General features: G+C 40.4%; 1 protein-coding gene across 1 annotated transcript; it reads left to right on the top strand.

Moving 5' to 3' along the window:
* Positions 1–52497: 52497 nt before the first annotated feature.
* PRDM5 (PR/SET domain 5) lies at positions 52498–287781 on the top strand. Its single transcript, XM_089684314.1, has 17 exons — positions 52498–52729; positions 59713–59796; positions 91547–91669; positions 101839–102028; positions 103962–104136; positions 106915–107007; positions 107250–107371; positions 123886–123965; positions 137414–137498; positions 137966–138123; positions 153754–153786; positions 157521–157614; positions 169874–170034; positions 176299–176392; positions 222018–222103; positions 281085–281189; positions 285790–287781. Exons 1-17 carry the CDS (start codon positions 52637–52639, stop codon positions 285952–285954), a joined length of 1941 nt encoding a protein of 646 aa, XP_089540440.1. The 5' UTR covers positions 52498–52636; the 3' UTR covers positions 285955–287781.
* The last annotated feature ends 577 nt before the right edge of the window (positions 287782–288358 follow it).

Here is a 288358-nt window from a genome sequence, read left to right as displayed (position 1 = left end):
CTGTGGAGATGGAGGCAGGGAGTCCCTCGCATTCCTTGGCACAAATGGCCCATAGCATGCTCGGTTGCTTGCGTAGCGACAGCCGAATAATAACCATCAGACAGAGGGATGACTTTTGGCTGTCCACCTTGTTGGACCCTCGCTACCGTTCAAAAATGGTGGCCTTTTTCACACCTGCTGAGAGGGAGGCCAAAATAACGTACTATAAAAACCACCTATGTAGTCAGCTGGTCTCTGCCTGTCTGCGCCAACGTCCATCCTCAGACACTGTGGGCCCTGTGCGCTCGCGTTCCGCTGCCATGGCAGCAGGGGAGGGGTGGGGTGGTAGGAGCAGTGGCAGCTCCACCAGCAGCGGCTGCCTCAGTCTGCAGTCGATGATGAGTAGCTTTCTTCACCAGCGCAGTGAGGAAACTACTAACCAGCCGCAGCAGCAGCAGCAGCAGCAGCATCAGGTGGACCTGGAGCAGGACCTCAAACAACAGGCTTGGGCCTACTTGGACAGCACCCTGCCAACCGAGGTAGACAATCCCCTTGACTACTGGGCAACGAAACTTGACCTTTGGCCCCAACTAGCTGAATTTGCCCTTGAAAGGCTGTCATGCCCGGCCAGTAGCGTGGCATCGGAGCGCGTGTTTAGTGCGGCAGGAGGTATTGCAACTCCGCGGAGGACACGACTGTCCACCCAAAGTGTGGAGAGACTGACGTTTGTGAAAATGAATCAGGCGTGGATTAGTCTGGATTTCAAACCACCAGTTCCTGACACAACTGACTAAATCCGCCATGAATCATGCCCCAAACATGTGCCACTTTCAGGTCTCCTCACACTGCTGGTGTGTTCCATTTTTTGTCATAGGGTGCTGGCAGATTACGGGCCTCCCATAGCTGCTGCCAGGCCCCTAATCTGCCATGGGCCCCTATACCGCCTCCTCATGCTGCTGCCAAGTCCAGAGTCTCTCATGGGTCCCTGTACGGCCTCCCATTGCTGCTGTCTCCATCGCCACACTCTGCCATGTGCCACTTTCAGGTCTCCTCACACTGCTGGTGTATTCCATTTTTTGTCATAGGGTGCTGGCAGATTACGGGCCTCCCATAGCTGCTGCCAGGCCCCTAATCTGCCATGGGCCCCTATACCGCCTCCTCATGCTGCTGCCAGGTCCAGAGTCTGTCATGGGTCCCTGTACGGCCTCCCATTGCTGCTGTCTCCATCGCCACACTCTGCCATGTGCCACTTTCAGGTCTCCTCACACTGCTGGTGGGTTCCATTTTTTGTCATAGGGTGCTGGCAGATTACGGGCCTCCCATAGCTGCTGCCAGGCCCCTAATCTGCCATGGGCCCCCGTACCGACTCCTCATGCTGCTGCCAGGCCCGTAATCTGTCATGGTCCCCTGTTGTCGCTTGTTGGCATATTCCGCTCGTTCAGATGCTCCTTCTCCTGCTACTCCTCTTCACGGATTTTGTCAGCAGTCTTTCTTGGAATCCGTTTCCAAGAGACAACAGTTTGCGAGCACGCACCAGACGGTGCAGAAACTGAACGTCCTCCTGTCCAAGTTGCTGCTGCCAGGCTCGTAATCTGTCATGCGCCCCTGTACCGCCTCCTCATGCTGCTGCCAGGTCCAGAGTGTGTCATGGGCCCCCGTACCGACTCCAAATGCTGCTGCCAGGCCCGTAATCTGTCATGGGCCCCTGTACCGCCTCCCCATGCTGCTGCCAGGTCCAGATTGTGTCATGGGTCCCTGTACGGCCTCCCATTGCTGCTGCCAGGCCTGTAATCTGCCATGGGCCCCCGTACCGACTCCTCATGCTGCTGCCAGGCCCGTAATCTGCCATGGGCCCCTGTACCGCCTCCTCATGCTGCTGCCAGGTCCAGAGTGTGTCATGGGTCCCTGTACGGCCTCCCATTGCTGCTGTCTCTATCGCCACACTCTGCCATGTGCCACTTTCAGGTCTCCTCACACTGCTGGTGGTTTCCATTTTTGTCATAGGGTGCTGTATGGCCTCCCATTGCTGCTGCCTCCACCGCCACACTGTGGCTCCACACTCTGGTTTTGGCCCCGTGACTGGCCAAATGAGTGAAGTGTGCGGTGATTCTAAGATCGACGGCACTCATCTGCATGTCATACTGCCTGACAGTATTATTTCTCTTCCCCAGCAGACTCCAAGGGCATTTAAATTAAAGGTACAGTGTTCAGCACTAATATTAAGTCTCTCTGAAGCCTAGAAACACCCTTTTTTAAGTTAAATTCACAGCGAATATATTCGACTCGAATCGAAATTTTTCCACGAATTCGCCGAATCAGTCGAATCGAATTTTTGAATACTTCGCTCATCTCTAGTTATTACACTTAAAATTAAGCTTTACTATTCCCCCCACCCACACACACATAATTTAGGAACAGTCGGGCTTTTTATTACAGAAGAAGCATACTATGGGAAGTATTTACAAAAAAATTCTGATATCAATTCACCCAATGAGAAGGCATGAACATTCTTTCTGTGTGAACGTGGCAAAAAACAAACAATATGCCCTGTGCTATGGATTTTTTAATAATAAATATACCACTAGGTCTTTTCTGCAACAAAAACCTCTTACCTGCCATATTTGCAGCTCAGTGTACATTCATGGCATCCTTCAGTGCCAGGATGGTTTAACCCCAGCCCAGCCAATAAAGATATTGAGAAACTCTGATTTTTACAAAATTGCTAGGCGATAGTTATCCTGCATTTACATCAAGAGAGGGAACCCTTTTGACAGAGATAAGTGATGTTGGACCCAGAAGATGGCTAGATCTGTAGATGGAGTGGCGAGGGACAGCTTTGATCAATAAGGTGAGCATAGTTCTATTGAAGGATAATTATAATTATCCAGACAAGAGGCAGGTGCAACTTGCAGCACACAGTGGAAACTTAAAAGAATCAATGGACACAATCTTCTGCCCTATCTTCATTGTATCACCCAAAGATGTGTACAGGAGGTAGTTCCTTGATCCTCACACATGAAAAATTCTTCTCCATCGAATAATGCCAATGAGGTTTAAATACCGGCTAATTCCTGTTACTGTTTGCATACTAGTGTACCAGTATATTGCATGGTTCCTTGAAGTGGAAATTTGCTTCCCTGATATCATTATAACTTTAGCTTTGCTAAGGCTCATGAAGAGACCTGTCCTAAATTTTTAGTGTTTGATAAAGTAGGGAAAGATTAGAATCTCTGTCAGGTTTTTATTTTTTGTCTGCCTTCCCAATACTTCACATCCTATCCCAAACTGTGGGAATATCCAACTTTTACAGCTTCTTCTTCATTGTGCTAGTACTGGACGATTTGCTACTGCTGCCATGAAAACTAAAAGTTTACAGTCACCATCATTTTCAGTCTTGGTGCATAGGAAAAAAAAAACTCTTAGGTTTAGGTAAAATTTTTTTGTGTTTTTGCTTTTCATTGAAAATAATGGGTTAACCCTATTTTACAGAGGCATAACATTTTTGTTTCAGTAATCCTTAGTACCCCAATTAATTTTATCAACATCTCATTCCCTTTATTTTTTGCTTATTTTGTATAAATTATTTGTATGCAAACTTTTTAAATTTGCATTCATTTGTGTTTTAAGCACCAAATGAAAAAAACGTGCTTTGTACCAGAAATATGATTCTAGTGCCTTAATAAAAAAGGCCAAACAAAATTTGATCCTAAACCTGATTAGTTTTTGTTAAACTTTTATAAACTTTTGTAAAAATTTTAAAATTGTAGTTAAACTTCTAGTCACTTATTATTTATATAACAATTTATAAAAATAGTTATATAAATAATGACTACAAGTTTAACTACCATGTAAAAAAAAATTAAAATGGTAAACAAAAAGGCCAAGCAGAAGAGATAACTCTTCTGCTTGGCCTTTTTGTTTACCATTTTAAATATTTGTTTGTTTTTGAAGTGCTAAATCAAAAAATGGAGGGAGCTTTGACATCTTCATCTTTGGTGCCAAAGGAGCTTTTTCCATCACTGGCAGGAGTTACTTCACCAATGGCTGTACAATGGGCAAAAAGGAATGCTATGGGAGATGATCATCACCACTAAAGAAGAGTACATTGAGTAAGTAAGTGTAAGTAAATGTACCGTAATATACCAAACATTCTGTGCATACTTGCATGTTATGGCAAAAGCCCACCCGCAATGATGTGGATTTAGTTCCACTTTAAACTGCACATTCTGTGAGGGGTTCTAATTTCTAGGGCGAAACTGCCACTAATTCTGAAGGCAAGGTCAGCAACTGTTATTTGTCATCCCTCATTATGTGAGCATCATGCTTAGCCAATCAAGGTCATGGTGAAAATGTCAGATGAGCCTGACAGACAGAAAAAATATCAATAAAAATTACAGTTTTCTCCTTATGTGCGTTTAACTAAATTAATGATACAATTAATGTGCCCATTGATAGATGTTTTGGATAGACAGGCACCGAAACACATCAACCCATTCTCAAATGTTTACAGTGCTTCTGGGGTCCACCTTGACCTTCTTCCTCTGATCAATGGATGTGATCAAGCACAAATACTCAGTGAAAACTGAAAACTATAGGTCACAAATACTGTATACTTTCCAGCATGAACAGAAATCTTTCCATGCAATACATTTTGCTTCTAATAATTAGAAGTGCTAGCTATTTCTTCTGTATATGGTCTGCCTGTCCAAAGTAATGATACAATGCGTCATGTTACTCATTTTGATCAAGCATGGTAAACAAAGGCAAGGGCGGACTGACCATTTGGAAATTCGGGCACTGCCCGAGGGCCCGGGGTCAGTAGGGGGCCCCATGAGATGCCCCTGGTACCTTTTTCATAGGCTTTTTTGAGTTTGGGCAAGGACACAAGGGCCCCATGATCCCCAGTTGCCCGGGGGCCCCATGAGTTGTAAGTCCGCCCCTGAACAAAGGTCACCATAAAAGGTGCACTTGAAAAAATAAATATTCAAAAGTTAGATGGAGTAGGTCTCTTCCTCCATAGCACTGTCCTGAGGCCTGTGGCATAGTTAATGACTTATGTTTCCTACATGTTTGTCCAATGCTTCATAACTTTGAGGGCAACCTATGTCCATCAATACAGAGAGACACATACGTTGTCTTGTATTACATGTCTTTATTGTATCGAAATAGTATGTCAATTGTTCTGCTTTGGGGATTTCTGTAATCTTCATAAAGTTTATTTAAAAAGTTTAATAAAAATCTATGAAAGTGGAAAAATATAGATTAAAATCTTACTGGAAACAGCTATAGAGCTCCTAAAACAGGAAATAGGAATGTGTTTTAGCAGATATAGCACATTGTTTCAAAAGAGTTGATAATTTCTTAAAAGAACAAAATACAAGGGTTGCCAAAATTTTAGAAAAACACAGCACAATATTGGTTGAGGGATATATCTGATAGCTGCTATGGACCACAAAGAGTTTTGGACAAAACAAGCAAACTCCAGTTTTGTTTTGTTTTTTGATAGAGTGGGAAAAAATTCTAATCATTTCAGAATTTTATTTTGTTGTCTGGTAAGTTTTCCCTTCACTTCCCATCCCCAAATATGGGGACATTCCATCTCTCAGAGATGTTACTATTCTGCATTGTGAGATTTCTTCTATGCTCCTTCCCCAGTGATGGCTATGAAATGTTACATTATTCTTACTTTTTGATGCAATGGGTAATACAATGGCAGCAATACAAATATATATATATATATATATACAGTATATATATATATATATATAGACATTTACCTTTCCTCACCTATATCTAGAAATGTTTTGGCTAAACTTCCCCTTTAATGTTTTTTGCCTTCTGATTTGTAATAAGAAACATGTTTTTCTTTTTGGTTGCGCTTTGTAGACATTGGACTTTATAGACATACAGTATATTTCGTTTAACCTACGTAACTTGTCCATGTGTATAGAAAAATAGTGCAGCGCTTAACAATGACCATATATAATACACTCAAATAACCACACATGGATAAACAGTGACCAAAGGAGTTATTGGTAACAGTAACCGTGCCCCTCTCACTCCCAGTTTATATCTCGGTGTGTGAGGTGGGTGAATAAATATATATAAAAGTTCTCAAACAATAAGTGACGGTGCCTGCAACGCAGTAAACTTCATGCAAGGTGCATAGATAGAACTCTATGCACCTTGCATGATGGAGAGTGACAATCCTCCTCTGGCCAAAATGCCCCCTCACCTTAATGCAACGACCCACTGGGCCTATACGCCTTCAAGATCACTAGGTGGTATCTTAACCACATGTGCTGCCAGACAAGCTCCTCCAAGACTTGCTTCAAGTGGAGATAATGCACTGGACACCTTGGCTTCTGACCACCGCTGGATATGTCACTCGGCAGGATAATAAAGGATAAAAGACTCTGATAGTGTAGTAGTCTAAGTAATCAGTGCTTTATTAAAGATGGAATAGCACTTACATTTGGTGAGCACTATTGTGCCTTCCAAGATAACACGATACAGGATGGTATCCTCCTCACATGCATGGGTGTACTGCATGGGTGAACTCGCCTCACTATCAGGTGTACCAAGATGGCGGTAGACCGGAAATACATCACCGCTCGCCGGAAGCTGCGTTCTCACGTATCGACGCGTTGCGTCACTGCACACGTGACTTCCTCAGGATATCGTCTTGTCCATGACATTCAACATGATAATAACTAAGGATAACTAGGGATTCTCCAAGGTTTGAATGATAGTTGCAGTTTAAGATAGATAAAACACTCCCCATTGTATCTCCATAATTTTTCGAATGGCCTATTACTATGTTCTTTGACAAACCTAAGAAAAGGGTCTGACTTCTGCATGGAGGTATTGTCAGGTAACACACTTACCTATGCAACAGAATGGATGAAACTGAGAATTTCCCCTTTTGCAAAATTTAACCAATGAAGAAAAAAGGGTTTTGCCAAAATCATTCCACTCATTCCTAGTAATAAGTATTAATAACAAATAGTCACAGTTTTCAAAGACTTAAAACACAAAATGTTTTTTATACTTTATTTACCAGCAGTCAAAGTGGCTGCAGCTTTTCAGACTGCCGAAGTCTCTGTCCTTTCGGGACTGTGATAAAAGACAATAAAAATCATTAAGAAGCTTTCAGCGCACAAGGACACAAGCGTTAATATGCATAGCCGAGGGATCAAGTTCTGCATTAAGCTCATGATGTAAATCTAGTATCATTGTGTCAGCAGATAATGGTAAAGAATATCCTGTATGACATTCTAATTAGTTAGAATTGTTTTTCCAGTTAATATACAAATCCCCAAAGTACATGTTTTACCCCCACATTTGCAAAGCAATGTCTTTTTCCTAATGAGTTGACTTAATGGTGCTTTTTATTATTGCAAATAATGAAACCTACAATGACATAAATATCATAACTATGATATTAGGTGAATAATTACTGATAGAAGAGAACAATTAGTCAGTAGAAAGACACTTGTGCATACACAAGTGACAAAAGGGGTGTCGGTTGGGCATTCCTGCAGTTCACCGAGTACTTCCTACCTCCAGCTACTGAAAATTGTAATGTGTAATGAGCATATAGAGACTCTAGGCTGACCATAAAAAGGCTGACAGGGCAAACAATGTGAAAGACTTCAGCATCACCTGTGACAAATTAGTTGGGTTTCCATTTATCAAAAGAGAATCTGTTTTAAACGATTATTTATATTTCATATACTATATGCTACACTTGAAAGACAGCATGAGGTCTCAGCAGCACAAAAGTCATAAAGTCATGTGAGGATGTGCAGGTCTGTTATCATTTTGTTTCACAAAACATAACATTATTTTAATTTAAAGTGAAAATTTGCTTTGTCCATGAAGAGATAAGCAACAGTTCTCTTAACTCTATACCCTCACCAGCAATCGCACCTTCAGTCCACAGCTGCGTTTCACCACCAGGAGCGAAGAGGAATTACTGGTGTGACAAACACGGAGCCCAACCCCTGCCCTTCTCACCAACTCGTGACAAAGGACTTGCCAATCCCACACCGAGCTGTCACTTGTGTAACAATGCCACTCTCAGATGCATCCTGCACAAAGATTTTCAAGCTTGCGGGACCACAATCTAGGTCCCAGCAGCCTAAGAGTGACTGTCACTGGCTTACATTACCTAAGCAATTAATCCTTTAAAATCCAAACTGCCACCAGATAGTTTTGGGATTATCAACTCTTTACAATATTAGCAAGAACAAGTATGAAAAATAAATGTCTGTACACACATTGTCACTACAGACAGGAATATTTAGAGATTGGTCATATACAGTAGCACTCTTCAAGAGACAGTGATTTTTTTAGTTTGCATTAAAAGCCTTAGAGGCAATTTCAACACTTTTCAAAATAGGGTTTCATAATGAAAAGGTCAAAATGGTGCAAATAAAATATTTACAGAAAAAGGGTGTTAAAAGGAAACAAAGAGAATCAGCAACAGCAAGACAAAGAGGTAAAACAGGTAAATACTTGCAAAGTTCTTGGTTTTAGCAGAATCCAATCAATCAAGAAAAAAATGGTACAGTGTCTCAAGTCCAGTTAGGTGTTCCTTTGTTTGATGTTAAAACAAGAGCTGTCAAAGGGTCCTGGCATTTCCCTTTTCTGTGGTATCAAAAGGGTGTTGACAGAGGCCATCTAACCAATCACCCAGTGTAAGGAGTGGTTGCTCGGAGGTCACCATATTTATTAACTGGTCCCAAATATAGTTTTCTATAAGTACGCATATTCTTGAGTACCTACAGTTTACAGTCTGCTAACATGCATATTATTGTCCAGCATAAAATTAGCTTCGAAATGGATATAGAGATGACAGATCTCGGATAACTATTTACCATAAATAAAATGTAAAAATATATCTGCGCTAAGATGAAAAAAACACAACATGAAGCAGCTGTTAATCACTGTGACACCAAGCAAAAAAACATAAAAACAAAATAACAGTGCTAGTAAACAAATAAAAACCAGATGGTTATAACATAGTGAATATTTCTTCAATCATATTAGATTACATACAGTGAAATAAAAGTGTCCATGTGAAAGCTGAATTAAAGTGACAAATAAAATCCCTTCTTTTCCAAAGAAAATCAAGTGCAATCTAGGTGCTGACAATACACCAAAATGTGAAAAACGCCTCCACCTCCACATATAGATGTCAGAGCCTCTTACCAAACAAGATGGACCATAAAATTATAAATGGTCATAGAACGCTCAGCTCAAAGATGTGCAATCACCATCTCATCATAGTATACCATAAGCATGGTTTTTTATCTTGCATTGGAACTTTCTTTAAATGTGAATGGTTGATTTTAATGAATAAAGATCCTTTTTGGGCATACTTCACTATGTATGCAATTTTTTTTACATTATGGATACCATGGCCACTATTTGAGCGTGCCGTACCATTACCTTCACCTTTTCATGGTTCAACCAGTTTGGAGTATCGTCCTTTATGGCTGTTGGTCTACTATGATGAGATTGTGATTGCACATCTTCAAGCTGAGCCTAAATAATGATAGTGTTCTGCAATTTTGACATGGGTTTCTGTGATTTCTAGTCATGCCCCCGTACATGCCTCCTTCTACATGACAGGTAATTGCCCCAACATTGCCACATGGAGAAAAGATCCTAATTGCAAATTGCAGATGTCCACTATCCAGTTCATAAGTATATTTTCTATAAAATGTGCTGCACTATGCAAGCGTATCTCTGTGCCATCACCAGTTAATTTAACCTGTATACTGTAAATATTTTAAAGGTAATATATAGTAGTTTGTACATTTTTTGCTTATTATGGTCAGGATTACAATATACATTTAAAAATAGACATTTTTATTTTATTTTTATATTAAAATAAAATTGAAGAAAAATCATTATAGTTTCCCATTGGGGAGCATCCCAGGCTTTTTGTAAACAGTTTATGATCATAGGTGATTTGCAAAAAGTACTTCATTCACAGAAATCTGGAAAGACAGAGAATACACAAGCCATGGCAATTAAAGTGGAACTTTAATCAGAAAATGACGTCCCTTTTGCAGGTATAGCTATGTAAAACATTAAAAATTATTATTATTATACAGGATTTATATAGCGCCAACAGTTTGCTCAGCGCTTTACAGTATAAAGTGAGACAATACAGCAACAATACAGTTCAATACAAGAGGGATAGGAGGGCCCTGCTCCTTGGAGCTTACAATCTAGGAGATAGGAAATAAAAATACTGTGTCTATACTGTTTAAAATCCAGTAAAACACTGTCTCAGCCTGCTCTGCACATGCTCAGTTGCTCTTTATTTTTCGCACTGTGCCAAAAATTTAGAAGCCAATCTGCTGACAGCCTAAAGATATACTGCCCCTCAAGGGCTCTGGGCATCAGAAAAATGGTGGCCTCTGGAAAGAAGAAACAGGCACAATGCTGGAGGCAAATTGCAGCACACACTAATTTTGATAATTTTTATGGGTGAAGTCCTGCTTTAAGCTCTGCTCACATGGTATTGCAGCTCTCCTGCTCCTTCCTGTCTTCCTTCTCCTTCTTTGTGTTTAATCACTACTTTTCTATTTTATTTTGTGTCTCAGCTAAATAAAGGTATTTACTTAATATTGTAACACAAAATGTTGAAGACATTCCATGTGGTAAGGAACATGTTAGGGAATAGGTTAAATAGGTCTAGCTGTTTTTGCTGGGTCTGTGGTTGCCCCCGTGTTGATGTACAGAAATAGAAAACCTCAGTTGCCATTATAGAATTGTGATGGCTTACCTGCATTAATGTTCATTTTTTTTTTGGTGGGAAAACATCCAGCCAGCCATCTGGATCCAAACCCTTTATCTTCTTAACCTGCCCTTCATCAGGACAGGTAAACAGCGATTTTACCTCCTGTTCACCCTTTCCTTGTCACCGACTTTTGTGGGGGATAAGTCAGCCCATTTTAATAAGTGAATGTTACTGCATATTGACTGATCACTTCTCACTTCTCAAAGACTGGTTATAAGGTTTATAATTTTAGTTAAATGTTTATGTTTGAATTTTTATGCACAGGTTAAATTGAACCCATCCATTGTGATTTGTTCATTCCACAAATAGTATTGTGTCCTTCCTTAATATAGGTATTTAATTTAATTTTATTATTTATTACATGTTTTAATACATATCGGCAGCATTTTTTTGCAGCATTTTACACATAATATATTCATATAAGTGCCTGCCTTTAAGGAGCTTACAATCCAAGGCCCTACCTTACATTCATACATACACATACTATATGCATGTATGCATGAACATATTGGAATGACAAAACATGTAGGGTAGGTTTAGATGACCATCAAGCATGATGGATACAAGCATACTGCAGGTCCCTTTGCGAGAGATTGCTGCCCTATCCAATTATTGTAGATACCAAGCTGTGATTGTTTAGGGCAACATATGCACTTGCTAAATGTGAGTTTGCTGAATTTGTTTGTTTTTATATGGTTTATATGGTTTAAAATAGTGGTATTATACTATGTGATCTATGCTTTGTCTGATATCTGTGGTTGTGCTGGACACTAGTTTATGAGAAGTACCACCTCACCTGCTTTTCAGTTCATGTAGGGGATCATTAGGAGAGGCATCCTGTGACCTACCTTTAATTTCTGGTGAATTATTTAACTACTGGTTGAGAATCACACTGGTACTGTGTGGACACTGTAAGTATATCTTCCATATTTTCCAGGTTATAAGACGACTGGGCGTATAAGACGACCCCCTACTTTTCCTGTTAAAATGTAGTGTTTGGGCTATACTCGCTGTATAAGACTACCCCTCTTCCAATGCACACCAGTGGGAAGAATCGTGCCCCATCATTGGTGTCAGTAGGAGGAATAGTGCCCCATCATTGGTATTAGTGGGAGGAATAGTGCCCCATCATTGGTATTAGTGGGAGGAATAGTGCCCCATCATTTATGTCAGTGGGAGGAATAGTGTCCCATCATTGGTATTAGTGGGAGGAATAGTGCCCCATCATTGGTATTAGTGGGAGGAATAGTGCCCCATCATTGGTGTCAGTGGGAGGAATAGTGCCCCATCATTGGTGTCAGAGCAACGAATCGTGCCCCATCATTGGTATCAGTGGGAGGAATAGTGCCCCATCATTGGTATTAGTGGGAGGAATAGTGCCCCATCATTGGTATTAGTGGGAGGAATAGTGCCCTATCATTGGTGTCAGAGCGATGAATCGTGCCCCATCATTGGTGTCAGTGGGAGGAATAGCACCCCATCATTGGTGTCAGTGGGAGGAATAGCGCCCCATCATTGGTGTCAGTGGGAGGAATCGTGCCCCATCATTGGTATCAGTGGCAGGAATAGTGCCCCATCATTGGTGTCAGTGGGGGGAATAGTGCCCCATCATTGGTGTCAGTGGGGGGAATCGTGCCCCATCTTTGGTGTCAGTGGGAGGCATAGTGCCCCATCATTGGTGTCAGTGGAAGGCATAGTGCCCCATCATTAGTATTAGTGGGGGGAATAGTGCCCCATCTTTGGTGTCAGTGGGAGGAATCGTGCCCCATCATTGGTGTTAGTGGGAGGAATAGTGTCCCAACATTGGTGTCAGTGGGAGGAATAGTGTCCCAGCATTGGTGTCAGTGGGAGGAATAGTATCCCATCATTGGTGTCAGTGGGGGGTGGAATAGTGCCCCATCGTTGTTGTCAGTGGGGGGGGAAGGAATAGTGCCCCATCGTTGGTGTCAGTGGGGGGGAGGAAAAGTGCCCCAACGTTGGTGTCAGTGGGAGGAATAATGCCCCATCATTGGTATCAGTGACACCAATGATGGGGCACTATTCCTCCCACTGACACCAATGACACTTGCTGACCCCTGTTCCAGTATGGTGCTGCTGCAGCCAGCATATGTGGTTGCAGCAGCACCTCTGCCCGGCACACTTACCGGCTGCTCCTTCACTCGATTTTCGCGGGGCCGCTTGGCTCCGCCTCCTCGCCGGTGATTGCCCGCCTGTGTGCCTTTCCTGAGCTACAGTTCTGGCGGCCAATCACCGGTGAGGATGCGGAGCCGAGCAGCCGCGTGAACATCCAGTGGCCGGAATGAATGAAGGAGCAGCCACGCTTCCTGGACTGGATCATCGTGGGACCGGAGCTAGGTAAGAAACAGCAACCCCTGCCCACCCCTGTACTTAGTGTCCCTTCCATTGGAAGGGGGGGGGCGGTGGCGGCACCGCGTCGCCCCCCTAAAAAGTGTCAGCATGCCGTATACCAGCATATAAGACGACCCCCGACTTTTGAGAAGATTTTCAAGGGGTAAAAAGTCGTCTTATACGCCGGAAAATACAGTAAGTATAGAATTCCTGTTCACTTCACATGGACCTCATCTGCTGTGGCATGTTATTAACAGAGATATATTTTTTATATTTGTGGACTTTATTTGATATAGTACATTTAATTTTGAATTTTGTTGTTTTTATGTACTTTATTTCAGTCGTGACTTTGGATGTATTTGCATTCATAATCTATTACTGTTATTTACAAGTAAACAAACAATTTTTCTCAACACATTTTTTTGATTAACAAAATATACAAACCTTAAAGTACATGTCACATTGTAAATGCTACAATACTTATGGCAAAAAAGGTACTGACATGTGCCTGCACATATCTTTAAACAATTTCACAAATGGCCTCCAAAGCTGTGGTTCACAAAAGTACACATTTCAGCTTTTGGAGGCCTTATTTTCCCCCTGCAGCTCCTTATTTTGGGGCTGCAGAGACTCATGAATTGTTTAAAGGCACATAAAGGCACCCTATGTATCTTTATTTTATTAATGAACCAGTTTTGTAGCTTTTACAAGTTGACAGATTTGCTTTAAAAAGTTCCAAAGGAACACTATTTTGATTAACAGCACCAGGCCTGGAAATATTATCTCACAGCCCTATTATTTGCCAGAAGGACTAATATATTGTATAGGATCTGTAGGCTGGTTAGCTACTAGAGGCTGCTTTGCTTCAGTCCTGCACAGGGGCGGACTGACAACTCATGGGGCCCCCGGGCAATAGGGGATCATGGGGCCCCTGTGTCCTTGCCCAAACTCAAAAAAGCCTATGAAAAAGGTACCAGGGGCATCTCATGGGGCCCCCTACTGACCCCGGGCCCTCGGCCAGTGCCCGAGTTTCCAAATGGTCAGTCCGCCCCTGGTCCTGCATCAATATAACAGTGCAAACCATTGCAGCAAATACACATTATACAGTTGTGCCCGGTACAATAATACAGTTGGCAGTGGTGTTGGTGTATGAACTATTTCTTTATTGGGCTTCATAAGCATTTATCTTATATGCAAATAAAAGCTGGTATATATTCCAAAGTTGTAGCTTAGGTTTAGTTCAGCAGTAAACAGTACAGTGTATCAAATTTAACAGTCCACTATATACTGTATATACCATGGCTTTCATTAAGATATTGGAGCATGGGGGTCTTTCTCAATAAGAATTCGACCCTCATTATTTTAGTATCACTCCAGTTAAAACAACTTTACAATGGTAATATTATTAATTACGATTCACAAGATTCTCACATTTGTAGAGCTGTGTGTAAAATAACTAGCAATAACAGCAAAAAAAAAATTACTGAGCTTTTCTCATGAGAGTATGATCTAACAGGGCATATGCATTTCAATGTTATTGTTTTGTCTTTCTCATCCAGAGTATTTATTTTATTTTATAATCTGTACATTCATTTTCCTGCATCATCTTTCAATTTCTCTTTTCAGAGCTGCTTCTGATTGTCCTGAAATTAAAACCCACCTACAGAGTTTAGGAAGATTGGCTTTCACATAATTTGGTTACTAGATTTTTTTCCACTTTCACTAGTAAGATTTTTACCCGTTGCCAGGGCAATGTTATTGCTATAATTTGACCTTAATGTTTTCATTGTGTAGGATATTTAATATGTTGGCCAGCAGGCCTGTGGTGTGATTAACAGCCAATACCAGGACACTGGAGTGTTATCATCTAGAAAAAAATGTTAGGTTCGAGGGAGTTATGAAAATGTTTTAAGGGCATTGTCATGTTATTGTATTTTGTCATGATAGGATCATTAGATGCAGAAAAAGAACTGTAAAAAAATGATTGCTTTGCAATAAATGTTCTCTTCAGTATGAAAATATTTTCTGGACACATCCCAATAAACACTGTGTTCAAGCGACCCTGTCTTTCACTTTAAAAATTTCAAACTGGGGTTCCCTTGCAATAAAAGAGCAAATTATGCTCACCTCTCCGGGTGCCTATGCCTTCTACCTTCCAGGGCAGCAAGCCTTCGTAAAGCCTAGTGGTGTATTTAGGTTTTGTGCTGCCCTAGGCAACAAAAAAACTGGACGCCCCCCCTCCCCCTGAGCCAGCATCTGCAAGCCACCCGACCCGTTGCCGCGCCCACCCCTGCTATAGAGAGATAGACTTACCTTCACAGCTCTGGACATTTCATTGCCCTCCCCTCTCTACATGGCAAATGTCAAGAAGTACCAATTTTTGGATGCGTGCCCCCCCCCCCAAAAAAAAATTAATAAATTGAACTTGGCTTTGTTCCCTACCCAGCACACACAGTCTACTCTCTCTCACAACTCAACATTCTGTAAGAGGGAAAGTGAGCTGACTGCATATGCTCAGCTACTCATTTCTGCGCCCTTCCAATTCCATCCTGCAGATCCCCAGCAGAACCACCTCCAGCCAGCATCATCTCCCTCCCTTCCCCCTGGCAGGGTTCCCTCTCTCCTCCACAGACAGCACCCGTCCCTCTGCTCCATTCTCCCCGAATCTCCATACAGACAATGGGCAGAGTCGAGGTAAGGCAGCACTCACAGATCAGCGGAAGCTCCTCCTCTCTTCTGGCTCGTGTGTGCCCTGCAGATCCGGCTACTCAGTGATCCCAATTCCTGGGGGTGTGGCTGGATAAAAGAGAGGAGGGGAGCGGTTGGTTAATGCTAATGTCAAACGGGCAGAGCGAGTCTAACTGGGCTAAGCAACCCACACATCATGGCACGGCATCTGCAAGTGATTCGACCTGGGGAGTAGGACACTGGACACCTTCTCCACCCTTTCTCCAGCAGGCTATCAAGGATCGGATCCATTCCCATGCAGGTGGTGGAGACATGCAAGCCTAGATAACAGCTCTTGCGCATCACTGCTGACAAGGGGGGCGGTGCCGGTGCCGCCCCCCTGAAAAATGCCTCCCTAGGCAAATGCCTTGTTTGCCTCGCGGCAAATATGCCCCTGCTGGGCCGAATGTCAGGCGGCATCTGCCCGTGTGCACGACAGCAGGTCTGACAGATGCAGGCCGATCGGCTGACTTCTGTCGAGGGGGCATGACCAAAAAAGGTCTGCCGATCATCTCCTGACTAATGGTGATGGATCCACCACACATGGGGACACAAGCATGAAAGGCTTGGAAAAGAGGGCTACAGTACTGGAATAGAGCAAATATGAGCTGCTGTAGAGGTGGTTACAATAGCTTTTCTATTGCAGAGGAGCTTTATTTGATTTATTTTTAATCAATTGATAGAGTTGCTTTTTAAGTATTTGGGATTCACAGTAAATTACCCACACAGCAGTAAGATAGATCAATGGCCTTACAACAGTAGTGGTCTGAGTCACCAAAGCCCTATCTGCATTGTCTTCATTCCCCCCTTATTTGTTTGCATATTCTCTGGGTGCTCTTTTATACTCTAGACATAAAACATACTAGTAAATAATGGATATATATATATTTACCTACTAAATACAGGGCTAGATTTCTAACTAGTGCTCCCCAAACTACCTGTCTTGTGCCAGCTCACGTTTATACAAGCAGCAGTACCTCCTTAAGGGTTGCTGAGTTATTTTCTGGCCTCCCTGTCATTCTTGATCCCACTCTGAAAGCCCAGCCCCTGCTGAGACCACCGTACACTTCTTGTCAGAATAAACTCTCTAATTATTACCAGAAAATGGACTCACACACAAGTTAGGGTGAACTGATACTTTGTTTATATTAGAGTTGAGTATGGGCACAGTAAAGTAGCACAAAATTATAGGCATTTAAATAATAACAGTTATTACTCTTAGTAACTTGAAACAAAGGCCAACATAGACAGCAAAATTTTCAACCGGTTCTGGACGTCCTGCAGATCAGAATTTAACCAAAGGCCTCAACTCAGAGATGTTTCTGTCCCCAGTGAGCAAAGAAGAAACTACTAAGGAATAAGGCTCGCTCACTTTGGGCCCTCAGAAGCCAATGACAAGGTTTAAATCTGAGATGAAGAAATAGCTCTTTAATTAGGAAGGCTAAAGTGAAAGAACTGCTGTATGCTTGTTGGAGCCTAGTTGGTGCAGAACAAGAATGCAGATCTCCTTGGTTGCATCAGGTGGAAGTCCCTCAAAAGAATTTATGTGAGCACAGGTACCATCCCTTTAACTAATATTTAGCTTGGGCAGTACCCCCATTAAGGCACAAAATGAAATGCAGGTTATAAGCAAGAGGTTTCACGGGTGGGCAGTGGTAATTGTTAATAATTGGGTTAATTCCACTCCAGGTTGCAGCAGCAAATGGCAACAAAGACAAATATCCCTTGATGAATGTTGGCCAATTGCAGAGAAAACAGTGGTGTGGCTTGGCCCACAGAGGGTGGACACTGCAGCAGGCTTTGATGACTGGATTATGTTGGAGATGTGTTTGCCAATAAGCCAGGTGAAGTAAGCCTCAACTTGTGTAACTGGTGAACAATGCCAGTAACTGTAAAGAGAATGGCTGATGCAAGAGAATGTCAGTGACAACTTAATTGGCTGGAGATTGGGACTCTCTCACCTGATCAGTGGCATCATCCGAGTCACTGGCAGTTTAACTGTAGATCGGGGGGTCCCTGCTGGTTCTTCCAGCAGAGTTCATTCCTGACTGCACCACTCCGTGTCCCCGGCCAACAGCGTAGTTCTCCAGACTCTTTGGCAATGTTGGCCGTTCCTCACGCTTTCTCCGCTCTCTCTCTGTGGCCTGGTCTGGTCCTCAGGTGTTCTGCACAGCTCTCCCCTCACACATTCCTTCCAGCTCTCTCCAAGCTCACTTCCTGCCTCTGTTTCTGTGCTTCTACAATTCTTCACAGCTCTTCTGTGAAATGTAGTCCCCCAGTTAGCAGCCTTCTATCAAAGTCCTGCAGTGCAGCCTTAAATATCCATAAAGCTTTTCATCAGGATGCCTGCCACTGAGTTCCAGTACACTGCCACCTCCTGGCTCTTTTAACATCCTGCAGTCTGAATAATAGCAGGGTGTTACAAACAAAATGTTTTTTTTTTTAATATTATTATTATAAGGATATAATGAGATTATCTGTTGTGACCAGGGGTCATCAATGCCTAAATGCCCTGGTGAAATTTAGCAGCAACCATATGTATCAGGCAAATTGATTATAGCTCTGTAATTTATATGAACAAATATTTACACAATTTCATGGACATACAGTCATGGCCGAAATTGTTGGCACCCTTGATATTTCTCCAGGAAATCATGTATTTCTCACGAAACGTATTGCATTAACACATGTTTTGCTATACACATGTTTATTCCCTTTGTGTGTATTGGGACAAAACAAAAAAAGGGAGGAAAGAAAGCAAATTCGACATAATGTCACACAAACCTCCAAAAATGGGCTGGACAAAAGTATTGGCACCCTTTCACAACTGCGGATAAATAAGAATGTTACAAGCATGTGATGCTCCTGTAAACTCACCTGGGGCAAGTAACAGGTGTGGGCAATATAGAAATCACACCTGAAAGCAGATAAAAAGGAGAGACGTTCACTTAACCTTTGCATTGTGTGTCTGTCTGTGCCACACTAAGCATGGACAACAGAAAGAGGAGACGAGAACTGTCTGAGGACCTGAGAACCAAAATTGTGGCAAAATATCAACAATCTCAAGGTTACAAGTCCATCTCCAGAGAACTAGATTTGCCTTTGTCCACAGTGCGCAACATTATCAAGAAGTTTGCAACCCATGGCACTGTAGCTAATCTCCCTGGTCGTGAACGGATGAGGAAAATTGATGAAAGATTGCAACGCAGAATAGTCCGGATGGTGGATAAGCAGCCCCAAACATGTTCCAAAGACATTCAAGCTGTCCTGCAGGCTCAGGGAGCATCAGTGTCAGCGCGAACTATCCGTCGACATTTAAATGAAATGAAACGCTATGGCAGGAGACCCAGGAGGACCCCACTGCTGACACAGAGACATAAAAAAGCAAGACTACAGTTTGCCAAAATGTACTTGAGTAAGCCAAAAGCCTTCTGGGAAAACGTCTTGTGGACAGATGAGACCAAGATAGAGCTTTTCGGTAAAGCACATCATTCTACTGTTTACCGAAAACGGAATGAGGCCTACAAAGAACAAAACACAGTACCTACGGTAAAATATGGTGGAGGTTCAATGATGTTTTGGGGTTGTTTTGCTGCCTCTGGCACTGGGTGCCTTGACTGTGTGCAAGGCATCATGAAATCTGAGGATTACCAAAGGATTTTGGGTCGCACTGTAGGGCCCAGTGTCAGAAAGCTGGGTTTGCGTCCAAGATCCTGGGTCTTCCAGCAGGACAATGACCCCAAACATACGTCAAAAAGCACTCAGAAATGGATGGCAAAGAAGCGCTGGAGAGTTCTGAAGTGGCCAGCAATGAGCCCAGATCTAAATCCCATTGAACACCTGTGGAGAGATCTTAAAATTGCTGTTGGGAAAAGGTGTCCTTCCAATAAGAGAGACCTGGAGCTGTTTGCAAAGGAAGAGTGGTCCAAAATTCCGGGTGAGAGGTGTCAGAAGCTTATTGATGGTTATAGGAAGCGACTGATTTCAGTTATGTTTTCCAAAGGGTGTGCAACCAAATATTAAGTTAAGGGTGCCAATACTTTTGTCCAGCCCATTTTTGGGGTTTTGTGTGACATTATGTCATATTTGCTTTTCTGCCTCTGTTTTATATTTGTTCCAATACATACAAAGGGAATAAACATGTGTATAGCAAAACATGTGTTAATGCAATACCTTTTTTGTGTGAAATACTTGATTTTCAGGAAAAATATCAAGGGTGCCAACAATTTCGGCCATGACTGTATTCTGTATGTCTTTCATTTAGTGTATTTGGATAAATTCCTTGCCCAGGTTTTTTTATTATAGGGATGACAAATGGACAGCATGTGAAAAAATGTATGTGTCATTTCAACAGCTTGATATGATTTGTTTTTGCAAACTTATTAGACATATTAATGTAATTTATTTTTGTGTGGGAGAGCCACGATGACAGTCCAGCCAACAGGTGCTTACTTGTTTGTAAACAATGTCACATGACGCTAACCATGAATCTAGTCTTGGTTAATCACTTACCGTCCGCTGAGCTGAGCGATGGCTGAGCAGAGCCATTCAGAGCAGTGTGCTTTTCAGTGAAGCACACACCCCCAACCCCCAGTAAAACACGTCCAAAACACAGTTAACCCTTTGATCACCCCTCATTGTTAACCCTTTCCTGCCCAGTGCTATTAGTACAGTGTCAGTGCTTTTTGTTAGCACTGATCACTGTATTGGTGTCAATGGGGATATCAGTGACACCAAGTCAGCTCCCCCCAGTGACAGAATGTCCCGCAGTCCCGCTATAAGTCACCGCCGCCATTATTAGTAAAAAAAAAAAGAGAAAAATTCCAGTTTCTATACCGCCATTTGTAAACGCTAGAACTTTCACATAAACCAATTAATTTACACGTATTGGGATTTTTTTTTAGCAAAGACATGTAGCAGAATATATTTTGGCCTAAATTTATGATGCAATTTGATTTTTTAATTTTTTTTTACTGAACATGTTTAACTGCTTCCGCACCACCCTATAGTAGAAATACTGCTACAGGGCGGCACGGGTGTGCAAAATCACGTATATATACATGATTCGCGCTCCCGTGGTTTTCACGCCCCTCCCGGATAGCGTCATATTGCCCATCAGTACACCAGTTTTCACATTTAGCCCCTTGATTGCCAGGAACATGCTCACATACACAATAAAACTCCATTGCTAGTGTAGTGTCTGAACAGATCAATATCTTTGATCAGATCGGCACTGTACCAGCGTTCACATTAGTATATTGTCCTCAAAAATGCAGCGTTAGCGGGATCAGCCCTGGCACCTGCCAGTGCCTGTGCTTTGCCCCTACGCTTACCCCCCCTTCTCCCTCAGCAAGTGCAGTGTCAGTAGATCACTGTCACTTGATACATTGCACACAAAACCCCAGTGTTCGCAGAATCAGGCCTGATCTCTGTTAGCACTTGCTGGTAATTTTTTTTGTAGCGGTTCAAGCAGTCTCTGACAGTCAGGTGCTTTGTGGCGAGTCCCATAAGTGCAGTACAAGCTGGTGCGGTGGCAAGCACAAGTAGTGTCCCGCAGCCACCAAGAATTGCATACAGGCCCGTAGAGCCCCTAGTATCCTCCCAGATGTGCTTGCTAATTCCAATTGGCAGCACACTAATTCTGCAGCACCCGAACTTCCCCCATTCACGGAATTCAGGTGGAAACACCAAATTTAAATACTCCCCTTGATTTTTTTGAGCTGTCTTTCACGGAAGATCTGTATGCATTGATTGTGAATCAAAGCAATTTATATGTACAACAGTTTATCGCCACCAACCCAAATTCAAACTTTGCCAGACCATTCACATGGAATCCCATTACGGTTTCCGAAGTTTTTTTGGCCTAACCCTCAACATGGGCATTACTAAAAAAAATGAATTGCGGTTGTATTGGTCCACAGACCCGATTCATCATATGCCCGTGTTCTCTCTTGCCATGGCCAGGCATAGATATGAGAGTATAATGTGTTTTATGCATTTCAATGACAACAGAGATTGCAACAGGCTATACATATAAATTTCAGATTTACGAGGGAAAAGATAGTCACGTGGAGCCCCCTGGATGCCCAGACTACATGGGGAGCAGTGGCAAGATAGTTTGGGACTTGGTGTCATCCTTTTTCCATATGGGGTACCACTTATACGTGGACAATTTTTATTCAAACGTGCCACTATTTAGACATTTGTACAATATTGGAATTGGCACTGTGCGACCTAATCGCCGGGGCTTCCCCCAATAGCTTGTAAATACCCATATTATAAAGGGGGAAAAAGCCTGCTTGGGAAATGAGGATGTCATTCAGCTGCAGCACTGTCTTGTTTATTCTGACAGCAACAGAGTCTTGCTCTCAGAATATACATAAGTCAGGGTGGGCAGCACTGTTGGATGAGATTTTTCATCCGCAGTTAAAAAAGAGCCTATATGCCGAAGCATGGGGGCCTGGGGTGGCAAGTGGGTGGATGGCCCCTTTGCTTCAGCATATATATTTTATAAAAATTTTTGGCACATTAGAAATGGGTGGATGCAGGGCAATATATTCTAACGGTGGGCATACCACACACTTTATCTGGCAGATTTCTTCTCTGTTTTTCATTCAGCCCACATAAAAAAAAAGAACATAGCATATACACCCAACAAGGACCAGCGACGTACTGGTACATAACTGGAATTTGAGTGGTTATACCAGGATGATGCCTGCAGCTGCAGGCATCATCCTGGTATTGTTTTTTTTCAGCCAGCGATCGGCTTTCATGTAAAAGCAATGCTAGTGGCTAATTAGCTGCAAGATTGCTTTTACAAGCAGCGGGAGAAGATGCTCTCCCCCTCCCTCGCTGCCTTCCATGGAACCTGAGAGTGCAGCCGGTGTTTCTGCCAGCTGACCATAGTGCTGATTGGAGACCAGAATGGTGCTATAAGAAATCGGAAGCTAGGAGCATATCATCACTTCAGTTTTGCAAGATATAAACAGCGCCATTTGTAAATTAGGAAAGTATTTGATCACACTGATCTTGGTTTGATTAGATAATGTAAGGGCAGAGGAGATATCTAGACTCTGATAGACCCCGGATTTAAAAAAGAAAAAAGTATATATGGCAATGCCCATTGCAGTTATAGGGGATATTTGCATTCCCTGTGATAGCATTAAAAGTGATACAAAAAAAGAAAAAAATGAAAGAGACAGTGTATGAATAATTAAAAAAATCAAAATAACTTAAAAAAAACACCCTCGCCCCCCCGTCACGCGAGCGTTGACCCTGTGCCAGTATGTAAACAGCGGTTGCACCATGCTTGTGAGGTATCGCCGCAAACGTCATATCAAGGGCAGTAATTCTAGCTCTAGAACTCCTCTGTAACTCCAAAATAGCAGCTTGCAAAGGCTTTTAAAGCATTGCCTATGGATATTAAACATGTATGCAGTCTGTTGCCATTGCACGGGGCATGCATAGTTTTAAAGCATGTCATGTTTGCTATCTATTTACTCGGCATACCATCATATTTTATAGTTTACCAAATAATTGACCAATATATTGTGGTTTTTTTGCATTAAAAGTTAAAAAAGGTGTATTTTAAAAAAAAAATTGCGTTTGAGAAATTGCTGCGCGAGTACTATGTGACATAAAAAAATTGCAGCACCCACCATTTTATTCACTAGGGTGTCTGCTTTAAAAATATATATAAAATGTTTGGGGGTTCAAAGTAATTTACTAGCAAAAATACAGATTTTTTTCATGTGAACAAAAAGTGTCAGAAAAGGCTTGATCTTCAGGTGGTTAGAAGAGTGAATGATGTGTGGCATAAACGTCTAATGCTCCCACCCCCCAAAACTACCCCTTTTTGGAAAGTAGACACCACAAACTATTTGCTGAGAGGCATGTTGAGTCAATAGAAGAATTTATTTTTTTTACCACAAGTTTTTGGAATATGCCAAAAAAAGAAAATGTTTTTAACCAAAAATTGTCACGTAAATGATTTATTGCTCACACACGCCATGGGTATATGTGGAATTACTCCCCAAAATACATTCTGCTACTTCTCCTGAGTATAGGATACTACATGTGAGAGACTTTTTGGCAGTCTAGCCAAGTACAGAACCCCAAAATCCAATAAGCACCTTCAGGCTTAAAAGGCTTTATTTCCTCATGTCAAGGTCCTACCTTTCCTCAGAGCTGGTGCTGCTCCATGTGCTGGCATCCATCTTAGAGGTCTGTAAAGCATTGTGGGATCCTTTATGCTTTCAGTCCTCTACGGCTCCTCCTCCAGGAGGTGGTGGCTTATCACATTTAAGCCTGCTGTCTGCAGCTGCTCATTGCATTTGTGTCCTGTCTGTTGCACTGCACAAGCTCCTGTTGGTTCTCATTGCTCTCCTGGATACCGACTCGGTTTTGGCAAGACTCCTTCCTGGCTACTGACCCCGGCTCTGGCAATCATCCTTCCTGGCTTCTGACCCCGGCTCTGGCGATCATTATTCCTGGCTTCTGACCTCGGCTCTGACGATCATTATTCCTGGCTTCTGACCTCGGCTCTGGCGACCATTCTTCCTGGCTACTGTCCTACTGTCAGGGATCGCGGCGTCCCGTCGGCCGACGCATGCGCGCTGGCGACGGCTCACGCCGGGACACAGGCACCAGGTCCCGGCGAGCCGGGGATGACAGGACGCCGCGCATGCGCAGTGGAAGCCGCGGGCGCGCCTCGGGCGGCCAATGACAGCCCGGGGGCGCGTCCTGGGTGGCCAATGACAGTGCAGGGCGCACTATTTAAAGATGCCCTGCACTGTCAGTAATTGCCGCAAGGTCTTTCTGTGATTCCAAGTTCCTGCACCCGTCTAGTGACCCTGACTACGCTGCCTGCTCCTGTGATTGACCCGGATTGCCCTGACTACTCTGCCTGCTCCTGTGATTGACCCGGATTGCCCTGACCATTCTACGGACTGACTTACCCTGCTGACCCTGCGTGTGACCCGACTACTCTTTGCCTGCCGATTCTGTACCTCGCTTACCCCCACGGGACTACGATCCGTTACTACCATGCTGGGGCCGCCATCCGCTTCTCATCTGGCTCTCCGGTATCTGCATACGTCCCCGGAGGTCTCCTCAGCCACTGGTGGGCCTGCTCAGAGGTCGTGACCTGGTCCGGGACTGTTTCAAGTCCATCCCCACCATCAGGGGCCCTGGTGAAAGCACAGCCCGGGCTTAGACCCCACGCTCTGGGTAGATCTGTCAGTTGGCAGCCTGAGGCACCACCTGGCGGATCATAACACCTACTCAGTCATCCGCTGTTGCTGTTGGACTTGCATAGACTCTGTCTTGTTTTGTACAATAGACCTACCTTTAATTGCACCTCCTTGTGTGTCTGGCTCCTCGCTCCCTGACACCTCATTACACTTCCTGACAACCTATCACAATTTCAGAGGCCCTGAAATGCCAGTATAGCAGCATATTTTTTCTTTTCTTTTTTTATATTTCAAAACCTTGGGATAACAAATGAGATCTGCAAAATACTCACCATGCCTCGTTTTAAATTTCGTGGCGTGTCTACTTTCCAGAAAGGGGTCATTTGGAGGGGTTTGGTGCTATCCTGACATTTCCGGGCCTCCGGAACTGTGATAGGTATTGAGGAAGTGAAATAAGGAAGTTACGCACCTTCAGGCTTTCAAAGTGGCCATTGGATTTCAGGCTCCTGTATGTGGCTAGGCTCCCAAAAAGTCTCACACATGTGGTATCCCCATACTCGGCAGAAGTATCAAGCTGTATTTCGGGGTGTAATTCCACATATACCCATGGCTTGTGTGAGCAATATATCATTTAAGTGACAACTGTGTGTAAAAAAAAGGTTTTTGTCATGTTCCAAGAACTTCTGGAAAAAAATAAATCTTCCATGGACTCAATATGCCTCTCAGCAGATAGCTTAGGGTGTCTACGTTTCAAAAAGGGGTCATTTGGGGGTGTTTGTACCACCCTGGTATTTTAGCACCTAAAGAAATGTAATAGGCAGTCAGAAAGTAAAAGCTGTGTAAATTCCATTATCTATACCATAATTTGTAGATGCTATAACTTTCACAAAAAGCAATCAATATACACTTATTGGGATTTATGTTACCAAAAACATGTAGCAGAATACATTTTGGCCTAAATTTATGACTAACTTTGAGTTTACTATATATTTTTTATAGCCTAAAGTAAAAAATACTATTTTGTTTTTTTCAAAATTTTCTGTATTTTTTTGTCTATAGCACAAAAAATAAAAAGAGCACATGGGATCAAATACCAACAAAAGAAAGCTCTATTTATGTGAAAAAAAGAACGTAAATTTTGTTTGGGTACAGCATTGCATAACCACGCCGTTACCAGTTGAAATAGTGTAGCGCTGAATAGCATAAAGAGGCCTGGTCAGGAAGGGGGGGTAAATCCTCAGGATGGCAAGTGGTTAAAGAGTCACTTTGCATAAATGTAACTTTTAGAACATGTTTATGTAATAGAGGTGCTGATAATATTAATTGCTAGTTATGGAAATCTTTTATGATTATTACAATATCCTATAACATATGGTCCTGACTGGTTGTTGATATGGGTTACTCTTTGGATCATTAAATAGGCATGGTGTGTATCAAACATGGGCATTTCCTTTTCAGTCCAGTTATGTCATTATAAAGCAAAAACAGATGTGTCATTAGTAAAAGGAAAACACAATATACAGTTGGATTATTTTTAAATATCATTTTATATGTGTAAAATATGTTTGAAGTACTTTTACAGCAGCTTTAATGTTAGAGACAAGTTTACTTTTTTCTGTGTTTTGGCATATTCAAAATTTAGATAGACAAGTTAAAGCAATTAACCTGATCAGAATGCATTACATGTTGAGGTTGAGCTATTGCAATACATTATTGAAATCAATCGCATTCTGTATATAACCACAATGCACTTTCTTATTGACTCTATATAAGAGACCACCTGTCTCTAGAGTCCAGCTTTACACACATCTAGCAAAGTTTGTTATTCCTTTCTATACTGACAGTCCGCAATATAGCTAGGGGCCATAATCATACCACACTGTTAAATCAAGCTGTACAAATTGAAACAGCATCCAACTAAGAAGTCAAAATTCGAGGATATCTCATCAATTTAAAGTATGTAAAACAAACTAAATGCTACAGTATATGTTTTTAAATGCATATAAACTGTAATTAATGTTTGATCCTTGGGAACAAAACATATTATATTGAAAGTATTGCACATATCAAACAGCTTGAAGGTGAAAATGTAGTTATACCTTTAATAATGTAACTGAATATATACACTATATTGCCAAAAGTATCAGGACACCCCTCTAAATCATTGGATTCAGGTGATACAAATCACCTCCATGGCCACAGGTGTATAAAATCAAGCACCTAGGCATGCATACTGCTTCTACAAACATTTGTAAAAGAATGGGTCTCTCTCAGGAGTTCAGTGAATTCAAGTGTGGTGCCAAGATAGGTTGCCACCTATGCAATAAGTCCATCCATGAAATTTCCTTGTTGCTAAATATTCCACAGTCAACTGTTAGTGGTATTATAACAAACTGGAAGCAACTGGGATTAACAGCAACTCAGCCACCAAGTGGTAGGCCACGTAAAATTACAGAGCGTGGACAGCACATGCTCAAGAGCACAGTGCGCAGAAGTCACCAACTGTCTGCAGAGTTAATAGCTAAAGACCTCCAAACTATGTGTGGCCTTTAGATTAGCACCACAGTACATAGAGAGCTTCATAGAATGGGTTTCCATGGCCAAGCAGCTGCATCCAAGCCTTACATCACCAAGTGCAATGCAAAGCGCTGGATGCAGTGGTGTAAAGCACGCCACCACTGGACTCTAGAGCAGTGGAGACGTGGGCTCTGGAGTGACGAATCACGCTTCTCTGTCTGGCAATCTGATGGACGTGTCTGGGTTTGGCAGTTGCCAGGAGAACTTGACTGGACAATGCTTGACTGCATTGTGCCAAGTGTAACATTTGGTGGAGGGGGGATTATGGTGTGGGGTTGTTTATCAGGGGTTGGGCTTGACCCATTAGATCCAGTGAAGGGAACTCTTAAGGCATCAGAATACCAGGACATTTTGGACAATTTCCCAATACTTTTGGCAGTATAATGTATTTTTTATAGAAAGCTTTTAAGAAATTCTCTTTGTCATGTATGACTTGTTATCTTCTGTTATCTGAGCACCATTTACTGCCAGCTAAAAAGACCAACTGCCACATACACATGTATAGTACAGCTGTGTTACACTGAGTATTGTATGGTAACTGTTGTTAAGGCAATGTTTGGATGAGTGTCCTAATGCTGAAAAATGAAAAAGTATTAACTTTAGATTTTTTTTTTTCACTGTCAGACAAGTGCAAAATCTGGTGCAACTCTGCATAGTAACCAATCAGCTTCCAGGTTGTATTGTCAAAGCTTAATTGAACAAGCTGAAGTTAGAAGCTGATTGGCTACCATGCACAGCTGCGCCAGATCTTGCACTCTATAATTTTAGTAAATCAACCTCATAAATACTTTCCTCATGAACATATAAATAAGGGCATAGGTTCTTGACAGCTTGAAAGTAGTGCAGGCCATTATTTGACACAATTACATGATTTTTCAAGGAAGGCTCTTGTATACCTTTACCTAGGTTCTTCCACAACTGGTTCCACAACTGGTCTTTTAAGAAATTATTTTGGGATGCTGACATAAGCATTTCTCGTGATTATGAAAATTTTTCTTTTTTCTTACGGTGTCTTGGACAATAACGGAGGGATCTTTTAGTATGTACCAGTTAAAGTAGAAGCATGCCTCCTACAGTTGTTACCTCCTGCTCCAAATGGATATGTTGGAACTGGATCTTGGACAGAATCCTACAGTTCAGTAACCACAAGAAAGATGCCCATAACTAAAGCTATGAAAAACCTATATATAAATACACATATCAGCCATAACATTGTGACCACTGACAGATAACATGTATAGCATTTATTATCTTGTTACAATGGCATCTGAAAGTGGTTGGGATATATTATGCAGCATGTGAACTTGTTGTCCCTGAAAAAAAGGGCAAGTGTAAGGATTTAAGCAACTTTGACAAGGGCCAAATTGTAATGGTTAGACAAATGGGTCAGAGCATCTATAAAACTGCAGCTCTTGTGGGATGTTTTTGGTCAGCTGAGGTCAGGACCAAACAAAAGTGGTCCAAAGAAGGAAAAGCAGAGAAACGACAACAGGGTCATGGGCAGCAACGGTTCATTGATAAACATGGGAGCAGAAGACTGGCCTGTGTAATCCAATCCAATAGAAGAGCTACTGTAGCTCAAATTGCTGGAAAAATTCATGTTAATTCTGAAAGGTGTCAAAATTCACAGTGCATCAAGTGTGTTGTATCTGCTGACTGGTCAGGGTGCCGGTGCCCATGCCCACAAACAAAGGTGCCTACAATGGGCATGTGAGCATCAGAACTGGCCCCGGAGCAATAGAAGAAGGTGGCCTTGTTTGATGAATCACGTTTTCTGTTACATTTTGTGGATGGCTGGTTGCACGTGTGGACAGCATCAAGATTCATTATGGGAAGCAGGTAAGCCGGTGGGGACTATGATCTGCTACTGATGGCTTGGTGTCAGATGCAACAACATAGCTTCAGAGGTCTAACAGAGTCCATGCGTTGACGGGTCAGGGTGGCAAAGAGAACCTACTCAATATTTACCTACTTAATATATATATAGTCATGTGAAAAATTAAGAACATCTCATGGAAATTGGTGACTTTTTCAACATATTTGAACAACCAAACATACTATCTTTTTTCAGTAATTTCTTCAACAAAAATATCATTAGATATAATAGTGCACTGTGGAAAGGCTTGATTGGTGTTTGATTTACTAAGGCAAATAGGCTGTTTACTCTGCATAGGAAACAGCACTTTGCTAGATAATTTTCCCTCAGTTTACTGAATGTGGTGAAAATTCACTTAGCAAAAAATGCCCAATTACATGCAAAGAAAAGAACATGGTTGGCTGATGAAAGTCAGCACACTTCTCCCACATGTACTAACCTAAGGGAAAATGCCCTTGCAAAGCGCAAATTCCCTTGTAAAGTGAACAGCCTATTAGCCATGTGAAAATCAACCCTTTGGCCCCAGAAGCTGGCATTTACCCCTTTAGCAGAAATAATTTCTTCTGTGCATTTTGTATAGCTGCTCACCAGTTTCTGATATCCACTAAGTTAAATGTTTGACCATTTGTCCATGCAAAATACCCTCAATTGTGATTTTCTTGCACTAACAGCCTGTTTCAAAATCCACCTATGAAATTAAATGGAAATAAAATCAGGGATTTGACAAGGGTAGTCCATAACCCTCTATTTCTTTCTTGAGCCATTCCTTGGTGGATTTGCTAATGTACTAAATGTTGCAACAGTGACCTGAACAGCCCGCAATAACATTTTGTGGCTCTTGGGGACTTCTTTTAGCATCAAACAGTCAGCTCCTGAGCTGAATTTGCTAGGCCAGTCAGTCCTGGACAAATTAACAGTACGTCACAATAAAAGAGTGTCCCAGGCCTCCCATTAAGGCACACATCAGATTTAGAATATAGTTAAAGTGATTTTAAAGGCAGATTAAAAAAAAACAAAAAACAAACATGTTATACGTATCTGCTCTGTGCAGTGGTTTTTGCACAGAGCACCCCCGATCATTCTCTTCTTGGGTCCCCTGCCGACTCTCCTGTCCCTTCCGTCCTGCCCCAGTGCCCCCCTTTGCAAACAGCATGCTATGGGGGTATCCAAGCAGGCTTGCCCCTGAGCCTGTTGCTCTGTGTACCCATTCACACACTTGTGCGACTCAGCCCTCTCCTCTCCTCATTGGCGCACTGGATGTGATTAACAGTAACAGGAGCAAGTGGCTCCTGCTGTTCTCTAAACCATTGAGGAGGAATAGTCACGGGAGAGCCGCTGCTCTCTGCACATTGCTGGATTGAGATGGGGCCCAGGTAAGTATTAGGGGGGCTGGGAGAACTGCTGAACACAGAAGGTTTTCTGAAGAGGTAAAAAAACTTCAGCCTTTACAACCACTTTAAGAAACAGAATTTTGTTCCTACAGCTTCACCTCATTCACTAACCTAAGTGAATATTCACTTTACAAAGTAATCAAACACTACTCCTTTAGTAAATCTACCCCAGTGTGTGAGTTTAGGTAGTTGACTTCAGGTGACCTCTGAGCTTTTGATTGCTTTAGCAGTTGTAACTGCTATATTTCTCTCCAGACAATTTCATTCAAATTTGTAATAGCTAAAAGGCCTCATTCACACAGGGTGATTACATCCGTGTGCTATGACGGCAACCATATGTGTGCGCATAGACACACACAGCACAGCTCGGCCACACCCCATGCTCCCTTCTCCCAGGATTTGACTGACAGCAGCAGGAGCCAATTGCTCCTGATGCTGCCTGAGTCGCCTGTGGGACCACAAAGTGAAGGGATAAGAGATGCAGCTGGGCACAGCACTGGATCGATCAGAGGAGACAGGTATGTTTTACAGGCAGGAAGGGTAGAAAAGGTAACTGCATTTTTTAAATAACCAACATGTTATACTTACCTGCTCTGTGCAATGGTTTTGCACAGGTCAGCCCTGACCCTGCTGTCTCCTCTTCTCAGTGTGCCACCATAAGAAGCCGATTCTTATTGTGGCACACTTGAGAGCTCAATCCTGAGCTGTGCTCTGTGTGTTCATTGACACACAGAGTGCAGCTCAGCCCCTCCCCCTGCTCCCTCCTAACAGGCTGTGATTGACAGCAGAAGGAGCCAATGGCCCACACTATACCATCTCTGTCCAGTGAGGAGAGAGAGAGCCCAGAGAGCTGTTGGTCTCGTGCACAGCGCTGTATCAAGTAAGGACTCAGGTCAGTATTTAGGGGGGCTGGGGAGAGCTGAATACAACTATTCTTTTTACATTTGTAGTGCCATCTAGTGTGCTACTAGAATAGTGTAGTGTATTGCAGGTAAAATCATTGTGTAAGACTCATGGTAACTGTGAGTCTGTGATTGAGGTTGGGTTATTGCAGGTCAGCTGGATGACTTAACAGGTTGTGACTCTATTGCCTACTCCTGACTCTGGAGGAACATAGAACCTTCCAGAAGTTCTATGGTAAGCAAGAAGGGGTGGAGACTTAATCTGCATGTTTATGGGAGTCCAGCCAATCCCAGGTTTGGAGGCCCTGATAGAGTAGTGGATTGACCCATAAATATGGGAGAATCAGGCTGACAGGGGAGTCAAGGAGAAGATGGAGTGCTGACGATACTGCCAGTGCCTGGGAGGGGTCCCCTAGGTCTGGGGGGGCTGGTCTCCAAGCTGGGCTTGGGCTGGCTAAGGACGATACATTCAGCAATGAGGCGTGAATGGGATGAAGACCTGGAGCAGTGGGGACCAAAGAGGACAGAGTGAGTACATAAGCACTCCCTGGGATCTACAAGGGGAAAGACTACCACATATAGCAAACTTTCAAAGGACAGAGCTATCTCAATCCTTTATCCTTTTCCCAGAAGATCTTCCAAGAAGCCAGGAGGGCTGGTAGTGCATGTAGTTTCAAGAAGCTCAATTAATTTCTGGAGGGGCTGCTAATTCCTTGCCCATAAAGGGCTGTTGCGACTGATCCACAAAGACTTACGGCTTTCACAGAAAAGAACAGTCCAGGATCTGTCTTTGTACATGAGAAGCAAGTTGACCCCCCTTCACTGATTCAAGCCAAACTGGGCATCCCATAATCCCTATTTCCCTATCCAAGTTGATTTCCCCTAATAAAATAACACAACCAAGCAAATACCTGTTGCCTGGCTTTGCAGAGCTTAGGGGTACCCACAACACAGTGGCCCTCACAAGGGTAGCGCTACACCTTAATGCAGAGAATGCATTAAGGTATCAAAAAAAGTCTGCCTTTAGATCTACTTTAATGTGCAAAAACCTATAGACCTTAGATCCACTATAAAGTGGTACTAAACTCAGTTTATTTCATTTTTTACCAGTAGGTAAAACATCTCCCCAACATACACCATTTAGGAGATATTCTAGTGAGTGACATTACCGGCACATGTGCTCTGAAGGAACAGCATTCCTGTGCCATTCCTTCAGAGCTCTGTACCGCAGCTGTTACTCCTGTGCGCATAGGAGGGAGTGACATCATCATGGCTCGGCCATTCGAGCTGCTGCTGCCTGGGAACCCAGAAGGAAGACCAGGTAGCAATGACAGCTCACTGCTGGAGGGCTTAGTTTCAAGAAAGTCTTTCATAATATGCTAGTATGCAATGCATACTAGCACATTATGCCTTTACCTTGCAAGGGAAAATCTTTTTTTTCTTTAACACCTACTACTTTTGTTTCTACTGTTTCAGGTTCATGTGTTTTTCAACTGTTATATTTATCAGTGACAACAAGCAAAATAAATAATTATGTTGTATAGTTTATTATGGTTCAATGGGCATCTGGATGTTCCAAAAAGTTTTAAACAAGTATAATAATTGCCTAGCACTGTGTGACAAAAGGAATTGATAACTGAAGTGGGACAGTTTTCTATTAGTATCAAAGCAATTTAGCAGAGAATCAAAATAATTGAAGGAAATCATGACTCACCTGCATCTGTACAGTGTTACATCTTTATGTCTCCAAATGGTATGATTGATTCTTTATTAAAGTCAGACTGCTTCAGAAGTAATGCAATTGAATGTCATTATTAAAAACATTTGGCAACCTTTTACTTTCTCAATAGAGATAATGTCTAAGGCCTTGACACAGTGGCATGTAAATCTATAATGCTATTAAGCAGATGTAGGCCTTCTGAAACAAAATGCTGAATGGTTCTCTACCATTGCACAAAATAAGTTTTCTCCATCTGCATTGATGTACTGTTATTATCTACATGTTGTTACTCTGCTTTCCCACCAAATAGGGTCAAGTATCATACGCAAACTGAGGATAAGTTCATGGATGTCAATATGTGTTGACACAATTTTGAAAGGAGCTCCAGCAATTATGTCACAAAAACAGCTGGCCAATTTTACATGCAACATGTAGAAGCTGTGAGGAAATCAAACATGGCAAAATAAATTATAAAATGAGGCAAACTACTTGTTACACTAATATTCTCTTTTACCTTAATATGCTAATCCGTGAAATGTGGCCCTGTAAAAATGAAGTCAGCTGATGGAAAGTTATTTTGCAGTTTTTAAGAACTATTGGCTAACTTTAGTGCTTACATTTTTATTATTGGTTATTTTCCTTCTTCTAATAATCAATTTAACTTTGTTATTAGAATTTTTGTTGTCTAATCATGCATTGGCATCAATTTATAAAGATCATCTAAATAACTGCAGTTTGTTTGGCTCTACTTTTTGTGAATATTTGTTAAATCTTGGCTGGTTTTCCAACACATATTTGATAAGAGAAGGTGTAGAGTTGAAATACACTGCTCAAAAAAATTAAAATTAATAAAGAAACACTTTGAAAACATATGGGGAAAACGATCATGCTAGATATCTATACTGATAAGGACTGGGTAATGTGTTAGAAATGTAAGATTGCTCCATCGTTTGATAGAAAAGAAAATTTCAACCTACAGAGGACTAAATTCAAAGACACCTCGAAAATCAAAGTGAAAAAATGATGCAGCAGGCTAGTCCAGTAGTTGTATGGCCCCCATGTGCTTGTATGCATGCCGGACAACATCAGAGAATGCTCCTAATGAGATGACGGATGGTGTCCTGGGGTATTTCCTCCCAGATCTGGACCAGGGCATTACTGATCTCCTGGACAGTCTGAGGTGCAATCTGGTGGCGTCGGATGGACTGAAATATGATATTTCTATTGCATTTAAGTTAGGCAAGTGTGGGGCCATTCAACTGTATCGATTCCTTCTTCCTACAGGAACTGCCTGCATACTCTCTCCACATGAGGCTGGGCATTGTCATGCACCAGGAGGAACCCAGGATCCATTGCACCAGAGTAGGGTCTGACAATCGGTCAAAGGATTCCATCCCGATACCTAATGGCAGTCAGGGTGCCATTGTCTAGCCTGTAGAGGTCTGTGCGTCAGTCCATGGATATGCCTCCCCAGACCATCACTGACTACCACCAATACGGTCATGCTGAACGATATTCCTGGCAGCATACCATTCTTTATAGCTTCTCCAGACCCTTTCACGCCAGTCACATGTGCTCAGGGTGAACCTGCTCTCATCTTTGAAAAGCACAGGGCGCCAGTGGCAGACCTGCCAATTCTGGTGTTCAATGGCAAATGCCAATCGGGCTCTATGGTGTCAGGCTGTGAGCACAGGGCCCACTAAAGGACGTCAGGCCCTCAAGCCACACTCATAAAGTCTGTTTCTGATTGTTTGGCCAGAGATATTCACACTAGTGGCCCGCTGGAGGTCATTTTGTAGGGCTCCTGCAGTGCTCATCCTGTTTCTCCTTGCATAAAGGAGCAGATACTGGTCCTGTTGATGGAAGGACCTTTTACGACCCTGTCCAGCTCTCCTTGAGAAACTGCCTGTCTCTTGCAATCTCCTCCATGCTCTTGAGACTGTGCTGGGAGACACAGCAAACCTCCTGGCAATGGCACGTATTGATGTGCCATCCTGGAGTAGTTGGACTGCCTGTGCAACCTTTGTAGGGTCCAGGTATCGCCTCATGTGACCAGTAGTGACACTGACCCTATCCAAATGCAAAATTAGTGAAAAACAGTCACAAAAGTTGAGTAGGGAAAAAAATGTCAGTGCCCTCCACCTGTAAAACCATTCCTGTTTTGGGGGTCATCTCATTGTTGCCCATCTAGTGCACCTGTTGTTTATTATTTATTTATTTCAGATACCTATAAAGTGCTGTCAATTTATGCACCACTTTACATATACAGTATCTCACGGAAGTGAGTACACCCCTCAGTTTCAGGGTCTTGGCAATCTTTTTATAGCCTAGGCCATCTTTATGTAGAGCAACAATTCTTTTTTTTCAGATCCTCAGAGAGTTCTTTGCCATGAGGTGCCATGTTGAACTTCCAGTTACCAGTATGAGAGAGTGAGAGCGATAACACCAAATTTAACACACCTACTCCCCATTCACACCTGAGACCTTGTAACATTAGCAAGTCACATGACACCGGGGAGGGAAAATGGCTAATTGGGCCCAATTTGGACATTTTCACTTAGGGGTGTACTCACTTTTGTTGCCAGCGGTTTAGACATTAATGGCTGTGTGTTCAGTTATTTTGAGGGGACAGCAAATGTACACCATTATACAAGCTGTACACTAACTACTTTACATTGCAGCAAAGTGTCATTTCTTCAGTGTTGTCACATGAAAAGATAGAATAAAATATTTACAAAAATGTGAGGGGTGTACTTCTGTGAGATACTGTATATTCACATCAGTCCCTAACCCTTAAGGGGCATACAATCTACATTCATACATACTAGGGCCAATTTAGACAGGATTCAATTAACTTGCTAGCATGTCTTTGGAGTGTGGGAGGAAACCGGAGTACCCGGAGGAAACCCGCTCAAGCATAGGGAGAACATGCAAACTCCAGGCAGGTGGTGCCATAGTTGGGATTTGAACCAATGACCCTAGTACTGCCAGGCTAACCATTTAGCCACTGTGCTGCCCAGTTGTTAATTTCATTAACACCAAAGCAGCTGAAACTAATTAACAACCCCTTCTGCTACTTAACTGACCAGATCCCAGGAGTTTAATTGACTTGATGCTATACTCTGAATAAAAAGAATTCCTTTAATTTTTTTGAGAAGTGTACATAAAATGGTAAAAATTAAATTAGAGATGACAAAACATATTAAATGCAGCATGGCTGATTCCTTTATTTGAAAAGAATATAATACCATACTCCTATTATTTAAACTTGAAAATTTGAGGGACACTAAGGGGTAGAATGTGGTGCGCTATTAGTGCCATGGCGAAGAATTGGCATAGCGATATAATGAAGGCCATAGATAGTTTGTTTTTTGCGATTTTTCGTCCGAAATAATAATCGGCCGATTTTCGCACCGTTAGTGGGGCAATGTCATCGGCCGATTTTCGCGGTTCCTCCTCATTTCTTTTATCGGTCATGCTGGAAAATGTGTGAAAAATGGCTGATTTTCGCAATCATTGGTGGCAACAGAACGACCAATGTTTCGTTTTTCAGCCGAAAAACGAACCGTCTATGGCTTGCATAAGTGTGCTTTATACTTACACTGTTTTGGGACATCCCTCCAAATCATTGAATTCAGGTGTTCTGATCACCTCCATGGCCACAGGTGTATAAAATCAAGCACCTAGGCATGCAGACTGCTTCTACAAACATTTGTGAAAGAATGGGTCGCTCTCAGGAGCTCAGTGAATTGAAGCATGGTACGTGATAGGTTGCCACCTGTGCAATAAGTTAATTCATGAAATTTACTTGCTACTAAATATTCCACAGTCAACTGTTAGTGGTATTATAACAAAGTGGAAGCAACTGGGAACAGTACAAATGTGTAGGCCTCGTAAAATGACAGAGCGGGGTCAGCGCATGCACAGAAGTTGCCAACTGTCTGCAGAGTAAATAGCTAAAGACCTCCAAACTTCACGTGGCCTTTAGATTAGCACAACAGTGCATGGAGAGCTTCATGGAATGGGTTTCCATGCCTGAGCATCTGCATTCAAGCCTTACATCACCAAGTGCAATGCAAAGCGTTGGATGCAGTGGTGTAAAGCATGCCACCACTGGACTCTAGAGTAGTGGAGACGTGTTCTCTGGAGTGACGAATCACGCTTCTCTGTCTGGCAATCCAATGAATGTGTCTGGGTTTGGTGGCTGCCAGGAGAATGATACTTGCCTCCAGTTATGCGAACCTAACCATGAGGCACTGGGAGACTAGGTGGGAGACTAGGTGTGTCTGGGATCATAACCCTTTTGCTGGACAGCTTGTCTTCTATGGCCAGGAACAGGAGTGGGGTTGTTAACCTACGTCAGAGGAAAGGTACTGTACGTCTCCTGCAATGGTTTCCTGTTAGCAGGGGCGGACTGACCATTCAGAAACTCAGGCACTGCCCCTGATACCTTTCATAGGCTTTTTTGGGTGTGGTTTGAGTGTGGGTGAGGACACAGGGGCCCCATGATCCCCTATTGCCCGGGGGCCCCATGAGTTGTTAGTCCGCCCCTGCCTGTTAGTATTAGCAGAACAGTTATAACAGCCCTTTAATCACTTGTACAGTCTGCTAGTGGTGTTTGTCAAACTCCTTATAATACAGCTACCTGTTATCACACATCTGAATTGCTCTGATGCCCCTGTGTATACAGAGTTCAGTTTTCCAATCTTTATAAATTATAAGCTCCCTGCATTATTTTGCATCTTGTCTTGTGTCGAGTAGCTGGCTGTAGAGGTTTTGGATTTTTACTAGAGCTATATTTTGTAGGGCAGACTGAATTTGCAGTAGAGACGCTGTTTTTTTTGTTCTGCCTCTTATCGTGGACTGCATAAGCAGAAGTTGTCTTCAGTGAAATGGCAGTTGAAGTCATATGCAGAGCACCACCTTTCCTGTAAATGCTAAACTTAGTGTGAATCCTTAAGGTTTTTTAAATTTAATGCATTAAGGTAGAAAATCTTTTGTGCCTGGGAACCCCCCAGTCCCCCATTATACTTAACTGAACCCCATCATGATCCAGCTCTATGCATGAGAACAGCAGCTCTCTCCGCTCTGTTCTTCACAGGGCAGATCAATAGACGCAGGAGCCATTGGTTCTCTCTACTGTCAATAAGAGACTGTGATGATGGAAAGGTGGGCGGAGCTGTCTGTTTCTATTGATGCAGTCAGCAGGTGTCAGGAACAAGCCTGCACGAGTTCCGCCCTATAGGAAGTGGTTTCCTATGGGGGCACTGGATGAAGTGGAGGAACCAGGATTGCCGCCGGGGGACCCAAAAATAGGAGGATTGGGGCTGCTCTGTGCAAAACCATTACACAAAGCAGGTAAATATGACTTGTTTATTATTTTATTTGAAAATAATTAAAAGAAAAAAACTGAGAAAACCCACAAAGTTTTACAATCATTTAAAGCTTGGCCCTGCCTATGTTTCTGCTCTGCTTGTACCCACGTCACATTTACTTCTCATTTTGTAAGCAGACTCGATGTGGAATGACAGTGCAGATACATCAAACCCTGTGCAGTAAGGATAATACACACATATAATCATCAACAGGTAGCACTGAAAAGGGATGTGTTGTGAGATATATACATATATATATATTTTATTTATTTTTTATTATTTTTTTTAAGATAAAGTATGTACAGTTTATAACTAGTAAGTAGTCCTGTAAAATAATCATGCATGCCTTAGAATGCAAATGCTATTACTGTATACAGTGGGAAAAAGATGAGCGTAATGGCTTCAGAAAGAAGATTATGATGCAACAGGTGTTACTTATTAAATTATTAGAAGCTTTTAACTTGAAAAATGAATGTTTACTTGGCAAAGTGATCATCAGTAAAAAAAAAAAAAACATTTATCTGTGCTAACTGTGATTACTCAATTATGTGCTTGGAACCTTTTTTCTTTAAACAGGATTTTAGCATATGACTGGGTATTTAATGGGAACACAGCTTTATCTGTTTCACTAAAATTTTCTTTGCAAAGTGAGTGAACATACACTTAAGTTTTAAGTGAACATGTTCTGCTCCTATAGTAATATCACCCCCAATGTAATAAATGATCTCCTGCCAAAATAGATACATCTGGAACTTTATGGCTTTGTATTTTGGACATAATACTCCAGACTAAGAATGAATAATGGCCAGTGACGAAAGAAAAATACAAGGTTAAAATCTCAAAATTTAAAATCCCCATTGATTACTTTATCAGGGGTTATTGCATAATAGTTCTGTTTGTACCCATCTCAGATGTGCATTACTGTCTATTTTGTTAATGGAGCTCACATGGCATTGCACTGAAAGTATTGTGTGGGCAATACATGTAAGCATCCACAGGGAGTACTGAGGAGGTTTGTTTGATAATCACATAAAATAGGTACAGAACCTTCAAATCATGCGTGCTTTAGGATGCTATCTAATAGTGACAAAAGACAAGTGTAATTGATTCGGAAAGTAGATGATGGCTTTGATTTTATTAAGAGACCTCAAAGTTCAGCAGCAGAAATTTGACATGTGGTTTGTGTTGAGGTCACGTCAGTATGATTTGTTCTGGGTCTTATGTGTTTGCTTGTATTCTTTATATCTAAGCCACAGTGGAGCAAATGTTAAAGATATAACATTCCAGCTCCATCTTAGCCATTGAAAGTTTGTGTTTTCAATGTGATGCTGATTACCTTTTATGACAATAAATGTAAATGTAAAGGGACAGCTTGATTTCTGATTGTAGATATCAGAAGGGCCTGTACATGCTATATGATGCTTTCTTTATTGAATACATGTAATATGGTACCAGACATTTGTAATTATACCTGCATAATTAAATACTGCAGGCAGGGGCGGACTGACAACTCATGGGGCCCCCGGGCAATAGGGATCATGGGGCCCCTGTGTCCTTGCCCAAACAGAAAAAAGCCGCCTATGAAAAAGGTACCAGGGGCATCTAATGGGGCCCCCTACTGACCCCGGGCCCTCGGGCAGTGCCCGAGTTTCCTGACTAGGAGTAGGCAGGAGAGGCATACTCTGCCCAGAAATGAATGCACCTTTCCCTAAGTATCGGCTCTTTAGAGATGTTTGTTGTGATCCCTCATGTGATCTAGGACTTTTGAGGCCTCCTTAAGCAAAGAAACAACAAGTAAGGGGCTCTCAATATGCATAAAAAATAGAACGTACTAGAGTCCATAGCAACCATTCTCTCTTTGCATGTAAGAAAAGTTCTGTCAAATGTGCAGAGAAATGTTTTCCCTCCACATAACCACAATGGCCTATAAAGTCATGCAAAAACACTTGCATGAAGGTGTTTCTAAAAGCCCATCAGAAGCAAGTATGCATGTACAAGGTAGGAATGTAGTGTGTATGAAATCAGAAACCACTTTATTCTAATATCACACTTTGCTGAGGATCTGCTTTTTATGTCAGAACAAAGCGCTCAACTCTGACATGAGTATGACATGGGGAAAGCGGTTCCCTACTAAGATCTATGCTAAGTTTTGACAGCATAATTTTAGAGCACACCAGTTTATAATTTAAAAAAAGAAGTGCCATTCAAAATAATCGCCTGACCTAAGCTGAACTTTGGTAATATTTACACTTGAGGTCCTTTTCACCGCTGTTCTTCATTGGTTCGTAAAGCCTTGAAGACCAAAAGCTGGATAATGGGTGCTGTCCTACAAATGAGATTTGAAATGTTATTTTGAGACATCAGTTTTCAGTTTAGCCAAAGCAAAGCGAACGTTTTCATTTATTTATACAGTTGCACATACTACCAATAAGCAGGGTGCCATAGCTGTCAATCTTTATTAGTGCCAAGTAATAACACCTCTTTTAGCTTTAAGCTGTAAAGGCATAGGTAAACTTTAAACAAACAGTCAAGAACGCATGTTTTATTTATGACACATCTGTTTCTAAAGATTGCCATGTTGTTGTAACCTGACAAGAATCCCACTATTTCCCGTTGGTGAACTATGGATCCTACTGTATGATTATTTTGTGCACCAAATGAATACCCATCACTGTCTAAATAAAAAAAAACTGCGAGCAGACAGGCTCCTTATTGTGGAAGAGACATGCAATGTTTCTTCTGCAATAAAATAAACTTGTCTGTCCAATCACAGTCTTCTTTAAATGTACACTGAGCTATGTACTGTGTCGGGATGCACAGGAATTACGTCACCCCATGCTGGCCAATCAAGACAGATGAAGATCTGCACCTTGAGAGAGCCCGGAGAGAAGATACTGGTGCGGTTCATCGCAAAAGTCAGACTTTTACAGCAGAGGTAAGTATTAAGAACTTTATTTCGGTTTAAACCAATAATATTTCATCCTGGCCAAGGGAGCATTTCCCGAAGAACATTTCTTTATCAACAGACAAGTTGTTGTCAATAAAATGCATAGGAAGTAAAATAAAAAAGCATTAAAGGCTGAAAACAGTTAAAGCCCAACAGAACCTTCAGTTTATATTAACTACAGTAAATGCATTTTAAGTACATGTAATTCAATGTCTTACAGTTTTGTGTATCGCTAAAGAAGATGCAGAAAAGCCTGTGTCCTGTCAGCAGCTACAGAGCGGAACCCTTGCTATCAGTGTGGAAGCAGTGGCATCTCTACAGAGGCCTAACACCCCCCCTGCTGAATCAGACCTATAGCTCTGCAATCAGCAAAGTTTCTGTTTTTCACTTATTAGAGAACTCTGGCTCCTAATCAACAGAGGCTATGGTGGACCACTGCAAAGAGACCCCTGCTTCCTCAAAGAAAGCAAGGGTCCCAATCTGCAGATGCTCATAAGACACAGGCTCACTACATTGGCTGTGGCTGCTTTAGAAATAAAGTGTAACAAAGTGTGATACATTGAACATTGTTTTGATGCACTATTAATGCATGTAGCTGATTCAAACTGAGGGTTCAGTTGGACGTCAAGAAGTTCACGCTAAGTTGACAAACGTTGATGGGTAATAACTGATTTAAATGCAATAAACTTAACTAAACTTTTACTAGAACTGCAAATAAAACACATAGAGGTGCTTGTATATACCATTATAAACCAAAACCAGGAACTCTCAATTAACATACAAATTATGCAGATACCAACTTAAAAGAAAAGTATGGGAATGTAAAAAAAAAAAAATTATACTCACTTAGGTGGATGCAGCATTGATCCCCCGTCACCTCTAAGACCGAGAAATGAGTGATCAAAGACTGTTGACTGCTCAGTTCTCAGTTTTTAGTGAGCAAAGAGACTGTCAGTCCCTGGCTCTCTTCATTGCCCCCCATCACTCACTGGAGCACTGGGATGTGGAGGAGATGGGAGCACCTGGTTCAGGTTCTCAGAGGAGCACTGAGGGGCTGAGCCAGCTGTCAGTCAGGAATCTGGGTGGATCCTAACAGTGGACCTAATCTTGCTGTTAACAAAGTGCATTCCTGTGATCCCCAGGAGAAGTGGAGCCAAAAGAGCTTTGCTCCTATCTTCAATCACCACGACACTATTGATCATCAAGGCAACACTTTGAATCAGATGTACACCCAAAGACATGACCATGTACACTTGTTTTAGGTGAAGGTGCATGTCTGGGGGAAACAATTGCAAGGGGCCAGAAAACTTTACTTTTGGTTAATTAGTTCTTCACCTGGGATGGATGGGCAATGGGATATGTACAGAGATCCTATATTTTCCCACAAACATGAAATTTCTGATCTGACTGTTTACATCTAGTTGATAAACAATAATGTCATTTGTATTGGCAAATTTAGTCTGAAAGGGTTGAGTTTTTGACAAGGGAGGGGCTGAAGTAAAAAAATAAAAGTCTGGCTACAGTTGTAGGGCTTTTGCACATGGGTTGCCTGAGCCCGTTTAGCATAATTTCCTCCACCCAGGCAGCCCAGGTGCAGTGTATTGCCAGTCCATAACATAAATGGCTGTATGCTACCGTACTCGTTTATACGATTGTTTATCCTAAACACATACAAGTACAGCATGAGTGCTTGCAAAAAATAGAAATTTCTTCTAATTATTGCAAACACTTGTACACTGTACTCATGAGTACAGTGATTCACAGCTATTCATTTTAATTAGTGACTGTACACTGCACCTGGGCAGCATAGTGATGTTATTGCTGTATACTGTAATATGTCTAAAATGCATTCAAGCAGACTTGTTAAGTTGTTGAAAAATTATATTATTTAAATTATACGTATTAATATTTACAACTTATTAGATAGAAAAGGACGTGGAAATTAAACACACTTCTCTGTAGTACATAGATGACCAGAAAGAAATGTCAAGATGGTGGCTAAAATGTGACAGCCACCACAGTAAACTCTTTCCCTGATGATTTAGCACATTCTAATGTGTATGATATCCCAAAATCCAAATTTGAATGGAGTGCTGCACATGCTTCGGTAATAGCTGTGTTAATTAATTAATTATTTTAATACTTTCATTAAAAAATAAAACTTTTCAAACTTTCAGGCCTGTGACTTGCTTTTTCAGGGTGACAACACTTGTCTACTGCACTCTAATGCAGTAGTTGCATGACTCCCACTATAGACACACTGTGAAGGTTTTTTACTAAAACTGCATGGTTCAAAAATCTGATGCAGCTCTGCATACAAACCAATCAGCTTCCAGATTTTATTGTCAAAGCTTAAAGTGATTCTAAAAGAAATACTTATTTAAATAAAAAACATTTTATATTTACCTGCTTTGTGCAATGGTTTTGCACAGAGCAGCTCAGATCCTCTTCTTTTTGGGTCTCCTGCCGATGGTCCTGGCTCCTCCCCCCTGCTGAGTGGCCCCAATAGCAAACCTTTCCTGAGCCGCACTCTATGTGTCCATTCACGCACACATTGCTGCTCGGCCCCTCCCCTCTCCTCATTGGCTGTGATTGACAGCACCAAGAGCCAATGGATCAGCTGTTCAGTCTTTGAAGGAATGCTAATCCTATGTAAACCGCTATGAGTACAGGCTGGGAAAAGGCTAGGCTCCAACCAGGCCATGCCCCCAACATCTTCGCCTTGGGGGCATGTCCTGGTTGGAACCCAGGCTGAGGTTGCCACAAACCAAACCACAGTGGGTCTGTATCGATGCGGGGCTTATGGGACATTTATCTTTTCTTACACTGGTAAATGATGCCACTGAACATAATGCAAGGAGTTCTGCTGTCCACTTCCCACCAGTGGAACTAAATAAATGGCATGTGGCCATTGAGAAACGCAGCACTTTACAACATAAGGGCAGACAGTACAATTACAATACAATTCCATACAGGAGGAATCAGAGGGCCCTGCTCATTAGAGCTTACAATCTAAAAGGGAGGGTCAAGAGATACAAAAGATAATAACTGAGGGGGATGGGCTGATGGAAAAAATACATGTGCAGTTGTTAGGTGGGGTAGGATAGGCCTTTCTGAGTACATGAGCTTTCAGGGGTCATCTAAAAGTGGACAGAGCAGAAAACAGTCAGACAGATTGGGGTAGAGAGTTTCAAAGGATTGAGAGGCTCTGGAGAAGTCCTGGAGGTGAGCATGTGAGGAGGTGACAAGGGAGCTAGAGTGCAGGAGGTCTTGGGAGGAACAAAGAGAATGATTTGGGTGGTATTTGAGACAAGGTTAGTGATGTAGCTGGGGGTCGAGTTGCGGATGGCTTTGTAAGTTGTTAGTATTTTGAATTTAATTCGCTGGGTGAGCGGAAGCCAGTGGAAGGATTGGCAGAGAGGAGCAGACACTGAGCAGTTGGTGAGGTGGACTGAAGAAGGGATAACCTATATAAAGGTAAACCAGTGAGGAGGGAGTTGCAGTAGTCAAGGCGAGAAATGACCAGGGAGAGAATTAGAAGTGGTGTTATTGGTTAGGAAGGGGCATATCTTGGAGACGTTGCGGAGGTTGAGATGGCAAGCTTTGGGCAATGATTGGATGTGGGGCTGAAAGGATAGTTCAGAGTCCACGATTACGCCTATAACCTTGGCATGTGAGGAAGGGTTGATAGTTGAGCTGTTGATTTTGATGGAGAAGTCAGAGGTAGGGACACGTGGGGGAGGAAATATTATGAGCTCAGTCTTGGATAGATTGATTTTCAGGAAGTTGTGTGACACTCAGGCTGACATGTCTCTTAGTAGATTAAAGATGCTTGAGGAGACTGATGGAGTGAGGGGTAGAGAGATAGATTTGGGTGTCATCAGCATAGAAATGGTACTGAAAATCATGGGAGGCAATCAACTGACCCAGGGAGGAGGTGCAGATCGAGAATCGGAGAGGTCCAAGAACAGAACCAACAGAGAAAGGAAGAGGAAGTAGAATTGTAGGTGACACTGAGGGTGCAGTGGGATAGGTAGGATGAGAAACAGCAAAGAGTACAGTTGCAAAGACCAAATGAGTAGAATTGTTTGAGGAGAAGGGAGTAGTCCACTGTGTGAAAGACAGCAGAGAGGTCCAGGAGTAGGAATACAGAACAGTGTCTATTTAGCCGTTAGTGAGTTTAAAGAGAGCAGTTTCCATGGAGTGTTGAGGGCGAAATCCAGACTGAAGGTCCGAGTCAGAGGTGTCAAACTCAATTTCATCGCATGCCGCATCAGAGTTATGGTTGTCCTCAAAGGGCCAGTTGTATCTGTAAGGATACCGTAAATAAATGTATCTACTCTTTATCATAATAAAAGGATTGCATTTGATTATTTATTTATTTATTTCAGGTACTTATATAGCGCCGTCAATATACACAACGCTTTACATATATATATTGTACATTCACATCAGTCCCTAACCTTCAAGGGGTGTACAGTCAAAGGTCCCTAACTCACATTCATACATACACATACTAGGGCCAATTTAGACAGGATCCAATTCACCTACCAGCATGTCTTTGGAGTGTAGGAGGAAACCGGAGTACCTGGAGGAAACCCATGCAGGCACAGGGAGAACATGCAAACTCCAGGCAGGTGGTGCCGTGGTTGGGATTCGAACCCAACCTTAGTATTGCCAGGCGGAAGTGCTAACCATTTATTATTATTATTTATTATTATTAATAATATTACTGTTTTTTTAGATTACTATACAGATGTTTTCTTTGTGAAGTCTTGTTGGGAGAAAGAAGAGATAAACCATGTAGGAGTGCAGCAACAAATCAAGGTATGATTATTATGTCCCATTAAAGTAAACACTGCAAAAGAAAAAAGAATCTGGCTCTTCCCTGTAGAGTAGATACACACTGTACATCAATGCAGGTTGGACATACAGTATGAGGATCTCTTTATAATGTACAAAGCACTTTGAAGGTAAATTGAAACTATTCACCAGGACTGAATCATATTGTTATTTTTTTGTGTAGCAATTTGCTGGGGTAAAATACATTTTAACTAACCACCTAGAAAAGTGTTTTAAACATACACACAGGCCATTAAGGAACCCTTTCTGCTGTAAAACAGACAGCACATGTCCAATCTATTAGAATGCTGGGGATTATTTAGAAAGAACTTGCAGTTTGATGTACAATTTATAGTGAATTATAGTCAAAATCATTAAGTTTTCTACAAAAGAAAAAAGTATAAATGTATTATTTCTGAGATGACATTTTAAAAGTGTTTTCTAATTCTAACCATAAACACAGCAATTTTGTGGCGATTTTTGCTACTTTCAACAATCAAACAGATCAGCACCGCGTACCACCATCAATGAAATACACATATGAGAACACTGCGGGGGCAGGAAAAATATGTGCTCAAAACTACAGATCACTAAATAGAAAAGTTATGGCTTGTGATTCGAGTAAAATGTAACATACTCTGACATTTTTACTCCCAGCTATGTACAGGCATTTTGTACTCTGGCGCAGTGGCATTTTGTACTCTGACGCAGTGGCATTTTGTACTCTGACGCAGTGGCATTTTGTACTCTGACGCAGGGGCATTTTGTACTCTGACTCAGGGGCATTTTGTACTCTGACTCAGGGGCATTTTGTACTCTGACGCAGGGGCATTTTGTACTCTGACGCAGTGGCATTTTGTACTCTGACGCAGTGGCATTTTGTACTCTGACGCAGGTGCATTTTGTACTCTGGCACAGGGGCATTTTGTACTCTGACTCAGGGGCATTTTGTACTCTGACGCAGGGGCATTTTATCTCCATTGACACAGGGTCATTGTTTACTCCCACTAACAAAATAGCATTTTTTTCCTCCATTAATGCAGGGGCATTTCTTTACTCCCACTGACACAAAGGCATTCTTTACTCCCATTGTCACAGGGGCACTTTTTACTCCCACTGACAAAGGTATTTTTTACTTCCACTGACAAAAGGGCACTTTTTACTTCTGCAGACATGGGTATTTTTTACTTCCGCTGACAGAGAGGTATTTTTTACTTCCACTGATAAAAGGGTATTTTTTACACGCATTGTCAAAGGGACATTTTTTGAATCCCACTGACACAGAGACATTGTTTACTTCCACTGACATCGTGGTAAGTTTTACTTCCACTGACGCAGGGACATTTTTCACTTCCACTGACAGAGAGGTATTTTTTACTCCCACTGACACAGGGACACTTTATTATTTCCACTGACATAGGGGCACTTCTTACTTCCACTGACAGAGAGGTATTTTTTACTTCTACTGACACAGGGACATTTTGTACTCCCACTGACACAGGGACATTTTTTACTTCCACTGACACAGGGACATTTTTTATTTCCACTGACACAGGGACATTTTTTACTTCCACTGACACAGGGGTATATTTTTACTTCCACTGACACAGGGACATTTTTTACTTCCACTGACACAGGGACATTTTTTACTTCCACTGACACAGGGACATTTTTTACTTCCACTGACACAGGGGTATATTTTTACTTCCACTGACACAGGGACATTTTTTACTTCCACTGACACAGGGGTATATTTTTACTTCCACTGACACAGGGACATTTTTTACTTCCACTGACACAGGGACATTTTTTACTTCCACTGACACAGGGACATTTTTTACTTCCACTGACACAGGGACATTTTTTATTTCCACTGACACAGGGGTATTTTTTTACTTCCACTAACACAGGGAAATTTTTTACTTCCACTGACACGGGTATTTGTTTACTTCCACTGACACAGGGACATTTTTTACTTCCACTGACACAGGTATTTTTTTACTTCCACTGACACAGGGACATTTTTTTACTTCCGCTAACACAGGGACATTTTTTACTTCCACTGACACGGGTATTTTTTTACTTCCGCTGACACAGGGACATTTTTTTATTTCCGCTGACACAGGGACATTTTTTTACTTCCGCTGACACGGACATTTTTTTATTTTCACTGACATAGGGGCATTTTTTTCACCAACTGACATGGACATATATTTACTCCCATTTATGCAGGAATATTTTTTACTCAAAGCCCTTTTTGTCACCAGTGCAACTTCAAGTGCAATATGTCATTTACAAATCACACCTGAAGTCACATCTACAGTATTTCTATGGCACTAACTTAATTGGTGTGACTTGAAGTAGCAAGATTTTAAAAATAGTTCCTGCGCTACTTTTTTCCAATTTCATTGTGACTTGCATCGACTTCTGTTAAATGAAGTCACAAGCCGCAGTTAAATCAGAGGTACAAATCACACTGATCTGCAGCTTTGAAATCGCACTACTTCACTTGAATTTCACATTTCAAAGACGCATTCAGTGTAAACCAGGGCTCACTGACACAAAGACATTTTTTATTCCAAATTATGTCAGAGCATTTCATACTTCAACTGACCAGTAAGGCATGGACATTATTTACTCCCACTAACACTGGATAGTTTTTTGAAATTTGGACATTACCAACACTTAAACTTCAATGTGTCATATTTAGCGGCAGTACTGGCCGCCAAATATCACGGGATTTAATTTCTGTCAATGGCAAATTATCACAGATGTGCCATGTGTACAATCTCCTGCAGCCACTCTGTCTGCATGTCCTTGTTTAGGTGGGTGGATGGGGGTGGTATAACTGAAGCCCAACCTCCTGCTTTTCCCGCCCCCTGGCTACACGTCTGAATGAACCCTTGAAGTGGAATTCCAGTCTAACATTAACTAGTCCTACTATCTCTACTGCCTAAGCTGTTTAAAAAAATTGTGTATACTTATCTATTTTTTTCTGCTCTGGTCACATGATCCCACAGCTCTGGCTCCCCTGTGCCAGTCAGCAGCAGCTGCAGGGAAGAGGAGGGAGCACCAACAATGGCTGGGACATGGGAATCTATGAGCAACATCATGGGTATCTGGTATTCCACGCCATTGTGGGCATGTCCTCCTCACCCCTGCAGCCACTGCTGTCTGATACAGGGGAGCCAGAGCCATGGGAGCATGTGACCAGGGTGAAATAAACATAGGCAGGTATACTCATATTTTTTTTAGTCCAGTCTTTGGTGAAACAAAACTCAGCAGCTACAAAAACTGTAGCTGTTGACTAATAAAAAACAACCACTCACCTGTCCTGTGATCCAGCAGTGTCCTCACCTCAGTCGGGTTCACTGACCATCCTGTGTCCCCAGCATCCTAAGTGTGGGCATTGGCTATAACAGCTTGCAGCTTCACAGCCGGGTGCCCACTGCACATGTGTGAGTAGCGTTGTGCCTTGTGAATGGTCCCGTAGTCTTCTGGGACCTGTCACGTGTCCCAGAAGACTGCAGAAGAGGTGAAGAACTTCAGCTTCCGTTCACCTAGGTGATTGCAGCAGAAGTGGGAGCGGGTACCTGTCAAAATCGGGTACCCGCTCCCCAAAGATGCCAATCCTTACCGAGAAGCGGGGGACGAGGCCTTAAAGCAGAACTTCCCCCTGCTTTAACCACTTTCCGTCCGGCCGTTGTATATAAACAGCCGGACGGTGACAGTGCAGGGTCGGGTGGCAATTTATAAACAGCCTCCCTGCCCCCTGGGAGCACGCAGCACCGCGATCCGATGCCTGCTGTGTCCTTCGGACACAGTGGAACACCAATCGTAGTAAGGGACCTCTGTGTGAGGTCCTGATCATGTGATCACTGATTAGCCAATCAATGATCACATGATTAGTAGTAAGCAAGATGTCACTTCTGACATCATTGCTTACTACGTGTGAAATCTGTGAATAATCACAGAGATCACATGGTACAAGGCTATTCACAACAGCTTTGTACCATGTGACAAGCTGCGACCAATCACAGCTCACACAGTAATTCTCACTGGCTGCAAGAATGCACCCAGAGAGGAGGAGAAATGATTGTTTTTACAGCCTTTATGGGTGTAAAAGCAATCAGTGTAAAAAAAAAAAAAAATCTTCATCACCCCCCACAAGTAGTACAGTGTACTGCTAGGGTGACAGTATGTAAAAAAAAAACAAACATAAATAATAATCTCCTAGATTGTAAGCTCCAAGGAGCAGGGCCCTCCTGTCCCTTTTGTATTGAACTGTATTGTTGCTGTATTGTCTCCCGTTATATTGTAAAGTGCTGAGCAAACCGTTGGTGCTATATAAATCCTGTATTATAATAATAATATACAAAAAAAAAAATGTAAAAAATTTTTTTTTTTAATTATACTTTTTAGTTATAAACTAATTTGGGTTATTTTTTTTTTTTTAACTAAAAAGATAACTGAATAAATGTTGGCCAAGATTTATGAAGAAATATTATTTATTTGCAAAATTTTTTAAGAAAAACACTTTTTTTCACAATTTTCGTACTTTATTTTTATTATTTCAGGTACTTAAATAGCACTGTCAATTCACGCAGCGCTTTACACATATATATTGTACATTCACATCAGTCCCTAACCCTCATGGGGTGTACAATCTAAGGTCCCTAACTCACATACACATACTAGGGACAATTTAGACAGAAGCCAATTAACCTACCAGCATGTCTTTGGAGTGTGGAAGGAAACCGGAGTACCTGGAGTAAACCCACGCAAGCACAGGGAGAACATGCAAACTCCACGCAGGAGGCGCCATGGTTGGGAATTGAACCTATAACCAGGGTCGGACTGACAACTCATGGGGCCCCCGGGCAATAGGGGATCATGGGGCCCGTGTCCTTGCCCAAACTCAAAAAAGCCTATGAAAAAGGTACCAGGGGCATCTCATGGGGTCCCCTACTGACCCCGGCCCTCAGGCAGTGCCCGAGTTTTCAAACGGTCAGTCCGTCCCTGCCTTTGACCCATTTACTGCAAGGCAGATGTGCTAACCACTAAGCTACTGTGCCACCACAGCCACTGAGCTGCCACAACTTTTTTCATTTATATAGCAAAAAAAAAAATCCCAGTGGTGAATAAATACCACCAAAATAAAGTTTTATCTGTCTCAAAAAAATGCTAAAAAATTCATATGGTTAGTGTTGCATGACCACGCAATTGTCATTCAAAGTGTGATAGCGCTGAAAGCTGAAAATTGGCCTGGGCAGGAAGGGGGTGAAAGTGGTTAAAGGTGATCTACCACAGATTTTTTTTCAGATGGGCAGCAAGCGCTGCTGCACTTAAGAACGAGGCGCCAGTTCCATTGACACAGCAGGGTTGGGATGTGGTGATGTTCTGAACGCAGGACTTTGATTTCAGGGCTGCAGAGTGCGATCTGACACTACAAGAAATAAGGCACATTGCCATGTATTTGGAATGGGCCTGTATGAGCATTGCTGTCCAGGGAATTCCAACATGAATAGTGAGAATGAGGCCCAGCAGTCATTGCTCCAAGCTCCAGGGTGGACAGAGAAATATGGATATGAGTGTTGTGTATGTGTGAGCTGTGGCAGTGTGGTGAGAGCTCCCATCCTGAGGAATGCTCAGCCTCCCTCACCGCCCTGAGGCACACACTCTTACACACACACACTGCGCTCATCCTCCTCCTCAGCCAGGCTCTGAGCTCTCTGGGACGAGCACAACTTCCAGCCAATAGGAGGCGAGCTCTCCGCCCTGACTAGGAGTGCGGGCACCGGAGAGAAGCGCCGGGAGGTGCGCAGTGCCCGAGTGATGCCTGGCCCTGCACTGCTGCTGCCCACACATTGCAATAAACTAGCACCCGGCCCGGCCACCCTCCTGTGCCCGCTCCTAGCTATTACACAGCACGGCCATAAACATGCTGGGCATGTACGTGCCAGACAGATTTTCCCTGAAGTCTTCCCAGGTCCAGGACGGGATGGGGCTGTACACCAGCAGGAGAGTGAAAAAGGTTTGTGTCCTGAGAGGAGCCATGGCGGGAGGGCGGAGAGAGAGCCGGGGTACATCGTCCGGTCAGCGGAGCGCCCCGTGTAGGAGAGCCGGGAGGGGAGGTGATGCCACGTCTACACTGCGAGCTCCATACACCGCCTGTGTACAGGAGACTGAGAGACAGGGGGGACACCGAGCCTACACCTCCATTCATCAGCCTTTTACCTGGGAAAGACTTGGTGTGAGTCTCGTACAGTACACTATATAGCAGAGCTCAGAGAGAAGGCAGCACAGGAGCCAATCAGGTGTGCTGATAGGAGGAGAGAGCAGAGAGAGGAGCTTGCACTGTGCTGCTTCCGCCTTCTTCACACTTCAGGTTTTTCATGTGCTGTTTTGCACAGATTTCAGCCTTTAGCGATTTGTTAACCACTTGCCCCCTGAGGATTTACCCCCCTGACAAGGCCGTTTTTTGGCGTTACGGCTCTGCGTTACTTTGACTGACAACTGCGTGGTCATGCAACACTGCACCCAAATGAGATTTACATTGTTTTTTCCCCACAAGTTGAGCTTTCGGTCGTGGTATTTGATCGCCTGTGCGTTTTTATTTTTTGCACTTTAAAAAAAAAAAATGCCGACAACTTTGAGAAAGCATTTTATTGGGTTTTTGATATTAAACGTGTCCAGTAAACAAATAAAAAAAAATCAAAATTTGGCCAAAATGTACTTTGCGACATGTCTTTGCTAGAAAAAAATCCTAATATGTGTAAATTAATTGGTTTACGTGAAAGTTATAGTGTTTATTATTATTATTATTATACACTATTTATATAGCGCCCGGGGCAGACTGACCATGTGGAAACTCAGGCACTGCCCGAGGGCCCGGGGTCAGTAGGGGGCCCCATGAGATGCCCCTGGTACCTTTTTCATAGGGTTTTTCGAGTTTGGGCAAGAACACAGGGGCCCCATGATCCCCTATTGCCCGGGGGCCCCATGAGTTGTCAGTCCGCCCCTGATAGCGCCAGAAAGTTTGCTCAGCGCTGTACATTATAGTGGGGGACAGTACATGAGACAATACAGTAACAATACAATACACGAGGGGGTAAAGGGTCCTGCTCTTCGAGCTTACAATCTAGGAGGGAGGGGATAATGGTATAGGAGGAAATGGCTGTGGGGGATGGAGTGGTAGGAGGAGTGGAGGAGATCGGTTGTTAGGTGAGGGTGAGATAGGCTTCCCTGAAGAGATTGTTTTTCAGGGTGCGCCTAAAGGTACGGAGGGTAGGTGACAGTCTGATGGATTGGGGTAGTGAGTTCCAGAGGATGGGGGAAGTCCTGGAGAAGTCCTGCAGTCGGGCGTGGGAGGTGGTGACCAGGGAGCTAGAAAGTAGGAGGTCTTGTGAGGAGCGAAGAGTGCGGGTTGGGTGGTATTTGGGTATCAGGTCAGTGAGGTAGTTTGGGGCAGCGTTATGAATGGCTTTGTATGTCTGTGTTAGTAGTTTGAATGTAATGCGATGGGCAATCGTTTACAAATGGCGGTATAGATACTGGATTTTTTTTTTTTACTGGCAATGGCGGCGATCAGCGACTTATAGCGTGGACATTCTGACACTGGGAGGAACTGACTTGGTGTCACTGACATCCACAGTGACACCAATATAGTGATCAGTGCTAAAAAAAAGCACTGACACTGTACTAATGACACTGGGCAGGAAGGGGTTAACATGAGGGCTGATCAAAGGGTTAACTGTGTGCTGGGAGTGTTTTACTGGGGGGCGGTGTCTGTGGGCTTCACTGTAATCACACTGCTCTGGATGGCTGTGCTGTGCAGAGCAGTGTGCCTGAGCTGACAGGGAGGAGGACTGTTAGTAAACAAAACAGTCCTTTGCATCGGAGATGCTCCATAATCACTGGGTGCCGGCGGGTAATCACCAGCTGGAACCTGCTGATTGACAGCCGCGGCCGTGAATGGCAGCACGGGTAGGGTGCGCATGCGGCTCGCGCACGCCCCCTATCCAAAAATGAAAGATCACGTATATATACGTGCTTTTATGCACCCGTGCCGTCCTGTAGCAGTATATCTGCTATAAGGCAGTGGGAAAGCAGTTAACCACTTGCCTACCAGGCACTTTTACCCCCTTCCTGTCCAGGCTAATTTTCAGCTTTCAGCGCTGTTGCACTTTGAAGGACCATTGCGTGGTCGTGCAACACTGTACCCATGTGAAATTGTTATTATTTTTTTCACACAAATAGAACTTTCTTTTGGTGGTATTTAATCACCACTTGGTATTTTATTTTTTGCACTATAAACAAAAAAAGAGCCAAAATTTTGAAAAAAGGGTTTTCTTTGTTTCCATTATAAAATTTTGCAAACAGGTACATTTTCTCCTTCACTGATGTGTGTTGGTGAGGCTGCACTGATAGGCAGCAGTGATGGGCACTGATAGGCAGCAGTGATGGACACTAATAAGGCGGCACTGATAGGCAGCACTGATAGAGGGCACTGATAGAAGACACTGATGAGGCGGCACTGGTAGGAATTCATGAGGAGGCACTGATGATGCTGCACTGATATACAGCACTGATGGGCACTGATAGGCAGCAATGATGGACACTGATAGGCGACGCTGATGAGCACTCTTGGGGCTGCACTGATAATTGGGGCATTGATAATCAGTGTCCTGATTATCAGTGCGGATGTCCTCTGTGACACTTGCCAGTTATCGGCAGTACTTTCCTCACACTGTGACAGCATGAGGGAAATGCTGCCGATAACTGGCATCTGTATTTACTTTGTGATCAGCTGTGTCATTGGACAGCTGATCACATGGTAAAAGCCTGCTGTGATTGGCCTTTTCCCTTGTCATGTGATCAGCTGTGTATGCATCACATCGCAAACACAAACAGCACCGGCTGTGCGCCGCAGGAGGGCACATTCTGGGAGGACATCATATGACGCCCTCCCGGAAAAGGAGGGCACATTCTGGGAGGATATCATATGACGCCCTCCCAGAACAGGAGGGCACATTCTGGGAGGACATCATATGACGCCCTCCCAGAACTGGAGAACCGCGCTGTACCCGTCATTCGGCTATAGCATGGTTGTAAAGTGGTTAAAGTAAAACTAAAGGCAGACCCTTTTTTTTTTAGATTTGGATAGAGTGGAGAGAGATTAGAACCCCTGTCTGTTTTATTGCAATCTGTGCCCCTGTTAAGGAGATTTGTCCTGTTTACCATTATTATTGAACGTGAAAGTAAAAGAAAATCCCACATTTTGGGTTGTCCCCAGAAAAGTAATAGAGGGGAAATCTGCCAAATGGGGATACTAGTTTTGGTGACCTGGGAGGTCACCATGGGATTCCCTTCATTTGATTTCCTCTTACTTCCTGTTTGGCTATGGTACAGGAAGTGAAGGGAAATCTCTGCAATGGGACACAGATGGTGAAAGAAAATCTGACAAGGGCTATAACCCTCCCATGCTCTATCCAAAATGAAAAAAAAACTTTTGCCTATAGTTCTACTTTAAGTTATTTTTAGCCAATGGAACTCTTGTTAGTAGGTAGGACATTGTGTGCTTTCTCCCTTTAGGCCAAATATGCTGGAACTTGGCAGAAAAAGGCCTTTATTGTTACGTATGTACTGTACGTGTGTTTATGCCTGTATGACACTGAGCATAAATTCATTCTACTTTCCAAAATGTTCATTTATTCTGGCCGATGCAATACATTTACGGTCATACACAGTTATGTGCGTGTTTGTGTAAATTACTTCCTGGTTTCCAGGCCTATGCAAATGATGTCATACATCCCAGGAGTCTTCAGGAGGGAGGGTTTTCTCAGCTAAACACACAATCCTGCTAGCATGCCTGAGCTAAGGGCAGATGGATTCCAGGAAGTAAATGCTACATGAATCATCTGCCCTTACTCAGGGTGGCAACAGCTAGAAATGCTAGGGGGTGTTTTCTTAGCAAAATAAAGCAGGGAGACATGAATGGATGGGTGAGATTACCTTGAGTGTTAAAGTGGAACTAAACCCACCGATTTAACAGTTTCAAAAAGCATGTGCCAGGAATGATAACTGTCACATTTGCTGGTGCTCTCAACCAGACTGTCAAAACATCAAATGGCCGATGTCATAACTGATCACTTGTGCAGCAACATGGCAGTTGAAGTTCTTACAGAGGTCAAGATGGCTAAAAAGGATAAGAGGGTTTAGTTCTTCTTTATAAATGAAATAAATAGCGTTTTCAGTTTGTGGTGCTCAGATAAATCTTAATTCCACTTAAAGTCTATTGGTGCCAAAATGCACAGCTTTACACCAGTGTACTTTCTCACACCTCAAGTGTTACTGTGCTCAGTTGTGAACAGGCACCATTAAATATAATGGAAATCCTAGTGTCGAGCATTGAAGCAATTTTTTGGGAACTTCAAGTTCTGCTGTAGATTGCTCAAGTAGGAATAGGGCCTTCTCCCTACTCTGTCCAGGCATGGGGTGGGTAGAAAGGTAAAAAACCTTCAACCTTTACAAACACTTATAAGTACATGCAAACCATAACTTGACGTGTGTTTGCAAAAGCACTGTGTCATAAACAATTGTCTTTTTTTTCTTTAAGAAAATACTTTTACCTCTTTTTTTTTTCCTTTTGTTGCATCTCAGTACTACTGATATTCCACAACCTCTTTTCAGTCACTTCATGTGTACATGCATACACTCCACTGATGGCTACATGGCATTTCCCCAAGTGGGTTTCCTGCAGGTGATGACAGTGGACCACGCCCACACATTGACCATTGTCACGACTGCTTTTAGTCTCCACCAATAGCGTATGTGACAGGGTGACAACCAGAGGCGGACTGACAACTCATGGGGCCCCCGGGCAATAGGGGATCATGGGGCCCCTGTGTCCTTGCCCAAACTCAAAAAAGCCTACCAGGTTCCAGGGGCATCTCATGGGGCCCCCGGGCAATAGGAGATTATGGGGCCCCTGTGTCCTTGCCCAAACTCAAAAAGCCTATGAAAAAGGTACCAGGGGGCATCTCATGGGGCCCCCTACTGACCCCAGCCCTCGGGCAGTGCCCCAGTTTCCAAATGGTCAGTCCGCCCCTGGTGACAACCTTCTTGGTAAAACAAGAACAGAGTGTTGTCACACCTTATTAGGGATGAACGTGTTAAACATTATATGAAATTTTCAAGACTGGGGCTACATCCACTTCACCTAAGTTCTCTTGACAAGATTGTATGCTCTTCTGTGCATGGTTATTCTAGACTTCTTTGGTATACCATGCTCATTCTCTATAAGGTGCTGCTGAACAATGGGAGCTATCTATAGTAATGTTAGTGATAAACTGGTAGAGCCTTCTATCAAATGTGACAGAAGGTCAAACGTATGACGTTTGGGAATCATAAGCACCATAATGGACTTCTATGATAATGCCAACATCTGGGATATTTCTTGAAGGTGGAAGCTTGTTAATAGTTATTATTTTTGCTAGCAGTGCAGTGGATGGTTTTATTGCTGAGTTACATTGGTCTAGCTTGCACCAATGTAAGTTAACATATTCCGTACTTGTAGGATTACAGTGGAAGCAGAGAATCACTGCAGTAGTCAGTGCTACTACAATGATTGCCTAGTCTTCTGCGCCCTGTGCAGAGTCACTGTCCTTTTGCACACTTACCACAGGGGTTGGTCTCTCAACACAGTCACAATTCACAGAACACTTTGTATTTTTTCAATAAGTACAAGACGTTCTATGATTGGAAGAGGTGGAGATTGTGACTTCACTGGCTCGCCTCTCAACTTCATCTAGTCAGAGGACTGGTTATATTCCTTGTAAACAATGTAAGTTGTTCAGTGAATGGGATGTAGACTGAATACTGCAGCAATTCTGTGCTTGCACAGCGGTCCCACAGGTATGCAATATGTATACTTACATTGGTCTAAGCTGGACCAAAGTAACTATGCAATAAAAAACTATAACTGGAGTTCAGCTTAAAAATGTTTTATTCTTTAACAATGATTAGACGGGTCATATCACTAGAACAGCAGATATCAACCTTTCTACCTTAGAGGAATCCTTGAAAAAAATTCTAGGTCAAGGGAAACCCCAGCTAAATCCAATTCATTGGGGATCAGTGGTGAAATGGTCTTTACATTTGTGGTCAGTTGGAAGAATGCCCTCCTTACAGACAGCTAAAAATATAATTGTTGTTACGCAGGCACCATCAAACGGGAGGTCAATCAGCCACAGCTCGAGGAACCCCACGCATCCTGTGGAGGGACCCTAGGGATCCATGGAACCTTGGATGAGCAATGCACTAGAATAATTGTACACAGTATAACCTGCTTACATTTGGTTGTAGGCCTCAGAGCATAATCAGTACTACATATATGATCTGACAGTCTGAAGAGGTCCTTCGGTCAAGGTTCATAAACATAGATCTTCTTGTCACCTAAGCATTTATGTTTATGAGATTGTTTGGACATCAGGGTCTTTTGGTGCCAGAGCACCACCTTCCAGAGAGAGATCAGCAATGTGAGCCAATCAGGGCTCTATTACATAGCCCAGGGCTGTCAGTCTAACCATAAGATCTTATTCACACCATGGTTCATAGATGTCAGTTTTTATGCATGCGTTCTGCAAGGGCACAACAAAATCAATTGTTCTCTATGAGCCCTGTTCACACCACAACACTAGTATCACGTGCCGATTTTTTCTGAGTAGGAATCTGCAACGTGTATAAAACTCATTATAGAGCACGTGAAAACTGATATTAACTGATGTCTCTGCAAGTGAAATCTGAGCATCAGTTTCCATTGGTTTTTTGGCCCGTTGGTGCGAATGAGGCCTGAGAGTTTGCTTTCTGAAAGGGATAGTGCTTCTAGTGTATTGTTGTTTTTTTTTTTTACTTGTCAAAACATAAATGTGGAGGGATCCAGATAAGCTGGTCCTAAGCAAGAATGGTTGATTCTAATTGTATCTAGACACTAACCAATTTACTGTTCTTTGAAAGGGTGAGAAGTTTGGCCCGTTTGCTGGAGAAAAAAGAATACCCAGTGAGTTGGATGAAACTATGGACAACAGACTGATGTGGGAGGTAATGCACAGATGTTGTTGTTTAGATTGTATAATTTGTTTTGTGACAAACGATATGGCTGTTGAACAGTGGTGCTCCATTTGTAAAGTTCATAGGAGGACCAGACAGTTTTGGGAGGACCATGTGACAATCGGGTTGTCTATCAGTCTTATTCTGAAGACTGCTACACTCTATGGACAATAGTCTGCAACATCAAATATTCAATGTCTATTTGCAGCTTTGGAATGTACTGGCTTCTTAACTGCTTGGAAATGATTGTTTTAGATGTTGTTCCTGAACCAAGCCAAACTATCTTCTCCTTGACATTTACTGTATATGCTTGTCACTTACCAACACAGCACTTTTAGTTGTATTCATTATAATAACAGCTACAAATCAGAAGATCTCTTTATTTGGCTTCATGCAAAGAAATTGTCCATCATTCCCAACAGGGACAGAGCCGTTGAGACTATTGTTGTCATTTGGGATACTGTATGTCTGCTAAACATTGCTAAATTTGGATAATAGTGAAAGGAAGAATTAAATAATATATAAAACCTACATTTCATGTTCCTAATATGTGACTGCTATGCCATATACTTGTATGAACAAGTATCCTATTTTCTTTGTATTGCTTCCTTTGTGTGAAATCCCTTGTATTCCTGCCAGTCTCTCTGCTTTCCTATCAAAAACTGACACCACTAAGGATGAGAGTACAAGGTGGTCAGTTCTCTAGCTATGCTGTTAACTCAGTGTGCTCTCCTCCAATGATCAAACTTGTGCAGACATGTCCCCTCTGCACAGCCATTCACTGGGAAGATCAGTTTACTGCTGTTTCTCCTCCCTCACCTCTCTGTTCAGCTGAGAACAGAGGGTATGTGATCACTTATAAAAAAGGGAAAACAAAAGTATTTATAATGATTTTATATATCTATACACAAATTATTATTATTATACAGTATTTATACAGCGCTAAAAGGTTTGCTCAGCGCTGTACATTATAGGTTTTACCTTACATTTCTTCCCTGAATGGGTTGTTTTACAAGGTGAGGGTTTACATATACTTTAAAAATCAATTAAAATAAAGGCTATCAAGTGTGAAGTAAATTCACAGACACATCTAAAGGCACCTATAGGCATTATTTTGTTGTCATTTGTCAAGGTGCAATAACTAGACTCACTCACCAGTATGCCGGGTTACTGACGGCTTTCAATGCTTACTATGTTCACCTTCTCACAGTAAGCAAGTTCAGTAAATTATATCAGAATTCAGGAAATCTCTGCAACAAGATTGATTGTTTTTCTGCATTTTTTGTGTTCATGTTGTAATATTTTATTAGAACCATCACATGCGAGATAACAGTAATCATAATTAAGAATGATTCCACACAGGGAGAGGTACTAATATCCTTTAACTCGTCAAAGCAAATAACAACCCAATACAATATGTGAGTCGACTTGTGAACATATATTGTCCTTTAAATGATGGCATTTAGCAACCTAATAGCTAGAATAGAGGTGTAAAAAGCTAGAGAACTAATATTTGGAAGGCCCACCCCAGTCATTGCCTGGGGGAGGACTATGACCAAACAAAGTCGGTGAATTATACAGTAAAGTTCAAGTAAACAAAATAGAAATTTAGAAAAGTAATGAGAGAAGTAACGGAGAAGGGGAAAGGGATGGTTCTGGGGTTGAACCAACCACGGTCCCAAAAGCACAATCAACTGACAAGGATAACAGGTCAGCTAAGGCTCCATGAGGGAGGCTTCAGAATCAGAGGGGAAAAAAAAATCTATCAAACCAAACCTGCCAGATTTTAGTGTATCGTCTCACCTTGTCCTGAAACGTCGTCTCTATCTTAGCGTGTATCATCGTCTGGGTGACTCTATTTTTCATAGCGACCACACTAAGTACAGGAATCTTCCAGGCTTTGGCTATTGTTGGCAGCTGTGATGAAGAAGAGGCTACATTTGTTCTTGGACAGCTCCAAGGGCTTAAAGTTTAACAGGGCTATTCGTGGATTGGGTGAAATGGATTTGTCAAATAACAAAGACAGGATGGAAAAAATGTCTTCCCAATAGGACTGTACAGTGGGACAAGACCACCGTATGTGTAGAAATGTGCCTGACTGCCCACATCCCCGAAAATAGACAGATGGGTAGCCCGGGATATGGCTATCCTATGTGGCACTACATACCTGGACGATAGGACTTTATAGGATGCCTCTTGAGCTGCAACATTTGGAGAAACCTTATGAGTTGTTAGCCAAATTGCCAACCAGTCCTCTGCGGAAAGTTTTAGGGCTAGATCTGTAGTCCATTTAGTAATGTAGGCTGGTGGAGGTGGCTGAGGGGTTGATAGCAATGTTGCGTATAATTTAGAAATAATACTTTTAGCGTATTAGTAAGATGCACAAAAGTGTTTATATACAGACATCATGCTGAGGTCTGTGGTGGATGAAAGTGTAGCTGCATAAAAGTGTTTGATATCAAGGTACTAAAAGATCTCCAAGTTGGGGAGTTTATATCACTGTTGTAGGGTTGGGAATGATTTAAAGCCTTTGGAAGACACAAGGTGGAGTAGTCGAATGAGGCATAAGCGTGTCCAGTGGTGAAATGAAATCGGGGAGGCTGCTGCCGGATAGAAGGATATGATGGAAGAAAGATAATAAGGGTCGGTGTGGTGAAATGAGTCTTGCCTTGAGTTATACTCTACGGATACAGTACGTATGGAGTATTGATTAAGTGGGTGGAGTACGTGGCCATCTGATAATATTTGGAAAAATGTGGAATACCCAGGCCCCCAGACTGTTTAGAGCGTAGAAGTAAGAACCTCGAGAGGCGTGGCCGTGTCTTTCCCCAAACAAATTGAGTAACCCTATGCTGTAAAGAGGAAATGCGTGTAGAATTTTTGGAAGCAGAATCATCTTAACTGTTGTTATCTTACCAAGCCAGGATATCGGGAGGGTAGACCATTTAGACACTAAGTTCATTAAATGAGCTAGCATTGGAGGGTAGCTTGCTTTATATAAAGATCCTGGGTGGTTTGTCAGGGCACACCTAGGTATTTCAAAGAGTGGACTGACCATTGGAAAGGAAAGGACTGTTGTAAGAAGCAAGATTCATCCGCTGATAGTGTAATATTTAATGCCCTCAATTGGTCCAATTGACTTCTAGACCAGAGATTTGGGCAAAAGAGTCCAAAAGAGAGAGATTTGTGGTCGAAATAATGACGACTTAAGAGTAAAATGTCATCTGCAAACATGCAGAGTTTATGGGGCTGTGCCTGCTACTCTCTCCCTCTGATGTTCGGATTATCACAAATGAGATGTGTCATGGGTTCTGTGGTCATTGTGAAAAGGAGCGAGGGGGGCAGGGGGCAACTATATCCCGTGTATTGAAGGCGAGCCCTGGAGTTCTCATACATCACAAATAACCACCGTAAAAATTTGGGCCAAAGCCCCAGCGAGTAAGGATGTCAAGTAAATGTGGGCAGGAAACGTAGTCAATTGCCTTACGTATATCTAAAGATAAGAGATAGGCAGGGATCAATGGGAGTGGATTATATCCAGTAAAGACATCACTCTGTGCATATTATCTAAGGCTTGACGTTTGGGAATGAAGCTCACTTGATCCTTATGGATGGACCTTTGCTAACAAGATAGTGTTGTGATTAAGCAAGGATATTGGGCTGTAATTAGCCCAGGTTGTATGGTCAGAGTCAGGTTTAGGAAATAAAAAAACGACGCAATTAGCTTTTGGATTAAAAGGTGTTGTCATCAAGTAGAGAAGTAAATGCCTGTCAGAGAGCGAGGAGGCAGACACACAAGGAGGTGCAATTAAAGGTAGGTTTATTATACAACAAGACAGAGTCTATGCAAGTCCAACAGCAACAACGGATGACTTGGTAGAACAGTAGCCAGGAAGGATGGTCGCCAGAGCCAGGGTCAAAAGCCAGGAAGGATGATCGCCAGTGCCGGGGTCAGAAGCCAGGAAGGATGGTCGCCAGAGCCGGTGTCAGAAGCCAGGAAGGATGATCGCCAGAGCCGGGGTCAGAAGCCAAGAAGGAGTCTTGCCAAAGCTGAGTCGGTATCCAGGAGAGCAACTAAACAGGAGCTTGCTGCTGTGCAACAGACAGGACACGAATGCAATGGACAGCTACAAACAGCAGATTTATATGTGATAAGCCGCCACCTCCTGGGGGAGGAGCCGCAGGGGGCTGAAAGCATAAAGGATCCCACAATGCTTTGCAGACACCTAAGATGGATGCCAGCACATGGAGCAGCACAAGCCCTGAGGAAAGGTAGGACCTTGACAATGCCCTAGCTAAGAGGGGGGGGGCAAGTATTCCAGAAATTTCTTGTAATAACCTGATGGAAGTCCATCAGGACCGGGAAGCTTATTGCTTCTGTGACAGGATGAACGGCGAGGTGATAGAGGGATGCTATGTGTCACCTCGCATATGCTCATACCTGACCGTTTAGGTGGAGTCCACTCCGGGTTTTCGGGGCCACAGTTAAGCAGGTGGGTCCGGACCAGAGTTTGGGCTCCACTGATGACCACCAACAGGTGGTATAAATAAGGCAGGGCTGGAGCAAGGAGTTGCTCGTGGCCTGGGACTCAGAGAGGTGTTCTGAGAGAGCTGTGTGTATGGACTATACCTGCAAGAAAAGGTTTGCTGTTACTTTGTTTTGGTGACAGGGAGAAGCCCTTCACCTCTGAGAGAGGAATCATCTGCTGTTTAGTTAGTGCCTGGATGGCAAGGGTTTATTTTGATGTTTTGTTTATTTTGATATTTCTTGCAAACCTTTTTAATAAAAACTGACATCCAGTCAGATTTTGACGAAAGCCTGCTGTGCGGTCTACCTTTGTCCCAGGGAAGGAGATCCCCCACCTGAGCTAACCCCACATATGGTGGATTTGGCGGGCACTTCCTGAGCAAGTGGGAAGATGGAGGAAATAATAAGAGCCTTGCTGCGGGCCAATGCAGCACAACGGGAGACAAATCGCCAGTTTGCGGAGGCCCAAGAAGCAGACCGAGAGCTCCTTAAGCAGGTGGCCCAACACCTATTAGAATTAAAGAAGAAATCTGCAGATCCACTGCCAGTGGAGCAGAAAATGGCGCGGGCCAGCTATGTTTTGCAGAAGATGACACCTGCGGATGATGTGGAGGCCTATCTCACAACTTTTGAAAGGGTTGCTGTTCGGGAAGGATGGAAAAAGGAGCAATGGGCAGGACTGCTTGCACCATTTTTGACAGGTGAATCCCAAAAAGCCTATTATGACCTGGAACCAGGGGATGCCCAGGACTATGAGAAACTGAAGGCTGAGGTCCTTGCACGCCTGGGTGTCACCATTGCAGTCCGGGCTCAGCGGGTGCATCAGTGGCATTTTAGGGCTGACAAACCACCCAGATCTCAGATGTTCGATTTGATAAATCTCTCCAAAAAGTGGCTCCAGCCAGAGGTATTGTCAGGCCCTCAGATTGTGGAGCGTGTGGTCATGGACCAATATTTGCATGCACTCCCTGCCACTTTGAGGAAGTGGGTCGGCCGTGGAGACCCTAAATCTGCAAACGAGCTGGTGGACCTGGTGGAGAGATATGAAGCCGCTGAGGACTTTCTTCATTCACCTGGGCCGTACCCCAAGGTCACTAGGGGTGGAAAACTATCCGGAGGATCCGGTAAGACTGTTCCATGGGCCAAAGGCTCAGAAAAAAATAAGACTATTGTGTCAGATAATGAGACTGTAGGCTTAGGACCTAGAGACTGGCCAAATAGGTCAGGAAGGTCCCCAAAGCCATTTAGAGGTCTAAGCACTGAACATATAATCTGTTATCGTTGTCATGCGTTAGGTCATATTGCTGCAAACTGTCCTTTAAATGATGAACCTATGCAATGTGAAAATGCTTATTTAGGAAAACGCATGTCTCTGTTTGCACAGGTGGTATGTACTGCAGCATGTCAGAAACGCATGGAAAAACAAATGTGTGTGATTGCCATTGATGAAAAGCCAGTAACTGCTCTGCTAGACTCGGGTAGTGTTGTGACCTTAGTGAAAAGTGATTTGGTAAACCCTGCAAGCTTACACCCTAGTATGATTGGGGTTATTTGTATTCATGGTGATACACGTAATTACCAGACTGCTCTGGTGGAGATTGGTACTCCCTGGGGCCCTGTGACCCATTCTGTGGGGGTGGTGCCCTCTCTGCTTCATGAAGCCATAGTGGGGAGAGATTTTCCCCATTTCTGGAAGTTATGGGATAAGGAGGGGAGTCAGGAAGACCGAGCTCCCCCTGCTGGGGAAACGCCGGAAACTCCTGAACTCACTCCTGACCCCTTTGACTGCCGAGTGGAAGTGGAAACTGTGGGTGTGTCCGAGGAAGGCGTAGATCTTTTCCCTTTCTCTGTAATGGCTGGGGAGCAGGAGGAGTTGGATCCAACCCCAGACATTGAGGATATACAACAAGAGATGATCGCTGGCTCTAGTGAGAGTGGACAGAATGTGGTGCCTGACCTAGAGGTCAGAAAAGAGGATTTTTGTACGGAACAACTGAAAGATTCCACACTTAATAGAGCCCGTGAAAACATTAAAATGATTGATGGGGAACCAGTTGAAAATGATGTAGCGGTGTCTTTTCCCTACATGGCTCTTAACAATAACTTGCTCTATCAAGTGGTAAAGCAAGGGGAGGAGGTGGTAGAACAGTTAGTGGTCCCCAAACCCTTTCGCCGGATGGTACTGGATTTAGCCCATGGGCATATAATGGGTGGACACCTGGGTGTAGAGAAAACAAAGGAGAGAATAACCCAGAGATTCTTCTGGCCAGGCTTACATGGAGACATCAAAGCGCATTGTGAATCATGCCCGGAATGTCAATATTCTGCTCCCTCACCCCATTTTCGCAGTCCGCTAGTACCTCTACCCATAATTGAAGTACCGTTTGAAAGAGTGGGCATGGACATAGTGGGTCCAGTAGTAAAGTCTGCCCAGGGCCATCAGCACATACTGGTTATACTTGACTATGCCACCCGGTATCCTGAAGCCATCCCCTTGCGTAATACCTCCGCTAAAAATATCGCCAAAGAGCTTGTTCGGGTGTTTAGTCGTGTAGGTATTCCAAAGGAGATATTAACGGATCAGGGCACGCCATTTATGTCTAGAGTTATGAAAGAGTTATGCAAATTGTTCAAAATCTCCCATCTCCGTACCTCGGTCTACCACCCCCAAACCGATGGGCTTGTGGAAAGGTTTAACAAGACCCTTAAGAATATGTTAAAAAAGGTGGTGGACAAAGATGGGAGAAATTGGGATTTTTTGCTACCATATCTCATGTTTGCTATACGAGAAGTACCTCAGGCATCTACAGGATATTCGCCTTTTGAATTACTGTATGGTAGACATCCCAGGGGATTGCTAGATGTTGCAAAAGAAACCTGGGAGGGAGAGACCACGCCCTATAGAAGTGTCATCGAGCATATCTCACAGATGCAGGATAGAATCGCAGCTGTCATGCCACTCGTTCGGGAACACATGGAGCAAGCCCAGGAGGTCCAGAGAAGGGTTTATAACCGGGGTGCCAGGATCCGTACCTTCGACCCTGGGGATAGAGTGCTGGTGCTAGTCCCCACCGTGGAAAGTAAATTCCTCGCAAAGTGGCAAGGTCCCTTTGAAATTAGGGAGAAAGTGGGGGAAGTAAATTATAAAGTTTACCAGCCAGAAAAAAGGAAACCCGAACAAATCTATCATGTTAATCTCTTAAAACCTTGGAAAGACAGGGAAAGTTTGTTGGCAGTACCAAGCCCCCAAAAGGACGTGGTTCCCGTGGCCCCTCAGGTACCTATAACGGAAACCTTGTCAGTAGCCCAACAAAATGATGTTAAGGAGTTTGTGAGGAAAAATGGAGATTTCTTCTCCCCCCTACCTGGACTGACGACGGTCATACAGCATGACATAGTTACCCAGCCAGGGGTCCGTATAAATGTCAAGCCCTATAGAATACCTGAGGCCAGGCGGGAAGCGGTGGCAAAGGAAATAAAGGACATGTTAGAGTTGGGAGTGATTGAGGAATCTCACAGTGAGTGGTCGAGTCCCATAGTGTTGGTCCCAAAACCAGATGGAACCATTCGTTTCTGTAATGATTTCAGGAAACTGAACAGTGTGTCTAAGTTTGATGCGTACCCGATGCCTCGGGTGGATGAGCTCATTGACAGGTTGGGAACGGCTCGGTACATAACCACCTTAGATCTGACCAAAGGCTATTGGCAGATTCCTTTAACGGAAGCTGCAAAAAGAAAAGACGGCATTCTCCACCCCCGAGGGGTCCTTTCAGTATAAGCGGATGCCGTTTGGTTTGCATGGGGCTCCTGCATCATTCCAAAGGATGATGGACAAGACGTTGAGACCACATCGCCAATATGCAGCTGCCTATTTGGACGATGTCGTCATCCACAGTCCAGACTGGGAATCTCATTTGTCCCGCTTGCAAGCGGTCGTAGATTCGCTGCGGGAAGCAGGTCTTACCGCCAACCCTAGAAAGTGTGCCATTGGCTTAGAGGAGGCCAAATATCTTGGCTACATCATTGGTCGAGGTCTCATTAGGCCTCAGATCAATAAAATTGAGGCAATTCAAAAGTGGCCCCAACCTGTAATTAAAAAACAAGTCCGGGCATTTCTTGGAATCACGGGGTACTACAGGCGGTTTATCCCCAATTTTGCCACCATTGCAGCCCCACTGACAGATCTGACAAAAGGTAGGGGGTCAGTCATGATTAAGTGGAATCCTGAGGCGGAGACCGCATTTCAAAGGCTGAAACAAGCTCTCTGTGCTCAACCTGTGCTTGTGACTCCAGATTTCACAACAGAGTTTGTGGTACAGACTGATGCCTCTGACGTGGGACTAGGTGCGGTACTGTCCCAAATCAGAGATGGGGAGGAGCACCCTGTGGTCTTCCTAAGTAGAAAGCTCAACAAACATGAGAGAAACGATGCCATTGTGGAGAAGGAATGTTTGGCTATCAAATGGGCCTTGGAGGCCCTGAAATATTACCTGTTAGGAAGACCGTTCAAGTTGGTTACTGATCATGCCCCGCTCAAATGGATGTGTGATAATAAGGAGAAAAACAGTCGAGTGACAAGGTGGTTTCTCGCGCTACAAGTGTTCAAATTCACAGTGGAACACAGAGCGGGGAAACTGCAAAGTAATGTAGATGCCCTCTCCCGGGTCCATTGTCTGGTTGGGACAGTTGCTCAGCCGCAGGGGCTTGAGCAGAGGGGGGGGGATATGTGACAGGATGAACGGCGAGGTGATAGAGGGATGCTATGTGTCACCTCGCATATGCTCATACCTGACCGTTTAGGTGGAGTCCACTCCGGGTTTTCGGGGCCAAAGTTAAGCAGGTGGGTCCGGACCAGAGTTTGGGCTCCACTGATGACTACCAACAGGTGGTATAAATAAGGCAGGGCTGGAGCAAGGAGTTGCTTGTGGCCTGGGACTCAGAGAGGTGTTCTGAGAGAGCTGTGTGTATGGACTATACCTGCAAGAAAAGGTTTGCTGTTACTTTGTTTTGGTGACAGGGAAAAAGCCCTTCACCTCTGAGAGAGGAATCATCTGCTGTTTAGTTAGTGCCTGGATGGCAAGGGTTTATTTTGATGTTTTGTTTATTTTGATATTTCTTGCAAACCTTTTTAATAAAAACTGACATCCAGTCAGATTTTGACGAAAGCCTGCTGTGCGGTCTACCTTTGTCCCAGGGAAGGAGATCCCCCACCTGAGCTAACCCCACACTTCCCATAGATTTAATAGCTGTTGTCACGTCATCTGTCAATATGTTATGTAACATATCAGGCTTATTGGCTTGTAGACAAAACATGTGCCTCCCATAATGTTACCAGGGAGATATCAAGGGTGTTATTGAATTGTAGATATTCAAAGCAACCATTATATCCAAACAGTAGGCAGGGTTAGAAAGTGGAGAGGGATTCAGGGACCATGTAAGGTTTGTGGGTCCAGGGATAAGGGTATTTCTATATCACTTTTAACAACTGGGAAATCCTGAAAGCATTAACATGGTTGATAGACTTTCAATCCAATGCTAGCCAGAAGCTAGCTTTTGCAATGATGCATATGCCGTACACTGCACAATTTTCATCTTAATGGGTGACATCTGCAATGGCTAGTTGCACCTTAAAGTGTATCCAAAGCCAATTTTTTTTCTTCTAGTCCGGGACAGAGTGGTGAGGAGTTAGAGAGCAAAAAGCTCACTAATGGAGACACAGACAGTATCAACAGCCTGACAAGAATTCTATTTGTTCAATGTGCCAAAATGAAGGGAGAATCAAACATAAAGGGGACATCCTTCACTTGACAACTGTCTAAGCGCTTTTTCATCATATTGGAGTGATTTGTCAGACTTCATCTTTATCTACAGGACAGGAAGGTAAGTAAAATCTCCCCAGTGGGACACAGATGGCAGAAGCCTGACGGGCTTAAACCATTCCCAAAATGAATACAAAGTTTTTATATATATATATATATATATTCATATAAGTCCATTTTGCACTGTATATTACTTGATGATCAAACACCCAACAATCCAGCCTAAAGCAATTTCAATAATAAGTGCCCATAGCAAAACAGGTTTTAACAAGAATGTATATGGAGTGTCAGTGAGCGCTATGGGTGTGTAGAATGGTATAAGCTGCTTGCACTAAAGGACCACCCTTGGTATCCTCACTATTGAATGAAATATAAAAGGTGCAGAGCTAAAGTAATGAATGAATGAATCAAATGAAATACTTCTAAAACATGTGCATATACTGTACATATATGCGTTTCGTGCGCACGCACGTTTTCAAAGGGCTATGAGGCATAAACGCGTCAGGAAAGGAACCTGCACATTGACGTCACGCCGCCGGGTCCGCACAAAGGTTTGTTTGTACTCTCCACGTGGATACTCTGTACCTTTAATAAAGTACTACACTATTAGCCGATTTTCTCTGGCTCTTTTGTGAGCTAACTCCTCAGGATTTCTCATCGTGGTTTGCATGCTGCTTGGTGTCATCATGCCTATCTGAGATCATCCTGGCCTTCATGGTCCTATGACTGATGGGTGTGCTGCCTGACTTACCTGGGGAAGAAACCAGTTGTTCATGCGCATTTTATATGCACTTCTGGTGAGTGCATATAAAGGAATGCTTTTTACGGATTCACCAGCACTGGATGTCACCTGTTCACGGATTTATTTTCTGGGCTTTTTTATAACTATTGTTTATCGCAATTGTGTCATTTGATATATGTTTACTATCAGTCACTATTCATTTTATATCACCCAACGCTGACCACTCAGTGTCACGGATACCATCAACACAGTTATCAGTATATTAATTATTGCTATATTAATGATTCATGAACTGTCACACTTTAGACTGGTAGCGCTGAGCAGAGCGCCTCACTGTGTCTGCTTTTTAATATTGCTGCTATTCGTTCTATTACTGCTTTTATTCACCTTCTCATCATTTATTATTTATGTATATGCACATGTTTTAGAAGTATTTCATTTGATTCATTCATCACGTTTTAACAAGAAACCACTGTGGCATTTTTGTTTGTACTTAAATAAATCCTCACCATGTTGCTTTTCCTGAGCACAGGGTTTGTATGTAAAATTATTCAGTTAAAGTTAAAGCAAATGCATGAGCATGTACAGCAGGGATGATTGATCTTTTAAAGAGCAAGGGCAACTTAAGTGATTTGTCATGGGCCACAATAAAATGAAATGGTTCAGAATTTAGAATTCTTTATTTTGAATAGCATAATAAACATTTTCCTCATTGCTGAATGCTAGAAGGAGGGAGAGGAGGAGAAGCTGCCTTTCAGCAGTTGCAGGAGGAGAATGGAGAGGATTAGTTCCTGTATATGCTGCCCCCTCCACCCCTCCTGTCCAAGTGTAAAACAGAATGTGACAGGAAGGCTGCACAAACCGCATGGGGCAAGGTCCTTCTTGCGACCCCTGATGCTACAACCACAAACATAAATGAGCCCTTACTATCCTGAGCCCCTCTATAAGACTGCTTTCATACTGATGTGCTGAAGTTTACCTGGATTTCGGGTGCAGCGCAGTGCACCTGCGGCTTTCCTGCAGGGTAGCTGCTCTTTGCTGTAGACTTCTATTATATCTTGTGGGTGTGGTGCACTGTCTGAAAGTGCACCAAAACTCCTGCATTTAGTTTGAGGTTAAGGACCACATCAGAGGGCTCTGAGAGCTACATATGGCCAGCGAGCCACTGGTTGAGCACCCCTAATGTACAGTTTAAGAGTTTCCACTTCCTCACCCTAGTTTAACAAAACATACTTTTAGGTGACAGGGTTGATAATTGTGAACACTAGCTACTGCATGACAGGTCCACCATGTCGATCCAGGACAGTAAAATTCCATTGGCATTCCCCTTCGTATACTGCATCCACTACCCCATCTGTCTGGATGTCTGAGATTTGTTGGACCAATTACTATTTTAAAGCTGAGTATTGCAGGAGCGGTTGGAGAAGAGCTCTTCAGAGGAATATTTAACTTTGGTCTTCAGAGGATTCACAGAGCTCCATCCAAATAGCATGAAAGCAACAGCATGTTTTTTTTTTTTTTTTTTTTTTTTTACACAGCTGCCTAGAATTCATGTCTAGATCTAACTAACCTTAAAACTGCTCCCATCCCCCATCTAACTACTATTCTATCTACCTGTAGAAAGAAGATGCTTATACTTACCTATTCTCAGGGTACTCTAGTGCGGTCATCTGATCTCCCCAGCGGTCTGCTTAAGAGCAAAGGAGAGAGCGCCGACAATGGATGGAATGGTTGGGCAGTGACATCTATAGGATTACTGTCACGTACCTGAATGCAGAGTCTGAGATGATGGGGATTGCCTCTTGCATAGTTCCCCTCTAAGCAACCTTAGAAACTGGAACAGGGACTGCAAGGGTGAAGGAAAGGCACAACTGCCAAGGTGTAGACACTGTGAGCAGGAACTTGGGAGCTCTGGTATCTGACAAGCACAGGTACAATTGGTGATGCACTGTGGAAACACCAAATCCAAATTGATAGTGGAGTCAGGTCCCTCACCTGGTTAGGTAACTGCCGAGTGGAAGGACACCAGGGCATAAGCAGAATCAGAGTTAGAAATAGGCAGAAGTTGGCAATAATCGGGCAGTAAGGTACAGAGTCACCAGGCAGAAGCGTGGTGAGTAGTCCTGGCCAGGGTCATTAGCGGAGGCAGACAGGAAATATGAGCAGGCAAGGGTAATCCGAGAGCATGGTCAGAGGAAGCAGGTTCAGTAACAGAATCAAGGATGAGTATCAAGACTGGAGCACTGGAACAAGGCTGAAGACCATACAGCAAAGAACTAGTGCCGAGTTCAGGTTTAAATAGGCTGCTTTGTAGCAGTGGACATGTGCGCATGTCTGCACATGCGCATGCTTATACGTGTGGGCAGTGATGAGTATGCAGTCCGTCTTCTATGCTCATAGAAATGTGCATGCCTATGCGCACGTGCATTAGCCAGAAGGCCCATCTTAGACTAGTGGCTTGCACTATGTCCGTGACACTTACTATGTGGCATCTGTTGTCAGCTGTACCTCCTCTCCTCTGAAGACAGACACTGTGAGCCCATCACATGGCCGGACTGGAGCACCCTAAGAACAGGTAAGTATCAGCATCTTCCTTCTACAGAGCAGTTAGAACAGGAGTTAGGAAGGGATGGAAGCTGTTTTAAGCCTAATTAGATCTAGCCCAGGCTTCTACTATAAGTTTCCAGATTTTAAAGTCGAAATGATTGTGGATGGAACATACTTTTAATAAAGCCATACCTTCTAAGTGTATATGATTGTTTATCCACAGCTTCATTTTTGTTGCTTCATTGCTTCTTAGTTATAGTCAGTTTTTCTCATTATAGCTGCTTTTATATAGGTGACCAGTATAGCTGAACAGCTGGGGGAAATATGAACTTTGTCTAAAATCACACAGTGCATATTTCATGTTTCCTGTATTTAAACATGATAATTTCTCAAGAATGTTAGCACTAATATTGAATAAGCATGACCTTGTATGAAGTCTGTATAAATTGGGGTTGATTTACTAAAGGCAAATAGGCTGTTCACTTTTCAAGGGAATTTTCCATTAACTTAGTATATGTGGTGAAAGAATACCCAATCATGTGAAAGAAAAAAAAAAGTTTAGGTGCATAATGCATGTGGTGCGTTAAAACATTTTGCAGAAAGCATTTTGTGGAGACTTTTTAGTAATGCTTGTAAAATGCATCTAAAGCATGAAATACGCATGCAATGAACCACACCTAAAATGTGCATATGTGAAGGAGCGCAAACAGAGTGGATACTTGCATTGCTTCTTTCAGCAGTGAAGTTAGAATTAATCTTATTATGATATGTTTATACAATGCTCTATAGTCTGAAGGAAGGAAATTATCTCTAAAAGAGATATGATTACACTGGATAATAAGATAAGGCATGGTCAGTTTTCACTAAATTTCAAATAATATTGATTCTGGTAAAGTGAGCCAAAGGTAAATAAGATTTTCTTTCGCTTTGGGAATCTTTCTGCTTTGCTAGCAATGGAATAGTCTATAGGCTAATTTTCTTGTTGCTCTATTCAAACAGTATACATTTATAATATATCACTGTGTAAACATGTTTTAAATTGACTTGTGATATGGACTCTAATCATGTGCATGCAATACCACATTATATGAACACAAATGTGATTCTACCTACATTTTAAGGTTGTAATGCATGCCTGCAATCCAGATACATTTGCTGTAGACACGTTATACTGAATATGCGGCTTTTAAAAGTAGGCTCATTCAGTAAAGTAGTGCAGAGAACAGTGATTGTTTTCAAACTGTGCAACCCTATAATAATCATTATTGAAATCCATTGTGGTCTTTTTTTGCACATGTTAAACTTTTTTTTTCTAAAATGTATTTTGGGCTATAATATTAATTAAATCTCCCAGAACATTATATATTTTCTGAAAGCAAAGAAAAAGATGGTTGTTATTTGCACAACTCTTTCTTAAATCTAACTCATCAGGAAAAATATGCTAAAATTAATTTTATTGCACAGAAATGCAATTTAATCTGCTATTTTGTTGTTCAAAAAAAAGTTCTGATAGTGTAGCGTACATAGATTAAATGTGTCAAGCTCCAAAACTGCATGCATCTGCAAGACAGGGGAAAGTTATGGTACCCAAAATATCAAAGGCAATATTTTAAATGCCTTTACAGCTGCTCAGTTTAGAGTAAAACGTAAATTGGGAACCTAGAATTACTGCTCATACTCTGACGTTCATGGTGATCACTGTGAGGTGCAGTCATGGTTTACATACACGTGCACACCCTGTTTTTTAAAGCTTTTTTTCATTTAACTTTTTTGCTATCACAAGCCCCCTATGTGATACTATTGGGCAGGGGAAAGGTTATCTTTATGAAGACATGGTGGGGTCTCCCTTGCTCTTCACTGCAGCTAATCAAGCATGAGTCATACTTAGTTAACTGCTTCCCTGGCTGCTGTAGCAATGACGGCTCTGAACACAAAAATGCTCAGAGCTGAGCGTTTCCATTATTCATAAACAGTAGAGGAGATTATGGAAGTGGTCCCACGCAGGGGAGCCTGGGAACCAGGGCAGGAGGGACAACATTCCGCCCGCAAATGATTGGGGGGTTATACACCCACCCAGATCACTTTTACTTTACAGCTCGGAGCCGGCTGAGCAAAGCAATTACAAGCTAATGACTGCTACTGCAGTCATTAGCTTTTTGAAACCTTTCGCTCTCTGGTCCTAAAGGGAAAAGTGTAATTAAACCTGGTGTGTGAAAAACTCATTAAATGCTATATAACAGTGCCTGCATAGTCACAAGGCCACTAAACGATCTGTTCTGTTTAGAGAGAAATCCAGTATACCTGATGATTCTGCCTTCAGCTGCCACTCTCTCTTTTTCTCTGTGCCCCTACTGCAGATTATATACCTCAGCTGTTGCCACGTCTACAGTGCATGTTCCGCTTTAACATCACCTCTGTGACTGAGCTGGGGGCAGGGCTAAGGTTGAGCAGAGATCACATGTCCCATGACATCGCCATCCCCTCCCCAGGCTGTGCAAAGTGGATTGGAACTGTCAGTCAAGGTATCTGATCCACCTGAAGGTATTGGTTGATAGATTGGATCCTTGACTGACATGTGAGCTGCTCCAGCTTAGCCCCACACCCAGCCAGGGCTGTGCTGCAGCAAAAAAATACATGGAAGAGTCATGGGACCGTGTACGAAAAAAAGTGTAAAAAGGTATTTAATACTTTTATTCACAAAGTGGTGTACATGTATTAAATTCCTGCTGGTATTCCCTGTTACTTAAACACTAATAGTACCAGAGTTTAGAATCACTTTGATCCACTGACATTTATGCAACATCTTTTTTTAAAGTTTTTAAACATTTACTTCTATCTTTCTGTACATGTGAGGAAGTATCCAACTGTGGGTCCATGTACATATTAAATTCTCCAGCCACAATTGGTTTCCCTTTCTTAAATTCTATCAGTTTACTTCATGTCTCAACTAAGTAGCCCGTTGTGTTCTTATTTGGACAATAAATATTTGCAAGCATACCTTCCACACCCTATAAACAACCCTTCAAAAACAGGAACCAACCTATATTCTAAGTTAAATCTTACATTCCGTACCATCCCGATTGCAACTTCTTTAGCACGTTTTATTGGGGAATCTGCATAATACCAGGTCGGATATTGTCTTGATTGTAATTTAACTAGTTCCCAACCTCACTATAGCCGAAGGACAGCTAAAGTGCAGTTGTCTAGTTCTGGGACAACGTCCATGGAAGTCATTCCAGAACACACCCCCAGTGGCACACACCCGGCGCCACCGGTGATATGGTAAATGGGCAATCACGGCGGCCTTTTACCACGTGATCAGCTGTGTCCAATGACACAGCAGATCACCAGTAAATACAGTTGCCGGTTACTGGCTGTACTCTGTGACAGTGTGAGGAAAGTACTGCCAAGAATCGTCAAATGTCAGCGTAGGGATGGGCACTGATCATCAGGGCACAGCCCACCTGTGCCACCCACCTGTGCCCATAAGTGCTGCCCACTTGTACCCATCAGTACCACCCACCTGTTCCCTGCATTGCCACCCACCTGTTCCCTGCATTGCCACCCACCTGTGCCCAGCAGTGCCACCCACATGTGCCCAGCAGTTCCACCAATCAGTGCCGCTCAGCAGTGCTGCCCATCAGTGCCGCCTATCAGTCTAGCAGCATCAGTGCCGGCTCATCAGTGCCGCCTATCAATGCTGCTTATCAGTGCCTCCCTTCAATGCCCCCTATCAGTGCCCATCAATGCTGCCTATCTGTGCCACCTATCAGTGCCCATCAGTGCTGCCTGTCAGTGCCCATCAGTGCTGCCCATCAGTGCAGCCTCATCAACGCACATCAGTGAAGGAGAAAAATTACCTGTTTGCAAAATTTTAGAATAGAAAAACTTCTTTTCTTTTTCAAATTTTTTTCTCTTTTTTTGTTTATAGCACAAAAAATAAAACACCCAGTGGCGAGTAAATACCACCAAAATAAAGCTTTATTTGTGTGGAAAAAAATTATAAAAATTTCATATGGGTACAGTGTTGCATGATCGCGCATTGTCATTCAAAATTCAACAACGCTGAAAGCTGAAAATTGGCCTGGGCAGGAAGGGGGTAGAAGTGCCCAGTAGGCAAGTGATTAACCATTGTGTCTAAAGATAAATGCGTCTCTTGTAGGAATACTATATCAACTGAACGTTGCCCCAGTTCCCTGATAATTATTCTTTTAACTGGGTTATTCAGACCTTTTACACTATAAGTCATAAAATTGACTACATTTTTATCACACATTTCCTAATGTTAAAACCTTTTTCCACTTGGTTCACCTAGATAGTGTAATCTGTATAGTAAATTTGAAACCAACAGAGAGATTTGCAGTGCCCCTTTTTCACTACTCTACTCCCCCCCCCCCCCCCTCCACACCATTTTCCCACCCCATTCTCCCATCAGTAAACTATATAGAGAAGATGAGGAACAAATCAGGAGAAATAGTGCATCCAACTAGAAAGATTGCAAGTGCATACCAAGAATATTATAGTCTACTGTATGCAGGTAAACACAGGGACCAAAGTGACCCAAAGGGAGATAGAACAATGAAGAAACAGGCATTTCTTAAAGCAGTGGGATTGCCCAGAATAGAAAAAGAAAGAGTGACAATATTAAATAACCCAATAACACAGGAGGGAATACAAGCAGCATTAAGGAGTACAATAATGGGTAAGAGCCCGGGAGTGGATGGGTACACAGTAAGATATTATACGAAATCTAAAGATCAATTATTTCCTAGAATGTGCGATTATATGAACGCATTGGGAGAAGGGGTGGAAATGAAGGAGTTGCTTCTGGCACGTATTACAGTCATACCTAAAGAGGGAAAAGATGTATCTCAATGTGCAGGTTATAGACCAATATCATTGCTGAACGTTGACACGAATTTATATTTAAAGGTAATTGGCAATAGGATAAAAGAACTATTGCCAGATCTGGTCCACCCCAATCAGGTAGGATTTATACCAGGGAGAGAAGGAAGAGATAACGGTCTGAGATCACTGTTCCTGCTACAGAAAGGCAAGAAAGAGAAGAACCTGGTTATACTCCTGTCAGTAGATGCCAAAAAAGCGTTTGACTGGGTAGACTGGGGATTTATGTTGGGTACCTTAGAGGTGTTAGGTTTAGGGAAAAAAATTATGCAATGGATAAAAAACTATACAGATGCCCTTCTGCAGCAGTAAAGATAACTGGTACATTGTCTCAACCTTTTTTATTGTATAATGGAACAAAACAGGAATGTTCACTCTCACCCCTCTTGTTTATACTATCTTTAGAGCCCCTCTTAGTGACAATATGAAATAGTGCAGTTATAAAAGGGATATGGGTTGGAGAGATAGAACATAAAGTAGCGGCATATGCAGATGATCTGCTATTTTATGTGGTAAATCCTAGAATAACATTACCAATCATAATGAGAATATTAAGAAAATACGGAGAACTATCAAATTTTAAAATCAACCTTACAAAGTCAGAGATCTTGAATATAAACCTATCTAAGGCAGAGAAACAAGCAATACAGGGAAAGTTCTCCTTTATTTGGAGAGATAAGGGATTAAAATACTTAGGAGTGAAGTTAACATTTTCATTGAAGGGTATATACCATTCAAATTATATCCCGCTAGTTAACAAGATTAAGGAGGAGTTTAGGAAAAGCCCAAAAGGAATGCTGTCCTGGACTGGCTGAATACATTTGGTTAAGATGGTGATTTTGCCAAAAATCCTATGTAAATTTCATATGTTACCAATTTATCTACTGATGGTATATATTAGGGCCCTACAAAAAGTAATAATGAGATACATATGGGTAAATAAAAAATCAAGGATAAGGGAGGAGGTATTATGTAAGGAAAAAATAAACGGGGGTCTAAATATGCCGGATATCAAAGCAATATTATTTTGCAGTTATATTATCATGAATAATGGATTGGGCGCATAATTCTCTGGGGAAAGGCTGGGAGATGATTGAAGAAATACTGAGTGAAATTCAATTGGATAAGATTATATGGATCCGACAACATTATCGATTGTTAGTGGAGAATACTAGCACTTTAACACGAAATATATTGAGGATATGGGATCTAGTGTATAAACAGATGGGGTAGGAATATAATTCACCATTAATACCACTAGTAGGCACAACATTGTTCTCACCGGGCTTGGGTAATATATCAGGGATGTGGATAAGAAATAGGAATGCATGTTTGAAAGATATTATGAATAAGGATGAAATGTGTTCTTTTCAGGAGTTGAAACACAAAAGAGAAATGTTTTGTGTGTTAGATGAGTGGAAATATCACCAACTCAAACATTTTGTTTTGGCGCTTCCACAGACAATAAGAATGGTTCAAAATCTGCACTCATTTAAACAGTTGATGAATTTAAAGGGAGCACAAAAACATTGCACTTCTCATTTGTATAAGACACTCACTAGGACATTTGAACCGGATTTCCCCGAATTTATTTAAAAAATGGCGGCCGCCCCTTGAAGACACCTTTTTTGTGAGTGTAAATCTTTATTAAAATGTTGGATATTTTTTATAAAAAAACTGGCTGCACCATGATTTTCTCTTTCATTCCCAAACATGACCTTGGTGGAGAGATATAAAAAGAGAGAGTGATATAATGCTCCTGGAACCATTATATTGAGTGGTGGATACCTACCTTATGGATGATTGTGCAGCTATTGATCATCACACCTGAGAAGTTGATTTATTGCATCTGCTCCCAGAGCAAAAAGCGTTTTTTGCTGATCTAGAGATTGATCAGCATGGAGCTCTGGTGAGTTACCCAACTTTAGGGCTCGTTCACACTAGGCTGTTTTGCCAACGCTTGCCAAACGCCCCTATAGCGTTTGGCAAGCGTTGGTCCGGCGTTTGCGGAGCGTTTTTTAACGCTCGGCAAACGCTCCGCAAATGCCGCATGCGCGGTTTAGCGGCGGTTGCTAGGCGTTTGCCGAGCGTTAATAACGCCCCACAAACGCCTATAATGCAGTTTGAGTGGTGTTACCGCTCCGCAAACGCCCCGCAACCGCACCGCAAACGCCGGCCGGGCGTTTGCGGAGCGGCACCATAGACGAGAATAGGAGGCTTCAAAGCCTCCTGACTCGTCCAGAGGCGTTCGTTTTGCCGCGACGCAACGCGACGCGACGCAAACGCTCCCGTTAGAACAGCACCATGTGCTGTAATGTGCAGAATTGGCAGAGGCGTTTGGAAAGCGGTAAAAACGCTTCCCAAACGCCTCTCTGCCGCCTGCACACAATGCTAGTGTGAACGTAGCCTTACTTTGGTGGTGGATTTTGGCACAATTTCTTTGAGAGCACCTGAATTTGAAAAGGATTTGTTTGGACATTTGAAGAAATTCAGAATTGGACAATTTTTATATTCACAAATTTAATTATTTAAATTACTTATGCACTAAAAAATAGTTTTGCACATAATTTTGATATTTTTTTATATTAATTGAGAATAGATATATATATCTTTTGCACTAATGTTTCTACACTAAATTAGGAATAGTTTGTGGTTTTAGCGCACTCCTTTATTTAAGTCAAAAAGGAGGCTGCTGGAACAAATTATGTGGCTCCTTTGAGGCAGAAAATAGCAGAGATGCAGGATTTTCCTATTACGTACCAAGAAAAATTTGCCAACCTGGAAAGTGTGGTGAAAGGGCAACAGGAGGAAATGCATGCTCTGCATTAACAATTGCTACACTTATGTTCCCGAGATGATGCTAATACACATATGCCTGTACCATTCAAGTTCAATGCAGACTGCTGCCATTACAGAGGTTTCCTTGAAGTTAGACTAAAGGTTCAGCTTTTTTTAAAAAACAAACAAATGAGTCATATTTACTTACACTGTGCAATAGTTTTGCACAGAGCAGCCCTGATCCTCCTCTTCTCAGGTCCCATGACGGCATTCCTGACTCCTCCCCCCCTGCTGAGTGTACAAAAGCAAGCTGCCTGCCCTGGGGACACTTGTGCATGCTTGCTGCTGAGCTGCCTCTGTGTGTCCATAAGACACACAGAGCGAGGCTTCCCTGCCCCCCCACTTCCTACTCACTGGCTTCTGCTGATTTGTTTCAGCCAATGAGGTTACTCCAACCAATCCATGCTCCATCATGACCACAGGAGTTAATTTCTGTGGACTTTGTGGTCGATTTACCTTCTTCAAAGGAAATGACCACTATCATGGTAGTTGGACTATCTTCCTTTATTTAAAGCGGAGTTCCACCAAAATGGGAAGTTCTGCTTTAATGCTTTGTCCCCTGCTCCCCATTAAAGAATGGCACCTTTGGTGAGCGGGTACCCGAATTTGACAGGTATCCGTTCCCACTTCTGCTGCGATCGCCTAGGCGATCGGAAGTGGAAGTTGTCCTCCCCCTACCTCCCTGTAGTCTTCTGGGACACTTGACAGGTCCCAGAAGACTACTGGGTCATTAACAAAGCACAGCGCTTCAAGCTTATGTGCAGTGGGCATCCAGCTGTGAAGCCACAAGCTGTCTTCCTACGGCAGAATTTGCAATTCTGAATATAACAATTCTAAACATAGCTCCACTGCTCAAAGTCCTTTTTTCACCAGTTAATTATCCAATTTATATTCCTGATCTCCCTATCTCAAATTCAATTCCTGCTGTTACCAACAGATGAACAATTTTACAGGAGATTCAGGAGAAATTGGTAGAGACTTTGAAGGAGGCTTAGGAACGTTAGTGGGTGACAAAGTTTGGTTATGAACCAGAAATCTGAAGGTACATGTTCCATCTGCAAATCTGGACCAAAAGATTGTGGGACCTTTCCAGCTTTCAGCTCAAGTTAACCTAGTCAGTTTTCACTGAAAACTACTTAAGAGTAGTTCACCCCATATTTCATGTATCCTGAAACCTTGCTTTCACGAGAACCCCTTCTCTGGGAGAATTCTTCCCCCACCTTGGAAATGAAGAGAAAAGCCGGCAACTCCTGAATCCATATAAACTGCTTTATTTCTTACATCGTAGTGATTAATAGGATAAAAAGAGCTAATGCATTTCGGCAGATAGCATTGATCAATCACAGCACAATATCCAATATGCAGTAGGATATATAGACAATACACTCCACCTACATAAACAATTATAATCACCCAATTGAAAATCAGCTGAAAAAAGGGAAGAAAAAAAAAGCAGCATTACACTGGTATTTTGAAAAACATAGCTGAATTGGATCCTATATGAGAGCAAGTGTTCAGTGTACTGGAATAAGATGGTATCAAAATCAAATTGAAAAATTAAATACAAATTATCATAATTTCCAAATATGATATACTGTATATACAGCAAATAATAATTTTAGATAAAGATCCACATCCCATCTGGAATTTAATCCAGCAGGAATTCTGGTAGGGTGAAAATCCACCACACCTCTCTTTTGAGAAGTCAGCAGTAGATATCACCCCCCAAGTGTAGATCTGACCATTTCTAGACTACTGAACACCAATTAATTCATATTGCTAGCATGTGTATACTTAAAATGCTCAGAAACATTTGATACATTCTTGTCATTAGTTTAGGAAGCACCATTATAGTGCTACCCGATCCCAGCCCGAAGGGATCTCGATCTCCCACATACTGAAGTGTGCATGCATTACATTTAATAACATATACCACATAAATGGTACTACAGTTTATGAAGTCTCAAATAGTATATTGTTTGCCAGTGGATCGGGAAACAACTATTTTGTTGTTCCTACAATGTTTGTTATACTGGCAGCAGGTTTTCAAACCACATGCAACAGAACCAGGTACTGTATGTTTAACCATGTGTTCTTATGATGAGAAGATTGAAAGAGGCTGGCGGAAAATATACTTCCCAATGTGTCAGCTCGCTGAATAGAAAATCTGCATCCATTAGCAAGTATTGGGACAAGATCTTTATCTGCAGATACACTGGGAAGATACTTGTAAATTATATTCTCGTTCTGAATAAACTCTCGGGAGAAATAAGTCACAAAAGTGACAGGATTATTCCAACAATATCAGAAACAGCTTTCTTATTAGAAGATTTGTTATTGTTAAGAAGAGCTGTTCTGCCCATTCTGGAGGCTATATGCATGGCCCTATTAACCACTTGCCCTCCAGAGGATTTACCCCCCTTCTTGACCAGGCCCTTTTTTGCTATTTCAGCTGGTAATTGCGTGGTCATGCAGTGCTGTACCCAAATGAAATTTATGTCCTTTTTTCATACAAATAGAGCTTTCTTTCAGTGGTATTTGATCACCTGTGTACTTTTTATTTTTTGCGCTATAAACAGACCGAAAATTTGAAAAAAAAACCCAATAGTTTTTACTTTAAGCTATAAAAAAATGTATAGTTAACTCAGCCATACATTTAGGCCAAAATGTATTCTGCTACATGTCTTTGGTAAAAAATCCCAATAAGTGTATATTGATTGCTTTGTGTGAAAGTTCTAGCGTCTACAAATTATGGTACAAATTATATGCAATTTACGCCAATTTTTGCTATACAGCGCTGCACTACTTTAACTGACAATTGTGCGGTCACTCAATACTGTACATCAATGAAATTTATGTCCTTTTTTTCACACAAATAGAGCTTTCTTTTGGTGGTATTTGATCAGCTCTGGATTTTTTTTTTGCGCTATTAACAAATTTTGAAAACCCCCCCGATATTTTCTCATTTCTGTTATAAAAAATATCCAATGAACTCAGATTTCAAATCATAAATTTAGGTCAAAATGTATTTTGCTCCATGTCTTTGGTAAAAAAAAATCCCAATAACTGCATATTAATTGGTTTGTGTGAAAGTTTTAGCGTCTACAAATGGTGGTATAGATATTGGAATTTACACCACTTTTTGCTGTACGGTGCTGCGATAGTTTAACTGACAATTGCGCGGTCATGCAATATTGTACATGCATGAAATGTATGTCTTTTATTTCACACAAATAGATCTTTCTTTAGGTGGTATTTGATCACCTCTGGGTTTTTTTGCACTTTTAACAAGAAAAGACCGAAAAGTTTGAAAAAATTATATTTTCTCATTTCTGTTATAAACTCAAATTTCATCATAAATTTAGGCCAAAATGTATTTTGCTACATGTCTTTGGTAAAAAAAAATCCCAATAACTGCATATTAATTGGTTTGTGTAAAAGTTTTAGCGCTTACAAAAGGAGGTATAGATATTGGAATTTACACCACTTTTTGCTGTACGGCGCTACTATAGTTTAACTGACAACTGCGCAGTCATGCAATACTGAACATAAATGAAATGTATGTCCTTTTTTTTAAACAAATGGAGCTTTCTTTTGGTGGTATTTGATCACCTCTGGGTTTTTTTTTGTGTTATAAGCAAAACAGACCAAAAATTATATTTTTTCATTTCTGTCATAAAACATATCCAATAAACTCAAGTTTCGACATAAATTTAGGCCAAAATGTATTTGGTAACGAAAATCCCAATAGGTGTATATTAACCACTTGCCATCCTGAGGATTTACCCCCCTTAATGACCAGGCCTCTTTTTGCTATTTGGCGCTGCACTATTTCAACTGGTAATTGCGCGGTCATGCAGTGCTGTACCCAAACAAAATTTACGTCCTTTATTTCACACAAATAGAGCTTTCTTTCGGTGGTATTTGATCTCCTGTACGCTTTTTATTTTTCGCGCTATAAACAAAAAAAAGCCAAAAATTTTGAAGAAAAACAATATTTTTTTACATTCGGCTATAAAAAATATATATATTAAACTCAAAGTTAGTCATAAATTTAGGCCAAAATGTATTCTGCTACATGGTTTTGGTAAAAAAAAATCCCAACAAAAAAAGTTTTGGAAAAAAAACATTTTTAAAAAAAAAACTATTTTCTCATTTCTGTCATAAAAAATATCCCAAAAACTCAAATTTCGTCATAAATTTAGGCCAAATGTATTCTGTTACATGTTTTTGGTTAAAAAAAAATCCCAATAAGTGTATTTTGATTATTTTGTGTGAAAGTTATAGCATCTACAAATTATGGTATAGAATATAGATAATGGAATTTACACAGCTTTTAGTTTCTGACTGCCTATCACATTTCTTGAGGTGCTAAAATACCATGATAGTACAAACACCCCCAAATGACCCCTTTTCGGAAAGTAGACACCCTAAGCTATCTGCTGAGAGGCATATTGAGTCCATGGAAGATTTATTTTTTTTCCACAAGTTTTTGGAAGATGACAAAAACATTTTTTTTTTTTTTACACAGAGTTGTCATTTAAATTATATCTTGCTCACACAAGCCATGGGTATATGTGGAATTACATCCGAAAATACATTCTGCTACTTCTACCGAGTATGGGGATACCACATGTGTGAGACTTTTTGGGAGCCTAGCCACATACAGGAGCCTGAAATCCAGTGACCACTTGAAAGACTGAAGGTGCGTAACTTCCTCATTTCACTTCCTCACTACCTATCACAGTTTCGGAGGACCTGAAATGTCAGGTTTTGAAATATAAAAAAAGAAAAGAAAAAATATGTTTTTGTTTTCTTTCTTCATTTTCCAAAAACTTGTGGTAACAAACGAGATCTGCAAAATACTCACCATGCTTCTTATCAAATTCCTTGGTGTCTACTTTCCAAAAAGGGGTCATTTGGGGAGGTTTGGTGCTATCCTGGCATTTCAGGGCCTCCGAAACTGTGATAGGTAGTTAGGAAGTGTAATGAGGAAATAAAGCCCTTTAAAAGCCTGAAGGTGCTTATTGGATTTTGGGGTCCTGCACTTGGCTAGACTGCCAAAAAGTCACATGTGGTACCCCCATACTCGGGAAAAGTAGCAGAATGTGTTTTGGGGAGTAATTCCACACATACTCATGGCATGTGTGAGCAATAAATCATTTAAGTGACAATTGTGTGTAAAAAAATAAATTTTTTTGTCATTTTCCAAAAACTTGTAATAAAAAAATAAATTCTTCTATTGACTTAACATGCCTCTCAGCAAATAGTTTGGGGTGTCTACTTTCCAAAAAGGGGTTGTTTTGGGGGGTTGGGGCAGTTTATGCACAGCATTAGAAGTTTATGCCACACATCATTCACTCTTCTAACTACCTGAAGACCAAGCCTTTTCTGAAACTTTTTGTTCACATGAAAATTTTTTTCTAGGGAATAAAATGGTGGGTACTGCAATTTTTTTTGGTCACATAGTACTCGCTCAGCGATTTTTCAAACGCAAATTAAAAAAAAAATGTTTACTTTTAATGCAAAAAAAACACAATATATTGGACAATTATTTAGTAAAATATAAAAGATGATAGTATGCCGAGTAAATAGATACCAAACATGACATGCTTTAAAACTGTGCACGCCTCGTGCAATGATCTGTGTGTTCAGATTTGTGTGATTAGATGCTTTCCCAATTTACAAATGCTGAAGTGATAAAATGCTCACAGCTTCCGATTTCTTAGACTATAGAGATGATTGGCACCATTCCGGTCTCCATTCAGCTGTATGGTCAGCTGACAGAAACATAGGATGCATTTTCAGGTTCCCCCGATGGCACAGGACTACCCGAGAAGGCCATGGAAGGCAATGGGGGGGGGGGCATCTTCTTGTAAAAGCAATCCTGAAGCTAGTTAGCCACTCGGATTGCTTTTACATGAAAGCCGTTCTCTGGCTGAAAAAACGATACCAGGATGGTATAACCACTCCTGGTATAACCACTCAAAGTCCAGTGATGTACCAGTACATCGCTGGTCCTTGTTGGGTATATATGCTATGTATACAAGAGACGAAATCTCTGCCAGAAAAAGTGTATGGTATGCCCACCATTAGAATATACCGCCACTCACTTCTAATGGTGGGCATACATGAAATGATCTTTGTTGTTCAGCCCACAGGCTGAAAAATCTCACTCAACAGCGCTGCACACACATACGTATATTCTGAGAGCAAGACCCTGTTGCTGTCAGAATAAACAGATCGGTGCTGCAGCTGAATGGCATTCCTGCAAAGAAAGCAGCAATGGTTAACAATAAAGCAATAACAATAAAACAGTAACAGTAAAACTGTAGCAGTATAATAGAAACTCGACAACAAAAAGAAATGAGAACTATTTTTGGTTTTTAAAATTTAAACATTTTTTTTTTACTTTTCTTTTTTGTGTTTTTTTTCCTTAAACTTTTTAAACTGTAACAAGCAGATATTAGGGTCTCTCAAAATGCGATGCCAGTTTCCTGACTACCAAACATCTTTCAAGACCCTGTGCAAATGTGTTCCCTGAACTGTGCCGTGCTGTACCCTATACCAATAGTCCACCAGTATGTGGTAGCAACGGAAGCAGTCCTTGATGCAGAGACCAGGTTGGCCAGAACAAGAGGGACAAAAAAAGTGGGTGTTACTCCTACTTCCATGTCTGCTACAGACACAACATCTTTTTTGGGGTGTCTTTGGGTTGGGGTACCAAGAATGGCATCAGGAAAATGCCTCTCATTCAGCCAGCTAACTGCATCTGAATTGGGGGTTTGGGCAGTAGCACCTTCTGGATACAAAAAGGCCGTGATGATCTCTTCCTGGAATTTTAGGAAGGATCCACTACGTCCAGTTGCTTTGTAAAGCTCAAAAGTGTTATATAGAGCCAATTGAAATAAATAAACAGACACTTTTTTGTACCAGCGACTGGCTTTTCGGGAAACTAAGTACAGCTTCATCATCTGGTCGTTGAATTCCACCCCTTCCATGTTAAGGTTATGGACACAGAGGGGCTTCTCAACAACACCAGCTGCCATGACAATTTGGATGGTCGTGTCTGCGTGAATGGAAGACAGGACAAAAACATCCCGTTTGTCCTTCCACTTCACTGCGATTAATTCATCATTTCTCAGCAGGCTTTTCACCCCTTTTTAAGACAGGTATTTACAAGCTGTTGGGGGGAAGCCCTGGCAATTAGGTCGCACGGTGTCACATGCGCCAATTCCAAGATTGTACAAATGTCTAAATAGTGGCATGCTTGAATAAAAATTGTCCACGTATAAGTGATACCCCATATGGAAAAAGGATGACAGCAAGTCCCAAACTATCTTGCCACTGCTCCCCATGTAGTTTGGGCATCCGGGGGCTCCACGTGACATCTTTTCCCTCGTAAATCCGAAACTTATTTGTATAGCTTGTTACCTAATCACAGGTATTATACATCTTGATCCCATATCTGGCACGCTTGCTGGGGGGAAACTGTTTGAATGCAAGGCTGCCAGAAAAATGAACGAGGGACTCATCAATGCAGATGTTTTGCTGGGGAGTATAGACATCTGCAAATTTTTGGTTAAGGTGATTTACGAGGGGCTGAATTTTGTAGAGCCGGTCAAATTCAGAGTCACCCCGAGGACAACAGAATGTATTGTCGTTGAAATGCATAAAACACATTATACTCTCATATCTCTGCTTGGCCATGGCAGCAGAGAACACTGGCATATGATGAATCGGGTCTGTGGACCAATACAAACGCAATTAATTTTTTTTAGTAATCCCTATGTTGAGGGTTAGGCCCAAAAAAAAGTTACATTTGAAAACCATAATAGGTTTCCATGCAAATGGCCGGGCAAGGTTTGAATTTGGGTTGGCGGCGATGAACTGTTGTGTATATAAATTGCTTTGATCCACAATCATTGCATACAGATCTTCCATGAAAAACGGCTCCAAAAAATCAAGGGGAGTAGTTAAATTTGCTGTTTCCACCTGAATTCTGGGTTGGGCAGTGAATGGGGGTAGTACGGGTGCTTCAGAATTTGTGGGCTGCCAATCAGGATTTGCAAGAACATCCAGATGGATACTAGGGGCTCTCTGGGCCTGTATGTGAATTCATTGTGGCTGTAGGAGACTACTTGTGCTATCCACCATACCAGCTTGTAGTTCACTTGGGACTCGCCACGTCACCAAGTGATACTGCAGTGCTGGTATGTATAAGACCAGGATGTACTAAGCCGCTGGTGCTCGCCAGTACACTTGAAGATAGAACGGCACTAGTACTGGCACTGTTGCCAAAAAATAAAGAAAAAACATATACATCAAAGTTTGATCTAGTTCAGTGTCAGGGTAAGCGTTTGGGTTAAGGTCAGGGTCAAAGGTCAAGGTCAAAAGGTCAGTGTCAAAGGTCAGGATGTTTTTTTTTAAATTGGTATCAGTGTCAGTATGTTTTAGGTAAAAAAAAAACCCCCAAAAAAACAAAATGCACACTATTGTTTCTGAGCTGTACTACAAACAACAAATAACATACACATATATGGTATCACTACGATTGCGAGCTGGAAAATTTATTTTGGGTTGTTCTTTGGTGGTAGGTTATGGTAGTAACAAGAAACACACAGCTAAATTTTAAAAAAATGATTTTTTTTACTTTTTTGTTCCAGTTTTCCTTTGATCAGGAGATATCCATTACCATTTACCACCAAATGAAAGCCCAATTTGTCCTGAAAAAAAACAAGGAATAATTCACTTGGATGTACAAAGTAATTGTGATGATATGTACACTTTTATTAACACATGTCAATGTTGCAAAATTGTGTTTAGGCTTTAAGATTTGTTTTACCCTTAGGCGTGAAGGGGTTAAACCAGGGGTGGGCAAACTTTTTGACTTGAGGGCCGCAATGGGTTCATATATTGGACCCGGGGGCCGGACCAAGAGTAGATGAATTATGTGTATGTGTCATCCATAGTAAGTATAGTAATATTCCCCCATAGTAAGCATAGTAATTAATCCCCGATATAGTAATTTATCCCCCATAGTAATTCATCCCCCATAGTAATTCATCCCCCCTATAGTAATTCATCCCCCATATAGTAATTCATCCCCCATATAGTAATTCATCCCCCATATAGTAATTCATCCCCCCTATAGTAATTCATCCCCCCTATAGTAATTCATCCCCCATATAGTAATTCATCCCCCATATAGTAATTCATCCCCCATAGTAATTCACCCCCCATATAGTAATTCATCCCCCATATAGTAATTCATTCCCCATATTAATTCATCCCCCATATTAAGTCCCCAAGTCCCCCCTGTGTCAGATCACTTACCTTTGCTCCGCGCGTTCCTCTCACCGTGTCCCGCGCCGTTCCGGTGTAGCATGAAAATCTGTCTCCTATGAGGATCTGTCCCCCTCGACGTATCTGCGCATGTGCCAGTTTCAGGCATTAGCAGCCGATCGGCGATCTCCGGCACATGCGCAGATACATCGAGGGGGACAGATCCTCATAGGAGACAGATTTTCATGCTACACCGGTCTTCAGGGCGGACTGTGAGAGGAGCCTAGCTCCGCGGGCCGGATTAAAAGGTCCGCCGGGCCGTATACGGCCCGCGGGCCGTAGTTTGCCCATTGCTGGGTTAAACGGTTAGTGTGCCTGTTGAGGTGCAATGTGAAGAAGAATTTGTAGTTGTGAAAATTCTTGATTCTAAGGACCTTTAGGAACAAATTTTAGTATCTGTTTCAATGGTAAGGATATGGGCCAGAAGAAAATTCCTGGGAACCCTAGGAGATTGTTCATCTCCCAAGATTAACAAGAAAATCTGAACCTTGAATTCCTTGCTCCTCCCATGAACCTCCTTTTAAGCAATGCCTTTGCACTTTCAGTTTGCCAGATTATTGTTCTCGCTCCAGCCGATATCTTGCTGCTTTGCATAACTGCAGCTGTCCTTATCTCCACTACCACTCGTTATGGACCTTTGGCTTGTTCCTCGACTACATGATATTTTGTTATTTGTACATTTTTTATTACATTTTCTAATGACAGTAATTTTTTGAAAGGTAATAAAACTATTGAAATAGAAAATAATTGATGATATCCAATATAGTGTGGAATAGATTCTCTAAAAATATGTGACAAAAAGAATCAATTGAAAAGTTCTTATATATCAGCGCAGGACAGATTTATACATAGACAAAACAATCAAAATTAATTTTTCTATTATAAAGGATGGCAAGTTATATATTACATGCTTTAGAAAAGTCCAGTATTAATATACATAAGCAGTTACTTTCTTACATGGTTTTCAGTTCCTATTTTTCTAGAAAACATTCTGTATTCAAATTATGTCTTTTTCAGGTTCGAGGAAATAAAGGAGAAGTTCTGTATATTTTAGATGCCACAAATCCACGTCATTCAAATTGGTTACGCTTTGTCCACGAGGCACCATCACAGGAGCAGAAGAACTTGGCAGCTATCCAGGTCACTTTCTCTTAAATACCTTTATGTGATGGGCAATCTGTTTCGTAACGTGTCTCATTTCCTATTGCAAATAGTTTACATTTTATTTCATAAAAAGCTGACTTAGTTATGTATATTTGTGTAATCATAGGTCATATTTATACCCTTATGTTAGTATGGAATTTAGGTCCATAACATATGTTATGGCCTGTTAAATTTTAGGGAGGTATAAAGACCTCTTTTTAATCCAGTTAAGTGTTTATCCAGTGAGATAATTGAAAGAATTTTCAATAGCTCTTCAACCTGTTTTGAACTATTCTTTCAATCCCCTGCAGGCAAACTAGGATAAAAACGGGCAGCACTGTAAGCCAGTCAGGCGAATGCATTGTACAGTGCTTATCTAAAAATTGAGCCTTCCATGACTATGCAATCACAGTCTTGGCCAAGCTGTATTGTTTTAACTGCAGTAAACACAAATGAACCAGATATCTAGATTAACAAACAGCTAAACAAAATGAGATATTCTTGGCAAGTAAAGTGGTTCATGTATATATATTTCAACTGTGTTTTAACAATTTATCAACACTTTTTTACGATACGGGTCAACATATGGTGGGATTCTCAATCAAAATTGTTGACTTATGTGCAGTATATACAGTCAGGTCCATAAATATTGGGACATCGACACAATTCTAACATTTTTGGCTCTATACACCACCACAATGGATTTGAAATGAAACAAACAAGATGTGTTTTAACTGCAGACTGTCAGATTTAATTTGAGGGTATTTACATCCAAATCAGGTGAACAGTGTAGGAATTACAATGGTTTGCATATGTGTCTCCCACTTGTTAAGGGACCAAAAGTAATGGGACAATTGGCTTCTCAGCTGTGCCGTGGGCAGGTGTGTGTTATTCCCTCATTAACCCAATTACAATGAGCAGATAAAAGGTCCAGAGTTCATTTCAAGTGTGCTATTTGCATTTGGAATCTGTTGCTGTCAACTCTCAAGATGAGATCCAAAGAGCTGTCACTATCAGTGAAGCAAGCCATCATTAGGCTGAAAAAACAAAACAAACCCATCAGAGAGATAGCAAAAATATTAGGCGTGGCCAAAACAACTGTTTGGAACATTCTTAAAAAGAAGGAACGCACCGGTGAGCTCAGCAACACCAAAAGACCCGGAAGACCATGGACAACAACTGCGGTGGATGACCGAAGAATTCTTTCCCTGGTGAAGAAAACACCCTTCACAACAGTTGGCCAGATCAAGAACACTCTCCAGGAGGTAGGTGCATTTGTGTCAAAGTCAACAATCAAGAGAAGACTTCACCAGAGTGAATACAGAGGGTTCACCACAAGATGGAAACCATTGGTGAGCCTCAAAAACAGGAAGGCCAGATTAGAGTTTGCCAAACAACATCTAAAAAAAGCCTTCACAGTTCTGGAACAACATCCTATGGACAGATGAGACCAAGATCAACTTGTACCAGAGTGATGGGAAGAGAAGAGTATGGAGAAGGAAAGGAACTGCTCATGATCCTAAGCATACCACCTCATCAGTGAAGCATGCTGGTGGTAGTGTCATGGCGTGGGCATGTATGGCTGCCAATGGAACTGGTTCTCTTGTATTTATTGATGATGTGACTGCTGACAAAAGCAACAGGATGAATTCTGAAGTGTTTCGGGCAATATTATCTGCTCATATTCAGCCAAATGCTTCAGAACTCATTGGACGCCGCTTCACAGTGCAGATGGACAATGACCCAAAGCATACTGCAAAAGCAACCAAAGAGTTTTTTAAGGGAAAGAAGTGGAATGTTATGCAATGGCCAAGTCAATCACCTGACCTGAATCCGATTGAGCATGCATTTCACTTGCTGAAGACAAAACTGAAGGGAAAATGCCCCAAGAACAAGCAGGAACTGAACACAGTTGCAGTAGAGGCCTGGCAGAGCATCACCAGGGATGAAACCCAGCATCTGGTGATGTCTATGCATTCCAGACTTCAGGCTGTAATTGACTGCAAAGGATTTGCAACCAAGTATTAAAAAGTGAAAGTTCGATTTATGATTATTATTCTGTCCCATTACTTTTGGTCTCTTATCAAGTGGGAGGCACATATGCAAACTGTTGTAATTCCTACACCGTTCACCTGATTTGGATGTAAATACCCTCAAATTAAAGCTGACAGCATGCAGTTAAAACACATCTTGTTTGTTTCATTTCAAATCCATTGTGGTGGTGTATAGAGCCAAAAATGTTAGAATTGTGTCGATGTCCCAATATTTATGGACCTGACTGTATATGCTTTTTTTACGGAATAACTGAAAGGTATAGCATGAAATGTGCATTGGTAGTAAAGACATAACATTAATTAAAGCATGTACGGATGTATTGCATAAAATATAATATATTACTATTTTGCATACATTTTATTAAATATATCATGCATACTTAATGCATAGCACTGTGCTATGAAACCAGACTCTAAATGTACAACCCTGATTCCAAAAAAGTTGAGATGTTGTGTAAAATCTACATTAAAACAGAAAGCAATGATTTGCAAATCTCATAAACTTTATTTTATTCAGGGTAGAAGATAGAAAACATATCAAATGTTTAAACTGAGAAAATGTACCATTTAAAAAAAAAAAAAAAAGGTAATTTTTAAATTGATGGCAGCGACACGTCTCAAAAATGTTGGAACAGAGCCACTTTTACCACGGTGTAGCATCCCCTCTTCTTTTATCAAGCTTTTGCTATTGTGAATAAAATATGGGTTTAGGAGATTTGCTATACATTGCATTCTGTTTTATGTAGATTTTACACAGTGTTACAACTATTTTGAATTGTCTACTCAGTATGCAATGTACAGCATGTATTTAGAGTGACAGACTACTTGTAATCTGGTTTCGCAAAATCTGCTCTGCAGTGCAAGACGATGTTCATATACTGGTTTCTTTGCCCAACTATTTCAACTGCAGTTAAAATAAAGCACAGCACATGGTCTCACCTACCACTTCTTCTTTCTTGTACCTCTTTATTTGTGCATAGCTATTGGCTTGTCTGTACAGGCTTGGGGTGAAAGTTGGTATGTCCTCTAATTGAGTAACATTCCAGATGGAGCTATGAAAAAATTATCTGGGGCATGTGTCTAGGAATCATGGGTAAAGATGACATAGTATCTAAAAAAAAAACAAAAGCAAAAAACCCCCAAACATTTATTAAGGCTTTTTACTTGACAAGTAAGATACAATATACAAAATCAGTGCCATAATCTATATGGTTTTTCTGGTATTGTTTAACAATGATTTTTTATTTAATGTGCTCTTCTAGGACAGCACTTTTATTTATAACTTTGTAAGCTTTGAAAACCTGTTTTAGCAATATACAGTGAAGATATGTTTTTCCCCTTTAGATACCAAAGCCATTGCTAAGGTTTTAATGTCAGACCCCTTTACATTTTATTTAGTAAGCTCTTCTAATATTATATAACGAGACTATCACATTCCCACAGATTGCAATGAATAGAAACTTAAGAGAGGACCTTCGATAAGCTACTTATTGGAATTTACATATTGCTGAACTGTTTGGTGAACACAGCAAATCTACTACAGTCTTTATAACTACAAAGAGAAGATTAACTTGTAATGGAACACAAGTTGTAAAAATGAGATAGAATTTGTGTCAAGGGTACTTGGAGGACAGAATTAGTCTGTCTTCTTGATGTGTGTATTTTAAAGACTGCAAAATGCCAGATTTCAAGGTTATCAAACCTACAAAGAAAATATTTTTTTTGCACTTTTTGATGATGCTAATGTCATTTTAAGCTTTCAGTTAATATAAACTAATTAAAATGGCATGTAAAATGTTTGGATAAAACAAATAGCACTGTTAGTAATCATTAAAACATTTCTAATGTCTAACTGCATTGAGCTTTCTACTAAGGACACAAATCCAGAATCATTTTTATGCGTGTTTATGTGCGTTTGCGTTTAGAAGCGTTTTTTAAAGATAAGCACAGGAGAACCTCTCAAATGCCCAGAATGCACTGAAAGGTGGTAAATTATTAACTATTTCAGACTGTTTCAGAGAAATACAGAGAGTAGAAGCAGAGACAGCAGTATGTGTTGAGATTAGCTTAGGTGTGAGTTACTCATTAACATCTCTTTTGTTTCCAAGGGTGGGATAGGTGTCTGGTGGAGTGAGTCATTAAGGTCACCTGGCAGGGGGTCTTCATGAGGAATTTGAGGTGTAAATGGTTATTAACATATCTTTTGTTTCCAAGGGTGGGAGAGGTCTGAGGTGTGAATTGGTCATTATAATGTGTGACAAGCTTGGTAGGAACATCCTGTGTTCAGTCTTTTGTCCATCTGAGTACCTTAAAAACGCTTTGCATGCATTTTTCATGATGAAAAAAGGCTCTAGACAGCATCGGAAACTGGAAGAGTAAAAAAAAATGTCGAACGCCTTGCCGTATTTACAAGCGTTTACAAGCGTTTTGTGTTTGAAATGTTGATAAAATCAACTTCTGAACGCAAGTTTTCTGCAAACTGCAAACTCAAATGCCTGTAAATGACTGTAAACAAAGATGTGCACGTGGCCACATAGAAAAACATTAGGGTGAGTTCAGGGGCTGCTGAAAAAAATGCTGATCAGCTCCTAAACGTGAGTTAATCAGCTGCAGTGTACATGAGCCCTTAAAGTTGTTCTGGATGTGGTGTGATTTATGAATTTCTCGTTCTGTGTGCTAGAGTCTGTAATCTGCGGATAGTCTTTTCAGTTTCCTTGCTTTGTTTTTGATGTAGGGTTAGGAACACTGCAGACCTGTATGCATAAACACATATGGCTTCAAAAGCTACAAATTATTTCATGAATGGGTGTTAAATTGTCCAAATTGTCCATAGATGCCTTGTACAATGCAGATCTTTACAATGAAATCATACAATAAAAACTCCATTTATAGATCACTATTAATGTTAATGGCAAGCATATGGAGACAAGTTTTGGTGTCACAAAGAATCTATCAGGTTAAAATGTTTGCTCTGTTAATTTCTTCTAATGACAAAATATCATGGAACTACCTAGTCCTGCCTCATAGGATAGATTGCCCAGCAGACACTCAATAGTGAGTATGCATGTTGGGTGAATGAAAAAACAGATTGTTAATTTCTGAACAGTCAACCCCTTGTGTGATCCTTTGTGCATAACCAGCTTTAGGACATGTGTTAAAAGGGGTTTTCTGTTCAGAACTGTTCACTCCCATTAGAAGTGCATGAAGCAAGTCAAATGCAAGTCAGAAGGTAGTCAGCTGCAGGTCAGTAAATGCTGAATGATCTCAGAAGCATCTCAAAATGAGAAGCATACTTAACTTATTCATCATCACAGGCATCACATGACATAGGCCCTTAAGTAGAATTGTTTTGTTATCCGCTCATATGTCACAGCTGGGACAACAAGATTAAGCAGGGATATGCAAATCATATCGCCCAACGCCCGTGACATGCAGTTCCAGGCAAGTGTTTTTATTCACATTTAGCCATGCTACTGGCAAGCAGCAGGGTTTACTTTATGCGGTGCGATGTTCATGTCAGTTTTCAGTGCGATTGTCAAAGGTAGTTGTTCAGCGGTTCAGGTGGGATTCAGATGAGATTCTGATTCAGTTCAGAGATACAATTGTGAATACCCTTTTGTTCAATGTGAATTTTGTTTAATGAATCACACAGGAAGTGTACTGCATTCCTGTGCAAGTTACATGTGATTCACTGCAGTGCGATTTGAGCCCATTCATTGCATCAAAGTAGTGCATGCACCAATGTTAGAAATGCACTGCAACCAGATCACATGGTAATTTTGTATCTGGTGAATTGCAATCTGGGGAATGCAAATACACTGTGTTTGCTGCCTGCGTTTGGGGTGTCGTTAACATTGCCCTGACACCCGCTGCAGATCGCAAGGGCAGTGCGATTTGAACACGGTGCTGGAAACGCTCATGGATTAGGGGTTTCCCACATTGCATTTTAGTTTGAACTGGGGCTTAGTGTCTTAGGTAAGGACTGATTTTAAGGAGTTAAAAGAGTAAGAAAAGGATACAATAATATACTACTTACATATATACAACTACACAGAGCATTGAGGAAGCATCTTGTAGCAGCTCAAAAATACTCAGGTATATTGAAAAATATTCTTTCCTTTGATGACTAGTAAGGTTGTTAATATCTGCAACTATAAAAATATTCCAAACAAAAACACTGAGTCTCATTTACTAAATAAAATATATATGAGCAGGTATGCAGGTTGTGAGCCTGCATATGAATATGAGCAAACATTAGCTTACATGCGTGATTGCTATCAAAGAATCTATCTAGCTGATCATACACTGGTGTTCAATGCATACAGTGTGGTAGTATTCTGGTGGGCCTGCTAAACATCTAAATAATATTCCAAAAAGTACGCCATATAATGTGCACATCAAAAAAATTACAGGATCAAATAGCAATGAAACATACATGTACCAAGCTAAAAGGCATATGACCGAACCCTGTATGCTATACTGCTGTATGATAAGATTATATACATGTGTTTCCATATGAATCTGTGTTCCAAGCATCAGAGTATAGAATCTCATATGCTGACTGGTGCCCGAGCTTCTGAAAATGTGCATAAAAATTCATGCAAGAGCAATACAAAACCCACACTTGTACACTTGCCATTTTTTACCATCTCCCTTAATGATTACTGTTTTGCTGTTTTGCACTTAATGTTTTATTCCAATGTTTTATTACGATATGCAGATATGCACATATAAAAATGTACATACAGTACATACAGTATGTAGACCCAAAAGCCATATAGAAAAATCACAATTTTATTTTAGGCATGCCCAGGCTTAGCAGGTGATCATTTGGATATCGGACCATACGTTCTATAGAAAACCACCCTTAGTAAAACATTCTGAAAATATATGCTGTAGCTTGTGCATGAACTAGCATTTTACTTTCAAATTTAAAGAATATGTCAGCTCAACATTTCATATTCCTGACATGTACCCGCTGTACCAGTGGCATAACTAGAACCATTAGGGCCCCGTGCGAAAAACCATGAAGGGTCCCTCGACCATTGGCTGGGGCCCTTCCCTCTGAGCCCGGTGGCAGAATACCAGGGCCTGGTCACAACTGCAACCTTTGTGACCCTGGTAGTTCCGCTACTGGTGTCAGTAGTTTTTTTTAATTTTTGTTATTTTATTTTTACATAAGCCCCGTTAGGCAGCTTTGAGATTGAGATTTCAGGGGTCTAAACAGAACTCTGATGTTCCACCTTTGACACAGGGAAAGGAGATTGAGGACACAGCCCTCAATCTCCCTCTTTGTAGCCACAGATACACAGAATGAATGGACAGGAATAGCTCTGTCCAGAGCTTCCCCTCCATTTACAAACTGAAAATGATGTAGTGATCGGTACTGATTACTAACTCGCCATTCAGAAAAGGAAGGAGCTGGAAAATTACATATTTACTGGCCTCTTCCCTGCTCTCCATCCTGACAGATGGGGATGAGGGGAGCTAGGAATGAATACAGCGGGGGCCAAAGAGCATAGGAGGGAAGCCAGAGAGCACGGGGGCCAGAGAGAACGGGGAAGCGGGAGAGCACAGGGATGGATAATACAGGAGGGGAAAGGCATAAAGCACTGGGGGCATCAGAAAAATGCTGGATAGGAAGAGCCGTGGGGACGGCTGCATATAGAGGAACCATTCTGTTCATGTTTCTCCTGCAGCCACTGAATCCCAGTTTCACCTCCTATTTCTCCTGGCATTCAGTGGCTGCAAGGAACATGCAGAGATGGATTCCTCTATATGGCGCCTGCACTGTTCCTCCTATCCAGGCGTACAGGGGGGAGCCTCACGGGTCCCCTGCAGTATGGGGCTGGGTTGCAGTTGCAACCCCTGCACCCCTGTAGGTATGACACTGCGCTGTACCATATGCTTGTATGGAAAAGCATCCTGTTCTCTTTGTATTGCTTCTTTTGTGTGAAATCTCTGGTGTTCCTTCCAGTCCCTCTGATTTACTATAAAAAAAACTGACCACATTAGGCATGAGAGCACAACGTGGTCAGTTCTCTAGCTGTGTTGGGAACTCAGTCTGCTCTCTTTCAATGTTCAAACGTGTGCTGAACCTGCACCCCCCCCCACCCCCGGGGCCTCTGCACAGCCATTCACTGGGAAGACTACTGTGTAGCTGTTTCTCCACACTCACCTCTCCATGCAGCTGAGAGCAGAGGGTATGTGATCACTTATAAAAAAAGGGAAAAAAAGTATTTATAAGGTTTTTTATCTATACACACATATTTAACCTTTCATTTATATTTTAAACTGTATGGGTTGTTGGGTTGGCTTACAAGGTGAGGCTGTAAGTGTTTGTAAAAATACAGCTTATATAATTGTTACTGACCAACTTTTTAAGCATTTTTCCTAAAACTATTATTTTTGCATAGTGATGACAACCGTGCATTGATGGGTGTGGCAAACCTGATAAAAAACAAAATAATAATAACTATTGTGTCCTTTAGGTTTCTGAGAGGGATGTATAGGTGTTTTGAAAGAACCAGTAAATGCTGCTATGCATGCACACATAATAACAAAAAGACTTGTCTCAGTGCTTTAAGAAATACTTAGGAAAATAGGTATTCTAATTCATATACAGAGCATAATATATGTTCTTTCTCAAAATGGCTGAATTACACTATGGATAAATTCCTCTTCACATAACAGGAGTCACATCACATAAACATTCAAGAAGTATGAGATAGCTTGGAAGTCCTTTTTTGGTAAACATGATGTTCCTCTTGTTCTTTTGGGTGTTATCCAAGGCTTTAATGCAGCAGAAAATTCAATGATACGCCAATTGAGGAGGAGACAGCTGCGTTGGACTCTTTTCACTGTGCTCTGTATATCAAAATATGAGACAGTGTTAAACTGATTATTGATCTAGTAATGGTATATAAATAGAGCAAGCCATTATGTCTCCCATTGTTATTTTATCTAGTGTTTCACCTCATTATGTTGCATAACGAAGATATGCAATGTCAGTGTAATTGCTGATAGCATTTAATTTACTAATGCTGTATCCTTTGTAGTTGAGAAATGGTTTCTATTATAGTAGGTTTTCTAGAGTGAAAAAAAACATATTGGGCATAATTTTATGTCATTTGATAGTGTTATAAATGATAAACTAATATTAAAACACAAAATAATGAGACAGGTCTTAGTTAAATGATTAAATGTCAAAGCAGATATATAGACCAATCATATAAAGGAGTTCACTATTCAGTGCATGTCGGGCGATTTCCCACTACCAACTGTTTTAATTTCTCATTTACTCTCAGCATATACTGTACTTTTCTTTCTTTTGCTTCCTCTCTGCCACACTGCTCAGGGATGGGAAATACCCTGGACTTCTAGATATGGAAGAGCATGTGACTCACTCCATGTGACAGCGCTTGGGCCAATCAGCAAATTCACATGGGGAGTTTATAGCCCTGTGTAAACTTACATAGGGCCTTTGATTGTGGCAGCTAGTTCTAGGTGTAAATCATGGTGTAATTTTAAATATGGCAATTTGATGAGGGTAAAGGGGTTATCAAAAACATATATGAGCTAAAATGGCCTAGTGCTTTTATGTTGTTACTGTTCCATCTATAGAGAACCTTCTGGTCCAGGCATAAGCTTCTATCATTTTGCAGAAGCTATGTTAAACACCATTTAATAGCAATGTTTACCAGCCTTGTATGACATATATTTTAAATATTTGTAAACAGAAGTTTGTTCAATATAAAATAGAGATTTGTATATAGTTAGAGAGATAGAGCAGAAACTCCTTTTTAAAATGATCAACTATCTGATGTGTACCAAAACCTCCTCTAACTCTACTCTGCATTTCTGTTCATTTGTAATATTCTTAAGTGAGAGTTTTAAAAAATCATCATAGGTCATGCCTAAGACATGCTCATACTTGCTTTCGCACAGTATCACACTGGCCTGAAGAAATCGATATCAAAACCTGTTTCTTGGAAAATCAAACTATTAAATATTAAATATACATATTAAGTGGTTGGTATTTGTTGAAGATTTTATTTATATAGTTCTGTTACATTATTTAGTAAATTTGTCTATTATGTATCTTTAATCCAGGAAGGGGAGAACATATTTTACCTAGCCATTGAGGACATAGACACAGACACCGAACTTCTCATTGGATACTTGGACAGTGATATGGAGGAGGCTGAGGAAGAAAACAAAGAAGCTGTCAATTTAGTCTCCAAAGAAGAGGAAGACAGTATTAAAGAAGTTCCTCCACCTCCTGGGGAGAAAACTGAAACAGGTGAATGCTACATAAATGAGGTTTTTATTATTCATAGTCTAGTAGCCTGAATCTTAAAGTGATAGTGGTGGGGAACATGGCAGTAAGCTACACAAGGCACAAGAAATCATGTTGTAGGGAGCACACAGATGGTTCATGCTAAAACAAACTGTGCATTATCTATACCAAAGTCATATATATGTTATGAACAATCATTTCCTCATGCAGAATTTTGTCATTGTCATGGAAAACATAATGTTATAAATATTATTTACACTTACACCAGGCAATAAATAATGTTAACCATGTATTTATCTGTAATGAACTTAACTGATGGTTGACCAGACAGGGTAGTTCTTTTGCTGCAAACACTTTCTGTATCTGATATGCTCTCACAACCAAATAAAGCTAAACTCAAGACTGATATAAAGTATTCCATTGAATACACTGTATGTATATTTAAAAAAACATACCAAAAAATGAATGTATTCTTAAATGTGATTAGTATGGGTACCTGAATTTGAGCTGATACCTCCCTCTGGTATACCCTTGTACAGCAGCACTCAGACTAGGAGAGGGAGGGTAGCACTAGGGCCAATTGAGTGTGCTACACAATCATGTGCTGACAAGGAAAATCCTTGGAGAGGAGAGAGATAGGGAGAGAGAAAACAGAAGGATGATCTCAGCAGTCTGCTATTGCTCCTTGAATGCCCAGTTTCAGGAGGCTGGGGGGCGAGGTAGTGACCAAACTGTATTGCTTAACTGCAGCAGTGAAAAAGTCAGGTCACAACTGGGCTCTGCTGTTTAGCAAAGCTGTGTAAATTTCAGGACTGCCTGGACAAAGAAACACAAATCTTTTAGTAGGTAAAACTACTCCCATTTAGGTTATTCAGCTGTGTACCTAGATGCTTGCCTGGCATTCAACTTTAATTGCTTCAACTGTAACTGCTACAACTTTAACTGCTACAGGGTGGCATGGGTGTGCAAAATCACGTATACATACGTGATTTTGCAGTTCCGGGTAGGGGGTGCGCACACCAAGCACATGCCCTACCCGCGCCTCCATTTACGGCCTTGGCTGTCAATCACAGGGTTCCGGCCGTTGATTTCTCGCCGGCACCCGGTGATCACCGAGTATCTCCGACGGGGTAGAGACCTGTGTAAAAACATCACAGATGTCAGCTCCTGCACACTGCTTTGTATGGCTCTGCATAGCAGAGCCACACAAAACAGTGTGCTTGCAGTAGAACACAGCACACAGCCTCATAGTAAAACAGCACACAGTTAACCCTTTGATCAGCCCACATGTTAACCCCTTCCTGCCCAGCGCCGTTAGTACCGTGCCGGTGCTTTTTATTAGCACTGATCACTGTATTGGTGTCACTGGGAATGTCAGTGACACCACGTCAGTTCCCTCAGTGTCAGAATGCCCGCCGCAGTCCCGCTATAAGTCTCTGATCGCCATTACTAGTAAAAAAAAGAAAAAATTCCAGCAAATATAGCGCCATTTGTAAATGATATAACTTTCACGTAAACCAATGATTTATATGTATTGGGATTTTTTTTTTTAGCAAAGACATGTAGCAGTTTGATTTTTTATTTTTTTTACTAGACGTTTAATAGCAAAAAGTCAAAAATATAGTTTCTTTTCTCAAAATTGTCAGACTTTTTTTTTATAGCGCAAAAAATTAAAAACACACAGGTGATCAAATACCACTGAAAGAAAGCTCTATTTGTGGGAAAAAAGGACATGAATTTCATTTGGGTGCAGCATTGAATGACCGCACAATTGTCAGTTAAAGTAACGCAGTACCGCATCGCAAAAAATGGCCTGGTCAGGAAAAGGGGTAAATCCTCTGGAGGGCAAGTGGTGAAGAACCTCATCCTGTTATGTATATTTTCTTAATGTCTGTTTACAAGCTTAATGTTCTGTTATATTTTGCTAACATTACAGAACACTGTAATCACAAAGATGACCATGACTGCCCGCTTTGTGAATCCAGCTTTCCCAGTCATGAGATTCTTGCTGAACATCTTCAAGCTTTGCATCAGAAACCAAGTGAAGAAAAGGAGTTTAAATGCAGGAATTGTGGGAAAAAATTCCCTGTGAAACAGGCTCTTCAAAGACAGTGAGTTCTTGGAATATTTGATTTATATCTCATTTTTCACATGTATCTTCTCTTCCAATCTTAAGTGTGAGTATTAAACATTCAGGTAGTCCTGGTATGTCTATTATAACCTGGATATATTTTTGAACGGTAGTTACAAATCTCAGATACAGCATCGCTGCACTGAGTGGCCTGCACACAGTCCTCACATCCTTCTACCCTGCTGCTTTCATTTTGAGTTCCTGTAATTAAAGTCTATTCAGCACTATAACCCCAAGGCCTATAGACAAGATGGGGGTACATGGGGCAATGCAGGCAGCACAAAGCTAGGCAACAAATGAAGAGGAAGATGAAAGTAAATCCTTTATTAGGTGATTGTGGGCTGTACAGGGTACCTATTATCAAGGTGGCTGGTCACCTTGAGAAAGAGGCCTCTGTACAGCTCCAAAATGCTGTTGGTGTTATGTCTCACAAGTAAATCAATGCTTTACTTGCACCTTAATTCATTTGTTTTTTTGAGTTACCTGAATATGTTTTCAAGCTATAGAAGTGGGTGGAGTCTACCTCAGGCAGAAGACAGACCACTGCCAAGTATATGCAGCTTGCAAACACAGCCAGGTACTCCTAGTAAGAGCAGTGGTGCAGGTGGCTGTACACTCCATGCAGCCCTTTCAGTAGTGTGGATTCATTTAATTTTTCTCACAGTATATTGTGCTTTCCCATTCTAATTGTGCTGGTTTACATATGTCTTGGGGTGAATTTTTCACATCCCTACATCACTATGATTCATGTACATAGTTGCATAGTTAAGTTAAAACAAGACAAATCAAGTTCATCTTAAAGAAAAACTAATTCTAAAATAAATACAGAACTCTTGTAAGGTATGATCCAATATTTCTCAGACAGGGAAGACACATTTCTTTTTGGTTCACTAAGGCAATCAGATATTCACTGGATCAAAAGTCTATGGGATAATTTCTGTAATATTAATAGACAGTTAGATTTTGTGCTTAGAGATACATGCAGCTTATTTTTAAAACAATCTACTGAACTGGCTAGTTCCTGAGGAAGCCTATTTCCCATTTCTACAGCTCCTACTGTGATGAAACCGTTCTGTGTGTGGATGTTAAACATCTTTTCCTCCAGATGTAAAGAGTTCACCCTTGTTTTTTTTGTAATGAAGTTAAAGTGAAAAGTGCATCAAGTTTACTATATGGACCATTTATGTCTATGTGGAACGTGTTACATGTTACACCCGAAGTACAGGTGTAACATGTTCAAAATGTGAAGTTATCCTCTAATCCCCTGCATGGGTGCCATTCAGAGGACATTTTCTCAGTGAATGTAAAGCTCCAAGCTATAGAGGTCACCTATATAGCACTTGTAAAGCACACAAAAGAGCGCAAGAAGATAGGTAACATTTTTACTTTGGTTTACCTATAATTGATACATTTGTATCCATACTATATATTTCTGTTATGATCCTTTGCACCCAAGGTACACACATTGAACAGAATACGCAGTAATATGCATGTCGCTACCTGCTTTAAAAATATTAACATATCTGAATTATGTGGGTTCTTTTGTTACAATGTATATGGTGGTTGGATTCTAGCTCTACTATTGTCTTGGTAATGCAAACAACTCTGTCATAGGTGATTTGCTATCTTGCACACATACTTAGCTACCCAAGTCTTAAAATTCAAATGTGGTGTTTAAAAAAATCTATGCTCACCAATTTATGTTCATATTTACACCACCCTATATGTAAATCTTTCTGTCCCCTCTTTTGTACTGCAATATTCTCATTTGTGGTTTCTTTTTCTCAGTTTTTTTCCTCATTTAATCAGTAAGGTTCCAATACTGCCTGTCATTTGAAAGGTCATGTACCATATATTCACCAGTAATGTCATCTTAGTGTCTTCCTATATCTTTGTATTGTGTTATTTTTCCTCGCACCTTTCCTTTTTTTTCAGTAAGGGGGATGGTATGAGGCACTCATCTGCAGATATATTGGATCTCTGTACACACTGGCTGCTGACTAGTTTTATCTCTTATGATTGTTTAGGGAATTTATAAGAAAAAAGGTTTATGAGATAACATTTAGTATATTGCATCCCATTGGGCAAAAGAACACATTTGAGAGGTAATAATTACCAACACGTATCCACAGTAGCTTGATTTGTTAGTTAATAACCCACTAAAGTTTATATGGATGCTCCCAATGTGCAGTGGGTATTTATGAAAACCCGTTGTCTGGGTGACAATAATAATGCAGTCCAAGCTGCTAGAAAATATTTATTTTCTTCATTTATATTTTCCAGATTAGTCAGAAGTCCTTTATGTGGTACACCATTTACACCCCTAACTGTGCGATCTAATATTCCTGTCATATTAATACACAATGGCCCTCGGTCCAGGTTTCATACAATAGGCGGAATCCAATGCATAACCAAAAAGAACATTTATACGTTATGATGATAGCACCCATTGTAGAGACTGAACCCAGGACTTCAGTGAGCCACTGCACTGTGCCCTTTAAGCACAGTCTTTCACATATGTATCCTTTGTATTTATTGCTTAAAGATACAAGTAACATAATTTCAGATGTTTCCATTTGCATATAGCTAACCTGGAAAAGAGTACCTATTATCACTTATCAGTAATGTTCCTGCCCTGGATTAGTAAAATATTTGACATGTGGCATTTCTTGGGGATGTGTAGGAAGATGTATTGTTGTGTTGGATACAGCATTTTTCTGCTGTGTTTGTAGACACTAAAATGTTCTCTTTTCTTCAGTGTACTTCAATGTTCAGAGAATATCATCTCCGGAGACACTTCAGGGACTTATCAGTGTTCCGTTTGCAATACCTCCTTCGGCTCAGCGTTGAGGTTTTGTGTTTGAATTACTGAACTGCTGTCTTATTTCTGGCTTCCTTTTTGCATGCCCACTTTCAAGCTTCCTAGTCTTCTTTTTGACATCTAACCAAGAAAAAAAGAAGTACTTCTTTGTCTCCTATATAGGTAATGCACGAGTTAACTTAAGCTCTTTCTGTAAAGCATGCACAAAAAGTGTACAGTTGCCCATATTACGTATTTATTCTTTAATAATTTTTTTGATTTATCTATTTCAGTTTTGAACAGCACAAAGAGGCATGCAAAGGTGATGTGAGATTTATATGTAAGGCTGATAGCTGTGGGAAAAGGTTTAGAAGCAAAGATACACTGAAAAAGCACAAGGAAAATGTGCATACAGGTATGTTAAAAATATGTGGGAGATGTTTAAAGAGACCTTGTCACCAACTTAAAAAAAGGAGCTAAAAGTGCAGAAAGCAAAATATTTAAAATGCTTACTTGTGTTTCTTCATAGTCTTTCCCTCATCTGGGAGAGGCCCAGCTCCTCTGCCCCTCCCCTCACCTCCCTACATAACTGTTTATGTAGCTGATGGTGAATGAAAGAAGGGGAATACTATAAAGTGTCTCCTAAGTGACAACTTTGAGTCTGCTGGGTCTGCTGAAATCAAAATGGTGGAGCCCAGCAGCAGACTCAGGGCTTTTAGATGTCTACACAAGGGAGGCTTTACAGGTAAATAAAATGCATAAAATACTTTGAATGAACATATACAAATTTCTGTGATAACTGTTCTTAAAATAAAAGAATTGGTGACAGGGTCTGTTTAAAGTGGTAGTAAACTCTCACCTAAAAAAAAAAAACATGCAAATTAGGGGCATAATGTGCTAGTATGCACCACATACTAGCACATTATGACAGACTTACCTGTATAAGGGATGCCTCCAGCGGCATGCTGTCACCACTGACAGGGATTCCGTCACCGAAACCCTTATTAAAGGCTTACCTGTAGGTACAAATGGAAAGTGTGAGTTTACTACCACTTTGAAGTGTCATTAAACCCATGTTCACATGCTTTAATATCTATGTGTTGCATGGTATTATTTAAAATCAAGGCATATCCATTAATGAATTAGGAGGCTTGTAAACACCTTATCTTAATAGTGCAATACAGGACACAGGCAGTGTAGTCATACACCATGGGTTATAGGCACATACCTTTGGGTGATTAGACACTGGCAAACCTTTAAAAACATGTCCCCTGGGGTGCCTCCCTTATAACCCTACCCCACTCTGACAATCCTCAGTCAGTTTTGTGCTAGCTTCTGAAGGTTATGGACCTATTTTCCTTCGGGGGGAAATCAGCTTTGTTAGTTTATTTCTCTTTATTATTTTTTTCACAATTTTTAGTATTTTTTCATTTTTATAGCAAAACGTAAAAACCCAATGGTGAGTAATTACCACCAAAAGAAAGCTTTATTTGTGTGAAAAAAATTATATAAATTTCATTTGGGTACAGTGTTGCATGACCGAGCAATTGCCAATTAAAATGAACGCAGTACTGAATAGCAAAACATGCCCTGGTCATTAAGGGGGTACAACCTTGTGAATGTCAAGTGGTTAGTCAACACAAAAGCAGTGTATACAAATTGGTGCAACCTGGGTAAAGCCTTGGGAGCCGTGCCTTGACCCAGCGCCATGAGGACAGCCTTTAATGTTGCTTCAGGCATGGGATCCTGCATGAACGTTCACCTTGGCACTTGGTGCAATGTGTTGAGTCAGCCGCAGGGTGCCACACAGGTTCAGGGCAGTGGTCCATCTCTATAGAGTGCAATCTCTGAAGACCCTTTCAGGGGTATGCCCACTGTGACAGGCATAAGTTGGACATTATATACACTCCAGTGTTGTGAACAAGTTTATGTTACTGTGAAAATGGGGCTATATTTGGAATGTATTCACTTCACTTTCAAACTTGCCGCTAAAATTTGAGCCGTACAGAGCTCAGTCTTAGGCGGATGACCGTGTGTTAAATCACATCACTGATCACACACTTTTACATCACATTTACCTAGAGCCCTTATAAAGTACTCAGGCACTTCCTCCCACCATTTTGCCATGAAGATTCATTACAGAATGGTCTACACTTAGGTTACAATGTACTGCTTCTGGACACGCTTATCCTATTTCCAACACTGTACTTCATGAGTACCCTGCAGGGGAATGTCCTCACTTGTAGCTTTGGCGGAGACCAGGCGAAAAAAAAGCTAACTCAAAATCACAGGCAAATATTAGCTTAGCCGAAGAACTGCGCAAGCCTCAGCTTTAGAGTGACTATATGTTCCTTGCAGCAGAGCAGAAACTGGTCTTAACTCCCATCTCAGCTGCCAATTCTAGCCTTATTTTAGGCACACAACAAGCAGCTTATTTCACAAAATCAGATTTTTATGCATCTATGTCGCAATTTCTTGTTCATATTACAGCCTTAATTAAGGCATCTTTGTCAAGTGCTCAGAAATGCCCCATCTCTTCTCCTACTTCTATTTCTCAACTGAGTCACGTCCCAATATCCTGGTCCTAGAGGATGCAGACTCCAAAGGGAATGAAGATGATATGGAGGAAGAATTGGAGGAGCTGCAGAAGGTTTTTCTTTCTTGCACTGCCGTTATGTTGAAGAGGGAGCTTCATGCAACATGCTTGCTAACAGTGAAAAGCTCATTGCTCTGTCCGCAAAAGCCTCGGCATTGTGCAACCTGACTCTCCTCTGTCTCCCTATACCTGTGTGGGTACAAAGAGACCTACAAAATCCTGCAAAATATTTCCTGTTCATGAACAGATGAATTGTGCAGTCTGTGAAGATTGGGTCACTCCTGAAAGGATTTTCGCTTCCCCAAAATATTTGCTGAACTCCATCCATTGGAAAAAGAGTTTGCAAAGAAGAGGGCTATTCCTGTAGTTGATCCTACAGTCTCTGTCCTAAACAAATATCTTGTTGTACCTATTGAAGATGTTCCTTTCTTTCAGAGAATCTGCAGATAGAAAGTTAGAGATGATCATAAAGAATTTCTTTCATCTTGCAGTCCCAGCCCTTAACTTTTACATGTTAAGAAAAAAATGTAATTTAGGGTTCAATGTTACTTTAACAGTAAAGAATTTTCCAGAAAAAAACTGAAACAAACCTTTTTGTAACTGCTTCTGTAACTATTTAGAGGGCCCGTGAATCCTGAACTGTAACTAATGTACAGATTTCACTTGCAACGGCAGCTAATGATATACTTGGTATTGTGTCAAAACCATAAATATGATGATAGAACTTCTGTTTAACAGGAATTTTGGCTAAGTGGTTAACACTTCTACCTAGCAGCCCTAGGGTTGTCAGTTTGAATCCCAATCACGGCAATACCTGCCTGGAGTTTGTATGTTTTCCCTGTGTCTATGTGGGTTTCCTCCCACATTCCAAAGACATGCTGGTAGGTTAAATGGTGCCTGTCTAAATTGGCCCAAGTGTGAGTTAGCTCATTGAGGGCAGGGACTGATGTGAATGTTCAATATACAGTTGTGTTCAAAATAATAGCAGTCAGACATCACTAACCTGATCAATCACTGTTTTTGGTAGAAATGGTATTTCTACATGGCAAATAATTTACTAGCAGGTGTAGTAGAGTAATAGAAATCCAACAGACCCAACAGTCATGACATGCATGCTGCTGATTCTGTGTAATTGAATCACTAATTGAAAGGGGCATGTTCAAAATAATAGCAGTGTGGAGTTCCATTAGTGAGGTCATTCATTCTTTGAAAAACAGGTGGCAATTACTGCCCTTATTTAAGGAAGGAAGGCAGCAAATGTTGTACATGCTGGTTCCAGTGCATTTCTCTCTGAAATTCTGAGGAAAATGGGTCGTTCCAGACATTGTTCAGAAGAGCAGCATACCTTGATTAAAAAGTTGATTGGAAAGCGGAAAACATATAAAGAAGTGCAGAAAATGATAGGCTGCTCAGCTAAAATGATTGCAAATGCTTTAAAATGGCAACCAAAACCTGAGAGACGTGGAAGAAAGCGAAAAACTACCATTCGAATGGATAGAAGAATAGCCAAAATGGCAAGGACTCAGCCAACAATCCGCTCCAGGAAGATCAAAGAAGGTCTAAAGTTACCTGTGAGTACTGTTACAATTAGAAGACGCCTATGTGAAGCCAAGCTATCTGCAAGAAGCCCCTGCAAAGTCCCACTGTTGAAAAAAAGACATGTGCTGAAGAGGTTACAATTTGCCAAAGAGCACGTTGACTGGCCTAAAGAGAAATGGCACAACATTTTGTGGACTGATGAAAGTAAGATTGTTCTTTTTGGGTCTAGTGGCCGGAGACAGTTTGTCAGACGACCAACAAACACTGAATTCAAGCCACAGTACACTGTGAAGACAACGAAGCATGGTTGCACAAGCATCATGATATGGGGATGTTTCTTATACTATGGTGTTGGGCCTTTTTATCGCATACCAGGAATCATGGATCAGTTTGAATACATCAGAATACTTGAAGAGGTCATGCTGCCTTATGCTGAAGCGGAAATGCCCTTGAAATGGGTGTTACAACAAGACAACGACCCCAAACACACCAGTAAACGTGCAACATCTTGGTTCCAGACCAACAAGATTGACGTTATGGAGTGACCAGCCCGATCCCCGGATCTTAATCCAATAGAAAACTTGTGGGGTGACATCAAAAATGCAGTTTCTGAGGCAAAACCAAGAAATAGAAAACTTGTGGGGTGACATCAAAAATGCAGTTTCTGAGGCAAAACCAAGAAATAGAGAACTGTGGAATGTAGTCCAATCATCCTGGGCTGGAATACCTGTTCACAGGTGCCAGAAGTTGGTTGACTCCATGCAACACAGATGTACAGCAGTTCTCAGAAACAGTGCTTATACAACTAAATATTAATTAAGTGATTCAAAGGAAAGCAAAATCTTCAAACATTTTTCAGTTTATATAGTGAATGTTTGCGTTTTTAAAGAAGAATACAAACACTGCTATTTTTTTTAACGGTCTAATATTCACTTTTCTTCAATTTTTTTTAGAGGAACAACACAAATTTGATATATTTTTCTTCATGTTTTGATTTGGAATAGAATGTGTAGTGTTCCCAATGCATTTGTGTGTATGGAAATAAAAGCTATTAGAAGGATTTTGAGCTTTATTCACTTATTTCAACACACTGCTATTATTTTGAACACAACTGTATATATAAAGCACTTCATAAATTGGTGGCGCTATATAAGTACCTATAATAAATAAATAACTTTGAACAAGCATGACAAAGGACTTGTGAGTAAATCTCTGTCAGGAGTTCCGATTAGATACAGCATTTCAATTTTTATGACAATCCTTGGCATCAAGATGTTTTTAATGCCTAGACAATTACTGTATTTTTGTGTATACATAATACATCTTTGATATCAGCATTAAAAGTGTACCAGTGCATTTTAAACCAATCCAGTATTTTTTTTTATAACTTTTAAATGTAAAATTCATGCTTAAGAGAAGATACAGAAAATATCTTTCAGAAAATATCCACTTGCCCTCCAGAATATTTAACCCCCTTCATGACCAGGCCATTTTTTGCTATGCAGCACTGCACTACTTTAACTTACAATTATGCAGTCATGCAGCACTGTACCCCAAATTAAATTTATATAATTTTTTTCAAACAAATAGATCTTTCTTTTGGTGGTATTTGATCACCACTGTGTTTTTTTATTTTTATTATATAAACCAAAAAGTACTAAAATAAAAAAAACAATATTTTTCACTTTTTACTAAAACATAAAAAATATTGTTTCTTCATAAATTTATGCCAAAATGTATTCTGCTACATGTGTTTGGTTTACGTGAAAGTTATAGCGTCTACAAATGATAGTATATATACTGGAATTTTTATTTATTCATTTATGTAATTAATTAATTAATTAATTAATACTTGTGATGACGGCGATCAGTGACTTATAGCAGGACTGTGATAATGCGGAAGGCAATCTGACACTAACTGACACACTGAGTGGGAACTGACTGCCACTGACATCACCAGTGACATTAATACAGTGATCAGTGCTAAAAATATGCACTGACACTGTACTAATGACACTGGGTAGGAAGGGATTAACATCTGGGTCAATCAAAGGGTTAACTGTGTTTACTCTGTGCTGATTTTACTTAGGGATTCTGTTGTTCTTTTCCTTGCTTAGCAGGGAATGCAAAAACAAAAAGATCGCCTGTCACTACACAGAGCTCTGTGATGTTTACCATCACAGAGCTCTGTCCCTGAATCACTGAGCTGATCAACAAGTCCTGGCAGTCAATCCGTGACCGGGACCTGCTGATTAGCTTGTGCTGTAAAGAATCACAGCACAGTTGGTTCACCCTACCTGGGAGCGTTGATCACATAGTAGGTACGTGGTCCAGCACAGAAGAGCCATTTGTAATGGTTTGGAAGTTTTAGGTAATCTTTAGGCATACATTTGCATTTTGACATATGTGCAAAAAAAGACCCAGGCAATGAAAAGGGTTTAAACACCTGACAGTTAATCTTTATTTCTTTGCCTGTGTGTCTTTGTTTCCTGTCCTGGAGATGCACTAGGTTGTGGATGGAAATCTCTTCAAACTTAGAGGAATACCCCTCTTTGACCGCTATCACAGGAACAGGTGTCCTTGTTGGAAGATTTACCCCCACCTTTTTGTTTCGGTGACAATTCTCACATTGTTATGCTGATTCAGTGGCCTGCTTGTTTCAGGCCAGTGACTCAAAATATTGAAGAATATTTAACCACAATTTTCAAGACATCATCAATGGCACTTTTCAGGTGGTCATCAATGACACTTGTTTGATCTGCCTCAACAGGAATATGAGTAATCTTGGTTTCACCTCTTGCGCACTGTTTTTTTTTTTGGAAATCGGTGAAAGATAACATCTGTTGCACTGGTAGCTGAAATATACAGTAGAGAAATACTTAAAAATAAATATATAATTACTGTCGCGCTCCACTCAATAAATGTGAACAAGTTGCTATAAAGTGCTGTTCTTGCTCAGTATATATATTGATATTCAAAAAATAGCTTGCATAAAATTATTATAATAAATAAGCAAATGTGAATATAATTTTATAATGTGCAATAATATATTGTGTGAAATAATTTCATAAAAATTAGATTATATATGTGCATGTTCAAAAAAGTGTCCAAAAAAATTAAAATTCACAAAAAGTGTCCCAAATGGTAAAAATATATTATATAGAAATACAATGCTGTGTCCACTCCGTGATCGTATTCCAAGCAATCGGGTACACCTTTCTTATATATGTGCTCACCTTAATGTCAGCCTAACTTGTGATTAGGCTGATACAACTTTTTCTCCTTAATTGGACAGAAGAGGGAATTTCCAGTGTTGGTATACTTCCAAAAATAAAGGTTTATGGATGTAGTGCTTCAATTTTCCCTCTGGGGGTCTCTCAGGCTTGATGATCCCTGTGTGTGTCAGTATGGATGGATTTCTCTCTCTGTCCACCAGGGGTCTTATATATACTTTGTTTCCTTTCCTTTATATCTCCATATTAGGATGCAAAATGAAAGAAAAAAGAATATAGTGCCTTATCCTTTTAAAACCATTTAATAGTATAGCCCAATGATAATCCACTCACATTTTCAATATTATGAATAAGCTTTACAAATATATATCCTTTGTGTGTCTCTACACACTTCCTGTACTCGCTGTGATAGTATCCTGATTGCGTTGTGACATCAGTGCCCCTCCCCTACGTGTTACGCCACCGGGTCACGTGGCTTCATCAGGGGTCCTGCCTGCAGACCCCAGATCTCTCCATAAGGAGTACTTGTCACGGCCCATGCTTTTACAAGGGATGTTGCTCATTGTGATAAAATAAATAATGAAAAAAAAAGTAAAGCTCCCCCTCCCCCTTTGCTTACACGCAAATGTGAATGTATTCGTAAGTTCCTGCATGCATGGACATGTTAGGTATCTATTTACTCAGCATAACATCATCTTTTATATTTTGACAAAAAATAAATTATGATATAGTGTTTGTGTGCAATACAATTCGTTAAAGTGTTTTTTAAAAAACAAATTTTGTCCAGAAACCACTACACAAATACTGTGTGACATACAAAATTTGCAACACCCACTATTTTATTCTCTAGGGTCTCTGAAAAAAAAATAAAGTTTGGGGGTTCTAAGTAATTTTCTAGCAACAAATTACTGATTTTCACATTTAGGAGGGAAATGCCAGAATTGACACGGTAGTAGAGAAGTGTTTAAATAAAAAGTGGCTGTGCAGGGCTCCGCCCTCCTGGCCACATCACTCATTCACAGTACACAGTATTCTGTGAATGGTAAAACTACAAGTTCCGAGAGCCTTTGCTGCTGTCGACTTGTAGTTCTCAATTAACTACCACTGTTGCACTGTTGAGCGATGTGGTAGTTCATTGATTCTTCTGTACAATGTATGAGCACACCGATCCACTGACAGGTTTGCAGGAGTACATTTTGTATGTGAGTGTGTGCGTGTAAATGTATAGAGAAAAGAAATGTGTACTGACTTGTCAGGGTTGTATATGTATTTATTGACTTTATCATTAAAATTAGTCATTTAGTGTAAAACCTTAATTCCCACTCAGACCTTAGACAAGGTAAGCAGTTAGCAGATTTGGAATCAACAAATGGCAGATTAGCAATTAGAGGTAGTAATTGTAGACATTTTTATGTTGGTGGTTCAGTGTATATCTGCCTACCGGGTTCACCCACTCAAATTTCAGATTCAGAACAGCCAGAAAGTAGAATGGAAGTGATGTAACAGATGGGGATGTGGGGTCTCTTGCTTTTTATGACAGGAGCTGCTGGAGGGCTTTCTTTCTATTTGCAGCCAGGATGCTCATCATTTTTGAGTATATGATTAAGGATCTTATTAGAGAGTTACATATTGTACCACTGCTGAATTAATAAACTGAGGACCCCCTCTTGAGGAAATTAATTTATTACATATATGTTTTGGCACTGTGGCATGTACGCTATAAGCAGATAAATCATTTTGCCTTAGTTAAAAACTATTCAGGAACGAGACAAACTGTTTTTAAAGTACCCATAGACATAAGACAACAGTATGGACAAAGCTGGCAATAGTCTTGCCTGTGGATAGCAGCAAATAGTGTCAAATCAGGGATTAACTATAATCTAACTAGTTAGCTCAAGAAACTTTCAAATCTCTTTCGATTTATAAAATATTTCTATTCGATTTATATATCTATTTCGATTTATAGATATATAAAATGACATCCTTTTGTACAGTGACAAGAATTACATTCTGTTGGTTTGCCCCAGATTAATGTTATTGCAGTGTTTTGGTGGTGACATTGCTGTAAAATAGAAGTGAGTTTAATGGAAAAGGGTAAGGCTTTGTGGGCTGATGATGCAAAATATGTACAGTATGTAATGATATCTATTTTATAAATTCTGAGGTTGGTAGCCTCACTATGACTACATTTGGTTGTCACAGTGTATATATAGATATACTGATGTGTATGAAGTGTTTTGCAGTATTTCATATTATTATTACTATAATACAGGATTTATAAAGTGCCAACAGTCAATGTAGTGGTTTACAATATAAAAGGAGACAGTATAGTTACAATACAATACAAGACAAGAGGATTAGGAGGCCCTACTTGTTAGAGCTTACAATCTAAAAGGGAGGGGGCAAGTGATGCAAAATAATAATAACCGAGAGAGATGAGGTGATAGAGAAAGAAAAGGTTAAGTTGTTACATAGAGGTGCGATAGGCTTCCCTGAAAAAATTAGCTTTCAGGGATCGCCTAAAGGCAGACAGAATAGAAAGTAGATGGACAGATTGGGTACAAAGTTCCAGAGGATAAGAGGCTCTGAAGAGGTCCTGGATGTGAGCATGGGAGAAGGTGACAAGGAAGCTAGAAATTTAAGGTCTTGAGTGGAGGAAAAAGTATGGGTTGGGTGATATTTCATATATACTTGCATGTCAGAGGGAGTCCAATGAAAGGTAGGTGCATGTGGAAGGGCCCATCGCCTTAGATTGTACTCCCCTTGAGTGTTAGGGACTGATGTGAATGTACAATATATATGTAAAGTGCTGCGTAAATTGATGACGCTATATAAGTACCTGAAATAAATAAATAATTTTCATACTCCATCCTGCAGGAGAGAAGAATATAATAGCATGGTAGCACCAAAATGGGTAGGCATTGAACAAACATTTATAGAAATTATTAAAACACAGTAAACAGTTAAACCAAATGTAGTGTTTCATCCTGTGAAATAATGTCTTGCAATTTATGTGGTTTATATGTTCATTTATTATTTTGAAGAAAATTCACACTACTCTAACAATCGGAAAGTAATCCCAAACCCAAGTTGGGATCTTACAATTTTACTGTCGGCTATTTTCATGAACTGACCTTGCTCATCAGATTAAAAACGACTGATAAACAAGACCACAGTATTGTTATTATAGGTTTAATAAAGTATTTTCTGTGATTTATTTGGTTTCAGTAGCCAGAGGGATCAAAAAAGAGGGGCGATACCTGATACTCTTTAAATGTCCTTGCAGCTTGAAACTGGAAAATCATCTAATCAACCAGTTCTGCTAACTGAAAACCAGGCCAGTTAACAAAATAATCAGATGATTCTATTCCAGATCTCATAGCATCTGGCTCCTCTTCTGAAGAGAAAATAGTGCTTTGTGCGCATTCTGTGACATCTGTAAATGTTTTTTAAACTACTTTTCCTAGATAGGAATGGTTAAATCTGATCCACGGTCTGTGTGTGTGTGGTTTTTCTGGAAAGCATACCATTTGGTAAAGTGAAATTTAACACCTCCAAATGCTTCCGTAACAACAATAGATAGTAATAGGGACAATAGACGTTGAGGTTGTGGGATAAAGCACATTCCTGGATCTTCTTCCTGACAACTAGACTTTTATTGATTGCTAGGAGCTTGTATTCTGACTTTCATGGTCTCAGAACTGTGAGACTATGTTTTAGTTATAACAAGGCCTCTTAGGATTTAGTACCCTCATTCTCTAACTAGTTTGCAGTACATCTATAGTGTTATTGTCATATTGTTAAATGTAATCCCATCCCAGTTCCTGGCACTATTCCTTGTGTCTCAGATTTTTTTGTGTTATGTTGACTTTTTTCAGAGCATGCAAAGTGCAAATTACTTTGCACATTCCAAATTCTAACAAATTTATATCTGGAAAAAGTGCTGTCAGGAAATGCTTGTTTGGTAAATACTATAAATTCAAATACAGATATAATTAATATATTAAGTTTAAACATGTACAGTACAAGTAAATATGTACATAATATTACAGTGATTGTGTGTAACATTGAAACATTAATTTATGTACTTTATTCATTCTATATATAGTGAGTCTATATGCTGAAATCTCAGTGTTTCAGTAGATAGAGCAATATAACCTTTAATAAATATGTAAAGGCATAGAACAATATATACAATTAGTAAAGAATTTAAGGCATATGATACATGGTAAAACCAGTAAAGGATCTGCTACCCAAAGATTCACAAAGCCATTCTAATTTTCATATAGATTATCTCTGCAAATATAGGGACATTTTTTAATTCCACTAGCAATTGCTTTTGCAAACACTGAATTTCAGTTAAAAATCGACCATATGATCATGTCAATATTAGCTGCAAATTGCACTATTCTTAAGCAAACATTTATGGCAAACATGCACACAATTTGTTCTACAGACTGTCACCAATGAATCTCATCTCATTTTGGAACAAGTGTAATTATATACTTATAGTCTGTTATGATTAAAAATAAAAGGAATTTAGTCATGTCCTTCTATGTTCTCCACCTTTATGGTTATTATTCATTAGAAAAAGCAGTGCAGATAAACTGGTTTCAAGATACAATTCTAACAAAAAAATATTTAAACAAAAAAAAGGCTTAAAATAAGACTAAAATGAAAGGTGATATGGCCATTGCCAGAAAGAGGTATCTGTCATTAAGGCTAAGAAGAATCTTCACAGGAAAGAGATCATTACAATATGAGTGAGAAAAACAAAAAAGTTAAAGATACATGTGACTGATCTGTGCATGTTGCTTACACTGTGGATTATTTAGTCATTTATTTTGAAAAGTGAACAGCCTATTTGCTTTTGGTAAATCAACCTCCTAATGTAGAATGTTAAACTAATGTACCAGCAATTTTAAAGTATTATAGATTGCAGGGGGGAATGGTCTGGTAAGTAGGTACTGCAAAAATTGAGTAATGCTAAATGATAGAATGAGTTCCTGGTCATGCCTTTGAAATCAGAGCCTGTGTTTGTGTATTTCTGTTTATTATGTTCTGAGTGTTTCTGAAAAGAATCATGCCCTGATATACTGTATGTCTCTGAAAAGACAGTTGACCTATATAAAGATTACAGGTGTCATAAGGACTGACTGCTAAATATACCTTGTGCCTCATTAAAACGTTGAAATAAAAACTGTGTGTTCACCTCTCAAGACCTGTGAATGCTGCTCGCTCTTTTGGATTCTATATACTATAGACTTTGCTGCGCAACTGGGCACATTGTTTTCTTTGATATGTGTTCAGTGGCAACCACTGGATCACCTAAATATAGAAAATATTGACCGTCAGTAGTCAGGAAAATATCAGTACACATTGACACATCTATGTACTGATCTGAGGAATGCTGACCAAAAGAGGTCCAAGTAATAGGCATTGATAGAAGCTTATGAGTTCAATTCATAATGTTTAAAGAAGGAAGATAGGTTAGTCTTCCTGCAGATTTTACAGTAGATGCAAAGGGATTGTTTATGAAGAACAAGACTCACAAAATGTAACATATCCATATATGTGCAATTGAGCATATTTTTATAGTTTCTTAAGCATTCCATATAAACCTATACTGAGGAAGTTCATGGTGTGCTTGTTCATTTGATCTGCAGGATCTCACTGTTTTGAAGGTTGTCATAAAAGCATATGTTCTGTTCAACAAACTAAGAGAGCATCATAAAGCTTGACCTGCTGTCATGTTTAGTCCTTGACCTGATTAACGTAAAAATTTTGAAATTCAGCCCATCTGCAGATTTTGTGTCCTTCCTTTATGTGCTCCATAACTCCTTAAATATAGGATATAATTATGTGTTTCATTTAACTATTCCAAGTTAACATCCGTACACAAATGCATGTTGCACAATAGATAAATCAGCACAAAATACATAAAACTTTAGAAATTTGCAGATTTTGCGTACAGAAGAAATCTAAATGATTACAGAAAATGGTGAAGTATTCCAAAATGTCAGGGGCCTCAAATGGGCTGTTGCCATACTAGGTAGTGTTCATTAAAGAATAAGATTTATTGATATTTCCATAAGAAAAGTGCATACATACAGTATAAGTACTGCAATTCCAAAAGGAGACAAAAGAGAACATCTCTCTATCAAGACATGTGGCAAGATAGGCAAAACAATAGACAATAGTGACTTTCCAGGGACTGTGCGTAAAATAGAGGCATGAACCACATCTCATGTTAGTCAGAAAAGGTAAAAAAATGAAGTCTGTGCATTTGCAGAAAGTCACTTTGCAAATGAGGTCCAAAGAGTAGTAGTGAGTTGCTCAAAGTAAGTTATGGTGGGGAGAGATTTGTGCCAATTAGATACAGATCTTAATGAAAGAATTACATTGGAAAAGGAGGTAAGAGATACAAAAATGAAAAGAGTAAGAAAGAAGGAAAAGAAGAAAAAGGGAAGGGGGGAGGAGAGGAGAAGGAAAGAAAAAGGTGGGTGTACCGAATGGAGAAGACCTAGCCAAAACTAAGATCATGGGGATGTCTGCATTAAGAGAAAAACGTTTGAAATTGAGGAGAGTCTGAAAAGAATATCCAGATGCACCAAGTAGCCATATAGGCAGAGTCTGTTAAGATGTTGTGCTACCAGCTCTTCAAAGCGTTGTATAAAATTAAGTTTAGCAGTCCATTTCATGATCATGGGGGCCTCCCCCGATTTCCAATACCTAATGATCACTGTTCTAGCTGCTATGAGGAAAAAGTCCCTTTTCGGAAGTGGAGATAGAACCTGGAAGTAATGAAAGAAGGGCAATCGAGGAGAGGGACATGCATGTGTGAGACTCAGTTACGGTATCATAAATGGCCAAAATATAGAACCAAAAGACATGGATAACGAGACAGTCCCACCACCAGATGTGTCTCATGGAGCCTGGGGATGGTCACATGTCCAGCAGTTTAGGGAGGCTCACCTACATACCTGGTGGAGTGTCATGGGGCATCGATACCATCGTGTGAGGATTTTATAGCTCATCCCTTGGACTGCTGTGAAACACATAATGTACAGTCAGGTTCATAAATATTGGGACATCGACACAATTCTAACATTTTTGGCTCTATACACCACCACAATGGATTTGAAATGAAACAAACAAGATGTGCTTTAACTGCAGACTGTCAGCATTAATTTGAGGGTATTTACATCCAAATCAGGTGAACGGTGTAGGAATTACAACAGTTTGCATATGTGCCTCCCACTTGTTAAGGGACCAAAAGTAATGGGTCAATTGGCTTCTCAGCTGTTCCATGGCCAGGTGTGTGTTATTCCCTCATTATCCCAATTACAATGAGCAGATAAAAGGTCCAGAGTTCATTTCAAGTGTGCTATTTGCATTTGGAATCTGTTGATGTCAACTCTCAAGATGAGATCCAAAGATCTGTCACTATCAGTGAAGCAAGCCATCATTAGGCTGAAAAAATAAAACAAACCCATCAGAGAGATAGCAAAAACATTAGGCATGGCCAAAACAACTGTTTGGAACATTCTTAAAAAGAAGGAACGCACCGGTGAGCTCAGCAACACCAAAAGACCCGGAAGACCACGGAAACAACTGTGGTGGATGACCGAAGAATTCTTACCCTGGTGAAGAAAACACCCTTCACAACAGTTGGCCAGATCAAGAACACTCTCCAGGAGGTAGGTATATGTGTGTCAAAGTCAACAATCAAGAGAAGACTTCACCAGAGTGAATACAGAGGGTTCACCACAAGATGTAAACCATTGGAGAGCCTCAAAAACAGGAAGGCCAGATTAGAGTTTGCCAAACGACATCTAAAAAAGCCTTCACAGTTCTGGAACAACATGACCCAAAGCATACTGCAAAAGCAACCAAAGAGTTTTTTAAGGGAAAGAAGTGGAATGTTATGCGATGGCCAAGTCAATCACCTGACCTGAATCCGATTGAGCATGCATTTCACTTGCTGAAGACAAAACTGAAGGTAAAATGCTCCAAGAACAAGCAGGAACTGAAGACAGTTGCAGTAGAGGCCTGGCAGAGCATCACCAGGGATGAAACCCAGCGTCTGGTGATGTCTATGCGTTCCAGACTTCAGGCTGTAATTGACTGCAAAGGATTTGCAACCAAGTATTAAAAAGTGAAAGTTTGATTGATGATTATTATTCTGTCCCATTACTTTTGGTCCCTTAACAATTGGGAGGCACATATGCAAACTGTTGTAATTCCTACACCGTTCACCTGATTTGGATGTAAATACCCTCAAATTAAAGCTGACAGTCTGCAGTTAAAGCACATCTTGTTCGCTTCATTTCAAATCCATTGTGGTGGTGTATAGAGCCAAACATGTTAGAATTGTGTCGATGTCCCAATATTTATGGACCTGACTGCATGGGTGAAAATTTGGATTTTATCAAGGTCGGGGCCTGAGAACTTGATATCCAAATCTCTTTCCCTCTTCTTTATAAAGTAAAGTAGGAATAGCTAGTGTTCTTTAAGTATTATTTCTGTTATGGAGAAAAAGAGAAGACTGATAGCAGAAAAAGACCATGTGGTCCATCAAGTTTGCTTTTTCCTTAAACATTTTTGAGGATAAACCTATGTTTAAAATGTAAGTTCACCTTCGACAACATTTTCCAAAAAGCCCCAAGTGCAATTCCATATGTCTTGAATTGAACGTACCACCGTTTGTCCTTTATCAAATGCTGCACCTGCACCCATTATACTGTACATGCAGCTGAGCTTAACTAGACAAGGAGCGTGCACTACGCATGTGCACAATTTGGATGGCTTGTAGTGACCACTATGGGGTGAATAATTGTAGCCTCCAGCCTGTTCTGCAAACCACAGGATGTGCGAAGATTGAGGGGCCAGTGGTTTTTGCAGAGAGACCCTCAAACAGCTGCTTGCGTAATGGGTGCAGGTGCAGCATTTGAAAAAAGGAGCTCCGGTATGTTTTGTTCAGGGGGTATGTCTCAAGTATCCACTACCCATTGGTGAAATAAAACTAATGTTATCTCTTGAAATGTCTCTGTGCTAGTGTGGGGTTGTCTCTGTGTTCTTGATCTCAACTTCATATAGGAAATGCTTCCAACCTGAACCTTATTTACATCTCTAGTGTATTTGCAGGTTTAAACTGTACCCCTCCTGTCTCCCTTTCTTTTTTCAAGGCTGTACTAAGTTCCTCCAGTCTCTTCTGATTTGTGTAATTCTTCAAGCTATGCCATAATTCAGTGAAAAAAGAATCCCATATGCCTAACCATTTGATGCACAAGCTTTTATTCACTGATGGCTTTTTTTTCAATAATTTTTTCTCTTCCACAAACATGGCATGGAACTACCAGTGTTTTTTTTTATCTCTTTTTAACATAATTAGTTAACTTTCTGAATTTTAGCATTTCACGCTTTTAGTTCACTTTGTCTAGAATGCAGGTAAAACATCTAAACACCTGTTTTCTTGTTGCTCCTGAAAATAGTGATTATTAGAAACACGTGAATGCTGTCCATTTAATATGAAAAATTCATAAATTCATTTATTTTCAGGAAACTCTAAGAAGAAGCTTATGTGCACCGTGTGTAACAAAAAGTGCTCCTCGTCAATCAACCTCCAAGAGCATCGAAAGGTCAGTTAATGAAGGTTTGGCACATGGCGGGTCTGACTTGTAAAGATATAAGGTCAGGGATTACAAGTGTTGACAATTTACTGTCTTTTATGTTATTGGTTGGTGTTCATTGGCCCATAAAATGGTGGTCTTATTTAGAGAAAGGTGTAGTAACTGACTCTTAGAAACATTTTTATTAATTTTATAGACAGTCTGTCTGCAACAGTAGGCAGAATATTCTATATATAGTTAATTGTGCTCCAGAATGCAATAATACAATTTAAAACTTATTTTTATAGCTTTGTCTACACCCCTTTTTTTCTACTGCTGTAATATTGTCAGTTAGTTAATGAGCATATTTTGCTCATGTTTAATATATAATATAATTTTAATTAGACTTTGCCTGTTGGCAGTTCACATAAATGAAGTTAGCTTGTTGTTTATCACTAAAAAGAATGGTTATTCTAAAAAAAGTTATTCTAACAGAATTGTGCAAAAATACCCTAAATTTATCTCCTTGCTCCCGTTTAGCTCTAAACTTTTAGAATGCTTATTCTACAACTGTTTAAGCTCCTACCTTACTGACAACAACCTTCTTGTCCTTTTACAGTCTGGCTTTCGCTTACTACACTCTACTATATCTGCCTTACTAAAACTCACCAATGATTTACAAACTGCTAAAACCAATGTCCACTACTCCATGCTCTTACTACTAGACTTTCTGTTGACCATCCCCTCCTTCTCAAAAAACTCTACACTGTTGGCCTTCAAGACTCTGCTCTCTCCTGGTTCTCCTCCTATCTATCACATTGTTCCTTCAGTGTTACCTATAACTCCGTCTCCTCATTTCCACTTCCTCTTTCTGTAGGAGTCCCCCAAGGTTCTGTCCTCGGACCCCTCCTTTTCTCCATGTACATCTCCTCCCTTCATTTCTTGAAAAACTCCCACGGCTTCCAGGACCATCTGTATGCTGATGACACCCAAATCTTTCTCTCTACTCTTCACTTCACTCCTTCAATCTCCTCTCACATTACTAACTTATTAACTGATATATCAGAATGGATGTCATACCACTTCCTCAAACTAAATTTTTCTAAAACAGAGCTCATAATATTCCCTCCGGCCCTTGCCCCCTCCCCTGACTTCTCCATCAAGATCAATAATACAGCTAGCAGTCCCTTCTCTCGTGCCATGGTATTAGGTGTAATCCTGTAACATCATCAGAATACACCCCTTTTTTTTACCATTGAAACCACTAAGAAACCGATTCACCTTTGTTATCTCCCACCTCAACTATTATAACTCCCTCCTCATAGGCCTACCTCTCCACAAGCCATCCCGTCTTCAGTCTATCATGAATGCTGCTGACAAACTCATCCACCTTACCAACCATTCAGTGTCTGCTACCTCTCTGCCAATCCCTCCACTTGCTTCACATTGCCCAACTATAACAATTCAAAGCATTAACAAGAAAATAAATTTACAACTCTTCCCCAAGCTACATCAACAATCTTGTCTCCAAATATCACCCAAACTGTCCTCTCTACTGCTTCTTAGACCTCCTGCTCTCTAGCTGACTTGTCTCCTCCCATGCTCATCTCCAGAGCCTCTCCCATTCTCTGTAACCCCCTTCCCCAATCTCTCTGGCTATCTTCTACTTTGTCTACTTTTAGGCGATCCTTGAAAACTCATCTCTTCAGGGAAGCCTATCCTGCCTTCAGCTAATAACCAAATCTTTTATCTCTCCCATCAGTTTATCCCTAACAGTTAATTCCTTTTGTTCCACCAGCCCCTCCCTATTAGAAGCTCCTAGGGCCCTACTAACCTTCTTGTATTGAATTGTATTGTCTCACTTTATATTATAAAGCGCTGTGCAAACTGTTGGAGATATATAAATCCTGTTTTATAATAATAATAAAATGTAGGACAGCCAGAATGTGTACAGTGCAGTTCACCAAAGTGTAAAGAAGAGGCACAAACTGCTTTCTTAATTTTTCTAGCCTGGGAGTAATAAAGTAAAAAGCATGACACAAGGTCAGAAAAAAAACAAGAGCAAGCCCTTTTTATTGCACCAAAAGACTAATTTTGATTGTCCAAACCCTTCGTGTACCTCTGTTCCAGAGGCAGTGTACCATCATGGCAATCTAGGCAGTTGGCTAAGATCCAGTGAGTACCATGAAGCTCGGGGTCCTAGGCAAGCTATTGGAGCTAAGTTAGACATAAAAAAGCCCTATTATCTGTAGCAACACTTGAAAACCCAAACTTTTGTGTAAAATTAGCTTTTATTCAGAGCTCCTATTCAGCCCAGGACCTAAAACTGCAGCTTGGCATTCTCAAACTATCCCATTGGCTCAGCATCATGAGATCTCTTATATGACTGAAAACACCTTCTTGCCGTATGTAGTGGGTCCTGTACTGATCAAAAAGTAAAAAAAAAAAAAAATAGCGATTAGCCAGGAAAGATCTATCCCAACAGATTGACTTCCCCACCAAGTTGCCTATGAGATGCCATTGAAGAAGATGCAAATTGGTTGAACGTTCTCTGATATCTGTGGACATATTTAATCCAGCTCTGGGTGGAATCTGTTGAGTGTAATACTTTGATGTCCCAAAGCTGATATTTGCATATGGGCTGATTTAGTGTTAATCCTGCTTTGTTTTCTGAAGCCATAATATGAGATAGAATTAGCAAAGGATTTGATCTTTGCTGGCATTCCAGTTTTCTTTTCCTACTGCAGAATAACTATTACTCCATGCATTAAGTCAGATCTCTGATAATCAATATTCACATAATGTTCATGTAATTAATCAGTAGTGCTTGATGACTCTCCAGCTCAATTGTAAAGGCAAACTCATTAATGAAATTCATGCTTTTCTGAAACAATAACTAAAAGAAAACAATACATTTGCCACATTTAACTATTTTCATGGTGGCCTGATAGAGGTTTTATATGTATGTTGATTTTCTTAAAAGTTATTCTCAAATACTACCTGGTAAATTACACTGATGTGCAGCTGGACCACATAGCAGTTGCACAGACTTCTGCTGGTGTAAAGCATTTGCTTATGAAATTCAGGGCTCCAACGGTAAACTGGAAGGCACACAGAGGGTATAAACTGGCACCTAGTTGATATACTTTTTCCTTATGGCAGTTTTCTTTAACTTTACTATGCCTCTATATTGTTGTCTACATAGTTGCCTACAATTAAAATTTAAAGTTTCAAATTATTTCACTATCAAGGGAATCATTCCACTGCCACTTATGGAAGGGAAAAACAAATTACCCCATATCTTTCTGTCTCTTAAATATAAATTAACATCTGTAACATTGGGATTTTGCCTTTCTTTGAATCTGCGGCAAAGAACTAGTATGGGAATAAGATTAGACTGAGCATAATATACCTTTCTAGTGTTAACTCTAATGTTACTATGCTACTATATCTATTAAATTAATTTTGGTTATTATTACATTGATATAGAAGTCAGCCATAGGCTGTTGTTGAGTGCAACTTACCTGGAGCAGGCATTTTTGTCATAGCTGTATAAAACAGTAGCTAGTGGCAAAAAGGAAATCAGCCCATTACATTTCCTTAGACTTTTGTGCATTTTAAGCTTGGCTGTCACCCATGTGCTTAAGGTACCTCATATGTCAAGGTAGAGAACACTCTTATTAGACTTGGAAATGTGGTTAAGTTGTACCACATGCTAACTGAGGAAATGTCATCCTTCTTTGTCAGTTTCCACAAACTAGCCATCTAAGCAATAAAATGACAGGGTACATGTGGTCTAATCAAAGACTAGGTACATCATTTGAAAGAGAAAAAAACTCTTGATGCATAGAAGTCCACAGATGTCCAGCTGACTGCACACATGGCTGACTCACATTTAATATAAAGGTTATTAACTATGTTCGCATGCTATGCTTTATGAAAATAAGCAAGTTAAATTAAATTAAGTAATTTTCTGTTTGTACATACCCCTTATGCTTCTTCATCATAGTATGCTTAAAATATCTTTTATAGAGAATAATACCAAAGGGGTGTATTTATAACAAAAAAAAACATATCTGTTTGTCCATCAAAACTGCATGTAAATTCTTTCTTTGTGAATAGGGAAAACTTGAATGTTCTCAGGCTATACAGTATTCTCTATTGAACTAATGTTATTCATTGAAAAAAAACACTATGAATGGGGAAAATCCTGTACTATGGCCATTAAATGGCTTTGAGTATCATAAAAAATAATTATGCTTCTCGTTTCCATGTTGTGGTCATAATGCACCGTTTTTTGCATTCACACTGTCTTTTTGTTTCAATGGATAGTATTCAATCTACAGTTAATATAGCCTGTAAACATTTGACTTTGCCCCATTCACACAGAATGAATTTACGTGCAAATTTTGAAAGAGGAATAGCTTAGCAAACAGTTCATAGTAGAACTTCACCCAAAAGAGGACGTTCCACTTGTTTGTACCGTCCCCTCCTCTACTGCCACATTTGGCACTCTTTGGGGGGGAAGGCGGGAGGAGGTACCTGGTTTTGACAGGTTCCCGTTCCTTCTTCCAGTCAGATGCGCTGCAGTGATTGGAGCTGAAAGTTCGACCCCCTCTTATCCTCCACAGGCTTCTGGGACACTTCACAGGTCCCAGAAGACTGCAGGACCTTTCACACAGCGCAGCTCACTTCGCGCTTGTGCAGTTTTAAACCAGCTGTGAAGCCGCAAGGCACCATTGAAGAATCGGCTCAGGGAAGGACATCGCTGTATCCCTAGACAGATCAGTGTCCTTATATTAAAAGTCATTAGCTACAGTATTTTCATTTTGTGTGGAGCCCGGAGCTCCACTTTAAAAATACAATGCAACTTGGCAAATACATTGAATCACTCATTTAGTTGTATAACATTTTTTTCTGTTATCACAGGTGAAATGCACTACTCTTAATGAGAAGAGTTATCTATTTTTCTCCGCTTTACAAAACATTTATTTAATGATGCGGTTGAAAGTACAGTATCCAAAAACAACCAATCGGTTTAGTGTAGGTAGGTAATAAAAACCTAGCAAAAGTTTACTACACCTTGTCCTACTTTATTAACAAGTCAGGAAAATTCATGATGATTGTGCCAAAAAGAGGAAATAAATCCCTTTGATAAGAATGGTGTATGTTTTCAAGATAAACCCACACAAACACGGTTGTCATTTAACAAGCACTGATGCATTTTTTGAAATTCAATATTTTTTCTTCTATACCAAGCTTTTCTTGGTTGAATTGTTACCCAGTAATGATCAGCAAGCCTGTCTACCAAAACTGGATTTCAGAGATGATAGGGAGGATTTGCTGGAGAGAGAATTTAGCAAATATGACTCGGTAAATGATTCCATGACTTAGAAAATGTTAACGTGGTTCTATCTAAAGGCAGAAGATTTTTTACCTTAATTGCATTCTGCGTGCAGCTCCCTCCACAGCCCTCTTATACTTACGCGAGCTCCAACTCAATCCAGCGATGTGCATGAGAGCTGTGGTTTTTCTCTCTCCCTCATTTGGCTCACACAGCAGCAGGAGCCGTTGACTCTTGCTGCTGTCAATCACAGCCAGTGACCTAATGATGAGAGAGCAGTGGCAGGGCCGAGACACGCACTGTGTGTGATGGAGGCTGGAATAACAACATGCCATTGTGGTATTGCTCAGTAATGCACCATATATGTGTTGGTGCATTGTGGTGCCATTGATTTTGAAAGGCACCCAAATGCACCACCACAATGTAACTGCAGTGTAGTACACCACAGTGCTACCATATTTTGTGGTGTGCTGTGTTGGAAAAAAAGGTTTAGGTACTTTTTTGCTGCTTTGGTGTATTGGCGGCCCTTTAAAAATGAATAGGCTGCCTTAACGCAGTGCACATACAGTGCATTGAAAAAGTATTCATATATCTTGAAACGTTCCAGTTTGTCATGTTACAACCAAAAACATAAATGTATTTTATTGGGATCTTATGTGATAGACCAACACAAAGTGGCACATAATTGCGAAGTGGAAGGAAAATGATAAATGGGTTTAAAATTTTTTTTACAAATAAATATCTCAAAAGTGTGGCATGCATTTGCATTCAGCCACCTGGAGTCAATACTTTGTAGAATCACCTTTCACTGCAATTACAGCTGCAAGCCTTTTTGGGTATGTCTCTAGCTGCTTTTCACATCTAGAGTGTGAAATTTTTGCCAATTCTTCTTTGCAAAATAGCTCAAGCTCTGTCAGATTGGATGGTGAGCGTCTATGATCAGCAATTTTCAAGTCTTGCCACAGATTCTCAATTGGATTTAGGTCTGGACTTTGACTGGGCCATGCTAACACATGAATATGCTTTCATCTAAACCATTCCATTGTAGGTCTGGCTGTATGTTTAGGGTCGTTGTCCTGCTGGAAGGTGAACCGCCGCCTCAGTCTCAAGTCTTTTGCAGACTCTAACAGGTTTTCTTCTAAGATTGCCCTGTATTTTTTATTATTATTATACAGGATTTATATAGCGCCAACAGTTTGCTCAGCCTTTTACAATATAACAGAAGACAATATAGCAACAATACAGTTCAATACAAAAGGGTTAGGAGGGCCCTGCTCCTTGGAGCTTACAATATAAGAGGGAAGGGCTATTGGTACAAAAGGTAGTAACTGTGGGGGATTGATTGGTAGGAGGAGTAGAAGATTCCATTATTAGCTGAGAGCAGGATAGGCTTCCCTGAAGAGATATGTTTTGAGAGATTGCCTAAAAGTGAGCAGAGTAGGCGATAGTCTGATACATTTGGGTAGAGAGTTCCAGAGGATGGGGGAAGCTCTGGAGAAGTCCTGGAGATGAGCATGGGAGGAGGAGACAAGGGAGCTAGAGAGCAGGAGGTCCTGCGAGGAGCGGAGAGTACGGTTTGGGTGATATTTGGAGACAAGATTGGTTATGTAATTTGGGGCAGAGTTATAAATGGCTTTATATGTTATTGTTAATGTTTTGAATTTTGTCCATTGGGCAATGGGAAGCCAGTGGAGGGATTGGCAGAGAGGGGTGGCAGATATGGAATGGTTAGTAAGGTGGATGAGTCTGGCAGCAGCATTTATGATAGACTGAAGAGGGTAGAGCCTGCGATGAGTTAGGCCAATGAGGAGGGAGCTACAATAGTCAAGGCGAGAGAAAACAAGGGAGTGAATAAGTTGCATAGTAGTTTCCAACGTTAAGAATGGGTGTATCTTGGAGATGTTGCGGAGGTGAAGTCTACAAGATTTGGACAGTGATTGGATTTGGGGCTTAAAGGACAGATGGGAGTCTAGGATTACACCTAGCACCCTGGCATGAGGGGAGGGACTGATGGTTGTGCTATTGATCTTGATGTCAGCGGAGGGGGCACTGGCTGGAGGGAATACTAAGAGCTCAGTTTTGGAAAGATTGAGTTTGAGGAAGTGGAGTGACATTCATGCCGATATGTCACTTAGTAGGTTAGTAATGCAAGAGGAGACTGAAGGGGTGAGGAGTAGAAAGATAGATTTGTGTGTCATCAGGATAGAGATGGTACTTAAAGCCATGGGAGTTTATCAAGTGACCAAGGGAGGAGGTGTAGTTGGAGAAGAGTAGGAGTCCAAGGACAGAACCTTTAGGGACCCCTACAGAAAGAGGAAGTGGAGAGAAGGAGCCAGAGTTATAGGTAACGCTGAAGGAGCGCTGCAATAGGTAGGAGGAGAACCAGGAGACAGCAGAGACTCGGAGGCCAAGAGAGTGGAGTTTTTTGAGGAGGAAGGGATGGTCAACAGTATCAAAAGCCACAGAAAGTTCAAGTAGTAAGAGTACGGAGTAGTGGCCATTGGTTTTAGCAGTTAGTAGATCATTAGTGAGTTTTAGTAGGCCAGTTTCAATGGAGTGGAGTGAGCGAAGCCAGACTGTAAAGGGTCAAGAAGGTTGTTGTCAGTGAGGTAGTAGCTCAGGAGACTAAGCGTTCTAAGAGTTTAGAGGTAAACGGGAGCAGGGAGATGGGTCTTAAGTTGTTCAGGTTGGTGGGGTCCAGGGAGGGCTTTTTAAGTATGGGAGTGATGTGTGCATGCTTTAGAGGGGTAGGGAAGGCATCGTTAGAGAGGGAGAGATTGAAGATGTGAGTGAGGGAGCATAGGATAGAAGAAGAGGGTGACCGTAGTAGTTGTGAGGGGACAGGATCTAGGGAGCAGGTAGTTAGACGGGCTTCGGAGAAAACCTTAGTAACCTCTTCAGTAGTAGCAAGGTCAAAAGAGGAAAGTGTTGAGGGAGGTTTAGTATAAGGTATGCTAAGTGGGATAGATGTCTGTGCAGTGGCGATGCCCCTATGAATTGCATCAGTCTTGTTTTTGAAATGATTTGCAATCTCGTAAGCAGTGAGTGAGGCACTGGGTGGACGTGGAAAAAGTAGAAAGCTAAAAGTAGAGAAGGGACGACGAGGACTGGATGACAAGCTATTGATAAGAGTGACAAAGGAGGCTTGTTTGACAGCATGGAGGGGGGAATTGTATATTAAGAAAGCAGATTTATATAGGGTGAAAGCTTGGTGTGACTTGGTTTTATGCCACATTCGCTCCAGTGCACGACTATGTCGCTTAAGATTTCAGGTGTCGTCAGTCTGCCAAGGTTGTAATGGTCAGGGCTTGATGCTTTGTGTGGTTAGAGGAGCAAGTGAGTCTAATGTGAATGAAAGTGAACTGTTGTAGACAGCAGTGGCCAGGTCAGGGCAGGGCAGGGGAGAGATTCTGTCATAGAAGCGGTCAGTTACAGACTGTATTTGGCACCATCCAGCTTCCCATCAACTCTGACCAACTTCCCTGTCCCTGCTGAAGAAAAGCATCCCCACAACTTGATGTTGCCACCACCATGTTTCACGCTTGGGATGTGCAGTGTTAGTTTTCCGCCACACATAGCGTTTTGCTTTTATACCAAAATGTTCAATTTTGGTCTCATCTGACCAGAGCACCTTCTTCCACATATTTGTTGTGTCCCTCAAATGGCTTCTCACAAACTGCAAATGGGACTTCCTATGGCTTTCTTTCAACAATGGCTTTCTTCTTTCCACTCTTCCATAAAGGCGAGATTTGTGGAGTGCACGACTACATATATAGTTGTCCTGTGGACAGATTCTCCCACCTGAGCTGTGGATCTCTGTAGCTCCTCCAGTGTTACCATGGGCCTTTTGGCTGCTTCTCTGATTAATGCTCTCCTTGCCCGGCCTGTCAGTTTAGGTGGACGGCCATGTCTTGGTAGGTTTGCAGTTGTGCCATATTCTTTCCATTTTCAGATGATGAATTGAACAGTGCTCCCTGAGATGTTCAAAACTTGGAAAAAATTTTTTATAACCTAACCCTGCTTTAAACCTCCCCACAACTTTATCCCTGACCTGTCTGATGTGTTCCTTGGACTTCATGATGCTGTTTGTTCACTAATGTTCTCTAACAAACCTCTGAGGGCTTCCGAGAATGGCTGCATGTATACTGAGATTAAATTACACATTTTAGTTAGGGGTAGCAGAGTAAAGGGGGCTGAATATAAATGCACGCCACTCTTTTCAGATAGTTATTTGTAGAAAAAAATTAAAACCATTTATCATTTTCCTTCCACTTCACAATTATGTGCCACTTTGTGTTGGTCTATTACATAAAATCCCAATAAAACACATTTACGTTTTTGGCTGTAACATGACAAAATGTGGAAAATTTCAAGGGGTATGAATTCTTTTTCAAGGCACTGTAAACGTGCATTCGTTAATGCAAAGCACAGGGCAGACAGGTGTGAATGGACTCTATGCACACAAAAAGTCAAATTTGCACTATACTGTTTTACTGTTTTCTAGTGCATAAATACGTTTAGAATACATTTTGCATCTACTTTTTTAAGATAATGTTCTATTAAACAACAGCTGAATGTTCATTTGGTAGGTTGCTTTACGGATGTGCTGTTTGTTGATCTTAGCAATCCAGTAATCCAGTATAATGAAAAGAACGTTCTTTTTCTTTGAAAATTCTTACAGTAGATATAAACCAAATCAAAAATCAAAAAGTGTTTTAAAATGTTTTCATAAAAAATATATCTGGTGATCCTGTCATGAAGTTGTTTGTTCAGGCACTTGACAAAACTGTACCTTTCATCCAATCATGCTTTAGTGTTTTCACCTTGTCACACAAGCTTTTACCAGAGATTACAGGCAGCCGTTCCAAAGCTTATTGTGTAAGCATAAACCACTGTTGTCAACATGGGAAAGCTGGTCCACAGCAAAGATGTGCAGCCAAGGCTGGAGTGATTGCATGTAGACAGGAAATGGCTGAAAAAAAGTTGCACTTAGAGTAGCAGTACTAAGGTGGGAAAACAGAATGAAAACGGTGCATGATACACAGATACAATAGATGCCATCTAATAAAGGTTTACATCCACTTTAAGGTCATAATGTCTATTACCTCTGAATGAAATAAAGCTGCAATACAAATGCATGATAGGTCATCTCTGCAGCACGCTTTGGCAAAAAGTGACAATGACACTTATGCACATTGTGCTCACTGAAATGCTCTTGTCCATGCTGTACCCCTAAGTGCTGGCAAATCACATTCATAACAGTGCACTTTATCATCCCTGTGCATGGAGAGACCAAAGGTGCAATAGACATGAGATAATCATTTCAGGTGTATTTTTAACTGAGTATGTAAGAATCACTTGTCTTTGGACACTAACATAGCATACCAGACCTTTCGATAGCAATGATCTCTCCTAGATTAAGCCATGGCTGGAGGAGTCAGTTCACCCTTAACCCCTTCATTTCCATAGGCATAAATACATTTCTTCAGTTTGATCATGTCTGCATGTCTTACTGACTTCTAAAGTTGATAACCAGCTTCAGACTCTCACATAATGTGGCATTTGTACAATTCCCAGAACTAAGTTGAATCAAGATCTTGGAATTTGTATATATTGATGAGCAGTGCCATATATATGTAGTTACAGAACTGTGTGACATGATAAACTTGCTTTCTTTCTGTGATTGGAATATTGTCTTTCTGCACACTGTTGTGTGTGAAAATAAATGAATGTGTCCAGTGAAGTTAATTTATGTGCAAAAGGTTAGACTTAGGCTTTTTCAGCATTTTGGAATTTAACATTTTGGTTTACCAGAGCTACCAGCATTGTGCAGCTCAGGCTAGTAGGGCAAAACATTGTTCACTAGTGGGTGTCTTGAATATACAGTCATGGCCGAAATTGTTGGCACCCTTGATATTTCTCCAGGAAATCATGTATTTCTCACGAAACGTATTGCATTAACACATGTTTTGCTATACACATGTTTATTCCCTTTGTGTGTATTGGGACAAAACAAAAAAAGGGAGGAAAGAAAGCAAATTCGACATAATGTCACACAAACCTCCAAAAATGGGCTGGACAAAAGTATTGGCACCCTTTCACAACTGCGGATAAATAAGAATGTTACAAGCATGTGATGCTCCTGTAAACTCACCTGGGGCAAGTAACAGGTGTGGGCAATATAGAAATCACACCTGAAAGCAGATAAAAAGGAGAGACGTTCACTTAACCTTTGCATTGTGTGTCTGTCTGTGCCACACTAAGCATGGACAACAGAAAGAGGAGACGAGAACTGTCTGAGGACCTGAGAACCAAAATTGTGGCAAAATATCAACAATCTCAAGGTTACAAGTCCATCTCCAGAGAACTAGATTTGCCTTTGTCCACAGTGCGCAACATTATCAAGAAGTTTGCAACCCATGGCACTGTAGCTAATCTCCCTGGTCGTGGACGGATGAGGAAAATTGATGAAAGATTGCAACGCAGAATAGTCCGGATGGTGGATAAGCAGCCCCAAACATGTTCCAAAGACATTCAAGCTGTCCTGCAGGCTCAGGGAGCATCAGTGTCAGCGCGAACTATCCGTCGACATTTAAATGAAATGAAACGCTATGGCAGGAGACCCAGGAGGACCCCACTGCTGACACAGAGACATAAAAAAGCAAGACTACAGTTTGCCAAAATGTACTTGAGTAAGCCAAAAGCCTTCTGGGAAAACGTCTTGTGGACAGATGAGACCAAGATAGAGCTTTTCGGTAAAGCACATCATTCTACTGTTTACCGAAAACGGAATGAGGCCTACAAAGAACAAAACACAGTACCTACGGTAAAATATGGTGGAGGTTCAATGATGTTTTGGGGTTGTTTTGCTGCCTCTGGCACTGGGTGCCTTGACTGTGTGCAAGGCATCATGAAATCTGAGGATTACCAAAGGATTTTGGGTCGCACTGTAGGGCCCAGTGTCAGAAAGCTGGGTTTGCGTCCAAGATCCTGGGTCTTCCAGCAGGACAATGACCCCAAACATACGTCAAAAAGCACTCAGAAATGGATGGCAAAGAAGCGCTGGAGAGTTCTGAAGTGGCCAGCAATGAGCCCAGATCTAAATCCCATTGAACACCTGTGGAGAGATCTTAAAATTGCTGTTGGGAAAAGGTGTCCTTCCAATAAGAGAGACCTGGAGCTGTTTGCAAAGGAAGAGTGGTCCAAAATTCCGGGTGAGAGGTGTCAGAAGCTTATTGATGGTTATAGGAAGCGACTGATTTCAGTTATGTTTTCCAAAGGGTGTGCAACCAAATATTAAGTTAAGGGTGCCAATACTTTTGTCCAGCCCATTTTTGGGGTTTTGTGTGACATTATGTCATATTTGCTTTTCTGCCTCTGTTTTATATTTGTTCCAATACATACAAAGGGAATAAACATGTGTATAGCAAAACATGTGTTAATGCAATACCTTTTTTGTGTGAAATACTTGATTTTCAGGAAAAATATCAAGGGTGCCAACAATTTCGGCCATGACTGTAAAACTAAAGGTACTTTAGCAAATAATGCTCTGCCGTCTTCTCCCTCCTTGACAGGATTTGTATTTGTAAATGTACACTGAGCTGTACACGTGTAGATCAGTGTCAAATCTTGGCATTATTCTGTGCTGGGACGTAAAGTAAGTAATTCTTGTGCATATGTTGTGTGCGTGTGTTGCACAGTAGAGCAAAAAGCTCAAAAAGCTCCTGGGGCCCAGAATTTTTTCACAGTTTCCACAGTTTAATTCCATTTTAAAATGTATGTCCTGGGATTACCCAATGTAATTCCCAATATCTGTCTCCCCCGTAGAGCATATCACGGAATACCTATGGGCACTTTATGGGCAATTATTGTCTCTTGAGTTATTTGAAACAACATTCATCTGAACTATCAGTGTTATTCTTTTGTTATTGTCTCCTAAACTGATGTACACCAGATGCCTCTCTTATATACCTTTGTATTCATTAAAGAGTTTGGTTTTACATGGTCTGAAAAACAAATGGCAATTATGCAGATCTTGAGAAAGCACATTGTCTTATACAAGGACCTTCCAACACTAAACACTTACAGTGTGAACAGTCACATTTTTAATTATCATTAAACACTCGTTTTACAGGTTCATGAGGTCTATGAGTGTCAGGATTGTGACAAGAAATTTATTTCAGCTAACCAACTTAGAAGGCATATGATAACTCACTCAGGTAAAACAACCAACTCTGCATGCTTATTTTATGATTCAGGCAGTATTACAAAAAGTGCACATGTTGTGCTGTGTGTTAGTTATTGTGGATTAACATTTTAGAATTGTAAGCAAGAAATCCAAATTTTGGAACATTTTTTATTCATTGTGTATTTTATTAAATGCATTGCAAATATTCCAATGTATAATCTTGAAGCTAGTTTCTTTGAAGTCCTTCTCTTTTGATTTAAGCTAGTTAATTCGATGTCGGTTTGAAAAGATTATTTTTAAGTCTGTGGCAATGTTTCGTTCTTCCATCCGTTATGAACTATCATGTTAGAAAGGGCATTAGATGCTTTTCTAATTGGTTAATCTTAATTGGACTGACTTAAATGCAACAGTCTCTATGGAGAGTACTCTGTTTGCCTTTCATCTTCTACCTCCCCTCCACTGAACTACAGATTAAATGTCCCCAATCATTTTCTGCAGAGAAGCGCCCCTACACCTGTGAGGTTTGCTGTAAGTCCTTCAAACGACTTGATCAAGTGACCGCTCACAAAATAATACACAGCGAGGACAAACCTTACCAGTGCAAGCTCTGTGGAAAAGGATTTGCCCACAGAAATGTTTACAAGAATCATAAGAAGGTAAACAACTAACACTGGTGTTTGCAATGGCATTTTGCAAAACTTTCCACATTTTTTTTATGTTAAAGTGGACCTTTCATCTATTTGTAACATCATATTGTCCAATATCTGCACAGACTGAGCATATCATTAAACCTGTGTTAACTTATCGTATTGTAGCTTACAGTGTCCTATTTATAACAAGTTATTTTTTTTAAATTTCTTTTAAATATGTGTTACAAAGATTTAATTACCGGAGCACAGTACAGGGCACAAGCTTCTTAGAATCATTGCGACTAGGTTATTTGCAGCTACTTTTAGGTGATTGGATACTGGCTAAAAAGAGTAATTTGCCTGCTACAGACATTTTTCCTAAGCTCAAGAAGACAGTTGCTGTGTTTATTGAAGCTGTACACTCTTGTTTAGGGGTTGATTTACTAAAACTGGAGAGTGCAAAATTTGGTGTAGTTGTGCATGGTAGCCAATCAGTTTTTAACTTCAGCTTGTTCAAGTAAGCTTTGACAAAAAACTGTAATCTGATTGGCTTCTATACAGAGCTGCACCAGATTTTGCATGCTCCATTTTTATTAAATCAACCCCTTAGTGTTGAAATAGCCTGAATCTGCTCACCAAAGTATTTAGTATAGTGTCTCTAAAATACCCATGTTCAAAGACCTGGTAAATAAGGTTAAAGGCTCTCCTTAAGCTTCGCCTTGTGGACCCTGCCTTTCAACTCACGTTCGTGGCTACAGCACTCTGTCAGATCATTGCTATCTGGATGAAACAAATGTCCCAGAATCTCAGCTCCATCTTCAAAAATCCCTCAGTCCATAGTCCTTCCCCAGAAGAATGAAGGCTTGTACCTTCACCTATAGACCTTCTACTCTTGAAGGTGGGAAGGGTGCCTTTCATCTGTCTATGTCTCCCAATGCTAAGCTTAAGCCAGAAACCTATTTTTGTAAGAGGACATGACCTTCTAAACCAACCAAGATTGATTGGTAGGAATATTGCAGACATTTAAGTCCAGAGTTTTATTTCCAGGGCCTACCAACTGGAGTCTTGCGCTTCATGCTCTCTAGTGTGCCTTCTTCTCTATGATGTCGTGCAGGTCTGCTTGCTGATGTCCAGCAGCTCCTGAGTCAAGCGGTTATTACCCCTATATTAACAGGAAAATACTTACAAGGTTTTTACTCAAACGTCTTCATGGTTTCCAAACCAAATGGAGGATTTTGGTCCATTTTGGATCTAAGGAGTCAGTCATTGCTTCTCTCCTTCTGGGTAATTTTCAAGCCTTAGTACTAGATGTCTATCTGCATATTCCCACCTTTTCACCTCATCAATATTATTTTCATTGTGCTGTGGGTGATCACAATTGATAAATTCTTCCATTTGCCCTGTCTACGACCACCTAGGTTTTCATAAAATGTTTGCCTGGTTTTGATTCTGCTCTGTTCTTAAGGCATTCACATTGTGGGGTGTCTTGAGGATTTCCTGCTTAAGGATCAGTCCTCTGTGTCCTTGTCAGCCAATATCTAACAGAGGGTGCACACATTGTATAGTTTTTATTTGGACCCTCAGCCTCCAGAAGTAATTTTTCAGATTGGAGTGTCTTGATCTGAGCTGAAGACATCCTGGTCCAGAACATTTCTGCATCAGGACAAACTTCTGTTTCTGTGTTATCGTACCAGGGCCCTTCTGGCCCAGAGGAAGCCTTCAATTAATGCTTGTGTGCGGGTTCTGGTTCTCATGGTTGCCTCCCTTGAGGCTGTACCATACATCCAGTTTCATTCCAGACTGTTGCATTGCAAAATTCTGTCTGCGTGGGACTAACAGCCTTGGTCCATGGGCTGTCCCATGCATCTGACTCCAAAGCCAGATTCTCCCTAACGTGGTGGATTTCAACCTGGCACTGGAGTTAGGGAATCCCTTTCCTCCACAGTCGTGCAAGGTTCTAATGGTTGTTGCTAGGCTGACACTGTACTTCTCTATTGTAAAGACACCCAAGAAGAATCCAGCCAGATAATACCCCTGCATTATCCTCCATCAACCATCAAGGGGGAACCCAAAGTTGAATTGTTCCAAGGAAAGCAGGCTTGATCCTCTTGTTTAGAACTTCACGCAGAACCAAGACCAAATGAAAGAGCAAAAGATCCGCTCCAGGTGAGTGCCGAATCTGCATAATCCCTCTACAGACACGGAGGTGCTGGCCCGATCCGTGATCACAGATGCAATGGAAAAACAGTATGGTTGGCCGCATAAACAGCAATGTGGTGGATGAAATCCTTTATTGGAGTAATGACTAAGCACGTGTTTGTGTGAAATGCGTCTACTGCTCCTCTGTCCTGTCTTGGAGCTGTCATGTTCTTATCATTTTGCATGTAAAGGATTCCAATAAAGGATTTCATCCACCACATTGATGTGTGTGCGGCCAAGCGTTCTGTTTTTCCATGGAAAATTGGCAGGCAGACTTTCTTAGTTACTCCATGCAGGGGAATGTGCTCTCCAACCAGAGGTCTTTCAAACTTTTTGCCACAGGTAGGGGACAGGTTTGTCACAAGGTACAGGGACTCTGGGGCCTACACAGTGGATGCTCTGGTGATGCTATGAAATCAGTTCAACTGGATCTATGCCTTGCTGCCCCTCCAGATTCTTCCCAACCTACTCCATAGGACCGAAAAAGAGAGCATTCAGGTAATCCTCATTGTGCTGCATTGGCACAGAGGGATGTGGTATTTGAACATACTCAAGCTCCTGGTGGACCTTCTGTGGGGCCTTTCATGGTATAGTGTTCCATTCTGTATCTTGGTTGCTGGCTTTAACAGCATGTCTATTGAAGCCATGGTCCTGAGGGACAGGTTCTTTTTGTATTCAGTGAGCGCTACCTCTTAAAGGCTAGGAAGTCTATAATTGCACCTGGAAAGCCTGTTTTGCTTGGTATAAAAGTCCAAGAAAGTGCTCTGTGGGACGTATTCTGTCCTGTTGGTCTGGACCAACATTTTGCATTGCACATCATTAGGGACAAATCTTGGCTTTGGCCGTTCTGTTTCAGAGACCGTTGGCCTCTGACTTCTATGGTAAAGGCCATTGTTCAGTGAGTAACTCACATCTCTCCCCCAATTATTTTCCCTGTGGTCCCTTGTGATCCTTGTCTGGTCCTCTTGGCTCAGAAAAACCTCCTTTTAAACCTATTTTCTCTTGTCTGACCTTACTCTTAAGGTGGCCTTTCTTGTGGCTATTATCTCTGTGAGGAGATTCTCTAAATTAGTGGCCTTATCCTGCAAGGATTATTATTTCTTATTGTTGCACAAGAACAAATTTGTCTTGAAGCCTAAGGTTGCTTTCATTCCGAAGGTGGTATCTGCTTTCCAGCATAACCAGGGTATTGTCCTTCCCTTCTTATGTCCTTTTTAAAAACATCCTAAGGAAATTTCTGTCTAGTGTCTGGATGTGCTGTGAGAGTTTACCTTTGCACTAATGGCACTTTTAGGAAATCAGATTCTTTCTTTGCACTTCTTGAAGGTTCCTGCAATAGTTTACTTCCTCTCACTCTACCATCGCTAGGAGGATCAAGCAAGTTATCTATAGAGCCTATAGTCTGAAGGATAGGGTTCTTTCTTTTCCAGCTGAAGCACAATCTACCAGATCTGTTAGTGCTTCATGGACCTATCAGTACAAGACTGCCACCTGGGCTTCTGTTCACATATTTGATAAGTTTACCAGGTGATTATTCAAGCCTCTTCTGATGTAAGTATTGGGTGCTACGTACTGCTCTCCTTTGAGCCCGTTTTTTCTTGTTTTGTCCTGTTTGTTATGTGGGCCTAATAGCATTGTGTCTGTGTTACCCCCCACTCCCAGCTGGCCCTCATTTCTTGATGTCCTAATTGTCCCTGTGTCCTGTACTGTGCGGTCAGGAACATTGGATTGTTGACTTACCAGTGAAATCTGTCTCCTGGAATGCATTATAGGACACAGAACTCTCTCCTTCTATTACTTGCTACCAAAATGAGGCTAATTGGGAGTGGTAGTGGGAAAGGGGGGTGGGGGTTATATAGGGGCATGTCCCTGAAGCCTTTTTTTTTGCCAGTGTCTAGTTATCTGAAAGTAGCTGCATTTAATCCAGTTGTATTGATTTAATGAACCCAGTGTTGTGTACTGTACTCCAGTAAACATTTTTCTGTTAAGTCAAAAAACATATTTTTATTGCAACTTATCAGTCATTAGATGTGGTATCTGTATTGGTTTTCTTTCTCGGGCTAAGAACATTTTCAGCAAGTACAGAAAATACATGTTGACCTCATCAGAAATACGCTGTTCTTGTCACTTTGTGTGGGATACACTGGAAGCATTAAACAATGTTACCTTCTTTTTGTAAGCTACTAATTTCATTATCCAATGTATGTAATAAAGAGAAACAAAGACAGACATGTATGTGACAACCATGCTTTCCTCTATTGATAGAATATAGAATGGAGGAATTAGTGTAGCCACCCAGGGGAAAGAAGTGTGTTATTCACATGAATACCAGGTGAAAATAAAGGAAAAAACAAACAAATGCAGCCACCTTAGCTAAGGACTAATAGGCTGCTAGAATGTTTGTTTTTGTGTTTGGATACACTTTAAAGTGGTTGTAAGCCGCAGACATGAATATGAACAAAGCATATCTCTCTATAGTGTGTACTTGTCTCAGTTAGGAGCGCTAGTGTCATTTCTGTCTGCTACTTTGTTCTTCTATCAGCATGAGTCACATCTGACAAGTTTTCCTGACACCTAGAGAAAAATGGTGACGGGATGTACCTCCAGCATAGTGACAGCCTAAGCTCCGTTCCTGCAAGCTGTGTGGAGGGGGGGAGGGGGGCATGTCTCTTCCCTCCTATCAGCTCTCAGAGCTCTCCTCACTGAACTCTGCTGAGTGTAACTTCAGCTCTCCACCCCCTTTTTTCTGAACTCACAGACAATCTTTATAGATTCAGCACTTTGGATGGATATAGAGAAGAGAAGACTGCAAATAAACAGGTACAACTTATGAAGGAAGATTTGTTTAATCTCTGTGTCTCACCTGAGGCCAGTCACTTCACTAGGCATATGTAGGGGTTTACAATCACTTTAAGTATTATTATTGGTTTTAAATTATTTCTGATAGAGAATAAACATTTTAGATCACAAAATAATTTAATTCACTTGGAAACAAAGCAAGCATCTTACAGCTAAAGAATATAGAAAAAAAGGAAGTCAACTGCTGATCTACTAGTGCAAAAATAACTCTTAAGTGCAGGTAAGATCAGGAGTTATTGATCTATTTGAATATGTGAATGCTGTCATCCACAGGAAATGTTTTAATGTTGGTTCCTGCATGAAAGTGTTTTCATATTCAAGTAAGTGAATAACAATTCACCTGTTCAACTTAGAATCTGCCATCAAATAGCTGATTCATTCATTTCTACTAGCGGCGCCTGATTGAAAAAAGGCTTTTCACTTGTTAGTGACACATTGAATGGTTGTCAGTCATCACATGCACCAAAATGTTAAAGTATATGTCACATCAATAAATACAGTATTCAGTGAAGCAGCACTGCCAGCTCAAATTTCTTGAAATCAGGTTTGTGTGACAGTAAAAATAGAATTCACTCAAGCTATAGTTCTAAAATAAAACTCCTGTCAAGTCACGGTGAGAGGAATTTACTGAATCTGGAGCAGCTGTGTATAGTAACCAATCAGCTTCTAACGTTAGCTTCTTCAGTTAGGCTCCATTCGCATGGGCATTTTGGCCAAGCTGGGAATACCAATGGCAGGAATCTGCATTGACAGCTGCATGCGGATAGCAGTGGCCACCAAGCCGATACGCTGCAATGACAGGCTGTTGGCAGGTGCAGCTATCACTTTGCACAGCCAGTGATTACCTGTAGGGATTGCAGCTAGAAGTACTTTGTGCACGACCAGCTGCAATCACCATGGGTGATCATTGGCTTTGCAAACTGGCACGAATAGCTGCAGCCACCAACAACCTATCATTGCAGTGTGCTGGCTCTGTTGTCGCTGCTGTCTGCACACAGCTGTCTATCCCAGCAGCTGAAATCAGTAGATTTCTGCCACTGTGATTCAAAATGTGGCAAAACCCCCATGTGAATGAAGCCTTAAACTTTAAGACTGGGTTCACACTGATGCGGTGCGGAATTCGCAGTGTTTTCTGTGCGAATTCCACACCACATCAGAATCGCACCCCGTTCATGCGAACCAATGCGGTATGTTAAGTTAACAACACCCCAAAATCGGTCCACAAAATGCGGTGCAATGTGCAGAATCGGATTGCATAGGTGTGAATACCCTTGCGATCCAATTCTAGTGTGGACCCAAAAAAAGGTCCTGCACCTTTTTGGTGGGGGTGCGGTGCGATTAGAGCCATGCAAAATGTATGACTCCAATCACACCGCACACAAATCACATGTGATTTGCACAGGAATGTGGTGCGTTCCTGTGCGAATCACATGCGATGTACCGCACCGTACTAGTGTGAACCTAGCCTGAAAATGAAAACTAGAAACTGATTGGTTATCATGCACAGCTGCTGCAGATTCGCCAGTCTTCATACATTTCTCTCAGTGTTTTCAGTTATGATCTCCCTATTATTGCTTCTATTGTAGATATAGCTCAACCCCACAGTGCTTTGGTTGCAAACCTGTATTCACATCATTTAAGCTGATTTGTTTATTTTTATCCTGACAAATGTCATCCTATAATGATAGGTTTCTTTGCATGATATGTCTGCCTTAAATATGTGCTCACTATAGAGAAGCCATTAAAGAGCTGTATAATACAAGATATTCTGACAACTCACAGATGGACAATACGTTTGTAAAACATATTAGTTTTTTGAGTATTGTACAGGTTACATATGAAATGATTTTTTGTTGCTGCTTCACATCTTACAATAGTATTTTTGGTTATATTTATATGACAGGCATTTTACATAACCCAGATACAACAATAATTTTTCACTCTGTCATTGTAATTGTTTACTCTACTATAATATGCAACATAAGCAAGCTCTTAAATCTTTGTTTTGTTTAGCAATTTGCATATTTAGGAGTTAATTAATACAAGGTTGACCATGCATCTGGTTTTAGTTTTCTCCATATGCAATAGAGATATACTTTAGGCTGGTTTTGACGCACATGACACTTGTGAATATGTTGCCCAGATGTTTACAATGTGCATTAACTTATTGCTTTCCTGTGCTTAACTTGTTGAAACAACATCAAAATGTTTCTTAAATTGGAACCTGCAAAGCTATCGGAATATGCCACAAGAAAAGCATTTTAAAGCATGTAGTGTGATTTATTTAGAATCTTACATGTACGCATTACTGAGAGTGTGACTGTTTAAATAGATTACAAAGAAGGTTTATGCATGTTTGCACAACTAGAAAGGATCAACAAGGTAATGCCTGATGCACATTTAGGCCTATGTTATTGATTTTTTCTATTTGTGTTAATGTGCTGTAATTTATAACAACTAAAGAGCAATCATTTGCCAGACTGGTATTTATTTCTTATTTTGCTAACACTTTTTCTGCAGCACTTTACACAGAATTTTGAACAATTCATATCACTTTTTGTCCCACAATAGGGCCTTGAGTCTCATGCATAATAGCATACCTGGAATAATACTGAATGTTGCATATAACCTGGAACCCAGAGGGTGACACCACTTGTTCCAAGTTAGGAGTATAGTGGTGTCACTTGCCCTGCCCAAAGGGTGCTTATTAGACAAATAATAAGCAGCAACATGCTGATAAGTCATCAACTCTTCATTTTACCCTGTATTCAGCAGAGCCTGATTATCCTTAAAGCTGCCCCTCTCTCTCCCAGTCTGAGTACTGCTACAAAGAGAATGAAACTAGGCTAATATTAAGACAGCTTCTTGACTCAGGATAGTTGTATGCAAAAATACATTTCATTTTAAAGGAATATGCATCTGTAATAATTTTTTTCTTTATATCTGCTCAGTTTTAAAATGTTTATAAAGTCATTTTTTATAGAGTTTTGGATAGAGTATGGAATGGTTAAAATCCAAGTCAGGATTTTTCTTATTTGTGTCTCATCATGAAGATTTCCCTTTTTCTTCCTGTAATAGAAGTACAGCAAGAAATAAAAGGAAATGTTGTCACCAGAATAGGTGTTCCCATTAGAAGATTTACTCCTCCTGTGACAACTCACATAGAGTATATTGAGTTTCTGGTGTGAGGCAGTGAACATCAGAACAGATACTGGGGGTTAGGGATGGGGTTTGAGTTAGTGGTAATATGCCACAAATGCTGGCTGTTCGGCAAACGGCGAACTGAGTAGATTGTTCACTTGCCTTCCATAGCGAACCTCCAGTTGTTGCTGATAATCATTCATTTAATGTTTTATTCACAAACAGAACAAAGTGACTAAGAAATGGGCAATTCATGTGATATTTTTTTCTTTGTAAATTTCACTTTTGCTGCATCGTACAGCTGTGCTGATTCACAGGCAGGTTCAAGGCACCCCCAAAGCATGTAATTTAACAGAATTTTGTATTTTTAATGTTGCTGTTTAAACTTTTTTAGAAGAGCTGCCCCCCCACTGAACAGCATTTTAAAGTGGAACTTTAGGCAAAAGATTTTTCTCATTTTGAATTGAGTAAGGGAGGGTTATAACCCCTGTCGGTTTTTATTGCCATCTGTGTCCCATTAGGGGGATTTACATTCACTTCTTGTCCCATAGCCAGACAGGAAGTGAGAAGTCACCATTTTTATTTTTCTCTCCAAATGTCAATTTTGCTTTAGTGCACCCTACAGATGTGCCACTTCACAGACAGATTTAGGGAATCTCCAAAGCATGTTATGTATAGGAATTATTCACCTTTCCTCTCTGGCAGTGTCCATCTCCACTTGCCCTTTGTGTGACAATCCTTTATTCATTAGTCTTGAAAATAGAGATAATTATTGTTGAGGATTCGCCTCCTATTTGACCATCACCAGTGATAGTTAAGGGTTAATTTACTAAAACTGGATAGTGCAAAATCTGGTGTAGCTGTGCATGTTAGCCAATCAGCTTCTAACTTCAGCTTATTCAATTAAGCTTTGCAAAAAAAAAACGGAAGCTGATTGGTTTCTATGCAGAGCTGCACCAGATTTTACACTCTCCAGTTTCAGCAAATCAACATCTTAATGTCCCCAACAGGGATGCAGATGTCAATAAAAAGACATGAATGCTTAATCGGTGGCCCTCCAGCTTTTGCGGAGTCCCATCATGCCTCTGCCTTTGGGAGTTATGCTTGTAACTGTCAGCCTTGCAGTGCCTCATGGGACTTGTAGCTCTGCAACAGCTGGAGGGCCACAAGTTGAACACCTAACCCTTCCATATGCTATGTTAATAAAAAAAAATATCGGTCTTTACATTCTCTTTAAAGAATAACTATTACGTAAGATATTAATGCAGAGTTATTGAAGGAGTCGATAATCTTCACACAATGAATTGTATGAACATATTTCAGTTATCCAATAATGTAATAAGCAAATTTCTGTTAAAGGAGAAGTACAGCCAAAGCTGCGCAGGAGTACAGTTCGTTCTGCACTCCTGTGACCCGTTTTCAGCCAATAGTGGGCTAAAGTCCACTTTTGGCTGACATCACTTAGCCTTTCCAGGCTGGGGAAAGATCCCGACTTTAAAGTTGGGATCCACCCAGATCTTTGGATCTACAGCTGGCTCAGCCTCTCAGCAATCCTTTGAGAGCATGAACCAACCACAGGGAGAACTGAATGATCAAAGGTGTTCTCAGCCTTAGAGCCGGTGGGGGACAGATGCAGCATTGGATCAATGCTGCATCCACCTAGGCAGGTATAATTAAAAAAAAAAATCCCCCCAAAAATTGATCTTATTTAATTCTAAATTTAACTAATTTTATCTGCACTTGATTGGATAATTTAAAGTGTTACTAAACTCCAGACCCCAGACCCTGCATTCACCATATCCCACACTACACAGAGCATGGAAATGCAATTATTTTAGTAAATATAAACTGCTAAATACCTTTTCTCATTAGCAGTGTATAGCAGCCTTGTGACTTCTATCAGTGTACATTAGAGCACGGGTTAAAGCTTGTAGGAGTTTTCATTCTGTTCTGGGAGGATGCAGAACCCATGACCTCTGTCTGGACAGTGTTGATTGGCCCTGTGCTGAACACATGCACTCTCCCAAGAAAAAAAAAACGTCTAGCAATATACACCAAACTGAGCATGTGCAGAGTGACTCCACATGATATGTCTTATCAGAAGATAAGAGGGGGGCACTGGAAGAAGGGGAGGATCAGAGAAGTCAGGATCAAACAGCGTTTTTAAACAATGCAGAGGATTAACCCCTTAGGCTCCTCAATATAACAAGCATGCATTGCTGCATATACAGACTGATTTTACTGTTGTGGGTTTAGTAACACTTTAAGTGAATATTGACACAATGTCTGTGAAGATGCTCATCTTTTGTAGTAAATCAGCCCAAATGCATTCTGATAAATGTATGTGGGTAATACATGTAAAAATAGTATATATTAAAAATTAAATAAATGTGAACATTAGTAAATTCAGATGAAAAGAAGATATTCAGATTATATTAGTAATTTCATATTTCTTTTTCAATTCTTAACTTTTATTTGCAGACCAGTTGCCCACCAGTGACAGGGGTTGGGTCACATTATTTAGTGCCAAGGGTGCTTAAAGTAGAAGTAAACCCAATTTTGTATCTGTTATCTAAAGGTAAGCCTTTAACCACTTGCCCGCCAGGGGATTTACCCCCTTCCTAATGAGGCAACGATGCTGTGTTACTTTAACTGACAATTGCGTGGTCATGCAGCGGTGCACCCAAATGAAATTTATGTTCTTTTTTTTCTCACAAATAGAGCTTTCTTTTGGTGGTATTTGATCACTTGTGCGTTTTTTATTTTTTGCGCTATAAACAATAAAAGACCAACAATTTTGAGAAAAAAAAACTATATTTTTGACTATTTTTCTATTAAACATGTCCAGTAAAAAAAAAAACAAAATTTCATCAGCGACTTAGAGCGGGACTGCGGCTGGCATTCTGACACTGGGGGCAACGGATTTGGTGTCACTGACATCCCCAGTGATACCAATAGTGATCAGTGCTAATGAAAGCACTGACAGTGCACTAATGGCACTGGGCAGGAAGGGGTTAACATGTGGGGCGATCAAAGGGTTAACTGTGTGCTGTTTTACTATGTGGGCTGAGTCTGTGTAAGCACATTGTGCATGAGCTGACAGGGGAGAGATCTGTGTTGTTTGTACACAGGTCTCTCCCCCGTCAGAGATACTTGGCGATCACCGGGATCCGGGGATTGACAGCCGAGGCCGTGAATGGCGGAGCGGGTAGGGCGCACACGCCCCCTACCCGGATATGCAAAGTCACATATATATACATGATTTTGCGCACCCCTGCCGCCCTGTAGCAGTATTTTTGCTATAGGGTGCAGGAGAAATGGTTAATATGGCTTATCTGTTAGTACTGTAAATATCTCCTAAACATGCACCATTTAGGAGATATTTACTGTAGAAGTTCCGGTTATGCCACAAGCGCATGCACACTACACTCACTGTGGACAGCGTGCTGTCCATTGAGAGAGCATGTGCGGGAGTGATGACATCGGGGCTCCGCCAGTCAGATGGTCGCATCTCACAAACCCGGAAAGAAGACCAGGTGAAGATGGAAGCCTCAGGAAGCCATGAGAGTGCTGTGCTGGAGGACTTAATTTTCAGGTAAGTCTTTCATAATGTACTAGTATGCTATGCATACTAGCACATTATGCTCTTAACTTGCAGGAAGAAATTTTTTTTGATTTTTTTTTTTTTGCGGTTTACTACAGCTTTAAGCATTTGCAGTATCAGTTTATTTATTCTGTATTTAAACTGAGCAAATAAAAGGTGTCTGTTTAAAGCACATCTACAGGGAAAACAAAAATCCTCCATTGCAGTGGGGCTGCAAGGGTTAATTGCCTATTCACCTTCAGAACCTTGCAAATTCACTTTCACTTCTAATCCTCTGCTTCCCTGGCAGCCAGCGCTCCCCTATGGTTTGGCAGTGGACTTTCTCTTGGTGTCCTCACATCCATTGCAGGGGAGTCACACTGCAGGGGAGAATTGTTCTTTTCCCTGTAAGGCAGTAGTAAAGAACTCTAAACTCTGGTTGAATAAAAGGAATTTTATTCAAGTATGTATCTTATATTGCTCTCAGCCTTCTCTATATCTCCAAATCTCTGCTGTGATCTGACATCCTGACGAGTGTGGCTACATTGTTTTTCCATGGTCCCATTGTATGTAGAAACTTAGCCACTCTCTCTTTCTCACTCCCAAGATAGACTATGGAATATGGAGTATGGGATTTGTAGTGTACATAGAGCAGTGCACATGATGGCAAATGAGTGCACTGCTTATTTAAAAAAAATGGAAGTGAAGGGGAAAAAGAGAGGTTCAGGTGCTCACAGAGCAAAATAGATTACGGGGCTATTAAGTAGTGGCTGTGGACTGATTATTTTTGGAGAATGAGGATATAATTTACCGTTACTCTAAGCATTCCTGGTGGTATTATAGTTTGTGGCAACCCCTGTCATTGCCACTTAAAGTGTTACTAAACCCAGGACCCTGCATTCACTATATCTGGTCTCCCACAGTACACAGAACATAGAAATGCAATTATTTTAGTAAATATAAGGCCTCCTGCACACAGGGCATTTTTGCAGCCACTTTTAGGGGCGTCAGGTGTTTTTTTTTTACTGCTTCCAAGCTGCCCTCTATGTTATCCTATGTGTACATGTACACATAGATTTTTGGAAGCTTTTAGTAGCAGTAGCGTTTACCAGCACAAAAAAAACCTAGGGCCAGTGTATCCAGGAGCAGCAGCATTTTGGCAGAAAAAACGCTTGACACAGCTAAATGCTAGGCGAGTTTAGCACTTGAGCTTTAATTCATTTTAATGGCCAGAATAATATATCATTCTGGCCAATGAAATGAATTAACGCTCAAGCGCTTGATGCTTATAAATGTGCCTAAATGCTTGTAAAAGCTTTTTTTCTGCAAAAACACTGCTGCTAGGAGGACAGCTTCTAGGAAAGTTTTTTTTTCTGTCCTGTGTGCATGAGGTCTTAACTGATAAATACTTTTTCTCATCAGCAGTATATAGCAGTCTTATGCTGTAGCAGACTTCTATCAGTGTCCAGCTGAGCACTGGTTAAAGCTCTATACACTAAACTGAGCATGTACAGAGTGATTCCTAGAGCTCTGTACTACCAGCAAATGGATTGGGGACAAGAAAACGGGGAGGATCAGAGGAGACAGGATCAAACAGCCTTTTTACACAATGCAGAGGACCCCTTAGGTTCCACAGTGAGTATAACAAGTATTCTTTGCTGAATATACAGACTGATTTTACTGTTGTGGGTTTAGTGACATTCTAACTGGAAAGCTTGCTTTGCATGGAAATATAAACAAAATAAAGACATGTGAAAAAGGAATCTGTTTACTAAATTCAAGGTACTTTGGATAAAATAGAAAAAACATTTTAATCTCTTTCAGGTCTTTATTGCTGTCTGTGTCCAGCTAGGGACATTCGGCCTCTTGATTTGCCCTGGTGATTATTGTTTCCAGGACAAAGAATCTTGGAAAATACAAACCCATATGATTGCCACCAGATGAGGGAAAAATGTTTCAATGAAGACACCTGTTTCAGTGACACCTATAAAGGGGATATTCCATAATTTTAGATATCTTTTCTACTTCTGTCCCATTGTGTCTCCATAACAGGAAGTAAAGAGAATTCCTCAATAGGACACAGACAGGAAAAGAAATGTGTTTTACACCTTCTCACTATTTCCAAAGCAAAAAGTTTTGACAAGAGATACACTATTACCAGGCACAATTATGGGTTTAAAAAATATTTTTTTTAGGTGTGTTAGTGCTACTCACATTTCCAGGCATTATTCTACAACCTTTCTTTGGCTTTGCTTGTGTTAAACCTGCTGTCATTATAGGCACCTGCTGCTGCATTATGTTAACCCCTTACTGTCTTCGACAACAACAATTGCAGTTCAAATGTTGTCTCACTACTCCAAACCAATGCTATCCTCAGATTTAAACTAATGCTTTCCTGTAGAAGTTACTCAGTACCACATTTTGGCCGCCATAACTACCATAACTGCCTATTCAGCGATCATCTTGTGTTCCCTCATTACCTATTCTTCAGCAGCAACACGTTGAGGGACATTTACTAAAACTGGAGCACTCAGAATCTGCTGCATGGTAGCCAATCAGCTAATAACTTCAACTTGTTCAGTTAAGCTTTGACCATAAAAACCAGGAAGCTGACTGGTCTCTATGCAGAGCTGGACCACATTTTGCACTCTTGTGTTTCATTAACACTTGAGCCCTACATCATCCCCCATCAAAAATGTAAGATGCACCCACCATGGAGGGAACAATTAGGATGAAAGTGGAACTCTAGGAAAACAACTAAATAAATTAGGGAGTATATCAAAACTGGAGAACTGTGGACCAGCTCTGCATATTAACCAATGTCTATCTTCATCTTGTTCAGTTAAATTATATAAACTCTCACCTTGTAAAACAATCAATTCAGCTTAAAATAGAAGTGAAAGACAAAACATTTGCAGTTTTCCTTTTTTATAAGTGATCACATAGCCTCAGCACAGAGAGGTGAAGGAGGAGAAACAGTAGGACACTGAAGTTTCCAGTGATAGGCTGTGCAGCGGTGGGGGGAAGGTTAGTAGAGTTTTGATCATTGTAGGAGAGCACACTGAGTTCCCAACACAGTTAGAGAACGGTGACTGCTGATTCCTGCTTCCAGCTTGTGTGTGCCTGGTGGCACTTCCATGCTGAGCTTTGCAAACCACCACAACCTTATCCAGGCATGTAGAACTCTGCCGAACTTTGCAGTGACTTTGATGTGCCTATTTTTTCCTGTAACCATGTAAATGCATTTGAACCTTTTCTTAAGGTTTTAATAAATATCTGCATTTGTGGTGGTACTTCCTGTATTTTGTTTGTTTACAGCACACAAAGGAAAATCCAATATTTTGCTAGAAAAGCTGCAGCCATTTGACAAGTGGACTTTTAATATAGATTATTATGGATTTTTTTTAGCTCATTGTTAATTTGTTTTACTTTTCTCTCATCATGCCATTAAGACTTTTTTGTTTTTAGCGCATGTTAATGTGCCTAAGTGTACAGGCACATTAAAAACAATGGGCTGCATTTAGATCAGCAACAGAAAAAAAATTGACTCTATGCCTAAAAAAGCAGAGCTTTTAGGCAGCAGTCTTCATGTGGCTTTATAGATATTCCAAGAGAATGTTATGTCAACAATGATATTTCAAGGTAACATTCATTATCCTGTGATATACACAATTAATTGCGCTCTGTTCCTGCATATAACTGTTACACACTTTACGGCTCTTAATATCCATGCATTACCATGCTTTAAAATATGTATACTGTTGCCTAGTGTCATTTAAGCCAAGAGTATATGGCTGATGATAATTGTTTTATTGTGTAGCTTTTATATCTGTATTTGTCTACTTTGTAAGGTCTGCTTTCTTCATATCCAGCAGCTGTGTAAAGATGAGGTTGCTGAAGTGTTGTGGGTAGTTTCCTTTCTGGTATGCGTATATTTTGCTTTCTTTATGATATATAACATGATTTTGTTTTCCATACTTCACATTGTTCTGTATCCCATATGGAATTGAAATGCAAGGTTGTTTTAATAACTCTTCTAGAAATCATTATAGTTTATATATTTTATATCAGATGCTCATCCAAAGTTCATATTCCTTTCAATGGACATTTTTTTTTTCTGTTAGACAGCTTTTTGAAGCCATGCTAAGCTAATCACTTGCCAGTTCTAAAATGTTTTTAGTCACTTACTGGGCGTGAGTTTGGGAATTCCATTTATCTCCTTTAACATGTCTTTATATCAAACAACAGTTCATGGCAGTCAGCAAGTACTGCAATGTTTTTATTTCATATGCCTTATTTGTACATTGTACAAATGTGCTAAATATGTATGTAGAATATATTGGTAATAACAAAAAATCAGATGATAAAAATTAGAAGTATTAACGTATAATAGCCTTTTGCCTTGTGATCACGCAGTAATGGGTAAAACCATTTGCATATGCAGTGTCTTTTGTTTTCATCCCTTTTGGTCTAGGTTATGATGTAGTAGACCAAAAGGAACCAAAATCCCTTTCACAAGACTGCACTTCATTTTAGACAACTACTAAATTTCTGGGGCTGAAAATTACAAACATTACAACCAGGATTGAAAACTACAAGTATTAATGCACACCAAAAGTGTGAAAAACACTGATGGCACCATATAGCAGGCACCTCCAGGTTCCTGCACACCAGGTCAATTTTCCAATTTAACGAACGCACCAAATCTGTGGAAGATGCAGTATGCTACCATCAACTCTTGAGTCTATCTGCCTTATGCCTTCCCACCTCTTAAGGCTATCTATTGGTCAGCAAGGCTGTCCATTACAGTGATGGTATGATATTAACGCATTGGAGATTACATTTGATGAACCTGGCTATTAACACAGCAAGCAGGGAGATACAGGTATATGCATAACAGAGCACCTCTGGGTTTGGGGCACTGCTAAAAAATGTTCCCACTTCATGTTTGCATTAAAGCATACCTCCACTTAAAACATCTGTAGAATGAAACCTGGAAATTTGTTTTGTAGAGATAACCTATTATTATACAGGATTTATACAGCGCCAACAGTTTGCGCAGCGCTTTACAATATAAGGGAGACAGTACAATTACAATACATTTCAGTACAGGAGGAATGTGAGGGCCCTGCTCGTGGAGCTTACAATCTAAAGGAAGGGGGAGATGATACAAAAGGTGATAGCTGCGGGGGATGATCTGGTGGAGGTGATTCAAGCACAGTTCTTAGGTGGAGGTGGGGTAGGCTTCCCTGAAGAAGTGCGTTTTCAAAGATCGCCTAAAGGCAGACAGGGTGGGGGCTGACCGGACATGCTGTGGTAGGGAGTTCCAGAGGATGGGATAGGCTCTGGAGAAGTCCTGGAGGCGAGCGTAGGAGGAGGTGATGAGGGAGCTAGAGAGGAAGATATCATGGGAGGAGCGGAGTGGGCAACTTGGCCGATATCTGTGGATGAGGTCGGTGATGTAGCTAGGGGCAGTGTTGTAGATGGCTTTGTAAGCTGTGGTTAGTATTTTGAATTTTATACGTTGGGTTATTGGAAGCCAGTGAAGGGATTGGCAGAGAGCGACAGCAGACGCTGATCGGTTGGTAAGGTGTATGAGTCTAGCAGCAGCATTCATAATAGACTGCAGGGGGGATAGCCTGTGTAACGGTAGACCAATGAGGAGGGAGTTTCAGTAATCGAGGCGGGATATAACCAAGGCGTGAATAAGTTGTTTTGCGGTGTCATTGGTCAGGAACGGGCAAATTTTGGAAATGTTCCGGAGGTTGAGGTGGCAGGATTTAGCCAGTGAGTGGATGCGGGGCCCAAAGAAGAGGTCAGAGTCTAGGATTACGCCTAGCACCCTGGCATGAGGGGAGGGACCAATGGTTGTGCTGTTGATCTTAATGGTAAAGTCGTGAGTGGGGGATCGGGGAGGAGGAAATATTACAAGCTTAGTTTTTGAAAGCTTGAGTTTGAGGTAGTGATGTGACATCCATACTGATATGTCGCTTAGTAGATTTGTGATACGTGAGGAGATTGAGGGGGTGAGCTGGGGAGTAGAGAGATAGATTTGGATGTCATCAGCATAGAGGTGGTATTGGAAGCCATGGGAGGTTATCAGTTGGCCCAGGGAGGATGTATAGAGAGAGAAAAGGAGGGGCTCAAGAACAGAACCTTGGGGTACCCCAACAGAAAGGGGAAGAGGAGCGGAGGAGGAGGAGTTGTATGTGACACTGAAAGTGCGCTGAGAAAGGTAAGAGGAGAACCAGGAGGGAGCAGAGTCACGGATGCTGATGGAGTGGAGTTTACTGAGGAGGAGCGGGTGGTCGACTGTGTCAAAGGCAGTGGAAAGGTCAAGGAGTATGAGTATGGAGTAATGGCCGTTGGTTTTAGCAGTTAGTAGGTCATTAGTGAGTTTTAGTAGGGCAGTTTCTGTGGAAAATGTTGTGGGTGGAAGCCAGACTGTCGAGGATCAAGAAGGTTGTTGTCGATGAGGTAGCAGTTCATACGGTTGTGAACAACAAGAAGCTTGGAGGCAAACGGGAGCAGGGAGATGGGTCTTAAGTTATTCAAACAGGTGGGGTTCAGCGAGGGTTTTTTGAGAATGGGGGTACTCTTTTGTATGCATAGCCTAGCACAGAGGTTTTGAACCTTTGTCAGCTTATTATTCACATATAAATGCATGAGGTGGTGGTGATCAACATTAAATATTAAAAGTAACCCCAGACACTATAATTAATAATAACTTAAAGTAAAGAAATACAGTGTCTTTTACTTAAATTCTTGCTTAGGGGAAGTGTGTAGTATTATCTTCAGATAAACAGGCATTATGAAAATGTTCCTTGCAGGTAGCAAAAAACATATTTGGCTCCCAAATCACTGTTTTAGTGCATTGTATATCTATAAACCATTGCTCCATTCAAATGTATGGCTCAATTTGAATGTGTTGATATTACACTGATGCTGTAGAAAAGATTGCAGCTGGGGGACCCTGCTAGAGATATCATTCTTTAGACAACAGCAATTCCCAGAATCATTTCAATGTGGAACATATACAGCAGTGTACATCTTTGAGTTATCATTTTTTGCATGCATTGTACCTGAGTGCTGAGGTTAGATGTTTAGATGTATATCTCACCACAAAGATACATGTGACAGCAGACGACAATTCTCAATGACAATTTTGCAATCTGTCAATATGGTATGGTTGCTCCATGGAGTAATTTATGCTAAAGAGATTTATGCTGGAGAACAGCAGTTAGCAATCATTAATTTTGTAGCTATATTAACAAATAATATTGTTTCCAGTATCCACGTAGATTGTAATTTTATACACTCTCTTCATAATTTCAGTAAATGTAAACACTACTCTTCATCCAGTAATACATGTGCGTTTATGCTCTAAACATAAGGCAATTCATTTTTACTGAATAACATTTGTGACTAATAATTGTTTTGTACCTGATATGAAAAAATAACAAATAATCTGTGTAGATTAGAAATGTATACATTGTAATACTTTATGGTAATTCTGAATTTTTACCATACTCCATTTACCTTTATTCACTGTTATTAATCCCAGTTCATTGCAATTTCACTGCAATTATCACAATTAGCCCAATTAATTTCTGTGAATCTTTTCCTTGTATTCTGCTTGCAGACTCATTCTGAGGAGAGGCCATTTCAATGTGAGGAATGCAAGGCTTTGTTCCGCACTCCTTTCTCACTGCAAAGGCACCTGCTAATACACAACAGTAAGTGCAAATATGAGGCCAAAAGGACACAATCAATTTACATATGTATATCCCCTTTTTAAACTAAGAGGAACTCCTTTCCTCAATTACACAATATTTCAGTGCACAACAAAAAGATTAATTAGAGGATATAATGCAAATCAATAAGGTGGCATTAAATAAGTGTTAACTGAAGACATTGTTAATAGGTGCTTGAGATCTGAACCTCTTGTGCCCCTTTGCACTCAGTACTGCCTTTGCTTTTTGTTTGGCCATATACACACAATATCATAAAATGTGCCACTTTATTCAGTGGGTTTGGGAACAGTTATCTAAGCTGTGTCACATCGACAAAGGAGTAAATGCTTTGAGAAAAAAAAAACTGAAAACGATCTCTGTAGTAAAGTACAGTCTTTTTTTCTCCTTTTAACGCTGATGAGGTCAGGTCTCTGCCCTATGTAATTTATCCTTTTATAACAAAAAGTACTGTTTCATGACAATCATCTGCAAAACTGATGCAGAAAAAGAAAAACTTTATCATGTATTTAAGAAAGGTTTTTGCTGACCGATTTTGATTAATAGAAATAATTCACTGCCTCTCTGTATTTTAAAGATTAGACAATTATACTGTACATGTGTATTAATATTCATTTTTTTCATTATTGTAACTTTTTTAAAAAATAAAACCCCAGTCTAAAATGTAGGTTAATTTACAAGAATAAAATATGGCCTACCACAAGACTTGCAAATCACCGTTTGTAATATATGCAATCATTTATTTTTAAAATTAAACATAATCCCTGAAATACATAAAGACTGGTGCAGATTGCAAAATTGTCTTGCATGTGTATTGAAAGTTGCACAGAGTGCTCCAAATTAGTGTACTTGCCTAGAATTTGTACTTTAATTTGGTGCACGCTGCACTATTAGAGTGCATGCAAAACACTTTCACAAAGTCTGTCTGCACCAGGGTATCTCTCTGTATGCCAAGCAATAGTTATTATTATAGGTACTTATATAGTGCCCTCAAGGTTCTGTCCTTGGACCTCTTCTCTTCTCCATCTACACCTCCTCCCTTAGTCACTTGATAAACTCCCATGGCTTTAAGTACCATCTCTATGCTGATGACACACAAATCTATCTTTCTACCCCTCACCTCACCCCTTCAGTCTCCTCTCGCATTACTAACCTACTAAGTGACATATCGGCATGGATGTCACTCCACTTCCTCAAATTCAATCTTTCCAAAACTGAGCTCTTAGTATTCCCCCCAGCCCGTGCCCCCGACCCTGACTTCTCCATCAAGATCAATAACACAATCATCAGTCCCTCCCCTCATGCCAGGGTACAAGGTGTAATCCTAGACTCCCATCTGTCCTTTCAGCCCCAAATCCAATCGCTGTCCAAATCTTGTAGACTTCACCTCCACAACATCTCCAAGATACACCCGTTCCTAACCTCGGAAACCACTAAGCAACTTTTTACTCCCTCCTCATTGGCCTACCTCATCGCAGGCTATCCCCTCTTCAGTCTATCATGAATGCTGCTGCCAGACTCATCCACCTTACTAACCGTTCTGTATCTGCCACCCCTCTCTGCCAATCCCTCCACTGGCTTCCCGTTGCCCAACGAATAAAATTCAAAACATTAACAATAACGTATAACACCATTTATAACTCAGCCCCAAATCATATCACCAATCTTATCTCTAAATATCAACCAAACCGTACTCTGCACTCCTCACAGGACCTCCTGCTCTCTAGCTCCCTTGTCTCCTCCTCCCATGCTCATCTCCAGGACTTCTCCAGAGCTTCTCCCATCCTCTGGAACTCTCTACTCCAATTTATCAGACTATCGCCTACTCTGCTCACTTTTAGGGGATCTCTGAAAACCTATCTCTTCAGGGAAGCCTATCCTGCCCTCAGCTAACAATGGAATCTTCTACTCTTCCAACCAGTCCATCCCCCTCAGTTACTACCTTTTGTACTACTAGCCCCTCCCTCCTAGATTGTAAGCTCCGAAGAGCAGGGCCCTCCTATCCCTCTTGAATTGAATTGTACTGTTGCTGTATTGTCCCCCGTTATATTGTAAAGCGCTGAGCAAACTGTTGACGCTATATAAATCCTGTATAATAATAACAATAATAATAATAATAATAATAGTGCCATCAATTTACAGAGCGCTTTACATATAATGTGCATTCACATCAGTCGCTGCCCTTAGAGAACTCACATTCATGGGACAATTTAGACAGGATCTAATTAACCTACCAGCATATCTTTGGACTGTGGAACGGAACCTGCGCAGGCACAGGGAGTGCATGCAAACACCAGGCAGGTAGTGTCGTGGTTGGGATTCAAACCAACGACCGTAATGCTACTACATGGAAGTGCTAACCACCTAGCCAATGTGCTGCCCAGATAGTTGGTCTTAATTAGCTCCACTTTCCTGAGAAACAAACTTTTGCTATTTTATTTTGAATTTGGTGCAGGCATTGGTCCACAATGTAAAAGTGGCACATTTTAGGAGTACATGAATTTTGCGCATGAGTCGATGTCAGAACCAAAACTGTCACAGATGCTTCATGAATTTGGTGCAACACATAAACAAGAGGGATTAACGCCAGAAAAGTGGCACAGCAGCTTTGATGAATTCCCTCCTGTAAATTGAAGATTATTACTGTGTCCTGGACATTAAATCATTATCTTGAATCTCCATACATTTTTTGGGGATGTCCACAGTTGTAATTTATTATAGCATATACACAGAAGCAACTAAATTAATTCTGAGTGCCCCACATTTATATTTCTGCTGAAATGCATAAACACACAGTGGGCATGGCGTTACCAAAGTTATGCCTTTAAAACCTTGGCTGATTGACAAGGTTTTTGGAAGTGGCCTTTTAGAGGTATATAAGCTCTTTAATATATTGAACCTGAAAATTAAATATTGTTTTAATGCCTTTGTACATACTGAGGAACATTTTATGAGACTTTAACATTACCGTCAGTAACATTACTGTCATGTTATACCACTTTAAATTCAAATTTATCCTTGTATTGTAAGGTTTGAGATCTACTTGAAGCGAATACAGAGCTTAAATTAACTCTTACAATCTAGTGGTAACAAATGGTGCTGCATATTTTTGCCATAAAGCTTTTTCCATTTTGTTAACACAAAATGGAAAACAGAGAAGAAACAATATGATGCAATATGCTGCAATAGCGGTATACCATATGTAGTGGCATAGTACATCCAGCATAAAGAATTTTGCAATGAGCAAAGCATACAAAGGTAGGGTAGAAAGGTATTAGGGCAATAGAATCCTCTTGTCTTGTGTGGTGTGCACAAATAAAATGAATTCAAAGTGACAAAACAAATGCATCATTTACTAGTTATGAATAATGAAAAAGAGGCACACAGTATGATATATCTTATACACTGATATAAAGTCAAATAATCATATAGGCATATTACAGGGTATGGCAGGCCACAGATTGTGGGAGATTTACTGAAACTGGAGCCCAAAGAATCTGGTGCAGCTGGTCATAGTAACCAAATAAGCTTCTATATTCAGCTTGTTCAGTAAAGCTTTGAGAATAACACCTTGTAGCTGATTGGTTACTAGGCATAAGACTGCCTGGGGTGTAGGCGTAAAAGAGATATAGGTTACAGAATGTGGTGAGACTTGGACTTTTCCACCAGACATGAATAAAAGTGCCTACCAGGTGCCTGTGATAGTGAGCCCTTGTAGATCGCTAAGTAGATAACTCAGGGTTCGCCAGGATGCGGAGTTTAAGCCCCAACCTGCTTCTTCACCAGGGCCTCTGATGGTGGGGATGGACATGCAGCAAGCTGAAAACAGGTAGCAGCCCCCAGGTATGCCCAGCTGAGGATGCGGAGACCACTTGCATGTGCAAAGTATGGCAGGAGACAGAAGAAAGTCCCGAACACAAGCCGAGGTCAGGGTGGGCGGCAGGCAAGCACAGACAGTAGGCGAAGCCAGGGTTGGTACACAGGAAGTCAGAAATACATGTAATAGTAGGCAAACGGGCTCAGAGAACTGGGAACTTGCTCAAGCACTGCAAACTGCACTGAGCATGTCTTTTATAAGGAAGCAAACTAGGAAGCAGGCCAGGAAGTGATGGACAGGAAAGGCAATAAAAACCCACAAAATAGCAGGAAAGGCCCATAGGTGAGCGTAGATGCCAAACAACACATGCAGCAAGGAGGTAAGAATTACACAGACAGGAAAACTGTAGGCTAAATTGTGAAAGTGCTATTGAGACCGCAGTTCTTCCAGCAAGCAGGAGAGGAGGGTGGATATATGGTGCAAGCCTAGACTGTGTATAGTACCATTTGTGAAAAGTTTTTGTATAGATTCCCAGTGTGTTATACAATGGGAAGCTTTTATGGATGATTGTATTCTTTGAAGCCACTGTGTGGTTGAGAAAGAGCAGTGAGTAAAACATTCCTAGTATTGCACTGAAGATGTTTTAAATGAGGATGTTGGTTCGCTTAGTAGCCTATATAAGTGTTGAAATGAACTGAGATGACCGTCCGTGTAACTCTTTCACAGACCTGACTGCACCTGAGATCCAGTGAGCTAGAGAGAGGTCTGGTATCTTGAGTTCCAGTGAGAGATCCTTGGTCATTTGAGGGAGAGATTTCTATATTTTACAGTTGCATTGACCATAGAATAAGATTTGCTACCATATGGCACTCAAAAGTAGTTTAGGAGATGCAGCTTTTTTTTTCACGGGACTTAAAACAAAGTTATTATTTAGACGGATTTCAATATTTATATGTACAGTAATCAAAAACATATTTAGACATATGGCTGTAACAAAGGCTAAATATTATGCATGCTTGGAATTCAACTTTAATGAAATGTTACTATTTTTTGTTAGAATAGACTTTATGAAATACTACAAATGTAATTTGTTATCGGTATGATCTCCAATTAGATTTACTGGTGATGTGTCAGTATTTGCTTGATTTCCCTTATTTATATATTTTACTTTATTATGTGTATTCACATAAGAATGTAGCTTGGATCCTAGCTCTCCTCTAAACACTCTCACTCATACTTGAGGACCCAACTAACTGCATGAAAATAAACCATGGTTCTTCATTAACATTGGCTCATGAAGGTCATTTTAGAGTTGGAAGTGCCCATTAGCAAATTAACTTCTTATGGTACACCTTAAATCGAAGGGCTTTTACTGCTATAAAAGCTTGTATAAATACATTTATAAATTAAAATATATTTATCTACTAGTTATATCTATGTTTTGTTTGATATGTAAAATTCTCTAGCAGTGGTCATCTGTTGTTTTGGTCTGTCTGCATATCAGCTTAGTTGAATGTTTATGAAGGAGAAGTAGCATAATGTAACACACAGTAGCAGCATATTTTACTAGTATTCCAGTTTGCAATTGAAATTAATGTAAATATGAAAAATGTGAGATAGATAGATAGATAGATAGATAGGCTAGTGTCAATATTTTATTTTAGAGAACTATTTAATCAAATATGTAAAATATTAGAGTGTTTTAATAGAACCTTCTTAAAAACACAGGAAGACATCTTACTTCCTGGTGAGATCAATAAGAAGTCTTGATAAATAGACCAATAAACATCCTATACAGTCTAGGCAAACCACATATTTATTATGTTGGCTCCACAGATGATGAAGAAGAGTGGATGTCTTCCATCTCCAGCACACAACAAATCCTCTATAGGACACATCACAAGCAAAAAAACAAACATGTTTTTCTAATTGGACATTATCACACATCTGGCTTCCATTAAATGACATGTGGTTACTGGCCCCATCCTCTTTTGGGCTATACATTTTGAAGAAAACATTGATCTGTTAAATTATTGTTAATTTAAAATTTTTTTTTAAGATTGTATATTGAATCTAAAAGTAGGCAAAAAAACACTAAAATGATTATCTGGAAGAACAGAGACATGTTTGTTGGGCAAGTGATATGCTTATTTTGCATGAAATTTGAAATAATTTTGGATATTTAAAATAACTGGTCTGTACGGGAGATAGTAACTGTTCCAGATGATACATTCTTGTGGATGCAGAATCCAAATTTGCTGACAGTGTTTAAGGTCTCAATCAGACGGGCGCTGAGACCCTGTTCACCATACTCAGATGCTTTTGCTACATGTGCATCCACTTTGTAGCTGTGTGGAGGCAGTCCATAGAAGTGGATGCAGATGCAGTGGCTGCACAGACACAGTTGCACAGGAACGGGTCCTCGGATCCGAATGTACAGTGTCTGCATGTCAAAATTTGACTTAAGACTGTGCCCTATTGTACTTATAAAGTAGTAATGCCCATGTAAGTACATTAAAAGTCCCAAAGGCATAAAATATTTATGTCTTCTTGCACAAAATGCTTTGTCACCATACATGCTGCTATGTACAGTTGCAAGAAAAAGTATGTGAACCCCTTGGGATTACGTGGAGTTTTGCATGAATTGAGCATAAAATGTGCTCTGAACATCATCTAAGTCACAACAATAGAAGAACACAGTCTGCTGAACATAATACTACACAAACATTAGACGTTGCCATGGTTTAATTGCACATAACATGTAAACATTCACAGTGCAGGCAGGAAAAAGTATGTGAGGCCCTAGCTTAATGACTTCTCCCAGAGCTAATGAAACCAGGAGTGAGCCAACCTTGACTCCAATCAGTGTGATGATATTGGATGTGTTGCTGACAGCTGTCCTGCCCTTAAAAAACACACACCTGTTTCGTGTTTACTGGTTTCAAGAAGCACTGTCTGATGTGAACCATGCCTTGCAGAAAAGAGCTCTCAGAAGACCTACGATCAAGAATTGTTGACTTGCATGAAGCTGGAAAAAGTATCTCCAAAAGCCTTGATGTTCATGTGTCCACGGTAAGACAGACTGTCTACAAATGGAGAAAGTTTTGCACTGTTGCTACTCTCCCTAGGCGTGGTCGTCCTGTAAAAATGACTGCAAGAGCACAGCGCAGAATGCTGCATGAGGTAAAGAAGAATCCCAGAGTGTCAGCTAAAGACCTACAGAAATCTCTGGCACATGCTAACATTTTTGTTGACACATCTACAATAAGGAAAACATTCAACAAGAATGGAGTACATGGGAGGACACCACGGAGGAAGCCATTGCTGTTCAAAAAGAATATTGCAGCACGTTTGACGTTTGCAAAAGAGCACCTGGATGTTCCACAGCACTACTGGCAAAATATACTGTGGACAGATGAAACCAAGATTGAGTTGTTTGGGAAGAACACACAACACTATGTGTGGAGAAAAAAAGGCACAGCACACCAACATCAAAACCTCATCCCCACTGTAAAACATGGGGGAGGGAGCGTCATGGTTTGGGGCTGCTTTGCTGCCTCAGGGCCTGGACGGATTGTTGTGATTGATGGGAAAATGAATTCCAGAGTTCATCAAGACATTTTGCAGGAAAACGTAAGACCATCTGTCCGCCAACTGAAGCTCCGCAGAGGATGGGTGATGCAACAGGACAATGACTCAAAGCATACAAGTAATTCAACAAAACAATGGCTGCAACAGCACAGAATATGCCTTCTGGAGTGGCCCAGTCAGAGTCCTGACCTCAACCCGATCGAAATGCTGTGGCATGACCTTAAGAGAGCGATTCACACCAGACATCCCAAGAATATTGCTACACTGAAACAGTTTTGTGAAGAGGAGTGGTCCAAAATTACTCCAGATCATTGTGCAGGTCTGATCTGCAACTACAGGAAATGTTTGGTTGAGGTTATTGCTGCCAAAAGAGGGTCAACCAATTATTAAGTCCAAGGTTCACATACTTTTTCCTCCCTTCACTGTGAATGTTTACATGTTATGTGCAATTAAACCATGGCAACATCTAATGTTTGTGTAGTATTATGTTCAGCAGACTGTGTTCTTCTATTGTTGTGACTTAGATGACGTTCAGAGCACATTTTATGCCCAATTCATGCAAAACTCCACGTAATCCCAAGGGGTTCACATACTTTTTCTTGCAACTGTAAATCAAGGTATGATCCCACAATCCATGTGTATACAGAGAACTCATCAAATAGAAGGCAACTTATTATTAAAGTGATTATAAAGGTTCAGTTTTTTAAAATAATAAATATGTCATGTTTCCTTCTCTGTGCAATGATTTTACACAGAGCAACCCTGAACCTCTGCTTCTATGGTCCCTCGTTGGTGCTTCTGGCTCCTCCTCCTGAGTGCCCTCATAGCAAGCAACTTGCTATGGAGACATTTGTGTGGGCTCAATCCCAAGCCAGGATGTGTGCATCTGTTGACACACACAGCCTGGCTTGGCCTCACCCCTTTTCCCTCCTCAAAGGATTTGATTGACAGAAGCAGTAGCCAATGGCTTCTGCAGCTGCCTCCATGTCCACTGAGGAGAGAAAGAGAGAACAGCGCAGGATTGAAATTGGGCTCAGGTAAGTATTTAGGGGGCTGGGGGGGGGGGGAGCATGTCACAGAAGGTTTTTACCTAAGTTAAAAAGACCTTCTGCCTTTACAACCATTTTAAATAAAGGTCTCCAGCTCTTCATGTTACATGTGTCTTCCCCTCTCCACTATGCCACAAATAGACAAGCTCCAATGTCCACAAGTGCTAAAACCCACTAATATGTACCCACAAACATCTATTTTTACCCTGCAGGGTATATGCTAATGGGAAGCTTTCTTCTTTTGGGTGCTAATGTAGGCTAATGATTTACTCTCCTCCACTGGGTGTCAGTATACTGTACAATAATAGACCATTGTCCTACTGCAGGCATCAAATGTGCTGACCAGAGCTCTTTATAATATCAGTACTACCACTATTTTAAAAACAGTCTTTTTTAACTAAAATTGTGTCTCCCCATTTCAATATCCAAAACCTCTGGTTTGCAGGCTGCTATAACCTGCGCAAGGAGGCACCAGACTTGTAATCCTATGCCTTAAAGATGAACAAAATCCTTGGCCTTCTGCATAGGAGAGTGCTTTGAAAGATCCCCCAAAAAATTAACAGCACTCACAAATCATCAGGCTTGGTGCAGACAAGACTGTTTCACGTACCTGCCTCTTATGGGGGTAGGGGGACACCCTACTGAAAGATTCTTCAAACCCCCCAAAGCAAGTGTACATATTTTACACACTGGTGTTTCAATATGAATCCCTGTATTGATCCTCTACCCAGGATTCAGACTGGCCAACCAGGCTGTGTGTTCAGGAGTTGGCAAGTGGAAGGATTTATGTGAGATGTTGGTGGTTCGGTGTGGAACTACCTATTATGTCACTGTCTGAACCATTGTTTTTCATCAAAAAGATAAAGAAAAATTTTAAACTATCCATAGTGCCTTCATCATTATGGAAACAACAGAATATATGGCATATTACTTTTACAGGTAATGTCAAGAAGATATCCTCTTGAGTGGTATTGCAGAATTTCAAACAAATGATAAATTAGATAGAAATTTGTTTAATGATTCCATGAAATTCAGTTTTCACATGGAACTGCTTACATTTTCAAAATGTGATGCATTATGTCCCCTACCTACAAAATATATATAGTCTGTGGCATCAAGGAAGGTATGCAGATACATCAAGAAGGAGTAGGTGCCAAAATGTTTAAATGGAGTTGATGTAGTTACACTTATGAGAGCTGCCCAGTATTGTGTTATCACTATCTCAATAGTCATCGAATTGGAACATGTATGCACTTTGTAAACTCTATAAAGTCTGAGCAGTTATGCATGCTTGTTCCATGTTAGCAAGCAGTAGTGGGGGTGAGTGACTTTGTCCAGGTTTGGTTGGAGTTCAGCGAATCCAGTGGGAAGTTTGTGAACCCCAAACTTAGAACCTAGCCCTGCTAAAGTCTATGGGTGGTGAAATTGTTTTTTTTCTGGCCTTTTTTAAGGCTAATAGGCAAGCTGTTTTTAAAATGGCATCTGTGCACTGCAATGGGGGACCAATGCAAAAAAAAAAAAAAAAAAAAGTTAAAAATACCATTCAGTGAGGAGAGGGTCTTTTCATGCAGCATTGAAAATACACAAGTCCTTAAAATAACATGCTTGATGGTGTCTTAAAGTGTGGTGTTATGGAGTATTATGATGCGTCCTTTAAAAATGAAAAATCACTTAATGTGAAAAAAATGATGTGGGAATCCCCCCAAAAAAATTCTAACCAGACCTTTATACAGGTATGCAGCCTAGGTGTGAAAACAATATTAATATATTACGCACCTAGGTAAAAAAAATTATAAACAGTGACTAGCTGCTTATGCAATACCCTGATACAAGATAAATATTAATAATAAAATGTGCTCCGCTAAATCAACTGAAAAATCATAAAGTGATCATAAAAGTGCATACAGAGAATCAAAATATACTTTTTTCAATAAAAGTATATATCCCAAATAACTATAAATACAAATATACTTAATTCTCAACAGTGAAACAAAATTGCACATAAATACGTATACAAACATATCCAACTATAAACTGCATACGAACACAATGTAATGGGAAGTGCAAACTTTGACTTCCAATGCTATAATATTGCAAATTCCCAATGTGTCTGTGAGAAAAAAAAGATAGTCCATCCACAAAAGACACTGGGGGAGATTTACTAAAACTGGAGCACACAGAATCTAGTGCAGCTGTGTACAATAACCAGTCAGCTTCAAGATTTTATTGTCAAAGCTTAATTGAATAAGCTGTTGGTTACTATGCACAGCTGAACCAGATTTTGTGTGCTTCAGTTTTAGTAAATCTCCCCCACTTTGTAATGAAATCACACCACTGCTTAGAACATGAGGCTGCTTACCAAATGGCAATAACACCCATACCCCTGACAACATCATGTATGATGAAACATGCTGGGCAAAGCCAGAGACACTCACATCATCGTGCACACCGACCGGCTGATCAGGATCCTCTTACTGAGTATATTTCTTTCTCCTTATGAAAACCCATAAAGTGGCCATAAAAGTGCAGTTGGGTGGTCAGGAAAGGAGGGGTGGCGATTATGCAGCTCCCCTTCATGAACTATACAAGGTCTCCCCTCCCTCTTGCAAGGCAAATTGTCCAAATATTGAGGGACAAGAACTTCTTCCTCACAACCTGCTCCCCAAATAATGTGGGGGTTTGTAGAGGGGACATATAGGAACCTGAAAGTCCCCTTTATAAAACACACAGACATGATGAAAATGTCCTGACAATGTTTTCCTGCCATCACGATGAACTGTCACCCGACATCATTTCTCTCTATTATGAAGTGAGCTACTAGAGTAGTATAATGCAGAAAAATCCCCCACAACCCCCCACAGTTTTTTTCCGGGGGGGGGGGGGCAGGATATAAGAAAGAGGTCCGTGACCCTTAACATTGAGACAAGTTGTCTCCCCTTCCCATTGCAAGATACCTCCTAGTGAAGCATGTGGTCTGGACTGGTATAGGAAGCCAGGCTGCAAGCCTTGACCAGGGTCTGGCTGGAATATTAAGAAGAACCCTATGGGGTTTTTTTTTTTTTTTTTAAGTGTACCTTTTAAAACCCTGAAAAAGTCCTTCATTACAACAAAAAATGTATCTATATCTGCCTTTGGTAAATCCTTCGTTAATCATAGTGTCCAGCAATGTAAACCATTGTCAATCATGACGATCCACTGTGCGAAGTTGTTTCCCCACAGTCACATGACCTGCTGCCTGACAGTGTTTTCCTTCTGCACTCCTGTTGGAAATCACAAATCCCCTACACTGCAGTAATGTAAACACAGGGGATTCTGGGTGACATCATTGACCAAATAGGGTCTTTACAATATTCAGTCAATGACATTGCCTGGTATCCCCGACTGTTTATTTACATTAAAGCAGCTGCAAATTTTAGTGAGCAAACTGGCCAATTAGGGCCAGTGTGTTTGGCAAACAGACTGGATTCGGGTTGAACTCATGTTCAACATAAACCCAAATCTCATCCTTTCATCCCTCATTAGGTAGGAATTTCAGTATTAGAATGGCAGGCTCAGTGCCCGTATCTTTGAAAGAGAATTCAGCATGTCAGCTTACAGGTTTCTATCCTTACTGTTTTCCTTTACTATCTCTTTTCTATTAAAAGTTTTATGTATTACCTAGTATTCCTTATTATTTGGAACATATAGTAGTTTATAATATTTTCCATTTGTAAAATAAATACAGATTATCTATTGAACAATTTTTGTGTTAACTTTGTTCTAAAACAATTTATTTATTAATTCTAAGGTGAACGCACGTTTAAGTGTGACCACTGTGATGCTACATTTAAAAGGAAAGACACGTTAAATGTTCACATACAAGTTGTTCATGATGGGCACAAGAAGTACAAATGTGATCTCTGTGACAAAGCCTTTGTGACTCCTTCAGTTCTAAAGAGCCATAAAAAAGTAAGTGTCCTTGTTCTTCTTTCTCACAAATGTAATTTATTGGTTCTTTTCATTTCCTTTTATTAGGATCTCCAGGAAGGGGATAGTTGAGATATAACACTGAATCCCCAATTTAATTATCATGACACTACTACAGATAAAATGTGAATTGATAATAAAGTTTTCTTCTTGTTCTAACAGCAGTAGGAATGTTGTTTTATCAATAAAATATATAATATCAGTTAAAAACTGTATTCATCTCATATATATTGATGTAGAATGTTTTCTAATTCCTAGGTCCACTATCATTTATGACTGTTACTTTGGGGGGGTGATATTAAATCTTCAAAATTTGTAACAAAGTTTCTATTAGCGTGAGTTTTTAATATTAATCAGTCAGCTGATTCCATTTTTTTTGTTTTAGATATAGTGAGGCAAAATCAACCTATATCAGGAAATTCTTTCCATTTGGGGAAAAGCTGGAGCCTCCCTTTATCTTCCATTAATATCTGTGCCACACGCACACACACGCACACACAAACCCCGGTGTGAGAATTTAATTCCCCGAATGGACTGTAAAAAAAAAAAGTGTTTGCTTACTTATACACTAATGACTGTTGTCACCTTCAAAGTAGCCCCCTTGTGAAGCAACGTACTTTTCTAGATGACTGTGCCACTGCCAGAGTGGCTGTAAACCTCAGAAATGAAATCACATGTTCCTATAGTGTGTACTTGCCTCTCTCCAAAGCACTAAGTGTAATTTCTCTCTGTTTAGTTCCTTTGTTTTACAGCATGAGTCACTTCTGAAAAGTTTTCCTGACACCAAGAGCTAAAAAGGTGACAGGGGAAGGATATCCAGCTGATTGAAAGCCTCAGCTATGTTTCTGTGAGCTGTGTGAATGGGGGAGGGTGGGTGTCCTTTCCCTCGAATCAGCTCTCAGACCTTTTGTACAGTATGTAACTACAGCTCCCCGCGCCCCTTCTTGGTTTTACAAGGATGTACAGGACAAATGGCTGCAGATAAACACGTACAGCTTATGTAGGAGAATTTGTTTAATCTCTGTGTATCACCTGAGGTCATTCACTTCAATGGGTATAGGTAAGGGTTTACTACTACTTTAACACACCATGTGCATCGGTGGAGAAGGTACTTGGAAAATCCACTTGCCGGCCAGAGTTACGTTTTTTTCCTGTAAACAGATTCCTGTAACATTTTCAGAATTTCCTGGTAACAATGTTGGTTGACCATTGCGTAATCGTAGACATCTTCCTGCCCCTCCATAAACCGCCTATGCCATTGAAAAACACTTGATATCTTCATGACATGTTCGCCATAAGCCTGTTTTAACAGAGATAAAACGTTTCACTCACACTCTTGGCAATTTTAACGCAAATGTGATGTTAATCCGCTGCTCCAGATTCATGTCACTCATTTTCTGCCAACAGTGCAATGTACACACATGTTATTTCCTCCGCTACGCCATAAAGACTGAGTTAACTGGTCTGCGACCCAGGCCCAGTTAGAACATGTCAGAACACGCTTGAGTGAAAATGACTGTGTGACTCACCACCATAGTGCTACACTGTGGGCATTCTGAGAACCTTGTATGTGTGCGTGTGTACTGCATACTGTATGTATGTATATATATATATATATATATATATATATATATATTTATATTATGTGGGGCCTCGCTTCAAATGGTAGAGCTTTTGTAACGCAAACAGCATCTCGCTTGCTTTTTTTAAGGACCGTTTCAGCCCACTTTTATTTAAATGACAGTTCAATAACATAAGAGGTTTCCCACGCAGGGGTATCTATCATCAATATAAATTAAAAGATTCAGCCTCCTGGCTCTCTCAGAAACAATCTTCCTCTGGCCTTTCTCTTCAGGCTTACGTCTGTCTCCTTCAGACTCCTTCAAAAATGGCTCTCGCACACAGCTAGCCACTAGCACACAGCTACTCCCGAGCAGCCCCTTGCTGCTTTTGGCTCCACCTCTTCCAGGTGAAGCCCAGCTGACTTCAAGGCAGTGACCTCCTGCCTGCCGGGGTGGAGCCCTCCTGACTCCTGTCTGCTGGGGTGGAGCCCAGAACCCTGGTCCTGACTCTAGAAGATTACCCTGCACACCTGAGCAATCAGTATCCTAGCCATTCCCAAAACCTGGTCCCAGGATTGGAGATTTCATCCCTCCCAAATCGCTTTGAAATCTCCAGGCTCCACATCCCAAAATGGACCTTACAAACAAATGAGGAAAGTGAAAATCCACTTTCCTTTGTATCAAACACGTACCCTGGAGCCCCTCAACCTGCCTTGTTGAGAATCCTGGGTGAAATAACCTTTCCACATCGTGACAGTTCGCCACACTGTCACAATATATATACACACTATAGTGCCAAAAGTATTGGTAGAACCGTCCAAATCTTTGGATTCAGGTGTTCCAATCACTTCCATGGCCACAGGTGTATAAAATCAAGCACCTAGGCATGTAGCTTGCTTCAGACATTTGTGAAATAATGGGTTTTTTCTCAGGAGCTCAGTGAATTCAAGCATGGTACCATGATAGGTTGCTACCTGTGCAATAAGGCCATCCATGAAATTTCCTGGCTACTAAATCTTCCACGGTCAACTGTTAGTGGTAATATAACAAAGTGGAAGCAACTGGGAACAACAGCAACTGGTAGGCCATGTAAAATGACAGAATGGGGTCAGCACATGCTGAAGCGCACAATGCTCAGAAGTCACCAACTGTCTGCAGAGTCAGTAGCTAAAGACCTCCAAACTTCGTGTGGCCTTCACATTAGCACAACAACAGTGCATAGAGAGCTTCATGGAATGGGATTCTGTGGCCAAGAAGCTGCATCCAAGCCTTACATCACCAAGTGTAATGCAAAGTGTCGTATGCAGTGGTGTAAAGCATGCCGCCACTGGACGTTTGAGCATTAGAGATGTTTTCTGTGGAGTGACGAATCACACTTCTCTGTCTGGCAATCCGATGGACATGTCTGGGTTTGGCAGTTGCCAGGAGAACGGTACTTGCCTGACTGCATTGTGACAAGTGTAAAGTTGGGTGGAGGGGGGATTATGGTGTGGGGTTGTTTTTCAGGGGTTGGGCTTGGCGTCAGCATAACAAGACATTTTTGACAATCTCATGCTCCCAACTTTGTTGGAACAGTTTAGGGATGGCCCCTTCCTGTTCCAACATGACTGCACACCAGTTCACAAAGCAAGGTCCATAAAGACATGGATGAGTGAGTGTGGGGTGGAGGAACCTGACTGGCCTGCACAGAGTCCTGACCTCAATCCAACAGAACACCTTTGGGATGAATTAGAGTAGAGACTGCGAGCCAGGCCTTCTTGTCCAACATCAGTGCCTGACCTCATAAATGTGCTTCTGGAAGAATGGTCAAACATTCCCATAGACACACTCCTAAATCTTGTGGACAGCCTTCCCAGAAGAATTGAAGCTGTTATAGCTGCAAAGGGTGGGCCAACTCAATATTGAACCCTACGGACTAAGACTGGGATGCCATTAAAGTTCGTGTTTGCGTAAAGGCAGGCATCATAATACTTTTGGCAATATCATGTGTTTCCTAAATGTTCAAGTAAACTGAAGATTGACCCTCCTCTAATCAAGATAGATTCTGTGTTTATATCAACTATGTCAGACAATGAAAAATATGTAATTTTATTGAATTTCTTAGAATTAGTTTCCTTTACAATAACAAAGGATCTGATTTGTGCCATGTGCTTAGCAGTTGTATTTTAAGAGGAAACAAATCCTTATGTAACAGTAAAGAAGCAAGGCACGTTTCAGACATGCAGGAAGATGAAACCACTTTGGTAGTTAAAAATGTGTACCTGCATATGTGCACAGACATAATGTCCGACTTCAGGTAGTGTGTTGGGGACATTGCGTCTGTGCGCATTGTTGTCAATGAGAGTAAAATGGGCTTTGTTGTTGCTGTTAGTGGGATAAACTAAGCCTCATCGTTTCTATCAGTGGGATAAAATAAGCTCCATTGTTGGCATCAGTGGGGTAATGTAAACCTCACTGTTGGTATCAGTGGGATAAAGAAAACCCCATACTCTTGGTGTCAGTGAGATAAAATAATCCCCATTGTTGGTGTCAGTTGGATAAAGTAGACCTCATACTGTTGGTGTCAGTTGAATAAAATAACCCCATTGTTGGTGTAACTGGGATAATGTAAACCCCATACCATTTGTGTCAGTGGGAGCAAGAGGCAGTAGATCATTTGATCTGACAGTGCTCCAGAACTTGGCACCCCGTTGACACTGCACAGTGCCATGGATTCTTTAGGACATGAACAGTGTGAGATAGTGTATTTCTAGAACTGTCCTGCAGAATCCAAGACATTATGCACCACAATGCCCATGCGTTATTAATCTGTGTGCCGATTTGCATTGCGTCAAAAAATATTGTAGGCTAGGTTTTGGAAGTTTTGGCATCTTATTAAAAATTAGTAGGCTTCTTAAAGCAACACGCCGGTGTGACCTGGCCATTTGGCAGCCATTAAAGAAAAAATAAAACTTATGTCATGTAGCCACCTCTGTACCATAGATCAGATTACCCTCTCTCTTCCCCCCTTCCTAGTCAGAATGCAAAGGTGGAGGACGAAAAGATGAGACGCTATGGCAGCTGCAAAGGGGAGGGCGAAATGGGGTACTTTAATAATTCCACAGACCCCCTCCCCTATGTAGCCACCAAAGCATTACAGACACCCCAGCCATTCCCATGCAGCCACCTGAGCCAATGACCCCCCTTACTAGGCTGTAGCAATTTTCAACTCTTCGGAAGACAAGGGACCTCAGCAAGCTATATCATTGCTTTACAGTCTCAGACTTACAGAAGAACAATAAACACTCCGTTACAAGTGCATGCAAGGAAGAAGGTGCATGATAGGGGAGGATGGGAGAGAACGGGGCAGTCGGGGAGATGTTAGTCATCTCTTTTGTGATTCTCAGCCACAAATATCTGAAGCCAGCTGGCACTTCAGGAGCAGGGAGGATCTGTAGTAGTGTTCCCAGTGTCCTGGAACCTGCAGGACTGATCATGGGACACAGACATTGTGGGGCAGAGCACAAAATTGCAGGACTGTTGTGTAGGATATGGGATATGTGGGAAGTATGTGAGTGCCACTGCCACTGCCACTTGTAAAACACAGATGCCGGCAGAGGAACTCTTCCACCTCTCTCATGATGATGACATCATGCAATGTAGAGCACAGCAGAGAAAGCAATTAGTGGAAGACTTCATTTTTACAAGTGACAGCAGCAAGTTGGTAAGCTTGTAAGGTAGGGCCACAGTGGTTGGCTGTTTGTGCAGTGTGTACCCTGAGCCCACCCTGCTTTTTCTTGCATGGGGCAATCATCCATCTGTTATTGGAGAGTAACTATTATGTCACCTTCACTAGGCTTGAAGCTTTCCACGTACATATATTCCTGGCCTGAGGCCTGTTACGCAGAATAAATAAATATCCAGTCCAGTTTTTTTAAGGATTTACTGCACAAATGACACTACAGCACAATTCTTAGGTTACAGTCACCTTTCAGCACATTAACAGTACATGTCTCACTGATAGAGATAGAAGTTCACAGTGCAGAACACTCTCCTTCTAATGACTTTTCTTTCAGTGAACATACAAGTTCGGAATACTTGCCATTGTTACAGCCATCTTTTCCAGATGTTACAGTCTATTTAGCAAGGTTACTCACTCAGGGTGTCTTTCCTCACACACAAATTGGCCCAGGGGCCACTCTAAACCAAGCCACTGGACCTGCTAGATGAGGGTCAAGGGGGTTAAGGTTTCTCTTTCTGCTCACAAATGTCCTTACTCACAAAACTGGGTAGTTCAGTCCTTCAGAGGGCTCATTAGGTCAGCTCCAGCTGAGCACTACACCTTTGCAGATCAGGGCTGTCCTGCTGCTATACCCCAAGTATCCCAACTCACTACATCACTACAGGAGGGTCTACAGTTAAAGGGCACTAACACCTGCCAGCAAACTGAAATATCAACCCCCCCCCTCCCACGTGAAAATACTGCACTTGTACAAGGCTAGTGCTGGCAGGTGCCTTTCTTGCTGCATAAAAAAGACCTAATAAGCAGCATCTACACTAGTGTATTCCGAATATTTATTTTAGAGGAATGGAAAAAACACTGGTTATGATCAAAGAATGTTTACCTCAGAAGTATTTATTCTGCTCCCTCAACATAAGTCATTACAATATTTTCCACATTTTTAAAGCATATTCTTTTCTGCAGACACACACAGGAGAAAAAGAAAAGATTTGCCCTTACTGTGGTCAGAAGTTTGCAAGTAATGGGACACTCAGAGTTCATATAAGAAGTCACACAGGTATGTATATTGTTTTTCCTAAAGTATATTTGAACCCTTATCCTTTAAAACAAGCCATTCAGTTAAAAAAATGTTTAATATAAATATATAGTAGATATCTTTTTTTTCTTTTTTTCATTGCATAAGTTCTGTTTTCACTTGGCTACATAAGGGGTTTGGGGAGGTGGTGTTACAGCAGAACACTTATCATCCCAGTTAATGGCTGTGCATGGGGGTCAGCATGCAAGTCTGATCATTGGTGGACAGGCAGGCTGTACATCCAGCACAGCCAGAAAACTGACCACGCTGGGTGGATATGCTCTCATGCCTAGCATGGTCAGTTTGAAATAGGAAAGCAGGGGGTCTGAAAGGATCACCAGGTATTTAACACAAATAAAGAATTACAAAGAGAACATGATACTTTTTAACGCAAGAACATAGTACCACAGACACATATCAGGAATAGGAAATGTTGGGGTAACATATTCTTTAAAAACATACAATGTCAGGGAATGATAGTTATATCTTAGAATAACTTTCCAAAGTATACAGATTCCAGCAGATTGTTTATATGTACTGTACTTGTATCAGGACTGTGCTGAAGTCTGCAGATATACTGTATGTGAAGAGATGACACCAGTGGATCCCACTTAACCACTTCCGGACCAGTGATGTACCCTTTCGTCGCTGGACTTTCGGTGATTATACCAGAGTGATGTCTGCAGCTGCGGGCATCACCCCAGTACCATCTTTTAGAGCCAGCTAACTATCCACTTGATTGCTTGTACAATGAGCAGGACGGGATGCCCCCTTCTGCCTTTTGCGGCTTTCTCGGGGTCTCCTGTCCCAGTGAGAGACCTGAGCGAGCAGCCAGCATGTCTGCCGGCTGGCCGGACAGCCTAACAAAGCTGGGATTGACTTTGATCAGCTCTCCCTTATAGTAAACTGGAAGCAGTGACATTACATTACTTCTGGTTTGCTTGAAAACTATCTGAGCCATTTTTAAAAATCTAAAAGCATTCACAAATACAGATCTTGGTTCTTTGTATGCTTTCAAGTGCAGAGGAGGGATTTGGGGTCTTATTAGACCCCTGATCCCTCTATAAAGAGTACCTGTCACATGTCTATTGCTGTCACAGGGGATGTTTACATTCCTTGTGACAGCAATAAAAGTCAAAAAAGTTTTTTAAATCGACAGTGTAAAAAAAAAAATTAAACACTGTGTGACATAAAAAGTGAAAAAAGCACCAATTTATCCTCTAGAAATCTAGAAGCATTGATTATTTAATTTCGCTTCTCTAATTATTTACTGTTTGTTATGTTTTTATTGATTCTGATTTCTGATTCGTTGCACAATTACCTCTATTTTAAAGTGCTTCTTTTGTTGCTTGAATGCATATGGTATGTGTTTCCAACAAGCCCTTTTATTTTTTTTTGCTGTATTTTTTTTTTTAGAAAGTTCATGCAGCAATTTGTTGCAGTTCCCTCTCGTTGTATACCTTTCATCTCATCATATGACTATCAACGTGCTAAATTGCAATGATTTTTTAGAGAGTATTTGGGAAACGCAGTGTGTCTGCTCATAATCAGTCTCACATATTATCATGTACCCTTTCATCTCTTGTATCTGGATATGTGCTATCAACACTCTCTATGGTTTACACTGTTGCTTGTTCAGATTGTGTCTCTGTTTCATAACAGATCTAGCACTCTTTTAGTCATCTAAATACTTTGCTATGTATTTGACAATTCTGTTAAAGTGTTCTTTATCTTAATTCTTTTGTGCTTCTGATGTTCCTGTGTAATAATATTGCAACTCCTGACATCTATAGCACTGTAATAACACAGCAGCAGGATTCCAGAGCCCTCATCCATTAATTCAGAAAATAAAAATTACTCCATACTCCTCAGTTCAATTAAAACATGTCTGCTTATTCCAGATTTACAAATGTGTACACCCAAATGGAAGAAATGCCTGGAAATTTAAAATGTACAGTTTATTTATTTATCATAGATTCTAGAGAGAGAGACATCATTTTGCCCTTGTGCAAATCATTAGTAATTCCTCATCTGGAATATGCAGTTCAGTTTTAGGAACTGAATGTATTTTCTCTTGAAAAGAGGAGATTAAGGGGGGATATGATCAACATGTATAAATACATAGGTTGTCCATATAGTGAACTTGGTGTAGAGTTATTCACCTTAAGGTCATCACAGAGAACAAGGGAGCACTCTTTATTTCTAGAGGAAAAGAGATCTCCAAATACTGAAAGGCTTCTTCACAATAAGAGCTGTGAAAATGTGGAATAGACTCCCTCAAGAGCTGGTTCTGGCCAGGTTGGTAGATTGTTTTAAAAAAGACCTGGATTATTTCCTAAATGTACATAATATAACTGGATACTAATATTTATAGGTAAAGTTGATCCAGGGAATATCTGATTGCCTCTTGGGGGACCAGGAAGGATTTTTTTTCTGCTAGAGCAAATTGGATCATACTCTATTGGGGTCCTCAGTCATTGTAGAGTGAATCAGTCTCTTTAATGTGGAACTTTAGGTAAAAATTAAAAATGAGTGGAGAGGCAGGATTTTTTAATGCAGAAGAGACATGCTTTGTCTTTTCTACATTCATGCTACCTTCCTGATCCCCCTAGAGACAGGCTTTGTCTCTTCTACATTAAAGCTACCTACCTGCCTGTCACACAGGCGCAGCTCACTGTACAAATTCGTCAATGTTGTCATCCCCACCTGGCCAATGACCATGGCTGGCATTCGGGACCTGGATACCGGCCGCCTGAAGATGTCAGCAGCCAGGCAGGGAGATTCAGAATTGCACATGATGGGATTGGAGATGCATATTGTTCTGCTTTAAAGCTTTACTAAACCCGGGACCATGCATTCACTATATCTGGTCTTCTACAGTACACAGAATATGAAAATGCAATTATTTTAATAAATATATACTGCTAAATACCTTTTTTTATATAGCAGTTTTGTGACTTTTGTGTCCGGCCAAGCATGGGTTAAAGCTTGTAGGAGGAGTTTTCATTCTTCTCTGACTGTCCTATGAGGCTGCATGACCACTGACCCTCTGTCTGGACAGTGCTACTTGGCCCTATCACATATGGTGGGAGTGCCCAAAGATTCAAGGTTTTTGTGAGATAATGGTTCATTTAATTGGGATAATCTCTGGGATAAAGATAGGATTGGATTGGATTGGTGTCTATTACATAGTACAGAGCTATCAGTGAACAAATACAACGATTCGGGTATATGGTACTATCTGAATGCGGCAAAGGGTCTGATACCTAAGTTTTGGCATAGCTCAGAGGTGCTGAGAGAAGAGGATTGGGTGGAAAGAGTGAACCAGATATGTAGGATGGAGAAACTGTATTATATGCAAGAAGACAAGATGGGGTTATATTACAGGAGGTGGGGAAAATAGGAAGATTTTGCGCCCAAGGTGAAATATATGAAGTAGTAGAATGGGATAAGTGAAAGTACCCCTTACTTAGGATAAGATGTAATGGAGAAATGTAGAGTGTGTGGTTTTATTTGTTGGGGGGGGTTGGGTTTTCAGGGTGGGTGGGGGTATTAGATAGGACGGGGGGGGGTAATGGGAATAAAGATAGAAAGGGATACAATTGATGGTATTGTATGTTATATGAGAGTAATGATGGAAAATGAATAAATATTTAAATAAAAAAAAAAGTGCTACTTGGCCCTGTACCGATCACATGTGCCCTCGCAAATAAAGAAAAAAAAAAAGCTCAACAAAAAAATACACACCAAACTGAGCATGTACAGAGTGTCTCCTAGGGCTCTGTACTATCAGCAGATGGATTGGGGACTGTGGACAAAGGGAAGGATAAGAGAAGACATGATCAAACAACCTTTTTACACAATGTGGAGGAGAGTGGTAGCTTGGCCTGAAGGTTGCCAATAGCAGTACATATGAAGTTCAAATTTAGTTTTATTCTGACTTATGTCATAAAACTCCAACACAATTTAGGGGTTCAAATAGCCCACTTCTACGGGGCATGGTACTGTTGAACAAAGTGTGTACTAGACTGACACAATCGAAGGGATCCCGAGAGGTAATTAGCATGATCAGTCCAGTTGCTAATTAGGGTTTTTATTGATGTCTGTGATTTCAAGTATGTGCCAGGGACTTGTGACCATTATTTCACAATACAGTTCTAGTCCTCTAGCAATAACCAGGAGGCAGTAGGATTAGTTCCTGGTCATAGGATTATTGTAATAACCAATCGAATGAGTCATTAAGTAAATAATTATCCTGATTTTATATCTAGGTTTTATTTGTGAAATAGACAAAATGACTTATGTATAACACATAAAAAAGTCTTCTTTTTCTTAGAATTGATTTCCTTAGTTAGACTAAAATTATCAGTGCTGTATTTTTCGGTGAATATATACCAATAATAACGTTTCTATTGGTGTGTGAGGCCTGCAGCTATTTTCAGCAAGCTTTTACTACTATAGAAACTGTGCCTCTGGTCACCCCTGCACATTATCTTAGGGTTTACAAAGAAGAGTTCTCCGTTTGACCTGGTGACCACCAAAATAAAGTCCAAAATTTTGAGTTGTCACCAGAGCAAGAATAAAGGGAAAATCTTTCAGTAAGGATAATTGTTGCTGTGACAACTGTCTAACAGAGGACAGGTAGTGGTGGGACATGTCACAGAGATAGTAAATAAAGCATGTCAAGGGTTTTCAACATTCCCTACTTTATCCAAAATAAATAGGATTAAGTATCTAAATGGCTGCACTGCAAACTAAAGTCACCTGCAGGCTTGTCTTGGAGAGAACAAAAATTACATTGTAGACATGACAAAGTAGTTCTTTTTGTTTGCACTAACGTCCAAATTTCAGGGACAAGCTGTCAAGGTGTAGACCTTCCTAAAGGTCCAAGCAGTACTAATATACAAACTGATTGCATAAGATTTACCCTTCTTTGCCTTCTACGTTCTGGAGGTGTCCAGTTATATCCTTCTTAAAAACCAGAGAATCTAGAACACTTTTGGGTCTTATTTTGTTCTATTCCAGGAAAGCAATTGTGTTACAATGAAAGTCCCCTATTGCCCCTACTTTAGATTTCTGCAGATCTCTGGACCATTCAGTTCTACCACATTATAAGGCCACTTACCCATCTAGAGGTTACCCTAAAAAGTTCCATAAGGTATGGGATCATTGGCTTGAATCCATATCTACCAATGAATTCTCTGGGATCCCAGCCTAAATGATTATCCGTTTTCTATTGGAATTGGACAAAGGTATGTTCTTTTTTGCCTTTTTTTCTTTTTTGCTGAAAACGTAACCCTACTGTAGCTGGTTTCCTTAATGTCAAGACTATACTGGCTGATATCTCTTGGACCTTCTGATAGATATTAGAAATTAACCAGGCTCCTTCTCTATCACTGTCTTATTTTTTTTTTGTGGACTCGAGTGTATTTAACCTTGTGTGACAATATTTCATAGAAAGTTTTATATTTACCTTTCTTCATGTGCAGTGTAATTTTTGAGCCAGGGTATGCCCAATTGACTGATTCACATTCATCTCCACTTGAAACTCTAATAAAGAGAATTTATTCAATTATATATATATCAAAAAATATATTAGTGCCTTTCCTTTATATGCTAATATAAATTATATTCACTGTGCTTGTCAAACCATGAATGTCCACTTACCATTCAAAACCATATATGTGTCCATATAAACCGTGAACAGCCTCATAAGTTAACAATACAGATATAAACTGTGCAGTTCTTTAACTTTGTTAGATCTCTTGTGATCCTCAGATGAGTGCATAGTGATACCCGCCACCTTTCACCACTGCACTCACCTCAATAAATGGACCTGTAACTCTCAGGTCTCAAAGCGCTTTTTTCCCTTATGGGTCTCTTTATGATGACGCCACTTCAGTATGCTGCCTGCATTAGTACTCCTGTATTTCCTGGATGTGGAATCTATGTGTTCCCATGTGTGGTGGTCTGGCCCTGTAAATCACGATCTCCTTCCCTGTGTATTAAACATGTGCATGATAGAAATATCCCATAGTGTAGTACGTTGTAAAACTTTAACATTTATTAAACAAACACTTTATTGCACTTACATATAAAATTAAAACACAAACATTGCATATAAACAGCAGGGCTGTGGCTCCGGCGTCACTTTTTTGGCAAATTCTGACTCCCGGCTCCACCTACATATATATCAGAAATCGGACCAGTGTGAACCAGCACAAAAAAAGTTTTCTTATTCAGGGCTGTATTTTTCAGAAGGCTGATGCATATAAAACCATATTAAATTCCTGAGGAGGCCTCTTCACTGAAGCTGGCCGCTGAAGAGATCATGTGACCAGACCAGAGCACCTTCAGAATAGGTAAGTATAGACTTCTTTCCTTTTACAGGGTAGTTAGAACAGACTTAGAATGGGAGTGGGAGTAGGTTTAGGCTTAATTAGTATTTCACTATATGTTCACTTTAACCATCTCAAATTATATCACGCTCATTCACCACACCTTTCTATACCCATTGTAAAAATAAAAGTTAGGCATGCACCAGTTAAGCCTTTTATCCAGGAATAAAACTGTCCTGCTGCTGGCCAATTTTACAGTGTTGTATCCGTTTGATTCTTGCAGTAAAATACCTGCCTGCTATCTGTAACTTTTTTCAGCAAGCATTTCCCACTATATAAGCTGTGTCCCTGGTCACCCCCACTTCACTACCTTAGGGTTTACAAAGAGCTTTTCTCTATAGTATGGGCATGCTGATGCACATTACCTCCAAATTAGAGCCCCTAGCACACTTTCCAGCTTTTACACTTTGGGGAAGATTTATTAAAACTGGGGCTTCCAGGGTTTATTGTCAAAGCTTAAGTTGAGCTGAAATTAGAAACTGATTGGCTACCATGCACAGGTGCACCAGATTATGAGCTCTGCAGTTTTAGTAAATCCCCTCATAGTCTTCCAGCTGCTATCTAGTAATTGTTGAAGTGCTAACACATGAGAGAGGAAGCAATGAAGAACTTACAACAAACTGTGTACAAATACTGTTAAAAAGGATAGAAAAATAAATGGCAAGGGTCACTTTAACACTGTGAACTACTAAACTTAACCTAATCTAAATGAAGCCCAAGCACTATATTCACCTAATTCTGCCCTGGGATTTTCTGCTCATATACCGTGCAGGTCCCACACTGAAAGCATGAAGCACTGAGAATCTGGCGCTAGAGGAAACAGCTTTGAGGTTGTAGTATAGGCCCCTGAGATGAAATTAACAGTGTTATGAGAAACCAGTGGGTTATTTAACATGTCTGCATGAATCACGTGCCTCAGTCAATTATGAGTCGTTCCCTAGCCTTTTTCAATCAGCATATTTCCATTTATTTTATGATCACAGGTGATTACTTTAGCAATATAAATATAAATGTGAACAGTATGTTTAAATTCATGGTGTAATTTTAACATAGTTTGAAATTATTCACATATTTTTTTAACATCATTTGTTCCTTATTTGTTTCCTTGCGTGTAAGTTAACTGGGCAAACAAGACATTTCTATTAAAGAAAATTCACATTTCATCCAGAGAGATTTTGTTTTACTTTTCATCTGGGTATTGATTGGATGTTTTTTTCATTACAGCTTCAATTGGAATGTTTTTTTAGGCACCATTTTGCATGATGTGTTAACCCTTGATATATGGTTTTATGTGTTACTTTAAAGTATATATTGTGTCACTTTGTTTTAAGATGATTCAATTAACACTGGTGTACTGATTATTATACAGTTACATGGTTTAATATATGTTGGTATTTTAGTGATACACATTTAGTTTCTATAGCGCTGCACTATATATTTTCTTTATCAGTGTTTTGGAAGCTTGGTGTGTCTCCTTTTTGGTGCTAGCAACTATTGCTTAGAGCGCAGCACTGATACATGGCACTGATAGGCGGCACTGATAGGCGGCACTGACTGGCACTGATAGGGGGCACTGATAGGGGGCACTGATTGGCAGCACTGATAGTTGGCACTGATTGGCATTGATAGGTGGCACTGATTGGCATTGATAGGTGGCACTGACTGGCACTGATGGGTGACATTGAAGGCAGCTCAGATGGGCACTGATATGTGGCATTGATGTGCACTGGTATGCACTGATATATGGCACTGATACATGGCACTGATGAGCACTGACTGCTGGCACTGATGGACACTGACAGGTGGCACTTCTGGTGCCACACTGATCAACAGGGCCCTGATGATCAGTGTACATGTCCCCTCCACGTAAAGCCGATTACCAGCTCTCCTCTCCTCTCGAGCTGTCAGCGTGACAGCTCGAGAGGAGAGAAATGCCGATAACCGGTATTTCCGTGTTTACATGTGATCAGCTGTGATTGGACACAGCTGATCACATGACCGAGCCGACATCTTCAGCTCTTTCTGTGATCCGTTGTGTCTAAGGGACACAGCGCACCGGAGATCGCCGCGCTGCGTGCTCCCTGAGCCGTGCATGCGCGGTGAGAATGGAAGGACGTCATATGACGTCCTATCAGAACGAGAGAACCACCTTGCGCCCATCATTGTACTATATGGCGGGCGGAAGGTGGTTAAATAAGTGGACTTTTGTTTTTCAGGGGGAGGTATTTTGGTGTTTTTGTCTTTTTGTAGTTTTGTTTTTCTTTTAATTTCTTTTTTTTACTGCTGTGCATGAAAGAGGAAAAAAACTGAAAAAAAATTGCTAATACAGTGTGCACCATACAGTTGAATACTAGTCAAATACTAACTAAGCCTAAACCTACTTCCACCCCCATTCTAAGCCTATTCTAACTACCCTGACAAGGAAAGAAGTCTATACTTACTACCTATTCTGAGGGCGCTCTGGTTCAGTCATATGATCAAGCTAATGGCTCCAGCTGCTCTCAGCGAAGCCTGCGAGAGCTGGGAGAGGGGAGAGGAGCTGCTGGAGATGTGCACAGCGCTGGACCAAGATAGGTCCAGGCTCTTGTTTTAGAAGAGCATAAGTGTTTTACAGTTCTCTTTTTTGCTCATCTCTAGACATATTTATACCATGGTGACACTGTACTACTTGTGGGGGGGTGATGAAGATTTTTTTTTTTTTTACACTGATTGCTTTTACACCCATATAGGATGTAAAAGCAATCATTTCTCTTTCTCTCTGTCTGCATTCTTGCACTCATTGAGAAGTACTGAGTGAGCTGTGATTGGTCACAGCTTGTCACATGGTACAAGGCTTTTGTGAATAGCCTTGTACCATGTGACCTCTGTGATCATTCACAGATTTCACACGTAGTAAGCAATGACGTCACAAGTGACATCTTGCTTACTACTTTGCATGTGATCACTGATTGGCCAATTGCCAATCCGACGATTGGTGTTTCACTGTGTCCGGAGGACACAGCGGGCACCGGATCGCGGTGCTGCGCGCTCCCAGGGAGCGCGCACAAGCAGGGTGCGGGGAAGCCGTTTATAAACGGCCACCCGACCCTGCAGTGCCACCGTCCGGCCGTTTATATGCAACGGCCGGTCGGGAAGTGGTTAAGGAAGTAGCAGCTTAAATACAGGACACTGTCAGGCATGGATCAACAGTGCTCAGCTGAGATTTAAAGACACAGTAACATGAAAAAAAATGCATATCAATGTGGAACATGATATCAAGGACAAAGCTATAAATAGTAATAAAAATAGAGCAGTGAACTATAAAACAGAAAATTATGAAGGATATATATGTATAACGGTGTAGACATACAGTCATGGCCGAAATTGTTGGCACCCTTGATATTTTTCCTGAAAATCAAGTATTTCACACAAAAAAGGTATTGCATTAACACATGTTTTGCTATACACATGTTTATTCCCTTTGTATGTATTGGAACAAATATAAAACAGAGGCAGAAAAGCAAATATGACATAATGTCACACAAAACCCCAAAAATGGGCTGGACAAAAGTATTGGCACCCTTAACTTAATATTTGGTTGCACACCCTTTGGAAAACATAACTGAAATCAGTCGCTTCCTATAACCATCAATAAGCTTCTGACACCTCTCACCCGGAATTTTGGACCACTCTTCCTTTGCAAACAGCTCCAGGTCTCTCTTATTGGAAGGACACCTTTTCCCAACAGCAATTTTAAGATCTCTCCACAGGTGTTCAATGGGATTTAGATCTGGGCTCATTGCTGGCCACTTCAGAACTCTCCAGCGCTTCTTTGCCATCCATTTCTGAGTGCTTTTTGACGTATGTTTGGGGTCATTGTCCTGCTGGAAGACCCAGGATCTTGGACGCAAACCCAGCTTTCTGACACTGGGCCCTACAGTGCGACCCAAAATCCTTTGGTAATCCTCAGATTTCATGATGCCTTGCACACAGTCAAGGCACCCAGTGCCAGAGGCAGCAAAACAACCCCAAAACATCATTGAACCTCCACCATATTTTACCGTAGGTACTGTGTTTTGTTCTTTGTAGGCCTCATTCCGTTTTCGGTAAACAGTAGAATGATGTGCTTTACCGAAAAGCTCTATCTTGGTCTCATCTGTCCACAAGACGTTTTCCCAGAAGGCTTTTGGCTTACTCAAGTACATTTTGGCAAACTGTAGTCTTGCTTTTTTATGTCTCTGTGTCAGCAGTGGGGTCCTCCTGGGTCTCCTGCCATAGCGTTTCATTTCATTTAAATGTCGACGGATAGTTCGCGCTGACACTGATGCTCCCTGAGCCTGCAGGACAGCTTGAATGTCTTTGGAACATGTTTGGGGCTGCTTATCCACCATCCGGACTATTCTGCGTTGCAATCTTTCATCAATTTTCCTCATCCGTCCACGACCAGGGAGATTAGCTACAGTGCCATGGGTTGCAAACTTCTTGATAATGTTGCGCACTGTGGACAAAGGCAAATCTAGTTCTCTGGAGATGGACTTGTAACCTTGAGATTGTTGATATTTTGCCACAATTTTGGTTCTCAGGTCCTCAGACAGTTCTCGTCTCCTCTTTCTGTTGTCCATGCTTAGTGTGGCACAGACAGACACACAATGCAAAGGTTAAGTGAACGTCTCTCCTTTTTATCTGCTTTCAGGTGTGATTTCTATATTGCCCACACCTGTTACTTGCCCCAGGTGAGTTTACAGGAGCATCACATGCTTGTAACATTCTTATTTATCCGCAGTTGTGAAAGGGTGCCAATACTTTTTTCCAGCCCATTTTTGGAGGTTTGTGTGACATTATGTCGAATTTGCTTTCTTTCCTCCCTTTTTTTGTTTTGTCCCAATACACACAAAGGGAATAAACATGTGTATAGCAAAACATGTGTTAATGCAATACGTTTCGTGAGAAATACATGATTTCCTGGAGAAATATCAAGGGTGCCAACAATTTCGGCCATGACTGTACTGTTATTAGCATGATAATAAAAATGGTAATGAACATAGAATTGCACATATACGGTAGTGACGATAACATGGAAAAAAGGTGTAACAAAAAGAAACAGGATAATGAAAGCGGGGGCACTAAAAAGAGAGGGGTGGGGAAATGAAAAGTCATATGACTATGTACGCAAGTTAGTATATACACATCTATGTATGGAAGCTGCGTTGCTAGGATAGACATTAGGGTATTATCGGAGGACTGGACAGATGATTATAATATAGTATGTATCTCGATCTCCTCATTAAGACCTCCAGGGGCTAGGGTGTTTAAGGTGTAGATCCAGTATGTTTCACGTTGGCAGAGGCGCTTAAAATGCTCTGCCACTGAGAGTAATGGGGGAATGTGTTCCAGGACCCACACGAAGAAGGAAGGGGTTAACATCTGGGGCAATCAAAGGGTTAACTGTGTGCTGTTTCACTATGTGGGCTGTGTGTGTGCTTCACTACAAGCACACTGCTTTGTATGGCTCTCTGTATGGCACTGCGTTGTATGGCTCTGCTATGCTCTGTAGCAGTATTTCTGCTATAGGGCGGCGTGGAAGCGGTTAACTTTTGTCATGTCCACAGGCCATTTAAGGAAAAGGTTTGTGACGTCAGCAATAGGCTTATCCCTGTGAAGACGTGTGTGCATGAAACGTATCGGGAGGGGACATACATGCCGACATCACGTCGCCGAGTCAGTGTTGGGCCAGCGGCCATCTTTGTAAGTCCGCCCGCAAATGTTTTTGTTGTTTGTGGATTTTATCTATTGTCTAAATTGATTATTTTATAAAACTACTACACTATGTACTCTACTATGGGCTCAGTGTAGTGAGCTATTTCCTCATAGGGCTTACTGCACGCTAACTCTCCTATCCATTGGTGAAAGAGGTCTGCTGAGGTCCTGTTTTGGCTGGAGTTTTCTGTTTTTGAGCTGCATATCCTTTATATTCTGGTGAGTGCATAAGGGTGGAGGAGTTGCACTAAAGATCACCTACATTTGTTTGGATGTACGATAATTGTGAAATATTTATAACAAAGAATATATGATTTAATATTGGACTCTATGAACTAATATAATTTTGCACTGGCATGTTTTTGCACTAATAGTGGTGTATTAATTTGTTTATTATATTTATTTATTTTATTCATTGATTGCTGTTATGGTGGATTATTATTTATTTATATTATATTATTGACTGCTTGGTAGAATGCAGTAATAGTGCATTACTTAATTCAGTATAGCAGGTTTGCAGTTATGTGAGTTTTTCACACATGATTTTTCCAACGCTGCAGTTTTTGTTCATATTTATACATTTTGGTTGGTTCACCTTTTATTGCTAGCAGCTTATCATCTCTAAAGCGCTCGCTGTTCTTTTTCTTTTTGTTGTTTTTTAATAGATTTTTTATTGAGTAGTTTTTGTAAACAAACAACAAAAGTAGTAACAAACATTCAAAGACAGTAAAAATCTTACATGTCATGTCAGTGGGTTTTTTCAAAAGCTTTTGACACAGTTCCCCACACACGACTAATGTGTAAGGTAAAGTCTACAGGCTTGAAAAAATCAGATTGCAAATGGATAGAAAACTGCCTAAAAGACCATATTCAGAGAGTAGTGGTTAATGATTCATACTCCTAATGGTCTAGGGTTGTCAGTGGTGTACGCCAAGGTTCAGTGTTGGGACCTTACTTTTTAATATATTTATAAACAATATAGGATCTGGGATTAAAAGTACCATTTCAGTCTTTGCAGATGACACCAAGCTGTGCAATGGAATAACGTCCTTACACGATGTCTCCAACTTACAAGCTGACCTCAATGCACTGTTTTTTAGGGCAACTTTGTGGCAAATGAGGTTTAATGTTGATAAATGTAAGGTTATGCACTTGGGGGCTAAGAATATGCATGCATCATACATACTAGGTGGAGTACAACTGGGGGAATCAATGGTGGAGAAGGATCTGGGGGTTTTCATAAGCTTAATAATGGCGTGCAATGCCAAGCTGCACTTTCCAAAGCAAGTAAACTCCTTTCTTGTATTAAGAGAGGCATAGACTCCAGAGAGAGAGAGATATCATGTTACCCCTGTAGAAATCATTATTAAAATCTCATCTTGAATATGAAGTTCAATTTTGGGCACCAATTCACAAAAAGAATATGAACATTCTTATTTCATGTACCCCAAGGCCAGCATCCTGTATGTTATAAAAATAAAAGAGTATTTTCTGTTTCCTATGAGAAACACCAGAGGGCCTATTTGCACATTCAGCTTTACACCCACAGTAAGCATATTCCATCTATCTGTTTTCTCTTCTTCTCTGTGTTTTCTCCCCCCATCTACCTGCTCAGCCAGATAGACATAAATTACATGTCATCTCTACTTTGCAGAAAGGCACCCCCTTTTAGCAATATTAATGCCTCCTGTAGACAATGAGCTGTACACTCTCATGGCTCATGAAATATTTCTCTCTCTTTTCTCTTCCCTACTGTAGCACTCTACCACTTACCTCTTTCGTTTGCAATGTTACAGTGTCCTGTATGTCTTCCAAACTGCCCCATTGCTGTGCTCCCACTAGTAGAGTGTTTACCTGTCCTGGAAATGAAGGCTGATTTCTTTATACAGTGTAATGTAATTATCATTAATGGTATATAATTATATCTAGCTAAACAGGTAGATATGCATATCATAGAACATAACAATATAACAGAGTGCCTGTTTTCCTGCATGCCTGTAGGTAGATTGGCATACCATCATACTCTGTGGAAGGGAGTTAACGCCTGTAATGCATTGTGTGTTAATATGCCTTGCATTAAGGCAGTCCATTCATTTGAATAGGCTGTCTAACACACCACAATGGACCAAAAATCAGACCTGAAAACCTTTTTTATATACTGCTCAAAAATTAAAGAAACACTTTTTAATCAGAGTATAGCATCAAGTCAGTTAAACTCCTGGGATATTGTTTCAGCTGCTTTGGTGTTAATTAAATTAACAACAGGTGCACTAGATGGGCAACAATGAGACAACCCCAAAACAGGAATGGTTTTACCGGTGGAGGCCACTGACATTTTTTTCCCTACTCATCTTTTCTGACTGTTTTTCACTAGTTTTGCATTTGGCTAGGGTAAGTGTCACTACTGTTAGCATGAGGCGATACCTGGATCCTACAGCAGTTGCACAGGCAGTCAAACTCCTCCAGGATAGCACATCAATATGTGCCATTGCCAGGAGGTTTGCTGTGTCTCCCAGCACAATCTAAAGAGCATGCAGGAGATTCCAGGAGACAGGCAGTTACTTTAGGAAAGCTGGACAGGGCCATAGAAGGCCCTTAACCCATCAGCAGGACCGGTATCTGCTCCTTTGTGCAAGGAGGAACAGGATGAGCACTGCCAGAGCCCTACAAAATTACCTCCGGCAAGCCACTGGTGGGAATGACACTGACTAAACAATCAGAAACAGACTTCATGAGAGTGACCTGAGGGCCCAACGTCCTCTAGTGGGCCCTGTGCTCACTACCTGGCACCATAGAGCTTGATTGGTTTTTACCATTGAACACCAGAATTGGCAAGTCCGCCACTGGTGCCCTGTGCTTTTCACAAATGAGAGCAGGTTCACCCTGACGTTGTCAGGCATGCATACAAGCACGTGGGGGCCATGCAAACTACTGGGTACCATTTAGAGTTGCTGCAATGAAATTTCAGCAAAATGGGCTAGCCTGCTGCATAATTTGTTCACTTTGATTTTCGGGGTGTCTTTGAATCTAGTTCTCTGTAGGTTGATAATTTGCATTTCCATCATGGGTGACCCTCTGACGAAGCCACGCAAGCATAACGCGTAAGGGAGCTATGTGGTGTGAGTGACACGCTATACCGGTATACCGCTTCTCCATTGATGGGATTACATGGATTACACGTGCAGGAGAACACCAGGGGTAAAGAAGGGAGGGAGGACACGGACCCTAGCCGTGGCAGTCATATGGAGGATTTGTTCCGATAATGCTGGTACCTGTAGTGCACCAGAATAGTGCACTTTACTTGTGAGTGTTATTTTAATTCTTTTTAATAAATTATAAATACGGGTACACACTATGTCAGCATTTCTTTTCATATAAATCGATGATCAATTTATATTGGCTATCTGGAGGATCCATAGATGAAGAATATTCCCACAACCCAGGGATAATAGGGTTAAAGGCATGATGAAACCGAAGTTCAGTAGGTCTGTTCATCAGGTGAGAGGCTGAAGGTGATGGTTCCTCACTAGTGGTGATTTCACTAACAGATATTTTGAGCACACAGATTGAAGAGACTTTTTCTATACAAGTTCATGAAGCTTTTTATTCTATCTGGTTATTGAAAAGCTTTATGAAGATTGCATTTTTCAAAAATCACATGAGAATTGTATTCTTTAATAATTTATTTGGGAGAACCCTATTAGAAGATCTGTGAGATTTCAGCATCTGATTCAGACTTTTACAGTTTCAATTATTGTGACATTTGCAGCACTATCCTGCTAGTTATATTTGATAGGGTTACTCTCATGCCAAGGCAGACAGTTAATTTGTCAGTCTCTCTAATGACTGATGTATCACATGCAGCAGCACTCGTCTCTCTTAACGTTATACCATTCACCGCCGAACGCTTCACCTTCTTTGTTTAGGAGTGAATTGAAACAAAACTGTTGACTCCATCCATGGGCCTGCCGAAACAGCAGTAGGTGCAACATGTGCCTCGTCACCCAGTGTAGGGATAACAGGGACTGTTCCACCAGGGGCCGCTGCAGACATTTTTTCCAGTGCTAACTTGGCAGGGAAATACACACCTCTGCATGGCCAGGTTGCTTTGGGCTGTAACTAGAGACGGAGGACACTTGACATGCCCCTACTCTCTGCACCGCAAGCAGTGCACTTAGATTCTCCCTGTTTGCTGAGGCATACTCGTATCTCTCTTGAGACTGATGAATCACACCTTCTCTGGGACTTTTATATCTCAACAACACATGCCCACCTGTTGCCAGCGGAGTTTTATTTTCCTCAGCTTCCCAGTCCTAAAGCCATTTATTATGGACAGGCATTGCCTTTTTCTTTTGCACTAAAAACTAGCCTTCCACTCTTTGTAGCTGGGATCATCACTGGCAAATTATTTTACATCCACCCACAGCAGACACCCAAACTGGGCACATTTGGGGCTGCTAGGGTGAAATCCCTTCTAGGCACACAATTTACTCATTTAGCAGAATTCTTTCATTTTAGCAATGTCCTTTTTTGAGTGCCCCATTCTGTACACTCACACTGTCCACGGCAACTTGGTTCCAGCAAAATAGTGCACTCTGATTTAGGAGCTGCTATCACTTTGACTGTTAGAGGTCCAATACACCTGTTGCAGACAATGTGCTGTGTCATTCCATGGCTCATTTTAGCATAGAACAAACAGTTCAAACAATACTTTACTTTTCAGCCGATTGGCTGATCACATGTGACCACTGTTCTGCCAGCTATCAATCATTGCAGGGACCAAGAACTATCTTTCACAGCTCGGTGTCTGTGCTGGGAATGTGCAGTGAGCACACTCTTGGGCACAGATACATTGGCTACCCAGCGAAGCGTATGTGCGGCATGTGGGTTTTAAAGTCCACCCTTTTGCAACCACACATATGATTTAGGCAGTATTAATGAGGTCATTCAATTAGGTTTTGCATCTACTTTAAATTGCTTCATTGGGATGATATGAAACAGCTGAACTTGGATTTCTGGGTACTAAAACAATAGAAACCTCTTTATGTCAGTCCTTCTTCACTTTAAGAGTCTGTTCAAGAATTCAACAGTTTGTCTTTTCATGGTAATAAGACGTCTTAACACAGAATAGGGTTTGTCAGCAAAATACTCTAGAAAAAGCTTAATTGAAACAGTAAGCACAGTGAGCAAGTCTTCACTAGAGGATCTAGGATGGGTCACTGTCCTGTGTAAAATTGGTTATTGTATGGCCTGCATTGGAAACACTTGGAATTCATACCAAACATGGCCTTTTAATGTTAGACCCCATTTTTTGTTCCTCACTTACAACAGAACATGCATATTCCTTACATCCTTGTACTGCTTTTCCACCTCACAGATTCATAGCTACATGTTTAAAATTGAAAACAGTTTGCTTAAACACTGGTAAAGTTTGATTGAGCTCATAGCTTAGTTTCTTCCGCACTATATGACAAATTGCATCGTTAACAGCCTACTTTGTCATCACCCTGTGGTACAATTGGATTAATTACTGTATCATCAGTTTATAGTGACAAGACATTTCACTACATTTCACCCCTTAGGCTAAAGTACAGCTCTAAAGTACTAGTCTGTACCTCTTACGGTACTGTAGCTTTGCTATAATGAATGAGCCACCCAGACACAAGATTAATGGCAGTCTGGCTTTCCTTTGTTCAGATATGACCTGCACTACTTCTTTTCAACTACGTTTTTTTAAGGAATTTTACTCTGCCTGGTAGTTTATAATATCTTGTCTCAGTTTATTCAGGACTACGAAAGGACAAGCTTGCAAATTCTCATTAATCACCTATGTATTAATGCAAACCTTCACAAATGTGCAAGTCTCTGATGAATATCTTGAAAACTGAATCAGTGTTTGATAGAAAATAATGTACACAGATGTGGCTGAACCTACGAGGTGAGGACTTGAGTGATTGTTTCCTCATGCTCACTCAAGTCAAAGATTTGAAGGATGGTCACTGCAAAGAAACAAATGTAAACGTATGTGTTTGTTAATTGATTGTGTATTTTTGGAAACCTTGGTGTTTATGTGCTGATATCCTGTGTAATCAAGCTTTATTATGAAGTCACTTTTGTCCCTGTCCTCAGTTTAGATAGGAAATAATGAAAAATGTATGTGGGCCTATATATGTTTCATTCATCAGTTTTGATTATATCAAGGGATTTTCTGCTCTACAAAATGTGTAATTGGATTAAATCTCACTTCAAAACACTGGTAAATTGATTGTAATCTCTGTGATATACAATACTTGAAATGCGCAAGCAAAACCTTATAAATGTTATGTATTTCAGCCTAATATTGACAAGCTAATTTGTCATTGTAATTTGAAGCACCATAAATTATCAATTCAATTTTATATCATATATCTGGAGTTGATACCATGGGTTTATTTACTAAAGGTAAATAGACTGTGCACTTTGCAACTGCAGCTTCTCCAGAGCATAGAAAATGAGGGGAAGCTCTGCTGACTTCCATCGTCCAACATGTGCAAGCAAAAATGCAGTTTTTTTATATTTCCTTGCATGTGATTGAGTATTCTTTGCAAAGGGAAACTTTACCTCTTTTACTAAGCTTTGGAGCAACTGCACTTGCAAAGTGCAACTCCACTTGCAAAGTACACAGTTTTTATCCCTTTGACAACCCCCCCCCCCATGTCTTTTTGGCTCTTGTTTTAAATGTAGAAAATTGAACTTTATATGATCTATTTATTAATGTTTTTACACAAGATTCACCTAAGGTTTGCTACTTTTTTAGCATAAGATTCAATTGGAAAAATTTGTGAATCTTAGGTGGGGGCTGGATACCTTGTATTAAAACACTGATAATTAGATCCTTTTGTGTATGTGTTTAGTTTTTACCTAATTTATGTTATTAAATATTATATGCCTAAGTGGCTGTACAAAGAAAACAACTCCTCACATAACAGTTTTAACTAGGGGAGCTAGTTTTGGAAACTGTTAGCAAGTGGATATCAAGTTGATGTCTGCAACTACTTTGAAATAGTAAAAATAGGAAATCAATTTGGTATGGGTAAGGCTGATGACACCAGACGACTGCCGCTAGCAAACCTGCCACTGGTAATTTGTCAAAATCACCATCAGCAGTATCACTGCTTGTTTGTCCCTATAGCATTTCCTACTCTGTAGCTGAGACATCAAGATGTCAGTCCCATTGCTAGCTAGAGATATTCAGCAGTGTTCTGAGGAAAAGCAACATCTTTCTGTATATACTACAGAGGGAGCAATTTCATAGGGACACACAGGCAGTCTTTATAGAGATTCCGCCACTGGCATTATGCCTCCAGCTGTGGAATCACCCGTGTGTCATCAGCTTTACTGTGACTTACATAATATTACTGTTTTAAAGTTCTTAATTGTCTGGTAGCTTCTTGTTGCATGAAAGTACAGGCACATACTGGTACCACTTCATTGCACACACTGTCTATTTTACTTTACTTGATCAGGAGTATGTAGAGCACAGTGATACGCATTTAATGTCACATGTACAACACAATGTATAGGGTACAGCAGTCTGCAGTATCTATATCATAGTAACAAAAACCTGGGAGAGACTTCTGATGATTGCACCTGTGTGAGTTTGGAGACACAGGCTAGAATCTCTGCTGCTAGCTGGGCTCTGTAGTGCCTCTCTGTTATGGACACGTATGCTGAAGCTTAAAACTGGATCTTTAACATCGAGTCATAGTGGCGGAACTGCCTTTTTGAGGGAGAAAATCAAGGATCCAATATGTCCATTGCATTCCATATTTGCTGTTTTTGACCGCATGATCTGTGGTCATTTGTTCTGGTAAGAGGCTGTGAATGGTGTTGGTAGAGGATTCCTTCTCTTGTCTTCCCGTTGGTGGCACATTATTTTTTGAAGATATGGTTTTATTTCAACACTTAGTCAGATTTATTGGACTTCTTTGCAGACTTTAATTTATTAATTCATTTCCCATCATATTTTTTGCAATTGTGGTGTGAATTAGCAGTACATTTTTCTTTTTTGTTATTGTTTCACATGTTGCCTACTTTTTGATATTAGCAGCTTTTTCACTATTATTATTATTATACAAGATTTATATAGCGCCAACAGTTTGCTCAGCGCTTTACAATATAAGAGACAATACAGCAACAATGCAGTTCAATACAAGAGGGTTAGGAGGGCTCCTCACTACACTGAGTGCATTTAGTGCAGGTATATTTTAACTATTTTTGATATATAGTAAAACATTTCCGACATCAGTGATCAGTGGGAGTTAGTGTCTGTACTCCTTTTCATTGGCAGTCAATGCCTGTGTGCTCTTACCCCTTACATTAGTGGTCAGTGTCTGTGTCCCCCTTACATTGATAGTCAGTGCCTGTGCCCCCTTACATTGGCTGTCAATGTCTGGAGCTCCTTGAATTAGGAGTCAGTGTCTGTGCCCTCCTTATATTGGTGGTTAGTGTTTGTCCCTACCTTACATTGATGGTCATTGTCTGTGCCCTCCTTACATTGGTGGTTTGCATTTATCCCCACCTTACATTGTCAGTGGCTGTTTCCCCATTACTTTGGTGGTCAGTGTCTGTGCCTTTCTAACATTGGCATTTAGTGTCTGTGCCTGCTTATATTGATGGCCAGTGTGTCCCCTTTATAGTTATTATGCCCATGTGTAGCCCCTTACTGCTCAGTGGTGGTCAGTGTGCTTCCTTTTCTGCTAGGTGGCCCTCCATTTCGTTGGTGGTCAATGGAAACAGTGTTACTCACAGGAAAGGCAGTTAAAGCACTGGCAGAGGAGGAAGACAGAGGATCGAGAGAATTGGCAGCAGAGGAGAAAGGAGAGGACTCTCAGATGTAAGCTGTGTTCAGATTTGTGATCATTTGATTGGCCATCACAGCGATCACAAGTAACTGAGACATTCTGATTGGCCCAGTGCTGATCTACGCTGTCTAAACATAGCAGATAACATGCATTGTGCATGATCAGCCATGGTGTTAGAACCCAGGGGACTCAGCAGAATATGCAGGTAATGTGCCCTAAGCTAGTTACACCCCTGAGGCAGAGGCAGAATACAATTCAACCAGAATGAGATATTTTTGCTTTTTCCTCTAATAACCATGTATGGTTGTGGAGCTTCACTGAAAAAGTGGTAGTGCCTGGTGCCTGTACTGTCATGCAGCAACTGGTTGCCTGTGGCCAGAACCATAAAAATTTGCTTTCAGTAAGCATCATACTGTTCAAAGCTGCCTATTTTTCATTAATGTGTTTATAAATAGCTATCCCCATTAAGCCCCCATAAAAGCCATAAGTGTATCCATCCCCCCTTTTTCAAGGGACCAAAAGTAATTGGACAATTGAATCAAAAGCTGTTCATGGCCAGGTGTGGGCTACTCCTTTGTTATTTCTTCATCAGTTAAGCAAGTAAAAGGTCTGGAGTTGATTCTAAGTGTGGTATTTGCATTTGAAATATTTTGCTGTGAACCTACATCATGCATTCAAAGGAGCTGTCCATGCAAGTGAAACAGGCCATTGTAAGGCTTAAAAAAAAACCCAAATCCATCAGAGAGATAGCAGCAACATTAGGAGTGGCCAAATCAACAGTTTGGTACATTCTGAAGGAAGAAGAATGCACTGGTGAGCTCAGCAACATGAAAAGGCATGGACAGCTACAGAAGGCAACAGTGGTGGATGATCACAGGATCCGCTCTATGGTAAAGAACAACCCATTCACAACATCCAGACAAGTGAACTTGCGAGACACTCTCCAGGAGGTGAGCATATCATTGTCAAAGTCCACAATCAAGAGAAGACTTCACAAGAGCAAATACAGAGGGTTCACCACAAGGTGCAAACCATTCATAAGCCTGAAGAATAGAAAAGCCAGATTAGACTTTGCCAAAAACATCTAAAAAAGCCAGCCCAGTTCTGGAAAAGCATTCTTTGGATGGATGAAACTAAGATTAATCTGTACCAGAATGATGGAAAGAAAAAGTGTGGAGAAGGCTTGAAACAGCTCATGATCCAAAGCACAAGATCCAAAGCACACAACGTCATGTGTAAACATGGTGAAGGCAGTGGGATGGCATGCATAGCTTCCAGTGGCATGCATAGCTTCCAGTGGCACTGTGTCATTGGTGTTTATTGATGATAAGACAGAAGCAGCTGGATGAATTCTTTAGTGTTTAGAGATATGGGGGTTTATTTACTAAAGCTGGTTCACTCAGAATCTCATGCACCTGTGCATGGTAGCCAATCAGCTTCTAACCTCAGCTTGTTCAATTAAGCTTTACCAATAAAACCTGGAAGCTGATTGGTTTCTATGCAGAAGTGCACAAGATTCTGGGTGAACCGGCTTTAGTAAATAAACCCCATACTGTCAGCCCAGATTCTGCAAAATGCAGCAAAGTTGATTGGACGGCGCTTCACAGTACATGCAATGCTTTTGCAGTGTGTTTGGGCAATGATCCAAAACACACTGCAAAAGCAACCCAGGAGCATTTGAAGGTAAAGAAGGGGAATATTTTGCAATGGCCGAGTCAATCACCTGATCTCAACCCAACTGAGCATTCATTTCACTAGCTGAAGGAAAAACTAAAGGCAGAGCCTGGCAAAGCATCAGAAAGGAGGAAACCCAGTCTTTGGTAATGTTCATGGGTTCCAGACTTCATTGCCAGTAAAGGACTCTCAACAAAAAAAATGAACATTTTATTTATGATTATATTTATTTGTCCAGTAACGTTTGAGCCCCTGAAAATAGACTTGTGTATAAAAATGGTTGCAGTTCCTAAAATGTGTACTTGATATTTATGTTCAACCACTTGAATTTAAGATAAAAGTCTGCACTTCAAATACATTTGGATTGTTTAATTTCAAAATATATGGACCTAACTGTATATGGATGGTGAAATTGATATATCTTGCATGTCACAGCATCACGGAATTGCTTGTTATTGGTCTGCAATTAAAATCTCTGTGACATGGCTTGGATTTGTCACAGCCCTAGCTTCTCTCAAGCACACTGGACATTATTTAAAATAGTATGAACGAGATCCGACATTTGGTCATTTTTGAAGCACATACTCAACTATAAAAGAAAATCAGTTTATTTGTTCTATTTCAGAGAAATTATTCTGTTATTCATTTTTCATATAGAAACATTTCTTGTGAACACTACATATTTAACATTTTTATATCCAGTGTCATGAAACAATAGAATCTTTTCAGCTGTGTGGCACCTTCCATTTATATAAATCATTTTAATGCTTTGCACTAACAGCAGAGATATTTATGTATCGACAGTCTTTCACTATTACCTAATTACTTTAAATCAGATATTTCCAGAAATTAGTTATTATACATAAACCATAAAGAACTTTTCAAATGGTCACTTCCTAAGGTTCAAAATGCCCTTGAAATTCTCAACTAATTAATCATAACACTTTAAATGTTGGCAGCTTTTGATCTGCTCTCTCAACTTTCTAGTGTCATTTAAAGCATGTGTAAAACTATATTGTAAGTACTTAAAATGCGCACATGACAAGGGTACTGAAAAGTAGCTTGGTGCAAATGGAAAGTGGTGGAAATACTTTTTACACATCTCTAAAATGCTGCAAGGTACCTTTTTGTACATTATATGCCATGTCACAATTAGGTATATGCCTCAGAGGATTCATTTTTGCATAAATCAAGCTCTCATGGTGTCACAGATTCACCCACACGCCACGCCCACAGCAACTAGCTAACCGAGGCGCGCACGTGTGGCCTTGACTTGGGGTAAGAGGGAATAAGGGGGACTTAACTTTGAATATATCTACGTATATAAGACAAGCCATGATATACTTTCACAGCCCGCACTACCTCTTGGCCACCACCAGAGGGAGACTCCACTCCAATCCAGATGGCTGACCACACACTGGCAGATACAAATCTTATATACAATCTGGTGCACTAATTAGAGTTGAGGAGCAGCTTAGCAATCACACACCCTTCTAGGATCCCCCCAGCTATCCTACAAGCCAGAACCCCGGTGTTATTCACTCTTCCACTGTCCACACACCCCCACACCAGACACACCACAAACGGTAGCTGGCCACAACCCAACAGTTTATTCGCAGAATGGTCTGTTTGGACACCACACACACAGATCTCCGTCTGGCAGATCTGTTACCTTTTACAATCTGCATGCACGCACGCAATCTGCCAACACGCAGTGCAATTGCATACAGATGGGCAATGAGCTTGACCGAGCATATAAAGGCACTAAAATACAATACAATCTAATCTCTCCAATCTAATCTCTCCGGAGATATGAGCCCGTGCTTAAATACATAGAAGTCACTTATTAACTTTAAGATTTAATATCCCAAAAGTGGGCAATGCATAAAATATGTACAATGTATAAAAAGTTACAAAAAATACAAGAAGACACACATAGACTATTCACTATAAAATAAAAGGGAATAAAACACAATAAAACTTTTACCAAGATTTATCCTGCGACTGGAGCAAGTCAGAGAGTCAGCAATCCGTCAGTCAAATCGAACCGGCTCCATACGAATCACCATGTCCCAATGTCAGAGTCCTCAATTTATGGGGATATGGACGTGGGCTGGACATGAATCCTGGACCAATTGCATCTGGGGGGTGTTCCTGTACCCGCCCACATGATGTTCTGGCTGCTGACCTGCCCAAAGTCAATCGGACCAAGACCGGCTTGAATCACCAACTCAGGGATTGAATTTCCGATACCAGCGCATCAGTCCGATCGCAACAGTACCAATCACTGTTCCGCTATTGCACTCCAGCGCCACATAACCATTTCCTGTATTTTCCTGGCATTTTACATAGGCCACAAATATAGTTTTTATATGCCGATGCAGCCCACAGAGTGCCCCATCAGAAGGAAGTATTTTCATCTCTCGGCAACTAATATTTTAGCTTGTATGAGGGATGAAACATACTCTTTTGATGTATGTATATACTTTAAAGCTCTGGTCTCCTGCTGTCATGAAGCCAACCTGTCTCCAGCCGTTTCCTCTTTTACTTCAGGAAGGTGGCAAAGTCTGATTATTGACATGTCTTATTGGCACTTAGGTGTCACATCCAGAGGAAGCTAGATCTCTTCAGATGCTAATTAGTGACCATCTGTCTCTGAATACCTCTGACTGAATATTTCTTTAATGACAAGGCATGCAACTACATTTACCATTACATATTGCTACAGGTCACATCTTATCTACTCAAATCTGTACAGTTTATGTCACACATGGACAATAACAGACATGTCTTTTGTTTGTTTAATAGAAGAGTACTTTTTTAATCCTCAGTTCTTGATTGGGAATTCAAACTGAAAGCAGGTTCACTTGACTAAGTGGAATATATTTTATTGGACCTGTCGAGCAAAAGAGTAACTTGGACCCTTTTGTATCACTGAGCTTAAAAAACTATACATTCCTGTTTCCTTTTGGCAGGGCAGCACCTCAAACGCTTAATTTTTCACCATTTTTTTGAAAGCCTTTATTGACTTTGCAAGCTTTTTCTGGATTTAGTTGACTGACTGCATTTTGCCAGATCGATTTACACAGCTCCTCATTAATGCCAGCTACCTGTGTATGCTTCAGTGTCATGTTTATTGGCTATTTTACTTCTTATGCTGCTATCTTTGTTCCTCATAAAAAAATGTTATTGGTCTATATACATAATGGTCTAGGATGTGTCCTCCTCCACCTGTCCCTTCATGGTTCTCTTCATTAATCCCTTCATTCTTTTTGTTCCTTGGAGTCCAGAATATAAATACAGGTTGTAAAGGTAGTATGTCTGCCAACATAATTTTTAAAGAAGTCAGAGATATCAATGAGGTGCTTAAAAGTAGCAGTAATAAGAAAACAACATACTTTTTTGTTGTTATCCGCTAACAGGCCTCATGCACACTGCAGCTCAAAAAGCCACTTCTATAGGCGTTTGAGCTTTTTTTCCCTCTGCCTGTAAACTTCTTTCATGTTAGCCTATGTGTCCCTTCACATTATAAGCATTTTTAGAAGTTCAGTGTCCGGCGGGGGGGGGGTTTACAGGCAGAAAAAAACATCACTTGTGCATTCAGGAGAGGAGCTTTTGAGCATACAGAAAGCTCAAAAGCACCTTAGCGCACATTAACATGTAATCCCGCGTTAATGCATTCTAATGGTCAGAATTCTGGTAAAAAAACATTTTTACTGCATTTTTGATGTTGCAAACTCCTATAGGAGAAAAATTGTCTTTAAGCTTACACTGTGCATGAGACCATAGTGTCATGCCAATAAAAGCTACTGTTTCCCTCATGTGGGGTTGTCTAAGAGATACTTCCATATTGAACAAGCCACTTTGTACTAAGATAGTTACATACAATAATGCTTACACAAAGTTGCCTTTTGTAGGGCTATAACATATCATGTATAAACATCATTTTATAATTTTATGATGCTTAGTTAGATATGAACAATACTTCTATATGTTCACTCTGTATAAGTAGGTTTACACGTTCATATTCTGCCCTTTCAGCATAGGTGGGCATGCTGTTTTATTTTGTATCATAATAAATAGTCCAGCATGTTTTTAATATAATATTGTCTGTGAATAAACATTTTTAACAAGCATGCAGCTAGACCTGTCAAAATAGGGATGTATGTAGCACATAAGAGGGTACAAAATCCATTGCGCAGTAAAGGTGTACGTTAAGAATTTGGTTTTATGAAGTCTTCAAGCTGTGGGCTGAAACATTATACATTATGTTTTAGGTCCTCTGGGTGTTCTGCTGTTCATTGTGAAATATATATAGATTGTATATAGCGATGACAAGTTATCAATTATGTCTTGATATATTATAAGTTTCCCACCAAAAGAATAGCTCAACATGCGTGCCACTCATATTTCTTTCATGCTTCTGCCTTGACCTTTCATATTTAATTTATGTTAGTGGTTCATCTGGGCAAATGATAAGTAAAATTGACATTACACACTTGTCTGGGACTATAAGTTAGGGATATGTTTTCTGTTGTATATACGTTTTTTTGACAGGGTCTTTGAAATAAGTTATGTTAAATATCTAGATGCCATCCACTCACCTGATTTTTATGCTGTAGGTATTAGTGATACAGGCCCCTTGATAAGCATTGTTTATGTACACGAGTTACAGAGCTGTTTTCCCATTTTGCATGCTATGTCATATGTTTATTTTAGACACTTTATGCTTTCCTCTCTGCCCTCTAAGTATTGGACCATACTTTTTTCCCTAGTATGTCATAGCTAAACCAGAAAAGCTCTATATTGATGATGCAATCAGAGCTTATATTACTTTGTTCTCTATTGAAGTGGGGAAGATTACCACAGGCACCAACTTTTTCAATTTTCCCAATTTTTAGCTGCAAAATATCTTCCTTCCTGTTACAATGAAAAGAAGTAAAAGTGTTTTCCCAAAATTAGGGTTTCAGCTTATGATTGAGACTAAAGACCTAACCATTTTTATATTCCTTTGGGACTTCATAAGATCTCTGCTTTTGAGCACCAATAGGGTTGATTTACTAAAACTGGTGCACTCAGAATCTGGTGCAGCTGTGCATGGTAGCCAATTAGCTTCTAACTTCAGCTCATTCAATTACAACCTGGAAGCTGATTGGTTTCTATGCAGAGCTGCACCAGAATTTGCACTATGCAGTTAGTAGATTTATTTGAGCCTGCAGCAGCAATATGTAGGCATTGCACTCTTCCTATTATAGTTTATATTAAAACTGAATGTCAGCCTTACCTGCAGTCATGCACAGTTGCACAGGCTTGTAATGGGTGCTTACCTTGTGTCAAAGGTTAGAAGGGGATCAGTGACACAACTTTTCCTTTAAGCATTTTATATCATGTATTCTACAGTTACAACGACACAGGGTTCTACTCCTTATTCACCTCTGAGAAACTAAGACATGTATAATGGAAGGCAGAATGTAGATCAATGATTCATAGCTTACATGCAGGTGATTATGCAAGGGGTGTTTCCTTATTTGTTCAGGCAAATTTGCTTCCCATGTGACTAGCATGGTCTAGAAAAGGGTGTTTTCCTGGGCCCAACTGCTATGTGCTGTTGATCTCACCATCCAGGAAACTAGATTTATGGAGTATGGCCTTCCTTCCACCATTCCACCATTGACCATTCTGTGGAATAGCCTGTCTAATGTCCATTGTCCCTATTCATCAGTGACCTGTTCCTTTGAGAGATACTTTGCTAAGTTAACCATGCTGCAGAAGCTAAGGGCTGACTGTGTACCAGACTGCACCTATTGGTAAAATACTGCTCATGGATGGATCAGCCATTTGATTGACAACACCCTGTTTTACAATTAGACAATGATTTTGTTTTCTATGAACTATGTTAATTAATGTAAATCCACTGGCTTATTATGTTCTTGGGGACTGGCAAGATCTCAGTATCAGAGTTTCATGCTCTTTCCCCTCAGACTTTTAATTTGTTTCATTATTTATTTATTTATTGTTGCTCTTGTTGTATTTATGTTAATGTAAACAAAATAACAATTCCAAGAGGGGAATTCCAACCCAGCTGTAAATGCCAAAACAGGCTTGCAAACCATTACATTTAAGCACAGATATATTAACATCAAAATACATTAACTATCTAGCAGTTTAAAGTATTGTACATGTAAATCTAATCACTAATGTCTCATATGAGCCATAATAAGTTAATGTGATTTGAAAAGTTATTGTTAATATATTTAAGGCTGGATACACATGGCATTTAACCACGCTAGCTGTGCCAACAGTAACAATTAGCTGCAGCTGCCAATAGCCTATCATTGCAGTTTATGAGCTTGACAGCCACAGCCATCTACACACAACTGTCAATCCCAGCTACAGGAGTCAGAGATTTTTGCCGCTGGGATTTGCAGCGTGGCTAAAGATTTGTGCAAATGCAGCCTAAATTTGTATATTTCACTAAAATAGTACCTTGTGATTGTACTCTGGGGATCCTTTTTATAAGGCAACAGTGCCCTTTCTGTCTCCCAGTTCTGCTCTTGTGTGTGTGGTCACATTGTCATATTTGCTTCCAGTGGAAACAACATTTCAACACAATATTCAGGCATGGTCCACTGTTACCACTGCCACCCTAAAAAATTCAATGTAGCCATTGCTTAAGTGCATGCATGTAGACAGAAAACGACTGAAAAGAGACTGCAGGAGAATTCAGCGTTGTTGAAACGCAACAAAGAAAAAAATGGAATTGTTTATGGATATGTTTACACAGTTCTTTAGCAAATTAAACTCTCCAGTAACTCTCAATCATCTTCCCAAAGGTTAAATATCAATTTGGGTGTAAAGGTTCTTCTAATAACAGTTTCTAAAAATGAAGGATAACAGGATCCCTTGCTCTCTCAATTCACTACATATGCCCCAACCCCAAATCAACCTCAAATCAGCATGGGGGCTTCTGATAGATGCCTCGGCTTGTTCCAGTCCAAAGGGCATTTCTCTATACTGTTGAGACTGCAGACCAGAGGTAATGCATTTGTGCACATCTCCTCATTGACTAGGCAACGAAAAAATGAAACGTTTGTACAAAGACACTGCAGACAGAAGCAATATTCTGAAATCTAAAGTGAATAGCCTAGCAGCAGCACATGCATAGGGCGTAATATTTATAGAACTCTGTGCACTAAAGGAAAGAGGACCATAGCTGTACATAAGGTGATCAAAGCAAAGTCTTATCATAGGGAACACATAACTATTGAGTTACGATATCTTCCCTTACTGGCATCTGATGAAAGATGTTAAAGATGTTGCTATTATACCTCATTAACGTGGTAATTCATATCAGAAAGACATTTGTAATAGTTTTCAGACCTACGCAACACGTGGTGCCAGTTTTCTTTTAATAAGAAAACATTTTTCAGCTGACCATGCTCGTTTGCTTTCAGAACTTGTTTACATCAATATGTAATAAACAGAGCTATAGGACTTTCATATGGGAACATTTGTTGTTGCCCCTTCGTAATGTGTCAGCACATGGTTCCTAATGATAAGTTGTTTAAGTAGTAAGATGTAAAACATCTAATTCGGAGCACAGAATCCAATGTCATGGTTTCTCTTGTGAAATATTTAGCATAGCTTTTGTCAGTGTGTGATTAATGGTTTTTTGAACAGGTAAAGGTTTCTTGCCTATGAGAAGAGCCTTTTTTCCTGAAGTGTCTTTCAGGCTTGTTAGCCTTCAAAGACTTCTAAGGGTCAGCTGTGGTGAGGTATTATATCCATTATATTTTCCCTTCCTCTCTCTCCTCACATCACCCTTTTACTCCCAGCATGGAGTCTTCCTACTGCCTTGTCTGCAAGTTAGATACAAGTTAAAAATGTTTGACTTGCCTGCTATCTTGATGCTTTGCAGCCCGTGTCTGTTGAAAAGCATGATCAGAAGCTACCAGTTGGCCTTTCTTTTTCTAAGAAAATTTAGCCGTAATATCTAAGCATTTTGAAAGTGTAGCACACATGATTGTCACACATAACATTTAAATAAAAGTAAAATTAATATGCAGTATTAAAGTTCACAATGTTTACTTATCTTTTCACATTGAGTCTTTTGAACTCTGTTGAACTTTGGTTCTGATTGTCATAGTTCTGTTACATAATAGAAGCACAAATGTTTGGAAAAAAATTTATATTTTTTCCCCTGAAGTTTACTGATTTACTGATAAAAACTCTGGCAGCAAATACAAATGAATTTAGCATGTGCATATTTATTGCATTTTTACATAGTTGTGGATAAAATGTTGTCTGTGTAAAGTGACCATACACTAAACAGGCAGGAAATATTGGGAAGTAAAGGAAAATTAATAATAGCGCCTATGGTCAAAATTATATAACTTACTTATAGTGTACCAGCTGCAAAAAAATCACCATATATAAAGTGTAACAATTAATGCAATAAATAATTTGCGTAGTAAATATATATAAATATATAAAAAAATCATCAAATCATAAGTCCAGAAAAAAAAATATATGCCAATACCACAAAAAAGTGCAAAAAAATTTTGTGCAAAAAAATGTCTAAATATGAAAAATTTCACCAAAAAAACCTTGATAATATGATGGCAGATCATCCATAGATATATTTTCAGAAACGAAACTCTGCAACACACTCTGCACTTACTCAAGAGGTGTCCCAGCCGACACCAGCATCAACAGCATGACAGCAATCACATAAAACGAGCCTAGCTACTCAGCACATGCGCAGTAGCTGGTAGCCAAATACGCTTGGGCGGAGCTTGATTGATGTGACGTCATTACGTTTTTGGCTACCAGCTACTGCGCATGTGCTGAGTAGCTAGGCTCGTTTTATGTGATTGCTGTCATGCTGTTGATGCTGGTGTCGGTTGGGACACCTCTTGAGTAAGTGCAATGAGTATCTAATAAAGGAATTGGCTTTTATAATATTGCACCATGAAGTCTTTCTGTTTCTCTCGAGTGTCTGGTATTTCCCCCCATGGATACGATTGAAGGTGGTCTCTTTCTTTTGGAGAAGTGGATTTCCGATTAATTGCAAAGTTTTTTTCATCCTGGTATTTGATCTATGAGGATTGGTGTGTTGCAGAGTTTCGTTTCTGAAAATATATCTATGGATGATCTGCCATCATATTATCAAGGTTTTTTTGGTGAAATTTTTCATATTTAGACATTTTTTTGCACAAAAGTTTTTTGCACTTAAAAGTTTTTTTGCACTTTTTTGTGGTATTGGCATATATATTTTTTACTGGACTTATGATTTGATGATTTTTTTATATATTTATATATATTTACTAGCGCAAATTATTTATTGCATTAAATATTGGGAAGTGTCTTAAGGTGACTCCCATGATAGGGATTTAGGACTGCTATTGCTGGCCTCCTTATAAAATGCCTATTGACTGGCTGCGTCTGATGTCAGTCTTTTTTTTTTTTTTTGAGTACCCAAAGCATCCCTGCTGAAAATGAGTGTTAGATAAGTTCTTTATTCATGTTCTTATTGCTGGTAAGTGACTCAGAGAAGCACTAAAGCCAATGCTTCTGAATAACAGCAAAGCTGTTAGCATTTTCAGAGGTTTCATTTAAGTTGGAAGTTCCTGTTTGAATGCCCCTGCTTTGTAGAATGTTTCAACATTTGCCTGAAGAGGTCAAGCTTTTCACACTAGATCTCCCTAGATTTGGGGGCTTTTGAAGCAATTTAAAAAGTTTTTGGGTATGCAGCCCCAAAACTAAAACCCATACTTCTGATGTGCCTGGACTATGCAAATTTGTATCCACCAGACTCCTGCTTGAAAAGGAAAGAAAAAAAAAGATAGCCACCGATGTTAAAAACAATGTTAAACATTGCTATTTGCAGAAAGCTGTGATTTTTTTTTTATTGCAGTATTTTGCAAACTTTAGCAGCTCAGGACCCATGTCCAGTTATACCTAGCAAGTACTGAATCCACATTTCCAAACTCTCAAAAACATTGTATACATTTTAATAAATATCATATGCATTGGACAACTTCTGCTTTGTAACATGCTTATACAAATGTGCAGATTTACTAAAACTGGAGAATCTGGTGCAGCTGTGCATGGCAGCCAATCAGCTTCTAACTTCAGCTTGCATTTAAGCTTTGACAATAAAACCTGGAACTTGATTGAATTCTGTACAGAGCTGCCCCAGATTTCGTACTCTCCAGTTTTAGTAAATCTCCCCCCAAATCTTCAGTGCCCCAGAGTGACTGCTAGATGGTCCATCAAAAATAGCCATACGTCACATGTACTTCCTAAATCACTGGGGTTGATTTGCTAAAGTAGAACATGTTCACTTTGCAAAGTAAAGCTGGCCATAGATAGAGTGATTTTCTTTCCTGCAACTACGAAATCCTTCCTGTGGAGCCATTGTGTTCGCCAGTGATTACTGCTTAAATTTCAGTTATCCTGAATTAAATTAAAAGATATTCTGACTTCAATCATCCAATCATGTGCAAGCAAAATATCCAGTTTTTTTTTTCAATTCTCCTTGCATGTGGTTGAATAATCTTTTCAGAATGACTGCTTTGCAGAATTGCAACGTTCACCTGACTGACACTACAGTTCTTGTTCAGTTTGCCCACCAATTGGAAAAAAGCATTGAATACACATTACTCGATGTGTGATAATAGAGATAAGCAAATATGTTCATAATTTGCTGGACACAGACATATCTGCTACTTTTCAGGTCAACTGCGATTCTCTGTGCCTGCTCTCCCTTACAGATTCCATCAAATGGGATTCATTAATTGCACAATAAAAAGGAGGTCTGGTAATATACTCTGAAAGTATCATATTTGCTTGATTTGAACAACTTTATCAATTCACAAATCTCTAATCTACACAATATTGCCCAAGATTCTGTATAAGTCTTACCAGTTCAATATAATGAGTTAGACAACTAATTTCATACAATTAATTTTTTTGGGTGTCTTATTTTTCTTCCATTGCTGAGTAAATAAACAGTGCTATTTGTGCACACTGCAAAAGCACGATTTTCTATATAGAATGAGATCATGAATATCTGGTATACTTGAGAAAATAACACAATGAGCGTTGTGTCTGCTTCCAGAGACCACCACCCTTCTTTCGCTTCCTTAACTTAGACTAATTAAAATAGACAATCCTGTCTGCCCATCATCAGGTCTTATCCCTACAGATTCTTTGTCCTAAGGTTTTCAGGCACATGAGACTTTTTGAAATGGTCTTGAATTGATCACAAACACATCGTAGCGTGGGAGAGAAACGACTGTATTCACAAGGAGAGCAGCAGAAATCCCATTTATAGACAAGGAGTATGTGAAAACATCCAGAAATGAATGTTCAGCTCCTGATCAACTTATAACTAGAGATAGCATTGCTCATCCTAAAGACATTACTTACTGATTGAATCTGTTGTGCTAATTTGCATGAGAAATATACTTTGTAGCCCTTTGAGATACATGAGGTTTAATTGGAGTTGTTTGCAGTCCTGGGTCATGGCATCTCTATAGGCAACACCACAATAGGTATTGACTATTTGTTATGTTTTCTTTGCCTTTGGTAAAGACATTGGGTTTTCCATACATTTTTGTGCGCCAAATAGCATCATAATTTGCAGCCAAACATGGTAATAATTGGTAAAAATGTAATGCATATGTTAGATAACTCCTAAATCAACGAAGATATAGTTTAAAGATTGTTTTTTTTTTAAATCCAGTAAAGTTAAAGGGTTTGCTTATGTTTATGACTAAAAGAAACATGTAAGACTATCATTTTACTTCATGCAGTATTATTAGTTAACCTTCACTAAGGACAAACAGCTAGAAAAAACTGAAATAAATGTAACATTTGATTGTAACGTGAAAAGTTAAAGTGACTTGCTTGCTTCAATTAGTCTTTAAAAAAGGGATCTCTGCATAGAAGACATTAAAGCGGAACTTGGTTAATCGATTTAATTGTTTTCCAAAACAGTTAAATTCAAGGGAATGCCATGAATGATAACTGTCACAGTTGCTTGTACTCTTATCCAATCTGTCAAACCATCAAATGGCTGGTGTGATAACTGATCACAACTACAGATTAACCACTTGTCTACCATGCACTTATACCCCCTTCGTGCCTAAGGCCAATTTTCAGCTTTCAGCGCTGTCGCACTTTGAATGACAATTGCTCGGTCATACAACACTGTACCCATATACAATTTTAATCATTTTTTTCACACAAATAGAGCTTTCTTTTGGTGGTATTTAATTGCCACTGAGTGTTTTATTTTTTTGTGCTATAAACAAAAAAAATGCAAAAAAAAAAAAGTTTTTCTTTGTTTCTATTATAAAATTTTGCAAACAGGTAATTTTTCTCCTTCACTGATGTGCGTTGATGAGGCTGCACTGATAGGCAGCACTGATGGACACTGATAGGCAGCACTGTTAGGCACTGATGAGGTGGCACGGACAGGAAGCACTGATGGGCACTGATAGGCTGCACTGATGAGGTGGTACTGATGAGGCAGCACTGGTGGACATTGATGAGGAGGCACTGATAGGTGGCACTGTGGGCACTGATAGGCGGCACTGGTAGGTGGCACTGATGGGCGACGCTGACTGAAGGCACTGACTGACAGCCCTGACTGGCGGCAATGACTGAGGGCACTGATGTACACTGATGGCTGGCACTGCTGGGCACTGATGGCTGGCACTGCTGGGCACTAATGGGAGGCACTGCGGGGGGCACTGGTGGGTGGCACTGATGGGAGGCACTGCTGGGCACTGAAGTGGGTGGCACTGCTGGGCACTGGTGGGTGGCACTGCAGGGCGCTGATCATCAGGGCACTGATCATCAGTGCCCTGATGATCAGTGCCGATCTCCTCTGAGAGCTGCTGGTTGTCGGCAGTACTTTCCTCACGCTGTGACAGGGTGAGGAAAGTGCTGCCGATAACAGGCAACTGTATTTACTTCGTGATCTGCTGTGTCATTAGATCAACTTCTTTGGAAAAGTAATAGCCATAGATGGTTCGAAATTCAACCTGTCCCTCCTGAAGCACCCATGTTTTGATCCATCTGTGGCTTGCTTTAGTTGGGTGCTTCTTTGCCTGTAAAGAAAAGGTTATTTTAGGTCTTCTTTAATCTCTTCCATACCGGGCACTTTTACCTTCTTCCTGCTCAGGCCATTTTTCAGGTTTCAGCGCTCTCACACTTTAAATGACAAATGCGCGGTCATTCAACATTGTACCCAAACTAAAATTTTATCATTTTCTTCACACAACTAGAGCTTTCTTTTGGTGGTATTTAATCACCACTGGGTTTTTATTTTTTGCTAAATTAACAAAAAAAGACCAAAAATGTTGAAAAAAAAACATGTTTTTCTTTGTTTCTGTTATAAAAGTTTGCAAATAAATAATTGTTCTTCATAAATTTAGGCCAAGATGTATTCTGCTACATGTCTTTGGTGAAAAGAACCCAAATTAGGATGTATTATCTAGTTTGTAGGAAAATTCTAGAGTTCACAAACTATGGGATATATTTGAATATTGATCAATCCTGTAGTACTGACAGCCAATCTAATTTCTTGAGGTCCAAGAATGTCAGAACAGTACAGATATCCTCCATATGACCCCTTTTTGCAGAGTAGACAGTCCGACGTATTTCATAAGAGGCATGGCGAGTTTTTTGAAGTTGAATTTTTTTTGTCATAATTTTTCGGAAAATGAAAAAATAAAAAAAAATTATTTTCACTATTTTTACATACTGTCACCAGTGCAGTACAGCATCATCATATAACTGGCATGGCGGTGATCAGGGACTCTGATTGGTGACAGTATGAAAAAAAAATTATATATTTTTTTATTTTTTTTATTATTTTTAATTTTTTATTACATTTTTTTTTATTTTTTTTAAAGATTTTTTTTCATATATCACTATGACCAAAGTAGTACAAAGTTACCATAGTAACATTGTACTACTTTGGGGAAGTAATCAGTATTTTTTTTTTTTTTTACACAATTTTCTTATAGCAAAGAATAACTTTGCTATAAGCAAGCATTTACCTGAATGACATCGATTCATTCAGGGTTTTTTTTTTTTGTGCTTAGCTGTGATTTGGCCACGGCGAATCACATGACAAAGCTGGGCTGTGATTGGCCCAGCTTGTGCATGTGATCACTGTGACCATTCACAGCTAGACACACTAGTATACAATGGATGGCATGAATGAAGCCATCCATTGTATACAACTGTCATGTGACCTGCTGTGACTGGTCACAGCAGGTCACATGGTACCGGCAACGGGGCCGGTACTCAGATTTGTCATCAGCTGTGTCTGAGGTACATGGCCGGTGACAGATCGCGCCTCTGCGCAGCTCTGCAGGCTTGCAAACTGTGCATGCCCGAAAGGACGCCATATGGTGTCCACCCGGAAAGGTGAGTGTTTTTGCCGGCCGCCATTCGGCCATAGGCTGGGCGGGAGGAGGATAAATACACGCCTTCCTCTTGCCTGAGCCTGATCTTAGCAGTAGTTAACAGAAGGCACTCAGGGAAGAGCCTGCAGAATCTTGCACTTCTGTGAAAATCAGATTCTTTGTCCCCCGCTGCACTCAGTGTTTCAATCCACCAGCCACTGCATCACTACAAGATACAGTATGAAATAATCCTTAAAATGAAGGACTATGCAGGATCTTTTTCTACTACTGGAAATACTGAAGTCAAAAGCATCAGGAAAGGTAAGTATTCCATGTTTAATTGTAAGAAATTATTAAACGTTTGTACTGTAAATATATTAGGATTCTATAAACGTTTGGAATTATAGAAAGGTGTTGTGTTTGAAAATGTGTGTCTTGTCAACAGGGGCTTCAGCTTGCATAGACGTTCTAAAAAGCTTCTACAAAGCATTCGGGCAGCTTTGTTGAATCTTCTGAAACAACCTTCAGCTCTAGTTTCAGGATGATAAACATGTATCTTAATGAGAGTGCTGGTTTTCACTTTAAACAAGCTGTAGGCTCCTTTATATTCTGTATACACACTACAAGCTGAAGGCCAAGTTTACAGGGCCTTAATGAGTGTTTTAGTTTTGAATCTTACAAAACTCAAATTATTTAACAGCAGTTTATCTAAAAACTATACTTTTGAAGGGAATGTTTGCATGCCATGTCATCACTTTCTACCTTTCCAATTTCCTGTAAACCTATCCTGTGAAACCTCCCCAAATTGTAGTATTGGGCAAAATCCGTACTAATCAATCTGTATCTTTGAAAACATAATTCCTTTTTTTCTTATTAGTTAAATGATAACTAGCTGGCCATACCCTAATAGATTTTCAAACAAAAATTCATGTGGAAATTCATTTGAAAATTCACAGTAAATTTGATGACTTAAAGTGGTTGTAAAAGCTGAAGGTTTTTTTACCTTCATGCATTCTGTGCATGCAGCTCCCCCCCACAGTCATCCCTAATACTTACCTGAGCCCATTCTCAGTCCAGCAATGTGCATGGGACTCCAGCCTCTCCCGAGTCTCTCTCTCCTCATTGGTTGAGACACAGCAGTGGGAGCCATTGACTTCCACAGCTGTCAATCACATCCAGTGAGGAGGGAGCGGGGAGCTGGACTGAGCCACGCTTTGTGTGCCCCATAGACACACAGAGGTGACTTGGGAGCGAGCATGCACAAGTGCCCTCAGAGCAAGCAGCTTGCTCTGGGGACACTTATCAAGGGGGAGGTGCCAGAAACGCTGGTCGGGGACCCAAGAAAAGGAGAATTGGGGCTGCTCTGTGCAAAACCATTTTACAGAGCAGGCAGGTATGATGTGTTTATTATTTTAAATAAAAAATTGAGTCTTTAGAACCACATTAACAAACAATATTCAATGTTTTCTTTGCTTTTGGAATGAATGGACTTTGCTGATTGAAAACCACATACACTGTTCATTTGTTTGAAAAATAAATCCCCATATTGCTCCTTTTGGATTTTCAATGCAGTCGAAAACAAACTTTGTTTTTATCCCTAGTGTATGTGCAGCTTTAGTTACAGTGCTGTAACTTTTAAGTTTACGCTGTTCTAATGGGGATTTGAAACAATTAATTTAAAGCATATGTGTTGTAGTCAGAATATACATAGCAGCTAGTCACTCAGTGGTGACAGCAGGAATGCTAGTGGGCAGCACTTGTCACAAAAATAAATCGAGCTGGTGTAGTGCTGATATTTAGGTTCCATATTGATGGTGACATCCGTCCTCAAAAATGTATTTAACATAACCACCTTAAAGCCCTATTAAAATCACATAAATAGATATTAAATCAGACAGACATTTACTAACAACACCTATTTTCATGCTCTTACTTTCAGCTTCCTGTTATAGTAGTGAAGTGTGCCTAAAACTGTATTCACAGGGGTAATTTACTAAAACTGCAGAGTGCGAAATCTGGTGCAGCTCTGCAAAGAAACCAGTCTGCTTCCAAGTTTTTTTTTTTGTCAAAGACTAATTGAACAAGCTGAAGTTAGAATCTGATTGGCTACCATGCACAGCTGCACCAGATTTTGCACTTTCCAGTTTTAGTAAGTCAACCCCACAGTCTGTTAGACAGCAGTGTTTGACTGCACTTCCCTCTGCACTTTATAATATACAGTAACAGACTTGATCAGAGTACAATTACAGGTTTGAATAAAGTTGCTTGTGATGAGGGGTGCTATCATTACTCTTCTATAGCAACATAGTGCACTGGTGTGGGAGAACAGGAAGTGCATTTCACTTAAATACAAAGGTGTTTTAGGATACTACCAAATACAAATTGGTTAAAAATCATAATATATGATGGTTCAGGACTATAAAGTGTAAAAAAAGAATGAAACTTAAGTTGGACTAAAATAACTTTTTCACCTTATATCCACAAAGATGTAGATAAAACATATATTACCCTTATTCTTAATAACCTATCAGCATATGAGAAGTAGTGGTTTTTGTTTTTTTACACATTGAAAGTAGCCACTGTGGGGGAAATATAGTAAAGCTGGAGCACTCAGAATCTGGTGCATGGTTGCCAATCAGCTAACTTCAGCTTGTTCAGTTAAGCTTTGGTAATAAAACCTGGAAGCTGATTGGTTTCTATGCAAAGCTGCACCAGATTTTACACTATCTGGTTTTTAGTAAGTAACCCCCACTGTGTTGTAAATACTAACATTTTGGAGAATGCCACTTCAGTTCGAACTAAGGATATCAGAGAATAGTAAAACAAATGTTTTTTTCACCTCAGATAAAGATTGTCTTCATTGTTTATGAGTGACACATACTATTTAAATATGTTAAACTGTTCTCAAAACTATACAGCAGGAACTTACAGGTGCCAGCAGGCTTCCTTATTTAAAGTGTTTGTAAAGGCTCAAGGTTTTTTACCTTAATGTATTCTATGCATGAAGGTGAAAAACCTTCTCTGTTTAGCAGCCCTCCCCCCTCCAGTCCCCTTAATATTCACCTAAGCCCCCTCTCAATCCAGTAATGTGCACTGGAGTCTCGGCTATCCCAGAACTCCCTCTTCTCATTGGCTGAGACAGCAGCGGGACGCATTGGCTCCCGCTGCTCTCAATCACAGCCAGTGAGCCAATGAGAATGGGGGGTGGGGCCAAGCCATGGTTCCTTGTGTGAATAGATACACGGAGCAGCGGGTGCCCCCATAGCAAGCTGCTTGCTTTTGGGGGGCACCCGATAGGAGGGAGGGGCCAGCAGAGTATCCTGGGGGACCCAAGAAGAGGAGGATCTGGGCTGCTTTGTACTAAACCACTGCACACAGCAGGTAATTATAAAATGTTTGTTGTTTTTATAAAAAAAATGTAAGCCTTTAGTATCACTTTAATTTTCAGAGTGCCCTGGAAACCTCAAACAGTACTTTCACATATCTCTTGGACGTCCTTGTTAGTTTGAGAGATTGCCTCTAACAGTCTTACTTGGCGATATGCCAGAGGGGTAAGCCAGGACTTAAAGTATTACTAAACCCAGGACCCTGCATTCACTATATCTAGTCTTCCACAGTACACACTACATGGAAATGCAATTATGTTAGTAAATCTAAACTGCTAAATACTTTTCTCATCAACAATATATAGTAGTCTTGTGACTTCTATCAGTGTCCAGCCGAGCACTGGTTAATCTTGTAGGAGGAGTGTTTATTCTTCTCTAACTGTTCTATGAGGCTTCATGACCCCTGACGTTCTATCTGGACAGAGCTGATTGGCCCTGTTCTGATTCCATGCACCCTTCCAAAAAGCAGAAAAAACTCAAGCAATACACACCAAACAAAGCATGAGCAGACTTGCCACTGCTACTCTGTACTATAGCAGATAAGACAGGATCATAATGTGGAGGATTAACCTCTTAGGTTCCACAGTGAGTATAACACGCATGCTTTGCTGCATATACAGACTGATTTTATCATTGTGGTTTTTGTAACACCTTAAGCAATGCATGTATGCTAAAATGGATCTATCAGTGGCTTTACACGTGCAATTCAATGCAACATGGAGTAAGTGTTTTAAATATATATATATATATATATATATATATATACACACAAGGGTTCTTCAAACATTCTGCTCACTTTTTTTACACACATATATATATATATATATATATGTGTGTGTGCAGAAACTTTCTGAAGACCACTCATACTGTATATGTGTATATATATGATGATGTGCACAAGTGAGCAGTCAGTTGTAGAGGAGATTGCATGGCAGAGTTTGAAGAACATACCCTCTCTGTATTCATTGTGGAGAGGTATGAAGTTAGTAAAATAAAGGAATTAACACATTTTGGATTGTGAATAGCTAAACTGAGACACCAGACATCCCAAGAATATTGCTACACTGAAACAGTTTTGTGAAGAGGAGTGGTCCAAAATTACTCCAGATCGTTGTGCAGGTCTGATCTGCAACTACAGGAAATGTTTGGTTGAGGTTATTGCTGCCAAAGGAGGGTCAACCAGTTATTAAGTCCAAAGGTTCACATACTTTTTCCTCCCTGCACTGTGAATGTTTACATGTTATGTGCAATTAAACCATGGCAACATCTAATGTTTGTGTAGTATTATGTTCAGCAGACTGTGTTCTTCTATTGTTGTGATTTACATGATGTTCAGAGCAGGTGGTACTAATCTTGCACTTATTGCGCTATATGAAATTTATTGTTTGGGCAAATGTAGCACCTATCTATTTATATTTTATTTGCATGTTGTAAGTGTTAATCACACTTAATTAGGGGCAGCGTCATTTAGAATAGAATAACACTGAGATAAGATTTGTCTAGGGTCACTATAGTTGGCCTAAGTTTTGGGGGTCTTACACTATATCTATATATATATATAGAGTGATTAGTTATAGGGATTATTTGTATATACATAACCCTTCTATATTGTATTTTGATTTTGGTATATATATATATATATATATATATATATATATATATATATTATATATATATACCGGTGTGTATATATATATATATATATATATAGCGCCTACCTATTCTATCTTTAAATCTATATAACCTACCAGATGTAATATATATGACCTACCAGATGTATACAAACTAGAAAGAAATTAGAAAAGCATTCCTTACGATGTGGAATGCTATCCATACTATTCAGTCTAGCTGATCTCGTATAGACAATTATCTGGTATTAAAAAATAATCTGTCAATAAATTAAATAGCATAAAAAGTGCATATAAAGTGCAGAAAGTCTGGGATTGGATCACATTCAAAGGCCTTTGGTAGTAAAATTTGCATAGATACTAATGTATTTTTACATTCATTTCCTCCTTTAACTTACTTTTAGTAGATAAAATGACCTTTGCGGGAAAAGTACAATGGCTTGAGGTTATTTTAGAACATTAGCACAAGGAAGAGTGGAGTGATTGCCTACAGAAACCTGCAAACTCTCAGGATAGAGAATGAAGCTTAACATCTTAGTATGTGCCATCAATAGGAACACATCCATGCTTTCCTAGCTTTTCCTGCACATTGAAGGAAAATGTTAATTTATTAACTCTATAATAAAAATATGATTTTTTTTTGTAGTGAACATTATGTAGCTGTAGATGCTTTAAGTAAGCTAAACATTTTAGTAGTATTGAAATTGAAAAGCAACATTAAATACAGCATGTGTTCCGTTTATGAATAATCAGCTATGGCGGTACTATAAATCATCTTCACAGTTGAGATTGGGAATTCCCATGTGTCTGCCTTCATCAGAAAATACCTTGACCTCTGTAGATTCCAACTAACAATTTGTATGTATCAGGGATTGACACTCAAGGACTTGGATCTTATAAGGGTTATCCAGATCTGAGCCATGGGACATAAACACCTTCAACTGGATAAACAGAGTTCTGATCACATCACCAGGTCTGCAGTCAGTATGCTAGCATTGTCTGGACTTGGTTAGCACTACCCTTAAAAAAAACAACTATATATATAGAGAGAGAGAGAGAGAGAGAAAGAGGGGGGGGGAGAGAGAAAGTAAATCATCTTTAGATTTGCAAATACATATCCTAAAAAGAGTACTTCTGTAGTAGAATTATATTATAAGAAAAACATAACCAGAAGTGTACTAATACTGCCTGCATCAAATATAATCACACAATACATACATAGATGAGTTCTTGCTGGAAAAAAAATATTTTAATCAACAGACAGCATGGATTCATGAAAGACAGAAGTTGTCAAACAAATCTGATTTCTTTTTATGAGGAGGTGAGCAAAATCTTGGACAGAGGGGTGGCTGTGGATGTGGTATATTTGGACTTTGCAAAAGTGTTTGACACAGTTCCCCACACATGGCTATTGTGTAAGGTAAAGTCTACAGGCTTGGAAAAATCCTTATGTAAATGGATAGAAAAGTGCTGTACTGTGGAAGACCAGATATAGTGCTGTACCACAAGGTTCAGTGTTGGGACCCTTACTTTTTAATATATTTATAAACAATATAGGGTCTGGGATTAAGAATACTATTTCAGTCTTTGCAGATGACACCAGGTTTTGCAGTGGAATAACGTCTCCAACTTACAAGTCGACCTCAACGAACTGTATAATTGGACAATATAATGTGGCAAATGAGGTTTAATGTTTATAATTGTAAGGTTATGCACGTGGGGGCTAAGAATATGCATGCATCATACATACTGGGGGGAGTACAAATGGGGGAATCAATGGTGGAGAAGGATCTGGGGGTACTGGTAGATCACAAGCTTAATAAAGGCTTGCAATGCCAAGCTGCAGTTTCTAAAGCGAGCAAAACCCTTTCTTGTATTAAAAGAGGTATAGACTCCAAAGAGAGATATATTACCCCTGTACAAATCATTAGTAACACCTCATCTGGAATATGCAGTTCAGTTTTGGGCACTAATTCACATAAAAAACATTGGGGAACTGGAGAAAGTACAGAGAAGGGCAACCAAACTGATAAGAGGCATGGAGGAGCTCAGCTATGAGGAAAGATTAGAGGAACTGAATTTATTCTCTCTTGAGAAGAGGAGATTAAGGGGGGATATGATCAACATGTACAAATACATCTGTGGTTCTTATAGTGAACTCGGTGTAGAGTTTTTCACCCTGAGGTCATCACAGAGGACAAGGGGGCACTCTTTACATCTGGAGGAAAAGAGATTTAATCTCTAAATACGGAAAGGTTTCTTCACAGTAAGAGCTGTGAAAATGTGGAATAGACTCCCTCAAGAGTTGGTTCTGTCCAGCTCAGTAGATTGCTTTAACAAAGGCCTGCATTCTTTCCTAGATAAACATAATATAACTGGATATTAACATTTATAGGTAAAGTTGATCCAGGGAATATCCAATTTCCTCTCCAGGGATCAGGAAGGAATTGTTTTCCCCTGCAAGAGCAAATTGGATCATGCTTTGCTGGGTTTTTTTTTGCCTTCTTCTGGATCAACTGTGAGTATAGGATTTTAACTTTTTTTTTTTTGTTGAACTGGATGAACTTTGGTCTTTTTTTCAGTCAGACTAACTATGTAACTATCTAGGGAGTCACTAAATTTGACAAGTATGGAGGATTTAAATTTGCTGACTACATGCTTGTTCCAGATCAGTGAATCAGTAGGTTAGTGAAGCGAGATAATGATAGTGCTGGAGCCTGCATGTTTAAAAGTCAAGTCAACAATGACAGCTCCCTTTATTCTGTGTTCACTGTTTCACTATAAAGACACTTAATTTGTTTTGTGCTACTGGGAGGAAAATAAAGGATCTTATAGCAACACAGTGAACTTTATTGTGTTTAGCTCACAGTTTCCATAAGATTGCTGCTTTGTGGTGTTTTATTAAATCACATGGGTGTTTTGTCTCAAACTAGAAATTTGGGTGAACTCTATTGCAATTTCTTTTATTTGAATATTGTACTTAAAACTACTGTACATTTTTCCAAGTATATGTACATTGTTAGTTAAATATAGAGTAGGAAGAGGATTTGATTACAGTAATTAAATGTGATGGCTGCAGTCCAGATGGTGGAAATGTTCAACAGATGTGTAGCAATGTTAGCACCCTTTACAAATAGTGTATATCAAAGCACCACACTGAATAAAAATTCCAGCCACAACAAAATGGTTCATAATTCACCCATTAAGTGGACTGTCATATTTGCCTTGCATATCTCTGCATGCATTCATATGTTGTTAGGAAACATCAGGCGGCTAGAAGTGGTGCTTTGATCCGGCCCAGCATGTAGCCAGTGTGCTCTTTTGTTCTTTATGTGAAGTTTTTAAAAGCTCAGATCTTCACTCTATGTTTAACTCTTTTTGTAAATGAACATGAACCTCAAGCTAGAAAAATGTGCCTCCTTTGACATAGTCATGCTGTGCTTTCCTGATGTGTGAGGGCAGTGCTTTTCAGCTATGGAGTGCATATGGTAATTGTGATGCTTATCTTGTTTGCAGGTGAGCGCCCCTACCAGTGTCCTTACTGTGACAAAGCCTTCAGTAAAAATGACGGATTAAAGATGCACATTCGGACACATACAAGGGTAAGTGATAAGCAGAAGCTTCTGTAGTAGGGAAAAAAAAATATATATATATATATATATGTATTTATTATTTTTGATTTTATTTATTACAGGTACATATATAGGGCCATCAATTTTATGCAGCACTTTACATATATATTGTACATTCACATCAGTCCCTAACCCTCAAGGGGCGTACAATCTAAGGTCCCTAACTTACATTCATACATATACAAAGGCCAATTTTAGATAGGATCCAGTTAAAGTGTTACTAAACCCAGGACCCTGCATTTCGTATATCTGGTCTCCCACAGTACACACAACATGGAAGTGCAATTATTTTAGTAAATATAAACTGCTAAATGCCTTTTCTCATCAGCAGTTAGAGCAGTCTTGTGACTTCAGATGAGCACTGGTTAAAGCTTTTAGGAGGAGTTTTCTTTCTGCTCTAGGAGGATGCAAAATCCCTGACCTCTGTCTGGACAGTGCTGATTGGCTTTGTGCTGATCACATGCACTCTCCCAAGAAAAAAAAAACCTCTCTAGCAATACACACTAAACTAAGCATGTGCAGAAGGGTTCCAGATTCAGTATGTCTTATCAGGAGATAAGACCTTGGACATTTGAACAGGAGGAGGGGCAGAGAAGAAAGTTTTAAAGGACCTTTTACACAATGCAGAGGATTAACCCCTTAGGTTCCACAGTGAGTATAACAAGCATGCTTTATGCATATACAGACTGATTTTATCATTGTGGTTTTTGTAACACCTTAAGCAATGAATGTATGCTAAAATGGATCTATCAGTGGCTTTACATGTGCAATTCAATGCAACATACAGTAAGCGTTTTAGATATATATATATATATATATATATATATACACAAGGGTTCTTCAAACATTTTGCTCACTTTTTTTACATATATATATATATATGTGATTTTACTATTGTGGGTTTAGTAACACTTTAACCTAACAGCATGTCTTTGAAATGTGGGAAGAAACCGGAGTACCTGGAGGAAACCCATACAGGCACTGGGAGAACATAAAATCTCCAGGCATGGTTGTGATTCAAACCAACGACCCTAATACTGCCAGGTGGAAGTGCTAACCATTTAGCCACTGAGCTACATATACTGTAAAAACTTGCAATATCACACACAGATAAATGTTTACATAACACATATTACACATACTGTACATACACAGTATATATATAGTTATATATATAGTTCCAGTACTGTATGATAATATTAATAAGCTATATAGACTAAATTGCATTCCCATGCAAACACACACATCTGTACGAGTTTGTAACTTTGCAAAAATAAAAATGAATATACAGTACTTTATATGAGTTTGCCAATAAAACTGACATACAGAAAAGAGAAAGAAGTGACTGCTTCTGTACTGAATTTCTGCACTCGACATATGATTTACTGCTCTCCTTAGATATGCTTGAAACATCACTGCAGTAAGGATGCCTAACTATGTTTTGCTGAAAGTGATGTTGCATATTTTTGTGAGCCTGGCTTGGAACTTTTATATGTGTGAATGTAAAGGACAAACATTTTTGGATAGCATTGGAAGTTTTAGACCCTCTGTCAAGAGTTTAATGTTGTGTTTTTCCCTTTTGGGGAGATTCAATTATCTTTTGTACTGGTGATCATTATCAGTGGGACAGAAAGTAGTGGAAAAAAATGTCAACAGAACAAGAAGTGAAGGGAAATCTTTCAATAGGGACAGCTGTCTAAGAATTAAATTTCCCTCACTTTAGAAAATTTCCTGTAACATGCTGCTGGGTGTTTAGTACAGGAAGTAAAGGTAAATCTCCAAACACTTCCATACATACACTATAATACTAGTGTTCGCACATTGAAAAAAGTATTTTCATAAACACGTTTTATTGTTTTTAGGTTTACGAATGTATTATTTCATCCAGTTATTGCAAGAACACATATATTATTTAATAAAGTAAATATGATATAGTATTGGTACCTCTTTATACCTCCTCTTTTGTACCCCCCACCTGCACTCTGCTTCCATGAGGGGCCGCCCGAGTTAGAAGACCTAATAAGGCACAGAGAGCAAAACAATTTGACCTGGGATTTCAACCTTCGATACATTATCCAAAGCTAAAGAAAAAATATAAAAAATGGCTTTAGGTATAGTTAAATTAACCAGACATAGTTAGATCCACTGAGCACCATGCACTAAATGAACTTGTATGGTGAGAGATACATGAGCAAGTAAATAATACTTTACAAGCAAGTAAAAGGACACTTCTAACTTTCATTGGTAACATGAGCACAACTATGGTAAATTATGTCCTTGAAGAATTGCAGGACAATGAAAGGAAGGAATGTCATCCTTGGGTAAAGCTTGTGATATCAGATGTATATCTGCAATTACTTAATATTAAACTTTATACACTGCAGACTGTCCAACTGTTCCTACAAAGCTTAGTAGAGTAAAGGAGTTCTCAAAATGCAGTGACCAATATATAAATTCACTTTTCACTGATGATAGCAAAGTGAAATGTGATAATTTGATCTGAATTACTTCATTTATTACTTTGAATTACTTTATTTAACATAATTTCTGCTATGTGCATTGCTCTTATAAATATATTCGATTGCACTGAATGATCATAAAATTTTAATATATTCTACCAATCAGTACCTCTCTTATGTTTTTTTTTTCTGGCTAATTTTCAAGCAACATTTAAGTCAGTGTTAATGTAGTTACCACTTATGAAGTTGCACTTCCTTTACTGTATCAAATGCGTTATGCTGTTTAACCTCTTCATGCCGGCAGCACACAAATCCCGGCATCTGGGCCTAGACGCCGAGCGGCCGCACATTTGCGTTCAATTAACAAAAAACATATGTGCTGAGAACGGGCACCCTGTGCGCTCCCAGCACACATGTCCAGTACTCACGGAAAGGTCCCGGTCTGATCTTTCGATCGGGACCATTCCTGATCATGTGACCGCCGTGATGACGCGTCACGGTGGTCACATGATCCCTAAACCCTGCCCCGCCCGTCCAGCCTCCCGGCTTCTGAAACTCTTAAAGGGCCGGGAGGCACCGGCGGGAAGGGGTTAAAATGTTCTCAACATTCTAAGAACCCATTAACAATCTGATTTATAACCTGGATATTTATGACAGGGCCCAATAAGAGTCTTTTGCAGAATCTGCTAAAGGAGTTTTTCTTAACCCTCTGCATACTCTGTCAAGCTTTTTCTGCTTTGTTTCAAATTGTGTTTAAGCTGGATGTGTTCTGTCACCTTCTTTGGTTGTCCAGCACAGACATGAGATTTACATCTGAATATCCCTGTTATTGACAAACACATTTTGGGTATATGATGTTGGAATTGCTCCAGGCAGTTTAGGGTTTGCTAGACCTCACTGAGATCACAGTGGACTGTCACTGCCTGAAATGGCCAAAGTGACGGAGTGTCTTTAAGTGACCATTCAAAGTAAATGGTCTGTCTTAAAGTGTAACTAAAGGCAAGACTTTTTTTAAAAAATTTGGATAGAATGGAGAGGGATTGGAACACTTGTCAGTTTTTATTGCTGTTTGTGTCTCCGTTATGGAGATTCACACCCTCTATTTGTCATGTTTACTATTATCATTGAAAGTGAAAGTAAAGAATTCCCAATTTTTGGGTTGTCCCCAAGAAAAGTAATAGAGGGGAAATCTTCCAATGGAGACACTAGTTCTGATGACCTGGGAGTCCCCAAGAAATTCCCTTAATTTGCAGGGATTTCCTCTCACTTCCTGTTTGAATATGGGACAGGAAGTGAAGGTAAATCTCGGCAACGGGACACAGATGACTAACAAAATTCTGATGGGTTATAACCCTACCTTACACTATCCAAAATGAAAAAAAAGTTTTGCCTATAGTTCTACTTTAACTCTATAAAGCCAGATGTCTTATTCTGTCTTAAAATTCTGATTTTCTTTAGGAAAAACAGGTCAGGAAAACATTTTGTTGCAACTTGTTATTGTGTTTTGTAAAACCAGTGAAAAGTAATTTACCAGTGATTTGGCTTCAGCAAACTAAAATGTGCTTTCTAGGGTTCCTGCCCTTTGTAAATTATCACTGCTGTCTGAATTGACTTATTGGATAAGCCAAATTCATTATGAATCTATATACTGTATGTCTCTAAGCTATGCTTGTAGTAGTATAATTTATTTGTAGGATCACCTACTCACCTTGTAGTTCAGGACAGTTATTTATCATTTCAAAATAAAATCAAGAAGAATATAAAGTTATTTATATTGCAACAACTGTACAGTTTGATTGGTCCAGCAATGCTAACTATTTCCTCTAAACTCTATCGCTTACTGGAGGAAATCTGTTTAGAAAAAATATTGATGCGACCATTGCTGACCTCTCCTTTTGAAAATGCAGGTTGCTGGTTGTCTGTCTGTCATGCACATCAAGTGACTTTAAAATTTTCAGAGGCACTGATCAGGAACAGATGTAGAGTTCTGGAGTTTTCATTTTACTCTTACTTTTTAATCTGCTTGCTTTGCAGTGGTAGTACCCCCAGATTTTTTTACAGATTTCCTATAAAGTGTAACTCCAACAAAAAAAAATCTGTCTTTTAGTTTTAGATAAGGTGTGGAAATATCAGAATCTCTGTCAGCTGTTGGTTGCTGTTTGCATCTTCAGTGGGGAGATTCCCTTCACTCCCTGTTCCCATGACCGTGGTGATCAGGACAGAAAATAAAGGAAATTCCTTCAACAGGAAACAAGCATCAGTAAAGACCTGATTGGGGCTTTAAGCTTTCCTTTTTACAGAGATTTTCCCTCTTTTTCTGTTTCAGTGACTACTGCTCATGTAAGAGGAACAGTCAGGCAGTAACTCAGATAAAGGTTCTAAACATTCCCCACTCCAAATAAAATGTTTTATCTGCAGTTCAACTTTAAAAGCTGAAGAATCTTCTATTCCACCTTTTAGGTGTGTGTTGTCAAAGGGAAATATTGTCTCCCAAACATTTGTCTTCTGTATATGATATGTTGAGGAAACATGCTTTAACCACTTGTTCCACATCACTCACATTGAAATCGTTACAGTGTGATTCTGAGCTGTCAGACAAGTTGAGACAGTTATATATGAATGTTACTTAATGCAAACAACTTGTAACTGAGAAAGGTTTCCTACTAAATGCACCTACTGGAAGCTGAAAAGTTATATGACTCTTAATATTAGATACTTTAGAGAGGATATGTTGCCTGTTGCTGGGCATTGATTGCCAAATACTGTACCAAAGATCTCTGTATCAAACGACCATGCCAAAACCTTCTTTTTCTGACTTAAAGTGATTCTAAAGGTTAGTTGTTTTTTTGTTTTTGTTTGTCTTTTTTAATAAGCATGTCATACTTACCTGCTCTGTGCAATGGTTTTTTGTGCAGAGCAGCCCAGAACCTCCTCTTATGGGGTCTCTCACCAAAACACCTGGCTTCTCCTCCTCACTTCTGAATGCCCCCATAGTAAGCCACTTGCTCTAGGGGGCACTAGTGTGGGCTCGTCCACTGACACACACAGTGCTGCTCAGCCCTACTCCCTCCTCTCAAGATTTCATTGACAGCAGTAGGAGCCAATGACTCCCCCTGCTGCCTCCAAGTCCAGTGAGGAGAGAGAGAGAGAGAGCAGTGCTGATGCTCTCAGGCACATCACTGGATCGAGATCGGGCTCAGGTAAGCATTTAGTGGGGGCTGGAGGGGGACTGATCACAGAACGTTTTTTACTGTAATGCAGAGAATGCATTAGGGGAAAAAGCTGTCTTTGCTGTACTCCCCTCTTGAAATTGCATGTTCGTTTGCACCCTCTTGTTTCAATTTCAACTTTGAGTCAATCACCTGAAACAAATATTCAGACCATAAAAGCAAGTGTAACCAACAGATGGTGTTTTAGATGAAATGTAGATTTTATCTCCAAGCTTTGGCCAGAGATTTGGAGGGGGGGGGGGGTCCTGTAGGGGACTTTCAGGTAAAGTGAATATATAGTCTTTTTGTTAGTTTTAGATATGCTGTATATATAAAAAAAGATCTACTTGAAGTAAATAACATTTTATTGAAGTGTGTTGATAAATAGGTTTTTAAGAATTGTGCTCCTATAAAAAGTTTGTAACAATATATGTACAGTGAGGCAGCCATATCTCTTCAGTATATACACAGGGGGGCATTGGAAGAAGGGGAGGATCAAAGAAGACAGGATCAAACAGTCTTTTTACACAATGCTGAGGATTAACCTCTTAGGTTCCACAGTGAGTATAACAAGCATGCTTTACTGCATATACAGACTGATTTTACTGTTGTAGGGTTAGTAACACTTTAAGGTAAATTACAATACTAACCCAAAAATGCATGCTAACTGAAAATACACTATACTTTCCATTTTCTTTGAAAATGTAATCATGCTGGGAAAGTTAAAAACTGGCTGAATTGTGTTCTGCATCTAAACATTTTAGTTTAATGTCAACCTGTGCTAGCTTTATACTTCTAAACCATTGGGCCTATGTGTAAAGCAGACACCAATGTTCATGTGCCTTGTAACACTTTCCAAGAGCTCTGGAGCCTTAGGTCTTCTATGCAGAAAGTGACTTTGGTTCCTGAAGCTACACTTAACCCTGCCTTTTCCTGCATGCCAGACACTATTGGAAAATTAAAGATCTCTAGGTTGCAGAGATCTGATATACAAATAGTGACCTCAGTTCCAGAAGTCACACTTGGCTCTCGGACCTCCTACCCCTTACTGTTGGTCAGTGAAGCTTTCATCATAGTGAATATGGCCCATCTAAACTCCAGGAACTGGCATTCCTATTTGCAAATTAGAGCACTAAAGGCTTCAGAGCTCCCAAGTAACAGGACAAAATATGAAGATCACTGAATGCTCAACGGCTTCAGGTTTCAGTGGCCTTCCACTGCAGGCATGTCTGGTGGAGGGGTGTCCACTGGAATCTTTCCTCACTTATTATGAATACATTGGCAGGAATGAAAGGACGTACACTAATGATGTCACATGTTTCAATAAACTTTATTGAGCTGTATGATCGATCCTACAAATCCCTTGCCATGAGATTTCTGTCAGAGAGAGTCGGTCTATAATAGGGGACTTTATTTCATAGCAGATAAAATGAAGCCTAAAACAACTGGATCCCTTTAGCCACTAATTATATTTGCCATCTATGATATATACTATATAATTTAAATTGTGGAATTTCTGGGATTTCATTGTGAGAATATAAGTATGATTGAACTGATTTAACTGATTTTACTTTAGTTTCGAATTGGGACATTTTAATTGGGAGTGTTTAATTCCAGAAACAATTGGTCGGAAAACCAATAGCAATGCTGTAGGATCTTCAACATTCTGGACTGCTTTTAGCTCTAGTAGTGTTATTAAATCAGGAAGGGATGTGTTTTGGATAAACAGGCTTGTTTTTATTTGTCCACATTAGATTATGTTGTAGAATGTGTCATGTTAACTGGTTTGTTATTTGTACAAATTAAAACCAAAGTTCATATCTAGAATGAGTATATAGTGTAATATCTAAAACACAAGCATATCATGTTGTTTAGATACAGTCAGGTCCATAAATATTAGGACATCAACACAATTCTAACATTTTTGGCTCTATACACCACCACAATGGATTTGGAATTAAACGAACAAGATGTGCTTTAACTGCAGACTGTCAGCTTTAATTTGAGGGTATTTACATCCAAATCAGGTGAACGGTGTGGGAATTACAACAGTTTGCATATTTGCCTCCCACTTGTTAAGGGACCAAAAGTAATGGGACAATTGGCTTCTCAGCTGTTCCATGGCCAGGTGTGTGTTATTCCCTCATCCCAATTACAATGAGCAGATAAAAGGTCCAGAGTTCATTTCAAGTGTGCTATTTGCATTTGGAATCTGTTGCTGTCAACTCTCAAGATGAGATCCAAAAAGCTGTCACTATCAGTGAAGCAAGCCGTTATTAGGCTGAAAAAACAAAACAAACCCATCAGAGAGATAGCAAAAACAAATACAGTTGTGACCAAAATTATTCAACCCCCACTGAAATTGAGTGTTTTGGCCAGTTTGACATTGCTTTTGATCATTCAGTCATCTTGCTTACATTTACATTAAAGAGGCACTTGTAGGTCAGACAAATATAACATAACAGTTATAATGAAATAACCACAAATGTCTTTTCTGTGCTCACAGCATTATCAGTTTTATTCAACCCCCAAGTGACATTCAATCTTAGTACTTAGTACAGCATCCTTTTACAGTTATAACAGCTTTTAAACGTGAAGCATAGCTTGACACAAGTGTCTTGCAGCGATCTACGGGTATCTTCGCCCATTCTTCATGGGCAAAGGCCTCCAGTTCAGTCACATTCTTAGGCTTGCGCACTGCAACTGCTTTCTTTAAGTCCCACCAGAGGTTCTCAATCGGATTTAAGTCTGGTGACTGCGATGGCCACTCCAAAATGTTCCAGCCTTTCCTCTGCAACCATGCTCTAGTGGACTTGGAGGTATGCTTGGGATCATTGTCCTGTTGAAAGGTCCAACGTCTCCCAAGCCTCAGGTGTGTGACGGACTGCATCACGTTTCCATCCAATATCTCCTGGTACTGAAGAGAATTCATGGTACCTTGCACACGCTGAAGCTTCCCTGTACCTGCAGAAGCAAAACAGCCCCAAAGCATGATTGACCCTCCACCATGCTTCACAGTAGGCAAGGTGTTCTTTTCATCATAGGCCTTGTTCTTCCTCCTCCAAACATAGCGTTGATCCATGGGCCCAAACAGTTCTAATTTTGTTTCATCAGTCCACAGAACACTATCCCACAACTTTTGTGGTTTGTCCACATGGCTTTTGGCATACTGCAGTCGACTCTTCTTATTCTTTGGAGACAGCAAGGGGGTACGCCTGGGAGTTCTGGCACGGAGGCCTTCATTACGCAGTGTGCGTCTTATTGTCTGGGCTGAAACTTCTGTACCCACATCTGACAAATCTTTTCTCAGTTCCTCAGCAGTCACACGGGGACTTCTCTCCACTCTACGCTTCAGGTAGCGCACAGCAGTCGAAGTCAGCATCTTCTTTCTGCCACGACCAGGTAGCGTTTCAACAGTGCCCTTTGCCTTGAATTTGCGAATGATGCTTCCTAAGGTGTCTCTTGGTATGTTTAACATCTTTGCAATCTTCTTATAGCCATTGCCCTTCCTGTGAAGAGAAATCACCTCTTCTCTTGTCTTCCTGGACCATTCTCTTGCCTTCACCATGTTTGTAACCACACCAGTAAATGTCTAGAAGGAGCTGAGTATCACAGTCATTTTAAAGCTGCCTAATTGGTGCTTATTATGCTTGATTGCTGCTCGGTGACATCCACAGGTGTTTTCAATACCTGATGGAAAGCACCTGTATGAACCTCTGTTCTTCAGAGTGGTAGTCTTTAAGGGGTTGAATAATTGTGGCAATGAAGAAACCACATAAGAACCATTTACTACTGTATTACATAAACAATTGATGTCATTTTAGTTGCATTTGGGTAGTTACAACGTCCTTGTAGGATTTGATTCTGAATACAATTCCAAATGTACACTATAGTCCCTAAACCCCTTTACAGCATTGGGGGTTGAATAATTTTGGTCACAACTGTACCCTCAAATTAAAGCTGACAGTCTGCAGTTAAAGCACATCTTGTTTGTTTCATTTCAAATCCATTGTGGTGGAGTATAGAGCCAAAAATGTTAGAATTGTGTCGATGTCCCAATATTTATGGACCTGACTGTATCTTAAAGTCTGACTACAGCCAAAACTGGGCTGGAACTTCTGCCAGGCTTTTATTTCTGCATCCCTCCTAGGGAGATTTCTCACACTGTTTTGTCTTGCTCTCATTGCCTGCAACGTGGGAGGAAATCTCCCCAATAAAAACACAAAAAGCAGTGAAAACCTGAAAGAAGTTCTGTCATTTTCTCACTGTAAATCTGTCTGCATCTGTATTAGCATATTAGGAAGATTTGTGTTAACTCCCAGTTTTTTCTAACACCCTTCGAATTGAGAGGAAGCGAATGGACATCTCCACAGTAGAGGAATAAACAGAGGTTTAAACTTTTTCACTTGGTTCAAAGAGGAACTCCAGGGAGGAGGACAGAGTTTAAAAAAAATCAACAGCCCAAAGACTTTAAATTTTTTGTTGTCCCCAACCAAATATATGAGTTAGAGAGTATGAAACAAAACTAGGTGTGACTAAACTTCCTATAATTTAAAAAATGTGTTGACTAGCAGTATCATCAGAATGTAAAGCTTGCTTCAGCACTGAAGGTCAGGGACCATAGGCTGCAAGTATAGCCTCGTACAGTATATAGCAGCCCCCATTCCTTTAGGCCTACCAGGTCTTGGTTGCTCAAATTTTTACCTTCATGCATTCTATGCATGAAAGTAAAAAACCTTCTGTATGAAGCAGCCCCCCTAATACCAGAGCCCCATTGCGATCCAGCATTGTTCATGAGAGACTCGACTCTCCAGGGGCTCTCCTTCATCATTGGCTGAGATATATATTAAAGTCGCAATAATTGTGCAAACATAAAAGTTAAAAAAAAAATTGAAAGTTCAAAAAACCCCCCAAAGAAACCCCTATCCGCATTCGGTGTGAATATTAAGTGATACAATAGTAAATCTTCTTATCCATAGCAATTCTCTGTGTGTAGTGCTCCCCCTCCAGAGCCCCACCCACCACAGATAATTGACCACCTGGAATGGTAGGTCAAATATCTCATAAGATGTTGCAGCGCTCTCCTGCAGGAAAGTTGGCCATCTGTGTGGCCTTGACACCTCTATACACTGATGACAGATTCCATAGTGGAAACACCTCTAGATCAATTGTTTGCGACAAAACTCTACCAGAACATCCACAGTACTCCTCCACCACCTTAAAAACATCAAAGGGAAACTTCCATAGGGTAACACCATATTTATTAGGTAAAAAAAAATTAAAATTGCACTTACATAAAAACCATGTGTATGGCACTTTAAATCTCAGCAAAAAGCAATTCCTTCTCAGAGGACAAGTGTAGCCTATCGAGCCCCGCTCTACATGTTTCGTTGTATGACCTTTACCTTGTAAAACATCCCATTCAATTTAAAATAGAAATGAAAGGCAAAACATTTGTGTATAGATTTTTTAAAAATGATAAATACCTTTATTTCACCTTTTTATAAGTGATCACATACCCTTTGTTCTCAGCTGCATAAGAGTGGGGAGAGGAGAAACAGCATAACATTGAAGTGAAAGGCTGTGCATGGGGAGGTGTCATTACAAGTCTGATCATTGGAGGAGGGCAGGCTAGAGAACTGACAAGATTGTGCTCTCCTGCATTGTATTTAGTTTTTTTTAGGAAAGCAGAGGGACTGGCCGGAACACCAGAGATTTCACACAAAGGAAACAATACAAAGAGAACAGGATACCTTTTCGTACAAGTACATGGTACAGCAAGCACATATCAAGAATATGAAATGTTGGGTTTACATATTTTTAATTAATATATATATTGATTATTAATATATACATTTATAAGATATTTATATATCAAGTACTTTGTCTCAACAACTTAAAACAAAAATACTAGGGTGTCAATTCACTAAAGGTGAAATGAAGGTCACGTGACTCATTTTTCAGAAATATTGCATGAAATAATAAAAGAGTCAATTCATCAAAATAAAATATTGAATGTGAGGTAAATACACATTTGTTAAAATAGTGAGATAAATACTGCAAAAAAACATGAGAATAAATCATTAAAGTCAATTCATTTAAAGACATTCGTTATTTATCTCCAGGTTTTTGCTGGTGGTATTTTAGAAATGTACAAAATAACAATTAGAGGAACTCTGCACTGGCCAGAAAGTGAAAAGTATACAATGTATCAGTGTAAACATTTTCTCCTCTGAGCTCAGGAATGAAAATAAATTGTAACATTTCATTAGAGGGAGATCAGTTTGTGAATAAAAGCACACTACAATGTTTTTATAGTTTCACAGTATTGCTGTGTGCATTCTGGAGGAATGTTAGCCTGCAAAAAAAAATTGTGAAAAAACACCAAAAATAACACAATATTTAAGTGCTAAATATCGCAAAATATAAATATTTAATGCATTTGGTAAATAACACTTTTTTTAGTGAATTGACTACTTTAAAAATAAATTCCACATGAGTTATTTTAACTCATAAATTAATGTGGTATTTATCTCTTAGTGAATTGACCCCTAGTTATGTTTCTTCATTTTTTTATTGCAAAGCGGGTATATATATATTACTGTTTTTTTACGAATTTACCAAAATTAAAATGCATAAAATTTAAACTTTACATGCTACAAAATTTTCGTGAACATACAGTGGGTAAAATAAGTATTGAACACATTACCAATTTTCTAAGTAAATCTACTGTATTTCTTAAGGTGCTATTGACTACATATCAGTAATAACCCATGCAATCCATAGATAAAAAGAAACCAAAACAAATACGTTCAGAAATTAAGATATGTGAAATAAAATTGAATGACATAGGGAAAAAGTATTGAACACATGAAGAAAGGGAGGTGCAAAAAGGCACAAAAAGCCAAGACACCAGCTGAAATCTATCAGTAATTAGAAAACAATTCTACCCCTTGTCAGTGTAAATTAATATCAACTGGTTCAGTCTCAAATGATGGCCTATTTCCAAGGTGTCTCATTACCAAGGTGTCACACAAGATACACCTCAGGGTGGGTAAAAGAAAAGAGCTCTCTCAAGACCTTCACAACCTTATTGTTGCAAAACATACTGATGGCATTGGTTACAGAAGGATTTCTAAACTTCTGAATGCTCCAGTGAGCACTGTTGGGGCCATAATTCAGAAGTTGGAAGAACATCATTTTACCATAAACCAGTCATGACTAGGTGCTCCTTGCAAGATTTCTGACAGAGGAGTGAAAAGAATTATCAGAAGAGCTATCCAAGAGCCAATGACCACTTGAGAGCTTCAGAAAGACCTGAAATTAGCAGGTACAATTGTTTCAAAGAAAACAATAAATAATGCACTCAACCGCCAAGGCCTGTATGCACGCTCACCACGCAAGACTCCATTGCTGAAGAAAAAGCATGTTGAAGCTCGTTTATACGACATTTAAAGGCAAATTTGTCTTTATTATTTTGCATAAATTTAACAGACATAGTATGAGAAGTATAAAGAACATGTACAAGTAGATAAACCGCAAAAATAACATCACAGATGAGAGAAAATGATGCAGTAAAATTGCCAGAGGAAAGGATCAATATCTTATATTACGGAGGTATAACATAATAAAGTATCAGGGGGGTATCCCCGGGCGAAATGTCTGAAACAATATGAGAGAACTCCATACAACCAAAAATGTAAATTAAAAAAAAAAGAGAGAGAGAAAAAAAAAGGAAGGGAGGAAAGAAAAAAGCTAGCGGAAAGGAAAGCAAAAGAGGAGAAGAGAGTGGGTTGGGAGACGGGGACATTAGAAACCCACAGTAGGGTGGTTCCTCAACCGAATCTCACCTAAGCGACTCCGCTGCCTGCACAGAACGTAGGGTCAAATCGTCGGATAAGCCAAAATGAAAATTAGTCGTGGGAGCAAGGCTCAACTAGAGTGCAACAGGGGAACACATATCTCTGAGAGTCGCAGAGGAGAAATGGAGCCAGATCGACCACAGCAACTTATGTTTATCATAGGTATCATTTGTAAATGCCAGCATTTCCTCCCTACGCATGGTATCATTAAGCACGGAGACCCACATCGGGAAAGGAGGGGGGGTGGCCATTTTCCAAAAGAGGGGTATCAATTGGCAGGCCGCAGACAGAAAGAAGCTCAACAGACTTTTCTTCTGTACTGCCCGTGAGCCCGGTAGTATAGATAGAAGGGCAATTTCCAGTGAAGGGGCCAAGGTCTCACTGTAGACCCAGTTATAAACAGCAAAGACTTGTCACCAGAAGGGTTGTATTTGATCACAATCCCACCAGATGTACCAACAGCTCTAGTACCGCGCCAACAAAGATCAGGTGTAGAAGGAAAGATTTTGTACAAGGAGAGGGAATCCCTGTACCATCGAGAAAGAAGCTTAAAATCCTTTTCTTGTTAGTAGCAAGAATTAGACGATTTATGAGTAAAGTGGAACGACGTGGACCAATCTTCCCCCGAAATGTCCTTACCTCGGTCTGGAGCCCACGCCTTAGTGTACAGAGGGAGTTCAGAGTGAAGAGCATTGTGGAGCACTTTGTAGAGAGAAGCCATGATGTGTCTCGGCGGTTCAGAGAGGGAACACAGCCGTTCAATCTCAGAAAGTGGGCGATGAATGTTGGAGGAAGGGTGCAAGTGCTTGCAAAAGAGGATAGATGTAGAGTGGTTAACCAATCACTAGACCCACCCTGAAGGAGCGGAAGACCCGACTGGGGGCAGATAAAGTCCCGAGCCACGGGCCAGGAAGTGCGTGTGAAGGGTCCAATAATGGAAGAGTTCAACTCCTGAGGAAGAGTGGGTATATCAAATAGTGGTGATAAGGGAGAGGGATCAGAGGATAAAAGAGTAATTATGCCTCGTTTATACCACAACCATATAACAGCTAAAGTCAAAGGGGACAAGCCGGGAAAACGCAGATATTCCCGATCATACCCCCATGGTAATGCCCGAAGATCAACCTGAGAAAGATCTTGTTCAATCATACAAGAGGCTTTATGGAGGGGTCTAGGAAACCAATCAAGCATCCGGGCTAGTATCGTGGCTCTCTAGTAAAGCTCAAAGTCCGGTAAACCCGCTCCACCCTCGAGTTTCGGATAAGTAAGTAACCTGTGTTTTAACCTGGAAAACCCACGGTGCAAAATGAATCTAATCAAAAGGGAGGGTAATGATAGGAAAAAACTCCTAGGAACAGTGATTGGTACGGTCTGAAAAACATATAGAAGCTTAGGCAAAGTATCTATCTTGAGGGTGTTGATGCGGCCGAACCAGGGCAGGGCTGAAGCGCCCCATGAAGCGAAATCCCTTCGGATACGCAAAAGTAAGGGTAAATAATTAAGGGAAAATAGAGCATCAAGATTGGCCGAAATCTGGATCCCCAAGTAAGTGATAGCCTTCGGACTCCATTGAAATGCAAAGTTAGGCCGAAGGTTCGTCAGTACATGGGGAGGTAAAGAAATATTGAGGGCTTCCATATTAAGTTTAAAGTTGCTGAAGGAACCAAATCTATGGAATTCGAAAAGAAAAGACTGGGGAGGGAAATAAGTGGCTGTTGAAAGTAAACTGGAAGGTCATTGGCGTATAAGGAAAATTTATGATGTGTGGAGTGAGTGTGGATGCCCAAGATTGAGTCGTTAGCTCATATGGCTCTCACAAGATGTTCCATTATTAAAACAAAGAGAAGGGGTGAAAGGGGACAACCTTGTCTGGTCCCATTCGATATGGGAAAGGGCGAAGAAACCATAGCGTTGACCAGGACAGACGCCGAAGGATGAGAATAAAGGGACATAATCCGAGCAAGGAACCGCGAACCCAAACCGATCTGTTCCAAGGTAAGACGGAGAAAGCGCCAGTCGTCGCGATCGAACGCCTTCTCAACGTCAAATGAATGTAGGCAAGCCTTTAAGCCGTGTTGCTTGATATTATTATTATTATACAGTATTTATATAGCGCTAAAAGGTTTGCTCAGTGCTGTACATTATAGTGGGGGACAGAACATGAGACAATACAGTAACACAGCAAAACATGAGGGGGTCAAGGGCCCTGCTCTTTCGAGCTTACAATCTAGTTGATATAAGAGATGAGATGGATTGTTTTAAAAGTATTATCCCTAGCTTCATGACCCGGGACAAAGCCAACCTGGTCGTGGTGGATCAAGGTTGGTAGGAAAGGGGAAAGATGGTTCGCTAAAAGTTTAGCAAAAAGCTTAACGTCCAGGTTAAGTAAAGAAATTGGGCGATAACTACTGCAATGAGAAGGGTCTTTACCAGGCTTAAGAATAACCGAAATAGTGGCAGACAAAAAAGCTGATGAAGGTACGTGATGAAGGTATGTTCAAATCATCGATAACATTAAATGCTTGGGCCAGAAGCGGGGCTAATTGGGTGGTGAATGTTTTGTAAAAGCGTGGGGTGAATCCATCCGGACCTGGGCACTTACCAATATTCAGGGCCTTAATTGCCCCAAGAACTTCTATAATCCAGAAGGGCTCCTCCAGATCCAATGCATCTTGGGGATCTAGAACAGGTAACGCCGCCTCCCTAATATATTGGGACATAGCCGGCAGGGAGGAAACGGGAGGAGCATCAACATTCGCTGCGGAGAGATTATAGAGTTGAGAATAGTAGCGCTCAAACGCAGAACAGATGCCCTTATTGTGATAGATTTTAGTATCGTCAGGCGCCTTCATGTGTTGGATTGGATGACGGGACGGTCGAGGGTGGAGTACACGTGCCAGGTGCTGACCACATTTGTTAGCTAGAGAGTAATGAGTGTTGCGTGCTTTCTCTCCTCCAACAAGGGAGGAGGAATCTAGTAGTTGGAGAGGTCCACCACAAGCACCGGGTCCAAAGTACGTTGCTGTGACGATTCGAGGCGTGCAATGAGTGAAAATAAGGGACGCATCTCTGTTGTATGAGGCGTGCAATGAGTGAAAATAAGGGACGCATCTCTGTTGTACGGGCTTTTTTTAAGCAAGAGCCATGCTTAATAAGAATCCCTCTAAGAACACATTTGAGGGCTTCCCATTGGTTAAGAGGGCCGGTAGTGTCCAATGTGTGGTCCAGAAAAAAATGCTGGATAGTCTTCACAAAATCTTTGAGTAGGGTATCGTTCAAGCGCCACGAAAAGTGACGCAAAGAGGACGGTCGGTCCTGAATTATAAGATGGACTGGGGCGTGGTCTGACCATAAGAAATGACCGAGAGAGGATGAAATAGGACAATCTAGAAAAGACTGTGAAACATAGAAATAGTCTATACGACTGTATAATGCGTGAGCTGCAGAGTAATAACTAGTCTCACTCCAAAGGATGTTGGATGCGCCAGACATCCACTAGGTGTTAGTCATGCAAACGCGACTTAAGTTGAGATAAGGCCGATAAGGAGAGAGAAGATTTACCCGCTGAAGTGTCCAAGTCTGGAGAAAGAGCTACGTTCAAGTCCCCTCCGACGATGAAACAGGGACCCCCAAAAGCGGACAGCCTAGAAAGGACCGACGCCAGAAACGGAGCTTGATCTATATTGGGAGCGTAAATATTCGCCACTGTAAAAAGAAAATCTTGGTATTTCAATTTAAGAAAGAGGTAGAGCGACCAGTTGGATCGATTAGGGAGTCCAGGACCTCTGGGCCGAAGGTATAATGAAAGACCACCGACACCCCCCTAGACCTAGCCTGCGGATTACTACTATGATACCACTGAGTATAGTAACGATTGTGGAGGGCTGGGATACCATCAGAGAGAAAATGAGTCTCCTGGAGTAGCAAGATCTGCGTTCCACATTTATGGAAATGGTAGAGCATCTGTCTCTGCCTCTCTGGAGTGTTAAAGCCCCTACAATTAATAGAGGAAAATATAATCGGAGGCATAGTTGGTTGTGGGAGAACAAATAGGAGAAAAAAAAAAGGGCCAAGGAAGGAAGAGCAAAAAAATCGAGATAAATGAGAAAGAGAACTAGTAGACAGGCAAACTGTCAAAATAACATACAGTGTGATACTGCGTAATACACCGAAGGCCTAGGTGGGGAACGTCAAAGTCGCATGTATCCGATCCCGACCCAGGCCTCCCACAGGCAAATGATAACTTGAGGGAGGGCAACCCCCTCTACAAAATGTATTCAATAATCCCTCAAACAGGCATGAACAAATAGGCCCCCGTCCCCAACAAATAAACATAAGCAGAGCATGGTAATGACGGGGTGAGGATGAGATAAATAAAGGAAGGGCCTAAAGCCCCTGAGACTATTGCCGAAGGCATCCCTGCCTGTCACGGCAAATGGCAGTGGCGGAACCCAGGGACCAGCTGCAGGCCACAGCCCCAGAACCTAAAAAAAAACAACAGGTACAAATGTAAGGCAAAGATCTAACAGAAGTAACCAACCTCATGTGCAAAAACTGTAGGAAGAGAAGGAAAGGGAAAAACCTCCCAATTCACGCAGATAGGGTGTCACCCCTCTGTGATCTTTTGGGAGGAAGATCTGGAATGCTTCTTCTTCTTGCGATCAGACCACTGCCAGGAAGAGGGGAATGGAAGGCCAGGGGTCGGTAGTTGAAAGGGCCAATCCGGGAGGGACACCTGAGGTAGCTCGAACACACCGAGAAATTTAGGCAAGTCCCCAAGGGTGCGGAATTGAGCAGTTTTACCATTCTGGGAGGCGTAAAGTTGAAACGGAAACCGCAACTGGTAGCGGATATACCTCTCCTGCAACATCTGAGTGAGAGCGCGCAGAGCCCTGCGCATAGCTAGAGTCTGGCGGGAAAGGTCAGGGAGGAGCATCACTGGCACTTTGTTAAATTGGTTGTTGTCCTGCGTGCTAGCCGCACACATAATTGCGTCTTTGACCTTAAAGTAGTGGACCCTGCGCAGGGTATCATGGACAAAAGATGGGTCAGGATTCCTGGGGTCCAGCGTGCGATGTACGCGGTCCAACTCAATAGAGGTGTCTTTAGGTTGCTGGAGCAGTTGATTGAAGATGGTGGTAACCGCTGCGGCCAAATCTTTAGATTCAATGGTTTCTGGGATGCCCCTGATCCGAATATTGTTACGGCGGTTCCTGTTCTCAATGTCATCTTGTTGGTACATGAGCTGTTGTATAAGAACCGTATGGGAGTTAAGGGTCTCTTCGTGAGTTTGTAAAGCGTTACACAAACTGTTGGCGGTATTTTCAATCTCTTGCATACGCCCACAAATATCTTGTTTAAGATCAGAAATTTCCTGCTTGTATGTGCTTTCAATAAGTTTCACATAAAGCTTAAAATCCGCCTTTGTAGGAAGGGATTTCATGTAGGAGTGCAGGGACCGCATGTGGGACTGCAGATCCCAGCGATCCTCAGAGCAGAGAGATGCTGGGGAGGGGCTGCGTGATCTCTGTGTGCCCTGTGTGTGCTGTGCCTGCAGATCAGGGTCCCCAGGAGGATAGAAAGAGAGAGAGCCCCGAGAGCTTACCTGCCCTTCTTTATAACGAAGCCCTGTAACCACAGGAGACGAAGAGGGGAGAGGTGCCGGCACCATCTTGGAGGCTGGGGCGCCCGAGGCCTTGGCCGAGGATCGGGTCATGAACTGGCTCATGTCACCAACGGACCAGCTCCCCATTGCTCTCCGAGGGTTCCTGTGCTGATTCCTCCCCATGGGGTTTATGATAGCAAGCCCGTGAGGGAGAGAGGGAACCTGCAGCGGAGGTCCGGGTCGGGAGCTGTGCAGTGCCACTGCTCTCACTCCATGCACCAAGCCACACCCCCGCCGCGCAACATTTAAACAAGCTTCTGATACTGGGAGAATATAGTCTGGTCAGATGAGACCAAAATTGAACTCTTTGGATGCCATAATACACACCATATTTGGAGGTCAAATGGCACTTTGAGACATTCTTCAATAAAAAAATTAAGAAAAGTGAATATTAGACTGTTCAAAAAAATAGCAGTGTTTGTATTCTTCTTTACAAACTCAAACATTCACTATATAAACTGAAAACTGTTTGAAGATTTTGCTTTCCTTTAAATCACTTAATTGGAGTCAACCAACTTCTGGCACCTGTGAACAGGTATTCCAGCCCAGGATGATTGGACTACATTCCACAGTTCTTCTCTATTTCTTGGTTTTGCCTCAGAAACTGCATTTTTGATGTCACCCCACAAGTTTTCTATTGGATTAAGATCCGGGGATTGGGCTGGCCACTCCATAACGTCAATCTTGTTGGTCTGGAACCAAGATGTTGCACGTTTACTGGTGTGTTTGGGGTCGTTGTCTTGTTGGAACACCCATTTCAAGGGCATTTCCTCTTCAGCATAAGGCAGCGTGACCTCTTCAAGTATTCTGATGTATTCAAACTGATCCATGATCCCTGCTATGCAATAAATACGCCCAACACCGAAGTATGAGAAACATCCCCATATCATGATGCTTGCTCAACCATGCTTCACTGTCTTCACAGTGTACTGTGGCTTGAATTCAGTGTTTGGGGGTTGTCTGACAAACTGTCTCCGGCCACTAGACCCAAAAAAAACAATCTTACTTTCATCAGTCCGCAAAATGTTACGCCATTTCTCTTTAGGCCAGTCAATGTGCTCTTTGGCATATTGTAACCTCTTCAGCACATGTCTTTTTTTCAACAGTGGGACTTTGCGGGGGCTTCTTGCAGATAGTTTGGTTTCACATAGGCGTCTTCTAATTGTAAGAGTACTCACAGGTAACTTTAGACCTTCTTTGATCTTCCTGGAGCTGATTGTTGGCTGAGTCCTTGCCATTTTGGCTATTCTTCTATCCATTTGAATGGTAGTTTTTCGCTTTCTTCCACGTCTTTCAGGTTTTGGTTGCCATTTTAAAGCATTTGCGATCATTTTAGCTGAGTAGCCTATCATTTTCTGCACTTCTTTATGTTTTCCCCTCCCCAATCAACTTTTTAATCAAGGTACGCTGTTCTTCTGAACAATGTCTGGAACGACCCATTTTCCTCAGAATTTCAGAGAGAAATGCACTGTAACCAGCATGTACAACATTTGCTGCCTTCCTTCCTTAAATAAGGGCAATAATTGCCACCTGTTTTTCAAAGAATGAATAACTTCACTAATAGAACTTCACACTGCTATTATTTTGAACATGCCTCTTTCAATTAGTGATTCAATTACACAGAATCAGCAGCATGCATGTCATGACTGTTGGGTCTGTTGGATTTCTATTACTCTACTACACCTGCTAGTAAATTATTTGCCATGTAGAAATATAATTTCTACCAAAAACAGTGATTGATCAGGTTAGTGATGTCTGACTGCTATTATTTTGAACACAACTGTATATGGGTCGAAAACCAAACTAATTTTCTTTCGAAAATTGTAACTAAGAATTTCCGTTCGAATTTCGCACCAGTAGTGGACGTTTTTGTGCAGCCATCAAAGTTGAGTGATCGGACATGTTGGAATTTTTTTTAAATACGAACAGATTCATCGGATTACAAATTTTACGAAATGTTCGATTTTCTAAAGAAAATTTGTTCAGAATTCGACCAATGTATGGCGTGCACTAAGGAAACTGCAGGCAACCAGGTTAAATGTTGCTTTTCCTTGCTGTGTTTTCCATTTGAACCCAGTTGCATGAATTTTGATTGCAAAATGCAGTGTTTGATTAGTGCACTCATCAACATAAACCCTAAAGGCAGTAATAGGTAACTGCAGTGACTGCTTTGGTCATGAATTTTAAAACCTTTAAAACGCTGAAGGGTTTATTTCAGGTGAAATGTATCCTCCTGCCTGAAGTTGCTGTAGTGGATGCCCATAAAGCTAGGCAGTGTTATGGAAGATATATTGGGAACCTTTTTGTATATCATTATTTACTCAAATTGTTTACTCACTTAATGTGTGAGATGTTTAATTTTAGCAAAATTTTAGGTTTCCCTTAGAATACAGATAATTTATCCATTATTTGCAGCTTCAGGTTTCCCAATAGACTACAGTGGCGTTTATTTTTTAGAAATAGATAGAAATGTAAGATAATTTTTCCCACGGAATAGGATACAGTCTGTTTTCCTGTGAGAAAAGTACTATGTAAATGGATAATTCTGCAATGTTGTCCTGATTAGCCTCTGTGTATATTATGAAGAACAAATCATTATTTTCAGTGCTTAAAAGGAATATGTCCAAGTTTTATATACATTTACTTTGTTGTATTGAAAACTAACAAAAAAATACCATTTTAATATATTCTTTCTTTCATTTAACCACTTACCTACTGGGCACTTATACCCCCTTTGTGCCCAGGCCAATTTTCAGCTTTCAGTGCTGTCGTACTTTGAATGACAATAGCGCAGTCAGGCAACATTGTACCTATATGCAATTTTTATCATTTTTTTCGCACAAAGCTTTCTTTTGGTGGTATTTAACCACTTGCCCTCCTGAGGATTTACCCCCCTTTCTGACCAGGCCATTTTTTGCGTTATGGCGCTACGTTACTTTGACTGACAATTGCACGGTCATGCAACGCTGCACCCAAATTTAATTTACGTCCTTTTTTCCCCACGAATTAGGCTTTTTTTTATGGTATTTGATCGCCTGTGCGGTTTTTATTTTTTTGCGCTATAAAAAAAGACTAAAAATTTTGAGAAAAAAACTACATTTTGACTTTTTGTTATTAAAATATGTCCGTAAAAAATGTAAAACATCAAAATAAAAATTCATCATAAATTTAGGCCAAAATGTATTCTGCTACATGTCTTTGCTAAAACAAATCCTAATACGTGTAAATAAATGGTTTATGTGAAAGTTTTAGCGTTTACAAATGGCGGTATAGATACTGGAATTTTAAAAATTTTTTTACTAGAGATGGTGGCGATCAGCGGGATTATAGTGGGACTGCGGCAGACATTATGACACTGGGGGGAATTGACTTAGTGTCACTGACATCCCCAGTGACGCCAATACAGTGATCAGTGCTAAAAAAAAAAGCACTGACACTGTACTAACGGCACTGGGCAGGAAGGGGTTAACATGAGGGGCGAGCAAAAGGTTAACTGTGCTGGGAGTGTTTTACTAGGGGGCTGTCTCAGTGTGCTTCACTGTAACCACACTGCTTTGGATGGCTGTGCTGTTCTCGTGCCCTCTACCTGGAATGCACCCATGCACCCGTGCTGCCCTGTAGCAGTATATCTGCTATAGGGCAGATGGGAAGTGGTTATTCGCCACTGGGTTTTTTATTTTTTGCACTATAAGCAAAAAAAGAACAAAACATTTTGAAAAAAAAATTTTTGTTTCTATTATAAAATTTTGCAAACAGGTAATTTTTCTCCTTCACTGATGTGCATTGATGAGGCTGCACTGATAGGCAACACTGATGGGCACTGATGAGGTGGCACGAATAGGGTGCACTGATGAGGCAGCAGTGGTGGGCACTGATAGGCTGCACTGATGAGTTGGCACCACTTGAGCATTGATGAGGCACTGATGATGCTGAACTGATATGCAGCAATGATGGTCACTGATAGGCAGCACTGACCGACAGCCTTGACTGGTAGCACTGACTGGCGGCACTGATGGGCACTGATGGGTGCAACTGCTGGGCAGCACTGATGAGGGGCACTGCTGGGGGGGCAATGATGGGTGACACTGCTGGGCACTGATGCCTGGCACTGGTGGCAGGCACTGCTGGACACTGGTGGGTGGCACTGCTGGGCGGCACTGATCATCAGTGCCGATCTGCTCTGTGACAGCTGCAGGTTATCGGCAGCATTTTCCTCATGCTGTGACAGCGTGAGGAAAGTGCTGCGGATAACAGGCAACTGCATTTACTCCGTGATCTGCTGTGTCATTGGACACAGCTGATCACATGGTAAAAGGCTACTGTGATTGGCCTTTTACCTCATCACGTGATCAGCTGTGTCAGTAGGAGATCGCCGGGTGCGCACCCCTGGGGGCGCACGGGAGACGCGTTCTGTGAGGACGCCTTATGACGCCCTCCCAGAATTCAGTAACTGTGCTATAGCTGTCATTTAGCTATAGCGCAGTTACCAAGTGTTTAATGTAGAAATTTTGAATATAATTATATTCAACCAACAGGTGGAGCTCTAGCCTCTTTTTCACATTTTGTCCTCTGTCCCCCTAGCTGGTTTGCTTTATAAAAGCCAGTTGTTTACAGATCTCAATATCTTAAATAGCTTTTTTGGCTATACCTCTCCTTTTGATCACATGAGTGAAGTTCATTTTGCACTCCTCTGACCCATTTTCAGTAAGCAGTGGCCTAAAGCCCGCTGTTGCCTGACGTCACAGAGCCAGTGTAGGCTCTGAAAAGATCCCGACCATATGGTCGGGATCAACACAGAGGCCTGAACTGGCAGCTTGCTCAGCCTCTCAGCTGCTTTGCTGGGAGACTGAGCAAGCCACTCCCTAACCCCCCAGCCCAGTGCTCTTGTGAGCACTAGCAGGACAGAGTAGCACTCTAGTCAGAGCAGAGGGGGAAAACTGAGCGATCAGTGATGTTTGATCACTCAGTTCTTAGTGTAGAGATGGTGGGGGGCAGATGTAGCATTGAACCAATGCTGCATCCACCTAGGTGAGTATGATGTGTGGGTTTTTTTGTCTTATAAATCCCATGCTTCTCTTAAGCTGAAATTTAAAAACACAAGAGTCAGAGAGTATGCTCATCCCTCATAAAATGGCTCAGTTAGAGGCTTCTGTCACATACCTGGTGATGGAGCCTGACATGGAGAGGAAGGCGATCTCTTACACCTTCGGCTCGGTACCCCTGGTAAAGTAACAGGAGGCAAGAAAGCCTGCAGTTGCACGAGTGACTGGCAGTTCTGGCGATGACTTGTGTGCAAGACCTCTGTGAGGTAAATGTAAGGTCCTGACTTTTTTCTATTCTGATCTGGATCAGTGTTTTCCATTAAGTACCATTAATGATCAATTATCAGGCTTAGTGGTTCTTTTTCAGAGGATGCTTGCCTCTTGCTCCTAAGCGATGGCCTTCATACAGGGTGTTGCTCACTTTGTTCCTCATGTGCAATCCTCAGTGACTTTGTGGCATATCTATCTGGTTCTGGCAGTTCTTCAAACCCCCAACCTTTTAACCTATTGGGAATATTTCTCTTTATAACCTTACTTGCAAGGTTTCCTTTCTCGATGACATCACTTTCACATGGATAATTTTTGAATTGGAAGCCTTATGCTGTAAGGAACCCTTTCTTGTGATAAAAATAGGCAAGGTTGTTTTTAGGCTCAAAGCATCTTTTCTTTCCAAGGTAGTTTATTCCATGCAATTTAATCAAGACACTGTCCTCCCATCTCTTTGTCCGGCTCTTAAACATCCTAAGGAGTTTATCCTCCAATGTCTTCATGTGTTATGCGCTGTTCTAGTTTACCTCTCTGCTATCTCTCTCCATTCTACCATTGCTAGGTGCATTTGACACATTATCATTCAAGCCTATTCTCTAAGGAAAAACTTTCCTCTTTTTCCTGTTAGGGCTCACTCCACCAGGCTGTTTAAGGCCTCTTGGGCTTTTTCACGGCTGACACTTTGTCTTCTTTTCATCCATTTGCTAAGTTTTAGCAGGTGGGTGTCCAGGCCTTAGCTCATGCTGGTTTTGTCTGTAAGGTTCTTCAAGAAGCTCTGTAATCTGTTTGGCATGGCATGAGGCATGCTGGGAGCAGGAGGGGTTATCCAGAGCTTCCAAACATCTCTTGTTTGACTGTGTTCAATCTCCTAAAGGCAACTTTGTCAATGTTTCAATGAAGCTCAGCCATCTTTCTCAGGACTGAGATGGACTGAGCTTCATTGAAACATTGACAATAAAAAAACTGCTATTTTTGCTCTTCCTCCCCTGCAAGACCCGTTAGTGCCTCTAAACCAGTTTTGGATTTATATGGATCTCTTTGTGGGTGAGCACCTGGGCATTTAGCTCAGACATAGAGTGCCGTTGCTACCTTTGGAACCCTCTCTCTCTCTCTCTATATATATATATAATCTTCATTAATTACGCACCTAGCTGTTTTTTCCTTGGAATTTGATCCAGTTTCTTTTGACTTCCTTAGTATTCGATTATTATGTCAAAGGGCAGAGAGAAGCACATCCTCTGAAACCACAATCTGTATTAATTTTGCCTAATATGAAGCTTCCGAAGGACCTTTCCCTGTATCCAGATATGCATTTTAACCTGTAGGTTTGCCCATTCTGGATGACCCCCAATCTGTTTGATGCTGAGGAGGTCTCATAGTTCCTGACTGAAGGGGGAAAAGACGTTTCTGATGGACCTCTTAGATAAGTTATTTCCTTTCTTTTTCCTTGTAACACAAAGGCTTGGCTTGTTTAAAAACAAGCATATTTGTACTTTGTGCCCTGGGAAATAGAGGACTAAATCTAATTATCTTCTGCATCAACATTTTTTCTCTTCTGTTTACATGATCAGAAACACATTCTAGAACAGTTTAGTCATTTCTGAGAACCATGTCAGAAGGAGAAATCTCGTATCAGTTGGGTGTTAATATTAACAAAATCTTTAAATGATTTGTTTAATTTTTTTCAAGTTGGAAAATTGACTATGAATTATAATATAATTATATTGATTATAAATGTAATTGTTAATTTTTTTTTTAATTTGTAAGAATTAGCATGACTTGAAAATAGACGCGTTAAGTTAGCAAAACTATTCCGTGCCTGTACAGTGCTTTGTTAAATGCAGTAGATTTTGACCTTTTTTATTCCAGGGCACAAAATCAATATTTAAGCACAAAAAAATATGTCTCTTAAAATATTTTTTAGGCCTTATACACACAGTCATACAGGTGCTGTAGATTGTCATTCCTGAGACCCACTGCTGCTGCGTACAGCCTCATGCTGAGATGCGTTAGAAGAAGCAGCTTTATTCAGTCATGCGCCGGAGGTTGCATAAAGCCCTTGCATGTGCACTGAAGTATGCTCAGAACACAAATAGTGTGCATTTGGGGCATAGATCCATGTGCATGCTGATGCTTTACGTAAATCCTGATGCACCACCATGTACAGCCTTTACTAATGCATCTCAATAGTCATTCTTACGATCCCCAGAATGACAGCACACAGACCTTGCACTCTGTGTGGGCTCTCTATAGCGGGGGTGCTCAATCTTTTTAAGAGCGAAGGCCACATAAGTGATTTAATAACCAGTCACAGACCACAATAAAATGGTTCAAAATGTAGAATTTTTTTTTGAATAGCATAATGAACATGTTCCTCCTGCAGCCAGAAAATGCAGGCGGGAGGAAGAGGAGGAGAGGCCAGCTTTCAGCAGTTGCAGGAGGAAAATGGAGAGGATTGGTTCCTGTATATGCTGCCACCCCTCCTGTCCAAGTGTAAAAAATGATCTGACAGGGAGGCCAAATGATCTGACAGGGAGGCCGCATGGAGCATGGGGTGGGGTCACTCTTGCAACCCCTGATGCTCTACCGGTGGTTGGGGGGTGTCGTGAAAACATGCCCCAACTACAAGGTTTTACCATCCCCCAAACCACAAATATAAATGAGCCCTTACTGTCCTGAGCCCCCTATAAGGCTGCTTTCACACTTGATGTGCTGCAGTTTACCAACACCACAGGTGCAGCGCAGTGCACCTGCGGCTTTCCTGCAGGTTAGCAGCGCTTTGCTATAGACTTCTATTATATCTTCTGGGTGTGGTGCACTTTCTGAAACACACCAAAACTCCTGCATTCAGGAGTTTTGGTGTGCTTTAAGAAGTGTACTAAACCTGCAGGATATAATAGAAGTGTGCTTCCCTGGTTTGAGATCACAGGTTGAGCACCCCTGCTCTATGGCTTAGTACATGAAGAAGCGAAGCTCCAATTAAACACATTTGTTGTCAGTTATAAATGAGATACAAAATTATTATTCACTTTAATAAAAGAAAACTTTTGATTTAATACATTTTACTAATTTTGAGACTCTATGATGATCTGCAGGATGATAATGTTTTAAAATGGTGCTTTTGTGAGGAACAAGAGCAGGAAATTGTGGCACTTTCATGGGGTACATGAGCTTAAAGATCTTGTTTAAGATTCAAAGCTTTCAGGTATGCCTATAATTTGACCTCCCAAGTTTCAACTGTTTTACAGTTTAAACCAGATGCAGTCCAGTGCATTTTTATTCTGCATGAGAAACGCATGGACAGTGTTTTATATGCATTCGTATGGCCCTAACTCACACTAGTGCAGTGTAGTCAAGTGCAGTCAACAAAGTAGAACATGTTGTATTTTTTTCTGTATGGAATTCATCTGGAATGTGGCAAAATGCATCAAAAAGTACCAGAACACACATGTCCTCAGGATGAAGAAAAAAAAAAGAGGGGAAAAAATGTTCCAGAAAGCATCAAAAACGCACTGGAGTGCATAAAAAACGCATGCAAAAATGTATCCGGAATGCAGTAGTGTGAATCAGCCCTTAGAAATTATAGGAAATTCACTGAAAAGAATTTCTGAAGGTGCACAGGTTCACTTTATGCTACTGCACTTCTCATTGCTTCCTGCTTAGTAAATCAGGTCCCAAGTCAATATCTTATGATGGCCACGCAGTCTGACTGTACAATCTCCTATATTTACCTACAGCTATTTAGAGTGATGGCCTACCTAAACAATACATTCAATGTTAGGTGTTTGCATTATCAAGTTCATAGATCCAGTAGGTATAGCACACTGTATTGTGTATGGATAATTTAAGGTTTATTATTAAACAGCAGTACAAGCATTTGGAGCATATTTGTTTCTATTCTGTTTCTATTTCTATTTCTGTGTGATTATCAACAGTTATGTTTGGTTGAAGTGTATATATTTGCTCAAAGAGTTATTGCAGCATGATAGAAACCTATCATAGCTTGTTGATGATGGTCTGTTGTTGTTTTCATAGAGACATAAAACAATAGGTCATTACTGTAAGGAGTTTCATTGTAAAATATTTGATAAATTGAACATTCTTCTGTCTTTGAGTTCTCCTCACCTCTTTCATAGTTTATATGGCATTAAAGAATTTAAACTACATGTAGACAAAACCTAGCTTTCACTGATATCATGTGTGTCAACTCAATCCTTATGCTAGCTTGAGCGCTAAATAAATTAGCATTTACTAAGCACTGCTGAAAAGGAATTCCAATGTTTGACTAACAGCTGCCAAGAGTGCACACAGTAGGGAACCCTATGTAGATTTGGATGGCTTAGCTCAAAGAGGAAAAAGAAGTGTTGATGGAGGACCACCCTTGGAAAACAGGGGTATCATTGCCAATGATTTCACTATTGTAATTACACACATGCCAATCGATATATAAAAGCAATGTAGCAGTAACATAAAAACCAGAGCACTTGGAATATTCCATGTGTGATTTCATGAAAGTGATATGCAGTGTCATGACCCCATAGCTCTTTTTGGTTTCCGCTCAGCACGAGGTGTTCAGTGCTCTGACCCTTGCAAATCTGGACAGAGCTTGTGAATAATAGTAGCTTCACACTATAATGAGTCTGCCAGTGTTTTGTTTAGTCTGTGGATAACAACAGTTAATAACATAATCTACTGATTAATTACAAAATCTTTCATCTTTTCTTAGTGTTTATGCTATTCTGAAATGTTCTATTGATATTCTGGAAGCACAAAAACATGGAGAAATCTCAGGAATACAAAATAGACAGCTAACATTGACCACTTTCTTTCCAGCAATGTACATAAACTACCGCTCTAGTTCCGAGATGACTTACCTGAGGATGTCCTCCCAGAAGTGCACCTGGGATGCACACGAGTGCGATCTGTGACCAATGTGCCCACTGGACACAGCAGATCACCATTCATGGTACTGGGCTGCTGCAAGGGTGTGAAAGAGACAACATGTTTTGCTTTGAAAGCAGAAGTGATGTAACACTTTTTTTACTCCTTTGTGTGATGATATACCTAGCTAATAGGTGGGAAGCCTCATTTTCATCATTCTCTGTGTACACAATTGGTGCCCGCTTAGCTGGTGCCTCTGTGACTAAAGTTGCCAATATATATACCGTGTCACAAGGTAATGTATCAAAGGTTATAATGGCATATACAGTTTCTGGGAAAACATCGTCTGATAAGCACAAGTGCAATGGACATGGTCAACTGACAGAAAGAGATAAAAGGATATTATGATGCTGCAAAAGTGACTACAGAGCTCAGCCTCAGTCTTCCAAAGCTCGTGCAGAGGGAACTCTGATATTATTGCTCAGAAAATAGAGTGGTGCAACACCCATAAATTGTGGACTATCGATTAATGAAAGACTGTAATGTTGTCATTGAATCGAGCTTCATACTGTTCTCAACCACTGGACTTGTTTTCGTGTGGCAAACACCGTCCCAAGCTTACGACCAGAACTGTCTTTTGCCAACAGTAAAGCATGGCAGTGGCACAGTCTTGGTTTGGGCAACCATATCTTGGTATTCTGTAGGCTCCATCATCACCTTGAAAGGTAGTCACTGCCAGCGACTGTGTACAAATTTTGGGCAACGATGTGCACCCCATGGTGCAGACATTGTTTCCCAAAGACAGCACCATTTACCAAGATGACAATGCTTCAATTCACTCAGCTGGTGTTATCAAATCATGGTTTGATGAGTTTGCAGACGAAGTCTCGTACCTTCCCTGGGTGCCGCAGTCTCTGGACCTCAATATTACAGAGCCACTGTGGTCAATTTTGGAGAACAAGGTTCAGGCTCAATTTGTGCATGAAGAGTGGTATCAGATTTCATTATCCACCATCCAAGACTTATATTTGTCAATTCCCAGAAGAATGTGGGCCGTCTTGGATGCCAAAGGTGGTCCAACACCATATTAGGTAACGATTTAGTTTTTCTACCTGATGTTTATATATATTTTCTTTTTGTACATACTATCTACAGAACAAGTGCAGTGTCCCCACTGTGGTGGCGATCGTGTACAATGGCTGGCTGCTCTGATATCCCTGTATGTCGGTACTGGCAGCCATTATCTCTGATCACCGCCACAGCATTACAATGTCACTAGACCAGTGCTGCCAGTCAGTATCCCTAATCAACGCTGCACCAGTCAGTGTCCCTTATCACCGCCACCCACTCACAGTGTCCCTAATCACTGCAGTCCACACACAGTGTCCCTAAACACTGCAGTCTACTCAGAGTGTCCCTAATCACTGCCACCCATATAGTGTCCAGAATCACCTCCACACCAGTCAGGGTCCCTCTTCACTGCCACCCACTCAGTGTTCTCAGTCACCGCCAGCCACCCACAGTGTCCCTAATCAATGTTGCACCAGTCATATTGTCCCTGGTCACTGCCACAACAATCACATCATCCCTAATCACTGACACACCAGTTATAGGGTTCAATGTACTGATCAGCACCACACCAGCCCCCAGTGTCCATCAGCACACCAGTTACAATGTCCCTAATCACTGTCACACCTTATAGGAATTGGGACTGCTATAGGTGATGCTACACTATATTCCCTGACCACTCGTATAGAGGTGACCATTACAGTACATTGGTTTTGACACAATTGGTTAATTTATGTGATACACAAAATGCAATGGGTTTTATTTACTAAAACAGGGATGTGTAAAATCTGTTGCAGCTCTGCATAGAAACCAATCAGCTTCAAGGTTTTACTGCCACAGCTTAATTGAACAAGCCTAATTTATAAGCTGATTGGCTACCATGCACAGCTGTACCAGATTTTGAGTGCTCCAGTTTTAGTAAATCTACCCCAATAATCAGTCAAGATAGTGAAAAGTTCTCTCACATTTGCTTGGGAGGAGTAGCAGAATGTGTTTTGGGGTGTAATTTTAAGTATGACCAAGCTGCGTGTGAGAAATATCTTATTAAAATTGACAACTCTGTGTGTGCTTCATCCTGAGAGTCCTGCTACAGTTATATAGCCATAAACACAGGTGTCATTAGGTGGAATCCGATTAACCTACCAGGGTTATTGATTGTCAAAGAAAACCAGAACACCTTCAGAAAATCAACACAAAATTGAACAAATGTGCCTATATTTAAGATACAAATGTGATTCTGGGCCTTTACACCCCGGTCACATCAGGTTTGACTTGACATGCGATTTGTATGCCATGCAACTTGCAGACTGTATGCCAACCCGCACCCTATTGTCCTCTATTAGAGCGGTCAGATCAGTGCGGTTCTGACTTGGTCAGAGCCGCAACGATTTCCACAGTAGTGCATGCACTACTTTTGGTACGATTGCATAGACATCTGTCAGATGCCTTGTAAATCGCACCTGAAATCTGCAACTCACCCAACTTTGAAATCGTACGACTTCACTGTAAGTTGCACGATTTCAAAATTGGACTTGATGTGACTGGGGGCTTAGTGAGTTTCTTTAATATACATCTGTAGCATTTTTATACAACAAATGCAGTTATTCTGATACCTTGGGTTTGCTGGTAATTTTCAATATCCGGGTACGTAATATATCAAAAAAGTGTACAGGTAATGCATTTGTACCAACGTATTCTGCAGAAGATAAATGTGTTCATCTATGCCTGTCACAGGCTTTCTAGTTTGGCTGCTAAAGGTGCACACAAATCCAGAAACTCTTATAACTTGATATTTGCTCAGATCATAAATTCTAGTAAAAGTTTTAAGCACATGTGTGTTCTGTATGTGTAAGAGTGTGGCTTGTCTTCATTAGTCTTTGGAAAAGAAGAATGAACATGGTATACAATGGAAACCAACATTTAAAGTATATGTAAACCCTCACCTTGTAAAAAAACCCATTCAGTTAAACTGAAATTAAAAGCAAAAGATTTGTGTATACATATAAAAAACATGATCAAAAAAACTTTGCTTATTAGCAATCACATACCTCTGTTCTCAGCTGCATAAGGAGCTTAGGGAGGAGAAACAGCAGAACAGTGAAAGGGGGAGGAGGGCATGTCAGCAGACATCTGATCATTGGAGGAGAGCAGGCTCAGTTCCAGAACACCTAGAAACCGACCACATTGTGCTGTCTTGCCTACTGTGGTCAGTTTTTCATAGGAAAGCAGAGGAATTGGCAGGAACACCAAGGACTCCACGCGAAGGTAGCAATGCAAAGAGAACAGGATTTTTAATACAAGCACAGTGGGGCAAAAAAGTATTTAGTCAGCCACCAATTGTGCAGGTTCACCCACTTACAAAGGTGAGAGAGGCCTGTAATTGGCATCATAGGTAGACCTCAACTATGAGAGACAAAATGAGAAGAAAAATCCAGACAATCACATTGGCTGATTTGGAAAGAATTTATTTGCAAATTATGGTGGAAAATAAGTATTTGGTCAATATCAAAAGTTCATCTCAATACTTTGTTATATATCCTTTGTTGGCAATGACAGAGGTCAAACGTTTCCTGTAAGTCTTCACAAGGTTGGCACACACTGCTGCTGGTATGTTGGCCCATTCCTCCATGCAGATCTCCTCTAGAGCAGTGATGTTGTGGGGCTGTCGCTGGGCAACACGGACTTTCAAGTCCCTCCAAAGGTTTTCTATGGGGTTGAGATCTGGAGACTGGCTAGGCCACTCCAGGACCTTGAAATTCTTCTTACGAAGCCACTCCTTCGTTGCCCGGGCGGTATGTTTGGGATCATTGTCATGTTGGAAGACCCAGCCACGTTTCATCTTCAATGCTCTTGCTGATGGAAGGAGGTTTGCACTCAAAATCTCACGATACATGGCCCCATTCATTCTGTCCTGTACATGGATCAGTCGTCCTGGTCCCTTTGCGGAGAAACAGCCCCAAAGCATGATGTTGCCACCCCATGCTTCACAGTAGGTATGGTGTTTTTTGGATGCAACTCAGCATTCTCTCTCCTCCAAACATGACAAGTTGTGTTTCTACCAAACAGTTCTATTTTGGTGTCATCTGACCATATGACATTCTCCCAATCCTCTTCTGGATCATCCACATGCTCTCTAGCAAACTTCAGACAGCCCGGACATGTACTGGCTTAAGCAGGCGGACACGTCTGGCACTGCAGGATCTGAGTCCCTGGCGGCGTAGTGTGTTACTGATGGTAGCTTTTGTTACGTTGGTCCCAGCTCTCTGCAGGTCATTCACTAGGTCCCCCCATGTGGTCCTGGGATTTTTGCTCACCGTTCTTGTGATCATTTTGACCCCACGGGGTGAGATTTTGCTTGGATGTCTTCCATTTTCTAATTATTGCTCCCACAGTTGATTTGTTCACACCAAGCTGCTTGCCTATTGCAGATTCAGTCTTCCCAGCCTGGTGCAGGTCTACAATTTTGTTTCTGGTGTCCTTCGACAGCTCTTTGGTCTTCACCATAGTGGCGTTTGGAGTGTGACTGTTTGAGGTTGTGGACAGGTGTCTTTTATACTGATAACAAGTTCAAACAGGTGCCATTGATACAGGTAATGAGTGCAGGACAGAGGAGCCTCTTAAAGAAGAAGGTACAGGTCTGTGAGAGCCAGAAATCTTGCTTGTTTGTAGGTGACCAAATACTTATTTTCCACCATAATTTGCAAATAAATTCTTTCCAAATCAGCCAATGTGATTGTCTGGATTTTTTTTTCTCATTTTGTCTCTCATAGTTGAGGTCTACCTGTGATGCCAATTACAGGCCTCTCTCATCTTTTTAAGTGGGAGAACTTGCACAATTGGTGGCTGACTAAATACTTTTTTGCCCCACTGTACATAGTACAGCAGGCACATATCAGGAATATGAAATGTTGGGTTTACATAGTCTTTAAGTAATTTATTAATCAGTTAAAAGCTGTGTAAGCATTTATTACACCTTTCTTAACTGGTTTTCTTGGACTATTAGTGGGATTGCATTGCTCTAAGAATTAAAATAAAATGTTAAAAAAGAAAGATTATTACCAGCTACATGCAGTAAAATCCCAGAAGAACTATAAGATACGTTTAAAAAAGGAGTATTGCTACATCTTTACAATGTTTATTAAATTCCCCAGGGGACCAAGTGCATGTAGTACTTTGTCCTGTTCTGACCCAACCTATGGTTGTGGGACATTTTGGTCAGCTTACCCTCCCTTCCCTACTGCTGTATGACCACACTGTAAGCAAGGAGACAAATATATATTGAGCGCTTACATCGCTTGTCTCTGACAGCAAGCACACACTGGAGACAGGAACAGTTATTCAATAAAACAGGGAGTGTAGTGAACTACATTTTAAACACAAGGCACTATTTAAAAATCAGTAAGAAAGCTGAATGGCTACATAATCTATCTGTCAATGCAGGGGATGTTTACAGGTGGCCTGCAGTTAGATTGCGCAGCTCCGCAGACTGATCATTTACTACTGAATTTGTGAATGAACTGCAAGCACTTTGACGCTGTGTAATGGATCTGCCAGCTGCTAGTAAACATACACAGCACTGGCAGATAGACAACACAGCCCACCAGCACTAACTTTCACAATAGTAAATGATTAATTAACATTACAGGACTAGCATCTGGCAGATTTATCATACAGCCCCACAGTGCTGACTGTTCATTCACATAGCAAGTGATCAGTCAGCGCTGAGGTAAGTGTGATAAATTTCCAGCTGCTAGTAAATATACACTGCATTGGCAGATGAATCACAAAGCCCTGCCAGCATTGACTAATCATTTACTGTTTAATTGGCAAATGAACAGCCAGCACTGCAGGGCTGAACACAACGAGCATGCACACAGTTAAAATTTAGACAGAATGTACAGTGAGGAGGAGGTGCGTAGTGCTGTAGCTCCCCCGTAGGAATACCATAAATTGGGCTTTAGCTTGGGATAGAGCTACATTACAGCACAGAAATAAAAATATGCTTTTAAAGCACAAGTGGGCTACAGATCAGAGTAGGACCAAGTTCTACAGGCACTTTGTCCCATGGGGGATTCAGGGATGATTTTCAGGCTGTGTTGATTCTTCCATAAATACAGTACTTCTTTAACCTCTTGGCACCGACCATACACAAATATGTGGTCTCTTGGCAGGTGGGTCTTGATGCCGGGAGGCCGCATATTTATGTACCAGATGTAAACAAATGTGCCGAGAGCGCGCGCCCTGCACACTCCCGTCACAGTTATTGGCACCTATTGCAATCGGGTGTTTTCTGATCATGTGACCACTGTGACAGCCAATCATGATGGTCACATGATCATATACCCCACCTCCTTAAAGGGGCAGGAGGTGCAGCGCCAAGGGGTTAAATAAATATTTTTCAGAATAAAAACATTTTAAAACTGAAAACATTGTGATTAATTTCAAATCAGTGGGCCCTTTCATTTCACCATATACCAGGGGTGGACAGGAAAGAAAACAATTATACTGCTAATCCTAAAGCAATTATATTTTTTATCTTTTTTTATTATATTATCTTGTTGATCTCAAGAACCTGTATACATCACCAATTCCAAAAATGTTGGGGCACTGTAAAATCTACATAATAACAGAATTCAATGATTTCCATAAACCCATATTATATTAACAATAGAAAATAGTAAACATTTATTTATTTATTTATAGAGTTTATATAGCGCCAAAGGGTTTGCTCAGCGCTGTACAATAGAGGGGGGACAATACATGAAACAGTACAGTAACATCAAACAGCACACAAGGGGTAAGAGGGCCCTATGTTTATAGTGAAAAAATGTCCCATTTTAGGAAAAAAAATAAGGTAGATTTAAAATTGATGGCAGCAACACATCTCAAAAAAATTGGGACAGGGAAACAAAAAGCTGTCAAAGTAAGAGGTACTAACAAGGAAGAGCTGGAAGGACATTTTGCTACTAATTAGGTTAAGTGGCAACAGGTCAGTAACATGATTGGGTATAAAAACAGCATCTTAGAGAATCAGAGTGTCTCAAAAATAAAGAGGTTCACCAAGCTGTGAAAAGCTGCGTCTAAAAATTGTCAATTTCAGAATAATGCTCCTCAACATAAAATTGCAAAGACTTTAAGCATATCTTCAGCACATAATATCTTCAAAGGATTCTGAGAATCTGGGAAATCACTGTGCGAAAGGAAAAGGCTCAAACACAATATTGGATGCTTATGATCTTCGGGTCCTCTGATGGCACTGCATTAAACACAGGCATGATTCTATGATGTACATCACTGCATGGGCTGAGAAATACTTATAAAAATCACAGGCCATAAACACAGTTCGTCTTTCCATCCAAAAATGCAAGTTAAAGCTCTGTCATGCAAAGAAGCCATATCTAAACTGATGTGTTCTCTGAGCCAAAGCTCATTTAAAATGGTCTGTTGCAAAGTGGAAAACTGTTCTGTGGTCAGACGAATCAAAATTTTACTTTCTTTTTGGCAATATTGGGCACCATATCCTTCGGAATAATGGGGAGAGGAACCACACTGCTTCTTATCAGCGTGTAGTTCAAATACCTGCATCTCTTATGGTATAGTTTCTGCCTATGGAATGGGCAGCTTGTGCATCTAGTGACTATGGAATGGGCAGCTTGCACATCTGCAAAGGCACTATCAATGCTAAAAGAAATATCCTGCTTTTAGAGGAGCATATGCTCAAGCAAGAATGGGACAACATTCCTCTCCAAAAACTCCAGCAACTGGTCTCCTCAGTTCCTAGATATTTACAGAGTGTTGATAAAAGAAGTGTAGATACTACACCAAGGTAAATGTGCCCCTGTCTCAACTTTTGTGGGTTGTACTCTGCCAGCTTTTTGTTTCCCTGTCCCAACTTTTTTGAGATGTGTTGCTGCCATCAATTTTAAAATTACCTTATTTTTTTCTTAAAATGGTACATTTTCTAAGTTTAAACATTTGATATGTTTTCTATTTTCTACTGTGAATAAAGTATGAGTTTATGAGATTTACAAATCATTGCATTCTGTTTTTATGTAGATTTTACACAGTGTCCCAACTTTATTGATATAGGTGTTGTAGATTAACCACTTGTCAACCACGCTAGTTGAATGACGGCTACAGTGCAGTTGTCCAGTTCTGGGAGGGCATCATATGACGTCCTCTCAGAACGCACTCTCCCGCGCGCCCCCAGGGGCGCACACCCAGCAGTCTCCGTGATTGATGTGTCCTACAGACACAGCTGATCACGTGATGTGGTAAAAGGCCAATCACAGTGGTCTTTTACCTTGTGATCAGCTGTGTCCAGTGACGCAGCAGATCACCAGGTAAATACAGTTGCCGGTTATGGGCTGCACTTTCCTCACGCTGTCACAGTGTGAGGAAAGTACTGCCGAGAACCTGCAATTGTCAGCGAACAGATTGGCATTGATCATCAGGGCACTGCTGATCAGTGCTCTGTTGATCAGTGCTCAGAGGTGTCGTCCACCTGTGCCCAGCAGTGCTGTCCACCTGTGCCCATCAGTGCCAGCCACCTGTACTGATCAGTGCCCATCAGTGCCACCCACCTGCGCCTAGCAGTGCTACCCACCTGCACCCAGCAGTGCCACCCATCTGTGTCCAGCAGTGCCACTCACCTCTGCCCAGGGGTGCCCCCAGCAGTGCCACCCAGCAGTGCTGCCCAGCAGTGCCGTCAGTCAGTGTCCAGCAGTGCTGTCTATCAGTGCAGCCTCATCAATGCACATCAGTGAAGGGGAAAAATGACCTCTTTCCAAAATTTTGTAACAGAAACAGAGAAATACTTTTTTTTTTTAATTTTTACTCTTTTTTTGTTTATAGTGCAAAAAATAAAACACCCAGCTGTGATTAAATACTACCAAAAGAAAACTCTATTTGTGTGAAAAAATTGACAAAAATGTCATATGGTTGCAGTGTTGCATGACCGCACAATTGCTATTCAAAGTGCAACAGCACTGAAAGCTGAAAATTGGCCTGGGCAGAAGGTGGTATAAGTGCCCGGCAGGCAAGTGTTTAAAATTTTACTCATTTTTTTTTCTTCTGTGCTTTGCCAGAAAAATCTATTAAACTGCTAATTTATAATATTAAAGCCATTGTAAACCTTCCCTTTTTCCAGCAAAATAACAAACATGTTATACTTACCTGCTCTGTGCAATGGTTTTGCACAGAGAAGTCCCAATAATCCTCTTCTGGGATCCCCTGCTGGCGCTCCTGGCTCCTCCCCTCCACCAAGAACCCACCATAAGAAGCCTCTTGCTCGCAAGCCAGGCTGTTTGCATCTATTCAGACACACAGCCCAGCTCGGGCCCCAACCCCCGCTCTGCTGCTCAGTGCTCACAGGTTTTGACTGCCAGCAGCAAGAACCAATGATCTCAGCCACGCCTGTGAAAGCTGGGAGAGATCCTGCTGCAGATGTGCACAGCTCTGGATCGAGATCGGGCTCAGGTGAGTAAGGGTGGCTGAGGGGGAAGCTGCATGTAAAAGGTTTTTTACCTTTAATGCAGAGAATACATAAGACTCGGTTCACACCAATGTGTTTTTAGTGCTTTTTGAAAGGACACATTACAGTCCATTTAACATGGTTTCCTATGGGACAGGTTCACCTCTATGATTATTTGAGCTACTGCATTTTTGGAAAGGGTCAGGGACTTTTTAAACACAAACAGCAGTGGGTTTTTTTGCTACAGTAGAGTTCAATGGAGACTCTGCTGAAATGCATGTAGTGCATTTATGCCATGTTTTGTGTACTTATACTGCCCAGCAAAAAAAAAATTCCCCTTTAACAGCACAAAAATGGAAAACCGCAAAACTCGGTAAAACACACTGCAAAACAGACAAAAAGCACAATGCATTGGTGAGAATCAGGCCTTGAGGTGAAAAACCTTTTATCTTTACAACCACTTTAAGGTATTCACACATAAATAAGATTATAACCAATTGTAGCTTTACATCTATTAGCACAATCACATCCTATAACAGACACCTTGATTGGCTGGGTAATTGTTACCCTGCAATAACACTGATGCTGGGATAGTCTGCACAATGCATAGGAATATATGCTCATATGATACAATGAAGGACAGATGATGCATGTACAGCAGGGGTGTTAAACTGGCGGCCCTCCAGCTGTTGCGAAACTACCAGACACCTGTTTTATATCTGCTATTTTTAGACAGATTTATAGCTAGCATATCAATCCACAGACATATTTTATCAGTTTACAGAATTGTATTTGTATTGTTCATACAGCCAGATAAATACTTGATACTATGTTCTTTAGAAAACAGTGGCTTAGTACATCTTCACTGATACTAGTGTTGAGTGCTGTCAGTAAATGGTTGATTTGGCTGAATGGGTTGATTTACTAAAACTGGAGAGTGCAAAATCTGTTGCAGCTGTGCATGGTAGCCAATCAGCTTCTGACTTCAGTTTGTTCAGTTAACCGTTTCCATACCGGGCACTTTTACCCCCTTCCTGCCCAGGCCATTTTTCAGGTTTCAGCGCTCTCACACTTTGAATGACAATTGCGCGGTCATACAACATTGTACCCAAATTAAAATTTTATCATTTTCTTCACACAACTAGAGCTTTCTTTTGGTGGTATTTAATCACCACTGGGGTTTTTATTTTTTGCTAAATTAACAAAAAAAGGCCGAAAATTTTGAAAAAAAAAACACGTTTTTCTTTGTTTCTGTTATAAACCTTTGCAAATAAATAATTGTTCTTCATAAATTTAGGCCAAGATGTATTCTACTACATGTCTTTGGTGAAAAAAACCCAAATTAGGATGTATTTTTTAGTTTGTAGGAAAGTTATAGAGTTCACAAACTATGGTATATATCTGAATATTGATCAATCCTGAAGTTCTGACAGCCAATCTAATTTCTTGAGGTCCAAGAATGTCAGAACAGTACAGATATCCCCCAAATGACCCCTTTTTGCAAAGTAGACAGTCCGACATACTTCATAAGAGGCATGGCGAGTTTTTTTAAGTTGTATTTTTTTGTCAAAATTTTTCGGAAAATGAAAAAATTAAAAAAATTATTTTCACTATTTTTTTTTTACATACTGTCACCAGTGCAGTACAGCATCATCATATAACTGGCATGGCGGTGATCAGGGACACTGACTGGTGACAGTATGAAAAAAAATATATAATTTTTTTAAATTTTTTTTTATTATTTTAAATTTTTTATAAAATTTTTTTTACGATTTTTTTTTTCATATATTTTACTATGACCAAAGTAGTACAATGTTACCATAGTAACATTGTACTACTTTGGGGAAGTGATCAGTATTTGTTTTTTTTTTTTACACAATTTGCTTATAGCAAAAGAATTACTTTGCTATAAGCAAGCATTTACCTGAATGACATCGATTCATTCAGGGGTTGTTTTTTTGTTTTTTTGTGCTTAGCTGTGATTTGGCCACAGCTAATCACATGACACAGCTGGGCTGTGATTAGCCCAGCTTGTGCACGTGATCGCTGTGACCAATCACAGCTACACACACTAGTATACAATGGATGGCATGAATGAAGCCATGCATTGTATACAACTGTCATGTGACCTGCTGTGATTGGTCACAGCAGGTCACATGGTATCGGCAATGGGGCCCGGAACTCTAAGGGATTTTGCACGATGCCATTCAGCCATTGGCCGGGTGGCTAATGGTTAAGCTTTGAGGCAAAAAAAAACCCCAAAAAACTAGATGCTGATTGGTTTCTATGTAGAGCTGCACCAGATTTTGCACTCTCCGGTTTTAGTAAAGCAACCTCAAAGTATATAACATTCTCCCATTACACTTTTACAATGTTGTATGCCCACTAGTTAAACCTTTCGGCTCATCTAAACTTCAATTGCTTAACCTCCCTGGCGGTATTCCTGAGTGTAGCTCGGGGTACAGTTTCAGTACCAAAAGCGGTAACCCTGAGCTACACTCGGGCTTACCATGCTCCAGGATCTGTTCTTCTCTTACCTTGTCCTGCACTCCCGCGATGTCCCTCCTGCAGTGTCCCCTTTAATGTCCTCTGGCGGATGCCGGCATCTGTCTTCTGGGTTTCGTCCCCTGCGACGTCGGGACGTACGGGGATGGAACGGCGGGAAATTTGAAAATGACAAAAAGTGACATTCACTAAATTCACTAAAATAACATAGTAAAACATTACTGTATCAAACCATTTCACATACATTTTGTCCCTAGTGCTGTGTCCTGTGCCCTGCCTGCATTTTGCTGTTCTTTCTACCTGGAAACTGAGAAATGTCCACGGCGTCCAAAAAACATCCCTTTATGTCAAAATCGGTTTTAGACCAGCTAGAGAACAGCGGTAGTAAATTAGAACTACTTGCAGAATTGAGTGATAATGATTCGTGGGGAAATTCGTCATCAGACACTGAAAACAATTTTGCGACTTTGCTCAGTGATGTGCGAACTTGGCGCTATATTTCAAATTTCAGTGTTTTTGGTTTGATTATATTATTGAATTAAATGTATTATTATTTTTTATGATTGTATATTAAATTATAATTTATGATTTCGTGTTTCAAATTTTAACATACCCGGGATCTTTACTAGACTCTTGTTCGGACAGATTTCAGAGAGTTATTCCTAAAAATTACAGGCTTACAATAAAAAAAATACATATTTCCATGCAAAAAAATGTACCGCTTTGGGCACAGAAATATGGACATAATCAGACCGCTAGGGAGGTTAAAGCCTTAAAGTGCCTAATTTCTCTGTTTTAAATTATTTAAAATATGTTTACATTTAGACTGATTTATATTTATCATAAATCCTGCTTTTGACAATAGATTTCAAAATTGGTGCCATACTACTGCAAATGGTATATAACTTATGTTAGCTTATTGGAAGGCTTTTGGACTCACCCAGTGCAATGATATATGTTTTTCACTGGGATTTTCAAGTGGGATGCACAAACGCTCCAGGAGCAAGTATTTATGCTTAAGTTGAGATCATAATAGGATATAGTAATTAGTCATTAGTGCAGTTTTGAGTTATCATTCCTGAGCTGAATAATACCCACCTGAAAATATTATAGATAATGCCAAATGTAAATTGATAACTGCAATGTGTTATGGTCCATTCTAATTTTAACCTGTAAAGTAGTATGAAAATGAAGAGCTTAGTAGAGAAAGGGAAGAGCCTAACAGAGATATGTGAATAATATAAAAAAAAATCATATGTCCTGGCAATATGCCCAATATGACCATGATATGATATACCAGGTTTAATATGATAGTATTTGCTATGATAGTATCCTGTTTTTTGTGTATCTTTCTGCTTTCTTGAACAGTTTTTATAGTAAATGAAAATGAAAAAAAATAGTTTTCCCCACTAAAGATACTAGCCCAATGGATTTGTTGCGAGTTCTCCATAACTCTGGAACCCGGAGTACTATCCTGAGGCAGCTATTAGTACGGTAGGGAGCATACATGCTAGTCGCCTCTATCTATAGGATCACCAGCTAGATAATTCTGCTGTTGCTGTCTAGAATCTCTAGGAAGAAGGAACAGTAGTACCTTGGTGTTTTACTTTTTTTTTTTTAAATCAAAAATAGCTATTAATCAGATTGAATTCTGAACTTGGTGGATTGATAAATTTGGATTTGTTTCTAATATTTAGTGTATTGTGAATAGTACTCTCATTGTATTTTTAAAAGTGTGCCTATCATTAATTTAGACATGAGATCTCTTGAAGCAATTAATGAGTCAGTGGTTCTCCCGGGACATCAGAGTTTAATAAGCAGAAAGGGAGTCTTGTTTGTGCATTTAATACTTTTCACACATACCTATAAAAATGTGACCCCCATTAACTTCTAGAAACTATGATCTGTAGCACTTACTCACAGGTACCAGCAGGGGTTGTCTCACCTACTGTGCAGTGTTAATAGAAAGCAGCACTGGCTAACTTAGGCATTTCTTTGTTATTTTCTGTCAGGCATAACAATGCATATGGCCAGATGCCCACTGATCACTGTTCAACAAATTTTTATTTTTTGCCAGTTTTGTAAACAAAAGGATCCATTTCTTAATGAATTTCACATTCTGAGTTCAAATATAACAATGAAATTTGTCAATTGGCTCTAGTTTTTCTGTAAACGGAAAGTTTTCTACTATAGGCGTAATGACTACATAATGCACAATAATTATATAGATAGATGTCTTTCCACAAATATAAAGCAAGTGATATTGACTACATAACAAAGCCTAAATGGCATAATATATTGCATAGGATTACCAAGAAAAATTATAGCCATAAGCTAAGTTGAATCATTTTAATACTTAGGATTCTCACTAGTTTTGTCTTCAGTTTGTGTCGGTTTTGCTTCTCTTGGCTTTTCTCTTGTATTCGAGGAAAGGGCTATCTCTTACAACTGCACGTGACTACACGCTTCAGGTTCTTCCTCACTTGACTCAACCACGAAGGATTCTGGTGCTTTAGGAATTGGTAGCCCCTCTCCATGAGGAACTGGACGTATTGCCGATGGAATATTTGGATAGTGCACAGATAACTTTTTCTTCTTATTTAGCCCTTTTACAATTGGAGGCACCATACAAAAGTAACAATTACTAACATGATCTGTTGGCTCTCTCCAAATCATTGGCACAGCGAAAGGCATAGATGCCTTTTTTCCATTCAACCATTGCTCCAGTGCCGTCCCACAAGAATTGCAGCATATATGTGGTGCCCAGCTCTTGTCCTGGTCTCCTATCTTGCAGCCAAAATACAAGTTGTAGGCTTTCTTAATCATTCCTGTTATCCTCCTTTTTTGTGAGATAAAAGTTATTTCACCGCAGATATAGCAGAAATTATCTGCTTTATTCACACAAGTTCGAGGCATTACTGAGTAGCCTATATAAGCATAAAACGAAATGTAAAGACGCTGTCGAACTACAATCAGCTACAGATACTGCAGCTTTTATGCAGTGAAGTGATGCAATTAAAGGCTAATATTGCATCATCTCAGTATACATGCAATTTTCTATTGGTCACCAGTATCAAGTGCGCAATATGCAGCTGAAGTTGCATCATAATTTTGAATGGCTTACGTCATTAGATGGGTGAATATATCATGGAAACTAGAGCCAATCAACATTTTTTAGGGTCATTTTCGTTTTCAGCACCCCAAAATTATGTAAGATTAGCTAATTTTATGCCCAAAACTTTTTACCTGTTGAACAGTGGCAGGTATGGGTTTGTCATATGAATAGTTTAATGTCTTAATGTAATTTTTCTAAAATACCTGGTACTGCAGTTGTTTGACATTACCCATAAAGGAAAGAAAAAAATGACAGATTCAGATTATACAGTATATCTACATAAGTACATCCTGTTGCTGGTAACTGTGTACTTTTACCACCTGTGTGCACACTCCATACTTAAAAGTGTTAATTCAATGTGTATGTACATAAGTAGGTCTGTAAAGGACCTTATAGCAAAACACTAATTTCAGCAACCTTTAAAGGAAAAAACGATTTGCCAAGTCTGCTCTTTGTTATCCCACTATACAGTTGAGTAAGCCAGCACCCTTCTTTTGTTTGTTCCAGGGAACATAGTATTTTTTAATCACACTGCATTTCGATTTCACACAGAATCCTTCCCTGTTTATGTCTGCTGATTACAGGAAGGCACAGTAAAAGCCTGAAATGTACAGGCTTATGTTATGCTAGATTACTGGTAATGTTTATCCTGACTAGAGTTCCTCCTCTGTTAAGGGGAGTTAATGGCATAGGATGCCATTAAAAAGCTCAAATGTAGGCTACTTTGCATACCTGTTGTATTATGTCTTCTTTTTCCTCTGTATCATACAGTATTTATTTATTTCAGGTACTTATATAGCGCTGTCAATTTATTCAGCGCTTTACATATATATTGTACATTCACATCAGTCCCTAACCCTCAAGGGGTGTACAATCTAAGGTCCCCAACTTACATTCATACATGCACATACTAGGACCAATTTAGACAGAAGCCATTTACCTACCAGCATGTCTTTGAAGTGTGGGAGGAAACCAGCATGCCTGGCAAAAGCCCACGCAGGCACAGGGCAGGGAGAACATGCAAACTCCAGGCAGGTGGTGCCTGGAGGCAGGCCAGGCAGCCACTGTGCTGCCCCGTACATTTTTCAAGGAATACCATGGGTCTAACAACGAGAATAGGTATAAGCAGTTCAATTAACAAATTCAGTAAATCTTGAATGTTTTTTATTGGCCGAAACTATATTCAGCAGACTTGTCCCTTCCAGTATAAATGTAGTTAATCATGATCGCCTGGATTCCTTTATGATTGGTAATGCTATAATACATGTCATCCTCCATGATTTTATATTGTTTCTCATTGGCAGGAGTGCCATACCTAATGGTTTTCTAGCAAATTTTCCTGATTAATTTCTAGTTACTTGGCTGTAAGATGGCTTAAAGGGTAACTCCACTTTCATGGGGAAAAAGGCAAATAAAAAAAAAATAATATAGCATGTACAATTGTGACACAAGTCATATTGTAATTGAATGTTATTAAAAATTAACCTTTTCAATCTGAAGCAGTAATTTTCCATGGAATGCAATGCAATATGGCAATCTGAAGGCTTTCTGTACACAGACGATGCACAGAACGCCCCCAAAAAATGTCTATTCCTGCTTGTGTGATTGGCTTACTGATTTTCCCAGAAGTCTGCACTAAGATACAAGTGACATCCCCTGCAACAAAAATTTAATTTTTGGTGAAATACTACTAAAGGGAAATCACATCTAAAGCGATGCCAACCCTACCAATTTCCTAACTAGAGTCCTGCAAATGCAGCAGCTAATTGATAATTATAAAAGCACTTCCATGCAGGTTCACTCTGCATGTGTACACTGACAGACAAACAACTATTTCTTCAGAATAATAAACAGTAGATATCTGCAACAAAGTTTGTTTAAAAAAATCCTTGCAATGTACATAGATCACCCAGAGGGGAATGTTTTTTTTTTTCACAAAAGTGGAGTTACTCTTTAAGTAAGTAGACTGCTATTTACTATGTTTTTGCAAGATTTTCTCTTTTAGTTTATCCAAAAGTTCTAATTTAAGTAGCGTTATTAATAAAAATGTTGAAACAAAAAAAAACTTGATTATCTTATTGATATATAATGGCACACATAGTGTTGCCCTTACACAGGATGGAAGGTCTTCGTACTTGCACTTCATCACCAAGTTTGCTCTTCATCCTTAATTTGACAACAGCATTCATCTTTATGATGAACTCAGGTTTCCGTAAGGCATGGCAGTTGAAAATTCGGGCCTGCACATCTGGAAATTTAAAATGCAGATACCTCTGTTTTTTATAGTAATGAACAAAAAAAAAATCTATAGACAGTCACTAACAGCTCTCAAAACCCAGCCAGGAATATAGTCATAAGGATCTTGGATCTACCAACCTTCCTGAGGGCACCCTAAAGGAAGCTCCCATACATGGTTGTTATAGCTGTGGAGGCTTTCAAAGCACATCATGGATCATCAGTTTGCACCTAAAGCCTTTTTATGTATAGAAAAGTAACATGCAAAGCAACTAGTTTTGGACAGCAGGGTTGCAACTTGGTTTTAATCAAGCCTGTGGGCCCAGCAAGATTGCACTCAATTGCTACCCCTACAGCTCCATTCGTGGTTCTTACTTCAACTGTGTCTATAGTTGTCTAAATATTGTAAAGTGTTTCATTTATGTAGCACTAACAAAGTGTTCTGTGTTTTGATGTTTGCTGCACAGAGACTTGAAAGGTAGTGATGAATACATATTAGGGATTTTGTAAATAACGCTTAGGTTTCCAAGATTCTGGCAACAGAAGGAAATGTTCCATCTACTTTGTGTTAAAAAAAATATAAATTAATACATACTTAAATATCTGGTTTGTCGGCTGAGGTAAATAGCTAACTGAATAAGCTATGTGAATGTTTACTTAGGAAGTGCATTTGCAAGAGTATATTCCACACCTTTCACCACTCATATCAACACTAAATCTCAGCTGTGTGCTGCTGTTATTTTAATAGATGTCTTATCTATGCAAAAATGTTTGGGATTTTGAAAGTGTTTTCGTTACAGTACAGAATATTCAGTACAGGTCCTTGTTCACAGTATTCATAAATAAGGGAAGCATCTTTTTTTTTCTTATCAGCATTTGTTGTTTATTTGAAATTCTGCCACAACACACATTGATGGATTCTTAATGGATTTTTATTTAGATGTATTCCATGGGGTTAATTCAGTGAATTATAACATCTGACTCTTTTGCTAAAGCTAATGACGATATAAAATTTCTGGGCAGAAAAAAGTGGATTGAGCTAGTGCTGAAGAAGCACTTAAAAATAACAGTTTTGCTTTGTGCAAAATACAATTTTTCTTCTTTTTATCTAGGTAAATCTGAAATATTGCATACCGACATATACAGCCATCTGATGGAGCTCCAGGCTTCCATTTATATATTTACCATCTTCCCCTCCTGTTACATAATCAAGCATTGAAATAGTTTTTCCCCTAAATACCTTTTTAACAGGACCCAGCCCAACACTTCCAGCTTTCTGCTTAAGTGAGAATAACATCGCTCCAGCCCATAGCTTCATGGTATACTGATATCATATAATCCAGGAGGCTTCATGACATCTCCTGAAAATTGGGCATTTGCCCGGCAATCTCGAGCACATGCACTGCCATGGGTTTTCAGGAGCTGCCTGCAAGGGAAGAGATGGCAAGCCCCCTGATAACATCAGAGGAGAAGATGGCATTGTGGGACCCCTAGCGAATGTCTGTGGAGCAGTGGGTTACACCAAACAATACTGGATTTGCTGGGCAGTCAAGGTAAGAAGGAAAGAAAAAATGTAAAGGGGAATGAAATTCCTCTTTAACCTTAAAGTGGTTCTAAAGGCTCAGGATTTTTTACCTTCATGCATTGTAGTGTGTAGCTCCTCCAATACTTACCTGAGGCAGCAGCAGGACCAAGACTTTATTATCACTTTAACTTTAGGCACGTAACCTAAAGTCAGGGCAGAATGTCAACCCCCTGTTTTCTCTTCTCTGCATACTGTGTTCCAACAGGACTATGCCGAGTTTCAGTCTGAGAAAGGAGGCAGCTTGTGCCCTGCTTTCTCTTCAGAAAACCCATAATGCTGTATCAATTATGTGTTATGGAAGATGTCTGTATTAAATATTTATACATAAAAGATTTTACAGGCATTGTAAGAAAAAAAGAAATTAAACATCAATATTGTGGGGGCCAGGATGTGAGTTGAGCTCTGCTCCAATCCCTACCTTCTTCCATCCTGCATCTCAATAGCCTGCCGAGCGGTGAAATCTGTGCTGGCAGCCTGATATGCTTGACTCATCTTCATATTGTCCAGTAAGTGTAAAGCTGTTCGGTCTTCAGTGAGTATCCCCCACTCCTCTCTAGCAGTGGCCATCTTGGACACGCGGTCTCCCTGTCTGGCAGTGTCAGCCAGAACACAAGCACTCCCTGGAGGCATGGTGGAAGCTGGAACATCATTGGCAGGCCTCCTGGCAGCCATTATCTCCTGCAAAGAGACTCTTACCATCAAGAATAACTCCCTATAAACTGACATAATCTTCAATAGACATGAAATGGAGAAATAACGCTGAGGGCACTGGCAAACTATAGAGACCGTGACATGATTCTAGAAACTGCTAGGGATTCACAGGAGCTTATGAAAATGCTAAGATCTCCTTATTTCCAGATTATTCTTCAGAAATGCAACAACACAGACACTCCAATGAAATCCACAAACCTCTCCATGACCAAGGGCTTAAATATAGCCTAATGTTTCCCAGTCAGCTGTGATTCCTGGATAGAGACCTTGTTCATATCTTTGGCGCTCCAGCTGTAAGCTGGTTAGACAGCCGTTGACTTGTTTTCCCTATTCTTCATCCAATGGCTTAAGCCGGTCCTGTCCGGATCTTCTTCACAGCAAGTAGTTCAACTTCCTTACATTTTTACGTTCCAGGCGGAGTCCGGTTAATTTCCACCGACTGTATCCTGCTCTACAACATTGCTTTCTAAACCACTCTGAGTATTTAATTTGGCCTTTTTTTTCTCTTTGTAGTGTTTGCCCTCTTTTTTTCTCTCTCTTTTGTGACCTACTGTATCTTGGCCACTTGTGCCTGGGACAAAGGTACACTCAACTGTCAGGAGTTTCCACGCAGCAATCTGTTCCTATAGTTACACTCTTTTGGATCTGTGCTCCATAGTTTTTGTTTTGGGACAAGGCCTTCACATGCCAATAGTTCTTTACACTGCTCAGTGATTGGGTAGGGTGTTTTTGAACTTTAGGGATGTTTAAGTTTTTCTGTTTAGTTATATTAGTATGTTAAGTTGTGCACTTTTTGCTGCCCCTCAGGCTCTCCCCAGCTATGACTCATTTCATTGCCCCTTTTTGGCTCCTTCTTACTATTCATGAAAAGTCATCTTATGTGTTTTTTGAATGTAGAAGTTACATTTTCAAAATTTTAAAATATATAGCCATTATAGGTAAATATCAATTAATCTGTCTGCTATAGTCAGTCCAATTTGTGATTGGTGAATTGCAAATGTTTGTTTTTATTTCTTCTTTTTATTTACTAAAGCACTTCACACGTTTTTGATGTGGACCATCATTAAAGTTAGGTGTGCTTTTTACACCTGCCCCTCCTCTTTGCTGTACAAAAAGTTTAAAAAAAAAAACCAAAGAAAATGAGATGTGTACTTATATTTCCCCTGCTTCTGTCTGATGACATCACCCTCCTTCCAGCAAGATTTAGGAAAGGTAGAGTACTCTATATCTCGCTGTGAAGATTCTCCCAGCAGTGTGCTGCAGCATCTTCTGATGAGATTTGGAGTACTTAGCATTCCTTTAGATCTCATCAGATAATGCTGACTTCACCACAGGAGCTGAAGGAAAGGTGAGTTTAATATCTTTTTTCCACCTACAGGTATTTTTCATAACTTCATTTATAGTGTTTCAGTAAGGGGTAGCAAAGTTAAACAGCATGTAGTGCTAGGTCAGCAAAAAGGCTGAGTAAAGGTAAATAGCTAAATACATTTATGAGAGCTGTTTTATATTTCAGAGAATGTGTTTTCTTGTCCATCCTGTCCTGAGATTTACACAGCTCTGTCCCACAGCACAGCCATGTCAAACATAGCTGGGGACCTGATGTTTCTCAGCTGCAGATTTACTTTCACATACAGGTCCCTTCTCTACACTGACTGGATAGTAAAAGGAGAACCAGCACACTGAAGATACAAATAATGATCCACCTGCGCTCCACTGGTGCTAATATAAACAATATACGTGTAATGAAAGCTGCTACCACCTCTATCTATACCCAAAGATACCCAATATGAATGTGTAAATGGTGAAGCGCTAACCAAAATCCAATATCTCACATGAAATAACATAAATCATATACCACAAATATACTGATATTCTAATTAGTGCTCACTAATAAAAATAAGCGGTAAAGTGCAAATAAGTAGGTCCTATGGTGACCTAAGATCTATGATCTGAGTAGTGTCAATAAAAACTCTTATTAAAGTGACAATAAATAAGAATGACAATAAATAAAAATGTCACACTAATCCGAATGTGATAGGTGCTGCAAATACAATGAACATAAGTAACTATAAATATAGTGCTAAATACCGCACACTACATCATAGTGCCAAGTGCTGAATATACAGAGGTATATAAGCAATGTGATGAAAAAAGTCCACAATATGTGCAGACAATCGTGCAAAAACAATGTACAAAAAAACAATAATGGTGCTTCAATTCTCCACTCCAAAATCAATGCGTGCTTGTGTGACACACTAGTGTATCACTATCCCCAAGTGGCTAGAGTGGCTCCTCACCTCCTTGAGGCGACCCTTAAGGGCCACAACACTTTGAGTAATAAGTGCTCAACAGCACTGAAGATCTCATCTCCCATGGTTCCACCTCAGCATCCACTGACAGATCGATTCCCCTCAGATGACAGTCACAATGACAGGATGTTTATAAGGCCATAGAAAGGTAGACAAAAAAATCCTCCATAGTGTAATATGATTTTATTCATATAGTGGATAAATCAGCAAAAAGGGACACTCACATTTGTGCAGGTACAATCTGGCATTTTTCCCATGTACTGTGGGTGTACTGCAGGTCCCTGGGTGTCCAAAGATGGCGTCTACCGGAAGTGCGTAACCGGAAATAAGTCCCCGCGCTCTACACGTTACTCCACGATATGACGTGGCTTCTTCAGGATCCTGATCCTGAATGGAGAAAAAAGGGAAATTTCTTCAATGTGGACAGAGAAAAAATGGATTCAATTCATTTTTTTCCTCAACATTCTACAAACAATACCCCATAATGACAATGTGAAGAAGTTTGTTTTGAATTCTTTGCACTTTATTAAAAATAAAAAAAACACATGCACATAAGAATTCACAGCCTTTCCTGTGACACTCAAAATTGAGCTCTGGTGCATCCTGTTCCCACTGATCATCCTTGAGATGTTTCCACAACTTGATTGAAGTCCACCTGTGGGAAATTCAGTTGATTGAACATGATTAGCAAAGGCATAAACCTGTCTAAATAAGGTCCCACAATTAACAGTGCATGTCATAGCACAAACCAAGCCAAGAAGTCCAAGGAATTGTCCGTAGACCTCTGAGACAGGATTGTATTGAGGCACAGATCTGGGGAAGGGTAGAGAAAAATGTCTGCAGCATTGAAGGTCCCTTCGAGCACAATGGCCTCAATCATCCGTAAATGTAAAACGTTTGGAACCACCAGGAATCCTCCTGTAGCGGGCCTCCAGCCAAAATGAGCAATCGAGGAAGAAGGGCCTTAGCCAGGGAGGTAACCAAGCACCCGATGGTCACTCTGAAAGAGCTCCAGCGTTTCTCTGTGGAGAGAGGAGAACTTTCCAGAATAACAACCATCTCTGCAGCACTCCACCAATCAGGCCTGTATGGCAGAATGGCCAGACAGAAACCACTCCTCAGTAAAAGGCAAATGGCAGCCCGCCTGGAGTTTTCCAAATGGCACCTGAGGGACTCTCAGACCATGAGAAACAAAACTCTCTGGTCTGATGAAACAAAGATCGAACTCTTTGGCCTGAATGCTAAGCGTCATGTCTGGAGGAAACCAGGCACCGCTCACCACCTGGTCAATACTATCCCTACAGTGAAGCATGGTGGTGGCAGCATCATGTTGTGGGGATGTTTTTCAGCGGCAGGAACTGGGAGACTAGTTGGGATCGAAGGAAAGATGAATGCAGCAATGTACAGAGGCATCCTTGATGAAAACCTGTTCCAGAGCGCTCTGGACCTTAGACTGGGGTGACGGTTCATCTTTCAACAGGACAACGACCCTAAGCACACAGCACACATAACAAAGGAGTGATCCAGCCAGAGCCCAGACTTAAACCCGATTGAACATCTCTGGTGAGATCTGAAAATGGCTGTGCACCAATGCTCTCCATCCAACCTGATGGAGCTTGAGAGGTACTGCAAAGAAGAATGGGATAAATTGCCCAAAAATAGGTGTGCCAAGCTTGTAGCATCATACTCAAAATGACTTGAGGCTGTAATTGGTGCTAAAGGTGCTTCAACAAAGTATTGAGCAAAGGCTGTGAATACTTATGTAGATGTGTTTTTTTTTTTTTTTTTTTAATAAATTGCAAAGATTTCAAAACTAACTTCTTTCACATTGTCATTATGGGGTATTGTTTGTAGAATGTTGAGGAAAAAAATGAATGTAATCCATTTTGGAATAAGGCTGTAACATAACAAAATATGGCAAAAGTTAAGCGCTGTGAATACTTTCTGGATGCACTCTATATATGTTCATTTATATAGAATAATTCATTCAGTGAGTTTGACTAGTAATGCTTCAGGGATTTATAAGACATGGGACTGATATACTTTATACATGCAAATGTATGCAAGAAAATTGTTAAATTGCACAGATCTGAATGACTTGAAAGTTGACTTTAGGCAAATTTCCTGCCGAATTTGCTATTTGATGAGAGAAAGTGAAAGTCAGTTCATTGCAGGTTCATTCCTACTTTTACAAAGTCAAGCTATTCTGCCTTAGCAATCCAGTCTATAGGTGTGTAGTAAAAGTGGAAATGTACCATCACTGAAGTAAAAAGAATCCACGTGCCTTCTTCAACAGTCAGTTATGGGCAAGGGAGGTTTCCTTTCAGCTTGACCATGATTGAAGATGCACACAAATTAACACTTAACATGTTAGTATTTGGACATCAATTCCAAAACATTATGGAGCTGATTTACTACTACTATTACACGGACACTTCCTTTTTATCACCTGTTTGATGATGACCCTTGTAAAACATTTACTAAAGGCAAATAGGCTGTTCACTTTGTAAGGGAACTTTCCCTTTGTAAAGGAATCCCCCTTCACTTAAGCCGGCCATAGATGGTTTGAATCTTGGCCGGTTCAGCAGGGGCCAGTCGAGATTCGAATCATCTATGGTCAGGCTGCTTGTACCCAATTCTCCCCCGGGAGAACACAATAGCTCTGCAGGAGGGATTCCCCCATCAACACCATAGTTGCAGGAAAGAAAATTGAATCATATATGGCTTGCCTTAACAGATATAGTGAATATTTAATTTGCAAAGAATACCCAATTGCATGCAAAGGTAATAAAAAAACAGTATTTTGCTTTTACATGATTGGATGATAGAGGGCAACAGTGCTTCATCTTATCCATAGCTAAGGAAAAATTCCTTTGCAAACAGCTTATTTGCCTTTAGTAAATCAACACCATTGTTTCGCAAAGGTCATCATCAAACATGTGATAAAAACGCTGTGTCCATATAATAGTTGTAGATTTATAAACATCTAGGTTTAATGGTTGTTGCTTGTATGATTACATAAATAACTATGCAAAGTTTCATTGATGTATATATTACTTCTATCAGTACTCATGTATGTTCAGCTATCTCATTGTATAGCATTGGTTTAAATAAATCAAGAGTATATTTTCCAAGAGTTATTTTACACATTTTAGAACTATGACATGTACATGTAGACAGGCAGTTGAAATTTTTTTGTACAAAGTTACAGTATTTTAGTGTATTTTACAGAATGAAATATATGAATGTGTTCACTTTCATGATATAAGGCTGCAGCAGTTGACTATCTTAAAAGTAATTAATTTTATTAAAGTACTAAAATTTTTGTAATACAAGTAATGGATTGCTCATCTTAAGCAGGCTTTGGGGCTCTGTATACTGGATTACAGGTTGCCTTCCTCTCTTTTTGCAGTTATGGGTAGAAGAGTCTAGGAATCAGAAGATGTTTTTTCTTTTTATACTTACATATTGACAGCTGTGTAATAAAAGTGAGCCTGGTAAAGATTTCCCTTAAGTTTAAATGTAGCATCAAGTGCTCAGATATTGTATGAATAGATTAAGCAATGACTGGTAGCTTGCATATGGCATTATATAGAATTATAATTCTATTTATTCTGTTTAATTTCTTACATTCCATCTTTCCACAGAAAAGTTGATATCATGAATTGATTGTGTTATCTTCTGAAAGTTGCAGCATAGCACTTGTAATATTTATTCCTTATTAAGATACAGTATCTCACAGAAGTGAGTACACCCCTCACATTTTTGTAAATATTTTATTCTATCTTTTCATGTGACAACACTGAAGAAATGGCACTTTGCTACAATGTAAAGTAGTGAGTGTACAGCTTGTATAACAGTGTAAATTTGCTGTCCCCAACACACAGCCATTAATGTCTAAACCGCTGGCAACAAAAGTGAGTACAACCCTAAGTGAAAATGTCCAAGTTAGGCCCAATTAGCCATTTTCCCTCCCCTGTGTCATGCGATGGGGAGCAGGTGTGTTAAATTTGGAAATGTGAGGGGTGTACTCTTTTCGGTGAGATACTGTATATTTTACAGATATTTCATGGTGTTTTCTTGTCAAGAGTGGTATTGTAGAGGACAGCATCCCATCTGTATAAGTCCAGAGTGTTGCAGAGGAAAAAAGCTTTAACCCCTCTAGGGATATAGAGATCAGTATGGAAACATAAACCAGTTGTAAGGGAATGTGTTACATTTAAATACATTTAAAATGGAAAAGGATACTACATGCTACATGCTGACATCAAAATGATAGATGTAAGTCTAATATTGTTGGGCCTAGACAAACCAAGCATATTTTTAAATTGATATTATAGCGTAATTTAATGCCAGAAGAGGCATACTATGCCTGAAAAATAATGAGCATAAATCTGAATCACTGAGGTAGTAAGTGAAAATATTCAAACCATGGTATCTTACAATTTATCACAAAATGGGTTTATTCAGTTAGCAATATGAAATTGTAATGATGCAGACCATAATTATTTGCTGTGGGATGCTGTACTTTGCACATTGTCAATGCTATTTACAGTGTCTTACTGAATAAGCCTGTACATATCATAGGTTTAGATGATGAAATATACATATTCTGACAAGAAGTGTTTGTAATACAGATTTGCATATTCACTAAAACTTTTAAACAAAGTGCTAATAAAAAAATAAGAATCTAGCTGGAGTAAATTATACTCAGATATGTAATATTATTTTTATTAAGTCAGTTTTATTAAAATGCTAGTTCTCTTCCAGCCATGATGATCCTTTAGGTTTTATTTTTTTAATTTGTAGATGCTGAAGGTAAAATTCTAGGTTGGCGAATCAGACAGTTTTGAGGTCTTGGTTCACACTGGATCCGTCTTTGAAATCGTGCAACTTCACATGTCAGTGCGATTTCAGGTACGGCTTGGATGACATCTGTGTAAGTTCATGCACAGATGTCTATGCAAGGCGCACCTGATGTCACAAAAAGTAGTACAGTAATTTTTTCTTTTAAATGGTGCAGCACCAGAAAGTCAGAGTTTCACCGGTGTGAACCAGGGCTTAGGATCAACCTAACGCGGGCATCTGGTAGGATCACACTATTATAACTTAATTCGTCAGAATTATAGAACATACCATAGAGTGGAATTTATCATTTTTGCCTGGAACCTGCCACTTCTAATTACAGGAAGTCCAAATTTGTAGATGCAGTGAATCCTCAGAGTAGATGCAGAAGTCCTTAGAATACCACCAGGTTTCCAAAATATGTTAAAGCCAAACACTTTTTTTGCCATTTCTTTGCAGTTTTGGACACACTTTTGTACAGAATACTGTTTTGGGAAATTATATTGAATCTGAATGTTCACAGCATCCCTATCTGATGTGATCCACATAATTAAAACAGTGGGAGGTGGACAAGATCTGCTAAACTCAAGTGATTAGATTTGCCTATCTCACTCAGATCTGTGAGTACAAAAGAGATAAGGTAGAGCTTTGCTATTTTCCCCTTTACATAGAAATAGGTTGATCACTCAGCTTGCACCGAATCATAATTGAGCACCACATATAAAAAGTGTTCGCCTTCTTCTCTTTCTGAAGTTTTATACAGTGATCCCTCGTTTTTCGCTGTTAATGGGGACCAGAACCTTCCGCGAAAGCTGAAAAACCGCGAAGTAGTATTTGCCCCTAGGAATTTTTGTGTATGCGGGTACTGTACAAGAATGTTTTAAATATATAAACAGTATTCATACTTTACTCATTTAAGACAAAAATTACAACAGTACTGTACAGTATGGTATTTACTTAAACGTGTCAGTGCTAATTACAATAGGGTTAATTACAAAACCTTATACAGTAATAAACATTAATCAACATTGCTTTCTGAGAGAGGCGAAGAGTCTTGTGTTGGTGGTGGAGGAGAGGCTCTCACTTGACTCGGAGACTCAAGATACAACAAGGGAAGATGCTAAGTGAGGCTGCAATGATGCGCAGACAATCAACTCACAGGGATAAATCCACTCGTACTCTTATTGGTCGATGTCACACCGGAAACCAATCACGCGCCTTTATGAAAGCCCGTGGTATGTACAGTACTCTGAGTCAACTCATCTCTTTGGTTGACATGCAGGGATCCTTCTCTCTCGCGTATCAACATGAAACAACGCTCCTTTCCACAATGTGGCTGCTGACCCGCGAAGTACTGAAGCCGCAAAACATGAAGCGCGAAGTGGCGAGGGAACACTGTATTCCAAAGTGTATGACCAGTTTTTAACAAACTGCAGATAACCAGTAACACAGCACCACCTTAGACCATATAACACTCCACACACATCTCTCAATGATCCTTGCTTACAACTTACTACATGTATTTACTACCTTCCTAGGAATTTGTATAATGCTATAGAATTACACTGCATACTATGTAGGATTATGTAATTTAACTGTATTTTCCTTCAGTTTTCAATAAAGAAGAATATTTATTTCCCTTTTTCCTCACGTTTCAGGAAATTATTCTAATCTTTTTTAAATGCTTCCTATGTATATTTTGACTTCCTTTGAGATGATGGACAATGAGCTGACATAAGGAAGACAAATGAGGTGGCAAGACACTGGTGTGGATTGCTGCACTTTTATTATGATAATCTGTGTTTGTACTGTGATAACATGTCTATATCAGAACCTTTTGTCCTTAGTTTTGTCTTAAGAAAGAGGAAGCAGCTAAAGTAAGAATGCTTGATAGAGCATTTACCGTTGCATTGGAGCAGTTTGTACAAGTTTGTGCTATTTTATTAGGTAACATTTTCATTGAGAAATAAAACACAATACTTATCTGTAAAAAAAAAGAAATAAAACACTACTAAGGGATAAAGATCTGCTTGCTTGCTTCTGTGCTTCAGACACTGAGATAAACTATGGGGTCAATTTACTAAAACTGGAGAGTGCATCTGGTGCAGCTCTGCATAGAAATCAATCAGCTTCCAGTTTTTTTTTCATCAAAGCTTAGTTGAACAAGCTGAAGTTATAAGTTGATTGGCTACCATGCACAGCTGCACCAAATTTTGCAATGTGCAGTTTTAGTAAATCATCCGCTATGTCTATCTTAAATCTTTCTGTACATTTAAGAGAGAAAATGAGAAAATACAAGAGCAGAGGATATGAATTCTGGGAAATCCCCATGTCTACTAATGCAATACTGTTGCCCTGGTTGCAGCAAAGGAGAGATTTGATTTTGTTTCACACACACAAAAAATAATATATATTTATTTATTTGTTTTTATGCAACTTTTTTTTAGTGAACGCATCATTGGGCTTGTGTAATGTGAACAAAGTTTGAAAAGCAAATTATTAAATATCCACGTGTTGCTGCTAATAGAGGGTGGACTATTGAAAATTAATTTCTGGCTGTTTGCTCTAAGTTACTGCACATTGCTTTGATTTTACATCTTATGTACGAGCCTATATTCGTACCAAAGATACAAAATACCTGGTGCAACAGGGCAACTTTAATCATGTGACAATACAGTGTCTGGAATCTACTCAATTTCCTCTTTTATCATTGTATACAGGAGAAGCCGTACCAGTGTACAGAATGTAATAAGGCCTTCAGCCAGAAACGTGGACTAGATGAACACATGAGGACTCACACCGGGGAAAAACCGTTCCAGTGTGATGTAAGTGGAGCAGCGCTTTGCTTTTGTGTTATTGCAATATTCAAGATGTTTCTGGTTCACATGCTGAGAAGCAAATGAAAAGTGTGTCATTATGACCAGAAACTCTGAAAAGGAGAAAGTTGGCCAACAATTGTTTTCCACTTGCAAAAAGAAAGTGAAGAACTCTCCTCTTACCGCTTTCTCATATATCCTGGTAGGGATCCCCTTTTAAGAACTCTTGCCTGTCAGCTGTTTTTAGAGTTTAAAGATGCTCTGAGGGTGCTGCTCTGTGTTTTCACAGAGCAGCATCAACCCGGAAACTCACTGAAAGTTTCCGAGCCAAAGCTGTATTGCTGTATAGATGATCAAGCAGCTGTAAGCCATGCTTCTAAAAAAAAATCCCTATTTGCGTACTTATTTTGGGTTACTGACTTAATGGGGTTGCTTTACTAAAGTAGCAGAGAATGTTCACTTAGTAAAGTTAATTTTCGCATAGCTCACTGAAAGAAGTGCAGCTGTGTTTGTTTTAAATACCCACTCATGTGCAGGAGTTGTACAAATGAGACTTTTCTGGCTAACAAAGTTAATAGCAGGCATCTTCCTCTGTCCTCAGATAGAACATTTGCTTTTAAAATGCTGTGCTTGAAATATTTGAGCCCTAATTTAAAGATGATCCCCATCATACAACAAAATTTCTTAATCGTACATCAAAGGACACAGAATTAATATTTCAGATACACACATAGAGTTTTGCTGTCCTACAGGAGAATCAGACACTGGCAACAAAAACAATGTTGAATAGGCAATATAGCCCCTCCCACTCCCATCATGCAAATTTGGACAGGAAAGTCTCACCATTGAAGGAAGGCCTGTTAGTGTTCTAGTAGGCAATTGAACGTCTTCTTTTCTCAGACAGAAGCATTGCCTTTTTCAATAGACTTTTTCTCTATTTTTATCAATCATTCTTCTACAGTCAAGTTTTTTCTAATACTGTACAGCCAAGAGTGTTCATTTTACTGTTTTCTGAATTGGCCAGTACTTAGTGTAGCCTTGGAGGCCATACCTTGACCCTGTATTGAGGGAGACAGCCTGTAACATGACCTGCAGGCACTGAGCACTGTTTGCGCAATTCCAGATACCGAGTTTACTGAGTAAGTTAGCTGCATACACATTACAGGTCCAGGGTTGTGATGACCTGAATTCCATCTGGTTTAATTGTGTCCCTTGTGGAGAGTCGAAGACTGCCTGGTATGTGCTTGATACTTTTCAGTACTGTACCATCTGTCTACTGCAGAGACGATCCAGACCACTGCTGCAATAAGTTTCTAGGGCTCTGCCCTATACTATGAAGCCTTTGCCTTCCCCTTCAGGGTTGACAGAAGCATTGTGAGCAGTGACACATTCATTCACTGCGCAGGCCACAACACCTCTTTAAAATAAGTTGTGCACCCTAATAGAAGGGCTGTGACATGTCTTTAATACCTTTATGATATCTGCACCACTCTGGCCTGCGCATGTGCCCTAGCCGCTAACATGCAGTGCCAGAACTTTACAGCAAAAACTCCTCATTCCTCTCCTGCTCGTGAGGAGAACTTCTCATGCTTCCTTGCAAGACTTTGGTCCTGTCCTGGTCACCAATGACCATTTATCTCTCCTGTTCTGCAGTTCCTCCGTTAGTAACTCTTCCTGGTACTACCTCACTTGCATACTGTTAGTATGGGGGCCTTTCTGCTCTGCAGTTGGTCTGTGAGTACCCCTACTTGGAATTTTTTCACTTCACATACTGACAGTATGATGGACTTTAGGACTAGGTGAAATGGTCCTGCAAACCTTTGCAGCTTGCAATCTAATAATAGCATTGGGGTTGCTAGCTCAGTCCCTTCTGCAGGTGATAGCACCACTAGCCCAGATCACTATACTCTGCTTGTGTCCCTAAACTCCTTACAGTTTTCATAGCTTCCTCAGGAGTGCTCCCCTCCTCTGTGTTATCCAATGCGGAAATTTCTGCAACTGTGAAATAATATGGAGAGATTTCAGCCCATTGTATCCGACTCAGAACGCAGGGATCACAGCATACTCCTATGCCCTCTACTCCAGAGTCACTTCTGCACATTCAACTGATTATGATGAGTGTACCTACCCTTTTGGATGAGTTGTACTTAAGGAAGTTTCTTCAGCTGACATAACAACTAAGCCTAAGGATGTCATCTTGATCCTTATTGATGCAGTGTACACATGTCTAGAACCGAAGCAGCCTGTGTCTGAATCCGTTTAACATTGCCATTCTGGGCTCCTAAAAAAGCCCCCAGCCTGGTAAAAAGTTTTCAGTGTACCCGTTACTGCAACTTGATTTGTGTGGTGTCTGGTCTGACCCAAGCACACAATTTGCTCGTCACAAGCATTCTCTATACCAGTACCCTATTGTGGAGGAGCTAGTTAATAAGCAGACAATTCCCAGTGTGGATCTGGCTATTTCCTGCACTGTACAAAACACTGCCCATTTCCTTTTGCCATTAGCCATTTTGAGGACATCCCAGTGTTTAATGATTTTTGGGATCATAGACTGGAATCTCTTCTAAGGTCTACTTCTTCCTGACAGGCCCTGCCCTGCAACTTCGTATTGCTTTCATGTCCATCTGCCAGGTACCTGGGGTGTATGGTCCAGGGATCTGTCTAAAGCTCAGCAAACACATTACAATTTTTCTGCACAATCTTCTTTAGTTCTACTAAAAACTATGTAGTACAAGGGCTTGTCTTGTTAGATACAGAATGTTGATTGGATAGTTTAGATTAACCCTCCTATTACATGGGTTTGGTAAATTAAAAGTTTAAAGTTAGTTGTTAAAAAATTGTACAGTGAGATAACATGTATGGTGACCTTTAACATCCTGGCTCAGACCTTATAAATCATTCAGTTTTTCACTTGGTCCTCATGCCTCTTGCCCTGTCCTCTGTAGGATGTCATACAGCTAATATCTAGAATGGGCCTTCTATCTCTACAAATGCAGAGGAGACTTTTGGCTGAAATGCAAGTATTGCATATGCATTTTGATGGTATTTGCCTCCTTAGAGCCTCCTTAGACAACCTTATCATGGAAGGAAATAGCTTCCTTTTTCTTAAGCATGAACAGGCAAAGCCTCAGGCTGAAAAACCTTCTAATCCTGAAGTTAGAGTGAGTTCCTTTAATTCCTCAAAGTTGTTTAAGTCTACGTTCGAACCTTGGACTCATCTGCAAGCCCTGATCTCCAAAATTTTCGAAACCTACAATTGCCGTAACTCTTCCTCACTATGAGGAGATGCCCTCACTTCTGCAAGTAGGAGGATGCCTGTTAGCCTTGTGACCACCTGGGCAGAAAGAATTTCGGATGCATCGATAAAGGACATGGTATGCAGAACTCCAAGCAAGAACTTCAATCTCTGTATCCGCTATATGCTCCCAGGGAGTGCCCAGGGAGTCCTAGATAAAGAATATTTCAGGTTTTCTACTCAAACCTGTGGAACAACTGTGTACTTTTCCCTTTCACCCATCCACTGCATCTCCAGTTTTCATTAAGTTTCTAGCCCCTAGGCTTGTCCTGCTTTGCTTGTAGGGCATTCTTATAGTGGCAAACTTGAGCACCCTTCTACTGTGGAAACAATCTGCACAGACTTTTGTTCAATGTCAATGTTCAACAAACTGTTCAAACTCTGCAGAGGTTTGGTTGGACTGTGAACCTATATCAATAAGAGCTGGAACCTACTCATTGAATTTAATCTCCAGCTTTCTGTCTAAGTACTGCTTATTCCAGGGTTTTTTCTTCCACAAGACAACTCTTGCTTTTCCAGACCCATGTTGGGACTCTGAAGTCCAGGAGCCCTATAAACCTCCACCTTTGTATAAGTGTTTGGGGCTTGATGATTGCCTTTTTTGAGGCAGTTCTGTATGTGCAATTCCACTCCAAACTGTTAGATCTCAACATACTGGCTGCATGGGACAAGAAGGTGCATCTGCCACCCAGGGTCAAACTCACATCTCAAGCTCTAGAGTTGGAAAAAGCCTTCCTTCTGTTTGTCTGGACAGTTCTCAGAGTAGATGCCAGACTAACAGGCTGGAGAGGAGTCCTGGGCACCTTTTCATCTTTTCATTGTATTCTGTTGTTTGTTCATCCTTTTCATTGTATTCAGTTCATGTTCTCTAGGTTTTATGAGGTGGATGATTGGGCCTCTTTTGATGCCAGATTCGGATATAAGGTCCTTCAGACAGCTCTGTGAGTCCCATCTAGCCCCCAGTTTTGACATATGTTTGTGGGCCCGTTACAGTAGTTCCACAGTTGCTCATCCTGTGTCCCTTGATGTACTCCAAGAAAATGATTTTGCAGTATGTCAGATATCCCCTTTTTTCTCCCACTTCATTTTAAATATTCAAGAGAAATTTACTGAACATGATCTGCACAGGTTCTACAATACTGTGTGGTGCTGTGTTTTTAAAATCTTGATGTTTACTTCTGGTATACAAACTCCCCTTTTGTACTTGATGTGTGTCACTTAAAACAGGACTGCATCTTTCTTCTGTGTCAATTGCATTGGATATGTGTTAAATTACATATTTTCACTGTTGTTTTTTTTTTTTTGCTTTATTAGGTTTGTGACCTGTCCTTCAGTCTCAAAAAAATGTTAATTCGACATAAATTGACTCACAATCCAAATCGTCCGATGGCAGAGTGCCAACTTTGTCACAAAAAGTTTACAAGAAATGACTACCTCAAGGTGCACATGGAGAATGTGCATGGAGAGACTGACAGTTAATTTTTAGTTGACAGTTTACAACATGGATTGTTTCATCTCACCTATTTATAACATATATCAGTTAGATGGACATGGTTTTATAAGTACAAAATTAAGGGATATGTATGGAGCTGAGTAAAATAATATGGCACTTTATAATATATATAGATTATACTTTTTTCAGTGTTTCATGGTACATTTGTTCAACAAAAGGGACTAATGTCAGATTTTTGTCCTATGTTTACACTTTGCAGTATCTTAAAATGTAGTTTGTCTGTTAAACACTTTGATGGTAATGCTTTTTTATCCAGATGTTATTTTTGATTGCCTTTTGCACACGTTTTATTTTTTTAGATTTATCTAGATGTTGAATAGTACATTATCTTAAACTGAACAAAACTGACTTAGGTTGGACATACAGCAGTACATTAATTCCAGGCTTCAGTTGGCTATGGTAAATGGTGGATATAATCTTGATTATGTGGGTGATCTTGTCCTGTGTGTTTGCTGTCTTTCTGGCATTAACCTCCCTGGCGGTATGATTATTTCAGATTTTTGGTGCTGAAAGCGGTACCATTTTTTTGCATGGAAATATGTATTTTTTTTATTGTAGGCTGTGATTTTTAGGAAAAACTCACTGAAATCTGTCCGAACAAGAGTCTAGTAAACATCCCGGGTATGATAAAATTTGAAACACAAAATCATAAATTATAATTTAATAAATAATCATAAAAATAATATAAAAATAATAAAAAATTTAATTCAATAATATAATTAAACCAAAAACACTGAAATGTGAAATAGAGCGCCAAGTTCGCACATTGCTGAGCTCAGTCGCAAAATCGTTTTCAGTGTCTGATGACGAATTTCCCCCACGAATCATTATCACTCAATTCTGCAAGTGGTTCTGATTTACTATCGCTGTTCTCTAGCTGATCTAAACCGCTTTTGACCTAAAGGGACACTTTTTGGACGCCATGGACATTTCTCAGTTTCCAGGCAGAAAGAACAGACAAAATGCAGGCAGGGCACAGGACAAAGCACTAGGGACAAAATGTATGTGAAATTGGTTGAGACAGCAATGTTTTACTAGGTAAAATGTAAAAAAAAAAAAATGACATTTTTTAAAATTTTTAAATTTCCCGCCGCCGGCGCCCGTACGTCCCGACGTCACAGGGACAGGACACAGAAGCCGGATGCCGGCATCGGCCGGAGGAGATGGCCGGGGACGCTGCAGGGGACACATCGTGGGAGCGCAGGGTAAGGTAAGTGAAGAACACTTGCCGGAGCAGTGCCTCAGGGTAAGCCCGAGTGTAGCTCGGGGTTACCGCTTTTGGTACTGAAATGTTACCCCGAGCTACACTCGGGAATACCGCCAGGGAGGTTAATTGAAAACCAATATGTCTAATATCTTTGGGTACATATGAACAGAAACTTGGGAATTTCAACACAATTGGAATTTACTTATTATCATGTTAGGTATCTGCTGTCGGGAAGGTTCACAAACCTCTTTTGTCTTGCATTTGCAGTTAGTAAAGTGTATTTAACTGTGAAGTTTTATCAAATAAAATATCACTGATATAAAGGTGAATATCACCCTTAAAGTGATTCTAAAGGCTTATTTTTGTCTAAAAAGCTTGCTATGGGGGCACCTGCTGCTCTGTGTGTCCATTCAGACACAGAGCCATGGCTCGGCCTTGCCCCCTCTCTCTTTTCATTGGCTGTGATTGACAGCAGTGGGAGCCAATGGCTCCCACTTCTGTCTCAGCCATTGAGAAGAGGGAGTCCCGGGATAGTGAACATCGCTGGATCGAAAGGTGGCTTAGGTGAGTATTAGGGGGGCTGATGCTGCACACAGAAGGTTTTTTTACCTTCATGCATAGAGTGCATGAAGGTAAAACGCCTTGAGCCCTTAGAAACACTTTAAGGCTCAAGGCAAACAAGAACTGTGCACTTTTATCCTTAAAGTATATCTAAGGCCAAAACCATTTTGTTTCCATTTTTGATAGTGTTTCATAGTTTTTAAGGTTATAAATGACACAAGACCATCCTATTCAACCTAACAATTTCCATATCCATGTTTGTTCTGCTTCCTGAGGAAGACATCTAAAAGTTTTTTTGAAGTTGTTGACACTCTCAGCTAGTTCCCCTTGCTGGGTGGTGGGAGTTACACATTTTTCTAAAATATAAGGTTAAACCTCCTTTCTCCTAACTTCAAATTGTGGCCATGTGTCCCCTTCAGGGACCATAGGGGAAACAGTATATTACAATTACTGGAGTCACCCAGTACATTGTAATTATATAATATATTGTAATTATATTGTAATTATATACCCTCTTAAGTGCCTCTTCACCAGAGTGAATAACTGATATAATCTATGTTTTTTTTTAATTCAGTCTATTTTTATTACATTTGTATTAACAA

This window comes from Staurois parvus, unplaced genomic scaffold (assembly GCF_062004578.1).
Source record: "Staurois parvus isolate SC_StPar_1 unplaced genomic scaffold, SC_StPar_1.0 ptg000344l, whole genome shotgun sequence".
In the NCBI taxonomy this organism is placed as follows: Eukaryota; Metazoa; Chordata; class Amphibia; order Anura; family Ranidae; genus Staurois; species Staurois parvus.
This window is presented reverse-complemented; position numbering and strand designations above follow the sequence as displayed.

Bases quoted from the DNA above. Each gene is read 5' to 3' on its own strand.
- PRDM5 (XM_089684314.1), top strand. From the start codon at position 52,637: ATGCTGGGCATGTACGTGCCAGACAGATTTTCCCTGAAGTCTTCCCAG. The intron at 91,670-101,838 runs GTCACTTTCTCT...TCTTTAATCCAG, and splicing joins AGAACTTGGCAGCTATCCAG to GAAGGGGAGAACATATTTTA. The intron at 222,104-281,084 runs GTAAGTGATAAG...CATTGTATACAG, and splicing joins ACATTCGGACACATACAAGG to GAGAAGCCGTACCAGTGTAC.